The following is a 243,793-nucleotide window of genomic DNA, read 5'->3' as shown; positions in this document are numbered from 1 at the left end:
GGCCTTTTACAGAGCTATTTGTACCAACCTACTGAGTAGTTCTGTGTTTTATCCAAATGGAGACAGCATAGGTTCATCAAGACTCTGGAAGGAGACTGTAAACCCCTGACCTCTACACTGTTGTGACTTCCTCATTAGAAGAAAACTGGACTAGGCTGCAATAACTGCGCTTAAAATTGGAGTGGTCAATGCTAATAATGAATCCTCTTGAATTTAAGAAGCTGGAAAAATTTAATTCTGTCTCTGCTGACTTGAGGTAGGCACTGTTCTGAACCACAGTAGTAGCTTTGGAGATCTTTTTACACTCCATCAACCCCTTCATTACAGAGGCCTGGCATTTAAACCTTCTCTTCACACCATGCCTTACAAGTACTACTCTTACAGCTGTGCCAAGTGATGGCTCCTCCACTTACAGTCGGTAGCTCTGTGCAGTGTGAAGCCTCCAGTAATCAAGGTGAGTGACAGCACAGGCCTCACTACTCGCAGTAGCTGAGAGTGTGAATCTTGGCACCAGCATTCAGAATATGGCCCTCACTAGGGAAGGATGTAGATCTTCCTTTGTGCAGAGAATGGAAGTGTGAATGCTGGTTATGAAGTATGTGTGTGCCTGCAGCACTGATACTGAAACATGCATACAGAACTGCAGCCTGTCCTCTGCCAGCTGAAGGGCAGGAACCAGAGCTGGGTCTCTACCCTGGAGACATGAAGCTGTGCTTCATGGTTATAAAAATCAGGTTTTTCATTACTGAGCACTGAAAAACATAAGGAAACCTCATTTCATGGTCAGAACCCAGCATTAACTACATTTAGCTCTAAGACAAAGACAATTGTGTATCAAACACAAAACACATACCCAGCTTGGTAGGATAGTGTTGTGCCCTCGCTATTTAAGTCTGAAACTCCAGTGAGGAACAAACACATGCTGATCTTCTGCTAGAGGTTTAGATTCTGCTAGACCTTCCAACACTTTTTGTTTTTCAGGATCGCATAAATTTCCCTTCCATTTCTTGTTTACACTTGTTAAATCAACATGAATCTCCATTCTAACTTTTGTAAATCCTCTGTTGTTTATGTGACACATTTCACTCATCTGCCCTAACCTGATCTCTGTCTTTCTCTTTCCCAGACCAGGCCCATCTTTTTTCTTCTTCCTCCAGAATGACACTGAATTCTGCCCAGATTAAAAAGCACTGACCAGGCAGTTCAATTATTCCTTACAAGAACTACTAAAGTGCTAGTCAGACTGAGCTCCCAGCTGGAAGTTGTGTGTCTGTGAATGGAGTCAGGCATAAAAGGAGTCACTGGGGCTAGTGGACAAACTTGAGGTGCACACAGAGTTAATACGCTGACAGAAATACTGAGCTTTACATCTGAAAACCCAAATACAAAAATAATATGATGAGTAAGACTAAAATTCCCTGTACTGAGCTTCCATGGGGCCAGCTCCCCTCCCCACCCCCCTTCAGGGCTCAGCAGTCACTTCTCCTTTTCTGCCGTGCCTTGCAGAAATGTCTCCTGGGATGAGTCAGAGCAGGACTTCCAGGCAACAGTGTTACTGCCTTTGGCCGAACCAAACATTGGGCAAAAATGCCTCTGCTGGGGCCTCACAGCTCCTTTCGCATACTTTGAGGGCTCCCTCTGATTCACTCACCCCTTGCTAGTGTTTTTTTCTGAATCAGAGGATGACCAGAAACATGAAGTTGACGAGCACCTCTGGGAGGTTGGATTTGTCCAGTCTCCTGCTCCAAGCTTCAGAGCAGATCAAGTTGCTCAAGGTCGGGGCCAGCCGAACTGCTGAAAATCTCCAAGAGATACCACAGAAACCTTGGACATCTCTTGTAGTGCCTGAACACCGTTATGGGGAAATTTTCAAATCTTTCTGCCTTGTCCACGTTCACGGTCTGCCCCTGTGTCTCAGCTAGCCCGTGCCTTCTGTCAGAGCATCGTGTCCTCCACATGCAGGCCTTCCAGAGATGTTTTGATGGGATCTCTCCAGAGACTTTGCTGGGGCTCTGGTACCTTTTCCCTGCAGCAAGTGCAGTTTCAGGGCACCGCTCATGTCCCACCCTTTTACAAAAGTGAACTGCTTACTGTGCCACAAGAAAAAATATGTTTTAGAAGGTCCTGGGGACAGAGTACATAGAGCACTATTAGGTGCGAGGAAGCAGGATATAATCTATTCTGACTCCTTTATTAGCAAGTTTTGTGGTGGAAATTCAGCTGTCAAAACGTCTTTCTGGGGAACACCACTCCCCTGCGGTGGCCAAGGGAGCCAGGCTCCTCTGCAGGGCCCCCGTCCTTTAGCCAGAGCAGAGGCTTGCCAGGCTTTCTGAGACACTCGAGGCTGTGCCTGGCTAAAGGAAAGCCTCCCATGGCGCCGGAGTGAGCGGGGTAAGGTGGCACCATCGCTGATGTCGGGCTGTTCGTGTCCTGCTCTCACAACACGGCGTTCGTGGGGACAGCAGAACCGCCTCTCTCCGCACGCCCGGCTGGGCACTGCAGGAGGGGCCGGGGCCGCGCCCAGCTGCCAGCTGCGGCTCCAGGCTGGGGCCGTGAGCTCCCCGCGGTGCCTCACACAGGTGTAGCTGCCCGTGTCCGACCGACGGGCTCTCTCTCACCCTCCAGGCCACACCCGCTTCCCTGCGGGCGGTATTCCCCGTTCGCCCCGGGCACGCTGCGGGCCCGGCCCGCGGCTCCCGGCCCGCGGCTCCCGGCGGCGCCGTTGGGCGGGCGGGCAGCGCCGCCGCGCGGGGCCCCCGCGCCACTGCAGCCGCCGCGCTCCCGGGGCCGGGGCTGCTCCCCCCACCCCGCAGGAAGCGGCCGGGATCATCCTCCGCCTTTCCTTTTCTATCCATTCATTTTATTTTATTAGGACTTAAAAAAATATATATATGTAGCATTTGTCATTAATTGACTAATACTTTTGAGTGACTTAATTTTTCAGTAACCAATTTCTGTACCGTGCTCCACTGCTACTTCTTGCCTTTCGTGGATGCACAGCACACCTGCCTTTGGGGGCTGTCCATGAGGTGTACCCCATGTCTCTGCCTTCATGGGTGCCACTGAATTATAATGGGTTTACTTTCTTTGTTTTTAAGTCTCTTCTAGAAAGCTCCCTCAGTTCCATCATTGTCTTGCTCCTGTGAGAATGACACAAGACCACAGAAGTTGTAAATTAAGGGTAAGGATTGGAGACGCTCAGGTAATGATATTAGGGAGGCAAGAACATCAGTTACAAGTCAAAGAGAACTGAATATATAGTGACTGTTTTGCTAGTCTACCTTTAAAATGTGATCTTTTTTTTGCCCTCAGCTGAGGAAATAATTCAGTAAAGAATACAGAAATCTAAAAGTAATTCTCAGGTAAATCATATTGAAGTGATTCTGTGGCTTGGGAGAGGCAGGAGAAGGTCCCAGATCCCTGACTTTTTCATATGGATCTCTAGACTATCACTGAAAATTTCACTGCACAGCCACCAACTGTATAAAAGCTCCATTTGATACCCAGCAGCTGGTACCCGATGACATGAGGTACAGAGTGAACATTTAATCCAGAATTCTTCCAATGCTGACTTAGAGCAGGATGTCAGAAAAGCTGAGAGTCTTGGAGTGAATTCCTGCGTACTGGAGTCAAAAGCAAACTTCCAGTCATTTCATTGAGACTCTACTGATTGCAGTAGCTGAAATTCTTGATGTGGTTTGCTTTATCTGAGGGGTTGCCTGTTGTAACTGTGATAATCACAGCTTTGATCCATCAGCACAGGGAACTGTGTCACTGGAGCAAGGCTCAGGAAGGCTGAGGATAGTTATTCAAGCAGTAGGAAGGCAGCTGGAAGGCAACACAAAACCCATAAATCATACAATTTGAGAGCAAAATGCATAATTTGAGAGCAAAATACTTTCTCTTAAGAATTTGCTTTCAGAATTCGGCTTCCTATATAAACATTCTGCTTGTAAGCAAGAAATACACAAGTTATCTTTAACTATATTTGCAGCGCTGTAGCCTGTAGGACTGTGCTGCTGTTACACGAATGCAGAAAGAGCAGCTAAACCATTGCAGGCGGCTGCGGCTGACTTAATTCCTAACTCCTGCTGCAGGGCATGACATTGCTATGATGTAATGAGACTCGGGTGAAACCGTGGCGAGAAGCACCAACATCAGCACTGCCTTCTTGGGAAATAGGATTAATTCTGAAAACTGGAACGAGAATCAAGTTCTGCGTCTCAGGGAAAATGGTTAGAGATGGAACTTAAAGGTACATCAGTACATTTTAGAAAGCGTCTGTATTGGAAGCAGTACAGGTCCAATCCAGCTTGGCTTGTATAAAGGTAAATCTTTATTCTCTTCCGACCTAGTTTCCTAAGCACACGCAGTTTCTGCAAATCTCTGCAAGAACCACGGGTAACCTTCACCACTAACAGGACACCAGTGCTTTAGGAGCTCTGGTATTTCACAAGTTATCATGAAGTTGCAATGAACCAGTGAGGAGGAAGCAAGTTTGTTTAAAAGTCCGTGTAACTTTCAAAGCATTTTGAGGCTCAGTCCTCAGCCACACTTTCTTCTGCTCTAACAACTTCCAGAAATTCTGCTCCAACCCCGGCTTCACACTGTGCTTGTCTCTACACATCTGTAGCCCAAAGAATTTATAATCCATTTAGGGAGATTAAAAAATAAAGGAAAAAAAAAAAGCAAACTCAGCAAGCACGTTCCAGAAGTCTCGCACAGCACGCGCGTTTGTGCAGCCCGCGTCGGGGATGTGTCCAAACACGGCAGCGCGTACGAGCCGCCAGGGGCTGTTTGGGGGGGACCAGGTTTGGCCGTGCCCGTGGGCAGCCCCGCTCCCGGTGCCGCTGCCGCCCGGCCGGACACAGCGGCGGCGGCCGGAAGCGCAGCCCGGCAGCGGCGGCGGCAGCGGGTGCCCGGCGGGGCGGCGGCGCTGGAGCCGAGGAGGCCGGGACCGACGTGGCCGGCCGGGGGAGGCGGAGCCGAGGGGCCGCCGGGCGGGGCAGGCCCGCGCCGAGCCGCGGCTGGATGGCAGCGGCGGCCCGGGGCACGGCGGCGGTGGCGCACGGTAACTGCGGCTGGCGGCCCGGGGGCGCGGCCGGGGGCGGGGGTCGCCGGGCCACGGCCGCTCCGCTGCTGCGGGGAGAGGGGGGACGGGGTGAGCGGTGGCGGGCAGCGCCATACGCAGCGGAGCCGAGCCTGGCTGTGGGGGGATCCGGCCCGGCCGAGCGAGGGACAACTTTGGAAAAGACGTGGCGGGGAGCTCCTGGTGGGGCCGCTGCTGCCGGCAGCCGTGCCCCGGCCCGGCGGGACCGTGGGCTGCGCGCCGCCCGCTCCGGGGCCGCGGCTGCCCCTGCGCTCCCGGGGCCGCGTCCTCCTCGCAGCTGGCCCGGGAGCGGCGCCGGGCGGCTGCCGCTGCGGGCGTGCCCGGGGCTGCGAGCGCAGTCCCCGCGGGACGCAGCCTAGAAAGTTTTGGAAGTCCCTCCTCCGGCAGACGATGCCGAGAGAAGGGCTCGGCGCAGGGGCTGCCCCGCGGGACGCGCGGAGCGGCGGGGCCGGGTCTGCGCGGCCACAGTGGCACAGGGACCCCGGGCGGCAATAGCGCGCTGCTCCGGAAAGCTGCGTGAGCAGCGCTCATTACTAATTCGCCCCGCGGCAAATCTGTCTCGCTTCGCATCGCTCGGCGTTCCTCTAATGGAAAACCCGCGCTGTGTGTCCCATCCGCCGCGGTGTGAGAGGCAGTGACACGAGCGGGCCCTGAGAGCGGGGCCGGAGCCCGGAACGGCCCGGCGAGGGCAGCGGGAGCGGGGCGGGTGCCCGGCCTGTGCTTCGGGCAGCCACGGAGAGTGGGCTAGCGGGAGAGAAATCCCACCTAGCCCAGAGGGAATGAACGCCATTGCCTGGTCCTCAAACTTCCCTCTCATCCTAGCGACGGAAGGATGCGGGATGGGGAAGAAGTCGCCGTCTCCCAAACTCCGTTAGTGTTAAGTCGGCTTTAAATGCCTTCCTTGCCAGCTTGTAGGTTTGCCCCGGCTCTGTGATCTGTTCTGATCTGCGAGCCCATTGCTGGGAAGGCTGTGCATCCCCAGCTTTTAGCTGCGCACGCTGTCATTTGCAGAAATGTGAGTCGGTGCAGAGTGGTGTTTTAGAGAGGCGTGGGGCAAAAGGGAAAGGTCCCACCAGAGATGGGCAGTGATTCAGAGAGCAGGGATTGCTCAGGGAGTACTGGAGACCTTTTGTGCTTCTGCCGAGGTCAGGGTTTCCAGGAGGAATTCAAAGCTTTCCACAGGGCTAATGGAGGGAGGTGGCTCATGTAAAGTTTTTTGGCTGAAAATTGTGCTTCCTCCCTGGAAAATAACTTTTTTCCATTCCATGCAGTACTCTTTTGCAGCTGTAAGACCAGGCAACTGGCTTCCAGGGAAAACATTTGTAAAAAAAGCCTTTTAATTTTTTTTTTCCTTTCAACAACATTTAAAATTTAGTTATGTGGCAATTGCACCGAGAAAAGAAATTGTGTAGTCTGAGAAAGGCAGAATGTCTAGGAAGGGAGTAATAGATAGAGGCATGATCATCATGTCAATATTTCATTTTCTCTTTTCCAGCAGGTTTTTGCCTTGGCATTTTAATTTTGTCCATGTTTTCTCAGTCACTGCCTGCTACAAAGGTGCTCAGTGAGCACTGTGAGATAGGAGAGGCCCTGAGAGCCTCATGGATCTCCTGGCTTGGTGTACAGCTTCCTCTGCCCCTGCTCAGGAGCATGTAAATGGCAAATTCTCATTTATTTGTTCTGTCTGGGCTGGAAAAACGTAATGGTTATTCCAGTCCTGAGGCAGTTGCAGGAGGAGCTGAGCAGACCTGAGGCAGACACGTGGTGCTCTGGACAGTGGTCACGGCCACCAGGTTGTGACTCAAGCACAGCTGGGAGCTGTGATCCCCAGTTGTCAAAACGGATAAATAAACGACCTGCTGGCTGTTTTTTTCCCAGGGTTGCATGCTCTTAAGTATGTGATAAGCCCTTCTTGAGAAAACACGTCTCCAAACCTGGTTATGCCTCTGCCTCATGACCAGAGATGTCTCTTGAGAACATGCAGTGCTTTCTCTAGAAATTTCTCAAGACATTCTCTGACTGAGTTCCTAAAACAGATGCTGTTGTCTAAAATTAAGGGTAGGTAGAGACTTCCTGCACCCTTTGGAACTGTTTTGGCAGGGTATTATTTTCCTCTTGAGCATTTTTTCCTTATGACTACATCTTCACTGCTTATTTTTTCCCTCTTAAGTATTTGTCATAGGAGCAACCAGTTTGAATGTTTGAATTTAGAGACTTTGCTAATATACTAATGAGTTGGAGAAGCAAAGGGGCTGTAGAGATATAAAGTGCTGCTTTTTTTCTTTTTTTTAAAGCACGTGGTTATGATGTGTTAGGAACAAGGAAATGCAGGGAATATGCTCTGAACAATTAGCTGGACACAAAGAGCAGTTCAGGTTTGTCCTGGACAATGCACTGAGTTTCTCATAGATGTTTTATAAACAGGAGGAATTTATTGCATGAGATATGGGGTTGTTCCTGAGGCATCATGTAATGATGGTCTGGCTGCACAGGAGTAAAGAAATGTGCTGTTTTTTTCCTCATGTGAGTAACAGCAGAATAAAAACCTGTGAGCCACAGAAAGTTGACCAACACTAATGTGAGTTAGGGAAATCACTTTTCTACACCTTTATACCCATTTGTTTTCCACCACCATCCCCTTTTTGACAAACCTTATCCCTTTGGTGGCTGGAAGAGCCACATGAAGCCAGTATGCAAAACTTTTCTAGAGTCCTGGACAGGCCCTTTGTCCTGTGTGCTACTGCATCTCAGTCTCTAAGACCCTTTCAGGTGTCCCTTGGGCCTTTTGTGAGTTGTGAGTGTGGAGAATGGAATGCAAGAAATCGACCTGTTGAATCAGTTACAGTGTTTACTTTTCCAGATTGACTCTCAAAAGCTGTGACAGTGTTACAGAAGAGATTTGTGCTGCTTCCCATCATTGCTGAGCTGTGTTTGCTGCTTCTTCGTGTATAGTTGTATAAAATCTGATTTATTTTTGGTATGTTCCTCACAAAGTTCTCAGTCATTTTATAGGTGTTATCCTATCCTAAAGGATGAGGACATCCATCAGGCCCACTCCAGGGTTGCAAGGAATGTAGGCCTGAAGGACTTCAAAGAAGGGATCTAATCTTTGCAATGAAATGGTATCTGCATCAGCTGCTTCTTTTTCTCAAAAAAAAACACAAAAAAAAACCCCAACAACCCCCCCCCCCAAAAAAAACCCCAAAGAAAAAAAATAATGCTGGAGATTCTGCATCCTAGATAACCTGTTTCAGTTTATCTCCACTTTGGCATACCATGTATATTTGTTTCTTCATATTCAGACTAAATCTTGTGTACCATTTGAACTGATGTGGAAGAAGAGTTGAGCACTTTCCCCCTTTCTTGTGACTTTTAATGTATGCAGGCTGTTCTGTTCCTTTGGTGTTATCTTTTTAAGACTAAACACACCCAGGTCCTTCAGTTGTTTTTCCAGGTCATGCTCTCTACACTCTAGTTTTTGTTTCTTTCCACTGCAGTGTCTCAGATTTTTGCATGTGTTTTATGAGGAAGTGTATGTGGGGCTGGATATGGTCTGTTGGCTAAAGTCTCACCTGTGAGACCTACAGTGGCACTACTGCTGTGTCCCAGGATGACATTTACCCTTTTTGTAGCAACATAAGCCTGCTGGCTTGGAATTATTTTCTCAATCAGTGTGTGCTTTTTCTTTGTGGCATGTTGGAATTACTGTTCTGTCATTTCCATTTGATTCCACACCTGCTTCCCCTGCCCTTAGTGTACTGCTTTGTTTTGATCTTTACTGAGATTGGTTTGATAGTAGGTTATAGTTGGGTGGGTTCCTGCAGCCAGATCAAAACACTGCAATAAGATGCCCCAAAACCCTGAGCTGGTTTGAACTTGCTGTGTTGAGGGATTTTATATTTTTGTTGTAAGAGAAAAGTGATAGCATTAGTGGTCCTTGCTCAACTAACCAAGCCAGTGTCTTCAGTGATTCCTTCTTGCATCCCTGCTCCTGATATCCATGGTCACTGTGCTTGGAGATTGGTGTTCTCCTTCAGAGAAGCCATGGGACCCTGTCCCTTAATTTCTTTTTGATTGCTTTTGATTGCAGCTTGGCCTTCTTCCTGCAGTGTTTTTGTTCAGGGACTGAAATTGGCAAAGGGCCATGAGTTTAAAAAAGTAGTTTTTCCTGCTCGTTTGTTATGGTGCTGCTCACTGGTGGAGTCTGGTGTGAGCATGGAGAGGAGATGCTTTATGAAGGAGGGGGGGACAAGGGGCAACACTGCCCTTTTCATCCACAGCCTTAGATTGGCTCCAACACCCTGAATTTTGTCTTGAGAATTTCAGGTCCCTTTCTATCTGGCTGTTACTTAATGCTTTGATATCTTTATCAATTTCTTATCTTATAGGTAACTACAAACTGATCATTTAATTTGCTCAAGAGTCCTTCAGAGGATTGAAGTTACTGGTGTGTAACTTCTCCCACCTTTTTTTTTCCTTTTATAAAGGTAGGTGAGGCATGATGCTTCTCCAGCCTTCCTGTGACCTCCCCATACTCCTGCAAATTTTCAAACATGGTCACTGATGCTTCAGAGATTAGACTGGTTTCTTACATGCTTTCAGCATGCAGGTGAATGCTGTTATTACCTCTCAAGAGCTGTTTTGTGAACATTTGTTAGGTCTTTTTCTAACCCACCATTTTCTCCCATTTCCAAATTAATTTTGCTTATCACATTTCACTTTTTCTTCTGGAGATTGGAGGAACATTTGTACTTCAGTCTCTACTTCATTTGCTTTCCTTCCCTCTTTGTCAATGAGTGTAATTATTTTTCTCTTCTAACATGCTCTGTTCTCCATTTTTCTTGTGACTGCAGAGCTCTTACTAACAGCTGTGCTGATTTTGACTAAGAGACCATCTAATCCAGTATCCTTCTACAGAAGGATAAAACCAGGACAAGTAGATATGGTATTTTTCAAGTACTCTTCCATTCTCCAGCTCCCCTCATATCAGGGAATTTCCTGAGTCTAATGTGAGCTGTTTAACCATTAACAATCAATAGATTTGTCTTTCTAGTACTTGTCCTGTCTTTAGATGAATGCATGTGAAATTTTCCATCATTTTTGGAGAAGTGCTGTCACACAAGTTACCTGCTGATGAAGGGTCATGTTTATTTTGAAGCTGACCCTCACTGGTTCCGTGTGGATGGGTGTCAGCACTTGAGTCTGACGAGATGGTGAATAATCTACCGTGTTCCCCATATTTTCACCCCTCATGAGTTTACAGACCTCTGTTATGTTGCCTGTCTTGCATCCTAAGTTGTTACAGGGGTGCTGTTCCATGGCAAAGAGAAGACTTACCTGGTAGCATCTCTGGTCAATACCTTTTTACTGGAGCCTTGGGGCACTGAAGGGCAAGAACAAGGGTACTTGGAGTCCTTGTCCAGCCCATCTGAAGGAAAATACTGAAAGCCTGATGCTTTCCCAAGGTGTCTCAGTTTCATACACCTGTTGATAAACAGCCTCTCCTTCCTTTAGTGCTGTGTTGAAATCCAGAAGAGTTTTAGGTGTTCCTCGTGGGTGTTCATACCTGTGCTAAGACACTGAAGGGAGGGCTTGGTGTGGCCAAGGCTTTTCCTCTGGGATAGTGGAACAGAGGGTTGAACATGTTTTCAGGACTGCTTTCCCCTTCTCTTTTTCAGCGATTGGCCAGCCCGGCTGAGACCACTTAGCAATGACAAAACAAAAACTGCTGCTTGATGGGACGCTCTCCTTGTTCCTGATCGTGGCCTGTGAAGCTCAGCAGCTCCCGAGGAGTCATGTTGCTGCTAGTTCTGGTTCTGTGTGTGACAAGGAGGCAGAGTCTTGGGGACACCTGTTCAGCAGTGAGAGGCTGGATGCTTGGATCTGTTCCCTCATCGGTTCCTTCATGGTGGGGCTGAGTGGGGTGTTCCCCTTGCTGGTGATCCCCCTTGAGACGGGAGCTGCGCTGCGGTCGGAAGGTAAACCTGCCAACTGCACTGCCCTTTCTGAAGCCAGGTGTCCTGGGATGTGGCATCAGCACAGTGGTGAACAGGACCTTGTCACACAAGTGTTGTTTTCTAAAACATGAAGTCTTTTTTCAGTGCCTTAGTCCATACCTGTGAATTTGAAAGGGAGTCCTGGATGGAGCTTGTACAAAGAGTTCTGTTTTTCGCCCTGCTTGGTTCCAGACCCTCCCACACACTGCTGTCCCAGCCAAGTGGTACAAGGGCTTTTTCTTGGACTCCATTTGGTTTGTGCACTCTCCTTCTAAAGATTGCTTTGCAGATGCTTCTGATTTGGGTTTCTTTGTGCAAAATCTCAGCTGGAGATGTTTTAGTCTCTGGCTGAGTAGTGATCAGTTTTTTTGCTTGTTTCTTCTTCTTTGTTTTTTAGCTGGGTCACACCGTTTGAAGCAGTTGTTGAGTTTTGCAATTGGTGGACTACTGGGAAATGTGTTTCTCCACCTGCTTCCTGAAGCCTGGGCCTACACATGCAGTGCAACAACAGGTATGAGAGCCTTAGGTGCCTGGAAGCAGCTTGTGCTGTGCCTGTTTTGAGTCTGTTCCACCTTGAAAGCCCAAGATCAGCCAGTCTGGGTCAGTCCAAAAACTAGTCTAGGCTGGTATCCTTTTTCAGATAATATATACAAGCAAATGCCTAGGGAAGAATGTGGGAATAAAAAAAACCCATACGTAATACTTCATCTTTGTACTCAGCAGTCCTCCCAAAACTTTGAAATTAGAGGCTTCCTCAGTTGCCCATGGTTTCTTTATGTTTAGTAACATGGAATGGTTTTCTTGTCTATCGACTTTTCCTGTCATGCCTTGGACTCCTGTAAATCTCTGTTGATTTTCTTTTGTCCCTTCTGTAAGGAAAGGGAATGCCTCTTTAACCTGATGGGAGGTTAAGGATGTGTATGTGGTCTGGTACATGAACATGTTCACCATCTTAGTTGGGGATCAGGTGCACCTTTTTAACAAATCTGTCTCAATAACAGTGTTACTCCTAGAACCTCTTTCTTGGCATCAACTGGGGCCCCTCTGTTGGATGCTTTGATTTATGGAAGGTCATGCATTGCAGTCTTTGCTCCATAAGAAATCATAGAACATTGTCTATAGAGCCACAATTAGGATTGGAGGCTGGGGCAGGGGAAGAAAAAGGAAATGGAGGTGACAGAAACTTGTGTTTGCCAGCAAACTAAACACTGAGTTGGTAAAGGCCTTGTGGTATCAGTGTAGCTCCTTCATCCCTCAAATAGCCAGGGTTGCTGAAACCTATAATGTTTGTATCTCTCTGCTTCAGCAAACTGGTATCATAGAAAGCAAGTGTTGCTGCATCTCACCTGTTGAGAAAGAAAGAAGTCATTTTCCTGCTGAAAATGTGAGAGAGGGAAGATGATGCCCTGGGTTTCCCAGACTTTCTTGCACCTATGTCCTGGGGTTTCAAATCTGCCAGGCCTTTAGTCCTCTTCTTCCTCACAGATCTAGCACTATCAGCAGAACCTGCTGTGCTTTTTTTCACCCTTTCTACAGTGGTTCCCAAATTACTCTGTCTTCTTGCCCAAGCTTGTTTGCTTCTCCCAGACTGTCCTGAAGCGTAAAGGTTTCCTTGACCCATGTAAATCCTGTTACAGAGTCGTTCTGTTCTTCCATTGCAATGCAGTTTCCATTTCTACAGTCAGGCTGAATAGGTTATCATCTCACAAGCTTGGCTGTAATTGAAAAGAAAGTTTATAGCTTTGGGCTTAATAACTTGCTGAGGTGTGGCAGAAAGGGGAAGGTGAGTTTGTAACTCCACTAATGGCAGATTTCATGTCACGGCTTGCTGCTCAGTAGGTACAGCTGCTGGATTGTTGTTGAGGTAATACTCCCTTGCCTCTGGAGCTCAGGAAAATTCCCAGTGTTGTCAGGAAATATTCTGGGTTGAGCTGATGCAGAAAAAGGGATGGTAGCTCTCACTCTGAGTGTCTCAAGATGGTGATATCTGTTAAATCAAGAATGAGCAAGTTAAACTTACCTGTTTTGAGATGTGTTTTTCTCCTCTTACCTCGCAGGGAGTTTTTCCACTGTCATTTATCTTATTGTCTTGGAACTGCATGAAAAACTATGAACTTAATAGAGACATGAAGATTTTTCTTTTATCCTTCAGGAGAAGGGCAGAGCTTTCAGCAGCAGAAGCTTCTGGGTCTCTGGGTGATCATTGGCTTCCTGACCTTCCTGGTCCTAGAGAAGATCTTCCTAGAGAAAGAGGAGGAGTATCCTGGTGTGGTAAGTTAGCAGCCTGAGGGGAGGGAGTGCTCTTATATTTTGAATCTCTGTACTAAATACTTCATCTGCCCTATGTGACAGCGTCAGGAAATTATCCTGTAGCTGTGATTACCTTGTCGTTGCAATTTGAGAGATTTTGGCCACTTCTTTGCCACTAGTCTGTAGGAGTAGGTTTCATCTTCAGGCACTTCTTTTGTGGTTTTAACTGAGATTTCTCACTTCTGGTTTGGTTTTGTTCTTTATGTGGTAAGTGTAAAAGAGAGCTCCTGCTTTGTAGGGACTGGGAGCTGGAGCACTCTGCAAATGAGACTTTTGCTCAAGTAAGCTTTGAGAGGTGACAGCTTGCTGATGCATGTTCCACTGACCCATCATAATTCATTCCCTGGGTCCTCAGTCAGGACAAAGGCCAGCCTTCTTGAAGATGTTTCTTCTTGATTATGTTCTCGACCAGATATTTGTTTGGGTGAATTTGTGTGGTATAAGGGGTTTGTGATTGGCCAGGTAATCCTAAATTCAAAGGAGTCACCCAGCTGCAAAGGGGAGATGTAGATGAGGTAGCAGAAGGTAATTCCAAGACAGAGGAGAGTACCTAGTCTTCAGACACCTGCACAACTCCTAGTTGCAGCTCTTTTAGACTGTTCAGTCCTTGCTGTGCCATGACTTTTGAGAGGTGAAACTGGAGGTCAGGCACTACATAAGAGCAATTAGGTGGTAACTTTGACTCAGTGTGAGACTTTAATGCCTGAAAGGAACTTCATCTCCTCATTTAGAGAGAAGCTGAAATCCTAGATAAATATTTGTTATTTGGAAGCTGATGATCTCAGCTATAGAATAATTCTGTAGGCTTAGTTATTCTGATGCACTGGGGAGAGCAAGACTCTTTTCCCCCATCTCCTGCCCAGATGGAGTTGTATTTCTCTGGGCAGCAGCTGCTAACAGGAGGGGCAGGCTCAGTCTCTTACCTTTCTAGTGGAACCTGACTCATGCCAAGGGGCTGTGACTCCAATTCCTGCTCTTTCTATTTCTCTTGAGGACTGGCAGGTCTTAGCTCTTGTTGTCTTTCAGGGCAGATGTCACAATGCTCCCTGAATCTGTCTCATTTCTGGCACTTGTTATTACACTGGGGTGTCAAACCTGTGGAGTCACATTGTAAGGACAAGAGGATTAAGGGTGAAGGTTGGATTTCTGATCCTGATTCATGCTCGTTCATCACTGAAAAAAAATCAGTGACAAGTTTGTTCCCTCCGATTTAGGACTGTGATTCCAAAGCACCGTCTGGAAAGATTCCCAATGGAAGTGGCTGCCCCCTGCCAAAGGGGTCCTCTCAGTCCCAAAGAACACGAGCTCAGTGTAATGGCTCCTCTCTCCAGTCTGGTCCAAAAAACAACAGAATCAAGGTAAGAGACCCACAAACTCACCTTCACTTTTTAGTCAGGAGTTGTCTGTAGAAAGACTGTGCTTGAGTGGGGAACTCAGCATTTGAGTTGTGCTTAATTTTTCTCTGTCAAAGTGTGTCCTGGTCATGGCAGGGAGGAAATAGCAGGCTTGGAGAAAATCTACACTGCAGCTTATGTGGAAGAGGCAAAGTCAATATTATAAAGGCATAAGTCTGATGTGTATTTTGGCTGAATTCTGATACCAAAATACAGAATTTCATGTTACGTTACTTTATATTTTATAGTCAATATGTCTTTATTTGCTTAATGTTTTGCACCATGACTTCTCTGTTCTCTACTGCCTGCATTGTACTGATTCTGAGCTGCACTTTTCCTTTTAAGGCACCTTCTGGAAGTGTTTTAACACCTTTAGAAAGTGTGTTGAAGCTACCCAGTGTCGAATTGAAAAGTTCACTCAGATTATCAGTTTACCTGCTGCTGAAAAGGACTTCTTGTCCACTTCTGTCTCCAGACCTGTATTTCCCGTTGCTTCCTTTGCACTGGATCTCATCTGACCTCACAATGAGCCTATTCAGGGAGCTAAACAGGCAAAGAATTTGCTTGTCTACACCCACACACCCACCTCCCACCCCCTGGTCTATTTCTCTCCTGACTTAACTTCTTGAATCAGCTTGGCATGCAGACAGGCAGCCTGTAGTGCTGGAATAAGGGAGATAGCAGGCTCATAGGACTGGAGGTGGAGGAGGAAGAGTCCTGCACCATTGGGATGTGGATAACCTTTACATTGGCTTTGGTTTCTGTTCAATGTTACTATCTTTGTACTGTGGAAAACCCTTTTCTGGGTGAACATTGCAAGTGAGAGAGTAAACAACCACATTGGTGAAGGAGGACCTGCAATTTGAGTTTGAAAGCCAATAAAAATGTACAAGATTGTATGAGATTAGCTATGGGCAGAAAGTGTGCTTGCATGAGCTAGCCCAAAGCTGGATGTGTGGTCAGGCAGAGGCTCTACAGTTTTTCTATTTTAAATCTGTTTTACTGTAACTTTATAGCTCTTTCTGCAGAACATGAAAGTTATGCTGAGGTCACTGAGTAATTTTGACATTTGTCACATTCATGTAATTTGTACATAACACTGCACAAACTGCAAGGTACCACATGGATGTTTCCAAAGGTGGTAGTAGTGAAGACACCAATATTACTGGGTTATGAAACACTGTGCCCTAATTTTGGAAGGGTTTATATAAGGGACTAGAGACTCCTAATTTCAAGTAGAAATGAAACACTGATAGGTGATACAGTTGTTCAGGGCACGGTCCTAATATAAAAAAGAAAAGTGTAATTATTGCTAATTGATATGATTTTATGTAAGATAAATTCTTATCAACCAGACATTTTTCCTGTCTCTTATTCAGGCATAAAATTGTTTAATGAAGGTCATGACAAATGTATATAAAACATAACTTTCTCATTCTAATTGACTTTGCTAATATTAGCTATATTAAAAATCTGTTATTCTGTGTTATCAAAAGGGACTGGTTTATTGCAGCCCCCCTCAAATTTGTTCACTGGTGGGTTATGATTTTTCTAAGTCATTATTTAAAAAACAGCATATCTTCACATTTGCAGGTACTGAGTTACATAAATGGCACATTGTGACTGCATGAAGTCAGCGATAACAGCTAAACTGAGTAACTTCATCAAAAGTGCTCTGAATTTTTAACAGGTTTTGATACATGCAATTATAAGGAGTAGATTAAGAAGGACTGCAGAGCACATTTACAAGACAGGGATAGTTTCTAGTTAGTCAATGCCTTGGAAAAACATATGAGGATTACAGTAGGAAATTGTCTGAACACATTTTTCCCTCATGGTGCTACAGTCAGGATGGGTGAGTAGGAAATAATATGTAAGAGGAGAGGTGAGAGTTCCTCTTTCTGTAGAGCAGTAGTAAAACAGCTATCTGAATTTTTCCACTAGTGCTATTCCAAATATCCAAAATAATGCTGATAATTTGTAAAGGAGCCTGGAAATGGATGAAATAGTGTTTTGAGTTTGCAGTACACAAGAAGTGGCTTTCTTTAGTTTAGCTCTGTAGTCTTGACAGATCAAGGGTGACTTGGAGTATAAAAATACCCATGTAAGAGGAACAACTAAATTTGAATAGTTACAGCTATAGCAAAATAGCTGACTAGAACTTAGAGACAACTCTCTAACTGAGTGTAACTTGCCAATGGACCAACTTGCCTTAGAGATAGCAGATTTTTTGTCACTTTTGAACTATAAGCTGTGGTTTAAGCTGCTCTATACAGAGTACATGATAGCATAATAAACAATGATCTTTGTGCACAAATGCACTTAAATTCTTTCAGTTGTGTTACATGGAAGGTTTAGACAACCACAGAGAGCCCTTCTAGCTTTAAAATCCTAACACATCTGTTCAGTTTTACAGAGGGTTGTCGTTATACATGAATCAGAAACTAAAGATTTAATGGATAGAGTTTTAACTTTCTACCTTCTGATCTTATAATCTGAGTACTTTAATAGTCTTCCTGGTAGGGTGGAAATTATCAAATCTACCGAGATACTCCTGCGTTGTTAGCCTGTTTCCTTAGGCAACAACATAAGCAGTCATTCCATCTGTCTGTCCATCTGTTCTGCCCTTCATTTTCAATAACTTTTGAACCCATAATTAATTTCCCTTGAGTTCAGGAGAGGATGGGAGTCTTGAGGGTGATCAGAATTCTGCAAGTTCCATAAAAATCAGTGTGACAGTAGAGAAGGAATGCAAAGGGATGCCCTGTTGAGCTCAGTGCCAAGTGCTGCCCAGCAGATACGCCTGGCTGCAGCTGGGTGGGGGGGGTCCCACTGGGCAGGGGAGGGTCCCACTGGGCATGGGAGGGTCCCACTGGCCTGGCCTCCTGGGGACAGGGCTGCCGTGCCATGTGTGCTGGGCAGGGCAGGTGCAGGGAAGTTGTGTTGCTGGGAATGAACAGAGTAGGTGCTTGTGAAGGAAAGAGTGAAATCCATAGCATGACAGATTTTTTTGGTTCTTCTATTCACTCAGAAACCCCTATTTTTTCAGCAAACAAAAAGGGAAAAATACTATATAAATGAACATAGTCACCCTTCAGGACTTAAAGATTAGTAAGTGGTAGTGAGTTGGCTGTTATCCACTTATTAGAACTTCTGCTTTTTAGTTGCTGATAGAATTTGTCCTAGCTTGAAAACGGCAGGTGGGAGGTTTCATTTGCCTGCAAGCATAGATCAGTTCTGTCCCTCACTGCAGCCTTTATTCCCTCAGCAAGTAAAAAGGTTGTATACTGTACTTTTGCCTTGCTTATTCTTTTTTTCTTTCTTTCTTTCTCCCTGTGGCACATGGGGTCCTGGTTGATTTGTGGAAGTATGTTTTATTACACAGTGACATTAATTCTGAAGCATGAACATAAACACATCATCTGGCTGTGCTCTTTATGAGCAACGAGAACATCCTATTAGGGATTTGCAGAATGTAAATGTCAGAAGCTCATAACTGTCAAATCAACCCAATTTATTTCTGAGCACTCCAAAGCTTTGCTTCTTTCAGTGACAGCTTTTGCCCAAGCCACTGACAACAAAAAGTCATAATGTTTTAATCATGAAGTCTATTTTTTCCCTATATGGTGGTATGGGAAAGCATTTTTGTGTAAAACTTCTGTGAATAATTATTATTATCCTGTGGGGAAAATGCCGTCACATAAAAAAACAGCATGAAAAGGAGAATTTTAGTCATATTTGACTGTCTAGGAATGAGAGTATGAAGAATGAGAAGTAAAACTGTTGCATTTTTAGGTCTGCCTGCATGCATCTGTTTGGGTTTCCTTTCTTGTAAAAACATGCAGGGATCTTCTTTTGCATTCATTGTGGAGCTGTTACTTAGATTATTACTCAAAAGTGGTCTAGGCTTTGCTTAATTCCTAATTTTCATATTTAATCATCAATGCACTTTAAAAGAATTTAGAGGCTACAAAGGTGCCCCAAGATATTGCAATAAAAGTGCCCTGCAGAAAGGTGGTGCTTTGGAGAGAGAGATTTGACAGAAGGCTCCTGAGCTGTGGCATACAAATGACAGAAAGCTGCCCCAAGCAGAGTTGATAGAAACAGGGAAGAGCACCAAACCAAAAAGAGCTGATGAAGTCCATCAGCATTTGTGGTTGTCCAGCTGAACTTTGGCATCTGATGCTGTGGTGAATGCTTCACAGTTTCCAGTCTCTCCTGTCACTGGACACTGCCCTGTATCTGGAGTTCTTGCAGTGCAGAGACAGCCTGATATATGTGCTAACACCTGGTTTGATAGTAATTTAAACTGAAGTGCCATATAGTGAACTGCAGTATCTCAGGACCAACATGCAGTAGTTTTTGTTAAATATGATGGAAAAAACCCCAAAAACCTGTGAGCTGAAGAGCTGGGGTGGTACCCTCATAAATTACTTTAGCTCAAATACTCAGATTTTGTCAGGAGATGACTCTAGTTGGAATGATAGGGAATTTTAACATGGAGATGGACTTGTGAGGAAGGCAGCAGCTTTATGCTTATAATTTTAAGAAATGTGTTTATATGCAAATTATGATACATGCTATCCAGCCTTCTAGTAGGTGGTTTTTTGGTGACTGTCATCACTATCTTCTCTTTTGATTCTTTGTTAAAGGAAAGCAAACCCACAAGCACGAACTTTTTTGGTACAATGTTTGAGGATTTATTTAGTTATAGAAAGCAATTCCAGCAGCATTTGTTCTGTTGCATTGTTCTTGCCAGCTTTTGAAAAGGAGATATTTAACAATTGGATATTAAAGTACATGACTTGAAAACAAGATCAAGTCATATTGGAAGCCAGTCACCTGTGTAGATTAGTCAGTGTTACCTAAAGCTGGTTTGGCTTAGAATTAAATATATTCTTGTGTTTTGGCTTTCTTCTTTTCCCTTTCTTTTTCAGTTTCTAGAGCTCTTCATCATATGTATACCATAATTTTTCTAATCTCAGAAATACTTGCCTACCCTAAAACTTAGTTTACTCTAAAACCAAAAATTACATTTAATTTGTACTCAAGCTGTGACATAGATTAAGATTTTCAGCAGAAGCATTGTGTTCTGTCCTTTCCCATCTGATTGTGACTGCATAACCCATGTCTAAGCTGTGTGCTTTCTTTTATTTTCTTACATCTCTTCCTTTATCAGGGACTCTTCCTTCTCTTTGCAGATCAGTGGATACCTCAATCTGCTGGCCAACACCATTGATAATTTCACACACGGCCTGGCAGTAGCAGCCAGCTTCCTGGTTAGCAGAAAGGTAAGGTTTCTGTCCCCAGCTGTGTATTTAAATGTACAGGCCTTGTCTCAAGTGTCATACAACATGCAAAACAGCCAAAAATTGCAAGGAGTTCCTTCCTATTTGCTGGAATTTTCTGAGAAAATGCAGGCTACACTGAAACCCAACTCTCTCCTGATCCCCTGATGCAGAGCTTCTTCGAATTTGGGACATGTTAGTCATTTGTACTGGCATTAGGGGATGGATTAGCTCATCTACCCTCATCTACTCAAAAGGCAGTCCAGAAATAACACGATGAGGACGGTCACCTTAGAAACTGGAATACAGACAAGACAGAGATGTTTATTGCATTTTTGCTTTGGTCTTCAGTACTGCTAATGGGCTATGGGGTCCACATTGCCCTGAGCTGGAGCACCATGACTGTGGGAATGATAAACTCACAGTCAACCCTGCACTCATGTGGGATCTGCTGCTCCAGCTGGATCCCTGTAAGTGTATGGAACCTGATGGGATTCATCCAAGAATACTGGGATTGTTTGCTAATTGCTTTCTCTCTGCTGCAGGTTGGGTTCCTAACCACAATGGCCATTCTCCTGCATGAAATCCCACACGAGGTGAGAGAGTTTGTATCCTACCATCGTGAGGGGAATTAGAATGTGCTTCATCTGCTAAGAGGAGGTCTGGGTCTGCCCTCTGGGGAGATTGACAACATGGAAAACCAGGAACAGTCTTGAAGCACTGGCCTTGTGAATGGCCTTTGTGACTGAGAATGTAGTATTCAAGTTTATTAACTGTCAGCCCCTGTTTTTCTTAGGTTGGAGACTTTGCAATCCTACTTCGGGCTGGCTTTGACCGCTGGAGTGCAGCCAAGATGCAGCTTTCCACAGCTCTGGGGGGAATTCTAGGAGCCTGCTTTGCAATATGTGCTCAGTCACCAAAAGGAGCAGGTATGGTTCCCTAGGACCCCTGTCGAAATGGGAGGGGAGGCAGTGCTTGTCATCCTTGTGTTATCTTCTTTCCCTTCTGTGCTGTCTCCCATGGCTCTGTCTCAGTAATAACCAAAGCTTTCTGTATTTGTGCAGGAGAAACAGTAGCCTGGATCCTCCCTTTCACTTCTGGAGGATTTCTGTACATTGCCTTGGTAAATGTTGTGCCTGATCTCCTGGAGGAAAAGAATCCTTGGTAAGTGCTCACTCCTGTTCCTCTGCAGCAATTTGTGCTGCCAGGGGACAGGGATATAACCCTTTTCTGTGCCTCTTCTGGAAGTTTGTGAATGCCAGCTTCCCAAATCCCAAGGCTGGACTCAAACTGCTGTGCTATCTATTGCATTTGTGGGACTGCAAATATGCTCTGTAACATGAGAGCTATCACCTGGGTGAGTCCAGAGATTGCACAGTATGCAGCAGGGCCAGCCAGAGCAAGTTCCTGGGAAACATGTCCAGTAAGGAACCACTGCCCAGTCTGTTGAGCTTCCAGGATGCACTGGTGTAGGTAGTCTCTGAACCAGGGCCCCACAGAGGTGTGTATGTCTGATAACCACATGTGACTCTATCCTTCCATGCTTCTCTCATCCCTTTCTGACCCTGTCCATTAATCTGGGCCTCTGCAACCTCCTTTTGGCAGCAGTTTGCAGAGTTTGACTGTACTGTTACGTGAGGCTTCTTATTATTTGGTTTTTACACTCTTGCTTATTGATTTTTTTTATTAGGTATCACTGTGTTGCTGTGTGAGTAGAAAAATAATAGTTTTCTTCTCTTTATCACTCAGCATTTCATAGTCTGTCATTGTATTCCACCTCAGACATCTCTCTTCTGCACTGGTATATATATTCCAATATTTGGGTTTCCCTCATGTATTATTTTAGTTTCTTGCAGTCTAATTAAGGCTGTAGCAGGTCCAAATCCAGCTGTTGCACAGTAAAGGCCCTCTCATATCTGTTGGCAGAGCTGCCCCTGAATGTTCCCTCCTATTTTAGTTGTAATTAGACAAGTAACTTTAGTAGTTTAAATGAGATGCCTTGGTTTACCTAGTTAATTTTGACTGAAACAGGGCTCAAAAAAACCAGCTCCGCAGTTCTATCTGAGGAGGTAGGAACTTTTTGTGGAGAAATGTTAATTTGGGTTGGTAACCTCTTGTGTTGGCAGAGGTTGTTGGCAGAATATACAGAAGTGGGAGGCACACAGTCACTTCAATCCAGCAAAAACCTGAGATAGTGCTAAAAGAATGGCCAAATGTATTGTTGTTGGTTTTTTTTCTGGAACTGTGGTTGTTAGCTGGATGAGGTCCCTAAAGTGTCTGTGCACATGCTGCATGAGTGCTGGTTTCCTCGTGAGTGAAAGGACATGAATATGTATCTGAATAGCTGCAGGACTGAATCAGCTTGAGTTGGTTTGGAAGCCTGGAGTTGGGCCTTGCAGCTGAGTGGAACAAGTCCATGCCAGTTTATGGACAACTTCTCTGCTTGGGGTGCTGGGAAGGTATTTCCTCATCTGTGTTAGTGACCGTACAGCTGTTGTGTTCTCCACGTGGTAGATTCGGGAGGGCAAAGAAGAGATGGTTGGGGAGCTCTGTGCAGCTGCCTGTGGGGATTGGTCTATGGCTCCTCCTAATTTTGCCGTTTCTTTCCCAGGAATTCCCTGCAGCAAATTCTGCTCCTGTGTACGGGCATTACAGTCATGGTGCTACTCACGCTCACAACTGAGTGACCTCTGCACAGACCTCGTGATGCCTCCCAGAGCCACCACGGTGACTCTGAGCTTTACAAAGCAATAAGGAACACTAATGTTACTGCTACGTGTGTGTGTGCAGATCTGGCTGCTAGTATGAGAAGCAGGTGAGAGAGAGGTCTGGCTGTGCAAGACTTCATTCCCTGGCTCTCCTATCCCTGTTCTGCTAAAATCCACACATGAGGGCTTCTGTTCTTTTTTTTTTTTTTTTTTTTTTGGTTGGTTGGTTTTTATGGAGCAAAAGATACACTGGGCAGAAATGAACTGAACAACTGCTCCACTATGAGTGTGAATGGTGTTTTATTCGGTTCATTCCGATGGAACTGCACCTCCCGAGCTCTTGTGTGAAAACAACAGAGGTGATTCCTGTAGCTGATGAAGATAAAGGATTTTTCCTACCACTTTAAGGGCTGGAGGCAGAACAGGCATGACAAAGCAACAATAAACAGCTTTAGCCAGAACCCCCTACCCATGAGAAGTTGATGGTGCTATGAGATAGAAGGGAAGAGACCCTTTCCAACTTGATCTCCAGCTGTTCATTGACACCACTTGTTCCTAAAGGTAGTATTGGCCTCAGCAGTCCAGCTCTTTTGGTCTATTTTGTTTACATTGAAAGTGAGCCAAAAGCTTGAGGCACTTTAGGGTAGGTCACTACAATTAAATGGCTTGGCTTGGAGATTACTTGCCTCAGCCCTAACCACACCAGTAGCCAGCACAGCCCAACTGTTTATCTGACAAATGATCAGTAAATGTTTCTTCAATTGCCAACTACCAGCTCACATCTGGAGGGAAAGCCATGTAGCTGTTGTGACTGAGCTCCTTCTCCTCATAACCATTAGCTGAAAGCTCCTCTGAGCCTGCTCATGAGACTTGATTCATGCACTATCTGCCCCACACTGTATTTCAGAGCCTTCTTGAGGTGTAGCATGTTAGAGCTGCCCAGCATGCTACAGTAACCCTAGACTGTCATGGCAGAGGTGCTTGAACACTACAGCCTGGTCAGCAACTGATAACTCCTGGTTAGCTTTTCCTTTGTTCAGTGTCGACTATTTAAGAGCTTGTAGATGGTAGCCTATTTTTGGAGTTCTTACCTCACAGTGGAGTTCATCTGTTGAGGATGAATGAATAAGAAATAATACTGACAGCTTTTAGATGGGAAGGTTGAAACTGCTGGTGAAAATATTTTAAAGTAAGGTGAGAAAGGGATATGAAAGAGTGACAATCAGTATGCTTTAAGAGTTTTCCATTACGTGATGCTTGGGATAAAATTTTTGGCAATTTGAGACCAATAAAAATAAATAAAATTTCTAGTGCTTTTCTCCATCCCAGCTCACAGGGCTGACCAGGCCAGAATTCCACAGGGATGTTCTATTGCCACAGAGATGTACACAATTACTAGATCATCCCTTCTGTAGAACTCAACTTTGCTGTGCTTAAATTAGTTTAAAAACAGGTCTAATAGAACTAGGGGAGCCACTGAACAAAAAACAGCTGCCACAGTGTGATTTACACCAACTTAGCTCAGTCTTTTAACAGCTTTTGTGAAGCAGTACAGCTCTCCAGTCTGCCCAGGGCCTTACCAAGAGGGCTTGTACCTTGAGAGGGCGATTTGGGTCAGAGCAGCAAGGCAGGTATGCTGCCCACAGCAGAGGCATTACTTCTCTAAGAGATTCCTGAACTGTTGACACAGTTCTTTTTTATGACAGCTCCTGTCCTACTTTTCAGTGAGTGCTGGAAAGCTCATGCTTGCAGTTCTGTCTGCCCAGGAACTGCTGTCTGAAATTTTTTCAGCTTTCCTTTCCCTGGACTTACATCAGTAACTAGTTTCACTGCAACAAGAAGGGAGGCTTAGTGCAATTGTTTATTCCTCTTTACAAAATTACCTTCCTGTGCCAACTACTCTCTCCATCATTCAATTGTCGTGAGGTCTGAAGGTAGCATCCACTTCCTGCTTTCCTGGAAGGATGATTAATCCAGTTAGCCTGCAGGGACTGGGGGAGTATGCCAACCCTCTCGTTCTAGCTTTGGGGGTTCCTTCTGCCCAGGGACTGCAGCTAAGCAGACCGTGTAACAGGGCTCTGGAGGAAGCAGGCTTGCACAGAAAGTTGTGCCTGCTGTTTCTCAAGATGTCTTTCCCAAAATAAGGCTGGCATTTAAGTTGAGGCATTGCCAGGTGAGTGCCCATGAGTTGGCGTTATTGCATCAGCACTGAGCCTTGCCAAGACTGAAAGCCACAGTCAGGATTTTATACTCAGCGTTCAGGAATGTGAAGTGGATGACACTGAAGAAAGAATTTCTGAGCTGTTTTTCTTGGCTGCTATCACAGGCATGGATATAGTCTGTGGTTCTTGGGAAGATACCCTGGTAGGAGGTAGCATGGGGCTTGTGGGAGGGAGGGGTTCAATAGATTTCTACTGCGTCAGCCCCGGGGCTGAGGATTGAGAGCCTTGGGAGGAAATGGAGCATCACTCCACCACATTTGTCACTTTTGGAAATGCAGAGAGAATTGTATTTTCTAGCTCTATTTTTTCAGCTGCTCTTATGCATTTTCCCCCTTCATCTGTATTGGTCTGCTCTGCATGGAGACAATAGAGATGAAATAAATGGTTTTCCATGTCAGTTTGTGTTACTGGGTTATTTTGTTTGGTTGGTTTGGGCTTTATTCGAAGTTCCTACTTTCCTTTGATTTAAAAATTAAATTCAGATTTCATTTGAATTACAGATACATATCTCTGAGTTATCTGGTCTAGATCAGTCTGGACCCTGGGCTGCTGTCAGACTTTCACAGTTGAAATGAAAGTTCTATTCTTCTTTCTGCTGCCATGGAACTGTTGTCCAGGAGCAGTGTGGTAGAATCGTAATTCTTGACTGCTGCTCTGGGTTCCCTGAAAAGCATCACCAAGTAAGTTTCTCCTCTTTCAGGGGAAAGCTTACATGGTAACTTTACTGTTCAGAGAGTTTTGTAATCATACTTGACTGTAATCAGTTATTTTTTTAAATCAAAAAGACCTCAAGGCCTGTCTGGTTTCAGTTAACACTGAGCTGGATACCTGCCATGTAGGACAAAGGTGCAGTCATCAGAAGCTGTGTGTTCCAATTGCCAAGAAAAGACTAAAAGGAAATCCTCTACCCTTCAAAAACATGGGTTCAGAAAATGTCTTATTTCACCCCTCATTTGGAAGATTTTCAGCTATAAATGGTGCATTTATATCTCTTCTTACCCAAAGTTTTCTGTAAAAAGAAGGAAAACCATAACCCAAGAGCTGGAAGAAGATGAAGACAGGTAAGTGATCAAGGACATGATGTCACAGTCTGTGGATTTTGCCAGTAATCTATATTTCGGAATCTCTTTCCTTGGATTTACCACATTGTGCTCTTGGGCTGTGCTGGTACACCTGCCCTTAGGGCTGTACTATGAGCCTCTCTCTCTCATCCCTTTTTTCTTCTCAAAAGTCAAATTTATCATTAATTAATCAGCTATCTGTTTCACAGGCTCTGGGAAGAATGGCTCTGGCACAATTGCAGTAGCAGAGAAAGGAGAACAATTAGAGTTTCATTCATGGGAACTTTCTAAAATGATGGTGGTGTTGAAGCCCCTGTCTTCTGAAACTAACCTGAGGAGCTCACGTGTAGAGTAGGGTGACATAATGGGATTGCAGACTCAGGAAATGTGAATATTTGGATCTTCCTGGGAAAGAGCTATTACAATTGAAGGATTTTTCCATGTTAGCTAGAGCAGTGATTGTATTTTAAAATTATTTTTCATTCTTGCTGTGGAAGACTTAATTTAGCTGGTATGTGTAAGGAGATTCTTTTACCAGCGGCCCTTTCAATTTGTCTGCCTTGAAGGCACTAGTGTGCAGCTGCATGGATGGTAATCCCATCTGTCCAGTGCAAACTGCGGAACAGCATCATCCAGAAATGTGGTTAGAACAAGCTTTAGCTGTGGCTGCTGCATGTTTCCTCCAGGCAGAGTGCTCAGGGGAGATAAGCAGTACTCTGTTCTGGGCAGCGTTGCTGGGAGAAGTGCTGGAGAGGGTGTTTAGGTTGTGCTCGGTGTGGCCAAGAGACCAAGAAGTGGCAAGGGGAAAGGATCAGAATCTCCTACAGTTGAGCATTTTCTCCTGGGAACCAATTAAAACTACTTTTAAAAAGCTCGGGATTTCAAAACTGGACATTAAATTAGTAGTTTAGGCATAGCATATCACTAGTTCATTTTATCTGGAGGCCAGAATTGATGAGACAATGCCCTAATAACTGACTTTGGGGACTGACTGATAGTGCTGCAGCTGGATGAACAAATCCTATACAACGAGCGGGATCAGAAGGGATTTTGTGCCCCTATAAAATGCTACATTAACTAATGGCTTGGATTTAATCTGCTTTTCATTGTATAAAATAGATGGACATTTTTCAGCTTTTTCAGGCCTTATTTTCCATTAACTGATAATGAAGAGTGGAGGAGAAGTCATAATCCAAATGCCAACAAATGATGAGGCGGGTGGTGGTTGCATTCCGTGTACATTTGAAAAACTGCTGGCTCCCGCGGCCTGAGCAGGGCTTGTCTCTGCCCTTCTGCCCTGGGCAAGCCAGAGGAGGCTGCGGCGAGGCTCGGAGGGTCCGCTCACCCGTTCCTCCGGCCATCCATCCATCCATCCCCGGTAGCGGCACCCCCGCCCCGCCTTGTACAGGGGCTCGGCCAAGGGCGGGGCCCTGTGTCCGCAGAGCAGGAGCCGGGCGGCGCGGCCCGGGGATCCCCGTGCGGCCGTGCCCGTGCGATGCCGCGCTAGGGCCCGGGCCCGGCGCGGGGGGCGCGGGCCCCGTGTCCCTTCCGGGGGCGGTGCCGCGGGCGGCGGCCCCAGCCGGGCTGCAGGGAAGCGCCCGCCCCTGCCGCCCCCGGCGCGGTAAGATGGCGGCCGCGGCTCAGGCGCTGAGCGGCACCGGGCTGCTCCTGGCCGCCGCCGCCCTCGCCCTCCTGGCCGTGGCCATCGGCACCGACTCCTGGTACGAGACAGACGCGAGGCGGCACCGCGAGCGCTGCCGCGGCTTCGGCCACAAGCGCAGCGACCCGCCCGGCTCCATGTCGGCGCCCAGCTCGCACCTGCCGCTCCGCGCCCGACCCCCGCGGGCGCTCCTGCCCGGGCGCCCCCCGGCCCCCGCGCCGGCCGCCGCCGCTTCCGCCGCGCTGGACTCGCACTGCGGCCGCCGCTTCAACTCCACCGTCTCGGGGCTCTGGAGGCGCTGCCACCGCGCGGGCTACGAGCCGGACAGCGAGGAGCTCATCCGGAAAGGTGCGGGGGCGGGGGGCGCGGCGGCGGCCCCGCCGCTGTCCGTGGTGCTGAGCGCGGTGCCGCCGGGGCTGCGGGCGGGGCGGCGACCGCCGCCTCTGCCGGGGCGAGACCGGGCCGGCGGGCGGGCGCGGACGGAGCCCCACGGAGCCGTGGCTCCCGGTGTCCCTGGCGTGTGGGGAGCGGCGAGCGCGGCCCTGACCCCATCCCGGGGTCTCGTGCGCCGCCCTCTCTGCTAAAAATGCTGCAGTGCTGGGTGGGACCGCGTCCTCAGAGAGCCCCTTCGGGGGCCCGGTGCAGGGCCTGACTGCCGGTGGGCGTCCTCCCAGCCCCGACACTTTCTTCTAATTGAGTGCTGAGAAGCGTGCAGTGTTGTTTTTAGCGCTGTGGTTTTAGCAGCAAGGTGAAAGGGACCTGTTGTTCCCATTCTAGCATGAGGGAGTTCTCGTTGCTGCAGTAGATTGCCAGGCTTTCGTGGTGGCAATTGTCACTCAGGGCCCCCAGGGTGACAGGACTGAAAGCTATGGATCTTCCACTGTTGTGGCACATGGTACAAAGCCAAGTGGGCCATAAAGTATAAATAAAAGTCCTGCATTTGATGGTACTAACAGTGTAGCAGGCTGACCCATGAAGTCAACGGGTTGTGTATGGTTAATGATAAATAACAGGACTTAGTGTTCCAGCAGGTACATATTAGCACAGAGGGAGTAGGAGTTGGGAAAAGTGCTTCCATTGAGGCACAAAATGGAAATGCTATCTTAAGAAAGCGAGAGCAGTTCTTCAGCTTGGCTTCCAACTGTGACGCCAGTCCTGCACAGCAGAGGCTGGATAGACTGGCACTGTGAATCTCAGCTCGTCTTTGTCCCTTCTTTCCAATGCACAGCAGTGGCTCTTACTTCTCGAAACTCTAGTGCTGTGTGCTTAGCTTCTTTCTCTGTTTATTCTCCTAGGATCCATTTTATGCAATTTCATTTTTATTTCTATGCTGAACTCCTTTCACTAAAAGGGAACTCATTAATTACTTTCTATTAATTGTGGCTGTCACGTAAAATATTTATCTATTTTTTTGCTTCACATCAAGCAAAATGCTTTCAGCTCCCTCTGAGATTAGCTAAGATGGGGGGAAGGGATGAGAAGAATACTAGTTTGGTCCTCAGTACTTATCTTTCTGAGGTATTTTCTCAACACTACAGCAAGTCACATAGAGAGGCTAGAGTCTGCATTCTACAAGCAGGGCATTACAGAGGGTGAATGGTCTTCCTCAGTGTTTGATGTATAAAACTGGAAGGACTCTAAATCCAAAATGTTTTCTGTCTACTTTATTTTCTTTTTTTCCCATCTGTTCTACTAAAATACCTAGTCTTTCCCTACAAAAAGCCTTGCTCCCTTTACATTCTTTGCCTATTAGAAATGCAGTTGCTACTGTAAAGATTTATGTGTCATCTTATAGAGGGAAATTATTAATAATAGTTCTTGTAGAATCAGATCTTTAAATAGATATGATTCTCTTATTCCTTCTCCTGACCTGCTTTACTAGCAGCCTTTCCTCGTTCCCACTGTGTCTGTCTTTTCTTTGACAACTGTGATTAAGCAGCTGTTTCCGACTGATGGTCAGGTGTGGCTGCATCTGAGCTCTTCTCTCAAGCATGATACCAGATCTGGGGCTTCTGAAAAGGAAAAGCAGGTATTTTTTCACCTGGTGTGACTTGAAGATCACTATTGTGCACTGCTGAAAGTCCTACTTCCTCCTCAATTTGCATTAAGTTTTCAGCTGGCTCTCTAGTGATGTATGATGCCTTTCTTTATTCCTAGTATTCCTTAATCTAGATATTTTTATGGTCTTTTAGTGACAGAGGAGTAAATTTTATTTTTTCTCACAGTTCTGTGGTAATTTTGGTTTGGATTTATAGTCTCCATTTTTTCTAGTCTCTCTGGAGTAAGATTTCTTTCCTTTCTGCATCTCTTCTGAATTCTGAATAAATTACTTAAGTCCATAAATAGGCTTACCCATATAGATAATTCCATGGATTTCTAGTCCTGTATTTATCTACTGCTATTAATACAAAGCAGTTTCATGGAAACTTGCATACTTGAGCATTGTAGCTAATGATGCATATACAAGCATCCATTTATATATCTAGGATATTAAAAAAATCAAAATATATTCACTTCATATATTTAAAAGGAAAAAATGAGTCAGAAAATGTAGTGCAAAACTGAGAGGTGGGAAATGTTTAAATGTAAGATGGGAATGATATGTGAGATTTTTCCTAAAATGCAAAATCACTGTTTCGGAACTGTGAAAAAATACACAGTTTCATTTAACAAATACAATTAAAAGGCAAAAAAAAAAAAGAAATTATATAAAAGCCACATGGGGAAAATGGAGATTAGCAATCAGTAAGAGATAGATAGAGCTGAACCATTTGGTGGGGAAACTGAGAGGATCTCTGTGCATATATGAGAGGTTCTCTGAGTGTAAGAACATGAGCACTGCACGTCATCTTGTAGAGCCTGTGCTGTGTGGATTCCACATTCAATAAGTGATGCTACAGCAAAAATAGAAAATCTGCATGGACTTCTTCTTAAGTAGTAAGGTCCTGCAGGGATTTATTATATCTTGTTTAGGGGTCTTCTCTACCTGTTTGTAAAAAGGTGTTGCTTACAAAATGGTGACAGTAGAAAATGATGAGTTGGGAAAGATCCATTCTAACAGGATAACTTTGTGGGCTCATTGAACAACATGTGCTTTAACATCCCTACACTGAAGGAATTAAAAAATAAAAGGTTCATCACTGTTGATAAACCAGGGATTTTATTGCTTTTCAGGCTTGCTCTGAAAAGTCTCTGGGGTGGGACTGGTACGTCTCATATATACTGAAAAGACTTCTGGGTACCACAATGTAGCTGAGAAAGTGAGAAGAGCCACTGGATGCTTAAGCAGAGGAACACATCAGCTGGGGCTGTACTGAGAGAAAACTACCCAGTCCTGGTGTCTGTACTTCCCATTCTTTCTGACTGATGATAAGTTGGAAGAGTTACAGGATTGCCTGTGAGGTCTGTGGAGGATCTATTGTAGTGGCATGTTTAATAAACTTGATCTGCTTGGTCATGGCCCGTGGTAAATATGATATGTCAGTGTGATCTGTAAGAGTTCTTCTGGTATTTTAAAGGAAAGTTGATTTATTTGATCTGGTGGCCCTTGGTGATGACGTGGACAGAGTGAAAGCATGGCTGTGATGCTCCTCACAATCCTGGGCAGAAATGCAGGAAAATGCCAGGAAGCTTTAATGGCCACTTGGTCCTGGGGCATGAGGGAGGGGAGGGCCAGACTTCACATGGTATTTGGTTCTTAACTGGCCGTGGATGCTCATGGGCAGGAGCAGGTCTCTCCCAGCTGTGTGAGAATCAACCTGCTCTGATGCTGGGCCACGTAGCAGAATTGAAAATGAACTCCTCCATTTCTTCATAAATACACTCTGGCACATTGTGTAAAGAAAACCTGCATGTCTCAAAGTTGGAGACAAAAAGTAAACTGAAGGTCAGGGCGTGCTAAGCCCAGGATTACAGACTGAATGTATCACAGCAGGGTTGGTGTTTCCGTGTTTCTGGCAGCTTAGGAAAAAGGGGTCTTTGCTCTGCCTGGGTATCTGGCTAGTCTAGCAAGCATCCTTTGTATTCAGTCAGGAGAAAGGACTCATCTAGAGAAACTCACATGTACTCTTCCAAGGGCTGTGTGAGTTCCAAGGGGAACCTGTCTGCAGTCGGGTCGTGAGGGGTAAAAAAAAACCTTGTTGAGGACAAGGTGTTAAAAACAATGTTGGCTGTGAGGAGGCACAGGAATGTAGCTGGGCCATGAAAGTGTCAGTGTGACACTGCTGGATGCAGTTCATTGCAGTTCATGTTTATTTTTTAATCGAGAAAATTGTACATGCAGTGTGACTCTCACAGTGTTCTGTTAAAGCCCTTGGAAATGCTGGGATCAAGCTGTCCATCTAACCTTTTCCTTGGATTTGTGCTTTATGGTAAGCTAATGACCTGTGCACCTGCCTCCTTCTGTCCTGTATTCCCAATGTACTTGTGTGCCAAAACAGACAATACTCACTTGTTGTTCACCACATGACTCTGTTCTATTCAAGCCCTTGCCTGAAGGCAAAGGTTTTAATTTTGGCAGGCTTTCTTATGGTGCTTGTCTGAGTGTGTTGTAAACAAAAGGGAAATCACTTTGCTAGCAGGTTTCTGAAATGGAGGGCAGCATGCAGTCCCTGTTTTGTAGACTGTGCTGTCAGGTATGTAAGGCTCAGGTTCAAGGACTTATTGGAACTTTGAAACACTTTTTACTTACCAGTAACTTTGGGACTACAAACCTGATTTTGATTTTTACTTTTTTTTCTGGAGTACTTAGAGAACAAGGTGTTACATGACTTTAAATGCAGTCCCGTGGAGTACCTGGCCATATTTGAGTGCATGGCATCTCTGCAAATAAGACCTAGAGATTCACTGAAAAAAATGGGAAACACAGACTAGCGATGGCAAATGCAAAATTGAGGTACTGAAGGTTGCCTGGGTGCATGTTAAAATTTCCTGGGTGAAAGTGGTTTAGGTGTTCAGCTGAGAGATCACACTCACTGCTTCCCTGAGTGCCTGACTCTCTTGCCTGCCTATTTCAGCTTTTCTAGAAAATCTACAGAGTGAGGCCACCCTTGTTTTGCACAAGACTCACATCAGAGTGAGTCCAACCTGTACTCTTGGGAAAATGGAATGTTATTGGAAAAATAGCTTGTGCTTGTGTAATTTAAATGCTGAGCAAAAGCCCTGAAATCTCTGTACTCCTGAACTTTTTTTTTTTTTTTTTTTAAATGCAAAGTTGCTGTTTTAATATAATTGTATGTGCTACCTATATAAAATTAGCACTTTGAATTCTGGGAAAGAAAGGATTAAGAGTACAGTTTTAAAACCAGAAGCAGAATGAATTGGTATCTAAAAATGTCTAAATAACCAGTTTTGTATGAGAAGGTGGAGAGGTTTTAGTTGACATGTTAAACTCTTGGAATAATAAAGAGCAAGTATTTTTCTTGGTGACATCTTAGCTGAGAAGTCCATAGCTTTGATCATAAGGGATGTACATCTCTAGTCTTTGCTTTTTCTTTAATGAGCTATAAAAATAGTAATCCTTGCTCTTCTTTAAAATGCTGCTTTATATGTACTACTTTTATGATCAGGAAATGTAAGTGCAAAGATCATACTTTTAATGAATGCAGTGCGTTCTAATCTGAAATCTGATGTCATTAGTTTGTTCTAGATACATATTTCTCAACAACACATGCAAATTGTATCCATATTGAAATTGAGTTCAGTCAGCAGTTACAGGTGAAATTTCATTAGATACTGTGATGTTTTGTATATGGCCTAAGTTCTTAACTCAGATGTCTGCAGGCTTTTCAAATGAACTGGCACACTCTGACACAGGGCTGTCTTGCTGATGGTTGGCTCAGGTGGCTCGGCAGCCTTGTCCTGAGGTAAGTGCAAGGCGGGAGCACTGCTCAGCAGGAGAGGCCACTGGCTGCAGGTGAAGGGCAGCACCTCTGTGTAAAATGTGCAGCTGGAAGTGCTCTGTGGTGCTGGGGAAGCAGCAGGGAGCCACAGCAAGGGAAGAGGGGTGGGAAGCACAGCTGAGAATAGCCTGCTTGAAATAGGAGGAAATTCAGATCACCTTTCCCTCCCTGGCCTGATGGCTGGAATTGCCTGGGCTTCTTGTATGCAGCTTCTGATCTTGTGAAATGGGGGCTTCCTCTTTGCAGGTCCTTGCAGAAACCAGGTCAGTACAGTCCCAGCGAACATTGTTAGAGAACAAAATCATGCTTCTATTGCTGTGGGAGCCACACGAAGCTCAGTTCTTCTCCTGGGTTCTCTGGTGTCTTTTGCAAAGCTGATCACTGAATCTGTAGCTCCCTGATAGTGGTTGTTCACCAGCTTAATTAGCTCACTGGCCAGTTTATTGTTTTTGAATGGTTCTTCTGCTCCAACATTCAAATAGCAGTAAATGACCCTGTAGCCATTGTTTAAGTGGAACTTTTTGTACTATTTAGCTCTTTTACCTGTCTGGTTGCTCTCTTCTACTCCACCATCCATGTTTATTCTCCTCCATTTTCTAAATTAAAAATCCCTTTCAAGAAAAGCATGTTTGTAGGTTCACATTTACATCTGGGGTACACTTTTCTTTAAGCTATAATGGAAACAAGCCTATCTGGGTACTACTGTTCATTGAAAGTAAAGCAAAGAGCCAATGACTATTGGAGTGAATTCAAAAGATTCTCTTAGGCAGTTCGCTTTCCAGCATTCATTCAAAATTTTCAAAGTGTTTCAAATTCTGTCTTCTTAGAGATGAAGCAGTCCTGTTGGTACTTGGCCACGTTCTTGTCTCCTTAGACATCCCAAAAATGATCATAGCAGTTCCTCTAGAAAGCTTTTGGAGATGTTTATCCTGACTGTCATTACTGTTTAACTTCAGCTGTTGCTTCTTGGAGAGAGCACCTGGCACCTGCTTTGCCGGTGTTTCTTTGTAGGTCCTCTCCCCTCCTAATCCCAAAGCCTTTGAAGTAAACAGCTCTTTTTTGGTTACATTTGCTCTGTTACTGAACTAAGACTTCCCCTGTGCGAGCTCTGCTGGTCCAGCCAACTCAGCAGCAAGTGCAAGGCAGAGGGATTTCATGCTGTTCACACTGATGTGTCTTTACAGGAGTTATTCAGCGCTGCACTGCTGTGAAGTATCACTACACCTCCAGCTCTCTGCCTCGCAACTTACCCATCAACATCACCAACACCATCCGGCAGGATGAGTGGCACGCCCTCCGTAAGTAGCCCGGAGCAGGGCACAAGAATGTTTGGATCGCTAAATGCCTTAATGCAATGTCAGCTGGGGGCTCAGAATCACCTCATCTAAGCATGGCACTGGGCTCTAAGCATGGATACAGATTGATCAGTGAGGAAATGCAAGCAGCCAGAGGTGTGATTGCAAGGGGACGTGAGATTTGGAGGGGCTTAAAGCTGGGAATTCAGGAATACCGACATGTATAGTGAATTGCAAGGTATAATTGTATTCTGGGTCTGGGCACAGACAGTTCCTGGCTTACAGCAAAGGTGATGCATCACTGTACAGATCCTGTTGCAATTTTCTGTGTGCACACCAGTGACCTGATGCGACCCCCCTGGTGACCAATTTTTTTAGGGAACATCTCAGTTTGTCTTTGCAACAGCACCTGGCCCACAAGCTGTCTCATGCCCAAGTCCTTCCCACACAGATAACTGACCTGTAGCCTGCGACTGAGAATTATTTAATCAGTTTTTTTCTCCTCCTGCTTCTCTGTTATTTTTGTTCTATTGCTCACATAGTTTAACATAGCCCCTGTCATGTGAGAGTCAGTGCCAAGGAAAGCCTTGGTCAGCTGGAGACTGAACTAGGAGACAAGAACAGCAATTTTACTATGGATAAGAAAGTGCTGTTCATGTCACTGGTACCCAAGCTTTTTCTTAGAGCTTGTTACTGGAGTTGTTCCCATAATACTGTATTGATCTGCTATCTACTTCTGTCCTCCCACTAGTCCTCTTTTCAGCTCACACTACGTGCCTCCCATGTGCTAATCCTTTCGTCCTCTCTAGTGTCCCTTCTTGCTTCTTTTGTTTCTATTTTCAGCAGAAAATTTTCTCCCCTTTTCTCTATCCCCAAGAAAGACGCTGCACAAAAAAAAAAAAAAGAAAAAAAAAACCCCTGCATACTAACTGTATGAGTTTGTGATGCACCCCTTCTGTGCCATGCTGGGGAATATTTGGCTGGTACTTCTCTGGATCAGGACAGAAATGCTCTCAGTGCCTGGCACAATGGAGCCATTTTAGATGGATTCCCTTAGTTTCAGTGTAATGGGAAAACTATCTACCTCAAAGAAGCTGCAGGAGGAGAAATCCATGGCTGAAGTATAAACTTTAGAACCAGTAAATCCATGTCTGGACTCTGCCCTGGCTGTTCTCTCTAGGTACTGCCATCTTCATATCTTTTGTCTTGCTTTTCTCCTTTTCCTTCAGATCTGCGGCGGATGACAGCTGGCTTCATTGGCATGGCAGTCTCCATCATCCTGTTTGGGTGGATCATTGGTGTGCTGGGCTGCTGCAAACAGCAGGAGCTCATGCAGTACGTGGCTGGGCTGCTCTTCCTAATGGGAGGTGAGAGCCTTTCACTTCTGCTCCTCAAGTCACCACATTCAGTATTGCTACCTTGTAAAAGTAACAGCCCACAACACCCACACGAAGCAGTTACTTAATGCAGCAAACTGTCAGCACAGTGCAGTTACCACTTCCAGCACTGGGCAGGACCTGTGCTTGCACGGCTATTGCATGTTTCTCAGTAGACCCCAATGTGTGTGTATGAGCCCTCTGCTCCAGAGAGCTGGTGTGTAGCCACGGGGACCATGTGCACCATGAGCACAGTCCTCTGGCTTGCTCCAAGTGTGCAGCCCCTGGCTCATGTCAGACAGCTCAGCCCAGTTTTCCCTAGGAATCATAACAAACAAACATAAGTTAATGTAGAGCACCTTTCTGGTACTCAGAGATGCTTAGATCTCCATGTAATGATGAAGTCCAAACTGGCCAAGCCTGGGAGGACACTGGCCCGGTGATACGGACGTGAGCTCGGTGCTTGCCAAGGGTGTTACATCCATTTGTTGTGGGTAGGAACAGACATTCTATATGACCAAATGTTTTTATGAACTTTAATTTTTCTACTTGAAAAGGGGCAGTATATACCTGGAGTCTAGTGTACTAGTGTATATTAGACATACTAGAGTGCCTTGTGTCTTCTTAGGCTTTTTTCTCCTCTCTATGGGTGTTCAGTGAATGTGTAGCAGATGACAAAAACCTGGGCACACTTTTTGGGCCTAGAGTACAGCTGGCAGAAGTGTGGGTGTTCCTAGTGGACACCAAGAAGTGCTGCACTTTGCAGCCCTGGGATTCAGTGAGCTAATTACCTTTCACAGGAGAAACTGCCCAAGTACTGTCTGGAACCTGATGACATTAGACACTGGAAATAGTCTCAGGAGAATCAAAGCATGATGAACTATGACTGAGTTAAAAATTGCAATGAAAGGAGCTAAGGTAATACTGATTATTTGTGAAGTGAGGTATCCTGTAGTCCTACATATTTTCCCTTCTTTTTTTTTTTTCTGTATTATAAGGAGAGTGGCTGGTAGGACTGCAGAAAAAAACCCAAGAGTAATTCTTGATTTTGAAAATTCATGACTTTGCAAATACTGAGGGGAAAAAAACAGAGCATAATTAACCTGTCTGAGGGCAATGTAGAACCCTCTTGCTTTTCTCCTGCAGGTACTTGCTGCATCATCTCACTCTGCACATGCGTAGCTGGGATCAATTTTGAGTTATCCCGGTATCCTCGCTACGTCTATGGGCTGCCAGAGGACATCAGTCATGGCTATGGCTGGTCCATGTTCTGTGCCTGGGGGGGCTTGGGCCTCACCCTGCTGGCGGGGTTCCTCTGCACATTGGCCCCATCACTCAACACCTCCCGGGCATCCGTACAAAAACCCAGACAAGAAAATGGGGCTGTGTGACCCCAGAGGGAGTGAGGAGACTCTGGAAAGCGCAGCCTGGGCAGAGCTGTGGGTTAACACCAGGAAGAGGTGGCATGTCAGCGTGTGGAGAGCAGTGCCAGAGCTGTTGAAATGCCAGCCCATGGGACGCTGCTACAGCCTCCAGTCGCAGACAAGGACATTGCAAGTATCTCCAGGTTTGAATTATTGGCAACTTGATCATTGATGGTTTAAGGGGGACAGTTCCTTCAATTCGTTTTTCTTCTGTTTACAAGGGATTAAGTCCAAGATTGTGTCTTTTTTTGTGCTGTTTTTTGAACTGTACCTCCATGGTCCTGTTATTGTCCAGTTGTAAGGGATGTTTACGCACCAACTCTATTGCTGCAGGTCTGTGTAATTCAGACCCAATTTAGGGCAAGGAGCTAAGTGAAGTTGGCTTGAACACTTTTGCAACAGGCATGTCTAGTGTTGGCTCAGGCCATCCTTTCCCAAAAGAACCTTGATCGAAGCCGAGGTTTAGGCCAAAGAATTAGCCCATTCTTAGTATTAATTTATTCAAATCAGAAACCTGTGCTATTCCATGTGGATTCAGCTATTTACTCACTACTCAAAGTGTTTCCAAAAGGAGCTAGCTGTAACTGAGCAGCAGGACTCCAAGAAAACTCTTACAGACTCTGGGAAAGCAGAGGAAAGTTTTTCTCAGCTTCTTACAGTGAAGGTTACTCATTTGGCTAACACACCCTTGTTTTAATGGGGAGATGTATGCAACATGCAGCTTTTTAACTATTCCACCACAGGTACATTTTTCAAAATATGTCATCGTTTGAGCTGCCAGGATCAACTTTCACTTCTGAACTAACTTGTGGGTGAAACTCCTGTTCTGTGAAAGGAGATGAGTAACTCTTCTCTCTGAGCTCAAATAACAGTACTGCTAAAATAGCAGATGTACAACCCCCTCTAATATTAGTGTCCAAAGGAACCACAGTGTATTTTCCTCAGGAACGTGTGGCTTCTGCTCAGTTCTCCACTCACCCCCTTCCAATGTCAAATGCCCTGAGCGCAAGCGTGTCAAGAACACACGCGTGTTCTGCTGGAACAAGATCCCTCTCCAAAATGAGCACTAAGGACCTTGGTACCAGCACAAGTACTAGGGCTAACTCAGGAACATCAGCCAAAGTACTTTGGAGTGCATTTTTCTTTCATCTCTCTATTCTTTTTTTCTTTCTTACATCCCTGCCCCTCTCCCAAGCGTCCAAAAACTGCACAGGTAACGATGAGATGGCCAGCATTTGGAGATGTTTACATTGTATTTAAAATACAATACAGTGGCATGTAAGATACTTAATGCTAAAGTCAGTGTATTTATGAAAAGTGTAATTTTTAAATGGAAGTTGTAATTCTCAACTGGCATTAAAAGTACTGAAAGACTTGCTCAGTGGATGAAACCTCGAATTCTTTGATTAACGACCTGACTGATTCCCTCATATACATATACCAGCAATAGTGTTAAAGCTTCAAGAGTTAAGATCAAGTGATGAAGTTAAAACATCATCCATGTGTGACTCGGTTTCACCTTTGCAAAATGAGTATTCACAAGTTTCAAACTCTTAACAAGGCTGTAGGCTGTTCGCTGTCTGGGCAGGCAAGAAGCAGGGGTGCTGTCTGAGCTGCAGGTCATCAATGTCACAGCATACTTACTGTGGTATAGCCTCTTGGTCCTCATGAGAAGTATCAGAGCAGGGTTTAATCCAGTTCTAGCTGGAGGAGGGTCCAAAGGCAGAAAGATGGGCACTGTGGACAGGAGGCTTTTAGCCTCCCTTACACAGATGTCGAACCACCGAGCAAGGGCGACAGCCCCAACACATCACGGATTTGTTTTTAAAGGGAAAAAATGCTTTATTTTTTCCAGACAGAAAGTAAGTGATACAGTCCAGTCTACTCCTGTCCTCTGCCAAGGCCACAACCTTGAAGTAACAGGGATCAGGCATAGTACTGCAGATTGGCTTTTTTCTTTGCTTGAACCTCCAGGATTCCTTCCATGTAGTCCTCGTGGGTGAGCTCTGTAGCTCCACGGCGGAGGGCAATCATCCCCTGCCCAATGAGAGTTTTTAGAAAGAAAATGTGAGCACCACACCAGTTCCAAATAATTACTCCATGCTAGCTTTCACTTTTCCCTCCCATCAGTGCCATTCCTATGGAGGAATACTTACCGCTTCAACACACACAGCCTTGCACTGGGCTCCATTGAAGTCATCTGTGCAGCGAGCCAGTTCCTCATAGTTCACGTCAGGGCTGATAGGAGCAAATGGGAAAAAGAAGTCTGAGAGCAGGTACCAAATAGAAAAAGCAATGTAGGGAGTTTCCTCAGCCCTACAGTGAGCTCTCAAAGAGTGACTGCCAACCACTTCTCAGCCCTGAGGTACCATTTTGAGTGACAAAAAGAGCCCCAGAAGGCCATACCTGACATTCATTTTACGTGAATGAATCTGCATAATTCTGGCTCTGGCCTCTTCATTAGGCATTGGGAACTCAATCTTCCGATCTAACCGTCCAGAACGGAGCAAAGCTGGGTCCAAGATATCAACCCGGTTGGTTGCAGCAATCACCTAAGTAGAAGTAGGATCATCAGTGTGAGGCACCTGGAAGACAGGCCTCTTCTCCCCCAAAGATTAACCAAGCTTCTTCCCTGGACATTGTTTTCCATCCCCTGCTAGTGCACCCTGGACCTCACTCCCTGCTAGCTCCCAACCTTGACTTGTGTGTTGGGCTGGAAACCATCAAGTTGATTAAGCAGCTCCAGCATGGTCCTCTGCACCTCCCGGTCACCGGCCTTCTCACTGTCAAACCTGAGGGGAAACAAAGGTTAAACTGTCAGTATGAACCTGACCACCCTGTCTCTGTGTTTTTAATCACATCAAAACACAGAATGATGCAGTTCATGCTCCTTGGCTGAGGAGTTCCAAATGTTTCCTCGAAACTACAGTCCTACCATGATGAGGACTGCAACCAGAGTAACTCTCAGCAGCACCTAAGAGTTATTTAGTCCTTATAGCTGAATGAGGCTTATGTTGTCCAGGCCCAATTAGTAGATTAGGGTGAAAATCTCCAGATGCCTGCTGCAGTGATCAGAAAATAGTTTTATACAGCAGGAGGCTACCAGACAGATCCCAAGTCTGGCAAACTTTGCTCCTGAGCCCAAGGATTATGGCAACTGTTATCCATCTGTGACTGTGTTCACACTCTCTTTCTCAGTAAGCCATGCTTTAAAAGGCTCTGCTTACATACACAAGCAAAGGAGGCAGCTAGGCAGCTCCCAAGAACTTTACAATATGGACTAGAGCTCACCTTTTAGTGCCAATGGCATCCAGTTCATCAATAAAGATGATGGAAGGAGCCTTTTCCTTCGCGAGAGCAAAAGCATCGCGTACCAGCTTCGCTCCATCGCCAATGAACATCTGCACAAGCTGTGGACCCGCCAGCTTCAGGAACGTGGCCTGGGAAGTGAACGAGAATCAATCCTAGGCCTCATTTCACAATAGGGTCACTTCTGAGTACTATAAGAAGCCCTTAATTAAAACAAGCAAGGAAGCAAATAGACAGGAAAATCCCAGCCTTTGTAACACCAATTTGTGTGTATGACCTTCTTCCTCTGGAGGTGTTCTTATTCTTTGTCAGGTACTATTCTACAGTGGCACACACTTTCACAGGTTCCTTTACCTTGGTCTGGGCAGCACATGCTCGAGCTAAAAGTGTCTTCCCTGTTCCTGGAGGCCCATACATAAGGACTCCTTTGGGTGGCTGTATGCCCAAATTTTCAAATTTCTCCTTATGATTCATCGGCAGGACAATGGCCTCCACGAGCTACAAAAAAAGAAAAATATTAATACATAAACCCATTCTTCTCCACAGATCCAGGCTGTGTGGTTTTGAGTTGAAGCTCAAAGACTGTTGTCCACAGTCACACCAGAAACTATACATAAAGTATCACCTCTTGGATTTGTTTATCCAGCCCCCCGATGTCACTGTACTGCTCTGTGGGCCTCTCATCCACCTCCATGGCTTTCACCCGTGAATCATACTCAGTAGGCAGAGTCTCCAGGATTAAGTAAGAGTCTTTGTTCACTCCCTGTAAACACAAGTCCTTTGCTTTTAACAGGTCTCTCAGATAGCACTTAATAAGCATGCAATCAAAGCTGATTTACTAGACCTCAGGGATACAGGAATAACCAGCTTTGACACTGGCATTCATCAAATCACCCCAGCGTGGCAGAGCGGACAATGCCACAGTCAACCCTCCACATTTTAAACGAGTGGTCCAGTTTATTTACAATAAAAAGACAGGGTTTAAAAAACTTACTAAGTGGTCTCTAAACTTTCAGCACCTAATTGTACGTATAAAGGACTTACACCCCAAACTGCTTTTCTTTACTACAAATCTAACTGAACCCATAATACCTTTCTATTAAAATTTTAGTAGAGAAACGCTCTTGGGGAAATCTGGACAGATTTGTCTTCTTTCTTAAAGGCAAGATATGCACAATTTTCTGGCCACCATCGTATCTAACTATCACAATAGAAGCACTCACCACCAGATCTCCAGGCTTCAACTTCTCAGCATCAACCAATCCAATAACAGGCAGGAAATATGTCTGTAAGAAAGAAATCAAAGTGAGCAAAACCAGATGTACCAGGAGAAGATCCTTTGCATCACTCCTCTCACCTGGTTGGGCACATGGGTCTTACCTGACGTGTAGAGGTCTTGATCACAGCACATTTGCCCTTTCTCTGGGAATCCAGGTCAATGTTTGCTCCATCCTCCTCCTGGTCATTTGGGTCAACATCCAGCAGCTGAAAAGCAGGGTGAAAGAGTACATGACAGTGTAACCAGGCTAGCAGGATGACCCCAGGATTAATGCTTCTAACATACATGCATTGGAAGTAAAACTTTCCATCACCCGTCAGCAGTAGAATCCTGAAAGCATTAAAGCCCTCCTGTAAAAATTGATTTCTTCCTTTCTTTATGAAGCAGCATGCAATAGTGCATAGAAAGATGTTACAAAATTCAGAACAAAGTAGTAGCTAATGGCACTGATTCCTTCTCCCATACAGCAGCTCACATTAAGGCTTAAGCTCATTAAGTTTTAAAACAGTAGTACAAACCAATCCCATTTTTAATAGCAAACTATCAGCATTCTTTTTCCTATCATCAAAATTACTGAATTACAGAAAGAATGTGATGGAGTAACAGAGCCGTGATCTTTCATTTGCTGTTTCACAAGTTTCAGAGAGCATGTGTCCAATTTCAGATGCTCAAGTTTACACTCAGAAGGGCTGTGTCACTCTCTGATGGTTGTTAGGTACAGATGAACAGTACCCAAAGCCTAAGGAACGACCCAGAGAACAAGTGGGTAAGAGATGTGCACTTCTAGGTCACAAATAAAACCAACAGAAAAAGCTGAAAGTCTTGGCTCTGGCAGCATTGGTAGTCTGAGAGTACTCCAGGTCTTGAATCCCTGATGAGTTCCCTGCCACTATAAATTGCACACACTTCTCATGTCACTAAGAAAGAGCCCACCACCCTCACCTCAATCACATTGGAGACAAGGTATGGCAGAGTTTTGTTCACTTTAATCTTCTCACTGTTCTCTTTGATCTTGTCTTTCATGGCCTGGAGCTCATGGGTCACTCTCAGTACCTCACTCTTCATGATCTGCAATCAGTACACAGAAGAAACAAAATGAAGAAGGCTACTTCTTACTGTATTCTGCAATTTAAAAATAAGACACATATTTACCTTTACTGGCTTTAAAGAATAATAAAGTATATTAGTAAGTCAATTACTTGCAGGGCCTGAAGCAGTATAGGATGAAGTTACTCAGTAGAATTTATTAAATATTTTATCTCAATACTACTAATACTGGGCAGCAAACATTCTAAATTTGTAAGTGCTCTTTTATGCAAAACGTGCCTATCTCAAGGCAGGCCTATCTAGTTAACATCTTCACGAATGAACAAGCAAGAGGATGGAATGTTTTCTCATCATGTTTGCAGATGACACCAAACTGGGGGGTAGAGTCTCTGCGTTCAAGGGCAGAGCTGCCACACAGAAACCTTACAAAGCAGGAGGACACATGCAAACACCAGCACCAGGGAGGGAAGTGCACCTTGCAGTGACACGTGCTGGTGACTGTCTGGCTGAGCAACAGACCTGAGGATCTCCATAAGACAATAAACTGAACAGGAATCAGCCAGTGCCCTGCCAGCAAGGGTGGCAAACTGCATCCTGGGCTGTACTATCAGGACTGGAGGCAGTAGATGGAGAGAAATGTTCAGTCCCCTTTATTCAATACTTTTAGATCCTGCCTAGAGAACTCAGTCCAGTTCTGGTGTCCCCCCATACAGCAAAGACATTGATAAACTGGACTGAGTTCAGCTTAGGGCCACCAAGATAGCTGGGGGCTGGAGCATGGGCCCTGTGAGAAACAGATGAGGTTTGTTCTGCAGGAGAACAGAACTGCTGGGGAAGGAGGTATCAAAGAGACTGAACCACACACTTGACAGGAGTACACAGTAGGCAGATGAAATAACAAAGACTGAGACAGCTGCGGCTCAGACTGTATGCAAAGCAAATCTTTATCCTCACGAGGTCTTTCAAGCAGTAGCACTGACAACTCTGTGAAGCGGTGCCATATCTGTCTTTAAAGGCTTTCAAGATCCAACCGGATAAAGCCCTGAGTAGCCTGCATTGTGGCTGACCCTGCTTTGAGAAGGAGTTTGTCCTGGAGGTCTGCTCAAATCCCTTCCAACCTGAATTACCCAAGGATCGTACCTGACTCAGGCCACAAAACAAGACTTCCCCCTCCCCCGTGCCTACGAGACAGGGAGGGCCTGTGTAACTTTAGCTAAAGCATCCATGGCTGCGTCCAACAACCGCCCCCTCAGCTGCCTCGGGTCCATGCTTTTCTCGTGATTCTTTCCTACCTTCGCGATTCAGTATTCCTCAATCTGCCCATCTCGATTCAATTAACCGTGTTTAATTTTCTGCTGTCCCCGTGGCTGTGCCAACCCGCCCGACCCGAACAACAGCAGCACAGAACTCCCGGGAGGGCGGTCCGGCCCAGCTCCGCTCCCCGGCCCTGCTCCGCTTCCCGGCCCGGCTCCGCTCCCCGGCCCGGCTCCGCTCCCCGGTCCGGCTCCGCTCCCCGGCCCGGCTCCGCTCCCCGGCCCGGCGCGGCCCCGCCGCTACCTTGATCTCGCTGTCGAGGAGGCGGGTGCGCTGCACGATCTCCTCCGTGGACATCTTCAGCACCTCCTCGCCGACGCCGTCCTGCGGGGGCACAACGGCAGCGTCACCCTGGGCCCGGCCCGCGGCTCGCCCCGGCCCCGCCGCCCCCGGCCCCGGCCCAGGCCCCTCACCTCCGACTCATCCCACACCGACGCCATCTTTCCGCCGGCCCGCGGGCGCGCGCACGCCGCGCCGGGTTGGGGGCGGCAGATTCCGCACTGCGGGTTCCCGGCGGCGCAGGGCGGGGGCAGCGCCCCGGGCAGGATGCGCGGCCCGGGCGGGACGTGCGGCCCGGCAATTCCGCGCACCCTCCGCTCCCCCGGCGCTGCCGCCGCCTCGATCGCGGCCGCGGCCGCCGTGCCGAATCTGCCGGCGGGGCGGGGAGCGGCCGGCGGGTCACGTGCCGCCCCCAAACCTGCTGAGTGATGGCGGCGCCGCCATGGCGGGGCGGGGCGCGGAGCCCGGCGCTGGAGGCAGGCGGGGCGGTCTCCCGGAGAAACGCTTTATTACAGTCAGTGCCCGTACACAGCAGCGAGTGGGAGGGAGCGGGGCCGGGCCGGGCCGGCAGCCCGGGGGCGGCCCCGCCAGGCCCAGCCCGGGGGGTCCGGAGCGGCTCCGTCAGTCCCGGCGCATTTAGGCGTGTATTTAGGCTTGTATTTAGGCTTGTGTTTAGACGTATCCGGGCTTCACCGAGAGGCGGCGGCAGTTGGGGCAGCCGCGGGTCCCGTTGGTCTGCAGGCACCTGTAACGGGAGGAGGGCGCGTCGGGCCGGGCCGGGCCGGGCCGGGGGCTCCCCCAGGGCGGCCCCACGGCTCCGGTCCAAGCCCCCGGGCCCTCCCGCCCCGACAGAGACTGGATCTCTTTCCCATCCCTTCCAGGGAGGTACTCAGGCACATCCCTCTACAGAAGTTTGTTCCTGTACTGCTGGACTCTCACTGTCCAGTAGTTTGATCCTGATTCTGGTGTCAGTGTGAGGCTTTGTTATTAAATTCTTAGTTTTCAGATTAATGTGTTTTGTAACACATTAACACGTGTTTCTTCTACATAAAATGACGGTACAGCTAACTTCTTTCATGGCAGTAACATGATAATAGGCTGAACGACTTCACCTGTGTGCCACTAGCCAAGGGAGAAAGTGAGGGAACTCGGGAAAAACCCAGACTGCCCCTGGGAGCAAAGAACTGATTCCCCAGGAGGAATCAGATAAGAATCTGTGAACTGGGCTGACCACCTACAAAAGTGAGGACATCAGTGAATAATCGTATAGAGGACAAGTGGGAGTGTGATGGATATGATGGCTAAATCTCACCCTCCAAAGCTGTGAGACTCAGAACTGCAATGGGATCCTGCAAGGCAGGATCAGGACAAAGGTGAGCAGGTAATCAAGACAAAGACCTGGGGAGCAGCATGCAGAGGACTACTCTGGGCATAAGCAGCTCTTTCCTATGACTAATGTCATACAATAATATTTAGTACTTCCAGCTAATTACTTCAAGTGGAAGAAGTGGGAGCAAGGTAGTGCCTGGAGCTGGTTGTTTTTCTCCCCAATGGACTCTCCACACATGCCACAGTACAGCTCCATCTCCTCCACACATTCATGGAACTTCACTACATGGTCACGCAGTTCTTGGTGCTGCTCCTTGGTGCGATAGATCCTTTCACACAGGCAGTGGAGCTTCAGCAGGCCAAGCTGCACGTGAAGGACAGAAACATAAGAAAGTGAACAACAGGGTGAACATGGACCAGAAACAGGAGTGGGAACGCTCATCAGGCAGCGGGAGAAACATCAGCAGGTCTCAACACTTCCTGCCATTAACCCTTCTTTGTGTCACAAAAGGTAACACCAGGTTTGAGACACTCGGCAGCTCTTCCACTCATGGTTTCCCTGAGCTACCCCTGACATACAGTGTGTTTCACTTTCCTTTGCCTCCATCCAGCACACATTTCAGCAGCTGCTCAGGGCAAAAATGTTTTTCAGGAAGAGATCTCTAATCCTCTAGTTCTTTGCCTGTTTCACACCCCAATTTCGCTGCTTCTCACTCCCCTTTGCCTATCCCATTGTAACTCCTCACTCATAGACTTGCAGAGTGATGATTATCTGTAAAACTGCCCACAACCAAACACTTGATGACAAAATAAATCCCAAGCACTCACAGGTTAATGGGAATGCTGATGAGCAACAAGTTTGGATACTTCAATGTTTGACATCTTATATTGCCTGACACAAGACTATGAAGAGTGCTGAGAAGAAGCTTAGGATCTTACCTTGTTCCCTAGTCCCTCTGCCAGCTCCTGTGCCTTTTCAATGCTTTCCAGAGCCTGTGAATTGAGAGCACTGGTCGTTAGTTCTCCATTAAATACATAAACGACGGGCTTGTATGAATATCCTATGAGAATTATTTTACAAAAAGAGGTAAGGAAGTACAGAGTAAAATTTGGAAAAACAAGCATCCCTGCAACTCTGGAGAATCAAGAAAGCTTTTTTGGGAGGGCAGATTTCCCTCCCCACCCTAAAGTTAATCCATGAGAAAAGGTTGGTTTCTGAAAGACCACAAGTAATTAAAGACCTACATTTCTGTTGCAGACGCTCAGTGTCAATGTTGGCAGAGGCTGGTCCCCAAGCAGAGAGAATACAGACTTATTTAAATTCAGTTCCACATGCTCATTTGAGGCTGGGATGGAGCACAAGCAAAGCAAACCTTGTCCCCATCTTACCTTGCAGGCTCAATAATTGTTGGGCAACTCCAATTTCACTTATACCAGAGGTGAGGAAAGGGAGCACCAGCACCAATACACCACACATCTATTTTTCCCCTGCTGTTCATATATCCACCTTGCCTTACTTACACATGGTATGATGTAGGAGTGTTCTGCTATCCATTTTTTAAATCTGAAGGAAATATTTAGCATAGCAGCTGTCATACCAAATGAGTCCCTACTTTCCCCGAGATGTCACAGTGTTCCTTCCTGTTCGGAGAATTGGTCTCTCTTTTCCAGAACCGTTGAGACTTGCTTCCTATTTGTCCAAGGGGAAAGAAGAGGTCTCCCTCGTGATGCACATTACAAAATTTCTACCCTGTAATTTGGTGTTACTGCTATTGCAGGAGGAGAGGACCAGATGAGATGCAAAAATGCACTGTGAATGCAGAGGAGATGGCATTGGACTTGTGGTGGCAGCAACAGCTTAGGATAAGGAAATGGTAGGAGAGGGAAGCAGGAACTGAAGACCATCAGAGAAAACACAACTGAGAACTGTGCTTAGGAAAACTGAGTATGTACTGGAAACTCCTGAAATTATAACTGTGATTAAGAATCAAAGTGAAATGTGTGGGGTAGGGGAAAAGATGTTGACAAGTCTAGGGGACAGTTTGTCTTGGACAGGAATATGAGACTGCACAAGAATGAGGCCAAGCAAGCTGTGAGCAGCCTGGGAGGATCTGGAATAGCACTGATTACATTACATGCAAATGAAATGGGCTAACTGGTCAAAGAGACTGGGAAGATGAAGGAAGGTTGGACTAAAATGGGGAATCTGCAAGTGGGATGAGTAGCATGAGAAATGGAAACTGGGCCTGGCAAGTTGAAGAACAGGCTTGGTGAATATTCAGGGATGTGACATCTAAAGAGGTCCCATTTAGTCAACAGACATAAGGTCCCTCACCCAGCATGGCAGACTTCCCTCTAATGCCTGGGACAGAATACAAGATTCCTCCACTTTCTTCTTCTGTGGGATTTGATGAAATTAAAATTCTGTGCAAAACCCTCATCGTGTTTTCACAAGTGAGGGCTGCTTGATATCAGAGGCTGACAGTGGCTCAAGACAGAATGAGTGAATGTAAGGATTTGATGAATGCTCTGAATATTCTCTCCTGCTGAGGCCTACCTGCTCTTCTACGTTCTTTTGACACTGAGAAATCTTGCAAGTCCACAGTTTCTTCTTCCATTGCTAACAAACGTTGTGTTTACTTACTGAGATGGCATGGTGTGTCTCACCCAACTGGTTCCCTGAGGGAGGCACTCGGATGCTGACAGCACCCTGAACTTGTCTATTTTGACATATACTGGACATACTGATATCTGGGATGCTTCATTTGAGCTAAAATTCTTGGTGTCTCAATATTAGTGATAAGAGTGAATTTTCATCATATTTAGACCCAATCTTGGCACAGTGCCACATCAGCATCTTGATGTGCAGCTACTCCAGGTTGTTCAGAGCTAACCTTTGAGCATTTCATTCTGTGGCCGAGTAATGTTCCTGCTGTGCAGTGTGCTTCATCTAGTGCAGTCTGGACTTTAATACACATACACACTGCCTAAGCATTTTCAAAATAAGTAACTTCACCCCCTTGTTCTATATTGACTGGTTGTCTATCCCCCAATAAATTCCTGCTCTCATCCCTCTGTATCACATCAGAGTTTATAGACTGTCAGAGTTTCTCCAGAATTTTTATGCTACATTTATACCACACATGCTAAGCACAGGGTGGAGCTGTAGAGCTGTCTAAACATCATTAGCACATCAATGAGCTTAGTCATATAACTGAAATGTAGGCAGGGGAATCTATTTCAGAGCATAAGGCTTCCTTCCTCCAGTGCTGGTTTCTCAGCATAGAGCTTTAAAGTCATCAGGACTGACTAATGAGGCAATTCTGTAATTTAGCAGTCTGAGTCAGAATGGATGTTCCTACCATTAGTGACAAATTCCTGGCTGAGAGAGACCATTCAGAGAAATATAACTCTACAAGCAACAAGGGGGTACAGGCCTCTTCTGAACTGTACCCTCACCAAAGCGCAGTACAAGACTGTGCTCTAATCTTGTCCTACCAACTTCTGTAGAAACAAGTTTGTAACTGACCTTGTCCAGCTCCTTTTGAATCATCCAGCACTTAGTCACTCCTAGCAGCACCTGGATCAGGCCCAGGCGGTTTCCAATCTCTGTCATGATGCTCATGGAAGAATCATACCGAGGGAAGGCTGTCTGCAGAAGCAAGGAGGAAAACACATGCTTTGCTATGAACTGCTTTTCATGCCCTCTTGCTATTCCCTGTGTCCTTCCTGGCAGGGAGGAGCTGTACCTGCACGTCTCTGCGACTGCGATGGATGTCTGCAAAGCAGAGCAGACACAGTGCTTGCAGGGGCCGGTCTCCATGCTGCAGGGCAATCTTCATGGACTCCTGAAAGAAATTGCCTCTGGTCAGTAGAAGAGCTTGTTCCTGGTTCCAAAGAGCAGGGTTGGGACTTTGCACTCTGGCCACTGAAAGATCAGCTCCAAAGAAGCGGCATCATCTTTTAAGGCAAGAAAAATCTTTTTCACATGTTGCTAACCAAGGGCCATTCACAGACCCAAATTTTGAAGCCTCCTGGGCTACAGAAGCCACAGCTCTAAGATGGGAAGGCAGCAGGAAGATCTAAAGCCAAGTGTGGATGCCGGGCTGTGTGTCCTGCTGCAGCCGTGTGGCAGGATGCCGTGGCAGAGCCCCCCCAGCCCGTACCTCACAGCAATCCATGGCGTCTGCCAGGCGCCCCAGCTTCCGATAGGCCACGGCCATGTGGTACTGGCTCATGGCACGGTACTTCAGGCTCCAGCCCTTCCCGTAATCATTCACCAGTTCAGCAGCTTTGCACGGGAAAAACAAGGCTTTCTCGTAGTCCTGGAAGGCAGACAAGCACACAGACAGCACTCACAGCAAAAGTAAAGCAAAAAGGAGAGAAGAAAAAAGCCCAACTATATTTTATTTACTAACACTGCAACAGCTACCAGATTTCTGTACATCTTTAAACTTGTGCTGCTCCTCTTCCACGTGCAGTATTTCAGTGGGTATCAAATTGTGAAAGGTGGAATTGCCATATGCCAAATTCATATTATTCTCTGGGTTCAGGACACTGGTGCATTGACCCAGCAAATGAATCTTATGTAGTATGCCATTAACTTTATTCTGCAGGAACCATTTACCCTCCTCTAGAAGCAAAGGCTGAAATCTTTCTCTGCTCTTTCATTATCTCTACTTGTAACATTTACATGGAGCCTTCATTTTCTCCATACGGTGAGTTGGGATCTCCAAGAAGGTCATTATCCATCATTTCAGGAAAGAGGAACTAGGACTCATGGCCTCATCAGATTCACAGTAAGTAATAATACATTTTAATTTTTTTGCATTAAAAGTATGTTAGAAGTAAATCTTATTTTATAATAATTATGTAAAACTTATTGAAATATCTAAAACCATTCTCAAGTAAGTTATATGAAACTGCTGAAGTGAAAAAGTCCTCATATTTTTTTAAATTCTCCACAATGCACAAAAGAAAACACAACTTCTTAAGTTTCCTTTCTCCCTTCTTATTTCGCACCTGTAAAGCATTCAGGTTACTTTACAGTAACCATGTATTTTCTTTATTTTTGGTCACCACACTTCACGTGATAAGTCTTCTATGAGTGAAGAAATCAGGGCTTAATGAGAAAAACCTATCTTTTGATGTTTGTACCAGAAGTTAGAAGAGGCAAATCACCCCCGTGCTTAGTCCCTGCCTGGTTTTACCTACAGCTGCTTGCTGGCAGCTATTTGCCTGCAATAGTGGTCGAAATAGAGAATCCATGAGTTTTGGCTGCCAGCCCCATGTCTCTAATGTGATCTTCTTTGAAGCTAAGTTTGATCTTTTCAACACACATATTCACAGCTGCTTCTGCTGTGCTCTATAAACATGACACTAATCCTCCCATCCTTACTGTGGAGGAGAGTACTCCATGTGGATTTTACAAAGGGATTTTAGCTTACACTGCTCTCTCAGCACTTCACTTCCTATAGGAAAGGCAAAGACTGAAATTCAGGTGATTTCTAATGCTTCCCTGAATTTGTGGGACAATCCCCCTTCTGTCCCTTAGGTTACTGTACCTTTATCTGGGTGTAGAAGTTCCCGAGGCTGCAGCAGACTCGACATTCCAGCATCTTGTCATCGTTGTTGTGTGCGTAGCGTAAAGCTTTCTCAAAGCACTCCAAAGCTTTCTGGAAAATGCTGAGGCCCAAGAAGGCATTGCCCATGCTGAGGCTCACCTGGCCATTCAGCTGCAGGCTCACAGTGGTGCCCTGCATGTTCAGGCACGTCTTACAGTAAGAGATTGTTTTCTGGAATTCACAGAGTTTCTCATTGCTGCGAGCCAGGTTTAGGTAGCTCTCTGTAAGGAAATCTGGGTCTTCCAGCTCCCGTGCTGTGTCAATCTGTACCACTGCAAACTTCAAGTAGATAAAACAGTGTTTACAAAAGTGTGTAGTTTATTTATATACAGCTCAAGCAGCCACAGAGTAGTGTCCTGTACTGGAGAAGAGGCTCATCTCTGAGCAGGGCAGACAAGGCTATCAGCACATGGAGAAGCATCGTATGCACTGAGCAGTTATCTGGTGGTTTAAAAGGCCTATGAAGACTCTGAAGAAACCTCTCCCTCTCTTCACAGAGTCTCTGGGCAGGGAAGATGAACTAGGCTGGCAGTAAGGGGAAAACAGCTGTTAAATGGCCCTAAAGAGAAGCTAGGGAAGCAGGAAACATCTGACACAATGCAGTTCTGTTTTCCTTCACTCAGTGTGATGTATCCCACTTTCTCTGGAATTCCTAATCTATTAAAGTACTCTATTAATAGAAGAAAGTAAGCTACTTCTTCAATGATTTTTTTAGTAATAAATTGCAGTCTTGATCTGGCCAGTTTTAGTTCTATAACCTCCAGGATTTGTTGCATACTGTTCTCTGAAATGAAGTCCTTTTCAGGCTCCAAACTCTTCTAAGCAGTAACTCTTATGTTTTGTTATGAAGCAAGCACACTGCTGGCTTGAATTAGTATCAGTAGCTAAGGTAAGTAGCTAGCAATTTTCATTAGACATTATCAGTTAGGATTATGGATAGCAAATTCCATGGGAATCAATTACTTGCTTTTTGTATAATGGCTACATGTAATAATTTAGGTTACTAGGACATTTTACATTTTTTAGACACAAGAAAAACAAAAAACCAAAAGTCAAAACCAACCAAACAAAAAACAAAGAAAACCCCCAAATATCACCAACCATAAACTGTGTATGTTTGGTTTCTAATTATCTTCTCAGTTTCCATTACAGTTTAGGAAAGCTGCTATGTGGACTCAGTGATGTGCACCAGCTCATGCTTCCACACATTCCCTTAACTTTGCACATGTTCTTCAGTATTTCCTGATTGCCACAGCTTCTTTTCTTGGTACAAAGTAATATTTCCTCTCCAAAAGAGGTTGAGCATCACACCCCTTCTTAAAGGTAAGAAATAAAAAGTGATTTAATTCTGACCCTTTTTCTCCTGATATTTCCTCTCTCACTGGCTTATTAGTAAAGTTCTTCTTTCTCTGTTCTTTGACCAGTTGCTGTGTAAAATCTTTAGTTTGAATGAAGACATTTTTCCTTCCTGTGAAGAACTAAAATTCACCTACTCTGATCCCACTTTCTGTTCTCTTCTCAGGTAGGGAATTACGTTCAAGTATATAAGCTCACTCCTTTACCTTTTTTTTTTCCCATGAAGTCTTCAGTATTTCCTTCAGGTAGTTACATCTTAGCCTTTTTTCTTCTTTCTTCCCCAATCAGTCTGTTATATTTTCCAGCATTTAATTTCACACCACTTAACAGAATTGTTTGTCTTCAAATGTTTTCCAAATGTATTAATACCTCTCTTTTTTTCTTCATCCTAAGTATTTGGTTTCATTATAGGGCTTTGACATGTGTATGGGTTTACCAGTAAGATGTACCCCTGTCCCCCCTCCAATTCCAAAGAGAGCTACCAAAAACTTTTCAGTGAGATGTAGACAACCCTTTCATGTTTTGTTCTAAATGCTGAATGATAGCCAGTCTAAGAGGCAACCCAAAACATTGGGACAAGAATATCAAAGCCCTTTAGTAAGACCCTATTTCAGGCTGGGATAGTTTCTTAAGACTATTACAACACTCTCTTGCCTTGTCCTACAGAATCTTGAGTCCCCCTCCCAAATGGTGCCTGCTGCTCTCTGTACACATCCTCTTACTTCTCACATCCACACACCAGCTTCTTTTTGTTCATTTAATTAAACTGTTATCCTCATGCACTTGAAATGTAACTTCAGCTGCTTTTTGCCACTCTTGCATCAAGCCCCCATATCCTTCCTTCATTCTTCTATACTGTCCTGACAACTGGAAGCTCCTCTCTGACCTCAGCTGTGAGACATCTGGGATGTCTCAATTACCTCACCAAAACAGCATCTTCTTTTCCCTCTTAATCAGCCCCCGGCAATTAAATAATAGTAATTTAAAAACCCAATATAAGATCTATATTAGATATCAGCCAGAAGCTGAACAAGATAACAGACATGTCTCCACAAGATTGATAATTATTCTACAGAATCCACTTGGAGTTCTCCTTTTATGCTGACATACACACTATAAACAGCTTGTAGTGGACAAAGGCCCTGTTCTCATACCTTTTCCTGAAGCCTGATAACATGGTGTGCATGTTTGTGGGAAATAATCAAGACAGGTTCCCGTGAGTAAGTGCAGAACTTAAATAAGCCAGGAATCCTGAGGAAGCAGACCCAGTGAAAAATCATATTCTGTGTATCTTGTGGGCTGGAGCTCTTGGTGAGCACAGTGATTACAGCAGCCCAGAACACACGCTCAGTAGTGGCATTTTCTGTTACACACAAATCACCCCCCAGTTCAGGTTCTGATCCAGCCACGTTCCATCATCGTGGGTGTGACACAATGGCATGCATCCATTCACCTTACCTTCAGCATGTCTTTGTATCTGCCCATCTCTGCATGAGCAGTGATGAGGCAACTCAAAACCCGAAACCTGCCAGCAGGATCCGCAGACTTCTCCAAAACCCTCATCCAGACTCGCAGGGCCTTTTCCGTCTGATTAGACTGGTAAAGATGGAGTCCTTTCTCTATCTGTTGCTTTGTCTGGTCCTGCCCCATCTCCCATGGATTAAAAAGTCTCATACACTAACCTCTAAGGATAGCAAAAAGGACGTGCTTACAAGAGAACACAACGTAAAATGCCCCACTAGAAGAGGGCGGGTTGTGTGCTCAGAGGGCCCAGAGCCATAAAAGCCCAGCCATGTCAGCTGTGGTAGGCAATGGCAAGAAGTGGTTGCTCAGCACTGAAGGCAGGATCCCAAATCCACTAGGCAAACATCTTGCTTGCTAGAGCTCCATCAGTGCATTCGTCTGTCCAGTCCCATAAACAAAGAGGAAAAGCACGACAGGGAGAGAAAAATCTCCAGCCACAGGAGTGAAACTCAATCTGAACAGCCAGCGCTGGTCTCCTCCCCATTGGCTGCAGCTGCTCCTGCCAGTCCAGCTCACGTGGCTCCCAGGAATTCTAGTCAGGCTCCCCAGCTCCCAAGGTCACGGTGCCAACTGCCCACCCCTGCCCGCCAGTATGCAGCTTATAAATACCCCGGGGAGAGACAATTGGCTGCAGTCACAGCCTCGGGATGCCTCGGCTGTCTCTTTCCTCTCTGGCCATCCCCTTAGACAAACACTGCTGCCGGTGGGCTAGCTTGGGAGGAAGCAGACTCAGGTGGAATAACAGCTTTAGGAAAATACATGCCTTAAAATCAGCTGGGAACAAGGCAACTTCAGTGTGTACACACCTGCAGTGTTACAATGTACTTGATACTTTGCTAGACACAAAATTCAGCCTCCCTTTTGAGGACCTCCGCTGGCATCATGGACTGTTTTTATGGACATAGGTCAGCTCTGTCACAGATTTGCTGCAAATATACCTCTGACTTCCTAATTTTAGGGACAAGGAACTAATCATCCTGAAAACCTTCGTTCTTGACATTAATGTTGCCCCCTGAAATCAGATGAGTGTGGCAGTCCTCCAAAAATTTCCAGCAGAAGCTGTCAACGGCACTGCTTAAGTTCTGCATCCAGAACTTGATCTTTTATGATGAATAACAAGACACAGAGCAACAGATATCTGCACTTTTTGGTTGCAGGAGAGAAATGCTAGCCCCATTAAAAGATAGCTTTATGTCTCCCACACTCTGTTGAAAAAATCAGACTGGTTCCTCTGGGAATCACATTTTATACTCTCACCAGTGTGCTGCAGCCTTAGTGGTCTAGAGATTTATTCAGTCCTTCTTAAGAAGATACACCAAACCTGGGGAGAGGGGGGCAGGTAGAGAATGCTACTGGGATACCTAATGTTTTTCAGATGCAGAAGTTACAGGAAGCACTTTTGTGATCCTTTTACTGGGCAAAGAGAAGCAATTTGAAGTTTTAACAGACCTGCCTGCAAAAGCAGTCATGTCTCCAGCTGCCTGCCTGCTTTTTGGTGAATTTGGTGGCAGTTCTTTCCCAAACAAAGGTAAATACCTACAGAATCACCTCAAAGGGTACTAATCAGACTGCCCTGGTCTGTCAACAAAAACCCAAGGGAGCCTTCCTGAGGTAATATCCTTAAGGAAAGCAGGACACAAAATAAGGAACTCAGAGGCTTTATATCATAGCAGTCATGATATCTTAAGAGATTGCATCTGTCCTTGATCCAAAATTCCCTCAGAAAAATATTTCAAAAAGAAAAATGTTTTAAATTGTAGAAGGGTTTTGCTACCATAAGACTGATTCTTTTTGGAGCTCGTTTACACTATGATATTTGCATTATTTAACTTAGCTTTGTATTTCAGAGACGTATTGTGCTAGATGATATTTCAGCATAGACTAAATGTAGTCTCAAACTCTGGAAGTAGAAACTATGGAAAAATCTACAGAAGCTGAAGAAAACTAATGGTGAGGCACTGCTGATTAATGTGCAAAAATAATTTCAGCAGTGCTGCTGAAATTATTACCTAGGTACTTTATAGATTTTAGGACTTGCATAAAAGTCTGATTAAGAATTTTCAAAAATCTCTCCTTCTTGCAGTAATTCTTAAATGTCTCTATGGATATAGGTGGTAGGATGGGAACATGATGCAGAAGATCAGTCCTCATGGAAAGCATTGATAATGGTGAGGCCATTCAATTTCTAGACTTGGAGAAGAGGCCAGGAAAGGAGCCACTGGAGCCTGCTACATAACAGAAACAGGCCAGGACTCAGGAATGGGGAAAACAAAAATTATATCATTCTTGGTAGATCAGACAACTTTGCAAAATTAGCCTTCCACAAGTGAGCTGCCTGTGACTCAAGCTCATCCTGAGATTCTTTTTGGACCACATCACTGCTTCCTTCCCCACACAGCACAGCCAAAATGAAAAGAGGGTGCCTTGCAGCCTGATAAAACCCCTCTAACAGGAGATGATCTGCCCTGCATTTTGTTAACTTCACCTCACCTCCTTGCTTTTGAGCACTATGAAACAGTGCTTAGTTTCTTAGGAATCAATTTGCAACTCACCTGTTGAGATAAAAACCCTAGTAAAATAAAGACTAAATCCATCAAGTTCAAACTAGTAATTTTCAAAAAAAACAGGAACATGCTCTGATATGGAACATACCACTCTGAGCCCAGCTGCAGCTGCCTAAATAAGGCGGGGTGAAAGATCAACACTGCCTGCCTGTGCTACTTGAAAAAAAGCAATGGCATCTATCTGTGGCTCAAGACAGCTGTAATTCATACAAGATTCAGGTACAGCTTCTACAGTTTAAAATCCACAGTTTCTCCTCAGGAAGTGCAAATAAATGAGCCTGAATGGTGCTTGGCAACATCAAATTAGGGAATCTTACCTGTCATGCATGCAGTGTGGCTCATCACGCACTCAGTTCTCCAGAGTGACCACACTGACCTGCTTCTCCTCCTCCCCACTGCTCTTCATAATGTCCCTGGTGACTCCTGGCCGTGTGAAGAGAGCAGAATGTGGTGGGTAAAGTCAGGAAGACTGGAGTCAAAACAAACAGTGAAAGGTGGAGGTAGATGTGAGAGGAAAAAGGCTTCTCCTAAAATATTCAGTATCAGGATTTCACCTACAACTTTGTGTATTTCCTACAAATGCTGATAAATACAACAACTCATGTGAAAATGCTCATTATTTTCAGAGATTAATACACTGGCTCTTAGTACGTGTAGTTTGATTTTGTACTGATTGGTGGTGGCCATTTAAACTGAAGAAAAAGCCTTCCAAAAATAAAAAAGCCACTGACCCAAGAGGGATCCAGTGTCAGTTCTGCAAGATGTAGCTTACAAAGCTTTGATTGTGTAAGACAAGGTGAGTGAACTTTCTGCACAAGCTGCAATTTCCATTCTGCCTATCCAAACCCTTTTACTTATTCAATTGTTTCTCTCCATCCTTGGCCTCAAGTTGTTTCTAAACTGAAACCCCTCCAGCCTCTCTTCTCAACAGCTGCAAATTAACTGCAGGGATCCCAGCACAGTCTGTAACAGGTGGCCCCGTGCCTCGTGCTGCAATTGGTGTGCTCAGGACAAGGAATGCAGCACTGAATCCTGATGCTTTGCAAGTGCTCTCAGATTTACAATCATGTAGGAAGTGATGGGGTGAAATAGAGTATGCCAGATAACACAGGAAAAGGACACGGAGGAGAAACATAGCTGTCCCACAAATGCTTGCAAGTCTCCAAGATGCAGGACAGCAAAAAGAAGAAATAACATCAGGGAATTTTAGGAGCTTTCAGAAATGCAGCAAAATCATGGCCATTGTGGTACTTTCCTTCTGAGAGAGGCAATATTCATGTCAAACTTTTTGCAGGTTTCTAAATGAATTATACTTTGGCTTTGCCAAATACTTTTTATTAATTTGAAATGAAGTATCATAAAAGGTATCTTATTTCTAAGAGCAAAGCAGATGGCCTTTGCTTATCACTAGTAAGTAATCCATGTCCCTTTGCAGTTTCCCTGTGTAGTATTTCCAGGACCAGGAGCACTGGGGGCTGCAGGTACCTGGATGCTGTAGAACCAGGACAGATTCAGCAAGCTTGGCTGTGTTCCTGGAAGGGGAAAGAGGCGGTGGCAAGTGTGGGGTTTGTGAGAGCAGCATCAGCTGGTGCCTCTCTAATCCCACACAGCACCACACACTCTGCTGCTCCTGCAGAGCTGGGGCTGCTGCTCTGCCCAAGGTATTGAGCCCCTGAAACACCCTGAAGCACAAGTGTATGGACAGGCAAGTGGCTGCATGGCACCAGTTCTGTGAGGCTGGATATGTCTACTCCTCACTCCTAAGTGTTGCACATATTTGCATTATCCAAGATCCTCAGCTTTTCCACATCTATAGGGGACTTGACTGTCAAATGACTCAAAATGGAGGTATATCAATTAGAAAACCTTTTTCATTTCTACTCAAAGTAGCTCATCTACACAGAAGTAAAAATCCAGGGCGATTATTGTACATCTAGAACAAGTGGTATTGGGCCATGAATATTTTTGTGTCTCACAGCTACGAAACTGTAAAATAGTTCTCTCATCTCTCTCTTCATCTTCTCACAATTGGAGCCCAAAAAGAGCTTCAAGTTTAAGACACAAATACAACACACAAGGACTCTTCTCAAACAGTTTAATAGCAAATAAACAAAGGAAGGTACCACACTTGGCATATACAAAATGACTTGTTGTCGGTGTGTCTGTGCAATTAAAACAGCTTTAAGTTGCCCTTTGGGACAAAAAGAAAAAAAAAAACCACACACACAAAAGGAAGAAAATTCCTTTAACACATACTCGCTTGTTCCAAACTTGTAACAAATCTTTTCATTTTTAAATCCACTACACAAACTCTGTGATCAGATCAGAAAAGCAACACGCGCTCCTCTGCTTTTTAAACCATTAAAGTAAAATCTGTAATTCTCTACAGAGTACAACACAATTTCACACAAAAAGACATTTTGTTTTGCAAATCAAAACAAGAAAAAAAGGAACAGCTCAAACAAGGTAAAGAAAAGCATTTCTACGACTGAACCACGACTTCGAGTTGATTAAATCCCGTTAACTGCAGAACAGACTCTACATTTGGTCATAGTGGCAATTTGTTTTCTCGTCACATTGTGAATCACTTTACATTGTTTTCTAGTAGAAAAGGCAAAAAACTGTACAAAACCCCTAGTGTTAAATACAATGTTTGTACCAATAAAAAAGCCCACAGGTTTGTCTCCAAAATGTAAATTTTCTTTTTAAATTATTCACAAAAAGCAGCCAAAAATCAGAAAGGCAGCTGCTGCTCCACTGTCTCAAATCCATTAAAACCACCACAGAACAATTAAAACAACCAAAGGAAGAAAAGGAAAGAAGAAAGGAAAGAAACACCCAACATTTGGCATTTTGGTTTTCTTCAGATATTTTTCCACAGGTTTCCCCAAGGTTCCTTACGGAACCAAATGCACACGTACAGAAACGTACTGGCAGTTCCTCCATCCACTGCAGGGTACCAGTGCCCCCTGGCACACAGCCCTGTGCATTCAGACTGTGAGACTAACAGCAGCCAGCCCCCGACCCTACTTCCCAAATAAACGAGTCTCTACCCTTTTTCATTCAGCCTCACGATTCACTCCCAGGTACATGTACCATATTCAAATGGTTCTCTTTTGTAAGCAGATTAAGGACTGTCTACACAAGTCTGGTCAATACCTAGTGAGAATACAGTATCCTCAACCAACTCAGAAGTAGGACAGAAAACAATCTTTGCATCTTTACATTATCCCAAACACTGGACAAAATTAAGATTTCTATCCAATCAAACTCTACTTGTTTTCTCAGCAAAAACCCTTCTCCTGGAATTCCATTTCACATTATTTCAACTGTTAAGATACCTACACTAGCTTGCTGCTGCTTCTGACTGAAACTTCATCACAGCACACACTCTTCAGGTGCCTTCATCTAGAAGCTACTTCCCAGTTTCTACCTGTGCAGATGGTACGTAGGGCAGGGGAAGCCTGCTACCCAGAGAGCTGTAACCTGTTCTAGTTCATCCTGCAAGCCAGAAAAACTGCTCAGCTCATTACCCAATTAAAAACTAAACAAAAACTAAAAAATCTCCGCAGAGATTCCCCAGCTAAGGCCCTTGAAAAGAGAGCTGGGGATGGTACCCTGTTCAGGTAACAGCTTCAGAGGCTGTTGTATTGTGCTTGTCATTTGGGAAAAGAGCCAGCAGTTGTAGGGCCAGTGTTACAAATGCTTTCTCTGGGAAATTTAAAACACTTTATTTCATGAGCTAACCTAGATCCTTCCAGAATCCTGCCACCAAACTCTGACTGATGTTATTAGATTGGGGCTGGACTTCACAGAAATGTGCCCTGAGTTGTACAAAATGCTCAGTGTTTGAAATGAGCCCTAGCTTCAGATAGCTTTGGAACCAGAAATACTGTGAGTTCCCTCACCTTCCTGCTCCCAGCTATCCCCTTCCATTGAAACTTCCACTAGGGGAACAGTGTAACCAAGCACTCTCAGAGCTTCTGACAGCCTGGAGATGGAGCAAGGTCCAGGTGCTCTGTCAGGCAGACAGTCTAAGTGCACAGGTAGATGCCCTCAGGTGGCTTCTGATCAGATATTTGTCATACCAAAACCACCAATTTAAAGGATACCTTTGAAACCCATTAAATTGCTCAGTTTTTGCACAAACTATAGAAAACAGAGAGGTGAAGGTGATATATACGAGGGTGTGAAGAAAACAGCAGGAAACATGCACAACATTTCTGGGCACTATCTTAGTTTGAAAGATTAAAACAAAAACATCACATTTTGCTGAGGAGATTGTAGTTACAAAAAAACCAAGCATGCCGGAGCTTAACAAAATACAACATCAACTTTGATCAAATTTTCACTGCAGACTGATAATCACACAGGGAAGCAGGGAAAAAAATAAAAATAATAATAATTAAAAAAAAATCAGTAAATGCCAGGGCAAAAATGTAGCTACAATCGGAGGAAAACGTAGTTCAAGTGTTTTCTGTTGATGCCACTTCAAGTCACAAGTTTGAACTCATAAAAACACATGCTGTCTCCTCAAGCACAGAAACCAGATCAGCAAAATGTGACTAGGAAGTCTCCTGAAAGATTGAGTCACACCATATAATTGACTTTTTCTTTGAACTGTGTTTTTAAAACTAAGCACACAGAAAAAACTAAGCCTAGAAAGTGATTGGCTGTATGTTCACAGAAATACAAATACTCCACAAGGTATGCTAGCAAGGCTGCTCTGAAGACAAATTACAAAGAATCAGATTCACAAAATCAAGTGGTTATCTTACGAAGGTCTAGAAAAATAGAAATTCTTTTTATATTCAAATGCAAGTTTAAATATTCCCCTTCAGCAGTCTTTCTAGCAAAACCAATTTGGCAGCACAAAAAAAAAAAAAAAAAAGAAAAAAAAAAGAAAAGAAACAAACATAATAAAAATACACATCAGCATCAAAGGTCAACACAAGGTCAAAGGTGAGAGTTCAAGCATCAGAGAAGCTGAAGAGACAAGGATTTGGACGATGTACTTGAACGCCACATCGACATGCTTTAGGCACAACGATGAACAAACGGCAGGAATCTAGAAAAAAAAACAAACCAGAAAGAGGGAGACCCACTGAGTTACACAGAGCAGTACATCCAAACACGGAGAGAGAGAACAAGAATGGGCACTGTACAATGAGATCTCCTGGGGAAGGGAGTTGACAGGGAAGGGCAGCACATGCCAACGATGGACAAGTAAAAGTCAAAGTACATGAAGGACACCAAGTAAACATCAAACTGCCAGAAACCAAATGGAAGCAGAGGCCTGGATTTCCCTCTCAGCACCCAGTCTGTGGAGCATTCCACAGCCTAGTGACACACTGGTTAGCATGCATTCACCTTGCCCTGTGCCTAGTGTGTCTACTACCTCTGTTTAGAACAGAGCTAAACTCCCTCCCCAGGAGACCAATTCCAAAAAATATCACTCCAGGGCAAACGCCCACAGAGACTGAGACCATGAGAGACAAGACAGAGGACACAAGGGATTCACAGGTGGTTTGACGTTTGAGACTTTTCTTGCACTCTAACATGGGAAGGTCTTAGGCAGTAGTAGCCCAGCAAATCCACATTCTTTCCTTTAGCTACAGTCTCTTCTCATTCCCTAGGAGCCCATGTAACTGGGGGGGGGGGATAATTTGGAAAAGGGGAAAAATAAGATTATACAAGACAAAAAGCTCACACATCAGAGAAGAATTCCTTAAGACTCGACTGCAAGTTAAGACTTGTCCTAGCTGAGCACTTGTCATACCATTAGACCTGCACAGGGATTTTCCATTCCCAACCTTTTATGTAACAGCCCTCAGCTCCCTGGCTTCATGAGGAGGAGATTCTGGGCTCTGAGAAGCTCTACAGTCACTGTTGCCAGTTTGATGAGCAGAAAAAATGTGTTTCCTGAAATTTTCTTGAAGAGTTTATAAAAAAATAATTCTTATATTAACTGACATAAATAGCCCTGTTCCCTTCCCTCAGCTTGTGAGCTGCAAGAGACAAGGAACATTTTGGGATGAGAGTGGGAGGCAGAGGAGAGGGGAAGCAGTTTGTTTTCTTATTCTGCCTCTCCACACCCCTAACACTCCCCTTTAGCTCCTGTTTGTGGCCTTAATCTTCAGCACATCTCAAAGCTTCTGGTTACAGCCTAAAACAAGGTGAGATTTGCATATTATCTAACATAATTTGAGAATAGCAAGTGTTGCATTCTCGTTTCAAAGCAACAAGAAACACATTGTCTACTAAATCAGCAACACTCCTCTTATTTGAACTGCTGAGATTAATTTGCTTTTCATGCTTTCCAATAAAGAGAAAGGACTTGAGTACAGAGTTTAAACCAACTCCAACAGAGTACAATGCAACTCTTGCACTTATTTCTGTATTTCAAGAAATACTCTAGACAATTTGCAGATAGGTGCAAGATTTCACTCAATCCAGAAAAGCAAATTCATCATGAACTGAGGCATGAGAAACAAGAAGCATGAAATCAAGTGACATCTTAGCATGCACCACTGAAATCCTCTGTGTGATTTGTTTGGGGATTTTCTTGATATGGATTTTTCAAATATTTCACTCAGCTATGTTGAGGGCAAAGACTGAGTTTTATCCAAGTGCCATGGAAAGACTGGCCTATAAAAACAGAACCATGAGATGCTGGACAAAATCTTAATGACTTGGAGAAAGTTATTCCAGTTTGTCCTTGTTTTATTCTCACAATAGTGGTAATTCTGCCTTCTGTGTTTTGTATTTTGTGGCAGGTATGCCAGGGATATCCATCATCTTTAGGTTTACATGTCTGCAACAAGAAGCTTTCAAAGCATTTTACCTGTTCAGAGTTGCACCCTTCATTTGCAATTTGCTTTATCCAAGTTGTTTTTAGGTATTTCCAAATAAAATAGGAACAACTTAATTCTGCTTTGTTGTTCTTCCCTAATCCACAACCACTACCAGTTCAGTTAGATTCAGCTTGCATGATAGAATTATCATAATATGTGACTTTCAGTATTCAGGTGAAAGGCTTTTTCCTGATAGATGCCTTTGCCAGTGAGATTTTTTAATAATGCCAGCTTTGTATTAAAAAAAAAAAAGCTTAACTACAAAGAGATATCCTATTTTGGACTGTTGATTATCTAGGGGACTGAAGAAATGATGATCTAATTTACTATAGTACTGACACTAAGCAGTATCAGACTAAGTTCATAATTCTTTCACCTTATTACAGCAGTAAAATCATATATCTCCTGAGAAAAAGAATAAATCTATGAAGTAGACCATTTCCACCTTGTAAACGAAAAATATTTAAAGTATTTCCTGGTGGCACACGTAATAAGGAATTCTATTTCATCAGAAGTTCTTTTAGCTTTTCATGTAGAAAATCAGGTTCTTTGGTTTTAAGCATACAGCATACTTTGTCCATGTGACTGCTTCAGCCAACTTTCTGCAGTTTATTTGAACTCCCCCAACTCTTATCTTACTATCCAGGAAACAGAGCATTTGACACTGATTTCATCTCCACTTAAATGAGAGCATGATATGAACTAAAAATTTAAAGGCCCCAAGTCCCCAAAATCCCAGACTTTCCTGCCAATAAGTGAGGAAGAAAACTGCCTTAAGACTGAAAAGCAAGAGCAGCCTAAATCCCCACAATCAGCGGCAGCCACCAGACAGACACAGAAATGTTGACTTTATCTGATCAGTTTTGTTATCAGAAAAAAAATCTGCCCAAGTCACAAACTTGATACATTTATTAACTTTGGCAACATACACATTGATACACCAAGAAAGGGAAATCTGAAACAAATACACAAAAAGGGCAACATCTTCAGCTGGTGAAAACTGATGCAGCTCTACTGCGTTCAGAGAGCTGAACTGCATTGATTCAACCCATCTGAGGATCACATCTTTTAAAATTTAACCTGCATAGATTTATTTCTTTTTTCTTTTTGGCAATACTTATAGTTATGCCAGTAAGGCACAAGAGCCAGCCCAAGTTAGGTGTCTTAAGGTGATTATGTCTGGGAGGAGTCACTGATCAAACTAAGCCACAGTGTAAACTGGTGAATCTCCTAAATTTAATAGGAGTCGCACCTATTTGCAACAATGCCAAGCTTGATCTGTAAGTTACAGTATTGAGGACACACTATAGGATGAAGAAGCCAAAATATCTAATTTTGGGCAACTGAAATGACTAATAAAGAGGCCAGAGCATCAGGTTAAAAGAAAAACAGGACAAAGGTCTTGGATAGTACAGTGGGGTAGGGTGCAAAGAAGGTAAGAGTGACTGTAGAGACCCCAGAGCACAGTGCTCTCCTCCACTGGTTCACAGCATTCATCTTCCTTGTTTAGCAGTTGTTGGGCTGCAAACAGGCCACTGAAAATCAGTAGTTTCAATCATGCACATCATTATGTGTGTAAAACAATCACATTCAGGATTCTACAAAACCCTGGCCTTTTTTTCCAGTGAAATAATTTAGGTAATAAATATTCTCCACCCTGGAGCGGTATAAAACTTCTATAAAAATAGAAACAACATTCTTGGTTACAGCAGGTTGCACTTGGAGCAGTTGCTCCCAACTATGTTTTTTTATGTTTTTTTTTTTTTCCTTTTTTTTGAAAAGTATATAATTTATATATATATATAAAAAATCCCATTATCACCCTGGAGGCCTTCACACTCCAACACTCTTTTCTCAGAAAACCAGGACACATCTTTCCTATGGTGCAGAATTCAAGTGTACATGGTTCACTTCAGTGTATGTTCACTTTTCTAGAGAGATTCAAATAATTAACATAGAAGGGTACCACATGCCAGCATAACTGGGAAATTTGGCAATCTGGCCTTTGAAACTTTGCCACCACAAAATTATTTAAATAATACTGACAGATTTACCTGTCTGCCATCAATATGGACAGACTGACATCAACTGTTTGATTTGCAATCTAAGAACTGGAAAGAGCTCCTCTCGGATGTTACATATCAGGCCTTGTTCTAATTTTGAGGTTTGAGATCCCAGGGAGCCCAATCCCTGGAAATGCCCAACAGATCACTGCACACAAGTGGGGATTCAGACTCGAGATCCCAGGTTTGATGGGTTTAGTGCTCCTCCTGCTGGAGCAGAACACACGTCTGACCCATACACCTCATATTGCAGCTGCCTCCCAGACTGCAGTGTTAGCTGGAGCCCTGGGAAACAGCCTGACAACCCAGGAATACAAAGAAAACAAGGAAAAGGCGATATTATGAGGTAAATCAAACTTCTGTTAAAGACACAGAAATGGTAAACTTCCTCTTGTGACAGAGGTGGATTTTGGTGGTTATAAAATGGAACTCTACACAGATTTCTTGAAACAGCTCAGGCCAGAGTGTCAAAAGTCCTTTGAGCCCCTTAAAACCAGTGAATATTAAAGGCCCTTAGCAATGCACTAGCAATTCCACTGGTGTGCAGAAGAAGTGTGTTCAGTTAAGGGGTGTATTCAATTTTCCTTCAATATAAAAGGTAACATCTTGTATCAAAAGGCAGAAAAAGACTGAATGGCTCAATACTCTGGTTCCACAGCTCCTGGTTTAGCCTGTTTTGCACTGGTACACACCACCTTAAAGGAAAACTGCAGTAGAGAGATACACCTGATTACTAGACCAAGTCACTGTATGAGTTTTGTTCATTAAAAAAAAAACCACAATAAAAAAACCCAATAAAACAGGAAGTTATCATTTCAATAAACAATCAGCACTTACACTACGCTTATGGAAAGGGATTCATAGCAATCTCTGCAAAAAAAAGACATTATTCCACAGAAATGGGGAATGTGATCAACTGTTAAGAAGAAAAATTGTCAAAAATTTCTGCAGGTTACCAAGGATCTAAAATTTCTTGTTTCCAGACCCAGATGTATTCATCTAGACTAAGCTGCCTCTACTTTTCCACAAAACCTAGATGAAGTACATAGGTTTTCTTATACATGGAGAAATTCACTGCATCTCATTAATATTCCACTGTAGACAGAGTGAAATTTTCTGAGCAGAGACATTATCTAATATTTTTATAAAGTGCTGTGTACATTCACAGTGCTACATAAACACTAGTTTATATACAGCAAAGAAAAAGAAATCACTGCAGTTTTCCTTTGGCTTGTTAATTTGTTCACCCTTTTAGCCTGTCTCCTTTAGAGATGATTTAATAAATCCCCACTGTGGCATACAGTAAGGAAATTTCAAAGAACGGATAGGGCATGACAAAGGCTGCATGGAGCTGGTTCTTTCTCACCCAGGACTCTGTTCTCTTTGCCCATCTTTGTTTTCATCAGCTGTTCTGTGTTATTTCTGCTTTCCCTTCTCCTCTCTACCCCAAGGCAGTGTGGTGTCAATTTCTGCTGCTCCCTTTAACCTTCTCTCCCCACCCCCAAGGAGCTGGCATTGGTCCTTCTCAACACACACTGGTTACAAACACAGCAAACTTCAAATAAGGGAGAAAAAAAAAAAAAAACAAACCAACAAAACAAAACTAAACAAAAAAAACCTCAGCGATATGGCACCTAAACTCCAAAGTAAAACACTGGAAACAAAAGCACAAACTTGTCCTCCATCCGAAGCGGGATTCTCAGCAGAGGCTGCAGCAGAGTCTTCAAGGGAAGATGTGCCAGATAGAAGGCATGGATCAGCTTCCAGGACTGTAAAAACACAGCCTTAGGGCTTCGAATCACTAAGTGCGCTCCTCTCCAACTTACCAGAAGATCCTTCTCACTCCAGTCCCAGAGGGGAGGGGTGCTCAGTATGGCTTGCTGTCGTTCTTGGAGCGCTTGAGCTGTACTTTCAGCCGCTTCATGCCGATCTGGAAGCCGTTCATTGACTGAATAGCAGCCTGCGCAGAGACGGGATTGTCGTAACTCACAAAACCTGAGGAGAGGAAAACAAACGATTACCCCGTGCCAGAGGTGCCCACAATGGCTACTCACAGCTGGAAAGGCAGGCACTCACAAGGTCAGAGAGGCTTTCATGAAGTGCCATTTTCAGAAGCTCACAACTGTTTTAGACTCCTCGTAATAACTTCTAAAGGCTCTCAACCAAAGCATTGCTTGCTGACATATGGAACTTTGGCCAGAAGATAATTAACATTTTCTAGTCTATCAACAAAATAAGTACTGTTATTTATAACAACTCATACCTGGGAGAAAACCAAACCTGGAAAACGTTCATCCAGATTCAAAAGCTCATTAAAGATACAAGACTGATATCACCCTCATGACATTATGGGAGCAGATTTGTTTGGAGTAAAATAGCTGCCAAGGAAGGGCAGCACTGGTACCACTATTGTGTTTAGGTTGCTCTCAGATGGGAGGTTGCCTATCATTCCTGGAAAAGATTTTCCTGAAAATAAACTTCTCCAGTGTTCTGAAGGAGCCTATTTTAAACAACTCCACTCAATGTCTGGAGCGAGAATAACTCCCACTCCAGTCAATGCCTATTGTGTGCCCATAATATGTAGGTGTTATAGCTGAATGATCAGCATATTTCTGTGTTCTCACAAAGCACCAGATTGTCCACACCTTTTGGCTGAAATAGCAAAAAATTTAGGATTTTCTGTAGACACAAAGCTATCAAAACCATAAAGAAAGGCTCACTTCTATCTCATCACAACAAATCTCCATCTATCAAAACAGTCACGAGAGCTTATGGCACTAGAAAAATGCAATATGGTACCCACAGTACTTATTTAGAAAAATATTAATAGAAAAAATTCATAATCATAATGTACTAAGTAATATATACAAATTATTATTGAAATTATTGAAAAGATGGGAAGAGGCAAGAGGAAGAACTATCTCAGGATTACAGTCTGCATACACAAATAATTACCACAGAACTTTCTGAGTTAGAAGGGATCCACAAAAATCAAGGAATCCAACTCCTAAGTGAATGGCCCATAAGGGGATTGAACCCACAAACCTGGCATTATTAGCACTGTGCTTTAACCAACTCAGCTAATCTCAGGGAAAATTAGCTAGGACCAGAACACTATAATAGGGCACAATAGTATGAAACTCTGAAAAGCAAAAAGTCACATTGAAAATAAGAAAAAAATAGTTTATTGCTGAAAGTGTTTGGTTTATTTATTTTTAGGAATGTATAGATATTCCCTACTTACTTAACAGCTAGACTAGACAATATACTGAAAAGGAGATTACTATAAAAGCCACCTTTTTACAAATAATGATTTATAGAATGACAAAATTTCCTGAGTTGAAATGGATCCACAAAGATCACTGAAGTCCCTGCACAGAACACCCTGAGAATTACAATGTTCATCTGAGAGCACTTTCTAAGCACTTCTAGAACTCTGTCAGGCTGGTGCTGTGACCACTTCCCTGGGGAGCCTGTTCCAATGCCCATGCACCCTCTGGGTGAAAAATCTTTTCCTAATATCCAACCTAAACCTCCCCTGACTCAGCTTCAGGCCTTTATCTTGAGTCCTGTCATTGGTCACCAGAGAGAAATCTGCCTCACTCTTTCCCCTTGTAAGGAAGCTATAGATCCAACATACCAAAACACTTGCTTAGATTGGTCTGCTTGTCAATGAAAACCTTGGCAGAGACGACATTTCCAAATGGCATGAACATCTGCAGCAGATCCTGATCCCCAAACTCCTGGGGAAGATGGTAGATAAACAGATTGGCTCCTTCTGGACCTTCAAACAAGTAGGAAAATAAATTCAGAAAGAGCATAGATACCACATACCCACTGCACAAAAAAAGGTTGAAGAGCCAGTCAAGACAAATTTTCTAGATAAAACAATGAAACTGCTATTCACAGTACTGCAGAGCACTTGATTCCAGAATAAATGAGCATGAGCCTTTGCTGGGACTGATCACTCAAACGATTCTAGCTCTTTCTGTCCACTTTTGTTTGTACTTTACACATTGTGCCAAAACTGGTTCACAGATATTTGCTGTAATGACAGCTGAACAGTAAGTTTGAGTACTAAATGTTGACTGAACAAAAAATGGCTATGCAAAACTTGTGGTCCCAAAGCAACTAAATAAATTTCCAAACAAAATACAAATAATCATATTGTTTGCAATTTGACAGATTCTCTTCTAAACATGCTACATTCTGCTGAAATGCTACATTACTTTACACAACATATTAAATTTAACCTGAATCTGAAGAGTGAAAAGACTAGCATAAGTAGCTGTTGGAAGAGGTGAAGGACCCAGAAAACAAAATTAATAAAACCACGTCTGATTCTCTGACAGTGGGATGTATCAGGCTGTAGACTCATTCTCCTTCCCTCTGACAACATGCAGGACAATGATTAAGGAAGCACTTAAGATGAAACAAACCCCATGAGAAACATCCTGTGTAAAATCTACTTTGGGCAGCCCTTAGTAGAAAGATCCCACAGACCTTTTTTATCTTCAGTAACTCCTGGATTCTAAAAAATGGCATCAAATAAAAAATCTGCACGTAAGGTAGGTGCAAGGGCTCAGCTTGCCCTTTTGAAAACCCCTCTCAAGTTGTTTCTACAACTTTCTGCCTACCTTCTTTTTGACTTCCTGCTGCACCAATACTCTGCTGTGTTAAGAGACTCTGGTTATAGAGTGTGGGCAGTGCAGCAGCAGCATATTGCTGGATTCCAGAATAAGCCTGTGTGAGGGCTTCCATTGTGCTGCCTGTCCCATTTGAGAGACCACCACTGCCAAGTCCTCCATTTAAGGCTGCCATTCCTGTATAAGAAAGAAGAAATAAAAGATGACTGAGTGCTTCCACTGAGACAGATTAATAACCTTTCAAAGGCTCTGCACGATTACAAAAAGCAGGGAGCAGAAAAAAATCACCCCAGAGACCTATCACAGGCTGAGGAATGATAATCAGCCATTCCCCCAGGCCACCATGACACATAACTTACCTGCTAAAGAGCTAACGTTGAGGCCTGCTGTAGCACCTGCCAGCGTCTGCAATGCTCCAAGGGAAGCCATTGGATTAACAGAGGAGCTGCTACTGGAACTAGGTGAGGAACCTGCTATTAAAATAAAACAATTAAACTTCAACTAATATTTTTTAGTCCAATTCAACTTCTTCATTAAGTTATTCCAAAAGAAAAAATTAGTAAGGAACAGATTCAGGCAACACAGGATACTTTATGTAAAAAAAACCCCCTAAACCCACACAACTTGATTGATCATACTGCTTATATGTTCTAAGCCCTTCCTACATTTTTTTAAAATTTCTACTTCATCATAATACTCTTGGTAGCAATAATAATGTCAGTAAGTTAAGACATATAAGATTGAGACATTATACAAATGTTGGCTAAACCCTGTATCTCAACAGTGATGCCCTGTTTCCTGTTCCCTGTTGCCTAAAGTAAGAGTCACTTGCTATGTATTAACATATATCCTTGAAATGTCACTCAAGGTGAAAAAGACCTGCAACATAGATACTAGGGATATTAAAGAAGGCTGAACATATGGTTTTCCCATACTGCCAGAACAGGAACACCACACGTCCAGATTATTTTGACACATTAAATAATTTTCTATTAAAAATCCTGCTGCCACAGCTGGGGCCAGGACTGAGAAACATCTTGAAAAGTACATCCAAAAATAAGTAGTCTGTCTTCTATTCCAGCAACATCTTCAACTACATCAACTCAGTCAGAGAAGTCTGCCAATATAGTACCTAGGACAGTAACAGCTTACATGGCCCACCAAATTCTACACCAGGTAAGAGTTAGCTCTATAGAAGGCAACATCAAAATCATGAGAAAAAAAGTCTTCCAAGCTGGTATGTCAAAAGAAAAAGAAGTTCACACTGAGGTCATCTACAAAGATTTATGGACATGATAAAATAAGAAATGCATAGTATTTTTATGATTATATAGCAGTGGTTTTTCATACAGTTTTGTGCACTTTTTTTTCTTCTTTGCAGAAGAAAAGCTATCTGTATTGCTATTAACCAAGAAGTTGAGATTTACTGCACAAGATGCACTAGAAAATACTCATGGTTGCTAAAAATTAAAAGACACTGAAGACTGATGCTGTAAAGGCATCTTGTAGTCTGCTTGTAAGAGGAACTTATAGGTTTGACCAAGGAGCTAAAAGAAGAACTGAATTTGAAGCATTTTCAGTTTTCCTCATGTTATTGTGAATCTCAGTTATGCTACAAACATCCATTAAAACTGTTAAAAGAATTGTTAGCATCTTTCAAGAGGTTTCACACACACACTACATATTTACCACTTCATGTTTGTGGCACAAAGTCTCTGCTGGGGTGGGATATTGGAAATATTTAAATGGAATACAGCCTAACAACCCCTTAAGAAAAGTAGTTGTATCTAACCAAAGGTGCATGAGAACCAGAGAGCTGCACTGCATACCACATTTTGTAGTAACAGATGGAATGACAAACCTCATCTAGTACATGTTAAGACAAACTCTCCTAATAAATCAAAAATTGAAAGACAATGTCCCAAACTATTTTAAGATGCTTACTCTGATGAAAAGGAGACTTTCTATCTTACTATCAAGTAGCATATTAAATGTTGGGAAAACACAGAAAACAAGTTACAGTATAATCCTCAAACTGACTGAATAAAAGACAGAGTTCAGAATTATAGTTACCTTGATTTTAGAATATCACTTGTTTCTGCAACATTTCATTGCTGATCTTTATAATTCAAAAAGACACCATATTTGACAGATGAGAACACCACTTAAAAACCCTTCCAAATCTATCCCAAATAAAATAGCAGAAGCTAAAGGAAAAAAAAGGCTAGAGAACAAAGTGAGAGAGAAAATGGATACCTTCTCTACTTTAAAAAGCTGTGATTTTAAATAAATTAAGTTAAATTGCTATAAAAAGCTGATCACACAGTTATTTTAGTTTAGCTCCTTTGTCAGAAATTTCTTCAGGCAAAACAAGAAATGCTTTAGTACTGAAAACGCCAAGAAAACTGAAGACTTGTCTGTATTTTCTTTATCCTATGTACCTAGGAATTGAAGACAGCATCCCATTTCTGATGATGACAAAAGGCAGATAAGTAACAGTAGAACAGAAATACAGGGCAATTACAAAGGAATGCTTCTTGTGTATAGCCTATATACCAACAGAGCCATCTGTGAATCTAGGATTTTTTCAGCCAAAGGCAATGTCTCGTTAATAATTACAATTTTCATTCATTAATTTCAGTGCAATGTGAAAACCAAATTGTTGGACTCTACTATTTCTAAGGCACAACTTCTGCAATTTAATCGTGCACTATGCTAAGAAAAAATCTGGGTTTTATTTTTAAATTATCAGGTGACAACTTGACCTGATATCCTGCAATTCTGTTCTTGAAATATCTAATGACTGTTTTTTCCCTTTTCATCCTCATCAAAACACTAATGTATTTGTAGGCTGTAATCATATCCTTCTCCTATGTCATGTTATATTTTTCAGACTATTCATAATAGGGAAGGAGTTCTACTGTTCTAGTCAGCATTTCTCTTTTTCTTGTGTTGTATTTTAGATCAAAAAAGAGAACAAAGCAATGGAGATGGAAAATCAATATCGTTTTATGTATGTTCTTTACTCCATCCTTAATTATTTACATTGTTTCTGTGCAGTTTTTGGTGGTTTGTTGGGGCTTTTTCTTGCTACTAAGGTTATGTTTTCTTAGATCTATCTACTGAGTTATATCTAGTCAAAAAAGCTATCTCTAACAGAAGTAGCTGAAAATACTTAAGAAGGTTTTTGGCAAAGTTGAATATGTAACAAAGAACAGCTTTGTAGAAAGATATTGAAAGACATATTATTAGCAAGATAATGAGACTTGGACAAGGACATCAAGTAACAACTTGTGGAGGTAGGTAAACTGAGAGGACAGTTCAGCCTGTCCTAATTGAGTCACATAGACCTGAAGAAAAGTTAAATTCAGGTGATGAATCTGACTGAACTGTACTTGAATTAGTCCCAGTAAAACCAGAAATACTCTGCTATCTCTGAAAATAATTTTGCCAGAGAGAAATCAAGGCCAGGAAAATAATCTGAGCTTTGTTGGACCTTTGAGGTTGCCTTTAGAAGGAAGAGAAATGGAAACATACCTCAGCGTTTGCAACCATTCTATTTTGCTCTGAAGCAGATAATTCTTATTGGTGCTCAAGTCAAAAAGATGGCAGACAAGACACTCCTATCCTGAGATACCTTCAATAGTATTTTCTTGGCTGTCCCTTTCACAAGCTAGCAGTTTGAATTAATTTATGGCCATGGTCTCTGCAACAATGACCACAAAACAGCAGCAGACTGTTCAGTTCCAAGAGCTATCCTTCAGCAACATTGAAGGTTTTACTTCATCCCATTCTACATCAAAATATACAACTGTGCTTGGAACTATCTAAAGAAAATTGTCTGAAATGGGTAGGAAGGCAGCACAAAAACAATACATAATGCCTCTGAGTTCCACCATTCTGACATGTAACCCATCCATAGTCCATGGGCTGCACTGTGTAGACCTCCAGGCTCCCCAGATACCAATGATATCAGTGCAGATGAAAGAAAATCAAGAAGGCAACTATGCAGAAGGACTGTCTGGATTTTTCCACCAATTATGCTATTTGAGCAGAGATGTTCAAATAAGCATCAGGTGAACATTTGGATGACAGATGGAGAGAAGTCAAGGAGTTAGTCATCTCATCTGCAGGTAGGTTTAAGAGGTTATCACAGTAGATGTTGCCATATGTCCCTCAGACAAGGCAGGCACTTACTAACACATGGTACTGAACTGCTATGTACTGGGTTTCTTCAAGGTCTGGGTGTGGCTCGGGAAGGACAGATGTGTGGAGCTGAACAGCCTGTGAATACAGAGATTGCTTGAAGACTAAAGAGTTAAAAAGCTGTGTAATTACAGGAAGGATCATGGGATTGAATGTGTCTGTACACATTGAGGCTTCCCCTAATCCCAGTTTGAGTGTAGTTTTAAAAGGTGAAGCATATTTACACCTCTAACAAAGAGCATCAGAACTGTTTCAGAATTTGATGTCAGTGACTACTTATAGTCAACATGCCCTCCAAATTTTTTTTTATTTCTTTTGAACAGAGTTAATCTTTACTCTTTAAAATTGTACTTGAAATTAGGTTTAAAGAGCAATACAGTAGTGCCTGCCTCATGTTACAAGCCTGTGAAGAGTTAACTGATAAATCTGTATAGGATATAAATACAAATGACCCATCATGATAACTGAATTGTTGACACACACCATTTATTGGTATTACTAACAATCAGAAGGTTATTTGAATTCAGCACAGAAAGTACTGGAAAGTGGGCTGCTTCCCACCCTGTAGATCTCCATGAGCATGAAAGAAATGGAACAGAGTCCTGAAGTATATCTCTCATCAAGGAAAAAGGAACCTGCATAATTTTGTGGAACAGCCAAAATTCACAGAGGGGAAGCCAATTCCAAAGAATCACTCAGTAGTAGCATAACTTCATTTGAAAGGGACCTCAGTGGATCATCCTGTCTAACAGTCTGCTCAAAGCTGATCTAACCTGAATTTGAAAAGGTCCTTTCCAATTGTATTTGCAGTCTCTGAAATGATGGAGATTTCACAGCCCCTCTGGCACCTTGTTCCTAAGCTTGATCAGTCTTGCCATTAATTTTATTTTTCTACCGAATCAGAATTTTCTCAGCTGCAACTTGTGTCCATTGCCCTTGTCCTTTCACTGGATGCTTCTGAGAAGGGGCTGTCTGCTTTTTCTAGCACATCTGACATTTGAACTTCACAACCTGCCAGCCCTTCTCTACCTCAACAAAACAGAGAACAAACTTGCTGCAGTCTTCAGACAAGAGAGCCAATAAATGCCACTCACAACAAATTGCAACAGCAGGAGGAAATATAGGAGAAATTGTCAGATATATTCACTTTCATGCTTCCTTTATGACGAAAAAGCATTAGTGGGTTATGAATGCAGCTCTTCTGTAGTCTGAACTCTTCACAGTTTTTTGTTTGTTTTCTTTTGTTTTTTTAAGTATAGAATAGGATACATAGCTGTGAGTCAAGATGAATTTTAAAATTTTAATCTTTTAAGGATTGCAGACCACAAAGTTTTTATGTAAAAATTCTCCTGCAACAGAACACTCTTTGGACTAACTCTTTCTTGGGAATTTCTTTAAGTAGAAAACTGTGCAAAGCACCCATGGTTTAACTCCTAATCATGTGACAGAAGGTTTTCTAAACAGCTTTTCCTTGTAATCTCTTTATAATCTCTTAGCCTGGCTCCTTGGTCCTCCTACACAATTCAAATCTACCTGTGGAAGTCTAAAACCGCCTCCCCTCCACCCCTCTTTGCTCTCTTACAATCACAGGTGAGGATGTCAAGTCTGTAGGACAGAAGCTAAAGATGCTGGAAAACTGACACCCTGAAAATACAGGATCTCCCTTCTCATGCCAGGATTTAGTAATAACTCAAAACAGGATAGAAATAACTGAGTAGAATACTGATCCTTGTTTGTGATAAAAACTTAGTATGTCTGCCATAAGCACAATTCAATTTTTTTTAGTTCTTTGCTTGTTGCATTTAATGATCACATTTAGCAATAGGGCAGCAAAAGAACACTACTTGGACATTCTAGTATCTCTGAAACCCAACCCAAAACAAACAAAACACCAAAATGCCACGTAAAGGGAAGATACTGATATTTATGTGCAACTCATACACTAAATTCTAGACAACTACTTTCCAGGAAAAGTTCTAGGTGTCTCTTTATTCTTCTTTTATGAGGAAATTATAATATCCTTGTCTTCATTAATGGAATATAAACTGTACTGTTCTAGTGCACAGAATGCATGACCTCATGCTAAAGACATTTTCTGTTTCCATGTTAAGAGGAACAGGGCGTATTTACCACAGTGCCTGCCTAAAATCACAGATAAACCAAATATGCGATGAGATTGTAATAACATGACTGGAAGGAGGTCACCTACCTTTCTTTCATGATGACCTCAAAAATTCTTTTTACTCTAAATTAATCTGACCATTTGGAGGAAGAGACACAGCAGGTAAAAAAGCCTTTGCTGGTGGCAAAGATATCTACCTTAAACAGAGGCCAGTGAATCCACTAGTAAACTGTTCCTCTATTAAAGACCAACACGAAAGTGACAGACAAAACAGGTGACATCTATCCTGAAGGGACTTCCAGGGCAATGCATGTCAGGCTGCAGCAGGGGCAGTCTCTTACCTGAGCTGGTGAGCACACTCAGGGGGCTGCTGGAGGAGGTGAGTGCAGCGGTGCCACTCGGTGTGTTCTGAGCTGCGCTGGCCGCAGCTGCCAATGCAGCCAGGTTCTGTAACTGCATCGCATTCAGTCCTGCAACACAGGGAACAATGCCGAGGTTCTCCTGTCAGAGCCACCATCACACAAGTGTACCACATCCAGGAGCTTCAAAGCAACAGGCTTAGTACTAGTTACTCATCTTCTCTACATTGCAACTCCTTGCTATAATTGAAAATCTTTTCTTTGCCCAGATAGATGTGATTCAGGAAAAGGCCAGGTAGTCATAATACCAGATGGAGATTTCAAAGTACAGAAATTTTCTAGCAGTGTTCTCTCCAGTCAACAAAAGCACAGGAGTTAAGTTGTGGGACACATATTGAGAAAGTAAGAAAATTACAGCCTGAGAAATATTCCAGGCTGGAGCTTTTCAGCTCTGTTCCCAGCCGATAAGCTGGTCCAGCTCAAGGCTAGGGAGAATTTCTCCCAGGCTGATAATTTGGTCAAAATAAAAAGGAATTAATAACAAAGATAGAACACCTGTTGTGGTGTGTGACCAGGCCCTGGGAATGGGGTGTCTTCTCTCTGAGCCAATCCCCTCTTCTCTACTCTTGGAGTTGCAGTCATGCTATAAAACCAAGTGTATTTCTAAATAAACTTGTCTCTTTCTTCCTGTCATCAAAGACAACCATGTAACTGTGCATCTTATTTCCGCTGCACTTAAAGGGTTAAAACCCCTTTCCACGGCTACATTAAGTCAGGCTCTGAGAGCTCCTGTGCAAGCCAGAGAAACTGCCAAGACACCAGGCCAATAACTTCTCCCACTCTCAGGTCCCTCCACACTCTGCATGGGGACAGCAGTAACTGCAAAATTCTTTCACAAAAGGCTCACACCACAGAGGCCACAAAGTCATGGCTTCAACCCATCACCAGCTGAGCATCAGTATGTTTTGTTTGGTCCCCTGGCAGCCAAGAAGCAACAGTCGATTGTGAGACAATTGATAAGTGGCAACTCGTGACCACAGGATCAGCCAATGTATGTGTAGGCTGGTCAAACACACTGGCAAGAAATCCAGGAAACCTCAGGCATGTTGTGCATAGGGAGCATGGAATACTGCAGAGGGAGGAAGGCACCCCTGAGTTTATGAATTTTACTGGTTAATTTATTCATCTGACTCACCTTCATCTTGAGCCACTGTTTTTGAATGAAATCGTTTGGTCAGTACTGACAATATTCTGCCCTCTTTTTCTGCCAGAGGATCCATTGATATGGATCTTATTTTAACCATCCTTTTGTAGACTAGCTCCATTCTTCCAATTCTGCTTCCCTTCACTTTTCTCTTATTTTCCATTTTTTGTCTCTATCTTTGATTATTTTAACAATTCCTCCTCTCTTTATCTGACTTCAGACAATCCCTAATACTTAATCCAAACATAATTAAAAACAAAACTAAATCAATCACCCTTCATTTAACAACATCAGAACATCCTAAGCAGAGGTGCTATCTAATCTTTTGGATACTTAGAAAGACCTTGGGAGCAAAGCACACATCTCAAATAATTAAAACATCAGTTTTGTAATTTAAGCATGTAAACAGATGACATAAGAATGTGACAATTATTTTCTGAATTATTTCTAAATTTTCTAATTATTTTCTAAAGTACTTCTAATACCTCGAGCATAGTTTGGCTTTTTAAACTCTTTTTCAATTGTTTTCTATTTGTGGCAGGATCTGTTTTCTTTGGTAAACTTAGTTCCCAAAACAAATGGATTCTGACTTTATTTAGATTCTCAAGATTCCATGTAACGTAAAAGCATGAAGTTAAAATCAGAAAGCTTTCTATTTTGCTTCTGTTGTGCTACAGAGGGTTAAAAGTGCAAGTGCAGGAGCTAATGAACAGAGCAGCTTGCTCCTTACTGAAGCAGTTTGTCATGTGCACACTGCACCTGTCCTCTTGTCATCACACTGTTTTCCCATCTGCTTTCAAACAGCTTCGAGATTAAATTTTGCCTACAAAGTCTGATATAGTTTGGGATCTAATTACCTACTTAATTTTTCTTTCTATGAATTTCAAGAAAGGAGATCAGCTGAGATAATATCAAGACCTTAAAACTACAACTTTTTTGAATCATAGATTTGGAATAACCATGTAACATACTACTTACATGTCTGGTTTCTCAATTTTTAAGGTTTGTTTGTTTTTGTATTTTTTTTTTTAAATAGTGAAGATAGAACTACCCTGGAAACTTCTCAATCTCAGCTAGTTATGCCCTTCTCTCTGCCCCAGTCCTTAGTGCTATACTTTCTTCTTTATTATATCTTGTTTTAAAGCAGGCACAAGAGGGAGGGGAAAAGGCAAGATCATGTGCATAACAAAATCCATTACAGATCATCCTCACACAGGATATTAGTGAAACGGTTTTTTAAAAATAATTGCTTTTTGCAAGAGTCTTAGATCTAAGAGCTCTTAAGAATCTAGCATGAAAGAAGTCAACGTAGGAAGATTAATTTAGAATCAACCTCTAGTATAAATCAAAATTCTTACAAATGAAAATATAACACTTTGCAAATGCTTTTAATTGTCACTAATGGGTGCACCACCCAACACAAGTCAGATCTACAAAGACACTTTTGGAGGAACTTCTGCACAGAAAGGGCACATGATATCAGCAACTACCATTAAACTCCAGCAGGCAATTTGAAAAGTTAAGTCTTCAGTAATAAAATCAAAACTATAGATTTTTCTGCCAGCAGAAGAATTTAGAGAATGTGGTGAATGGAGTTACTAACATGTGTTTTATTATTCCCAACTGTGTGAAGACAAAAGGGACAAGCAATTTAGAGCCCCAGGACTGCTATACTCAGTGAATATTCTGACTAGCAGTCCACAGCAAGGAATTTAGCTCATATCTATGAAGCTGATTTTCCCTAATAATAATGGCATAATTAACTGTAATTCAAATTAATGAATAAAAGAATCTGAACGAAGCACTAGCTTGCATTCCTAACAACAGTGTATTTCCATCTTAAATGCTTTGTTGTTAAATGCACTGAAAATAGGAAAACTAAAAATCCAGAATCACTGAAAACATGTGCATTAGTGAGTGCCTATTTCACAACACACTTCTTCACATATGCACCTATTTGGATGAAAACAAATAAAGAGAGCATTCTTTTTACTACCCATAAGGGAAGATAATTTTAAATGCCAGAGGTTGGGAAGATACCACCACTTACCTTGGTAACAATAGTTAACTAAGATTAAGAAGGAACATCCACACTTGTAGCAGTCCTGTCATTTCAAAGGAGTAGGCAAACTCAGGACTACTTATTTCAAATGAGAATAAAATGCCTACAGCCTTTTGGCTACTTTGTTCTCTTTTGTTTGGCACTGAATTTGTCTTCTGGTGGAAGAAAACTCACCTCCCATTGGGTGGAGGCTGCTCAGTGTGTTCAGGTTCCCAGATGAAGCAGCTGCTGTCTGCTGAAGGAGCTGCAAATAAAGCTAGACATTACACCAAAAAACAAAACAAGAGTGAGAGTGAGGGCTGGCTCTGCTTCTGGGAGAAACTGCATCACACCACAGCCAGAGCGCCGTCACAAATGAATTCCTGCAGCCCATGCACCACATCAGAGCAAAGCATAAAGAGAATTCCCCAAACAACACAGCCAGAGCACCACCAGTGAAGCTCCCTGTAGCCCATGCAGCACACTGCAGCCAAAGCAACAGCACAATGCTTTCCTCACTCAACATCAGCAGTGCTGAGGGCAAATTATAGCCAACACACCAAGACAAAACCAGCAGAATCAGAAGTGAGAGAGAATTCCTATTCAAAGCACCTAAGGCAGGATTGCCACCCCTAAGGATATGCTACCTCAAAAAAGACTTTACACCTGCCACTGCCAGCATGGGACAAATGGCAATGCCATAACAAAACCAAAGAGCCACTACAAGAGGGAATCTCCTCTACTTTCCTTATGCACAGTAGACATAAGAGACATTTCAAGCTTCAGCTTAGGTTTTCAGAGATTTCCAATTCCTTCTTCCATTAAGTAGTTATTAAAACAATTATAACCTACCAAAACTAAAAAAGTAGTAAAAGGATTGCCCCATTCCAACTATACACCGTACCAAGAATGAGATTAAATTTTCCTTTTCTGTTCCTCAGACTTTATATTGCATGAATACAGTTGTCAGAACTACTCTAGCAACCCTTATGAGTCACAGCACATCAGTTTTTGAAAAGTTCATCCTTTAGGGACCCAGCAAAATCAAGTGAAATGAAACTGCAGTCTATCCTCTGCTACGTAATTTTTGCTAAAGAGAGTAGCTTCTCTCTGTTTTCTGTAGGGTTTGCTTTTATTCAGTTGGTTGTTGTTTGAGTTTTATTTACTCTGCTTCCAATCTGATCATCTTTTCTATTTGGACAGCACCAAGTACTGTTCCAGGTTTCACTGGAAGAGGATGACAGAAATAAAGGAAAATAATAAAGAAATCTTGTCATCAGATAGACAAGAAAAAGGCATTTGTATGGTAAACTTTGAGGCAGTACTGTATAAAGAAAAGGCACATTCTACAGAATGCAGGAGAAAAACTCAAGGTTTCAACCATTAGGGCTACTGTGACTGGGGCTGAAATCCTCCCATAAAAGTATCCCAACTAGGTGAGAGCACGTAACACAATTTCAGCTTTCTCATCTACAAAACGGGGATTAAGAACCCAGCTCCTAACTACCAGGAGCCTTCTAAAAATGAATATATTAAACACTGCAAGACAGTCACACACTCCAATCACTGAAGAGATGAAAACCCAAATCAGAAACTCACTGCTAAGTACTGGGGTCCAAGTGTGTTGAGACCAGCCAGGTTTCCCCATATTGAGGCAGCACTGATCTGTTGCATTTGTTGCTGAAGTTGCTGAGCAATTCGTTTCTGCTCTTTGTCCTTCTGCGTGTCTGCAAATTTTACAACAATGGGAGAAGAGCAACCCTGCAAACAGCAATTCAAACAATTACATACTTGCTATCCCCAGCAATCACAAAAATACTGAATTAAGACCCAGTCACTGGAAGCATTCCCCTCCTTCTCTAAGCACATATACAGACATATATATATATTCAAACAGCACATTTCATCAAAAGGCTCAAAATCTTATTTGCGTTTAGTTCTATTTTGTATTGTGACATTTTCTCTGCAGATGAAGTTTCTATGTAAAACTCTAAAAATAGAGCAAAACAAACACAAAGGTCCAGGAGCAGTTTTTGTGAAGAAACACCAACTGCACTCGTCCTTTTCTCTGCTCTTTAGTCCCCGAAACCCCACAGTGACTGCCTGACAAATTACATCTGCTCCTGACACCCACTAACTTGTTTTACCTCCATGGTTTGTGCTTGGTGCATTGCTTTGATTGCTGTTTGTGCCATGGCTCTTGTTGTAAAAGTCACAAATGCACAACCTGGGGAAAGAACAAAAAGGAATCAAGTTATTCACTACCTCCACAATTATTGGGATGAATAAAGGAACGAAAATGCAAGGGCAGGGAGAGGGTGTAGGTGGGAATCACAGAAAAAGCTCAGATGCCAGGCTGAGTTGCAAAAGGCAGCATCCAGCATCCTGAAACTGCCAGAGAAGCTTCTTGCTTTGCTCACCTCGGCTCAGGCCATCCGGGCCCCGTAATATCCTGCATTCTTCAATCTGCCCAAAGGGGGAGAACATCACTCGAATATCATTTTCATTGCACTTCTTGGAGATCATTCCAATAAACAACTTCCTATCTTCTACTGCTAAGGAATCGAAAAACAAAGAGTATCACCAGCAAATATGTGCTTACTAGATCTTAGGTCTTCTCCATTAAATGCAGTTATTTCCCTTGTATTTAGATATGGGCTTATCAAATCCAGATTCCCAGTAATGGACTGTGTCTTTAAGAGGATGCATGTGAGGTATTTCAACGAACCTGACAGATGTCTGTTTTATGATTTTATGTTTATGATTTCTGACTGATTTTTAGCTTGTGAAGTCCTGTGAACAACAGGAATGTAAAAAAAGGAAACAGGTATGTCAGATTCGGCATTTCCCTGTATCTCTTCAGTTCTATGTGAGAGAAGGCTTGAATGTTGTTTACTGGACTATTTTCATTGTCTTTCCTCTGCTTATTCTATCTTTAGACTACCAACATATACCTAACTGCATATAAACAAGCAAGTGAACTCAGAAAGTTTCTTTTTAGCCTCCTGCCAATCACCTACATTTAGATACGCCCACTTCCTCATGCTCCTCTCTCAACAGTGGAAGCAACAGCAGTTGCTAAAACAGAACACTTTTATTTCTGTTAGTGATATGCCCGTTCTGATCTGCAACAAAAGCACAAAAATAACACCTCAAACCAAACCATGGACTGTGTAGTACTGTGTCTTGGCTCTAAATACTGATGCTATTAGATATATTAGAGTTGAAGAATACCTTTCAGTGTGCAGACTGTTTTAAAATAAATGGTTCAGAAAGACATTTCTCCTAACTTTTCAGTTAGCTGTTACTAATGTCAGCTAAAGGTCACTTGAGTGAGTAGGGTAAATTTTAATTCAGAGCAGAATTTTATACTCTCGATTTACTTACTTAAGGATGCTAATCATCTCTGAAACACTTTCTTTTAAAGGATGAAGTGAATTATTCAGAATATCACTTGAAAATATCAAACAGTTTAAGTACACAACATTCATCACTATATAAAATATAGTATAATGAAGGCTTTAGCACATTTTGAATCTTCAATAAAGTCTTCTCCTATTCAGTGCTACAGTGAGGGGAAATCAACTTATGTATTGAATTTTCTAAGATGGTGGAAAGAAAGACTCCAAACTATTCCAGCAGACGTAACTTTAACTGGTTGTTAAATCTTAATATTGTATCCAATTCATTTTCAGGTCTTAGAGCAGAAAGCTGCTTTCAGATCCTTTCAGCAGTACATTTTAGTTCAACTAATCCAGAATCTCTTGTTTGGGTGGCAACCTCAAATACTTTCATAACTAATGCTTTCTTATTTTTTGTGTCACCTTCACTTTTTATTAACACTCAGAATTACATAATAGCCTTAGAATTACCGTCCTAAAATTCCACTGAATACTTTTTTCACTTTCCATTATTTTCCCAGGATATTTGTATGTGCCTTGGTATGTAATGCAAGATCATTTTTAGTTTAGAGAACCAATTCTGTTCTCCTCCCAAAAATACTTCAAAAGAATGACTCCTTTCTAGATATATTTACACAGGAACATGTCCTGTATATCCATCGAGGAATCTGCAGGTGGAATTACTCCTACTGTATGTTACCCATACATTTCATCTTCTGTTTTCAATTATATTAAGAGGTAAGCTTTCTCAAACTAGGACTATCTTCTCCATGATGCAACACAAGCTACTGCAAATGAAGAAAATAAAATTCAGCCAAGCCTAGAAAGGCTGAAGCTACAAGATGCTAAACATTATCTTTGCTTAGGTTGCAGCAATACAGATACATACATATTTGAACATGCATGTATGTATGTACATAAACTCACAAGGAAATGCATGGATAAATGATTATTTACCCAGTGGTAGGTGCTCAGTTCTTAATCCATCTGAAATGGCCAATGTGCAGAAATATTCAGTTTTTCTTCTCTACTGAACTGCTCATAATTCTCAACCTCTCTTGTATGCTACAAGAAGCATTTTCGACTCCCAGCCTAGCAGCAACAGGTCTTGCTTCACATTGGACAAACACTTGAAAAAGCATTTCTAGATTTCATAAAATCATAGAATAGTTTGGTTTGGAAAAGACCTTAAAGATCACCTAGGTCCTTCCTTTGACTAGACCAGGTTGCTTAAAGCCCCATCCAGACAGGTGTTGAACACTTCCAAGGATTGGGCACCCACAGCTCCTTTGGGTAATGTGTTCCAGTGTCTCACCACGCTCACAGTAAATAATTTCTTCATAAAATCTAATCCAAATCTCTTTCAGTTTAATACTGTTATCCCTTGTGCTAACACTGTACTCCTAGATAAACAATCCCTCCACATCTTCCTTGTAGGCCCCCTTCATGTACTGGAAGGCTGCTAGAAGGTCTCCCTGCAGCCTTCACTTCACCAGGTAGAACAATCCCAACTCTCTCAGCCTGTCCTCACAGAGGAGGTGTCCATCCCTCTGATTAGCTTGAACATGCCTGAGCAAGTCCATGTCTTATGTTAGGGGTTCCAGAGCTGGATGCAGTACATCAGATGGGGTCTCATGACAGCAGAGAGGGAGCACCACTCCCTCAGCCTGTTACTCCCTCCTTTAGTAGCAGCCCAGGACATGAGTGGCTTTCTGGGCTGCTCTCAATCCACTCATCACTCAGCCTGTATCCATGTTTGCAGGACTTGGCCTTGCTGAACTTCATGAGGTTGGCACAGGCCCACCTCTCCAGCCCATCAAGGCTCCTCTGGACAGCTTTCTCTCCCTCTAGGGTATCAACCACAGCCCTCAGCTTGACATCATCCATAAGCTTGCTGAGGATGCACTCAATCCCACTGTCCATGTCCCCAACAAAGATTTAAGCCACCTTAGTACAAAGAAGAACTCACTGGATGTTTCCCTAACTGACAATATGGTTCTACCACAAGCAGCAGCAGGGGAGATACTCTGAGTCATGGAATTTGAGAGACATCACTCACACTACCTATTGTTGAAAACACACCCTTCTGTTTTCACCTTTTTTTCTTTTAAAAAAACAGGCCTCCAATTCAAGACTTCATCAAAAGCTATTATGCAAAAGGGAAATCCTCAAGTTTCCTGACTAGCACAAATGATGACACCAAACTGGGACTTTAGGAAAGCTTACCATTACTCTTTTCACTGTCAGCTGGTTTCATCTGGATAGGATGGTGCATCTAAAATGTAAAAAGATTATTTAATCCCAGATACATTCACTTCATACTATATGAAATATATCCTATAAGAATTGTGAAAGAAAGAAATTATAGCCCAAATTGCTCTAGAGAGGTGCATATATAACACCACAGAAATTCCAAGAAGAAAGGCTTTCCTAATTATATGCCATCACTCCTCCTCAGAGTATTATAAAAGCCATGTCTACCCATTTCACTGCCTTATCATTCTTTTAAATATTCCAAAATTCCCCTAAGATCTGTTATTATATAGATCTCATAATACTGATCTTTCGAATAGTCTTTTACAACATTATTTTAGGGCAACATAATGTGTTTATGCTTCAGTGGTGCTGGAGCTCAGAGAAACAAGACAGAGTTGTGAAGAAAGCAGGACTCTCTGCTCTTACCCCTGGGAGGATCTTCATGTTGTGAAGAGCATTCTGTGCTTCTAGTGCAGCTTTACGGGTATAAAATGTAACAAAACAGCACCCTGCAATTGAAACAAAATGTTAGCCAGGCAAGAACACTCAATCTTAAGAGTGCTGTACAGAAATTATAAGTCCCACTTCAATCATTCCAAGGCAAAATGTATGATAAGTAGAAGAGGTTAGGCACTGAAACAAGTAGGTGCTACTGTTTGTGACAGTTTATAAAAGATTTCCAAGTGTAATAAAATTGAATACGTTTAGAACTGACCCAGCACCACTACTAGACCATTAAAACAGATACATCTGTTGGCTAATTCATTTTCAAACTCAATTATTTCCTAGTACCAAAACCCTACCAAGCTTCACAGGAAATATTGCATATAACTGAAGTGCAAATCCAGGCACCAAATTTAGTAAAGATTTAATGTTTACAAATATTAAATTAACACGAACAATTAAAACCCCAATTTCATATTTATCTGAAACTGTGTTCCATCCAGCAACATTTTGGTCATATCACAGCATCACAGTGATGTTCTGGACCAACAAAGTATTATTGGATATTCTGCTTTGAAATTATAATCCATATTCCTCAAGCATCTCCATTATTGCTGAGCTCTAAAATAAACTATGATTTTTCTGAGCTCAGCTAATGACTGGATCACAGCTCAAGTGTAATTAGGCAAACATACTTAAAGACTTCATGAAGTCTGGGCTTGCATGCACACTGGTCACAGAGTTCCTACGGGGCTGTTTGAATAAGCACACAGCTAAGAGTGCAATATGTGAAAGTGGCTGAAACTCCAAGTTTCACAAGAGAGTTACAGAAGTTCTCACCTTTGCTTTGAGGAGGGTTTTGGCTCCTGTCCCGCAAGACATTGATTTCATAGACAGCACCATACTGTTCAAAAAGTTCTCTTAGATCCTTCTCACACCAGCTCCGTGGGACTTGACCCACAAACATTTTGATAGCATCTAAATCAGGTTGGTCTGGGTGATCCAGTGTGCCATTCATTTTCTTTGAACTACGAAAAACAAGAGACAATTTCTGGTTTATATCTCCCTACAGATTCTAGACAAAAGCACGCTCAAAGCAAAATTAAAGAAAAAATAATTTTCTATACATATAGAAATGTGTATGATGAAAATATACATGTAAAGAGAAACTCATTCACATCCATTGGCAAGTTGTGTGCTTGGAAACCAAACACAGTCTTGCACAGCTGTTTAAAGTTCTGTTCCCATAATGAAGTCAACATCTGGGATTCAGGATATAAATCTGCTGAGATAACTGAAAAATATCACAAGTGCAACCATGTAAAATTTTACAGAAGAAACCAGAACTGTAAGGAACATAAGCTCCATCTATCTACAAACTACCAAAGTTATCAGTAATCAGTGAAAATGAGAGAATGTTATTACAACCTTTTTAAATGAGACTAATTGTAACTGTTTCCCAAGGTAAAGGGCCATCTTAAAACAGAGAAACAGAATCAACTGATCCAATGGTAAGTTTCTTAAAACGTTTACAAGGCAATACTTCTTTGTGAAACTAAGGAGCTTTCAACAATAATCGGCAAAAAGCCAGGCTTAGATTGTACATGAAAAGGCTGGGATCGGACAATCCAGTTAGTCAGACTGAATCGGGTTCAATAATGTCAAGATTCTAACACAGAAAAAAAGTCACTTAGACTACAGCAAAGTTTTGAATATGGGAATCCTCAATAGGTTTCAAGGCATTCTGTCTAGCCTTAAGAGCAGTTTGCACTCTATTAACAGAAGTTGTGTTATGCTCCACCCAGCCAGGTGACAAGTCCTACACTGCTCACTGTATCACTCCTCATTATTTGTTAGGGGCAGTGTGATGTTTGTTATCAGTACTCCCAGCCTGCTACACCAGAGCACCCCTCCCTGCAGGAGTCTGACTGCAACGACATCCTATTGTAGCTATAGTGATTAGTTGGTTAAAATTGCTGACCCATCTCTGCATAGTCTAGAAAGGACATGGGGAGTGGAACAGCAACTACACAATTATTCCCCCCACCCTCAAACTCTTTATTGAAGAATACAGGTGGTCTTCTTCCAGAGTAGTCAGTTCTCTTCATCTCTGCTTTGTTCCTTTGAAGATAGTTTGAGTGGCTTATTAACTGCACATGTTAGTAAACAGTATTCCTCTCACTATCCATCTGAAATCGTATTCCCCACCCCCCCAGAAAAGAATTAAAAAAAAAAAAAAATCCAAGCCCGGTACTGTTTAGTACTTTTTCCCATCAATACACTGCGGTTAAGAGCCTAAGGAAAAACTTATGTCAGGGAAAGCTCATAATTTTACACCTGTATGAACAGACCTCAAAAACAATAAAGCTTCTTACTAGAAGGGAAGGGAATGGAATCATCATAAATCCTTTCCTCCTCTCCACCTTTCCACTCAGAAAGGGTCAGCATTTCCCCAAAAGCCAGCAGAAACAACATCTTTTACAAAGATGTAAACGACCTCTTTTCATTTCAGTTAAGAACAATTATAAACTGTTCAGCCTCTCCAATTACAATTTTCCACCCTGCCTTCCATGGGTAGCTTCAAGAGCACAACATGGGTCCTGTTAACTGGGCAGCTCTTAACATGACCTCAACAGTATTCACTGAATAGTATATTCCTAATTAAAAGGTTTAGTCTGGAGTCATTAATAGGGAAGAACAGAAACAGTTCTTCCCACAAGTGATTTCAGTAACCCATTTTATAATATCAGCACCTGCAGCATACTATAAACAATATAATCAAGCAACTTTATTCCTCCTTAGTCCTTATTGCCACAGTTATCAGACCATTTTCCCCCCATCTAGAAACCAACATCAATCTTCCACGACCATTAGGATTTCTTCAAGAAAACAAACTGCAAGCTCTCCTATCTCTCCTTCCTGTCCCCCTGTTCCAACAGACAGCAGGGGCTTGAGACAGCAATTCCAATTATCATTTTAGCTATAACTTAGACATGAAGAGAAAATACTCACACAGGGCTTGCATTCAAGGAGCAATGGTCCACCATCATCTCTGGGAGAAAATCCAACTTGAACGCGGCCATCACCTCAGTCTGTGACAAACTCCTAACACTAAATCAATGTACTAACCCCTAAACAACACCACTTCCAAAAGTCCTGCAGGTCTTAACTCTCAGCCACACAAAAAACACTCAAACCACAGAAACAGAAATTCAGGGAGACCAGCAATAGACACCACAGAAACAGGCTGGACTGGGAAAGGGACATGGAATCCCAGATTAAAAAGGGGATGTGACCATGTGAAGGGAGGCTCAGCTTAATACACAATGAAAATGCTGATGCACTAGGCTTGTTTTGTGCAATTTTCCCTGGCGAAGCAGTACTGAGTGCACTGTCAGATAAACAGAGTGTCAGATCCATGAAGATAGCAATGGGTAACAGAGCAGAAGGAATACAAGCTCCAGTCTTTCCACCCCCAACTAACTCCTTGTCTCCCAAAATGGCAGACCAAGACCTTGAAGTTCAGACAAGCACTTTCCAAATCTGCAATACTAAGGTGTGAAGTCAAGAGATTCCTTCATCCATAAATATTTTTAATAGCTGATTTCACTCTCTTCACCTTGTGCTTTACTATTGACACTCTCAACTTCTATGCCAACTACAATTTTTCTCCAGACCTGCCAAAAAAATCAAAGCTAGGAAGATCTGGTAATTCAAAAATCATCAAAACCAATTCCTTTTATAGAAGCAAAACACAGACTGTTCTGGAAACAATACTTTGTCTAAAAATCCAGATATACAGAGTCTATAAATGACCAAGAAAGGGAAAAAACCCCAGTGATTTACTGAAAACCATTTTATAATCTTTAAGAACACTGATCAGAACACCTCAGCTGCTTCATCATTAAAACAGACATAGCACGTTGATCAAGGAACTGTGAGATGCATTTATATACACAATCCAGGCTTCTAGTTAAATCTGGATAAAAGTGGGTACACTGTGAAATGCAGAAATATTTGACTGTGGGGAGTGAGTGCTGCAGAGGCAGCTGGGTATATTGGAGCACTCCAGGAGGAATGGTTAATTGGAGTCTAACATGTGGTTATATGGTCGATATAACCACAAAATAACCTCTCAGAGCATCAAGGACTGCATGCTGGAGCAGCTGTGATCACGTCTTTCTCCTCTGTCAATGACTGCAATATTCTGACTGGCCAGTATACACTGCTCTATTTAAACTTGCACAGTTACAGTATGTCAATCGTTTTTTTCATAAATAACGTTTCCAACCTCTGAAAAAAAATGTAAAAAGAGAACATTTCTTATCTTTTGCCAGTAGTGTGGTTAATTAAAAGGAGCTAGGCCTTGTAATACAAAGAGATATGCATAAACTGCAAAATAAGAGAGGACATGAATTTCTCACAGATATTCATCAGATACTCAACAGCAACTACTTCATGCATGCTCTTACTATGTGATAAATGCAAGTAAGCTTTCTCTTTAAAGAAAAAGGTGTAAGCTATCTGCTAAGCACCATTGTTAAGAATATGCAAATAGGTATTAGGGAGCACAGGTCAATTCTTCAGCTTTCAGTAAATTAAATTGCTCAATCTACCTTTAGACACATATTACAGGCTTCCCACTTGAAAAATGCCATGTTGAGTAAAGCCCATCATATTCAAATGTTAAACTGATCCTAGGGTCCATTTCATGCTTTTGTCTAAAATGAGACTGCAGAGAAAAACTTTTCAGATTTATATGATTAGAACAACAGATTATAGGGTGTGATTCCTAGATGACATGAATCTATAGACCAACACTAAATTCTGGCCCTATCCAGGAAGACGAGAACTCATTCCTTCTGGTTTTTCACTCATCTTTAGCTTTTCCAGCAGCCAGTAAAATGCCCCACCTGCCATGGTAGGTTCGATGAAAGACAATGCTGGCAACACAAAGTCTAGAAAATGTTACTGAGATTGATTAGTTTACTGAAGAAAACCACTACATCATTATGATTTGATCCTATGCCCACCCTTTCCCTCATTTCTCTGCTCCTCAAAATCGAAGCCCTATCTTCTTGTTCCATTAGACAAAACTGCAACGTTATAGGCACAATTTGTTGGAAGGGAAGAGTCAATACTAGAATAGTGAATAAATACCTGAAGATATGTTAGCCAAGACTCAGTGCCTCTGGGTGCCATACTTCTGAAGTAATGATAGCAAATTCAGTGACAAAATAGTGTATAAATGGGTTTGGTTTAGTGTCATTTAGCTGAAGACTTCAAGCTAGTGAAATGAAGACTCAAAGACTTCGCTTGTGAAAATATCAGAAAGAGTAGAAAAAGCTGGCATTTCACTACTGCACAGAAATAAGAATTAAATGAGGAAAAAGTGATTCTTTAAAATTTGAAAAAAACAAAAGTCATCCTATCAATTTCTCACAAAGAAAGAAAAATAAGGGAGCTAAACACACTTTATTTTTTTGCTCAGATGTCAAATTCCTGCCGGCTTCCAGATCCATTCTTTGACTGTTTCTATTCAAAGGATAATAGAAACAATGTCTGAAATTCCAAGCTCCATGGACTGTAGCTACACATTTAAATGTGGTGCTCATCTGACAATATGAACATTAAAAAACTTCTACATACTACACATTAGATCAAAATTTTTACACTTCTGAAGCCCTAGATGATGCTGCAAAATGTGGCATTATATGTGCTCCTCAGAGACTCCAGAGGACAAATGTTGAAAGCTTTCTGCTTTTAAGTTTACAGAATTACATCACATCCTAGGGCAAAAGAATCCCAAAAATTCACCACAAAACCAAATATCCTGTATCATATTTTCTTTCCTAAGAAAGCCTAGTTCTAATGAGCAATTAACTCTGAAAGCCGAAGATAATACCATCTTCTATTTTATACATTCTGTACTCAGACAGCATACACAAATCTGAAACTGAGGGACTAGTGGCATGGTGAGAGCAAACTATGGGAAAGGATGTAGGCTATGGGGAAATCAGACACTGTGAAACTCTGAAGGAGACAGGTCCTAGAATAAACTTCCCCTTGTATTATCTGTGCATATCCAAATTCTTACAGTGCTGCTGAATTGCAGTTTTGTTTTTAAACTGATAACCTCTAGGTTACATGCATCAAAATACAGTAGTGGCTTGTCAATATTTTGTTGCTTCATTGTTGATCGTGTAAGCATGTGGTCAGAATGTTTTCTGCCTGTGTTGAAATCCAAACTGTCTCCCCATGCCTCACTGGGTACAAAAAGCCCCTTACCTAGTTGCCAAAACTGCAGTTTCTTCCTCTGCCAATTCTTTGACTGTTAGGCACTGTGGGTACACAAATCTGACACATTGAGAATACTGAATTTACCATCAAAATGAGTGAAGTTTTTGGGCTGCCTACAATTCAGATTAAATTAACTGAAAAGCATTTTTATTTATATCAACTTTTGTAGAAGTTCCCAGGTAGAGAAAAGGGATAGGAGGGGAAGACATCTGCCTTTACCTTGGAAATACCAAAGTTTCATAGTGCTCCCTCTTACACATTTATGTGAGAGCAGATAAAAAATACCCATATACAGATGAATTTTTATATATTAGGTAAGTACATTTAATTCTAAAAATAGATCCTACTATAAGCTTTTTTCCCCCATCACCTTAGTCAAAATATTTCTGGGGAAAAATTTTTCAGGTACATCAATACAGTTTTAATCTATTTCTCTGGCTTGTGAATGGAGTCCTGTAGCTTCTACTTCAATTAATTCTGCGAAAGCTCAAAAGGAATGAATTATGACCTTTCATCTGACTAAAGAATCCCCAGGACTTCCAGCTCTCTGCCAGCAGATGAAACAGCAAGTCACCCAGCCTTCTGGCTTATAGGATGAGGCTTTCTCTTCCTAAGTACTCTTAGAAAGAGAAAAATGAAACAGCAGCTAAACATACCTTTCTTTGATAGTAAATGATATAAAATTTATTTTGAAAAGTTAGGGAATTCTTTTTCTTGAAAAAGGAGATGAAACTTTGCACCAAAGTAAACAAATTTGTTATTCTAATTAATTCTAAACAGTGAAGCTTATAAAAAGATAGACAAAAAACACATACAGGTACACTTTTCTCTCAAATTGTTTATGGGTCTCCTCAAATACATGTGCTTATCTGTTCTTCCTGCTATGCAACATTCACTTCACACAGAATCTCCTTCCCCACAATTTACAAAGCAATTGGAGTTTCCTATGTACATGGGAGTAAAACAGGAGTCTAGCAAAGGCAAACTGAAGCTGTTAAGAGGGAACACTTCTTACTAAATTCATAGACAAATATTTAGTGGTGGTGACTTTTGTAATCCTGTCAAAGCTTGACAAGGCTTGAACAGAACTGGATGTATGCAGGAATATTTTTTTCCCACTTTTATTTACTGCACATATATAAAAATTCCAACTATTTTATTTTAAACAGATAACCCATGGGCTATCTGTCTCAAAATACTGCATGTAAGAATTACACCTTCTAATAAACATTAGGAAGGAACAACTAAGTATTGTCATCTTTAAACATAGCCTAATCAATAAAGATTTTAGACCCATTTATCTAATGCACATAGTACTAGGCATTATCAGAAAGAAATCAAAACCCAGAATATGTCCAGTCTGGCAGTTCTCAATGTCCTTAGTCATGACTTTTTACCATTCTAAATCAATAAATGCAGCACAAAATCTTCATACGAAAATAAGATATGGAAGACAATGTTTGAATTAACTGCTTCTCTGTAGCCACTGATATCACAACTATGAGGTGGCAAAGCAGTATATAAAGTCCTGTACCTCTGTAAGCCTGTTTGATAAAGGGGTTCTGAAATAAGCTGGTCACAAAAGACCTATTGCTTGAAAATGATGTTTCAGAGAGAAATCCAAGATTGAAGGCTGCGGTAGAAGAGAAGACTTTGTTTCCAGCTTTGTACCAACTCAGTGCAAAAATCCAAAGCAACTTCCCCTAGTTCTTCAATTTCCAGACATCACACAGACAAACCAGGAGGCAAGTGCTGTTTTCCTCGAGGACAGAAAACAGAATACTGTTTGCTATACAATAAACCCATACACTAGAGAGGTGACTTTTAACACAAATATGTCAATCATTACCAAAAAAAAAAAGCTCTTCCTATGGATATGTCATATCGTCTTGGACTAAATCCTATATATCTCAAGACCCTTCAGTGATTTTTCCCTGTTTATTTATGGTGTAGACCACAGCCAACAGCCAGTTCAGAGCTACTTGCACATTGATGGGAAAAGATCAAGAGCTGAATGTTCTGTTTTCACTTCCCCTTCACTTAATGCTAAATCATTAGGAACTTAATGCCTTGACACATTTATTGTTCTGACAAATTAATTTGAATATGAATTGTGGATTCAAGTGTTTTCAAGAAGGAATAGTACAATTACAGAAGCATAGATGTGCTTGGATTGGAATGGACCTTAAAGCTCAGCTATTTCCAACTCCCCTTACCATGGACTGGAACACCTTTCACTATACCAGAGCCTCCAACCTGTCCTTGAACATCTCCAGGGATGGAACATCCATAAATTCTCTTAGCAACCTATTAGAGTACCACACCACTCTAACAGTAAAGAATTTTTTCCTAACATCTGATCTAAACCTACTCCAGTTTGAATCCATTCTTGCTCGTTCTATCACTATATACCCTCGCAAACAATCTCCCATCTTTCTTGCAGTCTCCCTCTTGCAGTTCTGCTTTGACTGTCATACATTAATTGGTCTGAACAGTCTAGGTGTCCCTCTTGCTTTTTACTTCAAACAACAAGCAGTGAAGTGAATGCACGTGACTGCACAAATTGCCAAAGGGCACGTGTGGCTACTACTTTAGGCAGTTTGTATCTCCAAACCAACTTTTCAAACGACAGCTAAGAAAGCAAAATCCTAACGACTGATACAACAGCATTCTCCCTCTGAGAAAGAAGATGGATTTCACACACAGGTTAGTACATTTTTGGAACTCCTTAGCAGGATAATGCAGATGCAACAAATTTATATGAGTGGAAGAAGAGACAAGTACTTGGAAGAGACCCATGAGAGGCTACCAGACAAACCACAACAGGTGAGGTTCTGAGCTTAAAACAGAGGCTGAGAGACCACTGAGTCAGTTTGGTGATAACAAACACTAGAGGTTATAGCCTCTGTGAACAGCAATGATAGGCCTAGAACATGCCAAAGAGCAGGACTTTGCCTATGCATTTGTGTTAGGACAAAACAAGTCGTACTATGTAAAAAGCAAACAAACAAACAGAAACCCCAAACCCCATACTTCTGGACTTCAGGAAATGTGAAAGCAAATACAGCAACCAGTATATACACTTTTCCTTCTTTTTAAAATGCTTTGCAATTGCTTTCACCACATAACTGATGAACAAATTCAATCTGTGATATACTCAATATGTGGCTCACTCCCAAGGACAACTTACACCAAATGGCAGACAGTAGCTCTGCAATATGAGAGCTTATCTACCAGGAAACAGGTTACAACATCTGCTCAAATCTGAGATGTCAAAAAAAAAAACCCACCCCAAGCTGCAACTAGGTCCTGCTCTGCCAGTAACTGCTACTGACAGCACATCTAATGAGAACTTGGCAGAAGATGAATTACCAGTCTTAGGACCCTCTTATAAACACATGAATGAAATCTGCAAAGTTTAAGGTAGTGGCCTACAAACTTCTTCAATTTTCCTCTCATCTTCTGTACATTGCTTCTTCATCTGCTTGCCCGAGAGGGGATGCAGGATTGTGCTGTGAATATCCTGATGGGGCCATGGGTATTGGAATTCTGTGATGTGAGCAACCCACAGCTCTGCAGACAATGATCTGCTTCTCTAGGACAGAACAGCTGCATGATGCTACCCTGAGCTTTAGTTTCTTAGTGCACAGCTGTCAGCTAACACAGCAGCATGAGGTTGCTAACCCAGTGCTTGACCCACTGCAGCTGTGTATGCTGCTTCACTGATGATGCTACAAAGGCTTGCACAGGCATTACCAAAGAGAGGAAAATAGAATAGCCTGGCCATGAGACTACTTCCTAACAGGGATCTAAAACACCCATCTCTGACCATAAAATTTCACATTATCCTATTGTTGAAAGCTGATAGCTTTCACAGCATTACCTTGAGGTATATCCAACTATTCTTTCCAGAATCTGCATCTATTTAATTTTTTTTCCATAAAAAAGCCTCCAAAGAATTCCAAGTATCTCAGTCTGCTACAGTTCTATGTATAGAGTGACAGAAAACTTCAGTTAGTATATGTGGATTTTTCCAAAGGCACACAGTATGTTCTCACCCTGTTTTGAAGGAGAGTACTTGTGCAGCACTAGGAGAGTAGACTGCTACATTAGCACAGTGAAATAATGATAAAATATGCCTATATATAAGTAAAATCTTCAAATTAAGACAGTTTCCTAGAAACTTACTCTTCTTTTTGGTGTTTAATTATCTCCTTCATATACCCATTCCCCAATAATACATTACATGCTTACATTAATCTTCATAGAAACATAAGAAGTGGTACCTGCATTGTTTTCTTTTCCTTATATTGCAATATATTTTCTTTTGCTAGCTTCAATTTTGCAATTAAAATTCTGATCTGAAATTTACGTTACATTTCTGTCTTTCCCTGATCCATTTTGTTTGTTTTGCAGATTTCCCTGTCTTTTTCAGACCACAGGAATGCAGAGGGAGTTGAGAAAGCAAATTGTAGTTGTGAATTTAAAGCTAAGGCAGAGGACACAGAATAACTTACTGTGATGAAAGAAGACAGCAAAGGTCTGGCTAAGAAGACACTGTATTAAAGGTACCAGACATGAAGCATATAAGCAAACAAACTGCTAAAAGACCAAATAATGAATTTGAATCAATTAATGCAGGACAACTCCTTAGAGCACCAGTACCTGTAGAAGAGATAACAATATGCCTTAATGCAGGTTCCCTATAAAAATTAATTTTTTCAGTCACAGACCAGAAGTAAACATCACATGCTTAATCCTCTTTGCAAGATATTTTACAATTAATAATTGATGTTAGGAAAAAGCATTGATGTATCCCAGGGCAATTGCTTTTAAAGCAGACATGTACAGGTTTCTTCCCCTCATTCTAGTATAGTAAAGACAACAATAACAGAGACGAGTAAAAAAAAATAAAGCTCTTTATCCTTACCTCTAGGTTTTGTTTTGAGGGGTTTTTTTTGTAAATAGATGTAAAATGTCTATTTCAGTTATTGCTTAAGCTCTACAGTAAGGTATTCTTTCACTTTAAAATTTTATTTTAAAATTTCACTTGAAAATTTTATTTTTTAACATATGCAAACATGCCAGTAGTTTGATTTTGAAAAGCACTTTGAATTTTTATAATCACATAAAAATGCTTACACTTTGCTAGAGACAAAAAAGCCCCCATGGAAACCTTAAGTACCTAAGAGACATCGGAAAGACCTGTAGACACTTTGGCACTGCAGACAGAAAAAACTTCTTGAGAAAGTAGGAAAAGTGGCTTGGTCACAACAATAGTAAGAGGAAATGAAGGCAGCTGTGTGACACAGGAGACAAAGCAGGAAATGAGTATAAGAGGAGAGGACACACATTTCTACCCTGTGGAAGGACAGGGGACAGGATGGAACATTTAAGGCAGCAGCAAAGTTTGAGTTTTCCCCTTGCACTCTTTGTTTACTGACTGACCCTGAGACACAGAAATACAGAGGACAAATCACACTTGCACTACAATGCTCAAATCTTTACTGTAAGAGATCAAGAATATAATGCTTACAAGCAATCTTGTGCTGAAGGCAAGGTACAGATCCCACTTAAGAGTGTCTTTGCCCTCTTTCTCTCCCCTAAATGTTGCCTCTGAGTTTTGTTTGCTTGTTTTGGTTTTTAAGATAAAAATAGCTGACCATCTTTTTGTGTAAGAAACAATCCTGCAAGCAATTCTATGGAACAGAAAACTTCAAATATGTTTAAACTTTTTTACCTTGTCAATACAAGCACAGTACCTATTAATCTGGTTTCAGATATCCCTGTATTTTCCTGTCCTTTCCTGTATGGTATAAATCTGCAGCTCTGTAATTAAGTAAAAAAGATACACTGGGAAAAAACCTTTTGCAATCTCTACAATCTTCACCAGATTTTTAAGGACTCATCTACACATTTTAGTCTTCTGCAACAGAGCCAGAAATTATTCCTCTAGTAAGGACCTGGAAATCCAGTCATTCTTGGAAAGCTCTCAACAGTCTGCTTGTCCCCAAGCCAAACATGCCATAAAGCATTACAGCAGGCAAAGCAACCACATTTACACAGAGAAGGCTGTGTAGTCACATATTGGACCCAAGGGGAACAACAGAACCAGCTATACAATTCTAGGACAATACCATGTAGAAAGATTGTTATATTTTTATATTATTTCAATTAACCTGCAGGAGGAGAACCTCTGAATCAAAAATGCCTTTAAGTTTATGGCAAGCAATGCATCTTGTGCACATGTAAACTAAAACCTTACAGTAAGAACTGGCCAGAGTCACTTTTTTTTCCTCAAGAAATGTAATATGGTATCTTAACAAAAAAGAATAATCTACAAATTATTATTCTCCTTACTGAAATGTCTTAGAATAGCAGTTAGACACATCTAAAACATTTTCTGACAGTCTTTTCTTTTTCTTCTTCTAAGTTTCAAGAGACCTTTCGGACTAAAAGCAACAAATCTCAAGTTCCATTGTCCTTTGCAGCCATCAGAACAGTTGCACAAGCCATTTTGAGGAGTCCTTTAATCTCAATTGTTTTCATGAATAGTACAGATACAAACAATAATCAGTTAATAGTACACTACAAGAAGTCATTATTTCTCTCTCAAAGGAAAGCTTTTTGTTGTATGTTATCTGAAGAAAGTTCAAATTTAACCTAGACAAGGGCTCTCCAGGAGAGCCCATTACACAGTTCAAATAGTAATTGCTGCAATAATGATTTTTTTATGTTGAGCACCAACTTAGGCATCATTTCCCCTTGGCATGAGGCTACACAGCTATAGCTCCAGCATTGTCCATGAGGAGAGAGGAGTGGAAGTGGGATGTGGTGTCCCAAAAAGACAAACAGTTCAACCTACCACATACATTGCAAGGTAAAAACAGAAGCAACAAGAGAAGTCCCAGGATCACTCCTGATACAGAAGAAATGAGACTGATAAAGTTGTTATTTTGTCTCCTAAGCAAAGCTGGGACTCCTGCTGCCTATTCTGGATAAGCAGCCATCTGCAAAACTTCACTAGCTTTTAAGCTACTCAGGACCACAATCTAAGTTCCAGAGAGTATATTTCTGAAAAACTATCTCTAGAGTCAAAAGAGAATCAATATGATGTATGTATCTCAGTTTTTCTAATTAACTAAGAAAATACAGCCATGTCAATTTAAACATTTATTCTTTAATAAGGTCTAAATAACCATTAGATACTGTAGTAGGTTTCAACTTCAGGAAGAGCTAAGCCCAGAAAGAATGAAGAATACTACTCTGATCCAGTTCCTTCAAACAAACAATTAATTCTATCATTAAATAGATTTATATCTACTTTCCTAAACTATAAATGGCTTTAGAAGTATTGAGAAAGATTTAACTTTTTACAGCAGAAGAGCCAAAATGCCCTCTAAATTTCATGCAGGAATTACAGCTTCTTCTGAAAAGGCAGCAGGATTAACTTCAGCCCAAGTGAAGTGCATCCACACCAATGAATCTCACTATTGCCAGCCTTTGTTCTTGTGGAGGACTTCAACTTACCAGATGTTTGCTGGAAATACAACACAGCAGAGAGGAAACAGGCTGGGGGGGGTTCTTGGAGTGTGTAGATAGCTTCCTGACACAGGGAGCCAGCAGGGAAGGCATCCCACTGGACCTGCTGTTTGTGAACAGGGAAGGACTGGTGGGTGATGCTGGAAGCTGTCTTGGGCATCACAATCACAAAATGATAGTTTTTGATTCTTGGAGAAGTAAGGAGGTAATGCCAGCAGAACTGCTGCCGTGGGTATCTGGAGGGTAGACTTTGGCCTGAGGAGAAGATTGATTGATGGAGTCCCTTGGGAGGCAGTCCTGAGGGGCAAAGGAGTCCAGGAAGGCTGGACATGCTAAATCCTAAAGGCTCAGGAGCAGGCTTATGTGCTGAAAGGTGAGTCAGAGAGGAAGAAGGCCAGGCTGGCTGAACAGAGAGCTCTGGCTGGAACACAGTAGGGCAAGGAAAGAGTGTATCACCTTTGGAACAGGGGCAGGCAACCTGGAAGGACTATAAAGATGTCCTGAGTTTATGCAGGGAGAAAATTAGAAGGGCCAAATCCCAACTAGAACTTAATTTGGCTACTGCCATAAAAGACAACAAGAAATGTTTTCCAAAACACATTAGCAACAAATGAAGGGCTAAGGAAAATCTCCACCTGGATGCACAGTCCCAGCTGACTGGAGGTTAGCAAATGTTACACCCTATCTACACGAAGGGTTGAAAGGAGGATCTGGGGAACCACAGGTCTGTGAGCCTGACTTCTGGGATGGGGAAGGTCATAGAGCAGATCATCCTGAGTGCCAACACAATGCACAGAACAAGCAGGGGATCAGGCCCAGACAGCAGGGGTTTCTAAAAGGCAGGTCCTGCTTGACCAACCTGACCTACTATGTCAAGGTGACTTGCTGAGTGGATGAGGAAAAGGCTTTTGATGGTGTCTACCTGAACTCCAATAAAACTTTTGACACTGTTTCCCACAGCATCCTCCTGGACAAAGTGACTTTTCATTATGTGAATGGGTGTACTCTTTGCTGGGTAAAATCTGGCTGGATGGCTGGGCCCAGAGAGTGGTGCTGACTGGAGTTTACATCCAGCTGATGGTCAATCACCAGTGGTGATCCCCAGGACTCATATTGGGGCCACTCTTGTTTAATCTCTTTATCAACGATCTGAATAAAAAAATCAAGTGCATGCTCAGCAAGTATGCAGGCAGCACCAAGTTGTGTGGGAGTGTTGATCTGCCAGAGGACAGCAAGGCTCTGCAGAGGGATCAGGGTAGGCTGGATCAATAGACTGAGGCCAGCTGTGTGCATCCCAACAAAGCCCAGTGTCAGGTCCTGCCCTTGGGTCACAACAACCCCATGTAATGCTACAGGCTGGGGGAAGTGGGGCTGGGAAGCTGCACAGCAGAAAAGGACCTGGGAAGGTTGGTTGACAGCAGCTGAACATAAGCCAGCAGTGCTCAGGTGGCCAAGAAGGCATCTTGGGCTGTATCAGGAATAATGTGGCCAGCAAGACCAGGACAGTGATTGTCCCCCTGCACTTGGCACTGGTGAGGCCAAGAACACCTCGAGTGCTGTGCCCAGTTTTGGGCCCCTCACTACAAGAAGGACACTGATGGGCTGGAGCATGACCAGAGAAGGGCAATGAAGCTGGTGAAGGGTCTGGAGCACAAGTCTTATGGGAAGAACTTGAACGAGCTGGGGTTGTTTAGACTGGAGAAAAGGAGGCTGAAGGAAGACCTTATTCTTTTTACAACTACCTGAAAGGAGGTTGTACTGAGGTGGGGTTCAGTCTTTTCTCCCAGGTAACAAGACCAGACAAAATGGCCTCAAGTTGCATCAGAAGAAGTTGAGATTGGATATTAGGAATAATTTCCTCACTGAAAGGGTTGTCAAGCATTGGAACAGGCTGCCCAGAGAAGTGTTAAGATCTCCATCCCTGGAGGTACTTAAAAAATGTGTAGATGTGGTGCTCAGGGACAGGCTTAGTGACAGACTTGGCAGTGTTAGGTTAAATGGTGGAACTCTGTGATCTTAAGAGTCTTCTCCAACCTTTAAGATTCCATGACTATCATTTGACAATCTACAATCTTTAATGCTCATTTTTGTCTCCATGCCAAAGACGTCCATTTCAGAAGGGGCTCATATCTGCAGAAATTTTATTTGCACAAAGACATGTCTCAGCATGGTAAATGTGCGTATGACAAGAGTCAATTCAGAGGTAGGACTGACTCCTTATCTCAAAGCCAAGCTGACTCCTCCTCATTTTTATTCTCTGTACCAGACCAGAAGCAGAATGCCATCAGTTTTATTCTGATTTATCTCTGTAGAGTTAATCATGATGTGGCATTTCATACTGGGACATATAGAAACAATTTTACATGCCATTATTAGATGTTCAGGAAAAGATTCCATCCTCTTCCACTTGGACACCTTTTTTACTCACATTTAGGCAGATGAATTCAACTTTATTTTGCTCTTAAGATGAGAAACCACAGATCTTACACTGAATCAAACTGACTTACTTTCATCAACCAGAAACTTGGTGATTATCTTGCTATTTAAATAATCTGATCATTTTGTTATTTAAGTAAACCAAATATATTGATTCTGGACCTGGGGTTTTTCAATTAGAGAATTCCACGAGCTTGAAAAACTAGGCCTAATCAGTTTAGTCTGTCTCAAAAGATGCAAATTCTTCATTAAAAAGCCACAAACATAAGGATCAGTATTCTCTCTTTCCAATCCTCTGTATGGACCTAATGGACAGCAAAGGAGCAGGAAATGCCAAATGCAGAGCACCAGTCATGAGAAAAGAAGTTGAGTGTTTTGCAACTCACACAATGCCTGGAGACAAATGCCCTCAAACCAGTACTTCCAAACACAGAGGTCAATCACCAATTCTCTAAAAATGAAGGTGTTCCTGGATTTCTTATACTAACTTTAGATCTTTCTACCCTGATGAGTAACATATGGAGAGACAGGATATCCTGCACTTTAAAGACAAGTTTGTTTTTCTTTCTGATATGGACATAACTAAATCCTTCCCAATGTATTTATGAAAACTGTAGCAAATATCTGTCCATAGCAGAAAGCAACTCTTTCCTCAAAACAATATAAAAACTCAATTCACCCTGGTTGTCTACAGACCAAAGCACACCTTAAATATTTCTGCCATAACAGAGGTGATTCCCTGGAAGAACAAAAATCACCAAACTTTGGTTGTGGTGATACTGATAGTGTTACTTAACACAGGTCAGTTGTCTCAGAAGTGAACCAAAACTCCTGAGGTGCACACTACGAACAGTCTGATATGTTCTTTTGTACTCCTCTGACCACACAGTAAATCATTCCAATTTCCTAAACCAGACAAACAACTAGATCACAGAAGAGCTTTTTACTGGGTTGTCAAGCTCACTCCATCTATAATGCAACCATGAGAATCAAACATAACCAAAGGACACAGCACTAAACTCTCAGCTGAAAACTGAGAAGGGGCAATTGTCTCAGCTGTCACATGAAACTACACCCATACTGGACTTCTAGCACTAAGAAAATGGCACCAAAAGATCCTCACATTTGACTCCATGCATTTTCATACTGGACTGTGTTTCCCTTCTGCTGCACATAATCAAATTTGTCCCAGCCTAGAAGGAGTTGTTCCATTAATACTCACCTTTAAGGTTTCATGTATTACAGAATACTGCAGATTTGTTCTAGTCCAGAAATTACTACAAAGACATGCATTTCTACTTTGCAGTTATGATTCTAAAACTATTAAATTTCAGAGGGAGTTAAAGATGTCTATTGACTCAGTACTCACAGTCCTGAACTGTTAGCACTCCCAACCCCCTTTGGCAGCACAAAGGCAGGAAACTGCAGAGTTTAAGGTTCAGGGAGCACTGCTCACTGCAGTGGAAAATGACTGCTTTCATCACTGAATGTAAAAACAACATCTCTGTAAACCTTTGAAAGGAAGCTCTACTACACAACTGAGGGATACAAACTTGAGTTGGTTCATACCTGCAGCTACACACCTCCCTCCAGCCGTTCCAGTCTTCACTCTAAAAGATAAAGAAAAACACACATTGAGGACTCCAGAGTTAACATCAGATAATAACAATCATCACATGAACTCCACCTGCTAAAGCACTGAGGACTGGGAAAGTGAAGCATATTTCTAATAACAGAAGTCATCATGAGGTGCTAACAACCCTCAATAGAGTCAAAGCTGTGTATTTCAAATACACAGGGTAAATGAACGAGTGCACAAAAATGGACTACAAACACAACTGCTGAAAACAGAAGTCTTAGAGCTTCCCAGCAATGTTTAGTGGACTTATGCCACCTATCTGGCCTTTTGGCTGTCACAACAGAAGCAGCTACCAACAGCAGTAGCCACAATCCTAAACTCCTATATGACATTATTTTGACAGCTGCAGCACTAATAGATGACCATGAACCTGCAGAGGGGAACTCTAATGAAGGGGAACTGCATAAATGAAAATGTATCAAAAAGCACTGAATTAGGGAACACAGAATTGAACAATACAAGGAAAAAAGGTATTTCAACATCTTAGACAAATCATCAGCCAGGAACCATACAGATTTTCTGTACTAGCACTTCATAAATAGGGGATGATACTTCATGATTCAGAGTTCTCTTTTTGCAAACTCAGTAACAGACTCTCAACACAAGCAACTCCGTATTTAAAAACAAAACTTGGGATTTTTTTATTTGTGAGGTTTCTTGACGTTTTTCCCCCCCTGAAATAATTTCTTCTCTGCCTCCTCCTGGGTTATTTTGCAGAACTACACTCATGTCAGTCTAGCAGTATTTTACAGAAAATCCAAATCTATTTACTTATCTATAGTCAGCAAACTAAAAACTGCATCCACCAGCAAAGAGAAGAATCATACAAGGCTATCTGAGCTCCCACATTTTGACTGCTTTGCAGGCCCCTACTTAACCTTTGTTCTATATTTTTTTAGTAAGTGAGAATAAGCGAGCCACATTCTCTTCTAACTTACCATGTAATATACTTAGTTATTCATCACATGTACTCATGCCCTCTTTTTCAAAGGGAGATCTCTTGAGAATTTTCAATTCTTCTAAATTCTTCCTATTTGTTCAATTTATTTAATAAAGTACTAAAGCTTCTAAAGGAGCAAAGAATCCCAAATAGAAGAACAAAATTAATTTTCTTGTAATATTTGTTGAAAACAAAACCTAATCCATGAATCCTGAAAAACATAACACAGTTCTCTGAAATGTGTAATTCCAAAATTAAGGATTTTACTTTCCTAGAATATTACTCAAAATTGACTATGGTTCAGGGAACACTTTACATATTTATTTTTGTTCTGTTTCACAACAACTTCTGGACTATGAAGCTTCAATTAGTGATTGAGGCAAACATTACCTTAAGATACTTCTTCCACCTCAGCCAGATGCCTCTGCTTTTCTGAAATTTAATTACAAAATATTTGTTTATGGCCAAAAAAAGGTCTCAGATTCCTGCTAACAGACCTTCTTCATGCCTAACTTCTAATGTCTTCAAAACAACATGCAACAAATTTTTTGCTTATATGCTAAGTTATACTCCTTTGATAATCAGCTTTCAGAAAAAAAAATTAAATATACAGCTACTTGATCTTGTGAATGCTTAAGAATATCTATATAAACAACTTTTTGATGTTAAAAAGAAAATCTTCACTTTGCACGTGTAACTGTAACACTCTAGTGAATTAATTAAAAAAACTTCAAAGAAACCAAAAGTGCAGCTAACATAGCCAGAGGAACCCATAATTCTTGGATACCTTTGGGAAAAAAAATATACACTTCACTGAATCAAAGGCAAAATCCAAGACAATAAAAACTTCAAAAACCAAGCAGCAAATCTGACAACCACCTGTAGAAAGCCTGGGAGAGTGCACTTAAATCACAAATTGTTTTAGTATGGTTTATTTAATTGCATGCAGAACATAAATACACTGAATAATTTAACCCAGTTTACACATCAGACAATCCTGGCCCAGAGGCCAAAGAATCTGATAACTGTGTTTCTTCTCAGGAAAAATTGGGTTTTGGATCCCTCAGACTAAGGTATATACATATATATAGCTGAGTGCTGCAAGCCATGTGTGCAGCACAGTCACTTCTGCAATTAACTGATGGGGCAGTAAGATCTTGTGCAAAGTAGGTTCACTCCAGCCAGCATTTGATGCTCATTGCCAATTGTTTTCATAGCTGCATGAGTGTTCTTAGTGCACTCAGAAAAACAATTAATGGGGTATATTCAGATCTGTCATCACAGCATTTATAAAAATTTTCCTGAAGTTGTCCCCTGACTAAGGTGCTGCAGCTGAGTACAGCTGTCACTTTCAACTACTACCCAAAGCCAGAAGGAACTGCTGACACTACCTGAGTACTCCATGTAGAAAAACAAAGGTTTAACACTTGGATTTAACAGCTCTGCCAGATCTAAAAGTGACAAAATATACTCTCGCTGATAAACAGTTGCAACTTTTGATATGCAATATAATATAAATAGAACTGCAGCTGGTAATGAAAACAAGTGGCTCTACCCACTAAGTACTAGACAATGGATATGAGCCCAATAAATCCAGTAATACTGCTTTTCTACTAAGTGGGAAAACTTCTGTCTCACCAGCACCCGGGACCATCTAAGAGAACACCAGATCATTTAATGGAGTCTGATCAATGAAATTACTGTCACAGTCAGCACTTTGGCTAGACCAGTTAGTTCTGACTTCTCATTACACTTTCCAGGAACTAATGTTTATGGGATGTCAAGGTTTCCATCGGCAATTAAAGAAGCCAACAGATCAAACAGACCACATAGCTCAACCTCAGATACATCCTGGCGTCAATAGCATCTCACATAAATCAACATTCAGTCTGGACTCACTGCAGATTGACTTACTTACAAGAATCTGTGTGACCAATAATGAAAATTTAAAAATCGAGAAAGAACTATTTCTTTGGAAGAAGTAAAGGAGTGAGATAACGATGCATCAAAGAGCTACGGAGCGAGTGCACTACACAGACCATGAGAGTCCTACACAAACCAGAGGAAGTTTCAATCACTGCACAGCCCAGGCCACAACCCACACAAAGTGTCACTTTGTAGCAAGCCTTGCTAAAGAGGCAACAATACAACAGAGATAGCAGGGGCAAACTCCTATGGTATAAAAACCTTACCAGAGAAGGAGATACACTATTTTATCTGAGAAGTGCCCTTCTACTGCAATTTTCACACCACCCAAACCTCTCAGCACCACAAGCTACTTGTTCAATGTGAGGCCACAGCTCAGTAACTGTGCCTGCTCAATTTATTTTGGCAGACAGAGCGATCAAACACTGTTCTTCTCAGCGCTGCCAGCACAAATACTAAAGGGTATACAGGGTAGCACACAAACTACACAGTTAGCAAGTTGAATTACTCATGACAGTATGTTCATAAGAATGTAAGTTTTCTCAACTTCAGATGTAATAGGAAGAATAGAATGAAGAACAGAAGAGGTGAACATTTTGGGACCACTGCAGATAAGACGAAAAGACAGGAAAACATTTAAAATGTTATGTTTCAAGTTACTCTAACCAGGACATGATAAAATACTTAAGATTTGGGATGCTGATCATATTTACAATGTCTGTTCCATGTCCAGTCAGCATTTACAGCCTAAACACTTCCAAGATTGATCACTGAGTCTTAAAAACCAAAATGAAAGCATCAAAGACACAATTTAACAATACAAATCAATGCTGTGATCTACTACTGAAAACATGGCACTAGGGCTTAGAAGACATAACTGTGTGGCTGAATAGTAACTTTTTGGTCCTAAGAGTTTCCATTTGTACAATATGGACAAACTTGTACAAAGAAATAATAATCTTACTTCTTTGTGAAAAGATATTCTGAAAACTAGTGACAGAATGTATTTAATCAGAGTCAGGAGTATCAACTCATTATTACAATTGCATCTCAGCTGAAAACCTTGCCAACAACCTCACAAAAAAATTTTCCACAAAACCTCTGTCTGTTAATAAAATTCAAAGAATCTCATGAACAAAAGATTTTTAGCTTGCTATCTCTCTCCAGATTATGGTATTAAGGGACTCAGAAAATATACCAGGAGTTACAAATAGAGAAGGTACAAACTATAGCAATATTTCATTTACTTTTTGAATGAAGGTCAGAAAGCATGTATTCATGTTTTGCTTTATGGAGACTCTACATGCCACAGGAAGACCTATCACATACAGCAGAGTTTAATCTTCTTTTGGGTAAAAGATTGAGTTTTAGTGAACACAAACAATATTCTCAGTTTGACCACCAAGCCTACTCCTAGAAGCAACTGAACTTTAGCTGAACTTTAACAACCTCATCCATCTCAACCACAGGATTCAAACACTAACACTTTTGACTTACCTATCTTTAAAGGCAAGATAAAAAAATCTCAATGGGCAAACCACTCCTGTGCAATGTTTAGACAGACACAGCTTGCAGAGCTCTGCGTTAAAAATTCAAGATACTTACACACCTTCTGTACAAAAGGGAATAGATTGAAAAGCAAATAGAGAATAAAGATGTATTGCAGGTCCCCCACAAAGATCCTCAAATGTAATCACTATTCTGTATTACCACACCTAAAATGCCAAAGGAGGACACAGTGTACATGGCTGTTTCCAGCATCTACTGCTAGCTTCAGGAAGAAAATAATTTTGAGGTGTCCCAAATTTGAAAGATCAGAATTGAATTGTATACAAAATTCTGAGTAGGTCTGAAATTCTGTATTTGCAAAATGTTTAAGTATAAACATATATATTTTATTTCAGAGAAGCACAACTAAGAAAGACTGATTTACCTGAAGCTTGTATGTGTCTTGACTGGCTTATATTAGACAAATACTTGCCATGAACTCTACCGTGCAGAATCTGCCATTGCCACGCCTGCAAACCAAAGAGTAAAAATATGCTCAATTATTTTTATCTTTACCTTGTAACAGGCACACGGTAAATCCTTTGCAGAAGTAAATGGATACAAATTACACTTATTTACATCTGCAAAGAATTGGAGTTACTGCTCCATTATAACCAATGAATACTGATTTAAATCATATTAACAGCAAATAGTTTTCATTAACACTTGAAGAGATTTAATATTGGGTGTATAGAGCTGAAGCTTTACAAAATATTTCATACTATTTCTCCATCAGAGGCAAATGTTGGCATTGCTGTAGGAACATCAACTTAAGAATGTCCCACTTCTGCTCTAAAACACAAATTTAATAAAATGTAACCATTTCACTGCAAAACAGTTCTCACTAAGCTTCTAGTCCAGACCTCTGAAGGTTTCTCATTTGTAGCATTATTTGTATATACTTTGATTTCTTTTTTGCAACATTTACTCCCCTCTTCAGTATCTTTATATAGCAGCTGAAACATACAACTGTAAATAATACAGAAAAACTGTATTTAAAAAAAAAAAGGCATTAATTTACGATCTACTGAAAACACATGAATACATGTCATTAAGCACCATTTTTGTGTGACTACCAATCACAAATGTAATGCCAAACTTCAGATGAACTTTGCTCTGTCTGAAGAAGTTTACGTTCCTAGTTACAAACATTTGAATACAACTAATAGAATGCCTTTCCTACTGGTATCAGCAGCCTTTTTCTCCACCAACTACCCTCATGGTCCACTTGTGACCCTGACACACCCTCTCCAGGGGTTGATGCTCACTGATTCCTGGGTCAGCACAGCAAGCTCTGCTTGCTCCTCTCTCTTTCCAAGGCCTCAGAAACTGTCCCTGCTGTACAAGGCTGGATCCATAACTTGATGTTAGATTTTAGCTGGATGGGTGGAAAAGGATCAAGAGTGTCCATGTACTTTCCCAAGAACTAGAAGGTCATTACTTGCTTGAAGTCTTGTGCATGTATTTTCAAATGTTCTTACACCTTTATCCATCAGTTCATTTCCATTCACTTTTACTGGAAGGCACAGTATGACACCTGCTAGCAGTTTTCTGGTGGTAGCAGGCAGAGACTCCATAAACTTTATGGCAAAAACAAATGCTATAATACAGCTTTGGCTGCATAAGCATGCAGAATAGATATAAAATAAACGTCTTTCTGGATTCTCTGTACCTCGTGCCTAGACTCTGGAGGCACCTTATACTTCCAAAACCTTACATGTGACAGTCTACGTGGCACATAATTTTCTCTCTGTCCTCATACCAGAAAAGCTTACCAATTTCTTCCCAAATGAACAACAGTCCCTCTGTAGAGCAGTATCAAACACTAAAAAAAGTGTGTACCAAATATTGCATTCATTAAGAAGTATGCTAAAACAACATTTAGGACTTCCCTGTCTAAAACCAAATTATATTTGCCTCAGCAGGCAAACAACTCTCACTTAATATTTTCAGGTTATACAACTGAGAAGACTGGATATGAGCTCTCCATAAACATTCAACAGAAATAGGGAAGAAATACAAAGGAACAGATTGAACAGAAAGGAATTCCTGCTAGAGATCCAGTTTAAGCTGGTGCTCTGCCAAAAGAATAGTGAACAACTCTTGCCTCACCAGCTATCCATCCCCACCTCTGTGTAACAAGCCTGAGAAAGGAAAAGGTCAAGGTGTGATCTTGTCCACCACCAACAGGAAAGTAATAGTTTTAACCCAGACATGCTCCTAGATTCAATTCACTGCACAACCACACAGATGTTCTTGGTAGCTCAAAGGAAAGGAAAAAGGCATGAAAAATGGCACAAGCCTCTTTCAGAGCAATACTGGCAGATGCTCATTTAAATTACTTGTGGAACTGGATCATCAGATTTAGGTATTGAATTTCACACAATTAAATCTCTACTGATTGATCCTTTTAAAAGGTCTCAAGTGATAAACAAGGCTTCCACCACTTCTGTTAAGAAAACACTATGCTTGTAAGAACTACATACATATCCTTCCATATAATAATCTTCACTGTTCCAATTCTTTGTCAGTGGACTGCAGATATTAGAGACATGTCACTACATATTCTTGATTAAACAATATGGTTTAACTTCTTAAAATCACAAGTAAATGTTTTCCAACTTTCGTTTTTTATTCCTGAAGTTTAATATCTGCAGCAGTTTTAAGTTTCATTGATTTGAATGCACACTGGACTTAATTCAAAATTCCTGTACTCTTCACATACATCCACCCTTAACCTAACTTTATTATTCAAGTGCATAATTATAATATTTTTCAAAAGGGCTTGCTTTTGTTTAAAAAACCAAAAAAACAGTAGAAAATAAAAATAAAAAATTATGCCTTCCTGTAGAATTTCAGTACCTTCAAAGGACATCAGATAAAAGTTCATTTTTCATTTGTCTCCCACCCTGATTAAACCTTTTCTGCAGACAGGGTAACACAGTCAAAATAGAATGGATTATTGGGTATTCTCCCTTAAACACAAAAGTATATACTGCAAACAAGATTTCCTGTCTTGACAGCTTGCCTTAGCTCTGAGCAATATCACTTTCTCACATATTGCCTTTAGGAAGATTCGAACAAAATAGTACGATTCAAATTCCCTAGTGCCATTCTACTATTCAAATACCCTTTGTGCACATATATTTATTATTTATTCAGAGTTCTATCCATTTATCATGGCATCTTTCACAGAACAGACATGCAGTATTTTTAAACATGTAATAGTGTACTTCCAAGAGGCCTTTGAAACTGCCTAATCATAATCCTGCTCCAAGACTACTCAGAGGAAAAGGTGAGTATGCTGCAAGAAAACACTTGAAAGCTGAGGAATCATAAAACTCCAATCACTGGCCTCAAGCAGTACCAAGAATTGCTTTCAACTGGTAACTCATACAAATGAAAGGTTGTCAGCTAGGGAGTCAGCAAGTGGAAAAGTGGGAAGACAGGTGGGGAGAGGACCTAATTCTAGCAGATATACCAGAATTAGGCAAAATATCAGGACACTTCAGCTAACAAGCTTAATATCCCACAGGCTGCATACCTACAACAAATCCCATAGGTTTCCCACATGAAGATGGAAAAAACTACTGCAGTGTCCCCCCATTAAACAAAGAATGATCAAAAAACAGCCACACAATGAAGTTGCTTGAGTTCAGTCAGTTCAAGAAGATGACCCTCTGTCACACGTCAATCACAGGTCCCTGCCTGCACACATCAGTACAATCCAGACATTGCCAGGCAGCCGAGATCCACCCATTTGCCTCCAAAACATCCTTCTTCCAAATTTAAGAGACACACAGCTTTCTCAGGAGGAAATACACTGAAGACACTGCAGTGGTAGAAAAAATAATTAAAACTGAGTTTATGGAACATGGTCCTCAAGAAAAAAGGCAGACTCTTGCTAAAATCAATTTCAGAACTGAAACAATGTTTTCCACTTTCAAATTCCAGAAACAAAAGGCTGATGCCTATTTGCATAGATATTTAAAAGACAGCAGAATTTTTAAAGGGACAGTATTCCCTAAAATTCAGAAGTACCCTATAAACAATTGCCCTCTTTCTCCCTCTCAAAAAATAACTGCCACAGTTAATGGTGTATTCAATTCCTGCCACTATTTTGAGAACCTTTCTGCTACTCAAAGAAGATTGTATCAACAGTTTACTACAGTGTAGCAGCTAACAGACTTTCTGCACTATTTGTTCATCTGATTTACTATTTAAAAATGTTATTGTGAATAGTCATCCCAACGTATGCAGGCGTTTAATACAAAGTTTATGCAAGCACATAGTCAGGGAAGTCTTAGCTGCAAGTTTCCAGCCCTTCCTAACAAGGTATTTCCTACAAGCCCCATCCCGGAACACCAACTCCTGATTCCAAACTAGGCAGGCCAGGGTCTAGCTCCTCATTAATCCCCATTGCCCATAACAAGCAAAGACAGCACTCAGATCTTCCAGGACGGGATCTAGCTTCCATTAATCTTCAAGGCAGACAGTGACAACAGACCTTTTATGGAAGGATACAGGCCTTGGCTAATCACTCCCCAAAGCAGGAAGAGAGATTAAAATCCTCATCCCAGAAGACAGCTGGGAAACAGCTCTTTTGGAGGTTAAATCTGTGTCTTTCTGATGCCACTGCCACCCACTACAAACTGTCCCTGCAAGACAACTCCTCTGTTTCCAGTCCCTAGACTCCCAAATTTGGATGAACTGCATTTACAAAAAAGACAATATCCACAAACAGATCACCTTTCACTTGGAACACCAGTTGTCCCCAGAGACGCAGAGACAGACAGACAGACAAAACAGAGACTGTAAGCCCTGGCTCTCAGTTCTGCTCAGCAAATGCCCACCAGGCCAGCCACACTGCCTGGTGAGCCAGTGTGCTCTGCTGGACAAATATAGAAAGCAGAAAGTGGAACAACCCTTTCAGCAGAAGAGATTCTGCTCAGATCCCCGAGAGGGAGGAGCAGGAGCTGAACCAGCCGAACTGCTTTACCCATACATGGTCTCTGAAAGAGAACATTGCTAAGACAAGTTCCTTTACACACGCACACCCTCGTTCACTGTCACATCGTGCAAGGAAAGAAGAGAATCAAAGCATACAAACCTAAAGGAGTTACTGCTTTGAAACGAGTTCCAACTCCACTTTGCTTGTGTCCACCTTAATAACGCACAAACATCTAACACACTATTCACCAACAAAATCTGGGTGGCAACTCAGAAACAAGACAAAAATCTTCCTCCCAGGGAATCCCCACACCCACTAGCATTTCAATAACTACTGAACTAGTAAAATCTTCCTTGTTGCTTCTGGACACACATATTCACATATTAAGTTCTTGGTTTGACCTTCTCCCCCCTCCTGCCCAAATTGAATTACAAAAATCTTTTTAAAGCCTTCTCAAGTATTGTCCTAAACCAGGAAGCATGACCTTTCTCATTGGTTGATACTAATTACTATGGTGACCTGCCATATCTTGTCTGCTTTCCCTGTAGTCCTTTTTGCTAGTGTTTAAACACTAACTAAACCTTTTCCTATGCATTCTTCTTAAAAACAGAAGAAATGCACTATGCAGCACCCCATCCCTTTCACATTCTGGCACAGAAAGAGCAGAGTAAGTGTAATTGAAAAGCCAAATCCCTAGGTCTTCATAGAAAAAAAAACCTTAAAGAAGTGGCACGGTCTATTTATTTATTTTTTAGTACACAAGTAAGACAGTTTGCAAACTCAAAAGCAGCTTCATTTATATTAAAAAAGCATTTTTCACAAGAGATTTCTTTCCACATGCTGCCTCTTGCTTCTCCTTGGTGTATCCCGCATTTATGTGGTGATACCAAACTACCTTACAGGAGCTACCAGAAAAGTTCTTTCATCCAAGTGGAAGCTGCAACTTCCAGCTATATCAGGATGCAGCAGCCAATTCAGAATTCAGAGAAGCACATTAGTCAGGTACTTTTGTTAACGTCATGTGCAAGTAGACGCAAAAGTGCTGGCATTCAAACCAACGAACCTGATATTTTTTCAAATTTCTCATTTACTGAGATAGTGGTTTAGGCTCCCTGCAAATTCAGCAAGACAACAGCACATGCAGAATTAGCTCTACACCGAAGAACAGCCTAAATTATTTTCCTTATAAAAAAGGATCAAGAATATGTGTCCTAGTCTTGCTCACAAAGAATTGCCTATTAAACTTAGACTTGAATTAAATGGAAAAATAATTTTAAACCCAAAGAAATTCCAAAGCAAATTCCACGTCAAACAATTAATGTCATAGCAGCTTTCACACTGAAATATAGACAGTAGCACCTACAGCCAGTCTCTGAAAGTGATCAAATTCGGGCACTGAATGTATAACCCAGACTGTAACATGGGTGGCTTTAGTCCATAAATATCAGAATATCCCCACTTAACTTTTCCTAAGTCTCCAATGCATATAATCTTGCATATAATCATGGATTTCTGAGCAGTCAAAACTGCTTTAGAGAAGTAAATATACAATCCTTTTTCTTCCCCAAGAAGATTTTGCATATTGATATTTTCAAAGGTATCACTTTTAATGTCACTTAGGACTGTGCAAGGAATTTTTACTGTTTCAACTCGTGCTCAATTGTGCTACACATTGTACAGTCATCAAATAATCACGAGCAAGAAAAAACAACCAACAAAAAACCAAGGAGAAATACAACTCATCACTAAGTTGACCTGTTATCCCAAGTATTTTTTATTTCATAATTTTAAGTGAAGAACAGAAAATTTTTGAAGACAAATAACAAGGTAATATTGGGTAATATGGGTAAATAGGCAAAAAATATTTTTAGATGGTGCTCTGCTTTGGAATACAAAACTATAAATTAGAGAATTACTTTTTCACTTTGTGCCTACACAAAATGCAAAAGCTAGATGTGATGTTCAAAACACATTCTCTCTTCCAGAAAGATCAATATTTCATTGCATTCTGAAGAAACATTTATCAAAACTCTGTCTTGTAAGATTTTGCAGAGATAATAAGATGCCTGGTGTCCATCCTGCAAATCTCTACATATATTAAGAAAGATGCTATCGTTTTTGTACATAGACTTGGACATTGTTTGCTAAGTGCTTGATTTGAATTACAAACTCCTTTGCTTTGGAAAAAAACAGACATGAATATTCCCTTTCCAATAGAGTCTAAAAAATTTGTGGATTGCATGCCTGCATTGGAATATCTTTTGAAGTGCATAGTTTGGGACAAAAATAGCAGAGAATATGTATGGGTTCAGTGAAAGTCTGAATTTTAAGTGATAAGATGTTTGAAGGACAACAATTTTACTCTGACATGTGAAATACTGAAATCTAGTAGATAACAACTACATTATTTTTGTCAAAGGTGCCATACAAAACAGCCTGCAGACAGATATGAAAGCTAAGCGAAAGAACAGTTTTGATAGTGGTGAAAAAAAACAAGCCAAGGTCCTGAAAAACTCTAATTTAAAGTAAAAGTCACCTGCGTTCTTATATGACTTGGGAGAGCATTCAGTTCTGAGAGAATACAAAGCATGCAAGCAATAAAAATGCTCTGCAAAGGAAATTCTGCCAGATAGGACACTAGCATGACACCAGATATCCAACAAACATCCATCCTCTCATCCACATGCTCACTCAGGATCTCCTTGGGAAGGACAAAGAACCCAAACTGCCTGCTCATTTGCATGGATTTCAGCAATACTCCAGCTAGTTATTCCATGCTATATTACAAGCAATCTAGTCAAACCAATGTAAAAATCCCAGAGCAATATGGTTTTAAACCCAGTTTACATAATCTTAAATCTGCCTGGGACTTTACCACTGCAGGCCAAACGATTAAATCAGTTATAAATCTATTCTAAATCAGTAAAGACTGATCAAAACTTGCAGTTTATCACTTTGCCACTAATATTGTGCCTCTAACAGCACACCTTTTCTAAAAACAAAACAAAAAGATAGACCAGGCTATACTGAAGTACAAGTATATATAAGAATACTGAAGATACAAGGGTAACATGTGTACATGGGACAGACAAGACAGCTTGTGGACAAGGATTCCTCTTCTGGCATAAGGCTTTCACTTACATACAGCTGTGACACAAACTGCATCATCTAAACAGAAATTCTTCACTAAGAGTTGGAAACGACTGAAGATTTCTGTTCAGCCATCTAGCTGCTCATTGTTCATCCTGAATTCAGCTAGCAATTTTAGCACAGAGCTAAAACAGCTGGAAGTTTGAAGCTACTCAAGATGTCAGGGATGACTTCCTTTCCTTGGGATGATGACTGCTGCATTCTATTGCTGTCACACAAATAAGCCTGCTCTGTCCATCACCGTTCAGATTGTGAGCTATTTCTCCCTATAGCAAAGCATTTGCAGACTAAGTGGCACTGCAGCTTTGCCCCAACATATATTTTAGTTCTACTTGCTTGAGTCTCACATCAGGTGCAAACAAGACGATGCTCAGTCGATGTTTGAGAAATCTCCTCCTGAAATGTGAATGCTAAAGCTCTTTCTTGTCATTCTTACATCCCAAACACAAAATGTCTTGGCATCTTTCTAAAATAGGCTGTAGAGAACTGTAGCAGAAAATGTGGTACCTTGCATTCTTGCATTTATTCATATAACACGTATCTCTGATGACTGGTAGAAGGGCAGTAAAACTACTCCTTACTTTTTCCAATCAAGATAATCTCTCTTGCCTCAAAAAATCTTGCAACAGGATCACCACTCAAGATCCTGTGCTGTGATACTTTGAGAAATACCCATCAGAGGCCCTAGATAAGTTTTCTCAATTTACAATTCCCATCCTAATAAGTACTGAAATACTTTAACTTCTCTTCTTCTATACTACCTTTTTCTCCTGCCAAATACCTGATCAATGCATAAAAATCATATCTTCTTGCCTGAAGGCAGTTACCAAGGCACTGAATAACTCTGCACATAGTCTTGAAGGACAAGCAATACTAAACATGACCAGATTGAAATAAAACATTTCAGACATTCATGGCAAGACTGAAATATAAGAAAGCAGAAATATATATCTGAGTCTATTTGATTATTGTGGCTGTCTCAGTAACCACACTCCTGTTATGACTTGGAAAAGTGTTCTTATTTGCTTAAGAACAGTCTCCAGTTCAACAGCCAGAACAGTGGGTTTATAGATCTCAGTGCTAAAGACTAATAACCAGGAACTCTCAAAAACTGTGAGAATTTGTCTCACTTCCCACCTACTCTAAAATAGGCACTAGCAGAAAAATCAGAGTGGGAATTCTGAAGAGATTTGTGGCAGATGACTCAGTAACTGATAATCAATAGCCACATTTCAGAAAAATATGCAAAAAATAATGAAGAAGCAACCTGTTCACAACAAAGTTTCCCAATACATTCAATTAGACATTGGATTTCAGTTAGAATCTTACTTTAATCAAAGTGAATCTAAACATTTAAAAATCACGTAAGCACCTACCTTTTATGAAATACAACCAATTCAGGATACTGAACTGAATTAGAAGAAAATTTACACAACATTATAAATATTTCCCTTATTTCAAAGCATCATATCTCGTTTCAACCAATGATTCTGCAACTGATGTACAGGTTACTTGGCAAGCTATGGATTTATTATTAATGAGACAGACAACTATTGTATATCGATGATCTTGCCACATTTCCTCCTTTCCCTTTTAGAGAAGCAGTGCCAAGGAGCGTGTTTTCAGAAGCCCTGCTTGTAGCAGAAGAACTAAAAGAACCTTCCCCTACCATGCAAAGATAATCCTGTAAGTGCATCAAGTTTTGGAGGCCTAGCAGAAACATGGATACAAGTAAGAAATACACAGTAGGACTACCATGGATTTCTTTATCCTATCTCCCATAGTGAAAGATGGACATGTTCTTCTTGCTTTGTAGGTAATTTACTTTCAAAACAAAGCTACCTAACACATAAATCTTCATGTTTTAGTGTTCATGACTTTAGAACAGTCACTTTTCAACCGTCTGCTTTTCTACAGATGCCGTGTTACTGCTTTATTTGCACGCAAATAGAATGTCCTAGGCCTGCATCAATTATTTTGTTACCTATAAAAAGAAAAAGATACAAAAAGGGAAACATGTAACCCAGCAGTTACGGTCCAGAATTGATTTTTCCCCAATGCAAGATTAGAAACTTAGGGAAAACCAGAAAAAACACAGTCATGCAAGAATGATCATTCAGAAAGGGTGAATACACTCCTCAGAACAGCACACACCTTCCCAAAATAAGCATCAGCAATAATTCTGAATGTGAGCAGAGGCTGAAAGAGAACAGTAAGCACCTAAAGAAAAAAATAATTCTTTACATCACCGTATTTAAAAATTCCTATTTAGGAATTTTAGTAGCATATAGATTTGCACCCATGTCTCTGAGCAGATATAAGATTTGTGCTCCTGTTCTGGGGCTTCTTCATCAGCAAAAATGCAACTGAACATATTTAAGCTGCTAGATGCAAGCTGTACCCACCCTTACATTTCCTAGCTCAGTCTAAAGACATATGGAATAATTTTAAACATCGACCACTGCAGCAGTATTTCCAACAATGCTGTTTCTTCAAGACTTAGGTCCAGACACAATTCTAGGAAGATACAGTATCTCATATTATGCAGAGATCCCAAGAACATAGCCGACGGGAATGGAAAAAAGAATAAAAATGTGATAGGTTTATTATGGCCGTGCAATGCCAAGTCAGCGCAATAAAAATCTATCTGATGAACTAACCTAGAGAAAAACAATAGAAGAGACAGCAAAAGACACTAGGAGAGAGTTCAGAAATTTTTGTAATCACTGATACAAAGAGTAAGACTGAAAGGACAGACATACACAAAAAATAAAAACACAGATTCAAGATAGCAAGCTCTTGAAAGCCAGAAGTCACGCGTGCTTCATGCTATAAATCCCCATCAAATACTTTTCTAAATCCAGCGAACTGGTGAAACACACCCAACGACCACACTCAATCAGGACACACAAGAAAGCTGCAATGCTTGAAAAATGTTCCCCGACAACTTCTGGCAGAAGAGAATGCCTATGCCTTAAAGGTGAAAATGTCTGGGCCACAGTTCCTCAGGAATTTAAAGGAATGTATTCTAAGGTTGCTTCTCAACTTCCTTCTCGTAACAGTCCTATTGAAAAAGCAAGCTGTTAACAACCTTTACTGCCTTTGCACGTATTTATCACCCATTTCACGCTTCGTCTCTCCTGGTTTTTATATTCCTCTTCCTACTTCATTCCAGCAGTGTCTGTCACGCCCTCTCATACTTGAGGACTGCAAATCCTCACACTGCGCTGAACTCCAATTTCCCTGCTCGTGCTTCTCGTATGCCCGACTCGCCTCCACCCCCTGGTGCACCAGCACACATTTCACTGCTCCAGCGGACAGACCCCCACGGTACCGACAACAGCAACCGCACGCCAGGTTCCTTTAAGCGCCCGGGGGCCCCGCCCGGCAGGCCGGCAGCGGCCGAGCCCGGGGCAGCCGCTCCCCCGCCCCGGGGTCCGCCCGGCCTCGCCGCAGCCCCCCCGCCCCCAATGGCGCCGCCGCCGCGGGCCGAGCTCGCACCCGCAGCGCCACCGCCACCGCCCGCGGCGCTGTCAGCGCTCGGATCAGGGACGACACCCGGCAGCCTCCGGCTCCGGGCCCCGGAGGGGCTCCCGGCGAGGCGGCACCGCCCCGGGATGGCGCGCACGGGGCTGCGGCGGCGGCTCCCCCGCGGGCGGGAGCGGGGCGGCCGCTTCGGCCCGGCACCCGCGGCCTCGCGGCGGGAGCGCCGGGGAGCGGGGGAGAAGGGGCAAGGAGCCGTTACCTGCGCGAGACGGATCGCGCTTCCCGCCGGCTCGGCCCCGCGCCGTTCCTGCCGTGCCGTGCGCGGCCCGAGCTCCTCCCGGCGGCGCCGCCCTCACCTGCCCCGGGATCCGCTCGCGCCCCGCTCCGCTCCCTGCGCCGCCTCGGGCCGGCTCTGCAAGATGGCGGCGCTTCCGGGAGAGACCACGGCGGGCGCGGCGTGGGGGGGCCGGGGCGGAGCGTCCGCTCGCCCCGCACCGCCGGCCCCGCCCCGCCCCGCTCCGGCCCCGCCGGGCGCCTCCCGCCCCCCGCCCGCCCTCGCCGCGGGTGTCCCCTCTGGTGGCGCTCGGTGCGCGCCTCCGCGGCGCAATCCCGCCCGTCGGCCCGGCACGAACCGGGCGCGCATGGGGCTGGTGGAGGCGCTGGGCGCCGGCGCGGCGCGGCTGCTCTTCTACCCATCGCTGCTATACACGGTGGCGCGGGCGCAGCTGCCCGGGTCCCGCCGGCCCTGGTTCCACCGCATCGACGAGGCCGTGCTGCTCGGCGCGCTGCCGCTGCGGGGCCGCATCCGCAGGGTAAGGCGGGCGCAGCGGGGCGGGCCGGGCCGGGCCGGGAGGAACGGAGGTCCCTGACGGTGCCTGTGCCCGCAGCTGGTGGCGGAGGAGAACGTGCGCGGCGTGGTCACCCTCACCGAGGACTACGAGACCCGGTTCCTCTGTTTTTCCCCCCAGGTGAGCCCCGGGATTGCTGTGCCCGTCGCTGTCTGTCCCTGAACAGGTGAGGCTTTAGCCGCCTCCTGCCGTCATCCCGGCAGCGACCGCCAAGTTTTGTGGCAGCAAAAATGAGACTACTCCTACCTAAACTTACTTTAAAAACTATGCGACAAACCAGTAAAACGTGAGCATGCGAGTGACCTGCAGCTGCAGTGGCAGGGAAAGACAGGGAACGTGGAACCCTGTACATCACTATACATATATACATAGCTGTCTGCTATGCCTTTGGGTTGGGAAGAGATCCCAATGTCCCTCGTTTCCTTTCGCTGAAACACATTTTTTCAGTCCCCTTTAACTTCTGCCTTCTGATGACCAGCACGGAAGTTTTCATGCATCTGATTTGAAGGATTGACATTCAAAGTCTGTTTATAGCCTCTCTGGATTTCTCAACTGTCTCAACAGGTTGTGAGTTTCTTTCAGTAAAAAAACCAACCCAGAAGTTCACTGTCCAAATCTACTGTCTGTTACAGGAATGGGCGGCAATGGGAGTGGAGCAACTTCGTCTCGGCACTGTGGATCTAACTGGAGTGCCCACCTTGGAAAACCTGCAAAAGGGCGTGGAGTTCATCCTGAGACACCGAGCCTGCGGTAACAGCGTCTATGTGCACTGCAAGGCAGGGCGCTCCCGCAGTGCCACCATGGTGGCAGCATACTTAATTCAGGTCAGGAGTCTCTGCTAAATGGGGTTAATTTTCATTTAAAAATGGAAATAAAATGCAGACAACCTTTGCAGTTAACTCTCAGGAAACCTCTGAACGTGTACAGGTTAAAACTCCATTATGTTACAGAGCTTGGCCACCCATTTTAAGAGAGGCCTCAAACTTACCTTGTTTTGAATGCAAATTTTGAATTATTCTGCTTTTCTTAATTCTTTTTGTGGAGGAACAGATTGAGGTGGGAATAATAAGTCACCCATGAGTGTAGGTTCACTGAGCATTTAAAGATCTGTTTTTGTTGTTTGGATTTTCTCCTTGGTTTACTGAAGTAGTAAGCCTTCCTACGCTTTTTCATAAATACAATTCAGGATCAAGAGAACTGACTTGTTTTCTGAGTTCCTCTACCAACCCAATTGGGGAAGTCAGCACTAAGAACAAAATCCCACCTGTGGATTCTTCCCGTGGTGTTATTTAGTGCTCCCTGGAAAATTTTCCATTAGTGTTGAAGAGAAAATTTCCTCACTAAGTGCTGAAATGCAATGGGAGTACCAGTAGAGTTTTTTTAAAAAATTTTAAAAAGCAAGCTGCACTTTAGCTCTGGTTTAGTGGGACTGACACAGGAAACTATTCACAACGTGAAGGAAGAGCAAACAAGATGGAAAGTGGAGGGCCCAGGCAGCAACTATTCCTCTTTAACTGAGGGTCTCACTTCATGAATGTGTGACCTGGAGGGCCTTTCTGAGAAGAAAATCAAGTAAACCTAAGGGGCAAAGCAGCAGCAAGCTTTTTAACACCTCTCATACTGCCCTCATAAGCCTCCAGGAGGGTTCCATTAACTAGTGCAAAGATGGAATGGATTTTCACTTGCTGGGTTTCTGACTTTTCAGCTGCATCACTGGAGCCCTCAGGAAGCAATAGAGGCCATTGCCAAGATTCGTCCTCACATCCTCATTCGACACAAGCAAGTCCAGGTCCTGGAGAAATTTCACAGGAACATGATCACTGAGAGAACTGCATAACTTATTAAGAACTATCAAGATCCTCAGCTGCTATAAAAGAAGTTTTTAGGATCTAACAAAAGCTAAAGTGTTTTCGTTCTTGACTATCAATAAAGAACGTTTTACAGTAAAGGTGAGATAGGATTCTTTCATTAAAGCTTTCTTTCCTTATGGCTAATATTCTAGATCTCTTGGAGCCCCGTAATTTTTTTCCACACATCAATGCTGAGCGGAACTGCAATCCACAGGAAGTTCAAAAATATTTGTATTTGAAGCAAAGAGAAAAAAACAAAATATTTTGTCTCAGTAGAGACTTTATTCAGATTCTTACCCAAAGGGTTACAGTGCGAACAGAGAGGGGTAGGAGGAAGTGGTCTTATTTCTGTCTTTTCACCAACACTATGTTATAATTACAGGTGAGAATTTCCTGTACAGTAAAGGAAGCCATTGCTCTAAAAATGACCTCCCTCTTTATACTAGGTGATGACAGAGCAGTAAGCAAGTACTCAGTTGGTTACCACTCATCTAGGAGAAGTGCTGAATGCAACCTAAGGGTCCTGGGGTCAGTTCTGGAATCTGTCTGCCAGGCCCTCCTTCTGCAATAGGACACAGGAATGTTTAAATGGGGGCATCCCTGGGGGACACAGTGCACATCTAACTCTGTGACTGACACAGCAGCAACACACAGTCTCCTAGGCAGTTAAAACTAGCAGTTTGGGCCAAGGAAAATGTTCTCCATATACCCCAGGACTTTTTAGTGGTGGATTGGTTCCAGGCTAAAGTAGCCATTTGCTGCCATTTGGGCCTCAAACGCAAGCAGCTTATCATCAAGGAATCAAAGTAATAGTATTTAGTCCATCTGAAATCTAAGATACAACAGTTCAATATGGTTTTGATAGTGCTATGTAAAAGAATAGGCCCACAGTCAGAAAGCTGTATTTCCTCTGCACAGGTACAGAGGATGGGGTCTTTACTGGGTGTTGTGAGCCTGTAGTAATTGGGACTGGTGCTGAGGGTTGTAGGTATCTTCGAGCTGCACAGCAAGACACTGTTGCTGTCTTTCTATCACTGGGCCTGTTTAGGCTAGGACAAACTGCAGGTTAGTGAGCAGCACTTTGATGCCACTTGTGACTGTTACAACAGAGGTGGCTGGGTTAAGTTTAAAAGTATTTGCATCGCCCTTTTTATAGCGGTCACGAAAGACATAGATGCTGCCATTGCAGCTGGCAATTTTCCAGAGGGATGGTACTGAGCTCCAGGCATCTGGGAGGCACAGCCGGGTGAAGCTATCCAGCAGGGGATTGTAGCAGAGCAGTGAATCCCCCTCGGCCACAATGAACACCACATCCTTGTGCACGGCAGCGTGCATGCGCCCTGCGAAAGGCAGTACGTATGGCTTCACGTGGCATTTCTCTGTGTTGGTATCATAGCACTGAATGAGCCGAGAGGGCTTGGTGAAGAAGTCTAAGTCATTTTCCTCCCCACCCAGCAGGTAAATGACACCATTAAGGTTCACCCCTGCAGCTCCAGAGACTGCCACTTCCAACTGGCTGGTCTCTGTCCAGACGTTGTCTCGTACTCTGTAATAGATGACAGCATTAGAGAGAGTGTCCTGTAGAGTTTTCCCCCCCAGTGAATATATTGCATCCTTGCTTGGCACGGAGACGAGGGTGTGCTGGAGGCGGTCACGGGGCAGAGGAGCACACCATTCCCAATCTATAGTCGCGTTGTTGCACTTCCACATGCGTCGTGGAATGGAGCCACCAACGACGTACAGGTCACTACCGTGCTTGCAGGCCGCGGTGATCTGGTGACACAGGCTGTTCTGGCCACTCACACTGATGGAGTCATCGTCAGCACAGTGCAGAGAGACAGCGAGGGAATGTGTACGTGATGACTCCTTTCCAATCAGGTAGATGTGAACGTTTTCTCCAATCACCTGAGCGAAAGTAAAAGTGTATCAGCAGAATTAGATCTGTTCACACATCAGTAATGCTCAAGACTGAATTTTTCAGTTTAGGACCCATCTGTGGGCCTGAGGTGTATAACCTCCTTCCCAAGTCCTGCCACTCCAGAACATTCAGGATTCAGAGCCTCAAGGCCTCTTCAAGATACCATTCATATCTGACACAGAAAAATAGCCACAGATGTCACTGGAACACAAGTGTTCATGGTTTAGGTAAGGGCCAGTTAAATCACTAATGTATTTACAAGGGGAATGCCAAACATAGATTTCTGAACAGTTTATTTGGTAACTGAGGTGAAATGACTTATTTGTGGCACTGCTCCAATCACCAGTGAAAGCAGCCTCAGGTTAAAAGAAAAAAAGCTGTCAGTGGGCTTGCTATTTATGACACTTAAAGCATCCTCTCACAAGCACCATGACTTTCTATGACATTTGTGTTTTGTGACTTCCAAGTCACACCTGTGACCAGAATACCCTGCCCTGAGAAGTGTGAAACCAGCAAGTGCTACATCAGCCCCAGAACATAAGGTCTTTTTATACCTTCAGACTTGATCGCAGAGTCTCTGAAAAGCCCGCTCGCTCCTCCTTGTTGAAGTTGATCCAGGTTTCTATGGCAACTGTTGGATTCTGAGAACATGGAACGCCATCTGCGGTTCAGGGACAGAAAGACATTTATGGTATCTAGACAAAGGTATATGTACTCAGGAACATCCTTTTCCTGCAGCTGCCTCCCCCGACTCCCACCACAAACCCTACTTTTTAGAGAGGAGAAACAGACACAGGTGTTTATAGATTTTGTCAGGCATGATCAGCACTGCCAGCCAGCCAACTACATGAAATTAATTTGGGTAACTCCAAGAAGGCAGAGCTGCTAGATCTTAAGCACCTTGGATGAGTTTCAGCAATCTATTCAGGAATCTATGTCCAAGAGAAAGAGGACAGGAGAGGGAACTTACATGCTGTGTGGCAATGACAAGTACTTTCTTATTTAATCATTTAGGCAAGAAGATTCTGTAACAGAATCTCAGCACCTGCCTTTCTTTCTGGCTGGTCCTAGAAACCTATCTATCAAAAGCCATCTATAAAATGTGTCTGAGCACTGTCAGGCAGCTGACCCTCATGACTGAACATCTGGTGTTGCTCCTATCCTCTTAACATTTGGAAATCCCCAATGAGCTACTAGAGCTTTTCTTAGCTGTGTGACAGTAGGAAACACTCCACAGACTGCATCAGATTGAAATCTCTTTCCAGACATAACTGCAAGTTTTGGTTTAGCCACAAAGTCTTGCATCATTATCATCAGTACATTACCTAAAAGATTATAGGCATTTCCTTCCAGTTTGAAAGCCAGCAATAATGCATGTGCTCATTGAGAAGCTTCCCTACGAAGACTCTCTGATTTTGTAGTCTGCTCTCATGACAAACTCTGAATTCAATTATGCTGAAGGCACCAGACAAATTCCAAAGCTTTTCTCTATAGTGGAAGGGAGCAGAATAAGTGTGGCACCAAAGCAGGTTTTTCAACTCAGTTTAAAAAGAATTCCCATAAGCTAACCATCACATGTAGTGCTTAAATGGAAAAAAAAGGTTTTGAAATTGGTCCTAGAGTGCAACAGAAGATAATCTTAATAAATTACTATTTCATGAAAATAATTTTAATCCTCGTCAATAAAAGTTTCCTCTATTTAATTCTCAATTAACTGAACGAAGATGAGGGAAAGGCAAAATGAAAGGATTTTTCCTACCAGCGGTAGGGAAGTATTTCAGATTTTAATTCATTTTATGAGCTAAGTTGTGGCATAAATGCAGAGTAATGTGATTCTACATATGAAAATAAACGATGCATGGAAAAAAGTTATACTGAGCAAATGTTTTAATTTAGGACCACAAGCGCTAAAGTCCATAGTCCTAAAACTGGTTTTTATGTGGAATTCCTAGGAAATTAAAGGTAACCTCTACAGTTTTATTTCATGATTTTAAAGGGTTTTTTAAATGAACTTGCAACTTACTTAAAAAGCTTTAGCTACACAGTTATCAAAATTACTCTAAGTTTTTCATGGTTTTTGAGCTATCAGTACATATACTCAATAGGTTCTTGCCTGTAAATTTCTTTAGATGCAATAGAGATAATTTAATGCAATATCTGTGAAGACTCTCGAATGCATAGCATCAACTCTAAAGGCTAGTTTAGGTCTTATGGATAGATTTGCCAGTGTTCCAAAGAAGCCAGTCATGATAGGTTTATTTTTGCAACCGCATATAAAACATATGACACACAAAGTCTAGTTACTTACTCAGTTACAAAGAATAATTAAAAGCATGAAAGAGGCACATTTGGATATATGAGCTGCTTCTACATTCTTGCTTCCTCTAGCAATGATACATAACTGCAGAAGAATGGATTTGTGACTGCAGCATCCTGGAGAGGTAACAAGTACTGACTGTACCTACTAGGGCAGCAGAGCTTTAAAGAGTGGTGAAAACTGGACTAAGTTGTTAATGTGTTGACATGTCCTTTACAACTCTGAGTCATGGCATCCATTACTGTGGAAGGCTATTACCTTTACAAGAAGGGCAATTTCTGTATTACTCAAGATGTTACAACGCCTCTATTTCAGTCAGTTGAGTGCCTAAGTAATTCTAACAATTACATATAATTGTAAAGAACACTAAAATAGTCTAAAATATGTGCTCAAGCCTTCTTACAGATGTTGAGTTATTGTATTACTATGTTTAATCATTATGAGCTAAGGGAATATAAAAGCCTTTGATAGGATGTGTATTTCTGGTAAGGCTTCTTTACTTTTAATGCAAACAAAATTACAGCAAATTGTAGGAAGTTGTGTTTAAAAAATGTGTTACACTTCTAACCTGTTGACTCAGGAACTGCTGTGCATTTCTGGCATCCTGTGTGTCCCTTTTCTGCAGCTTAGAGGTTTCATGTCCAGTAACAATTAATAGTTTGGGGCTTTTTCTGATAAAGGTGTCCAGAATGTTTTGCTCTGCCTTGCTTAGCTAAGTCTCTGAATAGACAGTGATTATGAAAGTTGGTATCTTTCCATCTATTTCACTGACTACTTGACCAGACTCTGAAACTCTCTTTCTACATCCACACCCTAGGTAGTTTCCTTACCTGTAAGGATGTCTGTCAGCAGGCGGAGAGGCAGGTGTAGGAACTCCTCTGTCTCCTGCAGCTGAGACAAATGTGACTTTGCACAGTGTTTGGCAGCTGTGTAGAGCTCCATGTCACTGTGTTGATCTGCCAACCACATGACCTGCAGACAGTTTCTAACCTGCACTGTACGGGCCAGAAAACGGGAGCACTCTTCAAAAAGGGCAGTCAGCTGGTACATGTCTGCCACTTCATAGGTTTCCTGTAACTCCTCTGCCCTCAGCTTTACAGTCCCATGGTAAATATAGTCCACAAGGAGCTGAAAGACACTCTCACTAACATCCTGCAGCTCAATCACCCGGTTGTGGGCCTCCTTTAGGTTGGAAGTGAACATAGAACGAAAAAAGCAGCTCTGAGCTGAGAGGACCAAACGGTGCAGCTGGAATTCTTTGCCTTCCACTGATATTGTAACATCAGCAAAGAGCTCATCCTCCAAGCATAATTTCATAATACCCTGGGCCACACGGCCTGAGTGGGAGCGGTCAGTGAAGGTGTAGTTAACAAAGTAGTTTTCTTCTGCAGAGGAGCCTCCAGTCTCTTCTGACGAGTCCATGGTGCTGCACAAATCAGACCTCCAGCAATCTGTAAAATCACAATAATTATACAGCTTTCTCTCACCACTAACAAGATTATGCAGTACTTCAGGGTACAGGGAAAAATCAAATATATTGGTATGAGTCCAGCATATTTTAGACCGAACATAAACAGCCAGAGATTTGTGCTTGAGCTTCAGAATCTCAAACAGCAAATGAGAAGCTGGCATAATTAAAATTATAATATATATCAAACTTCCAGTACAGTGAACATCACATTCCAGCAGGCCTGGGAGACACGCATATCTTTTCACCACTCATTTCACTGACACAAAGAAACGCAGCAAGTTATTCAAGTGGAAAGTCCAGCAACTGCCCTAGGAAACTTGCAAAGCCAGAAAAAGCAGCAGCAGCATAGCTGGACTAGATGTGAAAAGGATTACAGTATCACACTAAAAAAAAAGCACAGGCAGCAGTTCATATCATCAGGAGGTATTAATTACTGTCCAAACCCAATGATGAATCTGTATCAAGGTGAACTTGTTTTTACCAAAAAGATGCATGAGATGTCTGCCAGACGTAACCACCAGTCCTTCAAGCTAACCAAGTGAGATAACTGATGGTTATGCCGTTTGTAATGTGCCAGTCAACTTCAGCATGCAAAACAACGTTAGATGTTGTTAGTCACTGCTTCTCAAGTGGAAAGGGAACAAAATTTAAAACAAAACACCACGGATGTTTGCAGATCTCCAGGTAGTTTGTGGGTCAGAAAAGCTTCTGAAACACAGAAGAACTACTACAGCAAGGAGCTCTTTTTTACCATGGCTCTTGACAGTATTAGGAACAGTTGCCTACCTGTAGTCACTTTAGACTCATTTTTATAACTGAACTACCATCCATGATGTCTGATCAGAAATTTCTTCCATTAATAATGAACATTATTTCAAGTACGTTTCACAAAGATGTGATTATTTTATCCAACAGATTCATAGTTACTCTTCCATGGTTTATCTTGTCAAACACGCATTTTCTTTTGATTATTCTGCTTGATCAGGAGGGCTCCAAAATTCTTTGCTCAAATTCTGTTCATGGGAAGTAGTGTCTACATCCTTAATTGACTGGACAAGCCCGTATCATCTCTGGTGATAGCCTGCCGTAATTATACTCTTATCTCAAATTTACATAGTTCTGGTCTGTCTGAAAAGTATCTATCCATTAGTCTGTAAGAGGAACTGCAGTCAGCATAGAACTTGTCAGTACTATTTTTCCAGCTTTACGAAGTATGAGCCTATCCTGTAAATTGGCTTCCACTTTGGTTAAAGCTCTTTATCTTTACAGTCAAGGTGCTTAGGAGCTTCAGCCCAGAATGCAGAAGAGACCACACAGAGCACCAGGATAAGGACAGATGAACTACTCTGCCCTCTTGGCACGGCAGAACCAGCTGCCCACGCTGCCCTGCACAACTCCCAGAAGACTGATGCCAAGTCACAAAAGAAACGCCAAGAAGCAGCAAAAGACTACGTAAATCTCACATCTTCCACCCAGACAAAGCTCCCCTCTGCACCCATGGTGTCTCTGCTATAAAGAAAGAGGCATGTAGGACAGGTAACTTCCCATAAAGCCAAATAGTATGCTCCACGTACTCCATAGGCCAAGCTATCAGTGACAGTGGTTTAACCAATATCTAGTACATCTCCTTCACAGAATCGCAGAACCACTTTCAGTTGGAAAGTCCTCTGAGACCATCGAGGCTAACCTGCGTCCGAACACCACCACGTCAACTAGACCATGGCACCGAGTGCCACATCCAGTCTTTCCTGAAACACCTCCAGGGACAGCAACACCACCACCTCCCTAGGCAATCCATTCCAGTCCCTAATCATCCTTCCTGTGAAGAAGTTCTTCCTAATGTCCAGCCTAAACCTCGCCTGCTGCAGCTTAAACCCGTGTTCTCTCTCCCTGTCGCTGGTTGCCTGGGAGAAGAGGCCAGCCCCCACCTGGCTACACCCTCCTTTCAGGCAGTTGGAGAGGGTGATAAGGTCATCTCTGAGCCTTCTTTTCTCCAGGCTAAACTAACACAGTTCCCTCAGCCGCTTCTCATCGGGCTTGTACTGCAGCTTCCTTCTTTCCTTGCTCCTCACAGGGTCGCGGACGCCACGGCGGCGCCCGGGACCGTGGAACCCCTGAGCACAACTGACAGCGACCCCCCGGTCCGGGACAGGGAGAAAGCAGGGAGGGAGCCTGATCCCCGGAGAAACGCAGATTCCCAGCGGGCCGCGCTGACGCCGTGCCAGGCTCAGCCCGGGGCTGCCGGGGTCCGCCGCCCTCCCTGCGCGCCCACACCTCCCGGCGCTCGCCGCTGCCCCCGGCCGCTCCCCGCGGCACCCACCTGCGGCGCCTCCCTTCATGCCGCCGCCCCGGGCTGCCCCAGCGGCTGCTCCCGGCCCTCACCCTGCGCCAGGCGCCGCCGGGCACTCGCCGATTCCGCCCACCGACCCGGAGCCGTCCCCGGGAAGCTCTTCGCGCGCTTCCGCCCCCGGGGGAAGCGCGGCGGCGGCGGCGCTTTCCGCTTCCGCCCCGTGCCCTTGCCCGTCCGTGTCCCGGCGGGATGTGGGCGGCGGCGGCGCGGGGCCTGGCGCGGGCCGCGCTGCGAGGTGAGGCCGCGGGGGCTCGGGGGCTGTGCCGGGGCTGTACCGGGGCTGTGCCGGGCCGGGCCGGGCGGTTGGCGGTGGTCGGTGAGACGTGTCCGTTTCTCTCCGCAGCTGGCGCGGCACCGGCGGCGGCACGGGCCCGGCTGGCGGGGAGCTCCGCCGCGGACACTCGCCGTAAGTGCGCGGCCGGTTTGGGGCAGGGGGGCGGAGGGGACCCGAGGCGTGCGGTTGTGCCGCTGCCAGCCGGCGGAGGGGCACCGAACCGCTCCACGGACGGTCGTGGGCCGTGAAACCGCTGTAGCGAGCCGAGGGAAAGGGGTGTTCCGGTCACCCGAAAACCCCCGTTGGGCCGAAAAGTGTCTGTGTTGGTAACCGTGCTTGCCATGGGTTCCCGTGCTTGCTCTGGGTTCCTGTGTGCATCCTTTCTCAGATGGAGGGCCAAACCTGCTTTTTTTGTGCAAAGCTGTGCCTGGGCAACAGCTTCAGAGCCCATCATCACCCGGACTATTAAAGGCTTTTAGTTGTAACAGCGGAAAAACACACCCCAACAACGTGCGTTCCTAGAGTGTTTTGATTACGAGGGGCTTGCCTAGATGTTGGCACATCCAGCAAACCCAGAAAACAAGGCCCTTTCTAGACCCAGGATGAATGACATAAGCGATTCCTAAGTTCACATTGTTGTGATATCTGTGCTGCACTCCTTTTTATCTGGCTATTTACTTCTCCGTCGTCTTGTTGGACAATTCGTGCTGCTCTTTAGAGTCGACAAAATTTTAGCACTGAAACAAATTTTCTTCATTATCAAAGTGTCTAGTTCCACCTTCTGTGTAAAACAAGCATGTTGCTATAGTGTAGTTGTGACAGACAGCTAGACTGATTAAAGGGAGTTCCTACTTTTTCTTTCTGTAGCTTTCTGTATTCCCTGTCATAATCTTGGAAACTTTTTCTCCTTAGCTACTGTCAGACCAAAAAATGAAGTAGAACACAAGCAGCTATGTGCTTTTGGGGAGTACGTGGCTGAGATTCTGCCCAAGTACATCCAGCAAGTACAGGTAGGTGCTGTTCAAGCAATTGTTCTTGTGGCAGGACAGGATCCAGTGAACACACCACTTTTTTGCTCCCTGTTCGGAGAAGTTGCTCTGGGGAAGAAAAATTATCAGAATTCTGAGACTAGTACTGCTGTTGTTAAGCCCCTTGATCTGATGCCATTTTGTGTCTGCTGTGTCTCTTTGACTGTTCTGCTGAAATCAGCATCATGTTCGGTCCTCTTGGTGTTTGTACTCATGCCCTTCCCACCGTTCTGTTTTCATCAGGTGACCTGTTTCAACGAGCTGGAACTTCTGATCCATCCAGATGGGATCATTCCTGTCCTGACCTTCCTTCGTGATCACACCAATGCCCAGTTCAAATCCTTGGCTGACCTGACTGCTGTTGATGTCCCTTCTCGGCAGTACCGCTTTGAGGTAGGAACTGCTCTGAGGTGCAGTACTTGGAGAGCTTCACAAGTGCTGATGGCTGTGGGTGCTGTTGCAGCTCTGACCACTTTCTTTGGTTTCTGGCAGTGAGAAAAAAATTTTTAGAGTTGTAGATAGAATTCTTTAAGTCAAAGGCCTCCACTTGCTGGAGAAGTGGAGTATTTTTTAAATTCACTATTTTTCTTTCAAAAATCAAGGTAGTACATAGAAATAACAGAAATATAGACCCTGATTTATTCATCTTTTCCAGTCACCAAGGCAGGATCAAACAAGGCTTTAAAATTCCTTACAAATTTTTGAGATCTTTTTTTCAATCTACTTGTAATATGTATTTCCTCTCCAGACATTATAATAATCCTCATAAACAGCCTTTGCACTAGACTTCATCACCATAGAAGTTGGAGATGTTCCCTGGTATCCAACTTGCTTGCTGAAAATTTACTGTATTTTTTCTTAGCTTTCTCCCACTGATAGTAATTGCAAGAGTGATTGATGGCCATTTTCTTTGAGACAGACCAGTGTCAAGTGTTTCCATCCCTCCAGTAGTCTCTCTTTTAAGAGTTAGTATCTCTCTTTTCTTCTTTGTCATCAGTCATGATGTCTAAGTCTCATAACTTTTGTCACACTTCTAAGGACCAAAGTGATAAGCTATTGGGGCCTCAGTCTCTTAGTGTCTCTTAGTGGCCAGCTCTGAAGTGCTGAATGTGACCCTGCTCATGAGGAATATTTGGAATAGTCCTTTTGTAGCTTTGCTTAGGCAGTGGTGTACTGCAAATGGATCCATAAATGCTGCCTGTTCCTCTGCTTCAGATTGTGTACAACCTCTTGTCCCTGCGGTTCAACAGCCGGATCCGTGTGAAGACATACACGGATGAGCTGACACCTGTGGACTCGGCAGTGTCTGTGCACAAGGCAGCAAACTGGTATGAAAGAGAGGTGAGTGCTGGTGTGCTTGGGAAGAGAGTCTTTGCAGACAGATGCTGTATTTTCCCAATTAAAGGGATTCCCCCAATGCCCTTGGGAAGGAAGAGAGAAGTGTTTCCCTGGCTGCCTTTTCAGAGTAGGAGATAAAACGGTGTTTGATTTGCTTTTGAATGAATTCCTGCATCAGGTTTGCTGGCACTGTACAAAGCCAGGCATGTAACTAAATTTTATGGACATAACACATGCAGGTTTTTGGTTTTTTTCAAATACAGTTCAACTAACTTGGCTCCCTTTCATTTAGGTTTGGGACATGTATGGTGTTTTCTTTGCCAACCACCCTGATCTAAGGCGAATCCTCACAGATTATGGGTTTGAGGGCCATCCATTCCGGAAGGACTTCCCACTCTCTGGTTATGTGGAGGTAGGAGATACAGTCATGTCTAAAGTTACCAAGACTCTCCAATGCTCTTTTCTGAGTTCCAGTACAACGACGTGACTGCTTTACAAGCAGGAGGAGTTGTATACAAAAGGAGTATACAAGTTGTTTACAAAAAGAGTTGTATAAATCTGCATAGAAGTTTGAATTATCACACAAAATATCATCCATAATAAAGCAGCCTAAGGCTGGGGAAATTGAGCAAATATTATGTGCTGTGTACCAAAGATACTTGTCAGTCAGAGAAGGTGCTTCTGCTTTCAGCATGTTTTCTGGAAGATTAAAGTTTCCACTGCAAAACTGAGATGTCTAGAAGGATAAAGGACTCAACCATTCTTGATTCAGTTGGAACTTCACTTTGTTGAGTTTTTGTAGGCCCAGATTATAAAACGCTGATTAAACTGACTCTTGCTTTTTTATCGCTTGCCTCTGTATACCAACCACAGGTGAAATGAGAGTGTTTGCTATCTGTCTAGTTTCAAATGACTGCCCTGCAGAAGCAGGTATATTTGGTGCAGTGTTAAGACTGAGTTGAGTCTCAGAAGGAAACAGTGAAATTCTGCAAAAAAGAGGCTCTTTTAAGAAGTGTAGAAATAACAAAATCCTGCAAGCAAGGATAAGGCAGCATCTGGGATTCAGAGATCTGGACTGGAACAGTGAGGATAAAGCAAGCCAATCAGAAGTGTCTGGTACTCACCTGTATTCCATCCTGGTTGTCTTCTTTTTCTCCCCTTGTTCTGAGTGTTATGCTAAAAATTAGAACAACTAAAACCACACAAATAGAGTATTATAAAGATTCATGAGTATAGTCCTCAGCCTTGCAGACCCAGGATGGGCCATCTTATTTCAGTGACTCAGGAGAAATTCCTTTGTCAAATGACAACTTAAATGTGTTACTGCATGTGAACTTCATGCAATAGGGTGGGTGCTCCTAATTCTGAGTGCTTAGTCATGACACCTGAGGGGCATGGTACCAAAGCAAAGAGGAGGGTTTTCTTGGATACTCCAGAGATGTCAGTAGCATCTGGAGAGCTCTTGTTTAGTAATGAGGAGAACTGAAGCTGTGGCAGAGGCCTGTGGGCCTGTGGTTTTTCCATGGGTAAGAAGGAGTTGTCTGCACAGAGGGTGGTCTGTGTCATTACTGGGTCACTGTGCACAGCAGTCATGCTGCAGGAGCAGGGTGAAAATGACTGGCCTGTGTCCTTTGTGCTGTTCCAGGTTCGGTATGATGACGAAGTCAAACGGGTGGTGGCAGAGCCTGTGGAGCTGGCTCAGGAATTTCGGAAGTTCGATCTGAATAGCCCGTGGGAGGCATTTCCTGCCTATCGTCCAGCTCCAGAACCCCTGAAAATAGAAGCAGGAGCAAAGAAAGAAGATGCCAAATAGCAGCAGAAGGAAGTGGATGTGCAGCACCATCCTTTCTGTTCTAATATAGTATTTATAATAATAAAAATTGATGTGAGATACTTGCTTGTTGTGACCTCGTGAATAATGTTTTCAAAGTAGATGAAAAGCACAAGGCTCGTGAATACTAATTTACAATCCTTATGATCCAACTGGTAGATATTTATCTGGTGCTTTGAATTGTAAAACGGGGGATTTGTCTTTTTGGTTTGCATATTGAACAGAGTGCCGGCATTGCCTGTGGCCTAGTGTTTCCTGAACACTACTACTGCCAGCAGTCCCTGCAGGTAAAAAGCAGAACCTGAGCACTCCCTAGAGCCTGCACCAAAGCAGCTGTGGAGTTTGAGCAATGGCATAGCAGTTTCTTAGCTCCAGGATGAGTTGGGAAGATGGTAATAATATGGCAAAAAGGCAAAGCCTGTGTGAATGGTTCTAATACAGTTCCTATCACAACACAAATGTGTGTGGGTCCAGGCCAAAACAATTATGGAAATCTCTATTGTTTCCATGGGAATTAGGTCAGTGCCTTTTCTCCCAAGAGGAGTTGCAGGTAACTTCTGATGTGATGTTCCCTCAGTGTGGATTTTTCTTCACAATCAAGCAGTCTTTATTTTCTCCAGCACCTTCAGAGTGTGCTGGTTTTTTCCTGCAGCCAAAAATATGCCCCTCCCTTGTCTCATAGACAAGAGTCTGTGTCTTTTTGTCAGTATTCCAATTATTTGGAGCTCTATGATACAATAGCATTACCACTTTCTTTGCTGTTGTGGAAAATCTTTTTTTTTTTTTTTCAAAAAAGCTGGAAGAATGCTGTAGTTCCAGTCCACCCACCACCTGTTTGAATGGGATTACATTACAGCAGTCATCAGTTAATAATGTCCCTTGTCCTTGGTCCAGAAAATGCATAATGCTCTTCTGCATCAGAAAGCTGACTTCATTAAGATCTGAAAATTGTTGTATAAGATTTCATAAAATAATTCTCAAGTGGTTTGTAGGAGATTCCCTGAATTGATACTTAAGCTTTTAAATTGTAAAAGCACTAACGAAAATAGGGATTTGAGGGAGGTTAGGGTATGGGATGGAGGAAGGGATACAGCAATAGTAAATTCAATTAAGAATAAAAACCTACTTGCTGTGACTAGAATGTGATCTCTTTTCAAGAATAAATACTGAACTGTATTCTAAGAATTGGGTTTCATATTTTTCCTACCCCGTGTAAGCATGGGCTGGTTAACTTTTTATTTTAAACACATTTTTAAAATTTTGTTTCAGCTGCTGTGGCCAGCAGTGTTTGGGATGTGACTCAACAGGGTTCTCTGGTTAAAATAAATAGCATTTGCCACTCACCTTAAAAGTCACAGCTCTACATGGGAAGGAGAAGTGAACACAGATCAGCAGAAGTTTGGCGTTTTATGCAATTTTTAGCTTTATGTTGGATCTGTCTTCAATTGAGCAGATTAAATAGGAAATTAACTTTTAGTTCCTCCTGCAAGATGTTCCACAGCTGGTTGTTTTCTTTGCGGTGGCCCTCATAGCATGCTGATGCCTATTGCGCAAGACAGAAAAGTTCCTGGTGCCACTTCTATCACCGTGAAAATTCTTTATAAATCACATTTCCTCTCCATATTCTCCATCCCAGGTTGCTTGAGATACTACAGCAAGACTTATGGTCTATATATAATAAAATATATATATATCCCAGAACAGTAAGTCAGACTAATGGTAGCAGGAACACTAGAAAATTTACCTTTTAAAATTAATGTTTGTGCAGAGGGAGAATTTGATCAACATCAAGAAATGTCAGACTGGATGCCTGTCAAGTTGGACAATATGCAAGGTTTACTCAAGAATGTGTGTACTGGAAAAGTAGCCAGCCCTGTGGGAACAGGCATTGGCTCCAGCAGGTCTTTAATATGTGGAATAGTTGCAAGTGGACCTGAATCTCTTCTCATTCGTGAAGGCTGGGAGATCAGGAAGGCTGCAATTTACTCACCTAGGCTCATTATCCCAGGGCACAGGAGGTTGCACAGCCCCACAGAATACTTGTGCACTCTGCTTGCTCCACTGCTCCTGAGCTCCAAGGCCATTTTGCTCATGGAGCCTGCTCACTCTGGGTTCCTTGTGGACACTTGCTCCGTGCTGGACAAGGCTGTGGTCAACTTGGCCAAGTACAAAGCTGTCTTCCAAATCTTTCGTCCCTGCCTGCTGTGTACTGCCAGCTCCTGTGGGGTTTGTTTGCCTGGGTTGGATTCCCCAACTGCAGGAGGATGTGGGATGAGATGTAAGTCAGGTGTAGCTGACTTACAGACACATTATACAGAAGAGAGATTTTCTGGTACTGAAGGGACAATAGACTTTAGGCAATGACTCACAGTCACCATGTTGAGCTTCTCCAGCTGAGTAGGTTTTGCTGGTGTTTTCCAGAACTCTGGCATTTCTCCCTACAGCCAGGCAAGCAGACTTTTCTCCCTGAGGATATGGCTATTGACAGTGTCAGGGTGTCCACCCACTTCATGTGCAGAAGGTGCAGTGGGACAAGGCCCTCCCTGTCACTTTTACACAGATCATTACTCCTTCAAGCAGTAGATGCTTCTCACAAACTGACACAAAAAGACAAGGAAAGCATCCTCGTAAGGACTTGGCAGCACCACACCTGGAAAATACCAGTATTACAGAGGCCCTGTCTGGTTACAGTCAGTGCTTCACTCCTGCTTCCCTCAAGGTTTTCTTACTTCTTCCACTCCAGTAACTCAAACATGGCCTTTTCTGGGAGCCACATATGTCTTTCTTCCTCTCTTTCTTCAGTCTTCTTCCTTCCCTGAGCATCTGCCAGACAGCCCCAGGCTGGGGAGTAATCTCCCCAAGCTCTGGATGAGATGATCGAAAGTGATTTCTTCAACTCTATAAGCAGAATTTCCCTTTTGTGAATATGCTATCTCCCCGAAGTCCTACTTCAAAGAAACTTCCCTCCTAAAGAGGCTCTGCTGGTGCCACACCTTGTGCCTCAATCAGCATCCAACCAGTTGCTATAGTTTTTGACCCCTCTTCTCTTGTTCTCATTTCCATGATCCTCCTTCAGGAGGTCATGGAGAAAAAGAAGAAGCCAGTCAAGGTGTCCCTGCATAAATCTGGCTTGTGACATTTTGAAACTGCTCCAACAACAGACGGTATGGCCAGGGGAGTGCAGAGTGGTAGGGCTGTGTTCAGCTGTGAGTACCTGGCAAGGACAAAATCCTTCAGGAGGAGCAGGTGCACTGCCTAACATTGCAGTTGTACGTGCAGGGACTTTGTGCAGCTGTCAGAAACTCAGCCTTGTTTCCGTGCAAGTACTGCTGCTGTACAGACAGGTGAGGAATATGTTTATCACCCTGAAATTGCCTTTCTTTGTGGGATAGTGAGGCAATTCTACAAAATTTCCGTAGCTCAAGGCAGCATCCACACTGATGCTTGTCCCTCATCTACCACTGTGTCAGTCACCTGAGCACAGCCCCCAAGCCTCCTCTCTTCTCCCTCCCACCAACGTGGCTGTCCTCATCTAGGCACTTAGCTGCAAGCTGTTCCTAGGAAATTCTCCCGTTGACAAAATCATGTACAGCTCTCACAGATGTTGGCCAAAATCCTATTGGGCAAATCTCTTCATGTCATGTGCTGCAAGTTAAAGGGAGGCTGTTTCATGGCCCACAAAACATTTTTTTTTCCATAGTGGCTGCTAGATAAAATCATGTGTACACTGTGACATAAAAGGGACTCTGGCACAAAGCAGAAGGCACATCAATCTCACTGCACAGATGGGCCATAACTGTCTGCCTCTTGGGTAGCTTGTGATTCAGTTTAATAAAAGAAGAAAGGGATGCAACTGAAAAGTAAACATTAGAAAATAATGAAAAACAAAAGCAGCGCAGCGTGACTTGAAGATACCTAAGGCTATGACAGAAACACAGGTCTTGCTTTGAATCCAAACTGAAGGGAAGAGTGGCTCTGGATATTGTGGGCCCCTCTGTGACTCTTGCATTATGTGCTGATTCTCCTGGCTGGTGTGAGTCCAGGTATTGCCAGGTACATATTCTGAAAGTTCCAGAAGATTTGGTCCTTTGCACACAGACAACTTACCAACCAGGACATCATCCTAGCCCTTAGTACACTATCTGGTGACAGTATGTCCTGACTGAAGTCCCTTACCTTGCTGAGCAAGGGACGCATTTCAGCTTTACCTTCTCTCTTTTCTAGGCAGACTTCTTCCTCTCTTTACTCTGAGGGAGATGGTATTAGTCCTTATTTGTACATATTACTGCACATTTGTATTACCCTGGCATCACATACTGTGCCATACAGAGTAGAATTACAGAACAGTTTGTCTGGGGACTTGGCACTAACAAATGTGTAAAGATGTGTAGAGAACAAATACCTGCTGCAAATGATGTTTTGTCGATGTAATTTAGAACATCTAAGGCAGACTGTGCTCATTGTAACCCAGAAGTCCACTCACAGGAGAGGAAGATGAGGTGCTAAAGCCTGAGCCACTTTGATACTTGGCGTTTTTTAGGTGACTGTACTGAGTACTCCCTCCAGGGAGTCTGATACAGAACTGAACCACTGACATTTCTTCTGCCTGCTTGTATGTTTTGGCTGCTACTGCCCTTCTATGAATCTGCAGTCTGCTAGCTTTATCTCTTTCTGACATTCCAAGATTGTTTTCAGGTTTTTGAACCCAGGAAAAATGAAAACTGAAAATGTTGCAGAGGCACTGTGCAGAGATGAAAGAGACTAGGGGGTCCTCCCTTCTTGAGAGGCAAACATATGTAGTGGAATTTCTTGCAACTAACAACTTCCTATCATCATTGCAGCGGAAAGTCAGTCTTTGAAAAGGAAGCTTAAACAATTCTGCCAAAAACATCACAACAAAGTTTTCCAAGTTTCCAAAATATGATGGAAAATATCCTTCGGGGTCAGCAAGTTGAACTGCAAGCCCTTCCCAGGGCTGTGACCAGAAACACAGAAAGATGGATCCATTCCAAGGGAGGCTGCCGCGATCCGAAGCAGCACGGGAAGACGCCCCAGCGCAGTGCTGTGGCTTCGGGCACGGAGCGGGTGGCACTGCTGCCATGGCCCAGGCACAGCTCAGCTCCTGGCTGCTCCTGTGTGTGTTTGCTGCATCCCAGAGGCTGACAGGTAAGGGGAACATCTGTTAGGCACACGGCTCCTCGGCTTGGCAAACCTCGGTGCAATGCCATTTATGCGATGCTTTGCCTCTCCTTCCAACGTGGCCCGAGGGCTCAGGCAGCTGCACTGGCACAGGAGAGAGCTGGAGTCCAGCTGGGGGGCTTTGCTGGTGGGGGCACTGGTACCTAATTGCAGGTTGAAGACCTGCTGCTGTGTTTGGTGGCAAGGGGAGGATTTTTTTGTTTGTTTGTTTCTACTGAAAAAATAGTGTCCTACAATATTATTTGTAGATTTTCTACATGCTTTTTGGGAAACAAAACCACACCCAACCCTGTTGACTGATAAAATAAGTAAGGATTTTCCCTTCCCTAGAGGCTATTTATGTTATTATCTCAATACATTATTTGTTATGCTTTGTTAATTTTTTCTCTACTCAAAAACCTACCACTGTGTATATTTATGAAGCAGTTACTAATAACTGCAGTTTGGCACCTATTCAACAAATACACTGGCTTTGCAGCCAGTTAGACATCTCTCAGGAGAGGCATCTGTGAACCTAGAGGATCGGTTACTAGAGACAAGACCAGCAAAGAAATTTTCAGATGATATAATGCTTTCACCTGAGCTAAAAGACTTGCTGGTACATCTGTGGTGAAATAGGAAAGAGAAGCTACATGTCTGCTTACATTCCAAAGCCACAGCTGGCTTGGATCACAGCTGCCTGCAGCTGTGCAGAGAAACAAACCTCTGCAGCCTGCAGGCTGGCAGTGCATTTCTCCAGGCAGCTCGTACATCTCTCTGAAAAGGTCTGATCAAAAATGGAGATTTCGAAGTGTATTTTGGTGGCAGTCATCACACATGCATAGTACTAAATAATTTTTCTACTTTTTATATATAGCTGCGGACTTTAGAGTATTCAATGTAAATCCTCACTCTTTTGTTTTAATATTAAAAAGCCTTAATCCATTTAAAAATTAAAAAATATCCCATAAATGTATCAGAGAGTTTACTATTTCACATGAGCTTTTTTTGTTTCATGTTTCTGAACCTGAATGATGAGTCTGTAAGAAGTAGAAGAGGGTCTTGGCTACCTTAGGACACTGATAACACAGAGGAGGGAGGGGATGCAGCCTCTCTCTCACAGTCCTGGACCAAGACTGCTTGTGTCTCCTTTTTCACACGCACGAAAAAAGAAATAAAATAAATGCAGACAGTTAAAGCCCTGTAAGTATTATGGAATGAAAACTGAACAGTTCTTAGGATTAATGTGACTTTGATATTCAAAAACTGCCATTCCTCTGGCCTCATATCCATTTTTCCCAGATTACACGATGTCATGTGTCCTAGCACATAATTAGCTGGACGTCAAACGAGCCATAATGGATCTGACAAGGCTTCTTTTATCCTCACACTCCTCCAGCAGCAGAAGCTTAGGGAAGAAGTAGAAAACCAGGATAAGCGTGAGTTTATGTTTCTAGCAGCAGCTTGAGGAGCCTGCCAGCACCCTCCTTTCAAAGGACAGCATTACTTTCTCCAGCAACAACTGCCAAGCAACCAAACCCCATCCATTCAAACCCCATCCATTCTCAGCACAAGAGTCTTCCTTGCTGCCTGTCGAAGCAGTGCCTTTGCTGCTGTAAAACAGAGCTCTAGCTCTGTTGGCAGGACTAAGGGCCGTGATATCCAAAACCTCGCCTCAACCACTGCTGCTTCTCTTAAAAAGCTTGTTTTGCTTATCAAAATCCCGTGGTCAGCATCTGTCGTATTTGGCAAGCTGAGTGGCAGCTCAGGAATGTTGAAGACGTTATTGACAATCAAATGGCAAAAGCAGTGAGCGGGAAGGTCTTGTGCTAGCAAGCTCTGTCTGATGTCTTGCAGATGAACATCCTCACAGCGGCACCAGCACAGCCCGGCGCGGCCCAGAGGACGCTGGCATCATGTTAGAGGTCTCCTGAGCACTGGGGGCCCTGGGCCGAGGCACTCTTAGTGCCCTTGATCCCACCTGCCCGCACGTAAAAACCCACCCGTTCTGTTTGTTCTCATCCCTGACGGATTTCAGGAGCCCGGGGGATGCCTCACGGCATTTGTGCTGCTCCCACTGCGGGCTGCGGCCCGCCGCGCCGCGGCACCTCGCGGGTGTCGGCGGTGGGACAAGGGACCATCCTGCCGGGATTGGCGACTGCCCCGCCGGGATTGGCGACTGCCCCGCACCGGGGAGATGCTGCAGGAGGGACGGAGGGGCCAGCAGGGCGGGAGGAAGAGCTGCAGGGGTCCCACGGGGAATCGGGTTGCGGGGCTGGCGGAGAAGGGCATGGAGCGGGGACACGGGCCGGCCGTGAGGGAGCGGCCGCCTCCGGGCCCGCCCGGGGCTGGGCAGCGCTGCGGAGGGCTTTGCTCTGCAGCGCAAAGTGAGCCATGGAGCGGGGCTGGGCTGGCCGTGACAGCGCTGCTCCTCTCTTCCAGGTGCTCTGGGGAAGGCTGGATATTCAGGCCAACGGGACGATCCGGCTGCGGGATGAAGAGCTGGCCTCCCTACGCCCGGCACGGCGGATCCTGCAGATTTTAGAGGAGGAAGTTCCCAAAACACCGGCAGAGATTGAGCAGCATCTGAGATACTATTCGCTGACCGACACTCCCTTGTCTCCGGCAGAGTTCGACCGTCTCCTTTTCACCAGCGTTTACAGCGCCTATCAGGTTCGCTCCGTGCAGGGCCTGGATAAAACCCCCTGGATTGGCTTTTTCTCTCAGCTGGTCGATGAAATCTTTCGTGACCTGTGCAAGGGGCTCTGCCCTGCAAATACCACTCTCCTCCAGGCTTCCTGGCCTTGGAAGGAGAAGCCTTCACATTTAGCATCCCTGAAGCATTTCTATCGCTCTAACCTGGCCAGGACCAAGAGAGACACCTAATGAGGCGTCCCACCATAGGAAAGGGCACACCTGGCTTCAGCTGCTTCCTTGGTTATTTTCAGTGCTTTCCGCAGTGTGCAGGACTTCTTGTAAATATGCCACACCTTTTTGTCCTGCTTTCTGCACTGTGCTGGCAAGCCTCTCAGGATTTATGCACAAGCTTTTATTTTTAAATGAAAAAAAAGACAAAACTGTAAAGTGCATTTCTCCCTTTTCTAATGCTTTTGCTAAGAAGGCTGTGCTGAAGGGGGCAGTGCTATTTAGATGTCTTATCTATCTTGATCACTGATGCTTAGGAGAGATGGCTTGGAAGTATTTTCCCAGGATATTATGCTGGTGTCACAGCTGACTTCATTTCAGATAATTCAGTTCACTCTCCTTATATTCTCCCTGTGGTTTCAGACAAATACAAGATCTTTTCTCCTCTCCAGTAGCAGCTAAGCAGGTTTTGTTGTGTTTCATGATATAGGTCACATATTTAATGTCATGTTTCTCCTTATGCAGCATCATATTTTATGTGTCAACAGCAATTTCCCATCCCATGTATTAATTTTTCTTTAAAAAGCAACCTGAAAATGTATGTATTCCATGAAGCTTTCTAGTATTTGCATATCATATTTACACATATACAGAGCTTTGTTTCCGTTATCATTTTGGAATATACTTCCTGAAACTCATTTAAATTCTGAAGGATCCTGACCTAGTTATTTCTTCAGCAAATTTTGCCTCTCTTCTATAAAGGCTTTTTTTTCCTTACAGCCTTGGCATTTTACAAGCCAAACATAATAAATACATAGTCTCTATCCTCAAAATCAGAAATATAATTATTTTATAAAAAGACATAATTAACAGTTGTCTGTCATAAACACTGCAGTGTGGAATTAAATAAATGTAATTATCTCCTCAGGAGGGTTTTGATTATGGTTCTTGTTGTTTCTACCAGATTTCCTGCTGCCACTATAGGTACATCAATTTTGAATATTCATTGCATGTGCTTAGACGATGGGATCCATAATTCCCTTTCATCAATATAATTTTTCCATGTTCAACAAAAGAGGCAAGTGTGACCTTCAAAGTGGGAACTGCTAGCTCCTGACCTAGTTAATCTTATTCCAAGCCATTGCAGCCCAACAGATGGAGAGGAGAAATGGTAAGGAAGGAACAAGAAGCCTGGGAGGAGGATGCCACAGACAATGGTTTTAGAGGTCAGTTTAGGGCTATGACGTGAGACAGATTTAAAGCAGGTTGTTTGTTGCTGAATTTTTGTTTTGTATGTTTGTTTCATTTTGGTTTGTGTTTTGGGGTCCTTTTTGTTTGTTTCTTTCTTTTTCACCTCAAAGGATATAGGAATTAAAATCAGAATTTTATTTGAAGTAAAACTTCTTGTCTCGCCTAATGTTCTATTATTCTTATGCTGTTTTTTTAACATACTTCCCATCTTTACCCCTCACCCTTTTGCCAAATATGCTCCCAATCTTTAATGTCTGGGACATGTATGGAGTGACAGAGGCAGTGAGTGGCTGCATTCAAGTCCAGTTTGAGCAGAGTATCATCAAAAAGCTGAGCTGAGACGGCACAAATGCATGAAAATCCTGTCTTGCTGGAGAATGTACAGCCTGAGCCATATAAATATATGGAGAAAGGCTGAGTGGGTTGGCTTGTGACTCAGATGCCAACATACCGCTTTAAACTCAGGATTTTGTTAGGAGCAGTTTTAGAGCCTCGCTGCCTGTTGAACGGATCACAAAGTACACTGAAGTGATGCCATGGAGCTTTGTACATGTTTAACATGATGCCCCTTTGCAGTTTATGTATTTTTGGGATACAAACCAGGGTTTAGCTCAACTGAAACAGCACCAGTGGTGCTACGATGAAGCCTCCTGTGCTCCCAGCACAGGATCCTGCCGGGAGCCCGTCCGCCTGTTCGCTGGACTGTAGGAACACAGCAGCGTCCTCTGCAGCCACGGCAGCCCCTCCGCAGGACAGACTCTCGGTGCAACTCGGCATGTACAAAACCGCTGGAACATGGATGCTGAAAACATCATCTGGTGGCTCCTCTGACCCCGCCGGCAGGAGGCTATCAGTGCAGCACACGGGGGGTTAGCAGCACCCTTGTGTTCAAGGGGCTCATTTCTGGAGAAGGAAACACCCCTGCAGTCAGCAGTGCCACTGTGTGCCGTGGTACCACTCACACGCAGTGTTATGAGCCTGCTCCTGATCCGGATCCTCAGAGATGTAAAAATACATTTCTTGTTCTTCTTACTTACCTTGCTTCTGGGCTTTCAGAGAATGGTCCATTCACAGATTTGAGCTCTTATCTTTCACTACAAGAAGCCTGTTCTTTTGTTTGTTTCTAAATGTATTCTTTATATTAAATGGAAGCTGAGATTCTCAATCACAGCATCTTGACTTCATCTACATCAGATAAAGAAAAGCACAAACCACTGTGAAACTTGCAATAAAATCTTAAGAGATACCAACCGTTCACACACACAAATGATTAAAAAGTGTACACAGACGGACTGGCTCAGTAACACATCCTCAGCTCACACAATTACCATGCTTCTCTCTCACTTGAGCTGGTACCTCAGCCAGTGACAAGCACACAAGTCTCACAAAGTAGCATAAATTCCAAACTGAGAACATTCACATCTTTTGTATTTTTATTACATTCATTTTCATTACATTTATTCCCTCCCCGGATAAACAAGGAAAGTCACCACGCCCTTTGCTCTCTGGATGCTGGAGATCTGCAGTAACATGACTGCAGTAGTTCTTTGATCCTCAGCATCTCACTACACTGCCCCACCCCTGCCCCCAAACTACCTCATGCTTTATGTTAAATCAAACACCAACACGGGACACACAGCTACAACCTGGAAGGGCTCTCTACGGATGAATGGCACACACAGCAGTGGCCCTGCAGACAGGGCACAAGCGTGCAGCGTAAGGAAAGCACTGGACACATGACAGCATGCTCAAAGTAGAGGATGAGATTCAGAGAAGCTATACCCAAGTTCGTGGCACCTTGGCTCTTCTTATGCTCCTTTCACATCTGCATTTAATTGTTTGAGCCTTGAGGTGAGCTGGCACCTGGAAGCCACTTTGGCTGAGCCTCTGAATAGATGAGGAAGCCTGTGAAGGTGATGTACTTGCCGTGGTTGCTGTAGGCACCATAGCCATCGTGCTGGTGGCTGTAGAGCCAAACAGTGTCCCCGTATTGCAGAGGCAGCATGATGCTCTGGCTCTGCATCTCCCTCCTCTTGGAGTGGTTGTCATCATAGATCATGGCCTGCACCTCATTGTGGTTCTTCATCAGTTTCACTGACATAGTCTTAAAGGGCATTTTGCCAATGGTGAAGGAGAAATAGTATGCACCAGGTATACGACATGTGAAGATGCCAGTGGAGGAATTGAAATCTTTTCCAATATTCACGAACTCTGTATCGAACGTGATTGGCTCGTGCTGGGTTTGCTTCTCATCTGTCCCCAGGAGACTTTGTGTGCGGGCAACAGAGAATGCAGAGCGAGGGTCTTGTACCCTGTGTGGCTGGTCAGACAACACGTGTCGCTGTGAAGCTTCATTCTGCTCTCTGGGAAGTTGCTGAACTGGGTGAGGGTGTGGCCCGAGCTCCTGAGAGCTAAGAGCATTCTGGAAGAAGGCAGAAGTGTCTGGATAAATCAGGTAGCCATTGAAAGTTGTATAGGGGCCCACATTGCTGTAGAGAGCGTACTTGGGATCTCCATGTAAACGCAGCCAAACTGTGTCCCCGTAGTCAAGCTGCAGCATGGCACTCTGGCTGGCCACCTTCCGTTCCTTGCGGTGATGTTCATCATACACAATTACCTGCACCTCATTCTTGTTCCTCATCAGCATGACAGACAAGTTTTTCTTTGGGTACTTCCCAACAGTGAAGGAGAAGTAGTAGGCTCCTGGGATCCGGCAGCGGAACAATCCAGTTTTGGGGTCAAAATCATTGCCGATATTCACATACACTTTGTCAAAGGTAATCACCATCTCAGAGCTCCCTTCCATGCTGCTGGTTCTGGCCACAGAGAAAGCAGAGCGAAATTCAGTACTGCTGTCTGCTGGGAAGCCATCTGCAGGAAGAAAAATCATGCAGCAAAGGAGGCCAAAGATGATTGGAACGTTCAGTGTCATCATTGTATCTGGAAGAAAAAAGAAGCATATTTCAGCAGGAATAGCATTAATTTACAGCTCACACACCAGTTGAAATTCAGACCTGAATATTGCTAAATAAACATGAAGATCTATGTCCAAATATTGAGAAATTTCCAGTGTGTTCTCTGAGCAGTGTATGGGATCACACTGTAGTTCAGATCCCAGCACCACTTTTGTATTTTCCTAGTGATAGCCGGACCTTTTAAAACCTGTACTCCTGGAAAGAAAAAGAATCTTCTCCTTTGAAAGCCTGACTATCCTACAGCTTGTCTGCAAAACATCATGATGCTCACACTGCAGTGGGATCTCAGAGCCTGCTGGGGATTTGCCAGAGCTCCCTTTTGTTGTGCCTTTTTTTATTTGTTAGACCAAGGATGAAACAAAGCCCTACACAAACCCTGTATTATACAAGTGAGACACAGCTGAAGGGCAGGGAGAAGAGGACATATGCTCTAGAGATTCCCATGCAGATGCCATTGCCTTGCAGTGCAGTAGCTCTTTCACAGGATGTGGAAGCTGGAAGCCAAGTAAGTTGTTAGATCCCATTGTTCCAACATGAATCTGCGAAAAGCATAAAGAAATATGAAGAAGAAAGAATGTTTAGGGAAGGAAGACAGTGGAGAAAATTACTGAAATAATAAAAAGAAAGAAGGAAAACAAAATGGTAATTAAAAGGAAAGTCTCCTAAAGTGTGCAGTTCCTGAGCGAGAACTGAAATACCAAAAATGGGGAAACAACTCCCTAAATGGGTAACAGACCAGACATAAAAACTTCTTTGACCCCTAAAAAAGTTATGAGTTAATAGGATTTTCTGCTTCTATTTTCCGTGAATTTTTTTTTTTTTTGGATGGAGGCCAAAAATTATCTATTAGTGCTTTCAGGCTGGAAACAAAACTGCCAGTCATTCCAGTGAGAAGCTTCACTTTCTGTCACCTCTCTGTGCTTATTAAAATATCATCCAGGCTAGGAGGCAACTGCCTGGTTTGCAGTCTGCTCCATCTGTCACCCCAAAACTGGTGCCTTGCCAGCCTGCAAACAATGAATTCACAGACCAGCAGAACAGAAGAAAACATGCAACTCACTGGGGGGTGGGGGGTGTGTGGAATTAAAGACAAATCCTGCATTAAAAAGGATAAAAGGGTAAATATCTGAATCATCTGAGATGGCCTAGTAATAGAAGTAAAGCAGACAGAATGCACATAGACTTTGAGGTGGCAATGGGATCCTGCTTTGGCAAGATGTAGTACCTAGAATCACTCACCAGCAGGAATTCAGATTGATCCTTGCTCTTTCACACTTGAGAATAAAACTGAAATCTAAGGTGCAGCTTTAATACATAAGAACCCAAGAATAAATTAGATTCTCAATTAAATGAAAATGGCACACTAGCAAAGACTAAAATAAATATCCATCCATGCCCCAATTTTACCTTACCTCACTTCTTTCACAGGCATCTGAAGGAAGGCTCTCAGCCTAAGCAGGCTTATAAGTTTGCCAGTGAGGGGCTGAGCAAGGAGAGTTTGCTGTTCACTGGAGCAAGGACAGGCTGCTGATCAGTGATAACACTGAGCAAGGATAACACTGCTGTTCTTAGTGCTGAAGAATGCTGAGACCAGCTTGAACAAATTCTCACCCCCACCACAAGGACATGCAAGACTGAGGCTCCCTGACTGAGGCTGGGAGCAGCAAGGATTTGCAGGTCCTGATTTGGAAGTGAGGGTCAGAAGTGTTGAAGAGAAGAAACTAAAAAGCTGCCAACACATTTTTCAGCAGAAAGCATATTTTGCTGAGTAAGCCTGAGAACATATAATCTAAAAAAATGTGCATTTTGAATGCATATTAAAGTCAATCACTTTATACTATAAAAGGCCAGTGTCACTTTTGCACAGCAAAGATTTCTAGCATATCTTGCTAAGGTACCTTTCTATACCTTCCCTTCAATGGGGACCCTTCTCAAGGTTATTCCTTGAGGCTGAACAAAAGAGATTTTCCCAGTTGTTGGCGTGGGTAAAGTAACATTAATCTCTGCTTAACAATTATTCTGCTACCTTGAACGTAATTGGTTTAATAGAATTTCTTCAAAAACAGTGCACTAAATCAGTAGTAATAGCGATCCATACTGTGTGGTAAATAATTCTGATTAAGCTTTTCCCCCCCCAGTCATTATTGCAATAAATTTAAATAAATAATTTTATTTATATAAATACATCTGGTTTGCTGTCCTTAATTCTGCAGGACAAAGTTGTATAAAAGCTCAAATACACCTGTGTAACTCTTTAGATATAAACCACTGACTGAGTCTGGGGCTAAGATTGTATCTAGCTGTATCTCGGCTCTTGTCTCAGAGAGAATTTAGAAAGTAAGGGAGTATCTTCTGTACCTTGTGGCTTCTGTTTGTGAAGGGAGGGCTTCTCTAATCATCTTTGTCTGAAGCTCCCATTCTGCCAGGAATATCTCAGTATTTTCCTCCATGTCCCTGAATGTTTTTCCTGACCCAGCCTCCTCCCCCAGTCGCTCATGGGCTGTACTGAAGGTTGCTGAGAGAGCTGACTGATGTAATTTTGAGGCCACTCTATCGTCTTTGAAAGGTGATGGAGATCAGAGGAGGTCCCTGGTGACTAGAGAAAGGCAAATGTGGCATCCATCTTCAGAAAGGACAAGTGACACTACCTGTGAAACTACAGGGTGGTTGATCAGTTAGCCCCCTCACTTTGGTCCCTGGGAAAATCATGGAATGTTCTTAGAATATATTTCTAGACAAAGGACATGTAATTTAGCACATGTTATTTAATTGAGCATAGACTAATCAAACTGATTGCCTTCTTGTGGGAAGAGATCAGTAGATGTCACCTACATTTTAGCAAGGCTTTTGTTTCAGTATCCCAGAGCAATTCTCTATCCATGTTGTATTGTTAGATAATTGGACTACTAGAAAAATGAAAAAATGACTGGATTATCAGGCTTGAGAACTAGTGTTTAATGTTGAATTTCAGATGTCCTCTTCAATATTATTTATCAATGTCCTGAGAAGCAGAAAGAATGGCCACTGATCAAGACTGCAGATGACCAAAACAGATGGTTGACCAATATACTTGGAGGCACAGGTGCTATTCAGAGGGACCCAGACAGACTGGTGGAATGGACTGAAAAGAAATTCAGTGATGATAAATGCAAAATACTGTACCTAGATGGACTAACCTGTGTGTTGGTACAGTCTGGTCACTGACTGGTTGGGAGTCTGTCTGAAAAGGATCTAGTGGTCCAGGAGAACAGTAATTTGTACCTGAGATAGTGCTGTGCCCTGCAGGTACTGAAGGCTTACAGCACTCTGGGGTGCAGAACAGAACACAGCCAGGAACCAGACTGTGATTATTCCTCTTTAGCTGGCACTTGAGTGACTCCAGAAGAGGGCAGCCAGGATGGCTGAGGTCTGAAGCACCTGCCTGATGAGGAGAGGCTGATTGAACTGGGCTTGTTTAACATGGAAAAGAGAAAACTTTGGGGGGATCTAGTAACAACCTTCCAGTGCCTTTAATGGTTCCTGACAGTGCAAGGTACTGCATTGATGAGCATGGTGGAAGAGTAACAGGCAATGGTCATAAAATCCAAAGGGGAAGACTCTGACTAGATATATGCAAAATAAGTCCATGATGAGACAACTAAGAATGTAACAGTTTGCCCAAAGAGATCGTGAGATCTCCATCCTTGTAAGTCTACAAACAAGACTGGATTAAGCTGTGAGCAACCTGGTCTGCACTCAGTGTTGGCCTTGCTTTAAGCAGGAATTTGGACTAGAGACTTCCTAAGTCATGATTCCTGACTGTGTAACTGAATACCATAGCTCCTGTCTTCTCACTGTTAAAATTCACTCCCTAATAACCCTAGCCATGGCACTTACATGGAATTAACCAGCTAACAGCAGGTCTAACAGACAGATTATTTTCCATCCAGCAAATTGAAGCATTTTCAATGAAACTTAATCCATAGCTAAGTGTCACGCATCTGCTTCCACGCTGTCTTTATTTTCCTTACTTTGTAGTTTATGTGTTCCTCAGGGCAATGACTGCCTCTCCTCCCATGTCTGTACAGCATTTGGCTACTGCTGCCATTTAAATAATACTAATAGACCCTAATATCCCACCAAGAACTAAATTCTGAACTGTCACACTTGTGAGCTCAGCTTCTGGTTCAGCAGAATTATTTTTGCAGAGTGCTACATCTAGCATGGCAGGCTCATTCCAGCTTACAGCTTAGAAAACCAGGCCCTAAAGGCAAACTTATAAGGGCTATTAGATGTTCCTGATTCATACTCATTCATTGTTATTCCAGTGATCACCATGGTGTGGCTGCATGGAGACCCAGGAAGACTGTGACATGTCTGCATGCTCTTGAGACAACAAATGATAGGAAAGGATTTGGCATTTGCATTTTTAGCAACAAGACTGCTTCTCTGAAATGCTGCCTGTGATCCAGACCTTGTTCAGCATATCCAGGGGTCAGAGGGGATACTGAAAGCACATCACTGCTGGCCAAAAAGCACAGAAAGACAAAAGAGACAAAGCTTAATAAAGGGTGTAGTGAATCTGACCTTATGATCCTTCAAACAACCACTATCCTTGTTTCTGTTTGAAAGCTAATTTCTCTGTTATAAGGTCACTTATTAAACGTTGGATCCCTCAGTATAGTTGCAAAGACCCTCTGCTGCTGCTGTCTCTTATTTATCAGCTCTTTCCAAAAGCAAGTCATTTAAATAAGGCAGTTAATTATGCTGCACTTCCATTAGCAAGTTGTTTCCTTGACAGCTCCCACTTACCACTTTCAGCACTATTTAGGTTCTTTTAAAAATAATTTAGAAAGTATCTAATAACTGCCTCTCACACTAAACCAGTCTAAGAATAATTTGCCAATCATTAGGAAGACACATCCAGCTACAGGGGTGCCATAAACTGAGGCAACTCGTGACAGCTTTTGGACTTGAGTATTGTCATAGTAATTGTGAAAGACAAAGCTGCCAAGACGTCCTCCCCCAAAAATTGTTGCTGGTGCCTAAGTCTCTTTTACTGGCATAGTTTTCTCCTGGTAGGGCAGATTTAGCATGGGGGATGTGAAGCTGGCCATGGACACTGTGGCATCAGCCCTGAGTTCATGCTATGATTGAGGTCTGAAAACTGAAGAGTGAGGTGAAAGAGCCAGGCTAGAGATGGAAAGTGGGTCTTCAGCATGTGGCAGCTGGGTTATTCTAATTACATTTACACACGAATCAGGGCCCTTTGTCCCCTGCTCTGCAATTCCTTATTGTCCCAACACCACAGAAGCATGGAATGAAGCTAAGCAGACCCAAGGGATAAACTAGGTAAGCCACTGCTTTTACTTTAGGCTGTACCAGCAGGGACAGCAGCCCACAGAGAACAAATCAAGAAACTAATTTTGGAATAGGAGGCACAAAACACATGATGCAGCTAAACAATTCTCAAAGGCACTGGCATTAAATTAGTGACCTGAAAAGAAGGGGCTAAAGTGGTACGACTCACATAGTAGAGCAAGAGCTGCAAAACTTTCTTGAAAAGAAAGTCAGAATTCACCATTTGCATGACCCAGGAAATTTTAATAGCTTTGAGTTTGCTGGAGGTGATTTTTCTGTCCTGGAACAGAATCAATCCACCAGTGAAAAGACAATTAGTTTTACTCTTCTATTGAGACATATGGATTTACAAAAGGACATTCAACAATAGAAAGGTCACCCCATTTCTACACTTGCAGGACAGACCTACTTGTGAAACCCACAAGGGTTTTCCTTTTATTCCAAAACATTAATTATCTAGATTCCCTAGTCCTACCTTATGCAAGAGTCCTTTAATTTCTGTGGGAGTTTTGCCAGGAATATCACTGAAAAACGAGGTATGAAACAAAATTGAAGCAGTACAGCTGGATCAGCTGTTACTAAAAGGTTTTTTAAATCCTGTAAGCTGCAAGAGCAAAGCCCAATCTCCCCAGCTCTCACCCTAATATTTAAGGACAGCTGCAAGTGTTTCAATTATTTGAATCAGTGAAAGCCTGTGTAATGAACATCCTTCTTGGACTATAGTTAGCAAGATTTCTTTTCCCAAGATACCACATACTGTCTGTTCCACTCATCCAATACAGATTAAGAGCATCAGATAATGATGCAAATGCATCAGTTCTTCCAACATCAAAGAGAAATTAACTGTAGCACATCCTCAAAAGCAAAATCTGTATAAGACTACATGAGTAACAAAATCAGTGATTCACTTATGGCTCTGGCCTTTCTCTGCTTTTGATGAATGTGGGGGTTTTTTTTAAACTCTGGCACAATCCTGGGAGGTAAAACATTGTCTGAAGCATTCAGGATGCCTTTAGGAAACTATGTATCATGCCTTGAATGACAGACATGTATGGCATTAATACAGAAAATGCTTAATTTTGAATTGAATGTTTCCCTGAGTCAAGGGAGAGTCCTTTAACATAATAAACCAGCTTCTGTGTATTAAAGATCTGTGAAGAGGCAAAAATTATTTTCAAGTGTCTCAACTCCAGCCATACTCAGGAAAAAGAAATGGAGAGACTTTTTTTGGCAAAAGCCAGTACTGTTACCCTGCATTCCAGAATATAATTAAACTTGCTATTTCAACCGAAGCCTTAACAACTCTGTTTAAGCTAAAATGATGTTATATGAAATGATGTAAATTCACTGACCACAATAAAAACATGATAATCCTGACATTAAGATTTTTCTTCTTTAACATCATTTAAGAAAATTTGTCATACACATTTGAAGTTCCAGGGTGACACACTGCATCTGCCTTTTTGGCTACCATTGTATTTTAAAATATATTAATTTAGACAAAATGGTGTTTTAGTAGAGAAGATGGCTGAATAAATCCTAGGTGGGAGCAAGGAGTTATTCTAGCAAACAAATGCTTTAAGACATAATAATTTTTTACATCCTTTTCTAAATGAACACGTTACACAAATCTAACTCTTCACCATGTACACACTGCTTAAGAAAAGAGGACTAAAACTTCAAAGCAAGGAAACGTACTCTATCACTGGCCAGAAGTAGAAGAACAGAAAACATTGCTAGAAAATTTGAGTTTAAACGGTAGTTCATAAAATGTGTTGAATACTGTAAAGTTGTTTTGCACATGCAGTTAAACCAACTGTTGATAAGCAATTACTGAAAGCACACCAGCAATAAACAGTGAAAAAAACTAGCCATTGATGGGAAGGAGTTCAGTGACAAACAGCTTCTGTGTAAGCAGAGGCCAGAGGAGACTGGAAACCACATCTTGAGAAAACCAGAAGTCTGTTGCTGTGCAGTGTTTATTTAACACTGCTACCTTTAGACATAAAACACTGAGACCATTTCAACAGTTGAAATTTTCACATGGATCCAATTACAGTTACAGTAATGCCAAAGTTAAACCATCTCTTTTCTCACCCCCCCAAACATAATTTCCTTTTTTAACCTGGTTTATGTGTGCATTTCTTTTTCCTGGTGTGCACAAGAGATGCTGAGACTGTGGAATAAGGCTTTATTGGAGCATTTCATCTCTCCAAGCAGGAATCCTATTGCTGCACCAGAAGGCAGATCACACTGGCATAAAGGATGAACAAAGAGTCTGGCCTGGAATACCAGGAGGTATTTTGATAGGCAAAAGAAAGTATCTGATTCTCTGGCAGCAAATACCACAAAAATCTCAGTCAAGACAGTGAGAGAGGACGGCCCCAAAGGCAGACTGCACACTGCAATCAAATTCTAGAGAGAGAGGACTCAGAGAACTCAGAGCATGGAGTAGAGGGCAATTTCCTTGCTCCAGGTGGCTGGGCTGGAAGCCCTGTAGCAGGAGGACTTTCCCACAAAAGTCTTGGGGTTTTTTTTTGCTTGTGAAGGTAAAACCATATGAAGTAAAAGGACACTGCCAGAAAGACTGTACCAGCAACAGACCTACTGGGGTGACAGACACTTTATGAGAAAGAATGCTGAGTACAAGCAGTACAATTCAGGCTATTCCTATGCAAAATTCTTCTTTAAAAATGAACAAGACTTGTTTATAGGGTTTTTATTTTAAACCTCTCACCTGGCTTAAGATACTTAAACCTAATATCATGGATGTGGATATTAAAGATGTTTGTGTGAGTCCCGAGGAGGGCTACAAGGATAACCAGAGGGCTAGAGCACCTCTTCTATGAAGACTGGCTGAGAGGCTTGGATTTGCTCAATTTAGAGGAGGCCTCAGAGTGACCTTATCGTAGCCTTCCAGTACTTAAAGGGTTACAAGAAAGCAGAAGATGGACTTGTCTCAAGGCCATGTAGTGACAGGACAAGGGGGAATGGCTTTGAACTGAAGGAGGACAGGTTTAGATTAGATATTTAGAAAAACGTCCTTCCTGTGAAGGTGATGAAGCACTGGAACACGTTGCCCAGACAGCTGTGGATGCCTCATCCCTGGAAGTGTTCAAGGCCAGGTTGGATGGGGCTTGGAGCTACCTGGTCTAGGGAATGTGCCTGTGACAGGGTGGGTTGAAACTAAATGATCTCTAAGGTCTCTTCAACCCAAACCACTACATGATTCTATGAAATAAAATGGTTTTATTTCATCATCTGACAAAATTGGAATGAACAAGACCCGGTTACTACCACTAGCAGTGCTAGAGGAGGTGAAGAGGAAGGCAATACCTATACAAATGAGAGACTCTTAAGAGGCAATGAGAAGAAAATTTAGAAGTGTTTACAAAAGACTTTTTTAGGTTGGACAAAAGCTGGGAACCTAAGGAAAATGCAGATGGGTTCAGCATCCCAGACTACTGCTGTAACTTTTCTCTTTTAGTAAGAGTTTGTAGAGGAAATAGATAAATAATTTTTCCCAATAATGTATGAAGCATGGGGACTTTAAAGGGTTCATACATAAAGAAAAACTGTTTGGACAGCCCCACTGATCACAAGCTTATTAAGGTTTTCCTAAAGTGGTAGGAGAGTTCAAATCCTTAGGGACATTTAAAAAAAAAAAAATCTCTGCTTTAAACTCAGTTAGGTAAACTGAGCTGTGAGTGACAAAGTGGAAACACTAGGTAGGCAGAATGACACTGGAATCAGTGCTCTGGAATCAACTTGAATTCTAACCCCTTTATTCTTTCTGCTTTATTGTTACACATCATAGCTTTTTCTAGCAGTTTTTATACACAACTTCCTTCTAGTGAAGTAAAGTTTAGCTCTCAGGAAAATCTCCACTCCCTCTGCTAATAAATGAAAGTCCAGCAACAGTTCAGAGACCATCAGTAGGTAAATATACCTACAGTATAGGCAGATATTTGACTTTCTTTTGAACCACACTTTCCTCTATGGACCTAAGCAACAGTTTGCTTCAGTGCAGCTGAATGAATATTTTCATCTTCCAATCACGCTCACCAAAAGAGGAGGTTCCTGGGCTATTCTCAGAGTTGATGCCATATTCGTCAATGTTCTTTAAATCCTTAGTTGTGACAATTACTTAGAGATATTAAAGTAAAGGTCATCAAGATGAGAGTAAATATTCCAGTTAAACACAGGCTGTACAGACTTTCCTCCCTGTTCCCTTCCACCTTCATTCACATTCCCAGTCCCTCCACTATGGCACCATCAGTTGGGCAAAATCTTGCAGTGATTCTTTCATGTTCTTCTCTCATTTCCTCACTAAGAATGAAAACAACTGTTAATAGTAGATTTATTTGTCCAGAAACTAATAGGAACCTGTGGAACCTGAGCCCCACAAAGATTTAGCAAATAGGAAAGCAAGTTTGGCTGTCCATACCTAACAGGAATTGCAACTTCTGTGTTACACTTTCCTGTTGAAGACCGTTGTCCTGGAAATTGTGATGATTTTTACAAGATATACTGGAACCTGTGGTATGCTCTCAAGGCTTGTTCATTGTCCTCTCTGTAATGGTTTCATGTTCTCAATTTTCCTTCTGTGAATTTGTGCTCCCACACTTTGTATCAGCCAATACATGATTTTAATTTAACTGCAATGTAAGGTCCTAATCAAAGAAAGAACAAGTTTTAGATTTCTCCTTTTGTGGCTGCATATTCACACCTTCTCCCTCTTTCTCACTTCAGAGGGCAAATAATCATCATTTTTTTCCTGGAACTCCACACCTGCAGAAGTTGTTTTCAAACCCTTCCCCCACCCACTGGAATGCTGCCCTCCAGTCATTTCTCTAAGACCTGCCACATCACCCACCTGAATAAAAGCCAGAGGGAATATGCTGGCTCTTGCTAGTTAATCATCAAATCTCAAGTTAGGATAAACCCGTGGAGTCCAGCAGTGGTCCCCTATGGGAACTAATGGATATCTGAGTGCCAGCTGGGATTACATGCCATGACAACAAAAAACATTTTTGTTTCATCATTATGTCTGAACTCACTGTCTGCTATGAGCTGATTTAGCAATCCAAAAATTTTCACAAGTTGGGTAAATCTGGTCTCCATCCTGACTACCCGCAGTCTACAGAAAACTTTCAGAAAGGATGAGATTAGTTTTACTTTTCTTGATAAATTAACTTCTAATGCTATGTTTTATCAACAGAAACATTGCTTTGGTCATTTTATCCATCAAAGGCTACACTACAGTATACTTTGAGAAAATGTGATATGCTACTGACTACTGTTTTCTGACAATAGGCTTAGCAAATCTATCTGAAAAAACTCTCCATGTACTGGAGCATTTTCCTACAGGAATGCTGCTTTCCTTGCGAGTTTTTTAGCGTGTCTTGACAGGTAAATCAGGAAAACATGCTGTCTTTTAACATCTGCCATCACATTCAGCCAAAAACCCACATTCATTTCTTTTCATGTCCTGCTGTTTCATTACTGTAAAGAAACTCAGAGAACACTGAATTGCACTGCAGTGCTGCTGTCAACATGCGGCAACATCTCAATTTGGAAATTCACTGAGCTCTAGTTTAGAGAAGAAGGTGATAAAAGGCATTAAGATCCATGTATCTTTCATCTCTGCTCTGGCACTTTCATTTCTGCCCCTCGTCCTGCTGGCTCAGGACACAGACCTAGAGCCAGAGAAACAAACATCATGCACTCAGCAGAGATCACTGTTATTCCAGAATGAAAACTGTGTGGGGAAAAAGGGGTGTCAGTCTAAGTCCACATATGCTAATAAGCCTTTTTTCTGGAGCTGTTCTCCAACCGTCCAAATGGATCATAGAATCATAGAATGATTTGGGTTGGAAGAGATCTTAAAGATCACCTAGTTCCAACCCTCTGCCATGGACAGGGACACCTTCCATTAGATCAGGTTACTCAGAGCCCCATCCAGCCTGGCCTTGAACACGGCCAGGGATGGACATTGACAACCTCTCTGGGCAATCTGCTCAGTACTTCATCACCCTCACAGGAAAGAATTTCTTCCTATTATCCATAATAATCCTGTTGCTTTTGTACCCAGTGAATTGGTAGACAGATCAAGAAACTATCATCAAAAGAACAATCACTGCCTGGGACTACCCTCATTTTTGTCACCAGACAGTTGAGATACCTCGATAGAGACTTCCCCTGGAATGGAAGAGAAGTTCTTGATGAACATTAAAAGCAATTGATATTGAAGGTCACTATATGTATTGAATAATTGTATCAATGAATCAGGTTTATCCAATACTTGGCCCACTAGCACTTTCTTTTATATCTAGAGATACACAATTAAAAACAGCAAGGTAAATCAGCAGGGTTAGTAATTGTCATGCTTATTAATAGTAACACTTCACAACCAGCAATGTGTAGCTCACCATTTTCAGTGGCCTTACCTGCCAAGTTCTTTGTGACCAGACCTCTCTGAGGAAGATCTACAGACAGCTGGAACCTGAGCTATTTCAATTTTTTAGCCATTTCACTAGCAGTTATTTCTCAGAAGGCTGTTGCAAATGAGACAACCCAAGGCTGTGAATTGGTATTTGATATCTTCAGGAAAACCACAGTTTCTGCTCCCACTTTTAAAACATTGAGTATATTTTGGTCCATCGATTTAATCAGCTTGTCATCTTTTTCAACAGGGAGCTGTGAAGTTCCTCCCCAACACCCTGCAAAAGTCAAGTTTTCACTTCACAAGTTTTTGAACCTGGATTTTCCTGTGACAATCTGACACAGAGGTGCTGCTGCCTACAAGGCAGAACCTACAGCCCTGGATGGAGGGACAGAGAGAAGCATTCCTGAACAAAGCCCTCAATACACACATACCTTTACAAGGTTTTTCCAATATCTGCTTTCTATCTTTATATTCCTTCCAGTCAGTCCCCTCATAGTGGCAGCAGAAATGTTTGTGTGCCTGTTTCTGTAAAACTCCATCTGCACTGGGGAGCTGCTGGTAAAAGGCTTTGGCATTGCCATCAAAAAGCGCTGCTGGGCACTGCTGTTCACTCACCAGCTCCTCATTCCCAGTGAGGAAGTGCTCAGTGCCTGTCAAGTGCTCACACATTCCTGCTCATCTCTGTGACCAGCCAGTTTCCTCCCAGGCAAAATTGCCTTTGACAGCTTGAAGCCGATGCCTCTGATTTTGCTTATAGGGAAAAAAAATTGTTAAAATACTGAAATAACAACTGCAGCAATGCATTGGCAGGTTTTACCTGGCTTTTAGACTCTAGTTGGACATAATATAAAGAACAGCAAGGATATGGCTGCTCTGAACCCTGCTATGCAGATGCTTCACTTAAAGCAGGCTTGGATATCATTATTTTGCATTAAATACGCAGCTCACACTGAAATAAGGGCCATTTGCAACAGCCTACACAATTTCCTCACAGCCACACTGAGAGATTCCAGTCATGCACCCTAAACCTAAACATTCATATTCAGTTCATACTTCAAGACAGTGCTTCCTCTATTCAAATTCTTTCATTCCCCTACCTTCCTTGTAGCTACTTCTGTCTAACACTTCTCCTTTTCAAGATAATTATCAACATTTTCTACCAGGAGAAACATTTACCATCTGCAGAACTCCCTCCAGCATGTTCAGTATTTTTCTGCACAGCTTGTCTCAGATTTCCTCACAAGTTTCCTGGAGAATAACCCCCTCACCTTGTTGTCTCCTCCTAATAGTAAAAATAGGATTTTTTTAACATTAGCTATATTTGCTTTATCTCCTTCCAGAATCATCTTGTTCCAAAGCTAAATTTCCTTGAGCACTGGATCACTGTAAGCTTTCTTTTGGATACCCTTGGTGTCTCTCAAATAAAGACTGTTTAATACACTTACCTGAGAAGTAAAGACAGTAAAAGCAAGGATGGGAAGAGGAATGATTAAATAAACTCAGGCAAAGTGGTAAAAGCTGGTATCAAGCACTGCTCAGTCCTTGGGTGGAAGGGATGTGAATTCACTTTGAAATATCTGGGGCATCAAGTGACTGGCTTTCTAAGCATATAATTATTTTTCCCAAGGTGCTCCAGCAGTAATGGAAGATGGGGGAAGGGGGAAAATCCATCACAGCTTATATAGTGTCACGGTTTGTGCTCATGTGTCCCAGAGTAAATAAAAAATGAGGATTTCCATCAATTTATGGATAATTCCAGTGTAAGAGTGTTTAAATTACAACAGATTATTATGCTAATATGTTCACTGAGCAACAGCTCCATGAAAACAGGCTACTTAAAAGTGCAGCCTAACTCTTAATTTTCTCGTTGTCTTGTTCATTCAACACAGATTCTTTCCAGCAGTTGCTTTTCAGCCTTTCAGTCCTAGAGAGTACCTGTTTTCACAGAAAAAAATTCCCTATTGCCTGCTTGGTATAAAAACACTTCCACTCCTCCCAGTATGTCTTTAACCTTCCTAAGAGATTTTCTTTTTGTCTGAGTGAAAAGGTCTAAAGCTGGAGGAGACAGAAAAATCCCTCTCCCTTTAGAGGATTAAAAAATTATTTGGTTGGACTCAGAATGTGTTCAATTCAGGATCTGATGTGCAGCCCGCCACTTCAGCATCTGAAAGTGTTGATCATTGCTCTCTTTTTTCTTTGTACCTGTCTCCTCACAGGGATCCAGGATTTTTCATCATGCACAGGGGACTGTCTGTTCCATTTATATTAAACAATATATGTTAAACCATGAATACTACAGGACCTAGATTTTCTCTCCCTGGATAAATGCCTAAAAATATAAATCATAGGACTACAATTAAATTTATTCCTATTCTGAATTCCACTGTTTTATTTCATTTTACCGCTAAAAACCATTTTTGGACTACAGCCTTTCATTCAAGGAATAAAATACTAGAAGAGTTTGTATTTTCAGTTCCGATAATTTTACAAATTGCTAATCTTGATTAATTTTTCTTCTTCCATAGCACTGTTTTCAGCATTCATAGGCTCAATCAAGCACCTGCTCCTGGGAAATCAGAATGTCCTATTCCTTCCCTTTTCTTCCAAAAAGAGAGACCTCTTCTGTCTTCCAAGCTGTTCTTTCAGGCTCTTTTCAGAAAGAGCTGGTCAGTGGTCTTGGTGATGTGCTACCTCTGGATATCAGACAAACATCAGAACAGGGCCAGCAGACTTCTTTTATTTCATTCACATGAAATGATTGCCTTCATAAAATGACAGAAGAATGGTCTAGAGGAGAACTTAAGACATTAAACAGTCCAAGGTGCTTTCCCATTATAGGATCACTAGCCTTATTTGATTCTTCACAGATGATGGTCTAACCCGTTCTCCCTGTATCAATTATTCAACTGTTTTTATCATCCTAGATCCTAGAAAATTATTCTTGTAGTTTAAAATAATCACCCCTTCTGCTGCTTCTTTCTTTCTGCTCCATCCACCATGAGCCCAGAGAAAAGATCATTCCCTCCTCTATTTTTTATCTGAAGACTGTTATATTCCCCTGTCAAATTTCTGGTCTAAAAATTGCAGTTATTTCAAATCATCTTGCAGGTCACATTTTTCTGACCTGTGATGAGTTCTGCCGCCCTCCTCTGGACTCCCTCTGATTGAATTGCACCTGTCTCAAAGCTCAACAACCAAAACTTTGCACAGCCCCCAAGCTGAGGCTTTGGCCTCAGAGCAAAAGGCTTGCTTCATGTGTTCCAGGCTTTCATGCCTTTTACATATCCTAGCAAGATGTTTGCCTTTATTTGCAACAGCATGACATTGACTCATGTTCAGCTTGTGATCTGCCATAACAGATTCTTTTCTGTGGAGTTGCAACCTAGTCATTTACTTCTGGCTTGTGCTTATCTGGTCGGTAATTTCTGCCTTATTGTAGTACCTTGTATTTATCCCTACTGAATTTCAGTCAGCTCTTTTCCTAGAAGGTCTTCCAATTTATTTCAAAGATTTTGAATTCTAGTATTTTCCTCCAGCATATTTCATATTTCACAGTTTTATGTCCCTGGAAAATGTGATATACTCACTCCTTTTATTACCATCCAGGTCTTCTAAGAAAACACTGGATAAAAGCACATCCAGGACACCCCAATGCAGCTACTGTATCAGTGTTAAGCAGCTTGTGGCCTCTCTGAAGGACTGGCACACACTAAAATCATATAGATTATGAGCTCTGAATCTTCTGATATTATTTAAAGAAGATCTGACTGTTCAGATAATCATTTTACCCAGTTTACAGCCTCCTTCACCTGCTATGCCCCATGCCTCACCAAAACAAATATTTGCATTAATGCGCAACCATAGGCAAGAATCTCAACTTTTACATTAAAAAAGCCCAAAACTCAGATGAAATCTCTCTTATTCTACAAATAGCCTTTAATACATAAACTGAACAGAAGCCAATTCTGTTAGAACCTGCTGGAATACTGACAAAATAATTGGGAAAGATGTGACCATTTCTCTTCATAGACATAGGGATATGATAGAAATGCCCTAATTTATTACATTCACTGTAGTTCCAAGAACAGCATACACTTCAAGGGCAGCACCAAGACAGCTGGTTGATTTCAATGGACTGAACAATTCCTTTGCATCTGTCCTTGACCAATGACTCCAGGATCTTTTCCTTGGAGCTTAAACGCCAGCCATGACGGTCACAAGCAGGCACATTGCAGACAGTAAGCCTTTGTGTACACTGGAATAAAGATGATCTGCTATTTCTCCTGACAACAGAGGCTTAACTCTCTCGTCTAGCCCTGACTCTAATTCCAGTAGCCATTACCACAGTGCCCCCAGATTCCTTAACCCAATATGGACAGTTTTCCTGGCACCGTGGCTGAGGCCCTGGCACAGCAGAAAACATGCATGGTGTGAATGAACCAGCTGGAGGGTAAACAGGGAGATTTATAGGGCTTTATAAATATTCCCTGTTTTCCAACGGGGCCCTAGTAATCAATTATTAGCCCCTGGAGTAGTCACTTACTGCTTGCTTTGTGATCATCTGATTCTGGCAGTGTTACCTCTGCTGGAAACCTCAGACCTTTGATTAGATGCAGCAGGAATTCCTCCTTTGTTCTCTAACATGTCTGGAGGAAGCATGCAACTAGAGAGAAGCTTTACAGGGACAAGAAAGAACTCAGGGGTAGACCTGGTATTCACAGAGCACCAGAGCACAGCAGCTGTGTAGTACTGGCTTATTTCACTTGAACATCACACAAATTTCCTTATTGAGAGGGTCAAAACAAAAGGAACAGAAAAGCTGAAAGGAACAACAAAGTCCTGACTTTACTTCTGCTTGGACTGATTGGCCAACAGGATCTATACTAAATTTCTGAGTGCCAAATGAGAAGTAAGAGGCTTTTAATTTCTACTGTGTGAAAATCAGACCCAGTATTTCAAATATTGTAAGACGAACTATCAAATTGCCAAGACTTAAAGTGTCTTCCAAGACAGCACAAAGAACCTCATCCCCTAGAGACTAGACAGTAAACTGTAATTCAGTGAAATATCATTTTCCTTAACTGCACACCTTGGAGTAGAATGCATGCTTCATACTTTGGTGATTTAAAAAGGTGACTGTATGCAAAAGTTCAGGAGTAAAACCCACTGATTGTTACATCTGACCTCAGATGCTGATAACATCAGCATCTGTAACACTATAGCAATTTTAAACCCTATTTTTTTCTCTATTCTTTTGCCTAAATATGAATATCTCTTGCAGGGAGACTTTTCTCTGCTGAAAATATTATATTCTCAGAGGTACTCACTTCCTTGGAAATCTACTGTCACCACCAGTATCAGTTCATTTCAGTGCTTTCTGCCTATAACTAACCATAAGAATGGGTGAAATTCTGGCACAATGACAGTGATCACTCAGGACCTCAGTGCCTGTCCACTTTCTGCTATCACTGGCCTTTTTTTCTTTTGGTCTTTGTATTACAGGGTGATCTGCACAGAAGGTTCAAACTATCTTCTCTCTTTACAACCTTTGACATATCATTTTTCTCCGTGTGCCTGTGTTCATCTAGGTTACTATTTTATACAATAGTAAGTCTTCCAAGAGCTGGTGATGAACAGGAAGCCTTGCTGCTCTCCTGAAATACACTTTTTATTAAAATGGAGACTATAAAAGCTATCATACTCTACATGACTACAGGTCACAGGATAGTTATCCTGTTTTTTCACAAGTATAGCTGCTGCCATTGTGGGCCCACCCAGCCTTGTGGATTTGGAAAATATGAATGGTCCACACTTTATGAATGGAGAGCACAGCACAATGGATAGATGATTACACAAGTAAAATATAAATAACAACACAACTAAAATATAAATAACAACAAATAGAGTTCCTAGTTTTGGCGCCAAATCTCTGGTTCCAATGTATTTTATTTCTGCATCTGTCTCTTCACCTACAAAACAGCAAATGTCTGTAACACTAACAAATTATCGGATTTAAGCCAATTCTATACTGAAGCCATAGGTTCTCCATTATGGCAACCAAATGCCCTCTGAGGGCATTGCTTCTTTCAGACGGAAAATACAAAACTCATCTGTAGAGCCTAGTCCACGAACCATTCAGTACTTTGAATTACAGCTTTTTAGAGGGAAACAGAAGGAATGCACAGGTTAATGCTGCTCTATTGGGAATCCTCATTCTTCCTTGACATACCTCCTCCTAGTGCTACAAATTAACCCTTAAAAATGGCTAGACAAGCCATATCTTGCCATATGCCAAGATAGGATTGCAGCCTCACCAGCGTGTTTCAAACTCTTGTTACACATCATGTCCCTCGAGAAGAGAAACTGCAGAAGGTTGCAATAGCATCAGAATGAATAATTGAAGCTCGGCTCATTCAGAATGTGCATAAATGGAAGGGTCACAATGCTGCCTTCTAGTCAGCCGGCAGCGCAGAAACTCACCGGTGTCTAATAGAAACATCATCTGGAGATACTGACCTACTTCTCTGGGAGCTTCTGCAGAGTGGGCTGAGGAGATGACAGTGGGATGGCCAAGTACACAGAGGATTAAATCATATTATCTAACAGAAAACCGTACATTACAGAATCAGTTGCATATGCTACTCTTGAAAATACCCTCGGGACTTTGTTCCACCGAGAAACCAGAAATCCATTCAACATTAATGCTATTTCCCACCTGAGAAACTGTCCCTGTAGGAAATTGCCAGGATGCTCTTCCCCATGGCGAGTCCCTGGGAGGTTTTCCTACCTCGTCTCCATGACAAGTGCTGCCAAAATTGCATACCCTTCCGCACATAAACTCTACAGCCATTCAATATTGGGAGCGATAGGTGTGAGGGAGGGTAACTCGGGCATTTCCCGCTATTGTCCAGAAGCTCGGTGGTAACGGAGGGAGCGCAGCCCGCCCGTGCGGCCGCCCGCGCCCTGCCCGCCCCCGAGAGCCACGGGCTGGGACACGGCAGGGTGCCCCGAGCGCAGCCCCGTCCTCCCGACGGTCCCTCCGCTCCGCTCCGCACCGGCGGCCGCTCCTCAGGAGCCGCCGGGGCCAGGCCCGCCCGCGGCCCCGCTCCCATGGCCCCTGTCCGAGCGGGGGACCCCATGCCAATGCCCGGCCCCGCAGGTGCAGCCCGGCCCCACGGCGGCTCCCCCGGCACGGTACCTGCTGCGCCCCGCGGCGGCGGCTCCGCGGCGGCGGGCTCGGAGCGCGGTGCGGAGCGCGGAGCGCGGAGCGGAGCGGGGCCGCGGCGCTGCCTGCGCACTGACAGCTCGGCACCGCGGCGGCGGCGGGGGCCGGGGCTGGGAGGGGGGCTCCGGCACCCGGGGCTCCGGCGCCGAATCAGTGACGGGAGGAGGGCCCGGGGGCGGGCGAGAGCGGGGAAGGGGAGGGGGCGGTGGGGCGAGGGGCTCGGAGCCCCTGTCACCGCCGCAGCCCGGGCGGCCTCCGGGAGGCGCCGGCGGCCGCGGGCGCTGAGGGCCGGGGAGGCGTGTGGGCACCGCACGGACAGCCGTGACCGACAGAGCGATGCGGCGCGGTGAGACAGCCGGGCCGGGCTGCCCGCTGCCTTCCCCGGAGGACAGGGCGCTGGGGACGGGCGGGATGGTGCCCTCGGTTCAGCACAGCGGCGGCTGAGCCAGGCGGGCCGGCAGATCCCGGCGCCGCTCCCCGCCCGGGGCACAGGGCACCGGCCGGACCGGCCTCCAGCCCCCGGCTGAGCCCCCCGGGACGGGGCTGCCACCCGGTCGGGCCGGTGAGGGAGAGCAAACAGCCTTAGCTACGCCAAAGGATGTCACTGGGGGAAGCGACAGGCTTTTGGCTACCCAAGGTCATGTTCGTGTCTGATCTTCTGCTCTGGAGATTTGTCAGTCCCAAAGCATGTCTATAGACTTACTGTGTTACTTGGTTTATCAAAGGCTTGTATCTCTCTCTAGAAAGCTTGGCTTGCCTTAGATCATCACCTAACAACGGCAAGGCTACTACTTGTTCCTTTGAAGGCTGGCATTGATTTTTTGCTGACAGCAAAATAGTAGGCTTTTCACATTTCTGATCTGAGTTGAAGAGCAAATTTGGGGTTTTGAAAAGCATGTTTATTGTTAACCGTGTAAAATCGAATGTTGACTTCCAAAAAGAAGATTTGAAGATGTTGGATGTTTAAAAAAATGTTCTGGCTCTCCAACACTAAAGGTCTTTTACCCTCCAACACCCACTTTCTATGGGAGGAATTTAAATGCCAGTGTACTCACTCAGAGTACAGACGGGGCACCTGGTACTGTTTCCCCTCGTGGATTGTCCAGCCGTTGCTGCCCTGTGTTGGCATGCTCTGCTATCCAGTCTCCATCTCCACTTACCCTCCTGTGGCAGACACCAGGACTTTCTCCTGTTGCAGTAACAGACACATTTGAATCAGTTTTCACATAAGACATGTACCAGTCACGAGGCTGATTCTTACAATAGGCAGAGAATGGAAAAAACCCAAAAAGCTTTCTTCTGAGAGGAAGAGGACTGACAGATGGAATGGCCAGACAGTAATTTACTCTTTGGTGCAAGGATGCAATTTATGGCATAACAAGAACTTCCTACTGCTCATTAGCTTGTCTAACGCTGTGTACATACACATCGTTTTAAATACTTGCCACCCTGCAAATCCTCCCTAGCTCTGTACCCACCAGGTGCTGCATTGTCCCTATGTTACATCTTCTTTCTTCCCTCCTACAGAGCGAAACAAAGGTGTGGATGACAGGCAGAATGAGACATGAGACAGTTACAGACTAAGCCTCGTGTGGGTCCGGTAACAGCTGTCAGATGAGCAGGGTATATCCTGGATGGGCTCACATCCAGCTGGTACTGCTGGCTAAACATATTTTGTGCTCTCTTAACAGCTTCTTTGCACATTTCAAAGGGCACATTACTCAACACTCAATTCACTGCTTCTGGAGGAATGAATGGACCACTGACTCCCAGGATATGAGAATGCTCATCTTAGACATGAACTAGACAAATGTATTCCTTTTAATCATCTAGCAATGGTAGCAGTGATGAGTAATTATCAACAGTATGATAAACTATCCTTCTAAATTTCTATGTTGCCACTGAGGTCAAAGTGATTGAGTACTAAGATATTACAGTATTATAAAACAGATGTATGTTTTGCATTGTCCTGTGTAGTCCAGATGAGCTGTGCTCTGTTCAGCCTCTGCCAGACAGTTTTTCTTTCTCCATGGGGCAATTACTAGTACAAACTTCCTCTGCCCCAGCTCAGGAAAGGCAGAGGGCTGAGAAGAGAACTGTGCTTCCAGCCAGTAGCAGCTAGTGGATTTACTCCATCTCCTTGGAAAAGTGCTAGAACAGAGCAGAGCTGCCTTATCTGTAGGTTCCGAGGAAAGAGGCAGGAGAAGGTAGAGTTTTTTTGTGGGGAGAAAAGAATACACTTCTCAAAAATGGAGAGTGGAAAAAGACCCTTTTTTTTGTGGGGAGAAAAGAATACACTTCTCAAAAATGGAGAGTGGAAAAAGACCTTCTAGTCCCACCTCATACTGTTGCCTTTCCTGCAGTTGATAGTCCTCCACACAAGGACATGAAGCCCCATAGTGCATTGGAATGCTTTTTTTGTGTTAGTATTCTGAAAATTCTCATGGCATAACTCATTAGCAAATGGCAGCCATGAAAATATAAGAATCAAGTATAAAGTTATAAAATATAAGAATCAAGTATAAGAATCAACTATAAAGTTCAAGGCTGTGGAAGAGGATGCTTATATTTATTTTAAATGAAACTGATTTCAGTCACTTGCACTCATTCACTCCTATTTCACAAATTCACTCATAGTCACAAGCACCAAGTTGTGTGTGTGTGGTCTGCTCAGGACTTGGTGTGTGTATGTGTGTGTGTGACACAGAGGACAGGGGACAGGAGCTCCTGAGTCCTTGGGATGCCTCGTATGTTTGTCTTGATCTGGCTCAAGAAACCACGATTTTGACAAACTGTTTTATGACCTCTGGGAGTCAAGATGTCATGGCATGACTACGACCTCAGTTTTGCATTTTTCGTCTTCCTTAATTCTTAGGCAAGACTGCTTCCCATATTTTTTTTTCTCATTCTGGGTATCTTTATTGCTGCCTTCCTGTTGAGAGAAAAGGGATGGACCATCTTTGATGTGTCTGTATCAGAGCACAGACCTTCTGGTCTTGATGTATGCATATTCCTTATTACCTGCTTTATTGCTGTTGCTTGTACCAGTGTTAAAAAAACGTGTGCCGTATTTTTAAGATGTTTATTGTTTCACTATAAAGATAAAATGTCAGAGTAAGTAGTGATTCAAACAAGCCTAAGGATGAAAAGAATACCTCGTGAATATATAAAGACTCATTAATATGTAAACCAACTTATAGTGAAACAGTGTAAGGCTAAAAGAAATAAACCTCTGTGGTCCATGTGTCAAAAATCCTGCATGAGGCTGCTGCTGTTTACTTATATATTACAAACCTGGAAAAGGAATGATCAGGTCTTAGCAGATATTACCACTTGACTTACAGTGAAGTCTCTCAATAGAAAAGGACATCATTAATAACTATCATGAGTGAATAACTAAAATGATTTTTTGAGACCTCCGCTTGCAAATACTGTTCTTGGAAACGAAGGGATTTGGTGAGCCTTGTTTTGGTTTGTTTCTTTTCATGGTCTGAGTTTCTGTAATTCTGAACAGCCTACTTAAGAGAGATACGTGTACCATTTCCCTTAGAAGAATTTAAAGCTTGAGCCTTGAGGGTCATTGATCATATCAGGTGTCTGGAGTGTGTTGTAATGGCAGAAAACCAAGTGTAGAAAAATTTTGTGTTGAAATTTGGAGTATCTCCATCTAGAAAGGTGGATCAGAGGGCACCTATGATCATGTCTTTAGAGGAGTAGTTCTGTGCCACGTGTGTGAATGAGGAGGGAACAACAGCTGTGATCAGTGCTGGATGTGCTGTGTTTTCCTTTGCTTGCCAGCTGAAAGAGATGCTGGGTGCATGTGGTGCATGGCAGCAGAGAGGCAGTGTAAGTTATGTGCATGTGATTGAAGTGCAATTCTGCATACAGTGAGCAGACTAATATTTCTCAAAAGACTACGTTGGGAGTCACTGGCAGGGGCCACAGAGAATACAGCACCAGGAAAATGTAGAAAAGCTGAAGCCTTTGTGACTGACTGGAAAAAAATCTGGTAAACACTCAACTTATTGAATAGGTATTAGACTCCCAGCAAGTCACCCACTGAGGAATTTGTCTGGCAATATGTAACAGAAAATTTCAGGAGGTATCTCATGGAAGTTCTTGCAAGAAGGTGAGCAATAGCTGCTGGTGACTCCATGAATAAAAAGGACAGATGAAGCCAACAGCACAGTGATAACAGGACAGAATGCTGAAATTCTGATGAACTTGACAGACACAAATGCTGATCTTTCCACCAGAGAAGCAGCCAGGAACACAAAAAATTGACAATAAAAGAATGTATAAAAATATATTTTGAATTCAGTGTATGGAACACAATAAGGTGTTAAAGAATTTAGAGAAATATTTTACTTGTTTGTCTCCTAGATCCTGAGAAGAAAAATAATAATACAATTCTTGGTGATAAAAAGAATTTTGATATAACTGACAACACAGGAATGTCAGAATAATTCTCTGACTAGAATGCTGAGGGTTCACATAACCTGTGTGAAAAGGAAGGTGTTGTATAATTCCATGAAACTTAAAAGTCCTGACAAGCATTTCACAATGACCAAACATGAAAAGAATGTCAAAATTCTCCTGGAAGACATGAAGTATTTCCCTTATATTTGAGGAAGTTGACATATGTCAGGCAGATGTACAGCTCTGAATTCCACTGGGACACCTGCACACACATATACAGGTCTTGTAAAAACTCAACAAGAGATTGCCTGACACCACAATCAAATCTATCTCACCCAGTTAGGAGAAACAAGCAAGCAGGCAAGCAAGCAAACAGACAAAAAGAAACCCAAACAACAATCACTTTAAAACAGTTTGCCTAACAAACCATCTTTACAGGTATAGGCTTTCCCCTTTCTCTTGCAGTCTTTGTCCTTTTTCCTTACAAATATTCTGGAATATTTATTCCCTTCACATATTAATAGGTTGATACAAGTTGAATATCATAACCAAGACTTTAATGTCTATATTCAGTAATACTGACCCAGTATCAGCTTCTAAAGATGAAGATCAGTTAGCATATGCAAACAGGAAACCTTAACAATACCATTGTAACTGGATCCATTCAGAATCCCAAATAAAACCCCCAAATTTGTAGATGGTAGTTACATAGGCAGAGAAGCAATTATTTCCTTAATGCATAAATATTTTAACTAAAATGGTATCCATTGAAAGCTAAGTTCAAAGTCTTTTTAGTGGTAATAAAATTTACCTATTAAAACTCACTGGTTTTTTGTTTTACAAAACCATCTTTCATATCCAAATGAAGACAATATAATTCTGTATTTTAGGCTAATAATAAAACGATTTGAAATCTTCCTTTCCACAGTGTGTACCTGTATCTATGTATCTCTTGTTTTCCTGCATGTTCCTTGAATTAAATTCTGAATTATGTGAGCATTTACCCACAACAGCTAAAATTACTTTTCATCTCTGAGCTCTGAGTGTTCCTAAAAATCTGAATATTAAACCCTCATCGTCATTCCAAGAGACTAATCAGAACATGTGTCAAAGAAGCTGAGAAAAATCTTTACAGGGTTGATCAATCTTTTCAGTAACTAAGTTCTTCAATGTTTCAATTTGAACATGTGCATATTCTCAGAATTCCAACATATTCCTATGCGCATTTGAGTTGTCACATTTTTAAAATTCTGTAAATTGAACATTTTTATTACTACCAACTCTCCTTTAGGCATCCTTGGGACTTAAGAACTCTCCTTATTAGCTGAAATGATAGAACAAACACGTTGCCAAGCTATTTTTACCAATAACACTATGCTTGGAAATTCTGAACCTCTGTGAATATAACTGAACAAATGTAAACAGCACTGGTCTGAGCAGTAACCTCTAACCTTCTGCATTTTTTTCTTGCCTCTCAATTGTGTTCTTAAATGTTTCTGAATGAGTACATAGACTGCCATGTGGTAATCCACATTAGGGAATGGATATGTCCGAAAAATAGTTGAAGAAGAAAAGAAAATGCAATTGATCATTTGGATAAGGCTTCTGGTCGTGCTCATTGCACATTTCCACAAACTATCTGTCAGAAATTGGACATGGGCAAGGACAGCCTAAGGCAGTAGAAATGTTTGCCAACCAGCATCCTCAGGCACACAGCCAGCCTGCTGCAAACACCGTGTCAGGTCTCTCCACGGGCTTATATAAACCTGGCTGTGCTTAGGTAGTTCCTTCAATGTCTTACATGTCAGCAAAATCCCTCTTTCTCTACATCTGAGCACAGGCCAATAATCATATATAAACACCCCAGCTGTTCAAGATAGCCTTTTTCACTACCATGGTTCTCAATTTAGCACTTAACTGCGTCTGTTGAAATAAGCTACCAGTCTGCCTGTATGATAAGTCACATTATTTTGAGTGAATTATGACACAACAGAAGTGTCTGCAATAACTCACCCATCTACACTACCCTGCCCACTCAACAGAACACAGCCATAAAGTCTCATTTCTTGAGTGATGATTTCTTCACTATTTTTTATTTCAAACAGTGCTAGAAAATAGCAGCCTCCTATTTTCATTCCCTGTTAAAGCCAACTTCGATTGAAGCTCAGCTCTTCATAACAAAGTCCAAGCTGTTTACTACATACATGTTTCTGAAAAGAATCAGTGATCAGAGAGCAGCAGTGTCTTCAACTCATTAAAAAAAAGAGAAATGAACAGGATATAATTTGAAGACAACTTCTATATTTGGAAACCCCCTTCTCTTTCACTCTTGAGACAGGTGCTATGGAAGATGACTCCAAGTTGGTTTTATCACCCAAAAAGTATTTTTCTTCAAAAAATTGTCTACCCAACTCCCATCTATGTTAAGTTATATGTATATAACTCAACAGACAGAAGAAGGTATTTTTGTCTTTCCATCTGTGCCAGGTCCTTTGTCTGCAAACAATGAGTTTTGCTGTTTAAATAAAAATATTTTCCTGATATTCACGTCTCTAATTGAAATGATAGTTTGAACCTAATGCACATTCAATTTATTATATGAGTAATTTTCTTTTCTTGTTACTCCTTAATGCAGAAATATTGATGTACAAAACTGTATTCCATTTTCTTCTAAATACCATACATAACTGGACAGAAACTCTCATCATGCCCTAGTTTCTTTGCAACTCTGCTCCAATCCCTGCTTCTCTATAGGAAAAGTAAATTTGATCAAAATTCTACTATTTGGTAGTTGCTAACTCTGTAAATACTTTCCTTGCATTAAGCTGTTTAGAAAATTTACAGTTCTTCTTGAGATCCCAAACGTTCACATTCTAATGTGTAACTTCTTACCCAGTAAGCTCCAATCCCCCTGAAATCCCACAAGTGAATCATGCAGTATTGGATTACTAGCTGTACAATTTGCTAAGTAATTTAGGCATACAGAGATTACACAGAAAAGTAAGTGATAGAAAATAAAGTTTTTGTACTTTTTTGGTGCTCTGTTCAAAGTGAAAAGGAACCCGGTATTCCGTTGGAATGCTAAGTACTTAATATTGAATGTAAGCCTAGTAAACCTTTTTCTTAGTAAAAATTCAGTTTGTCCTAAAGAAATAACTAATACCTTGAAAGAAAATCTTTCCACATTATGACCATTCTAGATAACACCTCTTGGATATCTGCACTCCTGCTAATAGTTTGGAAATTAATTTCATTTCCCACTATCCAACTTTTTTGGGTGGATCTTTACTATATGTAAAGGTTTCTCCAGACCCAGGCATTCAGCCCAAAACTTCATGTTTGTATACCCTAAAGCTAAATCATTTTAAGGAAAAAATTTCTACTAAACTAAAAAAATACCCAGCTTAATGCATACAGTGCAGTGCACATGCAAACTGTGCATGCTACTCCGACCACAACTGTATGGAGGCTGACTACAACGTTTCTTCCTGGTTATCAACACACTCTAAACCTAGCTTCCCCCATAATACTTCACATTATTGTTCCAAATTACTTTAATATGATGGCCCATAAAGCTCATCCTCTTAACCCAAATGTATCCAGTGAATTAAAAACAGTCCCCACAGTAGCAATCAAATGTCTCCTGTGCCTACTCAACACAGGAAGCAAAGTCATCCTTGATGAATTCTATCAAGCTAAGCTACAGCAACCAGCAGCTTCTTTCCCATCATCCAGCTGTACTTCTATGTTAAAATCCCTGTCAGTTATACAAAAAGTCTTCCCCTCCCCAGGGTGTAGGTGTATCAAAATTCAAATTAAAAGAAAACACATCCAGTTCTTTAATATTTGTCTCCCCAGTTCTACGGCTGAAGGCAACCTCCTTCTGTGTTTTCTCATTCCCCTTTCTTTCAGATTTCAATAAAATGTTTTTTATGTCTCTTGCTTCACAGAGGCAATCACTGAACAGCAGAACCCAAATACTATTAAGCCTCCAGCTCTCTACCTAACAGGGCATTGTGGTAGGAGCTTACTTAGATTGTTAGAGATAATTGTTCAACACTTATTCTGTACTTCAGTGATTTACCTCTAGCATTAATATAGTATCTTTGCTACACTTGCATGAAGTTCAGGACTTGCACACCACAAAAGCAGATTTCAGGCAGGTTTCTGGCCAAGCAAGTGGTTCTTCTTCAAGGGAAAGGAAGGCTATTGGCTGGAGCGTTATTCTTTCTCTTTTCCTCTCTCACTTCCTCCTCCTTGCACATGATGCTCAAAGTGTTTATTGGTGACTGATGCCAGGGAAACAGAAAAAGCTCGTGTGCCTCCTGTGTGGTCTTTGTTCTATTTGTCTGCCAATTGATTTCATGTTTTCCTTCACTTTAATGACTATACAACAACCAACCACACAATTATGCCCCCATGACTTACAGGACTAAATAGGCTTCTGATGAAGGGTTTTGTGCTGATTTACTTGTAACAACTTTTCCCCCAGCTGTTAGCCTAGACACACAAGCCCTAAGGCCACACCTTGAATCCTGCATGTCCTGTCTGCTTCGTGCCCCAGATGATGGTTGGGCAGCCTATTCTTAGATCTCCTCTGTGCTGCCAAACTCTTGCAATAAAATTATCAGTAATGGGTTTTGCCTGTCCTTGAGCCTGCTGCAGAGTGACACGAGAAGTTTCAACTTTCTCATATAACTCAGCCCTCCTGGGGGGAAAAAAGTATAAGAAAAGCCAAATGGTCTAATTAGTCACAGACTCACAGTCTGGAGAGGACAGACATCAGCCCTCTGCACTGCAGGAAGCAAGATGGTTCTTTTTCCTTCTCCTCAGGGGCCCATACTTTTCCCAAAGGAGCAGAGTTTAAAAAAAAAAAAAAAGAAAAGAAAAAAAAGAGACAGAAAAAGAAATAAAGGCCAAAGAAAGAAAGCTCAATTTCCTCTTTTCTAGTTTTTATTTTCTCCTCAGAAGTTGAGATGTGGTCCCCTTGGCCCATCTCCTAGCAGGGCAGCAATTCAGCAGGCAGGTAACAGGATCCAGTGGCTGGAAGGACCACAGGTGCTGGACTGCTAGTCACTAGTGCCTGGCTTCTGGTGAGGGCTGCCTATGGTCCCACCACTTCAGATAATGAGGTCAAGACTGAGCAAGCAAAGAAAATTCAAATTTTTTCCCCTGCAACCACCTTGGAAAACCTCTTCTTTATGTTCCCTTTAGCAGCAAAATGTAAGCAATAGCTATAAATGCTATGCAGGCACTGGCCCTCTGAAAAATTTTGGACTCTGATATATATGATCAATAGCATTTTCATTCTGCAAGTAATTCCAAATGCTTCTATGGAGGCTTCTTGTGAAATTAGGAGCAAGTCTCACTGAGTAAGAAAAACAGAATACATCACAAAGTAGAAGTGATTGTAGAGCTTCCTTTCATAGTCTATAATTAAAGCATGGTTTTAGATTAGAAAGCTGAGTATGCTGGAAGATTCATGGAAACTCAGTTCCCCTTTCTCATTCATATACATGAATGGTATATTTCCCCTTCTGGTTTTTGTCTCTTTAATGCAAATATTTTACTTCACTTATTTTTCAGTCTGAAACCAGGAATAAATGCTTGATACAGCAGAAAACCTTATGCTGTATGTCACAAAAAAATGAGTAAAGAGATGGTAAATATAGCCAAGGGACTTCTGAAAATGGTCAAACATATATCAAACATACTGGAACGCCAGAAGGTTATGAAAGATTGGTAGGTTGCTACTTGAAAAGGTCAACTTTTAGTAAAACATATTTTTCAAAAAACCAGCTCATTCTGACACCCAGATACACATTTTAGGAAAGAGAAGAATTAAAGCAGAAACTTGAATTTTTTTTAAATGCCTGGCATATGACAGGACTACATCTTGCAGCTGGACATCTTTCCTCTGACTAAAATGGAACAGAATACAGTTTGTAATGCATTAGCATCATCTGCTGGATAGTGCAGGGAATACAGTTTGGAAATTGCAATAGCAAGTAATGATACTTACCATTATTGTATTTGGCAAGGCATTCTGCAGAAAGGCAGAACAGTTCAGCCTCCTTTTTTAGAACATTTCACCTTTTCTTTTATTTCTGGAACATTTTCCTTTGGTAAAACCTGGGGATTTCACCCTAAAAAATCCTAGCTTCATATAGCAGAAAGTGCTGTGTGATAACTGCAGGAACAGAATATATTGGTATACAATATTGGTATTTAATTACAAATGTAACGTTTACAAAAAGGGGCTTAATTATTTTAGCTGTAGAACAACTTGAACATCTTTACAATGAAACCCAAAAAACGATTTACATTCCACAGCCAGCAGTCCAAGTCACCTTAAAGAGGAAATACAAAATTTCAGTTGTGCCAGAAAAACCTATAGCACGGTGGGAAATCAAAGTCTTGAATGTCTTGGCTGCAAGAGATGCCAGACATTAATTTGGCAAAATGGGATACACCTCATATGCATGGCTGTTCAAAAATTACATCAGCAGTACTCTACAGGGATTGTTCTAAATCTCCCCAATCTGAGCAGACGTTGGGAATCACGGGCAGCTATAATGACACAGATGAGTTACTGTTTAATTTACTCCTGGCTCCATTTCTTTGGTGCTGGGCTCTCAGCAGAAGGGCCCAGTGCCTGCAGCTGTGCTGGCTGCTGCCTGCCTGCCCCACTGCAGCACAGCTGGACTGCATGGGCTGGGCCTGCTGCACCACCAGGCTCTGCTATTAATTCATTCTTAGCATTAACCACCCGTCTAAAATCAGGAAAATCTGAAAGGATGCAGCATTCCCCGAGAGCTGCTTAGGACTGAGAAGCTTTTCCTTTGACTCCTCTTCATGCCTGTATTGTGAGGGCTCATGAATGTTCAGAGAAAGAAATGCATCATTTCAGGGTTGTTGCCACAGAACAGATGGGGATATTTTTAGTCTACTATCCTCTCTGACAGAAGACAATCAGAATTGCTATATTTTATACTGGGATTGCATCTAGTGTGTCCTACATGGTGTAAAAAACCCCTACGAAGCAAATATTTCTTTGAAATACTCTGCTTTCTAAACAGAGAAAAAAAGGAAACCCATAAATAGTGGAAAGGAAAATGACGTCTTACAAAGTCATAAAGTTGCATTATATAACACTGCACCACAGCCCCAGCTACTGATCAGCTATGTCTTGAGAAAAAGCACGGTGGTCCTTTTAAATGCTCATGAATATACATAAACAAATGCACTGCCTTTTTTTTTTTTTTTTCATCTTGCAGCAGGAAGTTTGAATATACAAATATATTGTGCTGTAATATATAATTTTTGGTATGGTTTTAACTTTTATTTCTAGTAATGTTTTCTTATCTTTGATGTGTTTATTTTTACTTATGTATGCTGTTGTTAGTAGCTAAAACTATAATATGTAGAGCTGAGAATGGTTGGTATCCAGGTTCTGGCCCTTTAACTCCAACACAGATCCTTGTAAGCCTCCCCAGTCTTGACTGGCCGAAAGAATTGATCTTTTTCAGCATTTTTGCTGCTCCTTCTATTTATACCTTCCTTGCAGAATTCATACAAGCTTCACAGAGCTGTTTCTACACAACAGCATAGCAGGCACACAGTCCCAGTCTTGAAACACTTAGAGGCTGTGGTGTTCCACCCTTAGGGGTAAGGGAGCACCCAAGATTTGTAGGTGCTCATGGTCAAAAGGAACAACAAAAGTTAGAGGGTCTAACCTAACCCTAATGCTAACCTTAACCCTAGTGTTAGTCCCTGGCCTACTACATAAGCACATGGCAGTGGGTTTTGTAAGGAGTAAATAAAAGGGAAGGAAGGAAGGAAGGAAGGAAGGAAGGAAGGAAGGAAGGAAGGAAGGAAGGAAGGAAGGAAGGAAGGAAGGAAGGAAGGAAGGAAGGAAGGAAGGAAGGAAGGAAGGAAGGAAGAAAGAAAGAAAGAAAGAAAGAAAGAAAGAAAGAAAGAAAGAAAGAAAGAAAGAAAGAAAGAAAGAAAGAAAGAAAGAAAGAAAGAAAGAAAGAAAGAAAGAAAGAAAGAAAGAAAGAAAGAAAGAAAGAAAGAAAGAAAGAAAGAAAGAAAGAAAGAAAGAAAGAAAGAAAGAAAGAAAGAAAGAAAGAAAGAAAGAAAGGATCACCTGGTTCCAGTATCAGTCCAGCATGCTGGGGTGTGCACCGAGGCTTGGTGAGGTTCCCATTTTATGGATAGGTTTTTCCCATCCTGAAGGCAGGTTTCTTGCTTTCTCTTCAAATTAGTTATCCTGCACAGTCCGTTCTTTCAGACCTTTCTGGAAATGAGTCAGAAATCAGAAATTCAGAAATCTTTGGTGGTCTTGACCCCCCCACCTTCTCAGCCTCATTGCTGTGCTTGTGCTGTGCTGTGCTTATCTCCAGTAACAAGAACAAGGACTTTTGTCACAGAAATTGCTCCCCTACTTCTGCATGGCCACCTTCTCCAACCACAGTGTGTTATTACCAACAATCCCTGGTTATTGCCAACAGTCCTTGTCTTTTGTTGCCAGTGATCCTTGGCTGTACCACAATCATCCAGCTAGCCGTGTTTGAGACATACATACTGTCTTCTGGGATTATGCAGAGCCCTTTTGACCATGCAAATTGACAATCCAAAAGTGAATTCAACTAAGAATTGGTCAGAGGTGAAGAGCAAGGAAGGTCAAGTAATAATAGCCTGAGCACATTCTGGTGATTGCTTGGGATTCTCTGTAGTTTTCTATTTGCCTAAATGTACTTGGATGCTGACATGTAAGATGTGTTCTGGTTTCATCTGGGGTAGAGAAAATTTTCTTCCTGGTAGCTGGTGCAGTGCTGTGTTTTGGATTTCAGATGAGAACAATGTTGATAACACACTGATGTTTTAGTTGTTGTTGAGTAGTGCTTACCCTAAGGCAAGGACTTTTCAGTTTCCCAGGCTCTGTTGGTAAGGAGCTGCTCAAGAAGCTGTGAGAGAGCAGCTGATCTGCACTAAGGAAAATTCCACACCATGGAACATGGTACTCAGTATATAAACTGAGGGGAGTTGTCTGGGGTCCTGCAGATTGATGCTCAGGGATGGGCTGGGCATCAGTCAGCAGGTGATGAGCAATTGTATTGTGAGGACATGGGAGATTTTTGAGACCCTGAGATGAAAACGTGACAATGAAAAGAGGTTGTATTCTAGAAAAGAATAGTTTGGGATAATAGCTGAAAAAAAGGAAAGGAGAAAAGTTATTCATGTGATTCAGACTGTGAACTACCAGGAAGAATAATTAGAGAAGTAAATTAAGGTGAACAAAGGATGGCAGGATTTCAGGATGCAGGGAACAGAAGTCTTAAAGGTTCAAGGTAAGATGAATGGGGCAGGAGTTGAGAATCCAAGATTTCTTTGGGACAGTTGGTCATTTGAGGCTACAACACAAGAGCTTCACTTAAGCATCAGCTGACACCTTTCTATCTTTTCTGAGGGCATGACCTAACCATTCAGTCCTTCTTTTTCTTTGGAAAGGAAATTAGCCTGAGAGAACAAAAAGAAAAATAGCTAAAAATATACAGTGAATCATGGAAAATTATATCTACTAAATTTCACAGTGTATTGCTATTGCCATAGTAACCCTGGTTGGTAGATTACTGCAAGCTGTTTCTTTGCTAAATTTTCCTGGAACCTTTGCCAATTCTCAGTTTGGTTTCAACATGAAGTTTAATAAAGAGTAACTCTGAGTTTAATAAAGAGTAGCTCACATTGTCTCCTTCTCTTTCTCTTTTGCCATCTTCCCCTTTGTATGAGACAAATCCTTTAGGGAAGAGTTTTCAAAGGCATCTTTTACCAAAGTTGTAAATGGACTTATAGTAGGATTTGTGCAGTATGTTATGTTTCTGATTCTTGATTTCCAATTCAGTGAAATGTAATTCTTTGTTGGAAAATGAAGTATTACTTATTGCTGCTTTCTTTGGTTGTTTTTCTCATTCCATCTAACTGAGAGGTCCAGGTGATCAGTGATACAGTACCATATATCACAAAACAAGAAAGTAAAAAACAGCATGAGAGGGAAAACATGAAAAGGGACTTTACCTCTTTGTCCTACTTTCTGAACTAACAGCTTCTAACTGTGATAACAATCCCCAACCTGAGGGAAGGGTAGGAACTATAAAGAAAGAAGGCAACTCAACCAATGGATTTATTTGGTGAAAGTTCCTTTCTTAGATGTTGCAGAGCTGCATTTCATGTGTGCTTTGAGAGACAGAGCTTTGTGTTCTGCCTCCAGGTATGTATAGCTAGTCCCCTTTTTCTCTCTTGTGTAGATTTCAGAAAACCAGGATAGGTAACATACAATGCCACAATAGAAGATGAGCTGACTAAAATTGTTGAGAAAACACTGTGAGTTAAGTTCATAATTGCTCTTGGTGACTACTTGGTAATGTTCAATGAAGCACACACAATGTCATTCTTACAGAGCAATGCTGTTGGCCTTTTCCATCCAGAAGTGCAAAAATGTCCAAAAGAATGGTATCCTGACAGATGTAAAGGATCATGAACATGTGGTGTCCTATAATTGCCATTCTTTGGCCAATGAGTAATGAAACCATGATGGTCAGAACAGATCACATTTTAGATTTTGGAAGCAGACAGATGGTAGCTTTCTCCATCTGATACAGGTCATTAGAATGTAAAAAATCCCTTCTTTTATGAGGAAAAATAGTATAATTGTGGACATCTAGAAGGATTAATGATATGCTCCTAGAAGAATAAAACCAATTAGGGGAAAAGTCTTGTGACAATTGAAATATCAACTTGTTAGAGACAAGGGGGAAAAACCTTTGGTGTGTAAACAGGAAGTTCCTGTTTGGCTTGATTCTTGAGCATTTCAAGCCAAAGGCTGAGTAGTCAAAGAAACAACTTTATGAATCATCAGATGGAGAAGGAAACTTTCATGCTTGCCATCAGCAAACACAGAAATGTGAGAAGGATGCACAAGGGATATGCAACCCCTTTTGCTTTGAGATAAAAAGAGTACTAAGTTAAAAATAAACCTTAAGGCAATTCTTCTGGTACAAAAAGCTTTTAGAGTCAAAGCCCTTAACCTCTTAAAATGTGATTCAATCATCTACGTAAACTTATCTTGGGCAATACAAATTTAATTCTTGCTGCTACATCAGTCCTTAGAAGACCCTGTGGTTAAGTTATAAACTACTGTGTTTCATCTACAAAACAGGTCAATAATTTCCTTTTGTTGCTGCTCCCTCCTTCTGGATGGTTAAGAGGAACTCAGTAAGTTCTCCGAATATAGAGATGTATTTTCTTTTTAATAAAATACACAGACTTGTAGCAGAAATGAGTATCAGGGAAGACCTGGCACAATAAAGAGTGTAAAATAAAACATGAAGGGAGAGCAGCTGTACGAAATAAATGTGTAGTGTCCCTTGAAATATTCTCTATACAGTGCTTCTTTTGGTGAAAGAATTGTTCTCACCAAGCAGGTGTACAATTGTAGACTGAGAGAAACAACAGAGAGTAGGAGTGTGATTGAAGACTGACAGAGCTCTGGGACATTAATAAAATACTGAAAAAAATTTAAAAAACAAAGAAGTCAAAAGTTGCAAGCAAAAAGTGTATTCAAGTGAGCTCTTTCGAGGGGAAAGCATGGTGCCCAGGCACAAGTAGGTCAGCTCTGAATCACTAAATTAATAGTCAGTACTGGGTAAGGAAAAAAATATTTCACATATTTTTTTCTTACAAATCTCTGTCTAAACATACACAGGTCGGTTTGGGATGAGCTATCTCAAATTTCTCAGAGAAAGTTCAAGTACCCTTGAGCAGTTGATGTATAATGGTTTATTGTTGCAGTGCCTACACACTGGTTCTCTCCTAGGAATAAAGCCTAAGAAACATCTTAACATAGAAATCTGAAATGAGCCATCTTTACTGCATATAAGGAAATTGGAGAAACATGTCAGATGCTAATATTTCATATCCTATTAGAAGTAAAACACCAAGATTCTCACACACTTTTATAGCCTGTGCCTTCTTCTTATCCTGTGCAGACACATAAAATTCTTGCAATTTCTCACACATATTAATAAATATTTCTTCTCAAACTATGTGGCCAGATGACACACAGTGTGCTATAAAAGAAAAGGAAGGTTTTCAAGAGAATTATCAGTCTGGCAGATCAACATTCCTCCTTTGTCTTTTAGAATTGTGGTGACTTTGAGGGGGAAATCCTGTTTATGCAAATGATGGCACAATAACATTTCTCAAATCACATATTTTGAGTATTATAAAGGACAGAAATGAGGGCTTACCTTATTGGAATTATCCCCAAATAGCCCAAATCTAAACCAGTGTGGTGATTTTCCCCACAAGTTACTGGAAAGGGACAAAATAAAGGACCAGTAATGTTTCTCCATTTGACACAACAGGGCCAAATTCCAAAGTGGAAAATTTCAAATAGAAGCCTCCAATTTAGTGACTGCTTTGAGTTTTTTAATTTGGTTTTCTTATGTAACAAAGATCATGTGGATGTGAGGAGAGACACATTTAAGAGGTGCTAGCTGGCCAGGGAGAGAGGTCCTGAGCAGAGAGTCAGCACAAATGCAATTACAAAGTAGTAACCCAGCAAACCACGCTGCCCTTTGTTCAGCCAAGCAAGGAACACTGGGGGAGCAATGGATCTGGAGCTACTGACACAGTGGAAGAAAGGAGGAAAATCTGGGGACACAGTTCTGGGCCCATTATTTCTGCTACTGATTAAAGAACAGTTAAAAAGATAGCATGCCAAGGGATTTTCTTGGTGTTTCTCTCACGTTTTAGAGTTCTTTGTTGCAGAGGAGAAAGTAGAATTGCAAAGCATGCTCTGTGCTTAATTGATGGCCCTTACTGACATCCAAAACTATGCAGAAATCCCAAAGCAACCAGATTACCTCTTGAACTGCAGGACAAATACCATGAACTACCTCTCACTTGCAACCTGTGTTGTTTTTCTTTTCAGTCCTCCAGTTACTTGTGCTCCAAATATATGAGACTTGACCTGTTTCAAAACACTTCCATCATTAAAGGACAGCACTACTTCCATGCAGACAGATCTGCACAGACATACACACTCTATTGCAGCATTGCCAATTATTTACTGTTTTTATAGTGATTAACAAACGTTCATGTTTGAATTTCATCCACCAAAACAAAGCAGCAGATGACTTCTGAGTAATATTACAATTTTTATCATGCTGGTGGGTTTTAAATTGATTTTCCTAGTAGTGACCACTTCCCAATTAAATAAAGTTAGTCAACAGATCTTAAGTTTCAACAATGCTTTTTGAATTGCTAATAGTTTTAAGCAGTTACAGACTTTACAGGATTTATAGTCTGATTAAATGCTTGAAATGCTGAGATTTTAAGAACAGTATGGAAAAGGGAGCCTATAATTACTAAAATTTAATCTAAGAAACTTTAACCTAGAAAGGGTCTTGCAAGTTTGGATGTTAGAAATTATTCAGAATTCAGTTTCTCACTTAGTAGCTCATATAACTAGCAAAGTTTGCTGTTAACCTACTATCTAAAATTTATTCTGAAATGCCATTTCATGGTGAAGAAAATTCAAAACATAGAGGAAGCTGGGACATAAGAAATTCTAATAATTTCGTCTTTCTTGCTCTTGAGAGAACTGTAGCTTTTTCTTGGGATTTCCTGACAAGGCCACGAACTATTGCTAAGACTTGATGGACCTTAAGTCCTTTTGTGTCCTATGGACATAGGAATCTCATTTTGCCAGAGCCAGGGCAAAAAATGGAGCCTTCAACAGAGTCTAGTCAAGACCCAGCCTTGGAAACCATCCTCTGACTTTCACAACAGCCATCAATTCAAGCTGGTTGAAGGTGGGCCAGGGTCACATAAGGACAGTTATAGAAGGGCTGCCCACAAGGATATGAAAATCTCCTGAGGAATAGCATATTTAGGCTTGGATCCCCATTAACCAGACTACAAAAAGTTGTTAAAAGGTAACCTGGTTGCCTAAGGCAAACACCCTTTTTAAATAGTGTGAGTCTAAAGGGTACACAGGTGTTGCCTTCTTTACTAAAAATAAAATTCACCGGGGCAATGGTTTCTGAGCTAAGCAGTGCTAAGTGATCTTACAGGTGCTTCCCTTAGCAGCTGACGCATTTCTAAGACTGATAGCATGCAACATGAAGCTTGCTTTGAGCAATATTTCTGAAATTAAACTTCATCAGCTTGCTGAACAAAAGAAGCAGACTCCACCTGTGTGCTCTCTGCCTTCAGTGCCAAAAAGAAGAGACGTGGCTGTAAGCAGCCTCACTACACCAAAGGCTCTCCGTGTTGTGCCTTCAGGACAGCTTTGTCCAGACTTCACCATTAATCACAGCGGGGTGCAGATAGGCTGCAATCAGCCGGCAAAGCTTTGATCCATGAGCATAATCCGAGGTGACTGCTGTTCTCCCCAGGACTAGTGCAGCCTTACAGGCTCTGGGCAGTTTTTTACCCTTTGTCAGCCTTTACACGGTTTCACTCAGCTGCACCTCGTGTCAGAGTACCAGAGTGACTCTGATGCTCTGGATGAAGGATACGCTGGAAAACGATTTTCTGAATATGAAGAGGTGAGGAAAACATGTCATGCAGGATATTTAAGCTTTGAAAATGTAAGAAATTCGGGACTACATCTGTTACACGGAACTGTCAGCAAATACACTCTGCAAGGTTTTCACATTTCTATGCTGCATTCTCTACACCATGCAGTAGATGGCAGGAGCCAATAAAAAAATTTCGATGCAATTTTTGTAGAAGTAACTTAGTTGATCAGACTTATCTTTGTTATATTCCCATGTTTAATTTAAAAGAATTTTAGAGCAGCCTTTTTACATTTATGGACATTATTAATACACATCATATTTCTCCTGTTCTAAGTTTTATTTCTTTATAATGTAACTTGTATTATTAAACGATTAGTCTTTCAAAATTGTGTTGATATTTCAGGTTTTTTTATGAGTTCTGAGATTTACTAGACAACTTCCATAAGTTTCTTAACTTAAATTACACTTTAGGTTCTGTTTCTGTGACGTGTGAAATATTCACTTCCATGTTACTTGCATTTGAATACATCAGTCATACTACAAACAACAGAAAAGGAACATGCTTTAGGCATTAAAAAAAAATAAAGGAAATAAAACCCATATCAGAATTAATCAAAACAAGGATAGGTTCAAATATTCAGTTGCCAGTATGACCCCTCCTCCCTAAATTACTCCTCCCAAGTTTAATAATAATAAAAAAATTACTTTGAATATCAATCAAGATTCCTTATTAAATATTTAATATATATATTTTTTAAGTGCTGAGCTAAATTTTAACTATGTGAGACATAACATTCTGTTTTCAGAATTAGTTGCTCACTACATCTTACAATCCAAAGGGCCCTAGCAGAGAGACACAAGCAAACATTATGAGAATTTCTTCTTTGGATTCAGCATGGTCCAGCCCATCTCTGCTTCCTGAGAGAAGTGTCTGTTTGATAGCATGTGCTCTTTGTCCAACCAGCTGAACATCTCAGCTTGTGCCTGCAGAAGTCGGGGGCTTTAAGATTGAATTTCCATGGGAGAAGGAAGATGGGCTGCAGCCATGCCTCCTCCCCTATAGGAGCATCTCAGCACTTACAGCTCCTGGGTGTGACTGCTGCCTGTCCTGTGTTGCTGGAGGAAATGAAGCATATGGCTTTAACATATCAGAAAAAAGATTATTGATTGTGCAAATGTGGAACCAGGCAAGTATTGTTACTTTAACTGAATCTGGAAATCCTGTAGCAGCACTATTTCCAGATATCACTGTCTGGATTATAAATTATCTCAGGTATGACTCATAAATATCTGGCTAAAAGGAAGAGCTACCACCACAACTTTTTTTCTGGGATTAAAAAAACGTTCCTATCAAAGTGGATCACGTGGGGATAGACTTACTGTAAATTTATCAACCCAAGTTTAACTAACAAATCTGGTTTCATGTAAATGAGGCACTTAAAACAATTTTGACCTCTATTAAACATACTCACAACCCTTGTAGATAAGCAAGCCCCCTCTATCAGCCCTCCTGAGTTTTAGTTGTCAGTTGTCGGGCACAGTCTTTCCCTGCTGTGGAGATTGAAAACCTTTCAGCAGTCGGGCTTAATTCCTATCCACTGAAGGTTATACCCTTAGGCATGCTCTCTATGTAATGGTTACAAAAAGTTACTCCCGGCATGCCTTGCTGTTTAATGTAAATTGCCTGCACCCCATTGGCCCTTCCCTCCTTGTACCGCCCCTGAGCCCCCAGATGATTGGTTTAATGCTCTACCCCGCCCCCTGGCTTTCCTATAGCAGCCCTGCTCCCTCGGTCCCCTTGAGGAGTTCATTGCTGGGCCGCTTTCCCTCCTGTGCTGGCGGGAGCGCGGAGCTCACGAAGGAGCTGTGATCGCTCTCCGCCCGGCAGCAAGCGCGGAAGACGTGCCGGAGCCTTGGGCACGTCCTCCCCAAGACGCTCCTCAGACGGTCGCGGCGCTCCCTCACCGCCCCGGGCCCGCCGGCACGCCGTGCTGTGAGGAGTTTGGCTGCCCGTGCCGTGGTCAGCGCCCATCCCTGCACCTGTAAGCGGGAGGGAGGCTGCTGTGCGAGGAGCTCTGTGAGATCGGGCTGCCAGGAGCCTCCCTGGAGGCGTCATCTTAGGGATTCTTCCATAGCCCTGCCTGAGCCATGCTGCTGTTTTGTAGTCTGGCCGTGTTCCTGCCTGAGCCAGATCCCCTGATCCCAATGTCTGGGTTGCCTTTGATCTGTTACATCCCTGAAGGCTTGTCTGGCAAGCACTGGATTGTCCTCTGACCCTGTGTAGTGTCACCAGAGCTGCTCAGGTAGGGTGGGACTTCACCCTTGCTGCTGGGGTCATTGCCCTACTGCCCTGCTGTCACCCTGGGCTCCCAGCTCACCTTGCCTGCTCTCCTCTGCTCCCTCACACCAGGTCACTGGAGCCACTTCTTAAATAAGGATCTTTTCTAGTGAGCCAGTGAAATGCAAATGTGGTCCCAGACCCTTAGAGAAAGTGTAGTTAGGTACATCTAACAGCTGGCATATTTTCAACAGAGCAAACTGGTGTTAGTAAAACACTTGAGAAGCTAACGGTGCTCATCTTAGGCTGAGCCTGCTAAATCTCCATGATAAACTGAAAAACACTGGACTGCATTTTTTCCCAACCAGAATCCCAATACTGTTTTGGTTATTTTGTTTTTCAGCTGCTGAAGGCAGAAGTATAATTCATTGACACTCTCTCTGGCATACAAAGTACCTGTTCTCATTCATATCCTATAAAGAAGTAATATATTTCATCAAGGCAAAGGGCAACAAAATATGAATATTTGAAGCCATGATTACTCTTCTAACCCTACTGGGTGTGGAAAGAGGCCTTTTATTTAAATCCTTTATGATGAATTTATTGCTTCAGCAATGTATTATTTGCAGAATTAGCTTTAGCAAGGGAATATAGGCAAATTTGGAAGGGGAGAGTGATTCGAGGAAGAGTTGATAATGACATGGTACACTGAAGTAGAGCTGAAGGCAGACCTCAAAAGGCTATGGTACATAGTGATGGTATTTCTTCTGGGACATGTAATCAGTGACAGTCATGTTTACTGTTCTAATATACTTTGATTAATTTCTGAATGACTTGTCAGCTCAGGAATCTGCTGGCCACTGCCTGGTGTACTGAGCTGTACAGGCAGGCACTGGTTAAAGGGACTCCTCTCAGCCCTTCAGCTCCTCTGGTCTAATGAACCCAAACAACAAAACCAGTCTGTGTTTAAAAGAAAGCATTAGATCAGAGAGCTTCCTATTTAGGCATACAGTGATTTTCCTTTTACTTCCCCTCTGTTGATGACTGTCCTTTGTATGACTTTTCCCTGAAGATGTAACACAGACACAAATCTGTCACCACAATTAAATCGGAAATTGACCACCTTTCTACTGAAGAGCAGTACAGATTATTCTCAAGCTCTTGTGCTTATCCCTCAAAGTCAAGAAAATATATACCTATTCCCTTGTGGTCTGTTCAAATATGGGATCCATCTCCATAAAATCCTCACTATTGCTCACACTGGATCTACTGCAAGAGGAGCCATGTGACTGAGGCTGTTATAATGGGCACACCTGTGGAACTGAAACACTGTGAAGTCTCAGAACTCCAACTAGGCTATTCACCTGCAGACAGCTAAAGTCCAAGCACTATCAAACTTGGTAGATAAGTCTTCAGACTGCGAATCTGATGCCATTTTGGCTTGGGGGCCACTGCCTTGGCTCTTATTTTCAAGAGTAAGGCAGTCTGGATTGAGAGCTGTTTGTGTTCCCCAGGGGTTGGTATTGGGACCGGTGCTGTTGAACACGTTTGTCAGTGATGGGCAGTGGGACTGAGGGCTCCCTCAGCAAGGCTGCTGACAGCACCAGGCTGTGTGCTGTGACTGGCACTCTGGAGGGAAGAGATGACATCCAGAGGGACCTCGGCAGGCTTGAGAGGTGGGTCTGTGTGAACCTCATGAAGTTCAACAGGCGAAGTGCAAGGTCCTGCATGGGCTGCAGCAATCCCGATTACAAACACAGGTTTGTCCACAGGGAAAAGCATGGATTGAGAACAGTCCTGAGGAGAAGAATCAGGGAGGTTGGTGGATAAGAAGCTTCACATGAGCCAGCAATGAGCACTTGCAGTTCAGAAAGCCAACCATGTCCTTGGCTGCACCAAAAGCAGCGTGGCCAGCAGGGTAAGGGAGAGAATTCTCTCCCTCTTCTCTGCTCTCATGAGACACCACCTGAGTACTGTGCCCACCTCTGTGGCCCCCAGCATAACAAGGATATGGACCTGTCAGGGTAGGTTCAAAGGGGGGGGTCCCAAAAATGAACAGAAGGCTGAAGCATCTCTGCTATGAATACCAGCTGAGAGAATTGGGATTGTTTATCCTGGAGAAGAGAATACTTCAGGAAAGCCATACAGAAGCCTTCCAGTACCTAAAGTGGGCTACAAGGACAGGGAGAGATTGCTTATCAGGGAGTCTAGGGATAGCACAAGAGATGATGTATTAAACTGAAAGAGAAAAGGTTTAGATTAGATATTAGAAATAAATTCTTTACAGTGTGGGTGGTGAGACACGGAAAAAGGTGGGAACTAAAGGATCTTTAAGTTCCCTTCCAGCCCAAACCATTCTATGATTCCATGAGGAAGGCTGGAAGTGAAGTGGACATCTCATCCTGACCACTAGACCCTGGTGTATAACTGCTGCTTGTAAACCCTTCAGCATGGGCTGGATGAGTGTGATCCAAAGGGATCTCACAGGCAGAAGCCTGCCCACTTTGGCCTGACCAGATGCTAACTGCCTGTGGGCTTAGTGCCAGTTGTCTGATGCCTTCTAATAATTACAGACTGGGTACTGTTATCTCAGCTTTACTATTTTATGCAACTATATCAAGCAAACAGACATTTCAAAACCTTTTGTTTCCTGAACTAAACCAAGAACTCTTGTGGTGTGATTGAGTGTAAGGCAAATACACTGTTCCACAATTAGGCCTTTTTATGTTACAGATCCTCCCAAAAACCTGTACATACAGATTTAATTTCCTTCCTTTGACACTCCATGAAATACTCTCTACACTTTCTTCTTCCACTGCTTTCTCAAAACTACATTTTGCCTGGATATAAGACATATTTTTAAAAAGCTTTTCAAAGCTCTTAGCTTCCCAAAGCCCTAGTGGAAGTGATGGAAACTGTTTTTAATGAGTCCTGAAGGCAGCCTAGAGGCAGCACTGACTGAAACATTACATTTTTAGCAGAACTTATTCCTTAGTACAGCAGTGATCTCTGTCTCCATCCTAAACCTTCCTCACCTACACTCAGGCACTCTGTCTCTCCCCACCTTAATCTACCTTCATAGTTCCATCACTTTCAGTTGCAAAACAATAGTTACTAATTTAGCCTGATAGCTACAATTTTGTATTGAACAGCCTATTATAACAGTTTCATGTCAGACTTCTAGCGTTACATCATGAAATATACTGGAAAATCCTAAAAACTCAGAAGATATTATTTTGGGGGTTTATGAGTCATTAAGTATGGCTCAGGTCCTGTGAGCATTGAGGAAAAAAAGAGGAAAGAAAGCAGGATTATAGACAGAACTTTGTAGAAGCAAAACTAAAACACACCACATTATTTTCAGACAAAAGTATTTGGTTTAAAATAATTTCTTAAATCTCTTTCTACAAAACTGAAAGTCTAGAGGATAAATTTTACCTTATGCTTCCATCAGGTGACTGCTATTCACACAGAAAGAGAATGAATAGAAGACTGACTATCTCCACTTCAGACATTTTTGTATTTCTAAACTATCATTAAAATGTCACAATCCCACGGCAGTCCTGTTCACTTCAGGATTTTCTCTCTTAACCCAGCAGTCAGTCGGTTTGGGCTCTTTGCTTTTCTTGCCATTGTGCACAATTTAATACCACCATCAGAGGAGGACAATGGTGGCATATCACAGAAATTTTTTGTGTTTTCAGCTGCATATGCCGGAGTGTAACTGAACCTGTTGATGATTTAAATTATTCCTGTAACTTTCTGAGGTTTCAAAATGCTGCCTGCTCTTCCTCCAATAATTACAGGCTATGGCAAATCAGTTCCTTTTCTCTGAGTGGGCCAGAAAAACCGTATTGACAGACAAATGCAAGAGAGAAAGGACTGCTAAAATTCTGTCAAATGCACCTCAGTACTCAGAACACTCATGCCCAAATTCTAAATTGGAATTCATCATCAAAGTTGGTATTAATAAGTCATGTATCAGCCCCTGACAGAGGCCAGGAGCTTAACAGATCTTGGAGAACAAACTTCTTTCGTGCTCCTACAGGTGGTCTCTCCAGTTCAGTGCAAAAGCTTAGTATGACTGATGTGGGCCAAAGAGAATAACCTGGGGGAGACCTGGGCAAGCATATTCAGTGAAACTACATGAACCAAGCTGAGATTCAAGTAGGAACATCCAGAATAATTTTAGGGAACTGGGAGATACTTGCTTAAAATTTCCTTATGCCATTTTCTTGCCTTGGAACTCAGAATACATTGGACACCTTCTCAACACCAAGGTGGCAGGGACCATTCAGAAGGCTTCAGTACTTTTTCCAAGATTTGTAGGTGCTTTTTTGACATGGTGAGATGGGAATTTCCCAGATGCTTTTCTGCCCTTTAGGGAAAATAGGAAGTCCATGCTATATCATTCTATAGACCTCCTGTGCACAAGCAGAGAAGGAGTGGTGGCAGATGTCATGGTTGGAGGCTGTCTGGGGTACAGTGACCATGAAATAAGAGTTTTTCAATGTTTGGTGAAACAAGGAGTGGCATCAACAAAACTTTTACAGTCGGCTTCTGGCGAACTCATCACCAGTTCTGTCATGATAAAGAAATTCATCACCAATTCTGCTATGATAATGATGTGGAGGTTTACTTTCAATTTATGTTTTATTTCCAATTCCAAGCTCTAACTGATCTCTTACAAAGCCTTTAGATACCTAGTTAGATGCAAACCACCTCTGTTTGCTTTCTGATGCAAAGCTCTGCATTGCCAATTGGATTATTCTTGGAGTTCTGGTTAGTGGAAGGAATCCTGTGTTCTTTACTGCAGTCACTGTCCACAGCTTAGACTGTGACTCCTCCACGATGAATCCCTGTCATATGAAGGTGAAGTGACCTCTAGCAAGTTGACATTTGTTTCCTGTAAGCTGATTACTGAAACCTTGATTATTCAAATAGCCCTTTTATTCTTTCCATCCTCATCAAACACTCCTCTCACATTGAATGAGTTTATTTACTTCCACCAAGGACTAAAGCCCCAGCTCTACAAGGGTCTGGTTCAACAAACTCTTTTACAAGCATTATTTATCCAAGGGGTTTGATAAAAATGCATGCACTGCAATGTACACCCTCCCCTTTCCTTTTCTTCCACCATGTAGCAACTTAACAAAATGGTACAGATCAACCTCTTCCTGTACATTTTTTTTCTTCTTACTTCCTGCTCACCCAGAAATATGGGGCTATTTATTTTTTCTGCATATATTTATGGACACATTTACTTCCTTAATTAAGCTATTATAAAAGATCATAATGTTAAAGTTACCATCGACTACTGAAAGAATGAAAATTATTTATTTCCCATCAGTAGCAGTGTTTGGCTTATCACTCATTTTGGCACATGCATACTGAAAGCAGACTAGTCAGGTTCACTTCTGCTTAAGACTTTTTTGCATTAAAACAAGACCACTTTGAATAGGCTGCAAACATGGCAGAAAATTATATTCGCATTAGATTCTCCATGGAATTATAGAGTGAGAGTTAGTTCCCAAAGACTGTTCCATATATTTTGGATTTTATGGTGCCCAAGAATTGGCATTCTACCAGAAAATTGAGTTTTAAATTATTATACAAATAGTGCAGCTAGCTGCCTGTAGCTATTTTTTTGATTGTACACAAGGAAAGAAAACAAAGGTAAAGTGAAATGTATTATAAAATTCTCTTTGATTTCATGTATAGGTCTGACTCATGAGATTGAGTGTCTGCATAAGAAGTTCCTGTTTCTTTAGATGCTACTGGGTATAAGCTTGTACCTCATTCAGAATAATCTGCCTTAATCCATGTTGGTATTAATTATACTTTTAATCTGGCTTGCAGATGTTAAACCTTGAGTTGCAACTTGGCTGTGTCTTTATCCAGACAAGTAAACCAAGTGGCCATAACACCTGTGTGTTTGGGCTGTTACAAATGGCCCATTAAAAGCTGAAATGCATTTCTGATCTTAAGGGAAGCATGGGACAAAGACTGGTGTTACAGGTATAGATTTGATCTAGGGCTGACTGTATCAGGGGCTGCCTGGAGCAGCATCTCTTCTCTTCGACTGCTGACTGATCTTTGCTTGCTGTGAAGAAAAAATAACAGAGCACTGCAGATGAGAGAAACCTTTTCCTCTGATTTGTTAATTTTGTACATCTGCTCACTTTCTACCCTGCCTGTCCTGCAGTTGGCCTTGACATCTTTGTTACTGAGTTGCTTCTCACCACAAGGAGAGCACCACAGAAGCTGTTTTGAATCACCTCAATTCAAGGATAGTCACTCAAATGCCCGTGGAATCCAGGGAAGCAAAGCACCTTAAAAAACATCTGCGTATTTGGTTAGCAATTAAACCCCCTGGTACTCAAAAACTTCTGCTTGTGAAAACAAAAATCCCCTCACAATAGGAATATTACAACAGGTTTCTCCATACAGGGATCTCTGTGATCTTAGCAAAAGTAACAATCTCATATGGCATTTAAACCAGTGATGGAAGTGCTGAACAACTCTTCCTTCACTTTTTTTCATGCTAAGAATATTTGTTTTCCCTTCCATAGGGTATTGGAAGGGTGAGATGACTTACTTGACCCATCTTATGAACTATATTTTCAAAAGCACATTTATTAATTCATCATTTCCTTGTATAGAATGGAGTTATCTCATACTGTATTAGGAGCTTTGTTGATACTGAGAATCAAATGTAAGATTTACTTAATACAGGCAAACAGCAAATGCAAAGGATCTGTTCCTAACAGGTTAATTTTCAGCACAGGCAGAAGTACAGATCTGAGTGTCCTCAAAACCAGTAACTTGTATATTCCCTGAGTTCTCCTCTGCTGTGGCAAAAATACTTCAAATTTAAAAATGAATTAGTTAGAACTTGTTCCAGTAAGGGTGTTTGAAATGTACCTATCAAGCCTGCAAGAGTTCCAGATTTGCTCACATTGTAGAAACTTTTCTGTTTACTACCAGCTAAAGTTGTACATCTGATCCTGAAGCTACAGGGACAAGAATTTTCTGCAGAATATAAATAAGGAAGGAAATATGGATTTCTTGTGTAGGGTGATAAACAGATCAATACTACATGAAAGACATATCGATGGGTATGGAACTTATGTAGTGAAGCATGCTCCTTTTATAATTTCAAAATTAACAGAATTTTACACTGGAACTTACATAGGGTTTTTTTTAGCATAAGCCAGAATTGCACAAGGATGGTTGAAAGAAATCAGAGATTTAGAGCACAATGTCAGCACTTTAGGAAAGAATTTATTAAGATGGGCATTTTACTAACAGAAGAGTGAGTGATTATCCCAGCAGCACAGAGAAAGAAGTATCTGCTGACATAAAAACTAGCCATCTAAGAAAAGAAAAATGTAACCAAATGAGAAGCAGTATTTCGTTCCACTTGGAAGGAACATTTAGATAAGATACAGGGCAATTCAATATGATACACATAATTGCTTCTGAAGAGAATAAACATAGAACTGATCTATAGTAATGAATACCTGCAGAAATCGAAGCAAAATTGGGGGAGGGGGAGAAGGAGGAGGAGCTTTATTTTGAGTATGGCAAAGAAAAGTATCTATGGTTAATCAAATTATATTCAAAAGTCATGAAGCTGTCAAAGCTACTGAATGCTGACTTCTGAGGTAAAAAATCAAAGTTTGCAATGCAGGAAAACTGGGAAGTTCTGAGGACTGACAGTGAGTACCAACTCTCAGGCAGACTTCTACACATGCAGTAAGATCTGCTAATTCTAGCACAGGCTTTCCTCGTTGAGGTAACCTAATAATAAATGAGAAAACAGAGCAATGCCATTAAAAGAAAACTAGACATGAAATATAAAATTCAGATTTAGTACTGTGTAGATCTGCAAGATGAAGGAAGATTTTACTTTGCAAGAGGCCTCCAAATACTAAATGTGAACATAAAAATGAGAAAAAGAAGACACAAAAATCTTAACTGGCAGATACACCAAACCTTTAATAAAACACAGAATTAGAATGAGTTTTTCCGTGAGGTGCAGAATAAGTAGGGTAAGTCTAATTTCTCATGGATCTGTATGATTTGTACCCCTAAGTGCCATCTATCTCTTCTCCCAACAATAGGCCTAGGTGTCCCCAAGGTCTGTGTCTGTCCAGAGACTGGCTGACTTTGAGCCATTTGCTGACAAACAGAATGTACAGTGGTTCAGTTTCACCTGCCTAGCACAAAACACATAGAAAGGCAATTATCCCTAATACCTCCACCATATTTTAAAATTTTGATGATACCAAACCTGAGTCCCACCTTGTGCAGTAATTGGTGGGAGATGGGTTAAAAGGCAAAGAAACAGCTTAGGGAAGGAGTTGAAAAAAATCTTGGATCATCATAAATACTGTAATGTCAGCTATTGTTCCTGTTGTTAATTGAGAATGTCAAGGATTATTAGGTACCCAGGGAATAAGAATTGATTCCTCAGATTCCTGACTGTAGGAAAAACCCAACAACCCACTTTGCAAATTCCTGAGATTCTTGGAACAGTGTGTAGGAACGGCAGTGAAAATGCTTACTATATAACTGCATAACGATATGAAAAGCAATAAGTGCCAATGGCTTGTGTTTGTCTTTTTGCATGCTTGCCAAAGATCATTTTTCACTTCAAGGACATTACTGAAAAATGTTGACTATGAATCTTAAGTCCTTACAGGTATTGCTCGGAGGAACAGGCAGAGTAGGAAAGGAGGAGTTTAACAGAATCAGTTAATGCCTTGGCTGTTACTCCTACAGAAATATAAGGAATTTTGTAGTGGGATGCATGCATCATCTTATCACCCTTTCATAACCTTGCCAGACTGACCAAGAACTTGTTCCAATAAATAGATTTTATGTTGCTTAACTTTCACTTATGTTGTGGGCTGTTTCAACATAAATGAATTTTCAGGATGTCAAATAGCATGTTAATAAATTACAGTTCTTCTGCCCACAGATCAGTACTTGTGAATCTTTTACAACTGATTTGATTTCTTGTTTTATTTAACTGAAAAATGATTTTCTATTGCTCCTGAGTTACTTCCTTAAAAAGAAAAAAAAAATTAGTTCACAACTGGTCAACATTGTGCAGTGGAGACATATTGGTATTAAAATCTTCAGCTAGTAATGGTTTGCATTAATGAAGGACCCTGATACCTGAGTTAATAAAGGACTGGTCACAGGCAGATTTTGTAGTGGTGATGTATGTACTTTTGGATGTCTTGCCATCTATCACATAGCTAAGCTTTGTATTTTAGGAGCTGGATTTTGATGTTGCAATTGCACAGGTGTTAGTAAATCATTGCCTGTCTGCTCTAGGGAGACATAGAGATGACAGGCACCATGGGATGAGGAAAAACCTACTCTATGTTACATGTAGTGAATGCAAACTGCTTTGAAAACTGCTTGAGTGATGCAGGTACTTTTCATTCCCATGTTTTACAAAGAATGGTTAATCTATAAATGAAATACCACGAGATGTTAAAATCTCGAATTATAGAATCACTGAGCTTGGAAAAGACCTCCAAGAGCATCAAGGCCAATCTTTGAATGACCACCAGCATGCCCACTAATCCATATCTCAAAGTGCCACATTCACTCATTTTTTGAACACTTCTATGGATGGTGATTCCACTACTTCCCTGGGGAGCCTGTTCCAATGCTTAACTGCTCATTCAGTGAAGAATCTTTTCCCTAGTATTCCAACCTGAACCTCTCTTGGCACAACTTGAGGCTATTTCCTCTTGTCCTGTTGCTGGTTGCCTGAGACAAGACACCAATCCCAGCCTGACTAAAACCTCCTTTCAGGCTGGAGAGAGCAGTGAGGTCCCTCCTGAGCCTCCTTTTCTCCAGACTAAAGAAACCGAGCTCCCTTAGGCAGTCCTTGGAAGGCTTATGTTCCAGACTCTTCACCACCATCATTGTCCTTCTCCGGACCCTCTCCAGCACCTTGATGTCTTTATTGTAGTGAGGCCCCCCAAACTGAACATAGGATTCAAGGAGTGGCCTCACCAGTGCCAAGTGCAGGGGGACAATCACTGCCCTGACTCTGCTGGCCACTATTCCTCATGGTCTTCTTGGCCATTTGTTCACTGCTGGCTTATGCTCAGCTGCTGTCAGCCAGCATCTCCAGGTTCTTTTCTGCTGGGCAACTTTCCAGCCCCCCTTCCTCCAGCCTGCAGCACTGCATGGGGTGGTTGTGACCCAAGAGCTGGACATTCACTTTTTGAACCTCATGCAATTGGCCTTGGCCCATGATCCAGCCTGTCCAGATCCCTCTGCAGAGCCTTCCTGCCCTCCAGCAGATCAACACTCCCACCCAACTTGTAGTGTGCAAACAACAATAAAATCAGCAATTTGAGCAGGGTGCCTATGTACCCTATAAAACAAAGTTATAAAGTCATTTGGAGCTCCTGAGTCTGCAAAGGATACCCATCTGATGCCACACAGCTAGGGCTGGCTGTGAGAGAGAATCCCCTTGCAAATGAAGGCCATTGTGTTGCTCAGAGCCTGAAAATGGGATTCCCCATGGTTGGAAAATACATAGTTAAAAAACCTCCAACAATAAATGTCAAATACTGATAAAGAGTTGCTATTGTGTATATTTTCACTGGAACAATGCAATCCAGAGCATGGTGGTGAGAGAGGAGGGTGGCAGGGTGAGCAGATGAGCACTGCAGCTAACACAATAAAAGACCTTGCCATGTACTCATATGAGACCAAGCCATGCCAATCTGTTTATGGTACTTCCTCATAGGGGACCTTTTATGTTCCTCCCAGCTCTCCAAATTCACTGAGCTTATGCTGTGCTGATCCCACATTCTCTTGTCTCGCTTGGCACAGCGATTCACAATGTGCTGACAGCTCAAGTCATTTTTTGCCTCTCCCCTCCCCACGGTCTGCTTAATATCCCTGGTGCACTGGGTGTGCCCTGTTCCTTTCCTCACCCACCACTGTGGTGGGGCTTCACCCTCCTCAGCCTCATCTCTAGGGGTGGGAGAGAGGAGTGAAGATGCTCCCTCTTGGTGGTGTGGTGTTGTGAGGGAAGAGGCATGGATGAAGAACCAACGAGACAGAGAGAAGAGCCAGCTCCTCTTTACCAGAGGAGAGGGAAGCACTTCCCTGAGCAACACAGCTGTTTCCACTCCCCTTCTCTCACCACTTTGTCAGGAAATACTCCCCTGCCCTGTGGGGAGCAGGGTGGCTGGGCAGGGCTGGAGCAAGGACAGATCCCTGCAGGAATGGTAAGAGCTCTGTCTGGTTCATGGAGACATCTGGTGAAGCTGGTGTGTGTGCCCCTTTTCTCAGGAGGCTGGGGTGGCAGGAGGGGAGACGTCACCTGCAGCTCCTTGCCTTGTGTAGCCTCCTGACCCCTTCCCTTCCCAGCAGTTCTGAAACTCTTTCCTCTGCAAAGATCACAGAGAAAGAGAGGGATGGACACAACTGAAGCAGACAAAATTTCATTGCTGTTTCTCCCCTCTCTGCAATGTTCCTGGAGCAGCTGTCTCTAAAAGCCTAAAACCAGACATGCCTGGCCACTTTGATGAGTGGCTTGCAGGTTACTTCTGGGAGCCAGGATTTTCACTTCAGAAATTCTGAGGGCGTTACTTTTCATTGCTAGCCCTGAGATAATGTGACCAAAAGAGTGTCCTTGCTCTTGCAGCAGGCGAGCTGTGTCTGGCTGAAACTGGCTGTCCTGGCTGCTGCTGAGTGCACTGGGTCAGCCTTAAACAAGCTCTGTTTATTCACTGTGGCAGGCACCTCTCCCCAGCTATGATGATAATAGAAGTGTGCTATATAATAAGTTGTGCAAAGAAAAGTTCTCTGGCCAAGAGTGGCTAGAGATTTTGGACTTGATTGGGTTATTGCAAATCTGTGAATAAAATGAGGCCCAGTGAGAGAGTAGTTCCAAATAATGAATGTAGGAGAGGTAGTTACTTCTTACTGAATGAACTTCTGTAAAAAAATAATTGTCATCTGTTTTCTGCTGTTTTCCTACTGAGAGGGAAATGTGGCAGCGTTATGGCACAAAGCAAAAAAACTGCTTTCTGACCGAGTTGAAGGTTTGATTGCCTGCTCTGTGCAGCTGATTGGTGCAGACAAGCAAAAAACATGCTTAGTACTGTGTTGGCAAAAACCAGGCAATTGATGATTTACAACACGGATCCAGCCTGTCAGCACAATTTACTTTGCTGGCAACTTCATCCCTCATATTTCTTTCCTGAGGACTCCTTGTCCCACCTTATGGAGGTGTGCACCCACTTGGCACAAACACAAAAGGACAAGGATGTGGGTGCTGGCCATGTGCATGGGTTATGTCTGGATTGTGCTCAGTGTGCTGTAGACATCCATGCTGTGGGAGGATTGCCTTTTAGCCAAAGATGGGGGAAATTTATATTCATGCCCATTGGTAGCAACTAGTAATTTCACTATCTATTTCAGCAAATAGACATGAAACACTTAAGGCATCTTGTGTCTGTATGTGTAGTTTAAGTCTACATTTGTCTTTGGGTTTCAGATTTCCTTTTAGTTGAGCTGCAGGTACATATTTAGTTATTTGTGGGGGAGAAGGGGAAATCAAAGGTGACTGGACAAGCTGGTAGCTAAAACTGTCCCTTCTGTGCTATTGGCTGTAAAAACTAGTGTGTCTCCACTATTGCACTGCTTGGGCACAAAATGCCCCTCCAAAGATGACAAACAAGTAGATTATGACCTCATTTGAGCCCTGCACTGATGAGCATTCATGTCTTCCACACAATGACAATTTATTCCAATTTTTAGAATTATCTCAAAAAATGCAAAGTCTGTGAGGTACTGTGGAGAGTGAATTGCTTTCTTGCCTCTGAAACTACTTATGTCAAATGACAGGTGAGGTTCTCTGAGGGGGGCAAATTTAGCCTCCTGTACTTCCTGCTGTGACTAGAAGCCTGCAATCTCAATTATTTTATTCCTGTATTGTTGATTGCAATGAGATTGCTCTGTGTGGGCACAGGAAGATTTTACCTTCTGTGCTGGTTGAGGCTGGGATAGAGTTAATTTTCTCCCCAGAAGCTGGTATGGGGCTGGGTTTGGATTTGTGCTAAACACAGGGTTGGTAACGGGGATGGCTTTGTTACTGCTGAGCAGTGCTCACACAGAGCCAAGGCCTTTTCTGCTCCTCACCCCACATCTCCAGTGAGGAGGGCAGGGCTGAACAAGTTTGGTGGGAGGGGACACAGCCAGGACAGCTGAGCCCAGCTGACCAAAGGGATATCCCACACCATATGGCAACATGCTCAGCACGTAAAAGTGGGTGAAGGAGAAAGACAGGGATGTTTGGAGTCATGGCATTTTGTCCTCCTGAGTAACTGTTGTGTGTGATGGAGCCCTGCTTTGCTGGAGATGGCTGAACACCTGACTGTGGGTGGGAAGCAGTGAATGAATTCCTTGTTTGACTTTGCTTATGTGCACGGCTCTTGCTTTACCTATTGAACTGTCTTTATCTCAGCCTACCAGTTTTCTCACTTCTACTCCGATTCTGTCTCCCATTTCACTGAGGTAGGTGTGTGTGAACAAGTGGCAGTGTGGGGAATGGTTCCTGGCTGGGGTTAAACCACACACTTCCATAGATGTAAATAAACTCTGTTTTGGGGCTGCTGTCCCCCACACTAAGCTCCCTGCAGGCCTGTAGGAACAGGGAACTACTGTAATACTGTATTCTCTCACCTTGGATACATTCTGCCTGCCAACCTAGGTCAAGGGTTTTGGAGATTTGTCAAGCCAGGCTTACACTAATTGTGGAGACTTCTGACACAGAAAGCATTTTTGTGGTTTCCTTTTCTAGCCATCATTGTGGTCTCACCCAAGATAAACTGCAGCTGTCAGCAGATCCCAAGGATGCCAGAGTAACACTTTCCATCTATTCCAAGTTTCAGGATAGAAAAGTTTAGACGACCATGATACTTAGGATGATATCTGAGAGACACAGATTAATTCACTACTCTTGTTCTCAACTAGGACAGAAGTCTATCTGTGAGATTTTGAACCTACCTGATGTCTCAAAGGCAGCATGTACAGTGAGAATATTGCCCGTGGCACCCTTCTAATGCAGGGATTTAATGCACTGAAGATCCACGGCATAATTCTGCAATATATTTACTGTCCATTAGGTGAGTCAAGTGACAGGAGTGTGATAATTTCTTTCCCTGACATTTTCTCATGTCCATGTGTCAGCAGCATGTCTTCTATCCATTTTGACAAAAATGGTGCCATTATTTGCCAAACTTATGAAATATATATTTTTAAAGGTGGAAAACTAGCTGTCATATTCCCTTCTGACACCTGACTGTTGCATGACTAAAATCAAAAGTATCCAGACATTTCTGCAAGAAAATAGTAATTTGAGCAAATCAGAGATCACGTGGACTGACACATATTCTTGGGAAATCTCTGCTGATGGGCATTTAAGCTTCCCATCACAGTACTGGATCAGTGCCTTGCCCTGACTTCTACAAGCTAGAGGATTTAAGAGGTTCTTAGAAGAAGCAATCTAGATTAGAAGGTAGAGAAGCCTAGAATTACTAATCAAGTAATTATAAAAAATCTCAATGTATTTTATGGAAAATCCACTCGTATTTCCCGTCCTTGCTTTCAAGGCTGTAAACAACTCTGCCCACACAACTTTCTGCCCACAAATTCACATGCTGTTTTTGCCAATATTGTCTCTCAACTGCTCCTTTTGTGTCTCTCCCACACAGAACTTTTTGCTGGGATTCCTCTCCACCTCCAGGCTCCCAACATCTGTGACAAATATCTGTGTATATATTACACATTATTGTATTTTATATATTTATATATTATCATGTGCATATATAAAATGTGATCTCCCTTTCAATTGTTCTTTAAATTGACATCTTGCCCCAAAGGCGAAGGCTCCACTATTGCCTTCACTTCCTTTGTAATATATGAATTTTTCCCTGAATGATAATTTCATTTGTGTTTCGTAACTCTGGAGAAAGGATTGCATTAATTTTTTCTAAACTGTCATGTATGCTTAAAGTGACATGTACAGGATAATGCATAATAACAGATGCAAGTGAGTAGCCCACAGTCCCTGAACTTGGAGGAACACCTAGCAGTAGCCTGGAACTAAAAACCAAACTTCTTAGGCTACCTGTCAGAGAAAGTCCTTAACAGATGTATGTATGTATATAGCATTCTGGTCGTATAGGAGGAATTTATAGAATAAGAAACTTGAGTGCAAGAATATGTGGAGTGCTTTGCCAGGGACATGCTGATGATGCCAGTCGTGATGGGGCATGCTGAAAGTGAGACTACCAAGGTGTTATTTATATGGTATTTCCACATATACACATCTTGTATGAAACTGAAAGGGCTGCTGCCTACTCATTGGGTTTTTCTTTCATATTGTATGGAAGCAAAGTGATCTGCAGTTTCCCACTGCAAGACTATTTGGTTGTACAATTCTACCTGAATGCATTCACCTGATGCTAAGATAATGAACCAGCTGACTGAGTACCTGCTCTCACAAATCTTTTCCTCCTGTATTTTGGTAACACTTAAAATATGATTATCCTTACTCTTTGACCTCTACAGTCCTTTGTCTTTACAACTAAAAAAAGCCATTCTTTTTAATTTTTGTGAGCCTCTCAAAGGTAGTGAAGAGATGACAGTAAAGTCAGAAGTTAGAGAAGGAGACTGAGAAACCAGTGAAATAGCTGAAATGTTCTGATCTTGCCAAATGAAGTTCGCTGGAGGCTAGGATGATAGTTTCCCTTTAATGGCATTGAGAAATGCTAGAAACGCTTTGTGTTAGAGAGGATATTGTGGGTTTGGCTTTTGCAGAACCGTAATTGTTGGTGGTTTTTTTGGTGAAATGAAAACCATATGAAAATTTGAAGCTATGTTCCTTTCCATCGGTGCCCTCAAAATTTTTGTAGACTATTTTAAAATTACAGTTTGGTTTTGGTCCCTTTAATTTACAATTTTTCCCCTGCCATCATGCTTTGGTATGGTATTACGAGGAGATCTGTTCATATACACATATTGTTTTGATGTCAATTTTCAATGAAAAATTATTTTAGAGTTGCAAAGCTAAGCAAAATTAAAAAGTGTAAGATTAAATCAACAAATTACTTTTCCAGAATATGAGTCTCCTTGTGCTGTCCCTTTTTACTCTTAAGATCTCTTCCTTTTAAATTATGTGTGAAGTATGCTCTGACTCTGTGGGGAAAAAATGTGCATCCCTGTAGAGTTGCAGTGAGTCACTGTCAAGAAAAATACATGGGTCTCCTAAAAACATGGCATCTATTTTTGTATAGGGTAGAGGAATCAGAAGGAACTGAGAATGTTAATGTGAGAAAGACACATCTCTGATGTACTTTCTCTTTGGGAAATTAGAGGAAATTCTGGCCAAGGTGACGTGGTCCTGTGCAGCGTTTGCAGGGGATGTTGAGCAGCAGTGCATGCTGTGTTTCTGGCCAAGGTGACACGGTCCTGTGCAGCGTTTGCAGGGGATGTTGAGCAGCAGTGCATGCTGTGTTTCTGGCACAGGGCGGGTCCTGGAGCAGTGCAGGGTGATGCAGCCTGGCTCAGTCCACACAGAGCTGCACATTGCAGTAGCTCTGTTATGTCAGAGGCAAAGGCTTGGTTGTGTATCTGTTGGTTCTCTGCCTCCTGCAATCAGGATGTTTCATGCTCCTCTGTGGCTTAAGAAGAGTTTCACTTAAGAAGCTGTCATGAGTACCAGAGGCAGCAAGACAGGAAATGTAAAAGATAGGTGTCTAACAGCAGTCAAGCTGCTAAACTGGCATGTTGGGAAGGCTGGTTCCCTTACATGTGCCAAAAAGATTAATAGATAATCCTTCAGAGTACTAAACATTATCATTAAATTATCTGAAAGGGCTTGAATTTCCTGCAGAGCCAGGCAAAAGAAAAAAGGAAACCCACAATCCACCTCATCAGAACCATCAGGGATATCATTTTCTGCACGGGTAGTCAGAAGAGATTGGAATTTGACTTCTTCCTGGAGGTTTCTGCCGTCTCTTATTGTATAAATTTATCACCAACTGGCAGGTGGAAACAGTCTGGCAGAGCTGAGTTTCAGTTCTCTCACCCAGAGTTTGTGAAACTGATACTATAGGGGCTGGTACTAATGTACTTCTTTCACTGTGATGCTAAACAGAAAGCTGTCTGCCAAAGGATGCATGGCTTGTCAAACTCCTCTGAAAATAAAGGCAAAATACACAGGTTCCCTTAGAAGCACTCCTTTTCTTCTTGTCTTGTAATCAAGGACTGAAATAAAATGAGGGGTCTACCACAACAGTTGTTAAGGAAAACTGTGAATAATCAGAGATCTTCTGGCCCATGAAATGCTAGAATATTTAATGCCCTTAAACTGGAAACCCCAGAGTTATAGCTGGACTGGTGGAATAATTAAGAGCATGTTGAGGGTATTTACACACCAGAGTGGTATGTATATACAGCTCAAAAGACTAGAACAATTTCCAGAGTGGGAGACACATACAGAAGACTCAATTAAGAAGAGTAATACTGGGGCTGTCTGTCTGTCTTGATGAGCTCTGCTGTGTTGTGAGGACCCTTCGAAGGGAGCCACGGCTTCTTATATCTAGGACTTAAAAAGCTTTAATGGCCTGGAGGGAACAATTGGAAATGTACAACAGAGAACAATTTCACAGTAACAGGAGGATGGAATGCATCAGCTAATGACTGTTTTCTCCCTTTCTCAAATTGCAAACTGCCCACAAATTTTGGATGGGATTGTTAAATGATCCCTAATAGAGTGGTTGCCTCTGTAGCTAGTCAGTTTGCTCACTTAATCATGATAAAGGCGTACAAACATTAAATTCTCCATTACATGTCTGATATCTCTCAACTAGCACAAAGCAACATGGGTTTTTGCTTCAGAGCTACCATTGCTACAAGAACTGTAGTGACAGGGAGAGCTGTAACACTTGGGGCCCTAATCTTAAATATTTAAGTAGATTTTTTAAAAAGGGGAATATGTCTAATGTGCCTCATTTCTTCTTGTTGCCAAATCAAAACATTTTTTCTGTAATTGCAAAGAAACACTTGAAATTCTACATAATGCTTAAACAACTAATTGATCTGACACTGTGGACTTCCCGTGTGCTTTGCCTTTGAATAATTTACCAAAAGAATGGTAATAAACCATAAAACATTGAGCAGGCTTTCTACAGAACATTAATTGGAGGGTTTTATTTAAGTTGTGAGTCTGTTAATTTCTCAGACAATCAGTGTACCTCTGTCAACATGACCAAACGTGGTTTGTGAGGCCAATGTCTTTCATCTCAAAGAGGCTTTTTGCTGATGTAGAACATTACAATATTTGAGCATCAATGTTACTCCTGCTCCACTGGGATAGAGCCTGCTGTGCCTGAATATAAAGTGTTGAGTCTAATAGTGTAAATCTAATAATATAAACCCAGTCATACTTGATCAGGCCAATAGACAATATATATCAATAGCTTGTCTTCAACGGTGGTCACAAACAAGAATTACTTAGGCCAAAACTCAAGGCAAATGAGCTTGGAGGCAGTAGGCAACTGAATAAAATACATAGATTACAGTGAAAAATAAAAAAAAAAATTAAATCTTTCCTCTATTTAGAGAATTATGTTTGGTACAATAGCTGAACATCTTGTTGCGTTTTTCTATTATGGAAAACACTGTTTTAATTATGATCATAAATGAATGGATCATTGAAAACCTGCATAAATGGGAGTTTATTGGAGTGTTCATCTTTAATTCTTGAATGCATGTAGAACTCCCCATTTTTAGTGATAGTAGCCACTTTCTGTGGTTTGAAATAGATGCTGGATACTAAGAGCATTTTTGGAGAGATTGGTGGCTGGCTTTTGGAAAAAGGTGTCTTGCAACCCCAAAAGTAATAAAGACAGTTCTTTATGAACTTAGTTTTAGTTGAACTAATGAGAGAGGAATCACAGAATCATAGAATATCCTTAGCTGGAAGGAACCCACAAGGATCATCAAGTCTAACACGTGGCCCTGCCCAGGACCAGCCCAAGAAGCACACCATGTGCCTGAGAGTGGACCAGCTCTCTGTGAAAAGCTTTTTCCTGATATGCATCCCAAACTTCCCCTGACTCAGCTTCATGCTATTTTTTCTAGTTTTGTCCCTGATCAGGAGATGAAGAGATTGGTGCTGGCCCCTTCTCTTCCCCCCAGGAGGAAGTTGCAGACTGCAGTGAGGTGTCCCCTCAATCTCCTCTTCTCCAGGCTGAACAGACCAAGCGACCTCAGCCACTTCTCATTTGGCTTTCCCTCCAGACCTTCATCATCCTCCTGGCCCTCCTTTGGATGCCCTCCAATAGCTTGTATGTGTTCAGTTAAGAGATAATGCTATCAAAAGAAGTCTGCCCCTTATCCCTTATCTTAGGAAATTTTGAGAAGGGCACCTGCTTTCTCAGCAAGATAATCGATCTTATGGATGGAAGGCATCATAACCTCAAAAATTGCTACTGTGTTTAAGAGGCTGAATCAACAATCAGTAGTAGGCATCTCCAAACTGAATTATACTGGAGAAGGTTGAAAGTAATGCTGCTTTTATTCATTTGGTTTATAATTCCTGTCCCTTGCATATGTTCAAGTTCACATTTGATTTCTTGGATAGTCAGATATGTTGCCTGTATTCTGTTCCCTGCCCATTCTTTCTCAGACCCCATAGGAACAGAACTGTGCTGCTGACTGAACTTCTAACCCAGTAAACATTTTCTCTCTTTTCATACAGGTAACCTGAAAGCTCAGCTTCTCTACCAGAGTGTGCATGGGCGACTTCAGGAAAGGTGGTGAGAATCTGAAACCCAGTATTCTTTGGAAGCCCCTGCATTCTAGGCAGTCTAACATTAATTGAAACCATCATGATCTCACAGCTTTCAGTTGCCCTGAAGAGGTGGCTGTGAGTTAGATAAGGCAGTAATGAAACCATGGAGAAAAAATGTTCAGATGGAAATGTTCTTTCCCAATAGCAATCACTCCCATTGAATGCAAGCCTTAGGGTCCACTTCACCTGTACTGCACAATCAGTAGCTATGGAGGTGAAAAACGTTAATTATCATCTGTGGCTGGCAAGAAGATTGTGCTGGGTCCTATTAATGTTAAACTGGCCGGTGTGAGTGATTTAGGTCTGAGATACTGACTGGAATTACTGTAAATTTTAATATATAGGAGTAATTTGTCATGGAATGAAATGGAATGTCTGAAAAGGGCACAAATTTTTGAATATGCAAAAATCTGCAGGATGAGGAGAATGATTAACTGAACTGTATTTCCATTAAAATTGTGTTAGAAAGTTATTGTGAGAAAAAAAACGTCTTAGAGGGAAATTAGTGATGAGGCTTCTGAAGGATCCATCCTGAGACCAATCCAATGTATGTTTTTTCTTAAAATTGACACAAAACCAAAATTATGCTGATGAAATTATGTTTGGCCCAAAGTAGGGACATACCATCAGATGATAAACTGGGATGTGGTGCAGAAAGAACCAAGTGACCTTAAGAATCTGAGTCTGAGGGACAGGTTGATTTTTAATATTTAAAAGTATTTAGATCATACATAGAATTAATAACCAGAAATTTTTGGATATACTCAGAGTTTATGAGTTGAAAATTACAAAGGGGAAGAAAGATGCAGGATATCTGTGAGATATCAGTGCAATACAATAGTAAAAAAGTAACTGCAATCTTAGAACTTTTCTCAAGCAAATGAAAGAAGAAAACAGTACCAACAGTATTTGCTTTGTGAGGCATTGCTTGAAGGCATCTGAGTAAGCATGTGTGGGAAATGAGAACTAAAGCAGAACAGATGATGATGGGAATAGAGAGTTTATAATACAAAGGGAATTAACTTAATTTGTCTGGTTTAGTCATGGTAATCCAAGGGTAAGAGTGCAGAGGTTCTGGAAATTCACAGTGGAGCCTGGGGAAGGCAGGTGGGAGAGGAGAAGAGGTCCTCCAGCTGAAGGGCAATGTTGGCTTTAAAGTAGAGCCAAGAAATACTGAACTTCCTTCTAATCTGCAGACTGCTGACAGTCAGAGCAGTGACATTCTGGGACAGCCTTTTAAGTAAAATTGTGGGAAAAGAAACACAAGTGGTTTTACAACGATCTGTGATCAGTTTAAGAGAAGGCTATAATATAAGTTTCTTGTGATAACAGGAATCATTAACAGCCTTTTTTTTCTTTCACTTGACATTAAAAACTCAAATAAATGTTTCCAGCAGCAGCTGAACCAATAAAACCTGGTTTCCCAGAGGACTTTGTCTTGGGGTAGGGCTCTCCTGTAGATTCTTTGATGTTTGAAGAGAGGTTACTTGCTTCCCATACCCCAGCAAGGGCATTCCTGCATTTTCCTACCTGTCTGCCTAATTCCACAATATTAGTGAGGAATCTACCCCCTCTGATGAATTTGGTTTAAACTGGCTAACTGGTTTTTGGAAGAGATGTGTAACACTAGGAACGTATTGACACATTTCTTTCAAAAACCAGGCCCAAACCCCAAAGCTGTTGAGGGAATAAATTTCTTATGTTAGAGGTGATTCAGCTAGAAGGCTTAAGCAACATCACACCCATCTTGCTTTCCAGTAGAATAAACACCTCACTGCTCTGACAGACTCTCTGGTAATAGGAAATTGTGTAAGCAGCCTACTGCTCCCTGCTGAAGTCCTTGTTCTGTCAAGCTGGTTGCTCTTCAGATACACAGGAAGGAGCAAACTATTCCAGAACAAAGATGAACAGATTACTTTCTTGACAGAGGAGGAGTGGTACTCTTTGTTCTCTGGCTCATATTTTATCTTCAGGCCTAAGAAGACAAAATCCAGGAAATACAATGTAGAAGAAGAAAAAATGCATAAGTTTCTGTAATTGACCCAATTTATTACTTACAAGCAAAGGCTAGTTGTATTTTAAGTTTGAATGAAAAATTACTCCTTTAAAAAAAATGTTTTTGTTATTTTCCTTATCTTTGTCCCCTCTAATTTACATAGGACTGGTAGCAATTTATATTTACATAGTCCTAGCCTAAACCCCACGATGTCATTCTTTATGCTGTTAAACAAAGCCTCTGTTTTTTTCAAATCTCCTGGACTATACTCCAAGGGAAGCAGATGGATGAAACATTACTTCAAAAGTACTGACATCCAGCACAGACACTAAAACGTTGAATCCTAAAGACATTTATATTTGTGGTTTTTGAGTTTGCCAACCTGTCTTCCTGCCATGTTATTTATCCCTGTGGTGAGCACTTTCCACCATATACCCATAAATGTATGACTGTCATATGTGAGAGAGAGTATGGAAGGAAAATGTGGTTAAAGGAAGTTTGAAGGGACCTAAATTTATTCTTTTGTTGGTGTAACTGTGGAAGGTAGGAATTGTAGATGAATTTCAAATTATAACAGAAAGGATGTAGGTGGAAAACCAAATGGCCTTGGTGGGAATGGTTGAGAATACAGGCTGCATGTTGGTGGCTTGTGGATTACCAAGCATCCTGAAGTCTTGTTGAGTCAGGTGTTTGTGATCTGGGAATGCACTGATCTCCTGTGTCCTGAGCAGGGCATGGCACCAGGCACTGTGCACAGAAATGCTGCATGCACCATAGCCAGGGGAACTTTTGGTGCTGGTTGTGGGCAAAAGCAACATTTCTGCTCATGCAGCAAAGGTGCTATATGGATGGAGATGATGTGCCTGTTTTTGACTGCAGTTTCTAAGCCTCTATCCATAAGGCCTCTTCCTTTTGCCAGTATAATCGTGGCAAAAACTCCACTGAGTTCATTGCTGTAGGAGCAAGGGTTAAAGCCTTCTGAGAACAAAAAGAATTATTCTTGAATTTGCACTCAAACCAATACAAGCAGATATTAAGTTTCATTCTGTGTGTCCTGTTTATACAACAGTCCAAACAGTTTTGAGATGCTAAGCAGCAACATTTTTTTTCCCGTCATTTATTTGGAATCTTGTTGTGGAAGACCTAGGAGATACTGCAAAATAATTTACAGGCACAGCAGACTACACTGGTTCCATTTGGTGTCAGAGTCTGATGTTGCCCCCTGCTAAGGCCTCCTCAAGCCCCTTAATTCTATACCTTTAGTAACAGCTCCAGATCTTGAATCAGATTTCTATCTTCGTTCTGTCCTTGCATATCAGCTCCCCAAGAAATGTGTTTTAATCAAAGGCTCTTCTCAAAAAAATAAAAAAAAGTTGGTCATTTTTCTTTCAAAGATAATTGCCTACATGTAGGCCATGAAATGTCACATTACCATACAAAAACCCTCTAAGAAAACACTGACAAAAACTGTTGACAGCACATTCTGTTAAGGAATTCAACTGTTTTCTGTGTTTAATAACATTTAAGCCTAGTTCCATGAATCTGAAAATATTTTAGCAGTGCCCAACTTGTAAGCCCTGTCTTGAGATGGAAACTGAACACCCTTGGTCAAAGTGCTGTGACAGTGCTGGGTAGACAGATTTGGGGTACTGCCTGAAAATTCTGTGGTTTTATTAGAAAGACACCCCTTCCTACTGATTTCTCAGCATTCCTCTGTCTTTGTCAAAGGACTCTTCATGGAAATAAGCTAATCTTTTCAAATTCATCCGTGGCTGCCACTGGGTGCTACCCGCTGCCAGAACCTTCCTGGTCACATAATTATCCCTGCAACTGCCAGCAGTGTGCTGCAGAGGATTATGCAGCAGGAGCAGATGAAGTGCTAAATAAATCCTGTATTCTTGTAGATAGCATCAGAAAGGAAGGACAAAGAGTAAAATAGGGGAATATCACAGAAAGAGACATAGCTGCTCTTGAGCTCAGTTATCTTTTGCTGGTTTTGGGTTGATGGCTGCAATGCTGTATATGCAGCTCAGAATTGGAATTATCTCCCTGGAGCTGTAAATGAACATTAATTAGGGTTCCTTTGCAATAAAATGGGATCTCCTCATCCATTTTAAAACTGGATGAGTCAAAGAAAATAATCCCTTCTTTGGCAGACATATAGGCAGGATGTTAATTAATAGGGCTTGTAATTTTTTATGATTCCTTGACATTGTCCTTCAAACCCTTGCAGGTTTAATGGGCCTGTAGTCTTATTGCTTGGGAGTCTTAGAGAACACCTTGTCTGTGTATGCTGTAGCCAGGAGAGAATACCCAGATCTGAATGCTTCATCAGCAAGTTGTGAATGCTGCATTCTTGCTTTTGATTCTGCCTCTGAGTTTTCAATCTGAGGTCAATATTTCTCTAGCCAGAAACGAATCTTGAGCATCTTTGATTCAAATTTTGAAAATTCTGCTTCATGGAAATGTGGCTCTTTTTATGTAGAAGCCTTTCAAATAGATTTAATGTCCAATACTATGTACCTAAGTGTTGGCACAAGAAATTTTTCCCACAGTTCACTCGGATTAATGATGACATTACTTGAATAGTTGCCATTTTATGTATTTAGGGGTGGAGAAATAACCTGCTACCCTGGCTTGGAGAACTGAGGGGCATTAGGAGCTTCCAGGCATTAAGGGTTTCTTCTCTTGGTGAAGACTGTCCTTGAACAAATAAACTCTCCAAGAATAATACTGCCTCATGTGTTATGTGAGATCCCCTTTAATAGGCTTGTAAGGTTTGTTCTCACCTAATATATTGTGCTAAGATAAAAAAAAACCCCAACACACAAGATTCCACAGTTCCAGAGAGACCTCTCTGGAAAGAAAAGAATTTTTTAGTCATATTTCTGCCAGAACTCTACCTTGGTGGGACAAGGGATGTGGATTGCCTCGGGAGGAGCTGTGGAAGCAAGATGGAAATTTGTCAAATCACGTGTGCATCTGTGTGTGAGAGAAGGAGGAGGTGAAGTCTCTTTGTCCATTAGGTGTACCTCAGCCAGGATATGTCTACATTTCCCTCAAACTATTGGCATGTTCAGAGATGCATCCTAGCTAGGTTTGAACTGCCTCATTTTGCCATTGGTTGAGTGCAGCACAGAGCCCAGCATAAGCTCATTTTCTTCACTTTCTTAGCTGGATTTTGCTTCCATTCTGGCCTTCACTCTGTGAGATCAATACAGCACAGTGTACCCAGTGTAGCTAATTTTAAACATGGACACATCTCTGTGCTACAGAGCAGTCAGTGGGATGGCTGTATACCCAGCATGGCAAGAATACCTTCCCGTTGTCACTCGTCATGCTCAAAGCTCTCCACAAGAACAGAATCTTCCACAAACAGGAGGCAACCTGAGCTCTGCTGTGGTTCATTAGGAACAACGAGCCCTGCTGTGCCCACATCCCATCTGATGTGTTGCTCTTGGATTCCTGTTGTTTCCTGTTTTATTTCCCCTCCACTGCTTTCTGCCTCTTTTCTGTACCTGATGTGGTGAGCAGCTGGAGCCTCTGGGGCACAGGGTCAGTGCTGTGAGGTGTCCAGCACAGTTTGGGGCTGTGATGATCAGACACTGTGCTTGAGCTAAGCCCTTCTCATGGTAAGAAGCTCTGCTGATCCCCGTTTGTTTGTTGTCAGGAGTGTGAAGGCTGATCTAGGTAAGAAATCTTTCCACTGGGAAAGACTATATTTCAAAAGTGAATTATACCTGAAAATAAAGGGCCAGATTTTCAGTCCTCAACATGATCCCTTTGAATGGGAGGAGTGACATGGATATATGCCCTCCACACGAGCCTCACACACCCAGTTCTTGTGCTGTCATTGCTTGAATGAACACAATGGATTTATTTTGTGATTGCTGCCTTTGGCTTGAGGGATATATTGAAGACAGTAGTGGGGGCAGCTAGGATCCAAGGCAGTCCATCAGTCCCAGGTTAGAAGAATGGTTTAAAAGGAATCTGTGGACTGAATGCCCTGAAGCTTTTTGAACAGAAGCTGACCTCTGCTCGCTCCAGAGTTAAAAGCTAGAAAGGGCATTATCTACCTTTGATTCCCCTGCCAAAGTAAAAGCTCATGCACCAGACAGAGCCTTTAATTTCAGATCCAGGTCCTATTTTGTGCAGAGCAGCACCTGCAGAGTCAATATTTTGACTAAAATGGCAAAGGCTCTCATTGCCTGTACTTGGCTATAAATGTATCCTCAACTAGAGTTGGGTTATTTCCTAAATTACATTTTCTCACTATAGGATTTAAAGGACCCAGTGGGTTGACGTAACTGTTTAAAAATTATTCTGATGAGAGCTTGTTGTTTTATATGTTTTAAAACATCAAGTTCAATGAAAACTGTCATCTGCTACCAATGAAACAAACCCACAGTCCTCTTTTTCATATCTTTCTTCCTCATAGAAGTCAGTGTATTCTTTGGTGTACAGCATTTCTGCAGTGAGGTAGTTCCTAGTTGTTTTCCTTTCTTTGAATCTGGACTGAGAGCTGAGATAAAGTATCTGACAAGGTTATACTGAAAGAGAAGGAAAATCCCTCTAAGTTGATGGTAAAAGATGGAGGAGATCAACTAAATCGTTTTCCATAAAGGACTGGATGTGTTTTCAAAATGTTGTGCTAGTGTCTCCTACAAACCAGATTCAGCAATGAATGGAAATATCATCCTGAAGATAACAGTTCTTTCAGCAACAGCATATCTCTTACAGTGTTATCAGGAAGATGCAAAAAGCTTGGATTTTTATTACAGTAAACGCTGGAGCTGGTTTTGCCAACAGCTTAAATAATGAAAATCCTTGTCTCACTTTATAGGTGAGGATCATTCACATGTATCTGAAGATGAATGGAGGTATCATCTCTCTTTGCATTGGAGTTCCAGCCATTTAGAGACTCGAAAAGATGATGGTGTGGGAAGCTATTTTCTAAGAATTTCCCTCTTCTCTACCTTTCTGCAGACTGGTGGACAGCAGGTGCACTAATACTTTACTTTGCAAGTATTAGTGCTTTTAAAAAATAAAGCAGATGGCAACATAGACTGTGTTTATGAAGGGCAGTTTGCAAAGACTACAGTTCCCAGTCTGTGATATCACACACATGTACAAGTGGAGGATCTTAGGAGTATAGTGGAGGAGGAGCAGCCATGTGTACCAGGCATTAAGCACAGAAACATTTTTTCCATAACCCCAGTGGAAGCTTCCAAGCTGGCTTCCAAGCTAGGAAGTGAGATCTAAATACTCTGTGTGAAAATAGCTTGATGCATTGGTAAAGCAGAATTCCCTTTCTCTCCTGTCCTGACCTGTCCTATCCTGTCCTGTTCCCCAGCTGTTATGACACCTTAGCAGTAAAGGCCTATATCTAAATAGGGTAAAAGTAAAAAAAAAAAAAAAAAAATTTTACTAGAAACAAAAAAATAAATCTAGGGCTCAAATACAAAATCTAAAGGAAACACCTGATGGAGAAAGAGGTTTCAGCTGAACAGATTTGCTAAGAATTTCTTTTTGCAGACAGCTTTCACTGACGGGGAAAAAAAATCAAAGGGTTGAACATATTTTCAAGCAATAAAATGGATTTAGAGAGCTATTTTCAGTCCCTGGATTTGTCTGTCAAACTTGATGGTACCTGCACTATGGAAAAGAGCAAGAAGAGAGGTCACTGTGCCTCACAGAAGGTGTAAGCTGGAGGAGAGCTCAGCCTCCAGGGCTGAGTGTGGGCATGAAGCATATGCCAGTCTAGGGAGTTGTGGTTGGACTGTGCAGAGCAAAATACTCAGCTTCAGCTTCATGTATTGGAATCTAAGATTTCTCTCTGGGAACACTGAAACCTTTAATATTTTAATCTTTAAGGGAGGAAAAAAAGAAGCAGAAACATCATTAGTTTGACAATTCTGAGTCTCAGTTAGCCAAGAAAAGAACCCAAACCCCAGTATGTTGGTAGAAAATGACCCAAAGAGAAAAGAATGCTTTGCCCAGCCTTTATTCCAGTGGGAGACTGTTATGTTACCTTGTGGATAAGAGATGAAATGAAGGTCTTTCAACTTCAGAAAGTGTTTCTAGAGCTCAGAAAAAAGCACCTTGGGAAAATATCTAGAACTAGTAGGCAGATCTTAGAAAAAAATCTGGCAACTTTGCACCCCCTCTCCCACCCAAAAAAAGGAAAAAAGTAAAGAGGTACAAGGAAAAAGAAGGCTTGTAATCAGGTTTTGTCTGCACGGGATGAAATCTCGTAGACACTGATGGAGCACCAGCATAGTAACCAAAACCCAGTGGGGCTGTTTTTCTGAGAACAAAGCTGCTTTCAGAGGGCTATTGTTTCCATTAGAGAATATTGTGCTCTGGCAATGAAATCTTCATGTGTTTTATGCGTTCTGCTGTTTGTCAGTGAAAGTGCTTTATCACATGTTTGTCACCTGGCAGGATTCAGGCCCAGATCTCTTCTAAGTGACTAATGCTATCACCTTTCAGCCTGTGACTGACAAACTCACAATCCCCTATTACTGTCAGCATTGTGGGCATGCTGAAGTATTAAAGGCTCTTTCTTGTTCCATCAAAGGAAGAATTAACCTTTTGATCTACTTTGCAGCGTTCTGAACCCTGGGTTGTTTGTTTCATGTTAATGAAATTCAATCTTTGTGCAACAGCAGAGGCTTCTTAAGTCTTACAATTCTTCAACAGAGGCTGGGAATGGAAACCTGATCTCACAAGTATGGTCTGAAGTCTTGCTGTCAAGGTCATTCAGACTTTTCTGAACAGAAAGGAACTGCAGGAAAAAGATATTTTTTGCCTTCGTCTTTAATATTAGGTCTAATAACAGTCCTATAAACAGCCTCCTGTCAAACAATTGTCTCAAAGCAGTGGTGTGAAAATGTCTTCTGTTCTTAACTCTGCATCAGGGATTAGCTGGGAGGTCAGTGCTGGATTAATTATATTAGAGATTATTCTAGATATTTCTAAAACTTTGGTTCATCTCTATACAACATCATACATAAGAACATGTGCAGAACAGCATTTCTGGTGGCTCTTTTGAAGGATGCTGGTGGATGTCTTTAGTCCAAGAGCTGAGGATGACACAGTGGAAGAGTGATAATGACACTAGATTCTGTCATTAATCATTAAAATAGTAGAGCTGGGCAGGAAAGGTGCTGGCACTGCCTGGCTGGCAGGGCAGACTTGTTCTTCAGAGCACAGTTTGCAGTGTTATGCCATGGAATACAACATATGAGGAAAAGAGGCTGGCCTGCTGTTTGCAGCAATTTTCCACAGTGATTTTTCATGTTTGCATCCCTTGCATGGAAGACATGCAATTTCCATGACTCTGGAGCATGTTTTTCATTGCATGAAGTAAACCACTTCTGTGCAGAACAGTGATGTCATAAAAGCTTTTAATTACTTTTTTTTTTGTTTTTTGAGGGGCTGTAGGGTGGGCAACGTGCAGTTCATGCACTCGTGACTCCTTGCGCTTGTAATAAAATTATTGAAACGAATCTTTCACAAGATGTGGTGCAGATAATACCACAATAATTTCTCAGCAGCTTTTTTGGAACTTCCTCTGACTGCCAGACCAGTGCAGACAGGTGGCTTAGTGTGCATATTTGTGAGAGGGGCAGAGTTTTTTCATGTGACTGGGTATCACCTGGCTCTGTACAGGCTACGAGATCATCTCGTGTCCTGATACTTCGGCACTTGCAGTGTAAACTCTGAGCACAAATACAGAGCAATGCCAACAACAAAACCCTTTGAATAGCTGCAAGACAAAAATAGGATTGTTTTTGTGTCTACATGAACAAGCAGCAAGATTCACTGTCTGCCTTACAATTTAAAATGTAGAAAATTGTAGGAAGCTGAGTGTGACTGTCATAGTACCCCTTTTGTACTGATGGAAATTGAGGCCACAAAGAGGGAAAAAGCCTGGCTTGAGATGATACAGCAGTTCTTCAGCAGAGGCTGGGAATGGAAACTTGATCTCACAAATATAGCTTGGAGTCTTAATGTCAAGGTTATTTAGCCTTGTCTGTACAGAATGAAACTGCAAGAGAGAACACAAACTATTTCCCATTTAATTTTGAGCTGTTTGTTGGACAGAACTACAATTTTCTGTCTTACCATTAATTCTGCTTCTTCGTCCTTGCTTTGAAATAAAAAATACTTCAAGGCATGGAAACAGTCTGAAATTGGTAAATGCTTTGTTATCTAGTCCCACATTGTGTCACTATTCTTTTTTTTATTCTTAGTTTCTTTAGGTGTGAAAAGAGACATCTAAGAGCTGGCATTGATGCTTAATTTGTAGACTGCAAAACCAGGAGATGTTTGGAAAGGTACATCAATATTGATTGTAATTGTGTCATGCCCAGTGCAGTTCATTCTTGTGTAGAAGACTAAACTCTAAATTCCCTGTTTCACCCATGAGAAGATTTTGCAGTAATCCTAATAGCATGGCATTTAGCCTGCAAGGACCAGAGCTGCAGTGCAAGGGTGCCTCCCTCACCTGTTTTAATTCCTCTTCAACCCTCTGCAAGGCAAATTTACAGGTAGAAAGGCTGGATGTGGTGCAAGCAGCTTCTGCTCATGTCTGCTCTTATTCCAGTGACAGGAATTGGAGTCCTCTTTTCCCTGACATGTGTCTAGCTTTCTGACTAGGATGCATTTACTTCCTTATTTTCATCTATCATCTCCATTTCTTAAATAATTAAAGAGCTTTCTTGATCTGCACTTTAATGCTTTGAATGCATATATGCTGCTGCAATTTTCACCTTCAAGCATCAGGATAAATAAGGATGCTGTGCCTCTGAACCGTTCTACCCTTGTAGTAAATTAATCTGAGTGGCCAAGGTGCTGAAGGAAAGAAGTTGGTTTTAATCTGTCCCACTAAACTCATTTTCCTTTGCATCTCTTTGCAGATTAGTTATTTTTTCTCTGTAAATTAAAGCACTTGAACAGGAAAAAGAAACAAAGAAGCCAATAAAGGAGTGTTTTTGTAAAAAAAAATAAAACAATGCCTTCAAAATGAAGAATATTTATTTTTATCCATTTGTAATAAAAACATTTCCATTGCAGTTACTGTGGTAGGCATTAAGACAGCTTTCTATGTGACTAAGAATACATAACTGCCTATTGAGTGTAGCTGTCCTCTGTTTTTAAATTTTATGAATAGTTAACCTTTTCCAGTAGCTTCTACTGTGGAGCTGAATATTTGCTAGTATGGAGGAGGTGAAAATGCTTTGGACGGAAGGCAGTACAGGAGATTAGAGAAGGAGAAATACCCAATTCAATTATTTTTGCCTTGGGATGTTCTTTACTCATTTTCTTTTTACAAGATTTCGCTATTTGTATCAAAGCTTGTCCATAAGCTCAGCTCTTCTGCTGTGTCATCTTTTCTTTGCAAGGTTCACCACCCCTTTTGCCCAATTTTGAGAATTTTTGTGGCACTACTCTCACAGAATATGTCAAGTCTTCCATTATTAGATACTGCACTAACCATTCTTTTCCCAGTGATATATAATGGGAGCTGTTCCTTGGGTCCATGGTTTTTAGATTACCTATTTTTTTTTTTTTTTTTGCCTACAAAGAGCTGCAGCAAGAGTAGCTTCCTCATGCCCATCTTAAATCTTCTGAAAGGACTGAATCCCAATGCACACGTCTATAAGTCCTGTTCAAGTTCTGTCTCTAACAATTTTTTATGGCTTTTAAGATGGATTTTCAAAATATTTTTACCATCTAGTATTCCCTTATTGTATATATGAAGGAAAACCAGACTGTTTTGCATTTCATACAGACATCTGGGGCAATATTACGTATTTTGTGAGATAACAATAGGGAAATACACATTCTGTAAACTAGATTGTACTGAATCCTGCCTGACAGTTAGTTTTGGAGCAAGTATTTATCATGGGCATGATCTCATCTCAGTCTTCTGCTGTTATTTCATATTTACAGTCTAGGCTAAATAACTTAATAGTTTTTATGCAGTTTGTCTTTTAAAACCAGCTATGAATCATATATTCTAGACATAATCTTGATCATGGAAACTTCAGCCTTTGCATTATACTTTCTAATGAAGCTAGCCTAGTTTGTCTCTTGTCTGGAAATATTATAAATAACATAAGCAAACAGTATACATTTATATTGAATGGCCCCCTTTCTCTTTCCCTAGCTTGCTTTCTTCCTTCTGGGAAGAAATCATCTGTTGGCTTCTTTTAATGAAGATATGAAAGAATTTTTATTTTCCTTCTGATTAAGAGAAATTTCTGAGTTCAGATTTTTTTTTTAACTCTACAGCTTGTCTCTTACACGACCAATTAGTAAATACAGTTTTACTTACCAGGTGATATTTCATGGGTGCCACAGTTTAGGGGGAAAATCTTGTAACTGCTATAATGAGAGTTAGTTTGCCTTTTTATGATATAAATTGCCATAATTGCTTTTTGATGCACCATCCTCCAAAGATTCTCATGCAAATGGCCCTAACATGTTCGAAACTTGTTCTCAGTGACTGTGTGTTAATCTTGGGCATTGGAATCTCTTCTGAAATATTTCTTTGGGCTTTTGGCTTTGTTTGCGTGTCTTGGTGGAAGAGGGGAAAAATTTTACCAGATGATTTTGCCTGTGTGAGCTACCATAAAGGGCTCTAATTAATGTCTTAATTTATACACAATGATTTTTGTTTAGTTTTTCCACTTTGTTCCCCTCCAGGATAAGGCAGATGATTTCTGTAGATAATTTTGATCCATTTGAAAATGAATCACAATACAATTTCACCAAAATATGACGCATTTACCATTGATAGCTAAAATATTAAAGTTTCTTCTTCTTCATATTCTGAGCACGCTATTCCATATGGAGAAACCCTCTTTTATATTATTATATTTATATATACCAAAGAGCTCCTTCTTCTATAAAGCCTTTTGGCTGCTACTTCACCCTTGTAAGTATTTTTGTGCACAATCCTCAATAGCAGTATTTTAAACTCTTTCATTTACATTCAAGAAGGAGGCCTATAAGACTCTGGATTTAAAAAAATTCCATATTTTGTTTAAGTTTTTAAATTGCCTCTTTGTGACAAGTTGATGATCAGCAAGCCTTCTGTCACCAGAGAGAAGTGTTCTTATAATCAGGGAGATGACTGTATCTCAAACATTATGCAGCATTTATGAGCACATCCATTTGTTCAAGTCTCCTTCATTTTTAAGAATTTCATTGTCTTGCTGAGTTCACCAGGCTCTTTCCTTATATTAGAATCAGACATTTTGAAATCTGTTTCACACTAGCTCTAGCAGCAAAACAAATTGTCTTGATTTGCTTGTTCACTAGAGCTTATTTTCTAAAATGCTCTGAAGTTGTAGTCAGCCTTGCTTTTTTAATATATCCTTTTTGTTTTTAAAGTGTAGTGTGGCTGGCTGGACACATTCATTTGAAATCACTTGAATTCCTAACCTCTGTGACTTCCCTGCTTACAGAATCTGTCTTTGCCAAATAGATGAGCTGTCTGGGATTTTCATGATATCAGTGCTTTAGGTGCTATTTGCATGTTTTTAATCTCTTGGAGAAAGTCTCCATCATTCTGTAGTCACTTTGCATTTTCAGGCAACTCACAATGAGGTACTGGGAGGTTCTTAGAGAGCACCTCACCCCCAGCTAGAGAAAAAAAATGGGACAGGACCAACCAAAGCCATGAAAAATGCTGGTATATGTGAGGCTTAACTGAAGCCTACTGTTTGTCTGAGAAATTATTGAGCTTTCTTGCATGCAGACAAATAATTTTTGAGCATCTTCATGTCTGGTGCAGTGGTGAAGCTTTATTTAAGTAGGATTTGTGAACACTGACAGGGAAGAAAGGTGTTTAGGAACAGGAAACACTTGAGTTCATTGGTACCTAAGATTTTGGAGCAAATATCTGACTAATCACAATTGACAAAGATGATCAAGATCACCCAGAAGGCTGAAATTAAAATATTTAGCATTAATCAGTAATCACTGTAGTGATAATTAAGTGATTCTGTCTTCAAGTGACAGTTAAATGGACATGTGGCAAAAGCTATTCATGAGTTTCTTTGTATTATCTTCCCTATGCCTCTGCTGGATAGCTCATATGAATGGAGAATTTGCTTTTCTTAACTAAATATGATTTCAAATGAAAAGTGCAAGTTGCTTTGTTATGCAGCTGTGGGCTTGTCAGTCACTTACTGTCAGATTTCTTTGGGAAGTTCAAAGATGAAGCACATTAAGCTTCCAGTAGAGACCAAATTGGGGTAATCAGTTTGGGTAAATCAGAAGAGCTTATTTGACTTCAGCTAAAAATCTTGCTGTATAGGTCTGATTCTCAGCGATACCCTTGTATTTACATATTTAAAAACTGGGAGTTGCAGAAAGCTAACTGGTGATAGCAGCATTTTTTCCCTGTTAAATGCAAAGCAGCAGAGAATTAGGTCCCAGCTTCCTGACAAATTTGGAAAAAAGAGAACAGCAGTGGGAGATAGCTTTTAAATATATTACAACGTAAAAAAACCCAACAACCAAACAAAAAAGGAAACTATAATACACTCTTCATTTATTTTTTATCACCTTCCTTGTATGTGTGAATAGTCACACTGAAGAACAACTATATTTAATCCTTGTTTAATTCAGCTCCTGTCAACACAAGCTGTAATTGAAGGCCAAGTCACTGAAACCTCACCCAGGAGCAGAAGAGATTGTAGCATGGATTGCATCAGCTCCCTGCCTCTCTGGGCACAAAACCAAGAGCAGTGCTGCAGGGCCAGGGCTGGAGACACCAAGAAGGGCATTCTTCAGCAGACTTTTGGTTCCTCAGGCAGTGTTGTGTCCCAGCAGGAAGCCAGGTGACAAAGCCAGCTCTCCCTCTTGTGAGGACAAATCCCCATGGATGAGCAATGCACTGTTGACAGCAGGAAGTATGACTCAGGCTTTGGGTTTGGTACCAAATACCAACAGGGTGACTCTGGAGTTGTGTTAATGTTGTTCCTACCACAGCAAAGACTCCAAGTGTCAGGAACTGCCTAGGTCTCAGCAATGTTTTCATCTTTTTACACTGCTAAGGCAATAGAGCTGTTATGAACTGAAAGTCAGTAATTCTTGACTCAAATGGGTAAGTGGTAAATTATGTAGGTATGGAAGCAGTGTAAGAGATCCTCAATTCAATGTACAATGATGATGAGATATATAAAGAATAATTGACTGTCTTAAATTTGTGCCTTTGTTTTTCATGCTCTCCTGCATGAAAATATGATTACCCAGAGAATGAGAAATTAACTGAAAGAAAATTTCATAGATCTGAGTGAGGTGTTTGAATTCTGCTGCATTTACACAGAGCCTCTCACATCCTGACTGATGTCATCAAGTGACATCATAGTGGAACATGACATAATGCCATTTTACATGTCATCAAGTCCAAAACTAGTGGCACACTAGCTGAGAATAAAACCTCAGTGCATCCAGTCTTTTTTTTTCCACAGACTTCTTGAAGAAAACTTTCAGCTATTTCTGTGATTTTCTTCCTAGTTTTCTTTTCTCATAGTGGGGACAATACCCACCATGAGTTGGTGAAAATGCTATTTAATGTATTAACATGGTTCTGAGGATACAGATTGGTGAATGCTATTGTGCTAATATTACTTTGCATTCTCTTTTATTGTTCAGATTGGTGCGTTTGTCTCTTCCACTACTCTCCCAAAATGGTTAAGGGTCTGAGTGCCTCTGTGCCCCTGTGAAATCCTGCCATTGTGTCTCTAAAGGTCATTACATTAAATAGAAGCTGCAGTGATCTTTATGAAAGCAAGAAAACCTCCCCAAAAAGGAAAAAAGAGCAGCCACACACAAAGCCTTTGGTAACTCTGTTATTGAGTGAATGAGTTCCTTGACCTCTCGGGATTGCTTCAGTGTATTTTTGCTTTAGATTGAGTTTTGGTTTAAGCCATAAACTATTTTTCTCAGCATAGTTACTAAAAATGTAGGAAAAAAAAATCAGAGGCATAATCCAGTCAAAGAAACAGGGCTACTGAAAACCTTCACAGCAGTACACTTCTCTGCAGGGGAAGGACGCCAGTTTTCTTCAGCTGCTGCTAAGGCTGATGAAATTGGTTGCCTTCCCTGAAAACAGCCCAAGGCTTAAAGCCACTGGGCACCCCTACTCCTAGTTCATATGGATGCACAGATAGACCAGGAGTCCTCAGAACTGGGTATCTCTGGTCTTCCCTGTGAGACTGCTGTGAAACTGAGAGCTCTGATCCGTGGCTTCAGGCTATGACAAGCAATGACACAGGTTTCTGCTTCCATACCTATGAATCTGGGACCACTGAGGCCACTTGAAGGCCTCCAGGAGTACAGACACTGATTGCTGGATAGCCTAAATAAAATGTGCATAAGCAACTGTTTGTGAATCAATAAGTGACAATGTTTCAATTTAAATATTGTTTTGTAATGAAATGCTGCCCTGCTGAAGGGATGGCCAGTCAGACTGCCCATGTGAGTTGTCTCAAGCTGGAGACTGTCCCTCAGAGCTCAGGTATAGCTGGAGCCTGTTTGCTGTCCTGACATCTCACACTGACCAGGTGATAAGGAGCAGGAAGATAGGCACAAGTAGGCAAGAGTAGATCTCCTGAATTCCACCTTGTCTGCCATGTGCCCTGACATCCAGACTCCTGCTTACTGTTTGGTCAGCTTGTATGCACTTTTTGGAGATGTGAAGAGCCTCTCTAGTCCAGCTGCAGGGAATACCAAATTCAGAACTCTCTTCCAAAGAGGACATTTATATTTTAGACTTCTGTAATTTCAGGGTAATGTTTACCGCCTAAGGATAATTACTTCGTGCCTCAGTTTGCCTTCTGTACATGGTTGGAGGGTGCTAATGGACACTTCAAATGGCATCTTTTAGAGCAGAGCTGCTCTAGGAGCAAGGGCTGGGAGTTTCACCATCCCCAGGGTAGTGTCTGTAGGTAGCAGAGGCTCCCCAGCACCCGGATTTGAACTTGGCAGGAGACAAGGGCTGCTGCTGATCATTTGCCTTTAGGAGGCAAAAAGGCAAAAATGCTGTTGAGCTTGTAGCAACATGCCTGACCTAAGATTGGAACAGCTGATTTCACTGCAGCTATAAAGCTGAATGAGGATTTCTCCACTTCCATGCAGGATGGGACACTTCACATAAGAATCTGTCAAGTAAAATTCTAGAAGGATAGCACTGGCCAGAAAGTGCAATTAAAACAGCTTGGCAGTTAAATGTCTCAAAAGAACATTTTCTTGTCAACTTCCAAATTTCAGTAAATATTCCCCAGGAAAATGTAACAAAATGAAAACAAGTTTTGGACAAATTAATTTCAGAATTTTGGTATTTCAATTTAGCATAGGATGTTTTTACTTTAATGTATTTATTTCCTAAGTTTTAACTACTAGTGAATGTTTTATGTTACTGCTGTCATAGTTGATGATAAAAGAGCTGTGTTTGTTTCAAAAACAATGAATTGAATTTGCTACTTTGTTGAGACACTTTATCTGTTTTCTAGATCAAGTATCTTCTGTTTGTATCATAATGAAACTATTAATATAAACAGGCAGCACTTTGATCTAGAAAAAGCACTTGTTTTGACTTACTTTAATGGGGATTGTTTCTGTTTATGAATTAGCACAACCTGCCTGACCATGGTGTTGGGTACAAAAGGTTTTCTTCTACAACTGCTTCTGGCCAGGGGTTGCTTACCTTGTTCCACTGAATGCAGCCTTCTGTAACATGGGAAAGGGAGCAAGGGGATTGAACAGGGTAGGAAGGAGGAAGGGAGGATGGATTGATGAATTGCTTCACGTGTGAGAAAAGGCAAATGTTACTCTTGTTTTGGTGAAGGAGAAAGTAATTTCTGAAGCATGAAATGCAAACTGAGACTCTTGTACCATTCTGGGAAAGGGAATAAATTGCTTGGAAGAAAGTTAGCTTTAAAGAGGTTCCTGATTTTTGACAATAATGGCTATCAGAGAATGATTACAGGATCTTGTGTGGAGAGAACTGTGAGACCCAACTAAGCAGAAAAATCACAGAAAGTGCTGATAGAAAAGATATGTGCAAGATTAAAAATAAACACTTATTTTTTTGTGGATGATTTTTGCCAACTGCTGGGAGTGGCTCTCTATCCCTGCTGGAAAATATCTTGCTGTGTTCTCAACTACTTCATTTTATTCCAGCAGGTTTGATTACTTAAGGGCATACATTTGTCTTGGTATATGATTATGCGAAGCATTTTTCTAGTGGCTAGAAACTAGAAGTAGTATCAAGGTCACACTTGGTAACCAAGGAAATAAGATGCCAGGGTTTATAGATATATCTTTCACCTGCAGAGTTATCTCCTGCAGATCAACATAAAATAACAATGATGGCAAAGTCTGGAAGAAGTTTGTACCAGTGCTGTCACAGGTCTGTGGCTGCATGGAGGATTTCAGCCTCAGCAGCCACCGTCACCAGCATCTTCTCCACCATTTCACAACACATCTTTCCTTTTGCTCAGACCAGCCTGAGCAAGGTGCTTTGTGAAGAACTCTGTGTGCTATTTGTAGGTAAAGGACTTGCACAGTCTGGTCTATTTATAGATAATACAGTTAATCTCATCTTGAAAACAAGGAGAAAAGCGATATAGACAGTGGCAGCTGTGACACTAATATATTATATTTAGCCATCACATCCTCTTCTAACCTGCTGTTTATTGAATGTCACGACTGCACACAATTAGTCACTGTTTTGTCGTTGCTGGCTTGTGTGGTCTCCTATTCTCTGTGCAGCTTTGCAGACTCATTAATAGTTAACTTGTGATTTTCTTCAGGGAGCTTAACAACCCAGTTTATTAAAATGTTCTAACCGTATTTAGCTGGGAGTTTTATATTGTTCCAGCTTCATTTCCCACACAGCTGTACGTGCTTCTTGCAGACAAAAGATCCGTACAGTCCTATTTATTTATTGATTACAAGATTCACACTGCTTGGGAACAGGAAGAAAACAGCAGCCAGTGGCAGGTGGAACACTTTTTTCCAATTATGGTTGAGAAGTCTTTATCATTAGTCCAGTTATACCCATCAGAGCATTCTGGACTGACCTGCCAGTATATATTCCTTGGAAAGCTACCCTGTCCAAGGCTGTGTACTGAACAAGATTGTCAAGTCTGCATCCAGCATTGTGTGTTTCCTTGAGCTAAACACTGGTTAATACTGATTTTTTTTTTTTTTTGCTATGTTAAACACTTCTCTTGTATATATAAGAAATCCAGAGCTGTAGATTAGAATTGACCATGAGATCCATGAGAGAAAAAAACGTGGTTATATTAGCAAATGATCTCTTCCAGATGGCCATGATTCTACAGTTTCTTGCTCAGAAAAGGCTTGGTCATTATTTTTGTCATAGACCAGAAACTTGCTATAAAAATCTTGTCCCAAAGCTCATCTATGTATAACACTAAATACATAAATTATATAGATAAAATGTTTATATCTAGAAGGATGATCCTATCTGATAGATACTTGAAATGTGAGACAGTAATGGTACTAGTAAAGATAACCTTACAGTTATACACAGTACTCACAGTTGAGGGTTAAATATTTTTTTTCTATATTTTCCATTTTTATACTTACATCCTAGAACCAGATAAAGAAGGCTATTTTTTCTTGTAATAGAAATATTTCTTTCCAAACTACAACATGTGACATGATAAGGTGATATTTTAGACTTGGTCTATGTCAGAATGATACCAAAAGAACAGTTAAGACAGCAGCAAGGAGAGATCATGTTAAAGGCAGCTAACTTCTTTCTGATAAGTAACCAGGAGAGTAGCTCCTGCCAGCTTGTCACTGCAAGAAACAAACCCTATGTTCTTAAACAGTTTCCAATGTCTGTGTTTCAGCAGTGGCTGACAGAGAAGCAAATCTGCTTTTTATCGTCCTGGTGCAGGCTGCTGGAATGTCACTGTGGCTAACCTCTGACTGTGTGAAGGACAGGACATTGCAGCAACCTCAGAGAACATGACACAGAAGGTCAAGAAATGGGATACCATAAATAGTGAGAGGGAGGAGAAATTAGCTAAAGAAGCCTTTTGGAAGACAAGTAATTCTTTTTAGTTTCATGTCATCTTTTGTGTGTTCAGAAAGCTTGAGTTTTAGTGAAGCTGTATCCAAACAACAACAACAATAATCTCCTCCATGCTGTTCCCAAGAAAAGAGCCACAGGCATCTTCTGGTCTGTGTACACACTAAAATTATTGGGATTGCATCTCAGAGTATAGAAGCCTGTTTTCTATTTACAAGATGGTGAAATACAAGTGCAGTAAATCTTAGGTTGAAATTTTTTAAACTTCTCTTGAGTTGAGGAACCAGTATGCTCTCACAAAACATCAATGATGAATGTTTACAGTTTATTGACTCAGTTTGTATTTGCCTGTTCTGCACCTTTGCTGATCTGGAACAGCATCAGCAGAGGGTTTCTTCCCCTTTGCATGAACTGCATTTGAGAAGACTCAAGTCATGCTAGAAAGATTTTATGTCTATTATCAAATCAGTGATGTTTGTTGAATGATGCACAAATTTCCAAGTGCAAAAACCATTTAATGATTCACCATGACTCAGAAACCTATGATCCTGCAAGTAGCAAATATATGTGGCAAACAAAGTTGGCCAAATCTTAGAAATACAGATATATTTTATTTAGATGGGGAAAGACACCATTTTCTGATGTTTCCTGTAAGATGGAATTTCTGTTGAAAAGGTAGTCTGCAAATACCAACACATGGGATTTCTGAAATGAAGTATGACCCCTGGCAGCTGCTGGCTGAAATAGGTGTGGTGCTCACTGGGCTCAGTGCTGCCCACCTCCTGAACAGCAGCTGTGACTTTCATGATTGTGTTAATTTTACTCAGTGTCTGCTCCCTTCCCAGGTCTGGATCGCTGGGATGTGTCTGCTCTCTGGAAGCAGTTTCAGAGTTTCTAGGCCCCCAAGCCAGTTGGCTCCCTTGCTTGTAGGGGCTGGATGCCTGGCAGTCCCTTGGAATCCCACTCCATGATTCATCAAAGATGCTGATCCCATCCACAGGCTGATACCAGCCTGCTCTGATGAAGCCATGTCTTGTCACAGAGTTCATAACCATTTTTGAGTGGTAAAAATGATTAATTGGTACTCCCAGAGACACTGATAACACAGGCACATCATTATCATTAGTTCCCTTGCTGTATAATTACCAGACATAATTCAATATTTCTCCCATGAACAAAGCATTCACCATTTATGCTCCACCTGCCCCTTTGGCAGTGTCCACAACACAGAATAGCTGAGCAGGCCTGCCAGCCCCTTCCAGCCTTTGTCCTCATGCCCTGGCACACAGTTGCAAGGCAGAAGTGATCTAATGCTCATTTCCCAATGTTCTTCACACAGTTCATCCTTATGTCAGCCCATCCTTTCCCCATATCTGCATCTCTGTCCTTGGCTGCCTGGGCCCACTGCCTTCTGTCACTTCACTGAGGTGGCACTGCTGTATTTTCCACTGCTGCATATGCTCACTTTTCTTCTCATTATCTCCTCCTTCAGTTTACTGAGCTCTCTTCTGCCCTCAAACCTCTTTTTCCATATTGCCTATCAAGCCAGAGCTTCCTCTTCCTGCTTCAGAAGTAGTCAGACACAGCCTTTTCACATCCTATCCCTTCCTCTCCTGTTTTTCAATAAATCAGCCTCTTCTGCCTTCTTCTTGGGTCTCTTTTTATTAAACACTGTCTCAATATGTTTTACCTGCTCTTTCACCATTTGTCCTGGAGCCATGACAAAGTTTTCTCTTTGTCTTGCCTCATTCATCTCCTTTCCACTCAATAACCCCAGCTCTTCTTCCACTGGGATTTGTTCCACCCAATTTGTCTTATTTCTTAAGGCTTATTTGATTCAGCTATGTGTGTGTTTATGTGAGCATCAAAATCTAATGACCCATTCTTTAACCATTGGTAAACCGAAACCTCAGCAATAACACAGTGAAGATCTTAAAAATACCAACTTCCTCCAGTTTTCATGAAGATTGATGACTGGGTGAAAAAAAAAAATATTTGCACTCGCCTTTCCTGCTGGAAAGGCTGCAGCATGTCCTCCTTCTTCCGGTGAATGTACAATTATTAATTACTGTTAATTGTCCATAGCAGGAAAAACTTTACTCAGAGTCTGCATTTTCCTTGACAAAAGAAAGTGAAGTCATAAGAAGCAAATTATAAAGAAATCAGACAACAGGAATTTTATTGCTCACTGGACTGCTCTTTTTTCACTCCTTCACTCAGCGTTTCATTATTTTACTTTGAAGTTTTGCTTTTTTTATTTCATAGCTACTTTTAGCTACTTTTATCTTGGTTTTATCAAAATGTCTCATACAAATTTTTAGTCACTCAGGTTTCTGGTTTGACCTCCATTTGTGAACCCATTCTTTCTGCATCTTGGCTTCTTCTTCAAGGTATCCCCCTTCATGTCTCCAATTTCACCTTTATGCGTTGTCTTCTCCCTTAATGCTTCTATTTCTCTTATTTTCTGTCTGAGGACTCTTCTCACCAATGTCAGCTCCTTAGTTTTGTAGCTGCTGATGACTGCCACCATCCCTGAACACTTCTTTATAGTCTGTGCCTCTGTAAGGAGAAAATTGCCTTTTAAATGTAGAACTAAAAAAAAAAAAGAAAGAAAAAGAAAGAAGAAAAAAGGCATTGATTTTTCTGGAAGAGAAGAATAGAACCTTTCTGAAACCTCGTAAATTAATTCATAGCCACAGTGAAAACTGATCTGCCCTTTTATCAGACTTGATAAATTTTCATAGAAATGTTCACAGTTCTGTCTCATGCAGAGGAAATCTTTCTCTTATTACAAGTTGAGATGCAGATTTATTTCTGAGACATGTAAAGTTATTCTGCACTATAGTTCATGCAATGAGAAGGCTGTATGGCTTTCAAGTCGTACAAGTCTTATTTTGCTTACTTTATTCTCAGTGACATCTCAATAGTAACTAATATTTTAAAAAAATAGTGGGAAATTAAATTGGGACCTTCTGAATAGAAGAATATCAATACTTGGCATTGAAATCTGTTAAAAAACAACAAGAAGAAGAGACATGAAAAAAAGGGAGCAGGATAAATTGTTCCTTCATCCTGGAAGATCATCTGTATTGTTTCAGAAATACCACCAATGAGTTAAATTCAGCATTTCAGAGGTAAGATCTTAAATCATATACTTGCAGAGAGAATTTCTTACAACCTGAAATAAAAATATAACTGATGCAAAAAATCAAGGACAGAAGTCTTTTATAATTGAGTGACAGATAATGAGAAGCAGCAGAGAATAGATGCTCTCTAGTGGGCCTGGTTATGAGAGATGCTCCTCATTTTCAGTCCAGGAGCACATAGAGCAATCTCTCCAGCAGAGTTTTCAATCACTGTATTTCATAAATCCCAAAGACCACACACAACTGCCTGCATAGGAGTGAAATTAAGATCCTGTACTAAGTGAGAATTTGATTTTGCCCTGAGCAATTTCTGCAGAAAATTTTCTTAGTCCTTCAGCCTATGAAGTATTACAGGTACAGTGTTAGGACAGATAGCTTCATTTCCACAACCAGTTAGAGCTCCTGAGTGACAGTAGGTTCAGCTCCCAGATTCATACCTAAATTGAGCAAAAAGAAATCAAGTAAATAGGAGCAAGGAAATTGCAGCTTGCTTGTGTACCATCAGATCAGACCATAGCTCTTACACTAACATGAAATAAATGGGCACATCATACTTGACAGGCAATAACCTCAGTTCTGGCCAATAGGTGGAGAGCTTTGAAATATTTTTTTTTTTACCTGGATTTTAGTCTTTATGTCAGGCTAGAAAAAGAAAGCTTTTCAAAATATTATTTAATATATGTGTCAGAACCTATTGTGCAGAGAGCAGTTTATGCTTTAAATTTGTAATAGCTGGCTGCCTTGTAATGTACTACCATTCATGTAATTGCCATCAAATTTTAGTGTTTTGGTCGAATAGTTATTTGGTGTTAAGTCACAATTTGCTTCTTATGCACTGCTTGTAGGGAACTATGAAATTATCTGTCTCTGATAAAATAGTGTATGGAAGTGGGTAGCAGTTGAAGCTAATAGTAATGGTTATGTAATTGCAGTGAAATGTGGAGAGATTCTTCAGGTCACTATTTTTCTAGAGTCTGTGCAGACAAGTAGTTAAAAAGTGCCTACTTTAGTTACAGGAAGCACTGTATGAAACATTCAGGAGTAAGGGGAAGCAATTATGGGTACATATAAACATAGTTAAACAAAAATAAAAGTAGGCCTTACATATTTTGTCAATGAGAATCTTCTTATGAACATTTCAAGTGGAATCCAGCAGACGTTGCAGACAGACTGAATCAGCTGCTGGAAGAAAAGAGTAAATTGATTCAGACTATCTCAATAGCATTGATTTTGTACCTCAGATATCACAATATTCACTCTTTTCTCCAGACCATTTTAAGTTGAAACAGTTAAGAAGCATACTTGCCTTATTGCCTTATTCTTAAGTCTTCCCAAAATCTCCCTTGCCCCTGGATTAAATGCCAAACCTTTCCTCACTTGATTTATCTTGCTTTTCTTCAGTTCTCTGTTTGTTGTGGATTTCAATTATCTGGCATTTCCTTTTAAATTTGTGGGATTTTATTCAATGAAATTTATCCAGGAAATTGAGTGAAATGCAACCACTTAGGTGGAATATTTTCCCCAGATCTTCCGTAGCAGAAAATAAAAGCAGTGTAAACCTCTGCCATTATCTCATTTTAATCTGTTTCTGCTTTCAGCTTATAGCCTCACTAAATTAGCATTAGAGAAACAGACCTTTATGTTAAATTCATTGCAGGGCTGTGCCAGCAGGACTAGTTGCATTTTAGTGGTCCCACATTGCCTGTTTGCACAAAATTATAGCAAAGCCCTGAATAGTAAATTAAAATGGAACACAACCTTTTTATGTTGAACTTCGAGTAGTTGAAAGCTTAAGCTTCTGTAGAACCCCATTACTATTGCATAAAGCATGTTTCTCATACTTAAAATTCTGATTAATTAAAAACACTTGCGGTAATTAACATGCATGCTAGAGGAAGCCAGAAATTATCGACATAAAATTGCTTATGGTTTATTTTGATGTACATACAAGAAAACTTGATATGAAAAATCTTTTCCTGGACTTCTGCCTCCATGGAATAACACTGCCTGGGTGTCTGCTTTTATGTTATTCCTTACAGTAGGTTTTTCTCCTACAGGCAGCTCTGTCTCTTCAAGCAGAGTTCTGCCCTGTGTGTATTTCATCCTCCCCAGTTTGTGACCCAGCAGTTTGTGACCAGCTCTCCTCTTGCTTACTACCTCTATCTTTTTTTTTTTTTCTGTCACTGAACCCTTCTTTGTCTTCTTCACGTGTTACTGTATTAATAAAATATAATATTAATTATAGGAGTCGTAGGAAATGTAATAATTAATAACTAATAACTACTGCACAAAGTGCAGTGTAACCAGGGTTGTTGAAAGATGTTGCCAAATGAGGTGAACTCAATGGCACTTATCAGTAATTAAGGCAGTATTTTGCCTTACCTCCCTGCCATATATTTCTTTCAAAACAAGGGTTCTCTGGGCCATAATCCCACAAAGATCCATAATAAGATGAAGTGTCTATACATAATTTAGGACTAAAAATTGCTGAAAGGATATAGTAAACACCCCAGTTTTATAGCACTGCATCCCAATAAGTTCCTGTTTTATTTTACAGTCTGAGCAAGAACAAGAGTAAGCCAAGCCCATCTAAAGAGTGAAGATATAGTGCTGGTTTTCATGGAGCCTTTTAACAAAATCTACTCTGAAAAACAGATTTTACTTGATTGCTAACCTGCAAATGCATACTGAATGAAATGTGATATTACTGAAGTGGCTTTAGTTCTTTCATAAATACAAATAAGATTAAGGTCCATATCAGCTTGTACAAGAAGATGGGCAAAATATTTAATCCACAGCTTGTTTTGTTCTTGTTTGTGTCTGGACTGCTCAGAAACATGTGCCACTATATCACATTCAGTTCAGACCACTGAACCTACTTCAGTATCATCACAACATCTTTTTATTAATCTCCATTTTGAGATTTTGAGTTGATTTTGATGATACTTGTAAAAGATACTGCAGAGTCTGTGGGTGATCTGTTTATTCAGAGTGCATATGTGTCCAAGCACACACACGGAATGGAAATTGTTCCTCTCATAAAGCTGGCAGAGGACTGACACTGAGTCTGCAGCTCCCCTGGAAACTCACCAGGAGCTGCAAAGGTGAGTTCACCTGCCAAGACTGACTTTATGGATCCGATTTTTCTACCTATTCCTAAAGCTGTGAATTCAGTGTGGTGCTGTTGGTAGATGTTATTCTTCTCCCCTGGTTTACTAACCAGGGAACCCCTGTGTTTCTCCATGGATAGGCCACTTGTGTATGAACAGTCTGTGGAAGACAAGCTCAGTGACTTTCAAAGACCTGTGCATTCTTCCAGTTAAACCCAGCACAGTCCCCCCAACTTTACAATTAACAGCTGCACGTGTATTTCAAAGAAAAATTATTATTCTTTATATGCAAAATTTCCTTATTAAAATCACCTCTGTGCAGTGCCTCATATGGGCAACTGCAATGTTTCTGGTGTGTGAAGGTGGAAAGACTTCAGTTGACTAAAGATGATTTTTAGACAATAGAGAGAAGGTTTTTAGCAGTTAGAGAGACCATGATACTTCTCACAGTGTCTGTCAGTTACTTTTAACTTTGCATAAGTCCAAGTTGTCAGGTATAAGGTACTGTGACATTAATTTTTTCCTGCGTGTGGAAATAGACTATAATAGTTATTGCAAGCTGGCTGCGATGCTTTGGATTTATCTCCTGCTTTACTGCCCACTGATTACCCCTCATGGACAAGCCCATTAGTCTCTGTTAGTGTGTTAATGGTTTCCCCAGAACACTCTGCAGCAGGAGAGATGATGGAGTCACCTCACTTTACAAGTAAAGAAATTTGAAGGTAAAAAAAAGTTGAATCAAAGCTTTCCTAATTATTTAGGAAACTATTTCCTAATTATTTATCTCTCTTCACTCTTTCTTCTGTTTGTACATGAAGACGATTTTATACCACACCACCATGTAGGATTTTGTCATTGTTTGAGTAATTGCATAACTCAGTCAAGAAAAACATATCCAATATAAATTCAAGGTGATTACACCTTTTAATACCAACAGTTATGTATTCTGTATATTGTATGATTAACTCTTTGGGGTTACACAGAAATCAGTCAGCCAGAGTGTGAGGACATCAGACTACCAGTATTTGCTAGTGTTTCAAATTGGCACTTGTTGGTAATTTATCTGATTAAAAATGAGCATATCCAGATTTTGCCATGCTGTGATTATGAGGGCTGATTTAGCTACAAACTGTAAAACAGCCTTATTTGGTAGTGTGCTGCTCTAGAATAGGAAGAGATGATTAATCTTACTATTACACGGAGTCAAGGAGGTAAGGCTTCATTTACTCTGAAATGCATCACTGATGTTTTCATCCAAGAACCTGTATCATCTACGAGCCTCTACTGGGTGTACTGGCCCAGCCAGCCCAGTGCCCCATGTCCAGCACTGGCCACACAGAGAGGCCCAGGAAAGAAGCACAAGGCAGGCAGGAAAAATACCTTTCTCCTAACACATTCCTGCACTCCAGCTGTTTCCAGCTGTCTTTCCTAGGGCTGGATGTGTTTTGGCAGTCTTAGATAACCTTTACAAGTCCTCTCTTTGTGCCCACGTGAGCTTTAGTATCTGCAGCTGTGGCAAGATGTTGCACATGAAAAGTTACCTTTCTTCTTTGCTTTGAACCTGGCTGCTGCCAGCCTCTTCTCTAGGTGATCTGTAAGGTCTCCTCCAGTCCAATCCAATCCAATCCAATCCAATCCAATCCAATCCAATCCAATCCATTCTTTTCCAGACCTGGGAGCCCTAACTAATTTAAGTCATGTTCTACATGGAAATATTTCCTTTTGCCTTTCAGCATTACTGCTAGATTAGACCCTTCTGCCCTTTCGTAATAGAAATTGTTTGGTAGCTTTTAGAACAGCTGACTCCACAACTTCTATTGCATGGAAATATTTAACTTCTCTATATTTCTGTGTACGTGTATGCCTGATTTTGGAATGGTGCAAATCTGCTGTTTTCAAAGCAGCTCTATCTGTTTAGACCAAATGAAGCTGTCACTGGGGATTTGCCTTTCTGTTTATTGATGATGATGTAAATTTAATAGGTGTTTGAAGATTTTTACAACTTTTGTAGCCTACCTTAAAGATAATCAATGACCTAAATCTTTAAAAAAATCTCTGTACAGAATTAAATGATAAAGAGGAGTGTGTAAAACAAAGTCGAGCTGTGTTTTCTCCTTTTTGGACTTAGGCCTACTTGCCAATTGAATTTGGTCTGATATTATTGCTCTGGTGAGAATTTGGATTATGGAAACAGGAGTCCCTTATGTAATTTATTCCATGGGTAGTATGAGGACACAGCATATTTCATTAGTGAATACTTCAATGCAAATCTGACAACAGTGATTGGCATGGACGAATAGCCTTTATAAATAAAAAGTCCTTTAAACTGTGCACATTTATGAGAAGTATTCAGCATTCAAATTGAATGTGAACTGAAATGAAATAAAGGAAGATCATAAAATAAGCAAAGTGAAGCTGACTAAATGCTTTATTCAAGGAATCTGTGGAAGAAACAGGAAAAGGTGTAGGCACAGTCTGCCTTTTTAATTACCATGTTAAAAATCAACATGCAAATTGTTTATGCAGAAGTCAAAAACCAAACCAAGCAAACTACCTCAGAGCTGGGCAGCATTCCACCCGCAGAAATTGTTACATCATGCCTTAAAACTGCCAGCAAGAGCTTCGGGGCACATTAGCACTGCAATGTCGCAACAGTCCAAGCACCACCCAAGGAACTGGCACACAGAGCACAGAGCTGGGCTGTGCTCTGTAGATCTGGTCACAGTTCTATTGCACGAATTCAGTACATAAATATTAACCTTGATCCACATACACGCACTTCTTCGGTAGTTGGAGCAATATTGGAGGCAATAATGCAGTAAAGAGTTTGTTTACAGTTTCTGAACAAGGTAACATTTAACAGGAAGCAAGGCAGATAAGGGACTTCTACATTCAAACCCGTCACATGACAAACTGTATTTCACATTTAAGATATAAAACAACTGTCATTCCTTGTTGTCTTTTGAGCCAAATGTCATGCCTTTATGAGAATGGATTTTAGCTTATTTTTGGCCCAGTAAACTTTGGGTAAAAGGTGATAGCCTGAAGAATTTGCTGCCATATCATAGTTTCTACTTCTTCAGAGATACAGATTTCCAGTTTTAACCAGCTGATTTTGCTAAAGCAATGAAATTAAAGGCTGACTAGGGATATAGACTCTCACACTTAACTAATTAAATGCCTTTTATTACTGAATAGTGAATGGAGACGTGTACTGAGGCAGAAGGTTATTTGGTAACTGCTAGTTGCAGATCTTTCTTTGCCACGGCTCTATTAGTCTCAGCTTACAGGGAATCTTCAGCAGTGTTTTCAGAAGACACAGGGAATGCTGAGAGGCTACAGCAAGGCACAGTAGAGGCAGAGACCTGAGTGCTGAACCCTCTGAAACTGTCAGGATCAATAAGACTCTCTAACACTGTCTTTTTAGTGCTAGTGAGGAAGGGATTACTTTATTCTTAGCCTGGAGGCGGGTGTGTGACCAACAAAATTCTGGCCTCTACACAAATTGAGATCCAAAACTCAATCAATTATTTATACATTTTTAGCAAACAAAGAAATTAATGTTCATTGGTTCTAAAGCACATAATTGCCTTTCATTAATCAGTATTCTGTTTTCTATTGGTTATTGATTTCTCACTTGTCATGCTAATTAGTTTATATTTGTCGGTCTTTTTAGTATCTTTTTTCCAGGTAGGCACTTTCCAACACACATATACTGAGTCTTTGTTAGTTTCTTCTCTATCCTCTAGTTTCTGCAAAATGTCCTTGTAGTCCATAAATTCTGTGCTTCTTGTATCCAATTTCAACTATACATCAATCTCTCCTAGGCCTTGTTCATTGAAGCATATCAAGGTTAGCTTAGCACAACTTAGGGTTTCATTATTTTTCCCAAGCTGTATTCCCACACCAGCTGCTTATGACAACTTTGCTAAAAGCTGGCTAAGAGTAATTTAAGAATAACACATTATTTATAATTTATATATATATATATATATAGTTTACAATTAAACAAATAATTTAGAAGCTAATTAAAGCCATTAACTAAAATTATTAAGAGGTCCAATTGTTTCCAACACTTCCAGAATAATTTCACTACTTCTGTGCTATTTCATAGTGCCAGCTTGGGACATCAGTGCCTATGCTACTGTCTCTTAGTTATTTATACAATTAGCTGATTTATCAAATAATAATCGTTTCTACCATTTTCCCTAAATTATGCATGGCACAGGATGTAAACCTTTCCCAAACTATTTATCACTCACACCCCTCAGTGTGGATTCTGGGCCATATCTTCCTCTTGATGTCAAAGAAAAGGACCAATTCCTTATGAAATTACTGCCAAAACCATACCATTATCTGGAATTAAGCTGGTTAGCCTCCTGCAATGAGCTGCCTTCTGTGCTACACGATCGTCTAATTTGTGAAGCCTTATTTAAAAATGCACACAGCGTGCCAGGTGGAAAAGAGCTGCACGGAGCTCCATGCTATTCACACTTACATGAACACAGGGATTATACTTACATTGTTCTGTGTCCACATTTCTGACATTTTCCTTCAGAAAACTGGTAGCTGTGGAGCGTTCCCTTGGTGTGCACGCAGCAGCATTTTGGGAAGTGTGGCCTTATATTCTCTTTAAGCTTCTAAACTGACTCTGTAGTACCTGAGGGTCCATTATGCAAAGCCATCTATGTGACAGGGAGTATTTTCAACTGCTCACCCTGCAGGATCTCAGAGCATTTTCCAAAACAATATACATGTGTCATTTACTGAGCACTGCATGGGGCTTATTACAGCTCAGTAAATATTTCGCCCATTCAATAAAACCTTCATTCAGAGCCTACATAGGGTTGGTGTCTGTAAGAGTTCAAGAGTTGAAGAGAGGTGGCAATACTAGAGAATATAAAATCTACTGAGACAAAATTTGAACCAGTAAGACTGTTAACAGCTAAAAAATCCCCCAGGAACAGGGTGTGTGATGAAATCTTATGATAAAAAAGCAGCTCACCTGCATTCACTGAAGGTTTGAACTTTAGAACAAAACACTCCAATGCAATTACCCTTCCCAAGACACCAATAAAAACATCTTTGTCATGCCAACACAGAAATAAAACTTTGCAATAAATTCTGATGAAAACCCAGTGTCCAGAACTATTTAACAAGAAATTGTAGCATCGATATTTGATACATCCCATTGCTGTCCTGTGAGAGCCACCTTCTACCTGGCCATATCAGACCTCTTCTGCACGTGTTGGCTCGCTGCCTTTGGGAGACTTGTCATCTCACCATTCTGCAGATGAGAGCAGGAAAAATAACAATGAGTAGAGTTATAAAGTGATCAAAGTTCACACAAAAAGTCAACAGCAGACCTGATAGGAGAAACATCTTCATTCCAGTTCATCTACTGTAAGCATATTTGCCTACATTTGCAAGGTATATCTACCAGTGGATTTATCCTGCCAGGTAGTTGTATACAAAATATGTGAGGTTTTGTGCAGCTGCCCTGACAGAGGTATAGGTTAATGTAACACAGTTATACTATAGCTACACACTCCAGCACCCCAGCTCCACACCTGTCCTTCAGAGTGATGGAACAGTTTTGCCATTTATTGGCAGAAAATTTCAAAGACAAAAAAAAAAGAAATTTAAAATCTGGACAGAATAAGCTGAAGAAGAATGGATTGGGAAAAAAAAAAAAAAGGAAAAGATTTAGACAGGAAATCTAGATCAGTTTTACAGTGCTGGTGAAGCTCATAGGTACTGCACCCCAAGGGAGCAGTTGGTTTTACTGAAAGGCAGATTGCATGAATTGCATGATTATCCAGCAAAACTAGCAAAAGCCACTTCACATGTTTATCTTTCAGCCAATTCACGTATTTCTCTTTCTTCTTGGAAAGAGACTACCCACACTCAGAGTAAGAGAATAGCATGAAAGTTTCTCTCCACTAGCAACCAATAATAATTCCTGGCAATAGCAGCTACTTTGTTCATGCCAGTGCATATTTTGAAACATTTCAAACGATTACAGTAGAGATTTAAAATGTTCTTTTACATGTGCATGTTCTGATTCAGAATATTTAGAAACTTGTTGACAAGAACAGCTCTACTATTTTAAGAGGTGAAATAGTCAAAGGTTTTGAACATATTTTTACAGCTGTATACTGGTGATGAGAGTGAGGTATGGCTGACTGCCACACAGAACTCAGAGAAGTCATTGGCAGATGAGTTATAACCTGCATCATTTGTTTAGGTGGGAACAGAAGCTGCTTTGCTCACCCTGGATATGTAAAACGTAATGTCAGTCAGATGGACTCTGCCTTTAGAAAACTCTCCTAATTTGCTTATACATCCAAATCCTTTTTGGGTTTTGAACTGACTGACGTATTTGCAGTAATTGGAAATACATGTACAGGTACTTAATAACAATACAATTTTTTATTTAATTCTCTAATTGCATTCCTTTAGCTATGTAAAGTTTTGTGTTACTCAAGCATGAAAGAGAAAATAACAAAAATTAAGTTACAGGTCTGAAAGCTTTCTGGATTGTGACTATCCTTTATAAGGGAAGGAACCCTACTTTATAAATCTTTCTGCTCCAAGATCTGTGCTACCATTAATGTGTTTTTGACTCCTCAGTGTTTAAACTGTATCTACATATGTCAGTTTTTACCAGTTCTCTCTCATGGCACTCCTATTTCTGTTATCAAATATGAACTTGGCTGTAGGATCAAGAGGAAATAGAAGCATCAAATGAAAGTAATAATTTGTATTAAAATATGTTTGCAAAAGATTATGTAAACTTTTCACCCTTGATCTCTCCAATGACAGAGGAGCTAAGCTTTCTTCAACTCTTCCCTGGAGGCAACTCTGAGTTCAGACAAACAGCAAGTCTTATTTGAACACAATATAAATGTAGGCCATGTTGGCTTTATAAGTGCTTTGCTGCACCAGCCATCATAGAGGGCGGAGTAAAATACTGCAACTTATCAGTTGTTCTGTGGCCACCCTGCAAAGATAAATTCAGTTAGGCGGAATTAGGAAAGAATTTTGGTTTACCTTTGCTAAGATAAGACTAGATGGATTATAAACGTGCTCCTAGCTCAGTCTATCTACCATCTGCAGCATACAGGGGAAGGGAAGAGCACAAAAAGAGGCTCATCCATTTTGAGTCCTTATGAGGTAGGAATCCTTACTTAGGTTCTGCAGACTTTTGGGCATAACTCTCAAATTAGTAAACCACTTCTCTCTCAATCCCCCATATAAATTAAAGTTTTGTGCTAACAGTTTAGATAAAATAAATTTTAATCTCACACATGCACCATACTCACATCCAAATTTTACCTCAGATTTGGAAAAATCTTGCAAACAGTAAATAGCTTATGGTTAGTGCAAATAAACACCACTACAGTGGTGCTTAGAAAGCAAAAGTGGGTTGTTTAGCCCTCTTTCAGCACTGGCCAGATCAGTAACTGCCTTCTGTAGTAACCAGGTCCTAACGTGGGCCTTGCTCTGCTGCTTTTTGTGTGGCTAAAAGTTGTTGCAACAGGCCAGCTTAATGTGGCACAACTGAGGAGAGAAGGCTGCCTTAGGCAATGCTTAAATACTTAACCTAAGAACTAGCAGACTTTACAAAAAACAGATGTATATACACATATATACCTGTATACTACTGTATACTACAGTAATAGACCTGTATATTACTGGAATTGAACCCTCCGTGGCTGATTGTTAGAAATGCTCTGAAGTAATCACTTGAATGTTAATTCAAGAAAGGTGAAAGGTTAGTAAGGAAAACAGTTTCAATTCTTCATATCATGCAATATAACATTTTTCAAAATTACTAGAGAAGTCTTAATTATTTAGCTTTTCTAACTACATTGAATAATTTTCCTTCTTTAAGGTTAGAAGTAAATTGATTATCAAAAGAATCCAGAGAAAATGATGAAATGAGATAGCCTGTTCTAATGCCTGATATCTGTGCAGCGCCTCTGAGCATTTCTGACAAAAGCTTTGTTTCTCTCCACTAGCTGACAGCTTTCTGATTACAGTGGGACACTAAGGGAGCTGCCACCAAGTGGGAATGCTGGATGTTAGAAGCAAAACCTTAAACAACCTTGGCACTTGGTGAAGAAACAACACAGATGGGCATACCAGAGTAGCTCTCTCACAGCAGCCCTTCATTCCCTACTGCCTCTCATTCCCAGCAAAGAGCCTGGTGTGTTTTTAACCATCTGGAGGGTTTTTTTTTTGGTGTGTGTGTTTGTTTGGGTTTTTGTTTGTTTGGGCTTTTTAATTTTGTGGTTTTTTTTCCACCAGGGATAAAGAAGTTTAAAAAGTTAGAAATAAAGTTTTGAGTACATCTATCACTGTAGCAAGACCCATTTCCAGAGCTGCAAGTAGATGTTTTGCTTCAACTGTAGAAGAGCTGGTGGAAGTGAAGGCTATATTTATTTCCCGTGACTGTGGGGAGTTTATTTTATTTGATGAGATACAAAGCCATGCTGTATACTCAATTTTTAGCCACAGTCTTTGCTTTGTGTCAATGCTGCCAGAAACAGGAATGCAATTCAAGTGAAGGCCTTGCATATAACTTTTAAATTTCCAGGTGGGGTACAATATCTGGTTTATCTTGCTAGCACTTGCTAGGAGGTAGATCCTTTTTCTTAATCTACTTGCTAATGGAAGGAAAAACTGGTCGTTCAGGTTACATGTGGGACATGTGACGTGAGAATGGGCTGATAAGTAAATTGCACCGATAAATTGATTTTGCTTGCTTATTAGCTGTTTTTCCATTTGTGCCAAATACTGATAGACACGGTAACAATGAAATGCCCTTGGGAAATTTAAGAACTATTTCAATTGCAGC

The 243,793-nt window shown here is 41.9% G+C and overlaps 10 protein-coding genes and 1 long non-coding RNA gene across 30 annotated transcripts; 6 read left to right on the top strand and 5 right to left on the bottom strand.

Moving 5' to 3' along the window:
- Positions 1-5,002: 5,002 nt before the first annotated feature.
- SLC39A13 (solute carrier family 39 member 13) lies at positions 5,003-25,425 on the top strand. 3 transcript variants are annotated; one of them, XM_014881957.2, is made up of 10 exons: positions 5,003-5,071; positions 10,789-11,088; positions 11,504-11,617; positions 13,259-13,377; positions 14,631-14,774; positions 20,012-20,101; positions 20,644-20,694; positions 20,895-21,027; positions 21,163-21,262; positions 22,710-25,425. In XM_014881957.2, exons 2-10 carry the CDS (start codon positions 10,821-10,823, stop codon positions 22,783-22,785), a joined length of 1,095 nt encoding a protein of 364 aa, XP_014737443.1. In that variant the 5' UTR covers positions 5,003-5,071; positions 10,789-10,820; the 3' UTR covers positions 22,786-25,425. The 3 variants fall into 3 exon arrangements, with proteins under 3 accessions (XP_014737443.1, XP_014737442.1, XP_014737444.1); XM_014881956.2 differs by lacking the exon at positions 5,003-5,071 and adding an exon at positions 9,492-9,597; XM_014881958.2 differs by lacking the exon at positions 5,003-5,071 and adding an exon at positions 9,597-9,719.
- A 2,258-nt stretch (positions 25,426-27,683) lies between these two features.
- Positions 27,684-39,122, top strand: LOC106856486 (transmembrane protein 178B-like). Its single transcript, XM_014881825.2, has 4 exons — positions 27,684-28,097; positions 34,834-34,947; positions 36,174-36,311; positions 37,467-39,122. The coding sequence occupies exons 1-4, from the start codon at positions 27,716-27,718 to the stop codon at positions 37,709-37,711; spliced, it is 879 nt and encodes a 292-aa protein (XP_014737311.1). The 5' UTR covers positions 27,684-27,715; the 3' UTR covers positions 37,712-39,122.
- Positions 39,123-39,561: 439 nt separating this feature from the next.
- Positions 39,562-45,433, bottom strand: PSMC3 (proteasome 26S subunit, ATPase 3). Its single transcript, XM_014881888.2, has 12 exons — positions 45,107-45,433; positions 44,937-45,017; positions 43,275-43,400; positions 42,434-42,538; positions 42,277-42,339; positions 41,679-41,816; positions 41,408-41,551; positions 41,036-41,184; positions 40,440-40,536; positions 40,151-40,296; positions 39,901-39,982; positions 39,562-39,781 (listed from the first exon to the last, which is right to left on the bottom strand). The coding sequence occupies exons 1-12, from the start codon at positions 45,131-45,133 to the stop codon at positions 39,671-39,673; spliced, it is 1,269 nt and encodes a 422-aa protein (XP_014737374.1). The 5' UTR covers positions 45,134-45,433; the 3' UTR covers positions 39,562-39,670.
- A 33-nt stretch (positions 45,434-45,466) lies between these two features.
- Positions 45,467-54,955, bottom strand: RAPSN (receptor associated protein of the synapse). Its single transcript, XM_014881886.2, has 8 exons — positions 54,740-54,955; positions 51,866-52,204; positions 50,468-50,626; positions 50,051-50,149; positions 49,831-49,953; positions 47,241-47,294; positions 46,466-46,665; positions 45,467-45,717 (listed from the first exon to the last, which is right to left on the bottom strand). Exons 1-8 carry the CDS (start codon positions 54,953-54,955, stop codon positions 45,645-45,647), a joined length of 1,263 nt encoding a protein of 420 aa, XP_014737372.2. The 3' UTR covers positions 45,467-45,644.
- On the top strand, positions 50,622-62,295 carry LOC148223306 (uncharacterized). 4 transcript variants are annotated; one of them, XR_015804419.1, is made up of 3 exons: positions 50,622-51,100; positions 53,066-53,248; positions 53,350-62,295. It is a non-coding gene; the product is annotated as an uncharacterized LOC148223306 (long non-coding RNA). The 4 variants fall into 4 exon arrangements; XR_015804420.1 differs by lacking the exon at positions 50,622-51,100 and having other exon boundaries at positions 52,102-53,248; positions 53,350-53,447; positions 56,181-62,295; XR_015804421.1 differs by lacking the exon at positions 53,066-53,248.
- On the bottom strand, positions 57,653-121,314 carry CELF1 (CUGBP Elav-like family member 1). Of its 13 annotated transcripts, XM_088166839.1 has the most exons (17): positions 121,143-121,305; positions 109,682-109,766; positions 106,213-106,254; positions 104,813-104,853; positions 87,806-87,993; positions 86,948-87,030; positions 86,492-86,540; positions 83,285-83,419; positions 83,012-83,091; positions 82,464-82,625; positions 81,060-81,141; positions 77,602-77,730; positions 71,292-71,405; positions 70,924-71,109; positions 69,927-70,070; positions 68,113-68,281; positions 59,451-62,437 (listed from the first exon to the last, which is right to left on the bottom strand). In XM_088166839.1, exons 5-16 carry the CDS (start codon positions 87,981-87,983, stop codon positions 68,154-68,156), a joined length of 1,470 nt encoding a protein of 489 aa, XP_088022965.1. In that variant the 5' UTR covers positions 87,984-87,993; positions 104,813-104,853; positions 106,213-106,254; positions 109,682-109,766; positions 121,143-121,305; the 3' UTR covers positions 59,451-62,437; positions 68,113-68,153. The 13 variants fall into 13 exon arrangements, with proteins under 13 accessions (XP_088022967.1, XP_088022965.1, XP_088022963.1 ...); XM_088166837.1 differs by lacking the exon at positions 106,213-106,254; XM_088166840.1 differs by lacking the exon at positions 106,213-106,254 and having other exon boundaries at positions 121,240-121,278.
- Positions 121,315-121,426: 112 nt separating this feature from the next.
- PTPMT1 (protein tyrosine phosphatase mitochondrial 1) lies at positions 121,427-123,679 on the top strand. The gene is made up of 4 exons (XM_014881952.2): positions 121,427-121,695; positions 121,771-121,851; positions 122,364-122,555; positions 123,437-123,679. The coding sequence occupies exons 1-4, from the start codon at positions 121,525-121,527 to the stop codon at positions 123,566-123,568; spliced, it is 576 nt and encodes a 191-aa protein (XP_014737438.1). The 5' UTR covers positions 121,427-121,524; the 3' UTR covers positions 123,569-123,679.
- A 164-nt stretch (positions 123,680-123,843) lies between these two features.
- KBTBD4 (kelch repeat and BTB domain containing 4) lies at positions 123,844-131,744 on the bottom strand. Of its 2 annotated transcripts, none has more exons than XM_014881947.2 (4): positions 131,670-131,744; positions 128,647-129,267; positions 126,054-126,160; positions 123,844-125,486 (listed from the first exon to the last, which is right to left on the bottom strand). In XM_014881947.2, the coding sequence occupies exons 2-4, from the start codon at positions 129,236-129,238 to the stop codon at positions 124,626-124,628; spliced, it is 1,560 nt and encodes a 519-aa protein (XP_014737433.1). In that variant the 5' UTR covers positions 129,239-129,267; positions 131,670-131,744; the 3' UTR covers positions 123,844-124,625. The 2 variants fall into 2 exon arrangements, with proteins under 2 accessions (XP_014737433.1, XP_014737430.1); XM_014881944.2 differs by having other exon boundaries at positions 131,608-131,742.
- A 67-nt stretch (positions 131,745-131,811) lies between these two features.
- Positions 131,812-136,170, top strand: NDUFS3 (NADH:ubiquinone oxidoreductase core subunit S3). The gene is made up of 7 exons (XM_014881950.2): positions 131,812-131,872; positions 131,981-132,043; positions 132,824-132,921; positions 133,183-133,332; positions 134,155-134,280; positions 134,570-134,689; positions 135,923-136,170. Exons 1-7 carry the CDS (start codon positions 131,827-131,829, stop codon positions 136,088-136,090), a joined length of 771 nt encoding a protein of 256 aa, XP_014737436.1. The 5' UTR covers positions 131,812-131,826; the 3' UTR covers positions 136,091-136,170.
- A 4,920-nt stretch (positions 136,171-141,090) lies between these two features.
- Positions 141,091-145,079, top strand: FAM180B (family with sequence similarity 180 member B). The gene is made up of 3 exons (XM_014881951.2): positions 141,091-141,274; positions 143,144-143,211; positions 143,729-145,079. Exons 1-3 carry the CDS (start codon positions 141,106-141,108, stop codon positions 144,170-144,172), a joined length of 681 nt encoding a protein of 226 aa, XP_014737437.2. The 5' UTR covers positions 141,091-141,105; the 3' UTR covers positions 144,173-145,079.
- Positions 145,080-146,817: 1,738 nt separating this feature from the next.
- C1QTNF4 (C1q and TNF related 4) lies at positions 146,818-167,464 on the bottom strand. 2 transcript variants are annotated; one of them, XM_088166850.1, is made up of 2 exons: positions 167,364-167,464; positions 146,818-148,342 (listed from the first exon to the last, which is right to left on the bottom strand). In XM_088166850.1, exon 2 carries the CDS (start codon positions 148,335-148,337, stop codon positions 147,234-147,236), a length of 1,104 nt encoding a protein of 367 aa, XP_088022976.1. In that variant the 5' UTR covers positions 148,338-148,342; positions 167,364-167,464; the 3' UTR covers positions 146,818-147,233. The 2 variants fall into 2 exon arrangements, with proteins under 2 accessions (XP_088022976.1, XP_088022977.1); XM_088166851.1 differs by lacking the exon at positions 167,364-167,464 and adding an exon at positions 149,790-149,853.
- Positions 167,465-243,793: the final 76,329 nt, after the last annotated feature.

Source organism: Sturnus vulgaris, chromosome 6, assembly GCF_052056855.1.
Source record: "Sturnus vulgaris isolate bStuVul1 chromosome 6, bStuVul1.hap1, whole genome shotgun sequence".
NCBI lineage: Eukaryota > Metazoa > Chordata > Aves > Passeriformes > Sturnidae > Sturnus > Sturnus vulgaris.
This window is presented reverse-complemented; position numbering and strand designations above follow the sequence as displayed.

What these genes read in the sequence shown, in the direction of transcription:
- CELF1 (XM_088166849.1), bottom strand. Translation starts at nt 87,983, where the DNA reads ATGAATGGCACACTGGATCACCCAGACCAACCTGATTTAGATGCTATC. An exon ending in TGACAGTGAAAAGAGTAATG is followed by an intron (nt 83,420 to 86,491) that starts GTAAGCTTTCCT and finishes TCGATTCCTTAG; the next exon opens with CAGTAGAAGATAGGAAGTTG. An exon ending in ACCAAGCACAAACCATGGAG is followed by an intron (nt 82,626 to 83,011) that starts GTAAAACAAGTT and finishes TGCTGTTTGCAG; the next exon opens with GGTTGCTCTTCTCCCATTGT.
- SLC39A13 (XM_014881957.2), top strand. Translation starts at nt 10,821, where the DNA reads ATGACAAAACAAAAACTGCTGCTTGATGGGACGCTCTCCTTGTTCCTG. An exon ending in AGCTGCGCTGCGGTCGGAAG is followed by an intron (nt 11,089 to 11,503) that starts GTAAACCTGCCA and finishes TTTGTTTTTTAG; the next exon opens with CTGGGTCACACCGTTTGAAG. An exon ending in CTGGAGGAAAAGAATCCTTG is followed by an intron (nt 21,263 to 22,709) that starts GTAAGTGCTCAC and finishes TTTCTTTCCCAG; the next exon opens with GAATTCCCTGCAGCAAATTC.
- RAPSN (XM_014881886.2), bottom strand. Translation starts at nt 54,955, where the DNA reads ATGAGACTTTTTAATCCATGGGAGATGGGGCAGGACCAGACAAAGCAA. An exon ending in ACTTCTACACCCAGATAAAG is followed by an intron (nt 50,627 to 51,865) that starts GTACAGTAACCT and finishes TCTGCCTTCCAG; the next exon opens with GACTACGAGAAAGCCTTGTT. An exon ending in TTCAAAAGGAGCTGGACAAG is followed by an intron (nt 47,295 to 49,830) that starts GTCAGTTACAAA and finishes CTCAATTCACAG; the next exon opens with GCTCTGGAAAGCATTGAAAA.
- PSMC3 (XM_014881888.2), bottom strand. Translation starts at nt 45,133, where the DNA reads ATGGCGTCGGTGTGGGATGAGTCGGAG. An exon ending in TTGTCTCCAATGTGATTGAG is followed by an intron (nt 42,539 to 43,274) that starts GTGAGGGTGGTG and finishes CCTGCTTTTCAG; the next exon opens with CTGCTGGATGTTGACCCAAA. An exon ending in AGCCCAACACACAAGTCAAG is followed by an intron (nt 40,297 to 40,439) that starts GTTGGGAGCTAG and finishes ACTTCTACTTAG; the next exon opens with GTGATTGCTGCAACCAACCG.
- PTPMT1 (XM_014881952.2), top strand. Translation starts at nt 121,525, where the DNA reads ATGGGGCTGGTGGAGGCGCTGGGCGCCGGCGCGGCGCGGCTGCTCTTC. An exon ending in TCCTCTGTTTTTCCCCCCAG is followed by an intron (nt 121,852 to 122,363) that starts GTGAGCCCCGGG and finishes TGTCTGTTACAG; the next exon opens with GAATGGGCGGCAATGGGAGT. An exon ending in TGGCAGCATACTTAATTCAG is followed by an intron (nt 122,556 to 123,436) that starts GTCAGGAGTCTC and finishes CTGACTTTTCAG; the next exon opens with CTGCATCACTGGAGCCCTCA.
- C1QTNF4 (XM_088166850.1), bottom strand. Translation starts at nt 148,337, where the DNA reads ATGATGACACTGAACGTTCCAATCATCTTTGGCCTCCTTTGCTGCATG.
- NDUFS3 (XM_014881950.2), top strand. Translation starts at nt 131,827, where the DNA reads ATGTGGGCGGCGGCGGCGCGGGGCCTGGCGCGGGCCGCGCTGCGAG. An exon ending in AGTACATCCAGCAAGTACAG is followed by an intron (nt 132,922 to 133,182) that starts GTAGGTGCTGTT and finishes TGTTTTCATCAG; the next exon opens with GTGACCTGTTTCAACGAGCT. An exon ending in CAAACTGGTATGAAAGAGAG is followed by an intron (nt 134,281 to 134,569) that starts GTGAGTGCTGGT and finishes CCTTTCATTTAG; the next exon opens with GTTTGGGACATGTATGGTGT.
- LOC106856486 (XM_014881825.2), top strand. Translation starts at nt 27,716, where the DNA reads ATGGCGGCCGCGGCTCAGGCGCTGAGCGGCACCGGGCTGCTCCTGGCC. An exon ending in GGATGAGTGGCACGCCCTCC is followed by an intron (nt 34,948 to 36,173) that starts GTAAGTAGCCCG and finishes CTTTTCCTTCAG; the next exon opens with ATCTGCGGCGGATGACAGCT. An exon ending in GCTGCTCTTCCTAATGGGAG is followed by an intron (nt 36,312 to 37,466) that starts GTGAGAGCCTTT and finishes TTTCTCCTGCAG; the next exon opens with GTACTTGCTGCATCATCTCA.
- KBTBD4 (XM_014881944.2), bottom strand. An exon ending in GCTGACAGACATCCTTACAG is followed by an intron (nt 126,161 to 128,646) that starts GTAAGGAAACTA and finishes CCTGAACCGCAG; the next exon opens with ATGGCGTTCCATGTTCTCAG. An exon ending in CTCTGCGATCAAGTCTGAAG is followed by an intron (nt 125,487 to 126,053) that starts GTATAAAAAGAC and finishes ACTTTCGCTCAG; the next exon opens with GTGATTGGAGAAAACGTTCA.
- FAM180B (XM_014881951.2), top strand. Translation starts at nt 141,106, where the DNA reads ATGGATCCATTCCAAGGGAGGCTGCCGCGATCCGAAGCAGCACGGGAA. An exon ending in TGCATCCCAGAGGCTGACAG is followed by an intron (nt 141,275 to 143,143) that starts GTAAGGGGAACA and finishes GATGTCTTGCAG; the next exon opens with ATGAACATCCTCACAGCGGC. An exon ending in ACGCTGGCATCATGTTAGAG is followed by an intron (nt 143,212 to 143,728) that starts GTCTCCTGAGCA and finishes CCTCTCTTCCAG; the next exon opens with GTGCTCTGGGGAAGGCTGGA.